The 288,358-nt window shown below is 46.0% G+C and overlaps 2 protein-coding genes and 1 long non-coding RNA gene across 3 annotated transcripts; 2 read left to right on the forward strand and 1 right to left on the reverse strand.

Annotated features, from left to right (window-relative positions):
• Positions 1-46,654: 46,654 nt before the first annotated feature.
• On the forward strand, positions 46,655-153,076 carry Adamts16 (ADAM metallopeptidase with thrombospondin type 1 motif 16). Its single transcript, XM_038323844.1, is given in 27 exon segments — positions 46,655-46,714; positions 46,823-46,925; positions 53,875-54,206; positions 80,982-81,243; positions 83,929-84,128; positions 85,955-86,038; positions 88,364-88,523; positions 89,853-89,958; positions 102,959-103,096; positions 109,788-109,941; positions 111,865-111,960; positions 115,669-115,817; positions 116,789-116,961; positions 118,747-118,877; positions 120,295-120,418; positions 120,999-121,243; positions 128,364-128,502; positions 131,323-131,449; positions 141,006-141,207; positions 141,337-141,531; positions 143,881-143,928; positions 143,931-143,952; positions 143,955-144,106; positions 151,631-151,690; positions 151,693-151,764; positions 151,766-151,802; positions 152,961-153,076. Coding segments are annotated over 27 exon segments (3,687 nt in total).
• A 48,041-nt stretch (positions 153,077-201,117) lies between these two features.
• LOC119810036 lies at positions 201,118-204,794 on the reverse strand. Its single transcript, XR_005284709.1, has 3 exons — positions 204,387-204,794; positions 201,917-203,521; positions 201,118-201,288 (listed from the first exon to the last, which is right to left on the reverse strand). It is a non-coding gene; the product is annotated as an uncharacterized LOC119810036 (long non-coding RNA).
• Positions 204,795-221,582: 16,788 nt separating this feature from the next.
• On the forward strand, positions 221,583-270,922 carry Ice1 (interactor of little elongation complex ELL subunit 1). The gene is made up of 19 exons (XM_038322058.1): positions 221,583-221,877; positions 234,357-234,415; positions 234,839-234,873; positions 236,650-236,668; positions 237,415-237,526; positions 239,236-239,312; positions 240,180-240,217; positions 242,375-242,457; positions 243,069-243,108; positions 243,223-243,279; positions 248,961-249,047; positions 250,301-250,710; positions 252,559-257,211; positions 257,559-257,727; positions 260,326-260,486; positions 262,368-262,558; positions 263,649-263,755; positions 268,272-268,370; positions 270,327-270,922. Exons 1-19 carry the CDS (start codon positions 221,797-221,799, stop codon positions 270,530-270,532), a joined length of 6,684 nt encoding a protein of 2,227 aa, XP_038177986.1. The 5' UTR covers positions 221,583-221,796; the 3' UTR covers positions 270,533-270,922.
• Positions 270,923-288,358: the final 17,436 nt, after the last annotated feature.

Genomic DNA, 288,358 nt, shown 5'->3' on the forward strand with positions numbered 1-288,358 from the left:
AAACTATCCACCACTGGACCAGAGCCGTAACACTTCCTTCTGTTGGGATAACTTTACCTTCAGAGCCATAGAGATTCCTTAGCTTCCAAGTGCCTGGAGACTTTCCCTTCAGAGCTGTGACATTTACACCTTGAATGTCATCCTCTCATCTCATCTTGAATGTCATTATCTAGCCCGTTGGCATCGCCCCTGGAGGATGAAAATCCTGTAAATACACAGCTATTTAAGGATTATATTGAACCACGGCTGAGGAGAAATGCAAATGTTAACCTGTCACATAGTGAAGTCACCTGTGTCAGGTTCCAGAAAATCTACCCAGACCCAGAAAATGGCCACTGTCTCTTCAATTTTATATCAGAGCCAAAAATTTATGTACAGAATAGAAGATAAATCTAATATCAGATCAATTATTTAAAACCATGTAACTTCAGAAAAATGGCTCCTAGAGTGACAAACCTACTTAGAAATCCCTAGCACTATTGATGTGTGTGGCTTAAATAAGGTTTTTTGCAGATGTGATAATTAAGGCTTTTGAATTTAGAGAGGATTATTGTGGACCGAGTAGACATGAGTGTAATCACCCCTGCCCTGGTAGAGGAGGAGAAAATACATGCAGGAGAGGAGAGGCAGGGAGGCTATGGTGGCAGAGTACACCAATGTAGCCACTTCATAAACAGGCCACCTGTCATGGACAAGATATGGATCCCTCCTTGAGCCTCCGGAAATGGCAGCCCTGCTGGCACCTTTACACTACTGGAGACTGGCTTTGATCTGTTGGTCTCCAGAACAGAGATTAGACACTGTGGCAACAGTGTTATATTAAATAACTGGTCTCATGGGAACTTAATGCTACAGCAGCATGGAACCAACACATTAATCAAACTACTCACTCTCTTTACCCTCTCAGAGTAAAAACATCCCTCCTCTTCTCCTTCTTTGTCCAGGACCCACAGCTGTGTCCTTGGTGCGGAGTGGGCATCTGGACACACAGTGTGTTCTGACACCCAGATTGCTTTCCACAGACTTAAGAGTCTAGCCTGTCCAAAGTAAGTGCTGAAAAATAAAATGGATTTTGTTTTTGGGGGGGGCAACAAAATGAATAAAATTGTTGGAAACATGCTGGCTAGTTTTATTCAAGCCAATACAAGTGACAGGCAATTGGGAAAAGGGAAACTTGATTAAGAAAATGTATCACCTGACTGTCCATGGGCAAACCTGTGGTGCAATATCCTAACTGGTGGTCTATAAGGGAGGACAGGGTGTACTGTGGTTGGCCCCTTGGTGCTGCAGATGTAGGTAGGGCTTCTTGCTAATCCCACCCTGCACCCCCATTGATACTTGAACAGGATCCTGCCTTCCAGGCTTTCAAAGGTCCAGAGAGGCTGTTCTGTTTCCTTTTACAACAGGCAGTTGGCATCCTGTCTCCTATAAATGCTGTGTCTGTGTTTCATAGGTTCATAAGAAGGCTTAAGGAAGTGTTTTGGACTGGGAAGAGCCTGCTGAATGAGAGCTGAACAGGCCCCAAGTCGGGTGGTGGGAGCCAAGAGAGTATGTCCAGGAATGATTAGTGGTCAAACACTTGCGGGCTGGCAGATGGGGGAGGCAGCTCTCTGTCCGCAGACTGGACTTCAATTCTGAAGCACTCTGGGGCTGCCGGGAAGTGTCATCACTCGGCTTCCCAAAGAAGGACTGAACTGGGCGTCAGTGTCTTCAGGCGAGTGAAGAGTTTGTGTCAGACACCAGGAGGTCTCCTTACATGGATCTTCCTCATTAAGACATTCCTCCTACCCAGACATGGAACAGCAAAGACATCTGAAAGCCCCGGGAGGGAAGGCTCCCAGACCAATCCGAGTCTCCGTGGATGGTTTCATGGGTCCATGGGTAAAATTATTCTGTCAGTTTAAGACTTTCATCCAAGTTTTGAGGAGAAGGTTGCAGCTGCTCTGGGTCCCTTACACTCTGGGTTTACACACTTTTCTGGGGTCAGCTGATGTAGCTGTAGTCATGGCTACCTGGGAAAGTTTCCTGGCCTCATTAGCTATGAGAAAACACTTTCAGCATATCGTTTATCATTCCCAGTTCTGTGACCTTTGTCTTCAGACTAAATATCCACAGTTTTATAATAAGTAGAGGACTTAATATCCTGAACCCCTTGTTTTACCATCAAGTGTGTGGCTAGCTGATGGAGGACTCTCATTGGCTAATAAAGAAACTGCCTGGCCCATTTGATTGGCCAGCCCTTAGGTGGGCAGAGTAGACAGAACAGGAAGAAGGAAGTGAGGTAGATGGCTCAGTCAGATGCTACGCCTCTCCTAAGTTAGGCAGACTGCCATGCCTCTCCTCAGAGAGAAGCCAGACGCGATGAAGCTCCAGCCCAAGAGGGACGTATGCTAGAAACTAAACGGTAAGGCACCACTTTGTGGTGCTACACAGATTATTAGAAATGGGTTAAAGAAAGATGTGAGAATTAGACAATAAGAGGCTAGAAATAATGGGCCAGGCAGTATTTAAAAGAATACAATTTGTGTGTTGATATTTCGGGTGTAAAGCTAACCATGCAGGAGCAGGGCGGGACAAAAAGCAGGCCTGCCCGCAGCTCCACACTACAGCTAGCTGCTGAAGATGTTATTGCTTCAACGTCCTGTCACACAAGGCGCCCATGAAGTCTATTCCCTGGGAACAGTTAATAGACAATGATGTGTCTGTGGGAGAAAAAGTCATGTTCTCTAATGATGTAGCCATGGGGGGGCCAGATGGGAAGAAGAAAGATTTCAGAGAGAAAAGAAAATGGATAGCAGAGGGTAATCCAGGGGCGAATATAATCCTGATATATTGTATACATGCATGGAACTGTCGAAGTGGCAGTAATACAATACAGTGCAATCCATTGTATACATGCATGGAACTGTCGAAGTGGCAGTAAGAGAAAACAAAGCATTTAAAATCTACAAAGATTAATGTCTAAATACATCATTGTAAAAACTCCACTGAAAGTCAGTGCTGGGAAACCGTAACTGAATTACTAAATAGCTGTAAATAAGTAAAATCAGAGTTAAGTGATCAAGGGTTATGAAAGATCTTGAATGATGCAATGAACTGAACCATGTGAATTGGAAATTGCGTATCATACAATTTTCAAAAGTTAAGCAAAAATACGTTCTGTCATATGAATGTTATTCAAACCCAGTGTTACTGAATCTCAAGACTGTGTTAATAAGTGAAAAGTAAGCCGACCAAATTACCAGCAATTCTGGAATCTTCCCTTTCTGCTGCACACTAAATTTTAATTTCTGTCCCTCCTTTTATTATTTTCTTGTAGTATCAGAGTAGCAACACTTGCCAGTGTTTTCACACTTTCCTCAGAATAATGGCTACTGTTAATGATTTTCCCTGGCTAGTCAACAGCTGATATAGTACAAGAATGCCCAGAAAGCATGATTTTGATAACCAAAATAATTTTAAATATATACAACAGAACACATGTACTAAAAATAAATGTGTGAAAAGTTGGGTTAAATTCCGTGGGATAATTTGAAGGGAATCATTGCCCAGCGTTAGACAAAGAAGTACCACATGGATCTGGTGATGGCTGGGCAGCAAGAAAGATCATTCACTGCTCTTGAAGAGGACCAGGGCTGGGTTCTCATAACCCACGTGGTGGCTCACAACCCTCCTTAGTGCTAGTTCATGGCACCTGACTCCCTCTTCTGGTCACTGAGGGGACCAGGCTCATGTGGAATACTTACATACATGTAGACAAAACACACAAAATGAAAATAATCATTAAAAAGAACTACCAAGATGGGTTTTCTGGTCTTATTTCTATTGCTGTGATAATATTCACTGAAAAAACAAGCGAATTATGGAAGGGAAATGTTCATTTGACTTTTACAATCACAAGTTATAGCCCATCATTTTGGAGTAAGAAGAAGGCAAGAAGTCAATCTTCTTGTCAACTCATATCCACAGTCCAGAGCAAAGAGAAAATGAATCCATTCTTGCCACCTCTCTGCCAGCTTTCTCCTCTCTTACCCTGCTCTGGACCCTCTGCGTAAGGAATGGGGGCACACTCCAGGGGCTGGGTCTCCCTATGTCAATTAATGATCAAGACAGTTCCCCACAGACAAGCCCAGAAATTATCCTGATCTGGACAATTCCCTCATTAGATGGTCTTCACGGGTGTTTCTAGGTTGTGTCAAGCTGACAATTAAACCAAACCTGAACCACACTGCCACTCTGTGTTACCTTGGTACACAAACTGCCTTCTTAAGCCATAATTTTCACCTCTTGTCACCAAAGTCTCATGTTCATATCATAATAAGATATGTAATATAAAATATAAAGTCCAATTCCAAAAAAGCTCCTGATTCTTCAAATATTTCAAAACTCCAAAGGCCCAAAGTCTTTCAACTGTGTATTCCTAAATTCAAAAGTCACATAGTTAAACATTCTTATTCCAAAAGGGAAGAACCAATGCATTGAAACACTCATGACCAAACAAAACTAAAATCCAGCAGTGTAAACCCTGGCCTCAGTCTGAAATCTGGGATCTTCCTCATTAAGACATCCCTCCTACCCAGACATGGAACAGCAAAGACATCTGAAAGCCCCTTCTTCTCCCACCCCCACACTCCCAATTTTCTCAGATCTGTCTATTTCCCCATCTATGGGGGGAATCTATGTATGTTTCTCTTAGGGTTCCCTTGTTCCTTAGCTTCTCTGGGGTTGTGCACTATAGGTTCCTTATTCTTTGCTCTACAGCTAGTATATACCTATGAGTGGGTACATACCATGTTCATCTTTCTGGGTCTGGACATCCAGAAAATCTGGGACACCATGAAAAGACCAAACCTAAGAATAATAGGGGTATAAGAAAGAGAATAACTCCAGCTCAGAGGCACAGAAAATATATTCAACAAAATCATAGAAGCAAACTTTCCCAACCTAAAGAAGGATATGCCTATGAAGGTACAAGAAGCTTACAGAACACCAAATAGATTTGACCAAAAACAGTCCCCTCACCATATAATAATCAAAACACAAAACATACAGAATAAAGAAAGAATATTAAGATCTGCAAAGGAAAAAGGCCAAGTAACATATAAAGGCAGACCTATCAGAATTGCACCCGACTTCTCAATAGGAACAGTGAAAGTCAGATGATCCTGGACAGATTGCTGCAGTCACAGAGAGACCACGGATGCCAGCCCAGACTACTATACCCAGCAAAGCTTTCAATCACCATTGATGGAGAAAACAAGATATTCCACGACAAAACTAAGTTTAAACAATACCTATTCACAAACCCAGTCTTACAGAAAGTAATAGAAGGAAAACTCCAACCAAAGGAAGCTAACTGCACCAAAAAAAAATCTCACAATCCCACAAGCAACAGATAACCTCACACCAGCAGAACCCAGGGAAGGGAAACACACAAACACTACCACCAAAAAAATAACAGAAACTAACAATCATTGGTCATTAATATCTCTTAGTATCAATGGATTCATCTATAAAAAGACACAGGCTAACAGGATAGATATGAAAGTAGGATCCAGCCTTCTTCTGTATACAAGAAACACACCTGAACCCCAAAGACAGACATCATCTCAGAGTAAAGGATTAGGGAAAGATTTTCCAATGAAATGGACCTAAGAAACAAGCAGGTGTATGTAGCTATCCTAATATTTAACAAAATATACTTTAAACTAAAATCAATCTGAAGAGACACTTCAGAGAAGGACACTTCATACTCATCCCAGAAAAAAATCTATCAAGATGAAGTTTCAATCCTGAACATGTATGCCCCAAATATAAGAGCACCCACATATGCAAAAGAAACATTACTAAAGCTTACATTACACATCAAACCCCACACACTAATAGTAGGAGACTTCAACACCCCATTCTCCCCAATGGACAGGTTAACCAGACAGAAACTTAACACAGAAATAAGAGAATTAACAGGTGCCATGATTCAAAAGAACATAACAGAAATCTATGGAACATTTCATCTAAACACAAAAGAACATACCTTCTTGTCAGCACCTCATGGAACCTTCTCTAAAATTGACCACATTCTCAGTAACAAAGCAAACCTCAACATACACAAAAAATTGATTTGGTTATTTTTAGAATTTTCCACAAATATTTTCGTACTGATGTCAAAAGGTCAACTTTTTAAAATTCACCGGATCCTTTAATATAAGCCTTATTATTATACTTTAAGTTAATCCCTGCTCTACAGAAGGCTATTTTCATATTTTTTAATAAGCCACTTTAATAAAGGTATTGTTTTAGCTTTTAGCTGACTCACTCAGATAGCCTGGGTATTTAACTGGGTAATCTGAAAATAATGATAGTTCAAATTTCCTCATTCCAGTCTTATTGGAAATATAAGACACTTCACGGTGCACACTGAACTCTGAAGTTAGACTGTATAGTGTGCGTTTGCAATCGGACAGGCAGTGGTGATTGGCTTAACTACTGAGATGCCACATGTCACATTACACAGACCTCAGGCATGCTTCTGGGAGGTTGATGCATTGGACCGGTACTGACTGGTTAGTGGGGCCAGTAAAAGATTCAGTGATGACGTCACCTGTGGGGCAGGAAGAGTCTGACCTAAGAATGCTGCTCTGTAGCTCGGGGTTTATGAGAATTGTCAGCTTATCTCCTTATTTTCGTAAAGTGTCAACCATTTCATGGGAATAAAAGAAGCACATACAACTCTTATGTATCCTTACTAGTATGGACATTCGTAGAGATTGATAAGCAATAATCACTCATAACCATGTGCTAAGTAAACCTTCAAAATGGTCTGTGATGTAGAAGGCAGATGCTGATCCTTTGCTCACCTTCTGTTAAGACCAGTGGACCCTAGACAGTTGACCTTTGACCTCTGTCTCTTCTCTGTCACATGCCCTGGCCATGGCTATCTTCAGTTGTTGGTCAACATTCCACTGAATTCTGCCCTCTAGAAAAATCTCACAAATCCACAGGCCAATTTCTATCGCTTCCTGCTTGCTTAAGGAACCCCTTCTCCCTCCTTTCTGGGGTGAAGTCTTCATTTCTCATCTCTGGCTCGCTGCTGGACTTCAGGGGGAAGTGCATGGGTACTGACTTCCTTGTCTGACCACAGCCAGGAAGCACTGAGATGGGCTGGATCCCTGTCCTCCGCGGTGCCTGGCAGCCTGAGCTGATGCACCTTGGCATCACACCTCTGCCAAAGGCCGAGCCACCAGAGAACATGGCAGACGGACTCCTTCCTCAGTGGCTCTCTGCCCTAGTGTAGACACTAAATTCATAACCAGACACGCAGCTCTGTCCTGTGAGCCCACGATGAACTCATCTCAAAGCCCCTCTCTGCTGTCAAGCTCCTGCCTTCTGGTGGCCATCTCAATCCGGAAACACCTAAGGAGCAATCATGAGATAAGGTCTGCTCGTGAGGTGAGAACTAGACAGTCACAAGTTCTGAACCTGAGCTTCAGAAAACTGTTGGGAAAAGTGCTCTATCTGAAAAGCAATGAATGCCAATTCCCATGCCTCTGTGGAAATAGACTCGGTGGGAAAACTCTGTAAGGACTGGCTTTTGTTCACAGTGAACTTCAGCCTCAAAGGGCGTCCAGATGGATCCACCACCAGAGTTCTCTTTCAGCCCAAGATAGTCAAACAGCAGGATGCCCTCTGCTTCTCCGCTGTGCAGTGGCTCTAGGGACAAGTGTGACCCCTTCCCTAACTTGGGAATTCATCCAGGCATGTCCCAGAAATAGCATTTATGTTGAAGGAAATGGCTCCAACTTCCTCCGCCAGCTTGGGTTTATCCCTTCTATCATAGACACGAGCACACATTTATGCTTCATAGATCATAGGTGTGCGCATGCACATAAACTGGAAAAGAAAACCCTCATTTTTTTTTGCTGATAATTTGATGGCAGAATACACTTTAAATACTCTCAGCACACAAAAAGAAAGAACTTGGCGTTAACTTTCTTGGCTGCGGTAATCTTCGCTGTGTGTGCTATCGTGTAGCGTGAAGTATCCCATAACCTCATTTCGTTCACCTTGAGTTGCATGGAACCTGTAAGGATGGGAGCATTTCCCACTTCAGATTGTTTCAGCAGTTGGCAGAAGATTAGGCAGGAATTTGAAATATGGTTGCTCTCTATTTTAGAACCTGCTAAAAATACAATGACTTTCCAACGGCCGCCTTCCGAGGCACCGTATCTGCACTGGTCTATACTCTGTCTCAGCCCCTGGCGGCCGGCCAATGGGAAGCGCGGGCAGCTGGGGCCTTCCCAGGGGTGCTGCTATCTTCTCATGCTCTCCCCGTCTCTGCTCAGTTCACCAGCCTCTGTTCCAGGTTTCCTTCTAAGGCAGGGCTCGCAGCAGAGAGGAACAGGTGTCGACTATCATCGAGAGGGTCTTCCTCTGGAACAACACCTGCAGGGGCGTGGCTCTCGCTGCCACCGTGAGCATGCTCACAGGGAGATGAATGCCAGGGTCTGTCATGGTGCAGTCAGAGGTCACCTCACCAACAATTCTGTAACCAGTCCAGGCCTAGTTTCAAGGACCAATGTTGTGTGTGTGTGTGTGTGTGTGTGTGTGTGTGTGTGTGTATGATAGATACGGAAATATGCATGTATGCACCTGTAAAGCACATGTACATCAGCAGACATACCTGTTTCTGTCTATTGTTCTGTCTCTTTCTGCATCCATGGATTTAGTTTCCTTGGTGATCACAGACAGAATTACAAAAAGTTTCTGAAAGCATTTGGGGTGTTTAAAAACACACAGGCAGGCCAAGCTGTGGTGTTGCATGCCTTTAGTCCCAGCACTTGGGAGGCAGAGGCAGGTGGATCTCTGCAAGTTCAAGGCCTACCTGGTCTACAAGAGTTAGTTCCAGGAGAGGCTCCAAAGGTGCAGAGAAACCCTGTCTTAAAAAACCAAACCAAACCAAACAAACAAACAACAACAACAAACCCACAGGCATCTGTATAATGTGAGGAACAGGAGCAAAACCCCACCACAGGGGCAACTGCTCACCTCTGTACTGAGGCTGCCTGAGGAGCCTCGCAATGCCTTACAGAGGTGGCAGCCCTCAGGGGATGGCGGGTGAAGCCCTGAGGACTTGCTGCTCTCCAGGAAGTCATTCTATCCTCTCAAAGGCCTTTCCTTCAGGAAAGCTGAGGCCGCAATGCAGTTGCTGAGGTTCTCTTTCCTCACAGAAGAGCCACAGCCACCAAGCTCTTTTCTTCCAGGAAAAGACGGAAGATGCACTGAGAAAAAGATCGTCCGTAGTGGCTTGACATTGCATGCTATCAATCCCTGTCTGCCACGTCTGCACCGCAGCTATAGGTAGCAGGATTGAAGACAGGAGTGCAGGCAATAGGATTTGAAAGAGAAAACATCCTTTGCGGGGATAGAGTCCAAGTCTGGAAGGAGAACATCACCATGCATCCTCGATCAAGCAACCAGGCCATGTGGACAAAGGGTGAGAGTTGCTATGAGGCAGAGCTGAGATTTCCTAAGCTAACTGCTTGGTGGTTGTCAGTCCTGCAATAGGGAAGCACAATGAGGAACAGGAATCACAGAGTACGAAGCCAGCTCTGCCTTTCCCGGGGTGGGAGATGGGGGTCAGTGAGCAATGAGTGCCTCAGATGGAGACAGAGCAAGGCTGGAGAAGGACTTTTCCCAACTCCTGGCTAATAGCTAACCCCTGACGCCAGGATGGTGCCTTCTGTCTTCTACATATGATCAGTTCTCAGGAAGCCAGGAGGGGAAGAATTCAAAGGCAGAGTGTGTATGGATATAGATCTGATCATAGGAAACTCAGCCACCATTTGCCTCTCAGTCCGTACTGACCTATGCTTGGCCCTTGGGTCACAGGATGGGGCATTGATACAAATCTCATTAGACCTTGCCTACATGTTCTGTGCTTTCACCAGATGGACTTTGCTGTCTTATCGGGAGTTGTCATTTAGAATATAGCCCACCTAGGAACTGCTCTCCAAGGTTACAGATTGGACTGTCTGTCCCCATCTTCAACTTCAATCTTAGACATCAGGAAACGTCTGAGAGAGAGGATTAGAGTTCAGTTATCTCACATGCAGGGAGTCATGGGTTTGATCCCTAGAACCAAATAAACCAGACACTGTGATACACATCTGTAACCTCAAAATGCTCTCAAAAGCATTTGAGAGGTAGAAGCAGAGGAATCCAAAGTTCAAAGTCTTCCTCAGCCATCTGAGTTCAAGGTCAGCTTAGCATATGTGACAAAGAGAGGAGAAGAGGAGGGAGGAACAAAAGAGGAGAAAGGACAGATCTATCTACAAGGTTGCTGGAGATCCTGGAGATGGCCCTGTAGAGCTGGCAATTCTTCACCGAGCTGGTGCGTTGCTTGGCCTGGACTCAGGGCTCACTTCTCCACTCTGCTCTTGTTCTCAACATCAGGAGCAAAGCTTCTTAAAGACAAATGTCATATGTTCGCCTGGGCCGCTGTATTTTTTTAAAAAGAGAATCCACTCTGTTCCAGATTCTTTTTATCCAGTGTTTGCTTCTCAGGGCTTCTACCCTGGCTGAGTTAAAACCCTCAACTCTCACCTTTACCTTCTCTGTCTACCTGGAAACGGCAGCAGCCTTGCTGCCAGAACCTTGTGTGTTGTCCTCAGCGAGTCACTGGAGGTGGGACCTAGGCAGCACCAATGAGCAATGGGTTCTGAGTATGCATATAGCAGAGGGCAGAGTTCTCCCCTGGTATTAAGTTTCTAAGTAGCGTGCTGAGAGTCAGCAGCTGTGAATCCACAGACTAGCTTGAGTCTTGCTGTGCACGGGATGATAATTTAATATCACAATATCACAGAGAACTGTGTGGCCCAGGACACTTTCTAAGGTGCTTAGTTAGCTGCAGGTACCAGTTCCAACTCCACATGTCACTTATAAAAGAAATCTGTCATGAATTTGCTAACAAATAAACAGCTGGACTTGTAATCATTTTCTGCATAAGGCACACCTCTGTTATCTGAGAGTGGTTTCCACGTGAAAGCTTTAGCAACGGCAGACAACTCATGTGAGCTTCAGTTCTGTGGAAAAGCCGAGTGCAGCAGATCTAGGCTGTGTTTGTCGTATGAATGTGTCTGGCTGTGCCTTTCTGAATAGGCTCTTTTTCCTTTCACTCCTGAAAGGCTGTTTCTTCAATGCTCTTGGCTTGTGTGTGAGAATCCGAGCAGCCTGAGAACAGGGAGTGAGTTGCTCAGAGCCCTTAGGTAGCTCTGCCAAGGACTCTCATTGGGCATGCTTCTTTTGTCAGGTACTTGAATCCGATCCTGCTCCCTAAAACGGCATGTGAGGAGATTGTACGCCCCTGCCCAGGTCCTCCCAGGCCTGTCTGGAAGAGCCTGTGGGAGGGCCACCCTCCCACACCCAGATCCTTAATTGTTACCATGGTTTCTCTAAAGTAATCAGAAGACGAAACTCCCTCACTCTCCAAGGAACTGCCCACGTTCCCCTAAGGTAACTGACTTATCCAGAGTATTAAATATTAATCCAATGTCAAAACAATCACCTTCTTCCCAATCTATCTCCCATATCTCTTCTAGACTTAGCTTAGGTGTTCCTCCCTAATGATGGGCTTAGATTCATCCAGTTGACAGGAAACCTTTGAAATCCAAGAATGGAAGAAACATTCTTCACCTTTCCGTCAGAATTCAACATGCAATTTGCATGAACCAAATGTTGAAAATATTACCAAAGCGAACCAATTCATTTTAGGAATTCAAAGAATCAAGCATGACTAATAAAAACTCATGGAGTTCAACCTGAAGATCTGAAAAACGAAACAGCCAGTCACTGGCTCTTACCTCGACCTCAGTCCAAAATGGCAATCCTACCTCCAGGAATCTCAGAATGAAACTGTGTCTGAGAGCTGTCTCCTCCCATTTTATAATTCTCTCTAGTTCTGGGATTAAAGGCGTGCACCACTGGGATTGAAGGTATGCATGGCCCAGTTTCTATGGCAATTAGTGTAGCTGCTGGGATTAAAGGTGTGTGTTACCACTACCAGTGTGGCTGTTTTATTCTCAGATCTTCAGGCAAGGTTTATTTATTAAAAAACAAATAAAATATCACCACAATAGCCCCAAATGACTTTAGTTGGACTCAATTTAACAACTGTAGAACTATCCATTGTTTTGAAATCACTTGTAAGTTTCCAAGGCATATTATGGTTTCATGTGAGTTTAGCAAGGAGAGGCGGTGGCACACAGCAAGCAGGGTGGCATGGAAGCTTCTGTAGGGAGGGCACATGTGGAGTCACTGTATGTCACCACTGCATGTCCTGGATGTCTGCCCTGTGGCCCTTCCCCACTGCCCTCAGTCAGACTTCCCTTGGCATCTGCCAGCACGACTCTCGATCCCGATGCTCATCTTTCCTTCCTTAGGACGGCTGAGGAGCAGGTGGTCCTGGATCATGCTGTAATTTTGGCAGAAGCAGGTGACTAGGATTCCCTTTCTCTTCCCAATAACAAATGCTGCTTGCTCCTCTTCCTCTCTGTCTAAACTTCAGTTGCACTCAGAAAAGCAAGAACAGGGCTGGAGAGATGGCTCAGTGGTTAAGGGCACTGACTGCTCTTCCAGAGGTCCTGAGTTCAATTCCCAGCAACCACATGGTGGCTCACAGCCATCTATAATGAGACCTGACGCCCCCTTCTGGCTTGCAGGCACACATGGAAGGAATGCTGTACACATAATAAATAAATAAATATTTAAAAAAAAAGAAAAGCGAGAACAATGAAGCTCATGCCAAAAAAAATGCGCTTTTAATTTTAATTGTTAATTTTTTACTTTTTCCACGTGAAATTTTATTTCCCACCCAAAGTCAAATTGCTATTCCAGGTCCAAAGCCAAGTTTTCTGAATATTCCTTTCAGAGATCACAGGAGACTAGAGAGGCCCGGGTTAAAACTCGCAGGGTCAGTGCCAGTCCAATATGTGAACACTCAGTAACCATAAGTACTCAAAGGACAATCAGAAAATGAGGTCTGTGGACTGGTGGTCCTCGGAGAAGACAAAGCCAGGTAAGACTGTCCTAACACTTCAGGAGCTCACGTTTGGGAGCCGCAGCCTGGCTGTTCGGGGGTGCTGTGGAAGGAGACTTGTGAGGTAAAGCCCACTTCAAGTGTGCAAACTTCCTGTAAGGATTTCACAAAAGTGGCGTGTCACCATCTTACCCAAGAGGCTCTGTACGGACCCAGATCTTCTCTTAGGCTTAGCTATTCTCACACTGAAGAAAGAAAGAGTCCATAGAAGTGTACAGAGGTCTCTGACGTCACACTAAATCGGAAATCCAGTCCAACGGTGTAAATTTCTTACTTCAGACCTTAGAGAAGGAATCGCATCAAAGTAGGTTCCAGTGTTACCAAGGCGCTGCTGGTTTTTGTCTGAATCCTTCATCTAACTTCTCAAGTGTGTTCCCTCTGCAGTGAGGTGCCGTGAAAATTTATGTGACCCATTGGCTGCCTAGCTGGTTAGATGGTTGGATGCTAACTGCTAGCTATTGGGAACGGGAACTCACAGCCATTCCCTGCCCCCCAGGACCAGCTAGGAAGCAGAGGAGTGGACTGGGGACATTAGAGCCATCTTATGTCTGTAAGCATGTACTCAACCTCAGAAGATTTTGTTCTTGTTGTTATATGAACAACATCCTGGATATAAGCAAATAAAGCCTCAGAGGGTGACTGACCTTGGCTCTCTGCTCTCCCAACGGGAGGTCGACCTTGGATTCCTCAGAACCAGAGCCCAGTGCTATGATCCTCCCACGGGCAGTATCATCTGACTGGTTATCCCTGTCACTTGGTCTACTGCTTCACTGGGCCCAGTAGGTAACTAAGCAGAAGCACCTGGTTTCCAGAAGCAGGTGACAACAGCTGCTGGCCAGTCCCCCCCATCCATAGCTCCTAAGGGAGGGGCAGTCGGTGATTCTAACAGGGCTTCATGCCACAGGCAATCCACCATACTGATGAGCCCTGCAAATCCACTATGGTAACACAGCCAGGCGGGTCAGCAACCGGGCAGTGGAAGGAGGGCACCTGGCTCCTATCTGCACCTGAATACAGAGCAGGCATAATTAACTGCCTCTGCTGTGGAGGGCTTCCCCTAACCAGGCTCCACGCCAAGTTCTCTGTGAGCATAACCTGGTGTGTGTCTCACAAATCCTACTGAGGCACACAAACTACCATCAACCCTTTTCACAAATGAGGAGACAAGATCTTCAATGGTAAAGAGACTTATTAAAAACTAACAACCAAGGGCAGAGCTTGGAGGAGAAGTTATGTTTCTCTGACTATCTTAGTGCCACTTATAAGAAAATCAGCCAGTATTTGCTGTTTCTTATACATTCTCATCTTTCTCAATGTTTCAACCCAGCTACTCAGTTCTCTGCAGAGTTTCTTTGCAAATGACTTTACAAGATCTTTAGTAGTTAATTGTCTTGGGGCTCAAGCCTGTCCTGGTGGAGCACTGAGCTTCCTAGGGTTGTGACGCACCTTATATCTGATGCTGTGCTCTGGAGACCCTGAAGTCCTGGAAGAGAAGGACTATATATTATCCTGTAGATGTCATCATCAGGTTGAGGAAAACTGCTAAAAATGCATTTTCAAGGAAATGAAGGAAGAGAAGGAGCGAGGAAAACATTTTATCATTTTTGTATTAATTAACTATACTGTCAAATAGCATTATTAAGTACTTCTATGATTTTGTTGTATTTAGTTGTGTATATGCATGTGTACATTTGCATGTGAAGTGAGACTGATGTTATGTGTATTACGGAGAATCAAGACTCAGGTCTTTGTGTTTGTATAACAAGAGTTTTCTAGGATGAGGGAAATCTAAGAGACACCAAAGACAGCTGGAGAGACTGCAATGGACTCGCAGTGGTAGCTGCAGGGGAGAGCAAGGGGTCATAAACAGCCCAAGCGTCGAATGTTAATGAGACTTTTCAGTCCATTTCCCCACCACGGCTCTCAAGAAGAACTGAGCAGCAGGGGAGGGCTCCAGGTTAGAATACAAGGTGTTGAAATTTACAGCAGCAAAGCAAAGTGGAAAATGTAAGAGTTATCAATGGTAGCAACAGAAAAGAAATTAAAAAGCACCAGCTCGGATGCTGATTAGACAGATTCAACATCTTCCAAAGTTGCTTCATGCAAGGGTTTCCCACTGCTCCCTATCATGAGTGATCCCAGCCTCCTCAAGGGTGTCTTCCCCTTCTTCTAACCTTGGCTTCAGCTAGGATGGCTCTGATGACCGGATGGTAGGTCTCACCTGTCCCCCATCCATGGCAGGTAAATTTCTGTCTACGAGGCACCATCACCCTAGCTCTGTGTGGTAATTTCTTCACGGGTTACTTGCTGTCATGATGGATTTTTACAGACTGCCTGGAAGCGCGGTGCCTTTGAAGTGTGTGCATGACTAGCTATGCACTGGGAGAGGCTGTCTCTGCAGTGAGCTAGAAGACCTTGAACTTACCACCCACCATTTGGTTTTGACTGAAATTAGTGAGTAGCCAGATATTCAACAGGACTTCTGCCTTTACTCAGCCTCTGAAATGAAAATAATGGCATCTCAATAATGATAGCTTCTCAAGAAAAACCCAGAACCGTGGTGTGGGGGTGGGAGACACACACAGTCCCAAGAGTTGTCTCTGAGACTTTGCACTCATTTGCCTCCAGAATATATAAGAAAATGTTAAAGATTTACAAGGAAAGCAAATCAAACGTTTACCCAGCAATGTTATCGCAGTACCCTGCATTCCATTCCCGTCTCAAAACAAACAAGGATCTTGGAGAAAAGTCATCAGACAGTGTAGATGACCCACTGGGGTGAAGAGTCATGCTGCACCCATGTCTCACGTTTGAGAACATTCAGACAAGCATAAGATCCTTGGGAAATTTTAGGGGTACTCTGCAAAGGGATAATTCAGCGCTTCCTTTGGGGTATGTGGGAGATCAATGTCAATACGGGGTTCTCCTCCAGACAATTGGAATATGGAAGCCAATGAGAATAGCATCTCTGCTTCCAGCTGGGGCATGCTCTTGGGCCCATCATCAAATGCCTTCCCAGAGTCCATGTGGATGCAGCAAGTGCACTTGGGCTTGCTTCTTGGTAGAAAAGCTTATGAAGAGCACCATCCTCTAAGGAAAGTTTCCAGCAGAAAAGAGCCATAAACATCCTGGTGTGGAAGATAAAGGAATCACAGTCATGCAGAAGAGAAGGGATTAGACAACACCAGGCATCTTTGGGCTCAGAGGTAGCCAGTGAGCTTGTAACCACCTCAGAGGAAACTGCTGGCTCACCTGCCTCACAGAGTGTGGTGCAAACCCCAGGTCATTTATTCTGGAACAATCTTTTTGTACACTGTGAAGATATCTCTCTGTGTAACCTCATCTGTCAAGCCACTTCTGATGGGTTTAATAAAGAGCTTAATGGCCAATAGCTAGGTAGGATAGGATAGGTGGGATGTCTGAAGTAGAGATAGGAATTCTGGGGAGGAATCAGAGAGGTGGAGATTCACCAGACAGATGCAGAGGAAGACAGATGCAGAGGAAGTCAGATGCACAGAGGCCATGTGGCAGAACGTAAACAGGTTAGTGTAAACAGGTGAAGCTATAAGAGCTAGCTGGGAACAAACCTAAACTAAAGCCAAGCTTTCATACTTACTAAGAAGTTTCTGTGTCATTATTTGGGAACTGGTGATCCAAAGAATGTCCCACTACAGTCATAGCTGCTCCTTCCAGCTGACCTGCAGATTCCTGTTTTCCCACTTTCTCATGGCCCTCACTCTGGAGAAGGAACTGGGAGATCTCAATAGCTGTATCCCCATGTCACAGTTTCAGTCCTGGGCTAGCCTGTTCTACAAAACACAGAGGTGTTCAGGACACCATAAGAATTTGAGAGGATGCTATAAAACAGACTTGACTTTTGAAGCTGATGAAATTTTCAGCTTACATCCAAGCCACCAAAGGTAACTCAAGGACATGGAAGTAAAATGTGTTAGTAAATCCCTGAAGTCTTTCTGAGTGTCCCTTCCCTGTCTCTACCTTAGCAAGGATGCTAAACAGAATATGACCTTTGCAGGACCACGAACAGGCAGGGCTACAGCCTGGGAAAGCACCTAAGCAAGTTTTAGAAACCAGAAGTGCTTTAGGGTGGAAACTGTCATCCTTCACACCGTGCTTTTCATTAAAAACAGAGTATTTAATTACATTCACAAACTAACTTGTACCTTTCCCATTAAGGCGCCACTTGCCCCCATAATGCAAAGCTCTAAGATTCCCACAAACCCTTTGCTGGAGCTGTAGCAGTACACCCAGGGGGGTCCCCTTCTCCCATGCTGTGCTTTGTCTCAGGATGAAGTCTGAGAAAACATTCTGATCCTGTGGTGGAAGGTGAGGTCACATCTAAGCTCTATGAATTTGACTTAGAAGGAGGATGCAGCCTGAGGAAGATCTGGCAGAACAACATGTGGGGAAGGAAATTCAGTAGATGCGGCTACAGATCCTAAGTCAGGTTCCCTCCAGAAGACCCTCAGGTGAGCCATGTGGCAGCAGCTGTAGTCAGGACAACTAAACTCCAGTGTGGAAGAAAGATAAATCTGAGACTTCCCCAGCCTGATGCAACTCTACGCTGTGCCTTCCAAGGCAGGAAATGAGGCTGGAGAGTCTGTTCTGCGGACTGTTCTTGGCACTGCCAATGAATCCAGGATGTCTGGAATAAAGACTTCCCCAGACAATGAACCAAGAGACATGGACCGTCCTTGAAGACAGTGGCCTTTGAGATGGAAAGGAATTCCACCAAGGGCAATGAAACCCTTTCAAGGGTAGACACCAACCTCGCTATCTCCTGTGTCTATCAGTGGAAGCTGTCCTGGAGCCAGGACAGAGACAGTGTGCCGCACAGAACCTGCTTTGTGACCTCCTGTCTACAGGAACGTTTCTCTAGTGTACACTTTGATGGCTAAGATATATACACTCTATTAGGGGGATTTTTTTTCTTTTTCTTGGATTGTATTTGTCCCCAGAATCAAAAAAATTAACAGTCTACTTTCCATTTCAAGAGAATAACCTTTTCTTCTATACTCATGAGCAAAGGTGCATAATTTCCAGAACTTTCTTCCTGGTCCTCCTTTCTCCATCCATCATTGGCTCCTGAATGTTCTCCTTCAGTTCCCTCTCCAGATCTGTGGTAGTTCTTTCTCTGTTGGAAACTGTTATTTAATTGTAGCATTTAGCTAAGATATTGTGAGCCTGTAAGTACATGACATTACTGTGCTGTTTGCTGTACTTGGGTGTTCCCTTTTTACTTAGCTGTCTGTTTGTTATTTGAACAAATCATGAATCCTTTACTTTACAGCAAGTGTCCAAGGGAGACAGTGCTGTCAAAGAGAAAGAATCAAAAGTTATACACCCCAGAAGCAATTATTCTTAGGCCAGCTGTTCCATCCCAAATATTCTGATATCCTAACCAGACTCTGTAGTACACACAATTATCATCCTGAGAAGGATGCAGGGCTTGAAGGACAGGTACCTGATATGGAATAATTCTCTTGTACACTCTAAAGTTTTGTCACTCAAATTGGCATCATAAATTGCTGATTGGCCAGTAGCCAGACAGGAAACATAGGTGGGGTGACCAAACTAAGGATGATGGGAAGGAGAAGGCAGAGTTAGGAGTTCCTGGCCAGATGCAAAGGGAGCAGGAGATGAACATGCCATGTTAATAAAGGTACCACTCCATGGCAGAATGCAAATAAGGAATATGGGCTAACTTAAAATGTAAGAGCTAATTAGTAATAAGCCTGAGCTATTGACCAAGCATTTATAGTTAAGATAAGCCTTTGAGTGGTTATTTGTAAGTAGCTGCAGGATAGGGAAACTACCGTTTACAGGTCCCACATCAGAATGGTCAAGGTCACAGCAAACAACCATTCCCCTTCATGTGAATCTTCTTGTCATTGCTCCTCCACCATCCCTCTGTCCATTCCACTTGCAAGTCTCTTTTACAAACACATGGAAGTAATGACATCAACTCTTCATGCCACTTTAAATTAAACCAGATCCTCCACTAAACTCCACACATTACCCACCATCTCTCCCTTTAACCAGAACAATGGGACCAGCCTGCACTTTAGTTAATGGACCATTCCAGTGGAATCCCAGACCTGTCGCGTCTGCATGGCTATTTCATAAACTATCAAACACCATCTTAATGAAGACCTCAGAAAAGCCCTGCTGCCTTGAGACACTACTCTGTGACTCTCTCCTCCTCCCACCCCATGTCTGTCTCCCCACTGGGCTCTGGGCCCTTCCTGGACTGTTCCTATGGGATGATGGGTGGGAGATAAGGAAAGATTTTTGCCTCAGTTCTATCTTTCTAGCAGTATATGAGGCAGGTGCCCCTGCCATCCCTTTCTGCAGATGTCTTGAGAACTCCTGGGATGCCAACCCAGGAGTCTGCTGGGTATGAACCTGGGGGTCTTCAGAGCATAAGCCATGAGTCCTGATGACAAGCTGCCTCGTCAAGCTTCCTCCTTTATTCTCATCACTATTAATGAATCTGCACCTCACCCCTCTGCTCTCCTGAGGGCCCAGCATAAAATCCAAGCGCTTCCTGGTAATGCAAAGGTTGCCTTTCAGCTTTGGGGCTTCAAGGGTGCACAGGCTAAGCTGGTCAACACTGTGGGAGGTGCCTGCTTCTCAGGACATCCATGCACCCCCAGCTGGTTACAGTGATTGTGTGCATGGAGAGGGAAGAATGAAGACCCTCTCCAGCTTCGCTCTTCTCGTCCTGATCGCAGGTTTTAGAGCTGTGAGAAAGTGAACTCCCCTTGTTTAATCCACATGTGGTATTTTGGTAGGGCAGCACATGCTGAGACACCCTGCTTCTCAGAGGAGGAGACTGGAACCCCGAGGGATTAATTATCTTTATCTGGGCACACAGCCAAGGAAAGACTGGGCTACAAATACCCTCTATTTGAGCCTACATGCGAATAACCGGTTAAGCCGAAGTAGATAGAAGCATTCAATATCTAATAACTTTAGATAAAAGTCACTCAATTTTATGTTAAGGATTTTGACCCACTTTAGACGGATTTTTAATTTTAATTTTTATTTTTTTGGTTTTTCGAGACAGGGTTTCTCTGCAGCTTTAGAGCCTGTCCTGGATTTAGCTCTTGTAGACCAAGCTGGTCTCGAACTCACAGAGATCCGCCTGCCTCTGCCTCCCGAGTGCTGGGATTAAAGGCGTGCGCCACCACTGCCCGGCTTAGACGGATTTTTGTACAAGGTGAGAGATAGAGATCTAGTTTGGTTCTTCCGTGTATGGATATCTAACTAATGCATAGAGTGGTCTATGTACACAAAGGAACTTTATTTAAGCCATGAAAGAGAGTGCCATTCCAGGACAATGGATGAAACTGGACACCATCATGGTAAGTAAACAAAGCCAGTTTGGAGAGCAGGACTATACATATAGGATCCATCTGCACAAAAACGCCACAGCTAATCCCATTAGCTTGTAACCTTCTCTTAAAAGTGAATTCAAAAGAACACTTGATAGTTTAGCTGATTTGTTCACATTTAGTTTTCAATTCTGAAATAGACTTTTAAAGAATTATGGAACGGAGGCTGCAGCTCAGCAGAAGAACACTTGCTTAGCGTGTGTGAGGCCCTGGTTTCATCCCAATGATAAAACAAACAAACAAACAAACAAAAACATCTGCCTCTGTCTTGTTCTTTTGTGCACTTCAAACGTTCATTTGGGATTAGTGTTATGCTTTAGAGTTCCAAAGACGTTCCAGGAGACTCCTGTCTACTTCAGATCAACTTCCCCCCATGTATCCAGTCCACACATCTGTAGTAAGTAGAAAATCAATATGAAAATGAAACGACAGATATCTGAAAAGTTAGAATCAAGCCCATCTCTTTGTATGCCATCTTAAAATTGATGCCAGCTCTCAAACGAGAAACACTGACAGGGGATCAAAGCCAAAAGAGAATGGTGTCTACACTGCACGCTCCAGAGACCTCCTGCTTTGCCATTTCCAAATGTCCCGGGATGGAATCCAGGCATTACACTGCCTGGGCGGTTTTCTGAGTGGCAGCCCATGACCAGAGACCCACCCCACCGATCTTCAGGCTGTGTTTGGTCCTACCTCTCTCATCTCCCCATGAGAAGCTTCTCAGGTTCCCCCCAGCTTGATAGATCTGGGGCATGATGGCCAGACAGGTTGCTGGGTGCCCTTCAGATTAGATCTCCTAGATGCTTTTTTCATAATTGGATTGGAATTGCTGATTTAGAGATGTTATAGGCATGTCTGCATATATGTGTGTGTGTGTATGTATACAATGATGTATATATACATATATAAATATATAACATACATTATATATAGTTTCATATAGGTATGACTACAAAGCAAATATATATATATATATATTGCTTTTCAGTTGATATGAAATAATGTTAACAAAAGTAATGTTAAAAAAATAAAACTACTAGGCACCGAATAAATGCTATTCTTTGCAAAATGTACTACTCTTCCTTGAGTAACAAAAATCACAAATGTCTGTAGATTTCATCAGCCTCTTCCTGCTTGCTTATGCTGAGATAGTAGGTGTGAAGCCACCCACCTCTACCCACACAGCTTGGTGTCACTTAGTCCGCTCCCTGTAGGGCATCGCTCTGACCAGGACTTACACCCAGAATCTTGTTCCCACCTGGACTCACACCTGCTAAGCCATTGCTTCTGTCTTCTGGGTTTCCTGTCCCGGTGTAAGGCTTTTGAGGTTAACGGACACGGTGGCACACAGAAGTCTTTCATCACCTTTACAGCCAGTGTGTGAATGTACCCGTACAAGGTTTCCCTTGGCTTTTGTGGTGCTCCGCCTTATGACTGGGGGGAGATGGCTGCTGTGAGTACCCCTCGTATGCTTCATTCCTACCCCACTTTTCAGTTTCAGTTTTAGGGTTTTAGACTGCTGAGTAATAACTGCAATTCAGAACAATAGGAAGAGACTTTGAACCTTCAGTCTTCTGAGAGGAGTTGGAATAGCTGCCGCCAGGAGGACCTTCTGAGTCATGCGGTAAACGTGGAACTACAGAACTTCCAAACAACCCATAATCAAGACTTCTGTGGACCTCCTGCTCTCTACTGAAAATAAAATAGGTTGTCAAAGCAGAGCTGTGACTTCTCCCTGCTCTCCTGAGCAGGGCCACCCATCTGACCATGTCAGGGAAAGTCATTATACCATGGGGATAATGGCTCACCCCCACATGCTTCTACTCTACTCTTGTCCAAGGAGGAAAAAGACAACTCACACAGAAAGGTGTCATGATGATCACTGTAACAGATGCTCCATGAAATATGTCCAAGTCGGTCCTTTCCAGGGAATCGGAGTTAAAGCTGCTGAGTCATGTTTGATAGCCACAGCCACTGATTGCTTAGTCATGCTTGATCTCTACAACCACTAATTGCTTAGTCATGTTTGATTATAGCCACTGATTGCTTAGTCATGTTTGATCACTACAGCCATTGATTGCTTAGTGATGTTTGACTGCCACAGCCACTGATGGCTGAGTCAAGCTTTGATCACCACAGACTCTGATGCTTGTCTGAGAAGCATGTGCTTCTTGTTCTTACCATTGGGTGTGTGTTGACAGAGGTGTTGTAGCAGAAGGTAGAGTCATTTGCCGTGCAATCCCAACCTAACACATCTTTTCCTAAGGAAAACTTAGCAGGTATGGAAACTTAGCCCGTGTCTCCCTAGGGGAGCTGGTCTCTGTCCAGTGAACAAGGTTCTGGTTCATGCTGGGCTTTTTCCGCCATCAGTCAGCAAGAGAAGGGCTCGAACCGTTGTTTCAGGGAGCCCACCTGGCTGGTCTAACCATGCATTTCTGGAATTTATTTGATCACAAATTGTTTTAATCACAAAATGACTCCCAGGAGTCTCCTGGGAGGATCTAAAGATTCCTTGCAGGGGGATCTTGAATACTGGTCATGAAGTTCAAATTCACCAAAGATTTTTTTTTTTTAAATCTAAGATAAACAAACTCAATGAGGCATAGGAAATTCAAACAAAAGCCGGCACATGCCAAAGCACATTCATGTGGCTGTGCAAACACAAGGGCATCCGAGGAACAACATAACATGAGGATCACATACCTTCTATGACTTCTGTCCTTTTAACTAGGTGCCCATAACTCACCTTCAAGTCCTAGGCAACCCAGAACATTCCCCACAAATAAGGCGAACATTTCCCAAAAGAAATCGATGTTTTGCTCAAAATCAATGTGCAAACCCTGACACCAAAACTGACTACTGTTGATGTTTGGATTGACAGACAAAGTCGTATTATTTGATTCACTGAAAGGAAGCCAGACTGTTGGTGTGGTGATCCCTTCACACTTCCTTATTCCATAAATAAGTAAATGAAACAGCAAGTTTGAGTTATAGGTTTGGCACAACCAACAATATATTAGCCAAGACTTAAGAAGAGACAAGAAGCCTGCTTCTCTCAGTGATGAGCCCTGGGATGGCAAGTGACTATTCACAGAAGGCCAGAGGGCAGACACATTAGACAATGGAAAGTCACCAGGAAAGCAGTGGGAGATCGGAGCTCAATAAATTGTTCTTCAAAAGACACTCCTTTATTGATGGACAGTGGTCAGGTGACAGTCACAATCAGAGCAACACCCACATGCATGGTCAACAAAATCAACTGAGTAAGCCGGATGGCAAGGCTCAGACAACCCGGGGTGTTCCAGAGAAGACAGAGCACCCTCCAGAGGGAGGTCTAGTGCGCCGACGATCCGAGGTCAGAACGAGCGGTCAAGCCAAGCTTGGGGTTTTATTTTCCTGCTGTGTCCTTTATCTGATGTCACTGTGGAGGTAAATCACAGCTGTGTATGGGATGTAGTGAGCGCTTCAGGGAGCAGGTGGGGAGGAGTCGTGATCATTAATGAGCAGAAGGAGCTGTTGTCTGAGCTGTTTCTCGTTGCTGTGATAAAATACCCCAACAAGATCAGCTTGAGAGAGAAAGGGTTATTCTGTCTTATAATTCCACAGGGATATGGTCCATCATGGCATGGCAGACTGGGCAGGAAGGCGCAGGAGGCAGGCGCAGGAGGCTGTCCGCCAAAGTGCATCTGTACCAGAGAAGCAGAGAGAAAATAGAAAGTGATGCTGAGTTATTATAAAGCCGCAGTGTCCCTAGTAAGCACCCTGGTAGAGCCAGACTCGTTTACCAGGGGTTTCTCACCTTCTCCACACTGTAGTGCCAGCTGGGGACCAAGTGTTCAGTCATGTGAGCCTATGGGACCATTTCGTATTCAAATCACTACAGCCACTCCCTGGAAGTCAATCACCACGTTAAGGATGCCTCTGCCCGTGGAGCAATAGGACAACCTTGAGAGTTACATGCACAAAGAATTAAAAAAAAAAAAAAAAACAAGGCTCCTATTACTTAGGAAGAAAGATGCCACCCACCAGTTGGCTTAAAATGTTGACTTTTAGACAAACCCCTGAACATCTTCAATATTGCCGCACTTCGGCGACTGGTGAACCCATGCACTAGGGCTGTTCAGCGGTCAGAGAAACCCCAGCTTTAGCCCCCAGAAAAGCAGCAACAACCCTGAGTGGAAGTGGAAAGCCTGCTCCGCCTCTGCCTGTATCTTTCTGTCGCCACACAAAGTGTGTGGCTGTGGAGGTTCAGCTGAACCTCTGCAGACAAGGCCGTTATAAACCTGCTTCTCACCCCGTCAGCAGCTCCCTGCAAGGCTGGCTGCAGAGGAGGTGGCTTGCTCTGGCGCCTCCATTACAATCCTCAGTGATGAACCAGCCCCCTTCCTGGCAGTCCCAGTACTCACTCCACAGGGATGAGGTGGTTAGCTATCAGCCGAGGAGAACTGAGTTTCTAGCACAACCCTTGCAAGGAGCACTGGAAGCCTTAGAGGGATCAGCGTGCACGTCGTGCAAACCGACAGTTACTCAGTGACAGAGCAGTCAATGGAACAGTGGGAACCCACTTGGGGTTAGAAATAACTCGTGCAGTGAGTGAATGATCAACCCTGCTTTCAGTAGCACCCTTCTCTTGAGTGTCCTAATGTTCTTGAACCAAACACCAGCTATGGCTGAGGTTGAAGGCTCTTGTTTATAAGGTCTGTGCTTAAAGACCATGAAAGCCAACATCAGCGTGCTATGCCAAGTGCTTTCCTGGTCACAGACTGTGCGATGTCACCCTGTAGATGGCCCTAAAATCCTATTCAGGGACTTGAGGAGGTGGCCCCACAGTGAAAATGCTTGCTGTAAATTATGAAGGCCAGAGTTCAGATACCCATACATGCATGCAAATACCAGGTGATATGGCCTGCCTGTAATTACAACAACCTCAGAAGGCAGAGACCACGGATACCCAGATCAAGCCAGGTAGCAAGACTGAACATATTAGTGACCTCTGGGTTTGAGAGACTCCCACATCAATGACTAAGACAGAAAGCCTAGAGGATAATCCCAACATCAGCCCAGGCTTCCCCCTGCACACACATATACACAGACACAAGATGCATGCATACCTACACAAGTGTATAACATACACAAAGACATGGAAAAAGAAAGAAAAACCACCCCATGACAAAGGGATTGCTCACTTGTAGATCTTAAAACAGAGTTTTCATAGTTGATGTGTAATGCTCCTGTCTGGGAGGAAATAACCGCAGCCTAAAGATGCTGAATAAAGCAGATGTTCTATCCAACCACCCTGTCAAGGAAGACAGCAGAAGACATCATGTGCTCTCTGTGTCTGGCTGGTGACTCTGCCCTTCTTCTTCCCTGGCTCTTTTTTTGTCCAAACAAGTCCCACCTAACTTCTTCCTGCCAAGCTATTGGCCGGTCGGCTCTTGACTAACAGTGAGAGCAGCTTGTCTTCACAATGTGCAGAAGGGTTATTCCACTGACCCAGTGTGTGAGAGTCTAGATTTCCAGAGATCCCTGCTCTCTGACTTCATCATCATCCCTGAAACACACCAAGTGTTTCATGGTCCATTCTAACCATCCCTCAGACAGCAAGGAGTAAGAATGTGAAATGAGAAACCACTTTCCTCCTTCCTGAAGGGAAACATGCTGCCTGATAGAACCTTTCCCCTGGCCTTAGCAAGCTTGGGAGCGGCAGGGATTGAGGAATGTAGTTTTTATTTGAGGTGTCTGCATACACAAGGAAGTAAAAATGAGGCTCCCATTACTGAGGAAGAAAGGAAACCTGCTAGAGGAAAATACAACCTTGGCAAGGTTCCTTCTTCTTATCACATGAGAAGGTGATTAAAGTTCTTACAGACATAGCATTTGCTATAAATACAATGTCTTCATTTCTGGGTCACGTTCAATATAGACCGGCACTGATTTCTAACTACCTGATATCAGAACTCTCCACATAAATAACACTCCTAATCTTGCATCAAAATCTGCCTTTTCCCCATTGCTTTTGCCCACATGAGTGTCTCATTCCAAAGGCTCATCTTAAAATGAATAACTGACAGCACAACCCGCGAGGAGCCATGCTTCAGGAATATTCTCCCACCAGTTCACAGTGACACAGGGACCACAATTTTAAACAAGGGATCCTCTGAGCCACAAGGCTTTCTCTTCTCTGAAGACACCTGATGTATCTTCGTGTCTTAGGTTCAGATGGTTTTTCATGGCCTCTGTCTGAATCCTGAGTCTTTTAATAAAGTCCATTACCCTGGATAATTCTCATCATGGCAGGCATGTGATGGTCATTGAATCTCATGGCTTCTTTTCTTGAAAGGTGTTACATGTTGGGGAAAGTTATTTCCTCAGTCACGTTTCACAGATGTGATGATGAGACTGGAGGTCTTCACTCTTGGTCCGTTCCAATCCTAACAGGCAGGGAACTGGTCATTCCGTCTGTGCACTATCAATTGTGAGCCTCAGTTCCACTCTCTACTGGTTTTCATAGCTTCGAAACATTGCTGGACTAAAGCAAACCATTCACAAGATGCCACAGAATCTATCCAAGCCGATTCCCTATAAGCATGGCCAGACTAAGGTGATGGTGGCAATCCCACCCAAATCACTGATCTTCTTATTCTTGTGGTGGTCTTCAAAAGTCAGTGGTGACTTTCATCATGGCTCGTGCATGCTCAGCTTCTAATCGGATTTTTCTCTGGAGACAGATTTCTATGTTGGAAGTTTCATTATAGGAGGGAGCACATTTTTTTTCTAAAAAAGAAAATACGTGTGTTAGTGGGTAGGCGTGTTAGAAGTGATAGCAACAGGTCCTGGAAGCTAAAGTGTTATGTCCTTGCTGGGGCTAGTTGTAGGTTATAAGCTGCGTGATGTGGATGCTGGGAACCAACCTCAGGGCCTCTGCAAGGCTAATATGTGTTTTTAACTACTCAGTCATCTGTCTAGCATAGAGCATATTTTGGTGTGGAAGTTGATCCTGTCCTTCCATCATTTGGATCCTTGGAATTAAAGTCAGGTCACCAAACTTAGCAGCAGAAGCCTTTTGCTCATGGAACCGTCTCATAAATTCTTCTCAAGCACATTTTGAAGATGTATTTTTATATTGTTGAGTGTGTTGTTTGACATTGACATGTCCAATGTTTATAATACAGTCTGATCACACCTGCCTTCCACCTTCTCTTTTCCACACCACATCCCCCTCCTATCTAACTATCCCATTTCTCCACAGCCCCCGCCTTTGTTTGATGCCTGTTTTGTGACCCTCTCTGCGTTCCGAGGACTTCCTGTGTGACCGTGGGTATGGAGATAGCCACTGGAGTGTGATAGCTCACCAGGAGGACCATTACTGATACGACTGACTCTCCCTCCCCTGCACAACCCACAGTGGTATCGTAGTTATGCATGTCAGCTTGACAGGACTCCAAAAGCAGGACCTTGGATCCTACCATTCACACAATGAAAGAATATTCATAGATGTACTTAGCTATAGCTTAGCAAATTACATGAAGAAACTATATCTATGAGCATAAGCATAACTTATAAAAATGATAAATAGGAGGATGCTAAGAGAAAAAAGGCACACATTTTCAGTCATTTGATATACAAAGTTCTTCATTTTGACACTTAGCAATATTACAGTTAAATTAACCTCTCCCAGATACCAAACAAGGACCCCACAAATAGATATATAAAGCCATCTACCAATGTGTTAGCCGTTCCGGATGGAAAATAAAATAGAGTCAGGTGGCAAGCCTGAAGATCCAGAGGATTTCTGGTACAAGTGGGAAGATGTGCTCATAACTTACCAGTGATGATCTTTTCACGTATCGGTTCATGAATTTCTATGTCTCTCACTGATGGCTCAGCCTCAAAGATTAAGTCTGAATCTGAAACATGATAATATAGAGGGAATTCAGACCAGGTCATCGATTGGTGGGCCCTCATGTGCAGCAAAGGTGTCCGTGTAAATCTTGAAGCCAGTTGGGTCCTTGGCTGACCTCTGACAACACCAACATGTGTGTCTCTATGTTCTGCTCCATCGAGAGCCCTTGATGATTCTGTCATTGAAACAATAGTGGCAGACTAGGGGCTCTTTCCTGACACAGCTCTGGAAGATCATAGCTGACTTCACGGATTCAAGAAACCAGAGTGCTTCTTGTGCTGGGGTGTACTGCACACACAGTGAGGACATCCTTCAACATGTATTCCCTAGAACTGATTCCCTCGGAAAACACAGCCTCCAAAGGGACCTTGGAATGAAAACAGGCATCTTCCTCTGACGTTCCATCAGCCTTGGCATAACTCTGTGGCTATATGGGTGGAAATGTGGTCACTCGGCTTCTGGTATTTTGTAGTTTTGCTTTGGGGGATTTTGAACACTCAGTCCCCTTTTCTAAAAAATTCTCCATAAAATCTATTTGTATATTTTAATAATTCTTAATGGATATATTTTGAGCCAGATTTAATGATTTTATTTCCATTATTTTGTACTATGCAGTTTCCATGTGTTTTTATATGCCAGAAAACTACCCAAAGATGCTGAAATTCAAACATCAAAGAAAAGAAAACTTGGGCCAGCATTGTGAAGTGGCCATGTGCCAACATGAACTCAGAATTCCATTTTAAGGGCAAGCTGGGCACAACAGGGTGCATGCAGATCAATTGACCAGAAATTGGTTGGCAACTCATGCAAGGCCTTGCCCAGTTATCTGTTTATTGGAATTTTTCTAGCAATTTATTCTACACACACACATACACACACACACACACACACACACACACACACACACCACATACACACACACACACTTTTTTCTAAAACTCTCTATTTTCTTTCTTTAAAAAAAACTCTCTATTTTCTTGTAATTAAATTCAAGTTTAAAAGACCAACCTTCAACCATGACCCCTATTTAAATTTTCTTTTGCAGACTGGGCTTTGGCACTCCACTGACAACTGGCAAATGACTCTTTATCTCGTTTGGAGGTAAGAAAATGGTACTCATTGTATCCAAATTCAGCATCTGATCCTCTTTTACTATAACTATGAGCTGATGGCTCCATCTCACAGCACCTCAACGAACCCACAAAACTAACAGGGTGATTCTGTTCACCCTCCTCACACTGACGGTACTAGAGCTAGCAGGGGACCCCCTCCTAAATTGCAATAATGTGATGGTTACTTTCAAACGTCAACATGCCACAACCTAGAATTATCTGGGAAGGTAACTTTGAATGAGAAGTTATCTAAGTCAGACTGGCTTATAGGCAGCCGTGAGAGGGAGCATCTTGACTGTTGAATGAGATAGGAAAAGCCAGTCCACTGTGAGCAGCATGATTCCCCAGGCTTTGCCTCAAACAGTGTTAGCATGAGGCAAGCCAACATGCAAGGATGTAGGCAATATGACTGTTAACTTTACCTCAGCCCCTTTCTAAAGATGTGATGTTTTAAATTTGGGGTTTAACATCAAAGCAACAATGGACTCTAACTTGGAGTTTTACGCCAAATAGATCTTTTCCTTTCCTTTTTTCCCAAGGATATTTTATCACAGCAACAGATAAAGCTACAGCACACATTTCTACACCAATGGTTTTCCCAGAGAACTGATCTGAAGGCAAGAGTTCAAGGTCAGGGAGCTTGAAGGCAGCTTTGAAAGCACGCTGGCAGGGACGCCTGGAACCCAGAGAAAAGACTGAGGATGGAAGTAGATATTTGAGCCAAGAGGTTCCCAGTTGGGTGACTGAGCTAGCTCCAACATTTCTGGACATCTCTGTGGGGCCCACACCACAGGACACCTGAAAACCTGGGAAATCTTAGCAGCTGCCCTTGCCAACTCCCCAGCTATCAGGGGCACAAGTAACTGCCCACCACTCCTCTCCCAAGCACTGCCTGTGGGTGGGTTACTGATAGGTCAGGCTACCAGCTTCATGACTCCACTTCTGCTTCACCTATATGTGCATCCATACACGTGGGTGCTCTTCAACTACACAGAAAACCAATCGTCACCCTGCCAAGGGGCCCTTGACCTGAAAAAGTCCACAGAAAACCATTGTCTGGCAGCAAACAAGGTCTACTTGAGCTATGTTCTGCTGGCTTCAGCTAAATAAGTCATGGGGACAAAAGTTTTGGTCACTGCCCAAATGTGTACAGTTCAGGGATGCCCTGAAAGCAGGCTGACTTTTATCTGCTGCTTGAATCCTGGCAGAAACTGGAGATGGATAAACGTTCCAAACATTGCTGTATCCTCAGAGACGGTAGCTGGGGGATCTAAAGTCCTGTTCCCTAGGGGACTCAGCGACTGAGAATAACAGTGCAGCTCCTATTGGCACTGCACCTAGGTGGTTCCATGGTCCCTGCCATGATCGCTCCCTGTGAAACACACAGGCCTGCACCATTGTCTAATCAGAGGAAAAGGCCTTCAGGTGTTTTCCCCGTTCTACCTCCACATACCCTTTCATTAACAAAGCCATTTTAACAGGGCTTGAGGAGACACTCATCACTGGTGGAGCCACTATCCCCACTGCAGAAGTCACCAAATTCTGTGGATTCCCCACAGAGCATGTCCAGATGACAGTTTCTTGGACACTTTGGCAGACTGTGGCTCTCCCAACCCTGACATATTACGGTCTGCACTTGAACTCGTTAATCTACAGGGAGACTGCACTGACGTGTCAAGATGACAAGAAATTCCACATTGCATAACAAATTGGTACCCCAGTAAACACCTTTGTGACAAAGTCACTTAATAAAAAAATCCATTCTGTAAAAGTGGTGGATGTATACAGTCTTACAAATATGCAAGTCTCAAAACACGTGAGAACTAGCAGGAAAAGGCACAAGAAAGAAAAGCGTTGTCTACAAAAGACGAAAACTCACTGCTAGCAGTTCCAAAAGAAATTTAAAATGAGACGATAAAGAGAAAAAACTCAAAAGAGCAGCGTTGTATAGATATATACATATCTATAATCCTCCCAACGCTTGAGAAGCTGAGGCCGGAAGACCGTGAGTCCTAACTCTTTACACTCTATACAGCAAACCCTGTCTAGAGATAAAAAAAAAAAAATACACAAAGAAAACAAAAAAAAATTATCTTTAAAAGACCAATAGAATCTAACAAGATTTGGTTAAATAAAGTTAAGAAACCTACAGAATGTAAATGAGAAAGTCAGCAAGACACTTTGAAAAAGAGCCAAATGGAAACCTTCTAAATGAGGAGTTCAAAGTGTCAAATGAAAACGTCATTTGGAAGTCTCAACACAGGTGCTGTAAATTAAAGGAAATATTGGAGCTTGAAGTCAAGTATTTGTCAATAAAATGTAAGGACGATAAGAGAATAGTGAAGACATTTGGGAGAATATGAAAGAGCAGATATCTGCATCACCAGGATATCTGTCTGAAACCTAGAAGACAGAGGGTAATAGCATAGAAAACAGCTCCATAAAATAAAAACAAATCCCTTTGTCTTGACAAAAACGTATGTTCCATGTGTAGGAGGTTTCTGGAACTTCTAACAGACAAGGCCACCAAATCAGAAAAGATTTCTTCATTGTCACATATCACAATCCACCAAACAAATAGAACTGACAAAGGAAGAATCTTAAATCATCAAGAGAAAAGCCTTCAGGAAAATTCCAGGACAATGCCTTAGACTATTGGTCCTCAACCTTCCTATTGCGGCAACTCTTTACCACAGTTCCTCATGTTGTGGTGACCCCAAACATAAAATTATTTGTTTCTAATTTATAACTGTAATTTTGCTATTGTTATGGATCATAATGAAAATATATTTGCTTTCTGTTGGTCTTAGGAAACCCTCTGAAAGGGTTATTTGACCCCCGAAAGGGTCATGACCTACAGGTTGAGAATAGTTGCCTTAGACTAAGAATATATTTTTCTGCAGATATTCTGCAGGCTATGAGGAAAAGGAATGATATAATTATAGCATCTCAAAAAAACAATAGGCAATCTGAATTTTTGTGCTCAGCAAGGCTGTCCTTCAAAAATAAAGGATAAAGAAAGACCTTACAAGATAAGCAGAGACAGAAGGAAGAAAGAGAATTATAACCTCTGGGCAACCTTACAGAGGATGCTTAGCAGGGGTTGGGGGACTGCAGAGAGTGACAGAAAGTCAGCTGTCCTCATGACAATGGTTTTTGAAAGAATGAAAAGAAAATATATTAACGGACATTCAAAAGATAAATGTGCAAGAATTGAATACCCTGTGTCACCAAACAACACAGACACTCAAGTAAGAAGAGGAGGGGGAAACCTACCAGCTAAAAGAAGTCAACCAAAGTAAGTTAATCCCTTCCTTTCCAGAACCTTGAACAGTGTAATGGGTCATATAAGAAATACAGGATTGGCTAAATCAATTTTTATAAATAATTCAATACTATGTTTCCAGCAAGAAATCCAACTCACCAACAAAAATCACCCAGGCTGTTAATGGCAAGAAAAAAATATTTTCCAGGAAAAACTAGATCTTAAAGTGAGCAGGTATCGCTACACTGCAACCTAACAAAGTAACAGCAAGTGAACCACAGAAAGGTGTGTGACTGCAAAGAGTGGATCTACTGATAAGAAGAACAGTTGTGAATCTTTGTGCATCTAACAGCATGAGGTTTATAAACTAAACAGCCTTAGACCTGGAAGGAGAAATATACACCAGTGCACAGACAGTGGGAGACTTCAGTTACTCTCTCTGATCAGTACATCACATCATCCACACAAAAACAATCAACATAGGAACAGCATGGTTGGGAGAGAGAGAAGAGAGATGGGGGGGGAGACTGGAAGGAGAGGAGGGAGGGGAATGTTGGTTGGGATGTAAAAACAAGAAAGAGAAAGGAGGAGAGAGAGAAAGGAAGGAGAAATGAAGGAAGAAAGGAAAGAGGAAGGGAGGGAGGGAGGGAGGGAGGGAGGGAGGGAGGGAGGGAGGGAGGGAGGGAGAAGGAAGGAAGGAAGGAAGGAAGGAAGGAAGGAAGGAAGGAAGGAAGGAAGGAAGGAAGGAAGAAGGGAGGGAGGAAGGCTTTGAGTTAGTGCTGTATGTGCGTTCACAATTAATGGACCAGCAGTTTCAGCATGGTGGTTTTCAGAGGCCTGGATTCCTAAAGAAAACTTACTCTTCCTCCTCCATAGGCCATCCAAAGCCAATAGCTTCCCACCTGCCAATAGTTTCATAAGTCCCTCCCCTTGCATACCAGGGTCGTGGGCAGGTCTTGTACATGCCGTCTTAGCTGTCATGAGCTCGTGTGTGCAGCAGTCTTGTTAGGTCCAAATGTCTAGCAAATGGGTCACTGCAGATCCATGCAACCTCGGGCTCTTACAATCTCTCTGCTGTCTCTTGATCCGTGGGCCTTGGGGAGGACAGATACAATATAGAGATTGCATTTAGAGCTGAGCACTCCATGAACTCTTATTCTCTACGCTTTGACCAAAAGCGGGTCTCCATCTATTGCAAAAAGAAGCTTCTCCAGTGAGGGTTGGAAGAGTCACTAAGATGTAGGTATAAAGTCAAGAAGTTAAGAGCAGTTTATTACTGTGAACATTTAGCAGGAAGTTAGTGCTCAGCTTTCTCAGGGCATGTGACATAGCCATTCATAGGGTCTGATTTAGCCAACAGTACCAAGCATGAGCTCTGTGTTGCAGAGTAGCTTTAAAACCTAGCAGAAAGTGCTTGGTGACTTCTGTAACACTGAGAAGCACTGAGTTTAAGTAACCTCAGAGCCATTTTAAGGGGGAGGAAGGGCCTCCTGTTGTGTCCTGTTTCACAGCCTCTCCCCTGCCTGGGAATTCCAGAACGTCCGCTGAGAAATCATGGAATGTCCCAATGTATCATCCTTGGGAATATTTGTACTTTGAGTATATACTGTGGGAACTCAACAGGGCTAGAAATAGGAGATAATAGTTGAAAGACAAAAAAATGAGTATTTCAGTAAATAGAAATTCTATGTACCCCCAGCTTCATCTTCAGTAAACCAAATATGTAAAAGAACATTCTATTGAAGAAAAAAACCCTCACAAGAGATAACATGACAATAATGGAGAACAAATCTCAACAAACTGATTTCTTGTTGAGGTTCACATGGGTGGAAGCCAAAGACCTGCCTTCTCTGCTGCCACAGGGGCAGCCACACCTGCCCAGAGGGGATCAATGAAGAACTGTGTACACATCACCAGTGTAACTGCGGGGCCTTTGTCAGCTCCAACTGCCAGCCACTGATCTTTACCCCACACTTCCCAGTCACTAGCTTCTCTCCACCTCACCTGTCAGTCACTAACGTCTGCCCAATACACCTGTCAGTCACAAGTCTCTACCACAAATACACATTTATTACTCACTAATGCCAGTCCACCTCCCCTGTCAGTCATTAGCCTGTGGCCACTCATCTCTGCATGGCAAATTAAAATCTGAAAGTAATTCCCAGTGTGCATAGATAAATGGGACTCCGTGCATTCTCCGTATTCGAATTCTCCACACGCCTCAATTGCTTGGCTAATTATAATAATCAGAGAAATTCAAACTTAGCCCTATGTTATAAATACATTTATCTCTTAATTCAAAACAAAGTTTCCAGTCCTCACTGTGCAGCTCATCCAATTGTTTGTTTCCATCTTGCTCAAGCTGGTGACTGGGTTTTGAGACTAGAGGTGTTGTTGGGGTAGCCTGGTCTGGGGTTCCTGAAGTACCCGGAAGATGCCTTCTTCCCTGAGAATACCCTGGGACCCTTAGGTGTTCCTATCCTTCTAGCCTGGACAGCATGGACTCTGAGGCCAGGGCAGGTCCAAGCACCTCCCAGGCAATATAAATTCTTTGTACATTAGCCTAGGATGTTCCCCTTCCCTAACACTTAAGCTGAAGCCTGTGAATACTGCTTTTAGCCAGGGATAGCCCAGTTTTCTAAATTTTTAAGGAAGATCATGTCTCCTAAGAATTGAAGCCAAAGTATGGCGACCACACATTCATATTCCCAGCAATTGTAAGGATTAGGTGAGAGGGTTGCTGCGAATTTAAAATCACCTGGGTTCCTGATCTCTAGTGGTTCTGAAGAGTAGAAACTGAAACCCAGGGAGTCCCAGAGCCAAGACTGACACTCAGGCCATCTGCTCTAAAACATTTGAAAACTTAGAGGAGGAAACTCAGAGCCATGTCTGGGACTGTGGTAGAATTCATTCTGTGTGTTCACATGGTTTTGAATATTTAGGACTACATAAGCAAGCTCATATAAATCTTTGGTGGTTCTCCAGATGCCTCAACCAGCTACAGCATCCTCTTGAGAAGCATGGATTAATTTGTCATTTCTGTATAGAGGAAGAGCAGGCACATTGGAGAGATTTGGTGAGCTGATATGTTACAAATTACACATTGTGCCTTTAGCTGGCAGAGTGTCAGGGTGTAGGACACCCACAGAGTTTAACAGACCCTTGGGAACACAAACATTATCCGTCACCAATGGAGCTTCACCCAATAAAGAAACATCTGCTTCCTTAGTATTGCCTTATCTAGACCCATGGTCCCACAAACACAGACTTCTCCTTGTAAAAGCCCAACACACATATAGAGGAACAATGTTCACTTTGTAACTTCCAGGCCCAAAAGGAGTGTGCTAACCAGAACTGTCTGGAGAGACATAAGTCATTAGACACAGCCCATGAAGGCTACTCATACACGCAGTGGGGATTATTGACCATGAACTTTATGACAATATCATGGGTGATGCTGTAGAGGGTGTATGCATCATGAATGAAAACCCAACGAGCTGTAGGAATCCACATTGGGAGCTGTATCAGAGACCATGGGTGATCTCGAAGATGAAGGTAGACAGGGGAAGTCATTTCTGACTGTGAGAGTAGCCTGTGGTCACTTCACTGAAACCCTGGGGGACATCAAAGAGAAGATGGTCTTCTCTAGACAGCTGTCTTCTCTACCGGGCAGGCAGGCACTCATGCCTCAGACTTCTGTTTTGCTTTGAGTGTTGGATTAGAATCTGCCTGTGCTTGACTACTCCGGTGTAGCCTTGGACAATTCTTGTCTCTTGACCTTGCGTCACTGCTGTTTTGGGTGTCTTGGCTGTGCTCTTTGGAACCAAAGAGTCCTTGTCAGAGGCCTACTCAAGTATGCAAGCACCACAGGGGTGTGAAGTGGATTAGAACCCTTGAAGCTACACAATATTTTCTCCCCATATAGTCAGTTTACCTTGAAGATAATAAGGGTGAAATCTAGATGACAGGAAATATGTAGATATAGAGTAGATCAGAGGGCTTAACTCTGCCTCTCACTCTAAATCATGAAGGTCCACTCTAACTGTCGAGGGTGTATGGATGATAGAAGGGGGCAAGATTTCAGAAGAGGGAAGGGGGCAAGAGTATATGTAGGGCCAGGGGCCAGGGATTAAATAATCTACAGTTAATCATCGTCCCACCAAAGAGACTGTTTTCCATGCCAGCCCTTTTGGGACAGAGGAAGGAAGTTCCAACAGTCTACACACTAACTCCCATGACAAAATCAGCTCCTCTCTGCTTGTCTCTGCTTGGAAGCAACTTGAAGACAGCCTGAAAGATATCAGCCCTTCTTTTTTAAATATAACATTTTATTATTTATTTAAGAACATCGTACATACTACATATTTTATCATTTCAACCTTCACTCGTTCTCCTAACTTCCCCAAGATCCATCTTCCACCCATTTCCAGCTTTGTCTGATAACCAAGAGAAGGGAAGAATTGTTTTGTTTTGTTTAAATGTCATAGTAGGTGACTTGATTTCAGACCTTTTCCATCCCCCAGGTAGGGTTCATTTTGTATAAAAGATAACAATGATCAAAGGATTCTGAGGCAAACTCAGTAATAGATGAGGGGACGTGACCCCAAGTGGTAGAAGAGCAATGATGGAAACAGGATAAGTAAATGAACTTAGAAGCCCTGGGCTTAGAAAGGACGTGGGAGAACGAGAGTGGCGTTGTCCACTGCAGCTTCACGAAGAGTAACTCAGGAAGAGTGGAGAGAGGAGACTGACCTCACACCCTGCTGTGCAGCTCCCATCTCCAGCTGCAGAAATGAGCCAGTCCGCTCCAGAGAGGCAGCCTTCATCCTTGAAGGGCCCCTGCAACTGTTCCCCACATAAAGCAACTGCTTGGGGGCTCCTGCTGTATTTTCAAAATTTTCACCAAAACATCTACACATTTTACAATTAAAGTTGTTTTAGATTCAATAGTTTATCTATTCTATACTCTGTTCTAAGTCCTTTTTATATTAACTCAACCAATCCTTAGAATCACCTATGGGGGGATGGATGGATGGATAATGGATGGATAGATAGATGATAGATAGATAGATAGATAGATAGATAGATAGATAGATAGATAGATAGATAGATAGGATAAGGAGAAGAGAAAGGGAGGGAAATGGGGAGGGATAAGGAGGGAGGAGAGAGAAGGAGAGGGAAGGAGGTCAGTCCCGGGCTGGTCTCTAGCACACAAGTGCTGGGATTTTGGTCTGAGCCCTGGTTTCATCATGCCCATCACAGAGATGAGAAAATGAAGACTCCTCACGGGAAGTGAATATTTATCCAGTTCTTCATTTTCTTATGTTTACCTGAAAAATATAAGCCAGTTTAGTATTACTTAACAATTTTCTTATGTCTAGCTAACAAATATAAATTAACAATTTAATATCACCTTTTACAGTAGATGTGTATTTTGAATACATGATTAAATCTCACTTCTGAAACAAAACCTAAGACTTCTAAAACCACCCACAGTCCTGCTTTGTGAGTCAGACCCAGCAGGGTTAAACATCCAGTCTATGATCGTGTCTTCTTGGTTTTGGTCCCTGAGTAGCTCTCTTGTGTTTTATTACTAAAATTCCTCTCCATGCTTCTATATTTAATGTATTATGTGTGTCTTCTTACTTACTGTGGGGAGTTATTCTCCATACATGTAGAAGGCTGAGCTCAAGTTGGATTTCACCAGAAAGGAACACTGTGGTTTAATACTGATTGTAGGTATTAGTATTAATTCTAAGATGAATTTTAGATAATTTTCCAGGTTCCTGGGCTTTATAATGCAGATTCTTAGCAGGAATTTGACTTCGCTTTTCTGCCTCCTCTTCCCTTTCTGAGCCTTGAAAGCATTTTAGGAAGCAATAAGCCCAGGATTTTATCAGCCTCATTTATTCACACACACATACGTGCTATGGTTATTTCAGTAACTGCCCTGGTTTTTCTGGGGTTTCATTAGGACCTAGCCTCTCAGTTATTGATCACTATTCATCCTTTAATGCTACACCTCCCAACAATGAACATGTCCGTGTGGAAATAATGGTGCCCAAGAGGGGGTATACACGAGGCATACAGGAATAGAGTGTGAGCTTAAGGTGTTCCAGGATGGAAGTGATGGCAAGACAGCCTGCCAGACCGGTGCCGAAAAGCACAGACTCAAAGCTTCTGGAGAACTCTCTGTCTGATGAACAGAACAATAAAGTCACTCTTGTGCCTTCCACCAAAGGAGCTGTCGGGGACAACAAGGATATCTCTGCAAGAGAAGCAGCAAGGTCTGGAGTTTTGGTGGTTGGGGTGCAAAATAAATTGTTCAATATGCAGCCTTTACCCACGGTGTCCCTTCCTGGCGGCGTGTGACTTGAGCTCTGCCCCCATCCTGCATTTGAGAACACCTCTTTCTGCTCCCTAGATACACTGAGGGCGGTGGGGTTAGGAACACCACAGAGGTTTGTTGCTACATTGTTTAAAATACTTTAACAAAAGTGTGAAATTGCAAAGAAACCTGAGAAGACAATGGGGTGAAAACAGAATCATTTGTTTATTTAATACTTGCAAGTCATAAGACCCAAATGTGCAGAAACTTTAAGTTCAAATTAGACAAGAGCTATGGAAAATCAATAAATAAACCTCAATAAAAGTCAAATAATATGAAAAATAAAAGCAGAGGAAAGTCAACTTGATGTTAGTAGATAAAAGCCATGGACTAGCAGGGGCACTCAGCAAGGGACAGGGTGTTGGTGGGTGTCTGCAGATGAGATCAGCACTCTGGCAGGCGCCATACCATCCCTAGAAGAGCAGCAGAGTGTGTCTACCACTGAATGGCTGTTACTGGAGCCTGAGGAATAGAGGTGAGAGATTGAGAGAAGGTGTGGAAACTGTCACATTTCATATACCATGGTGCTGTAAGACACAATCCTAATTTAAGAAATAATAGATCTGGGGGAATTAATTTCTTCAGAGAGGAAACACAGACACAGAGAGAAACCCCTATCAGCAAAGAGCTGTGATGTAGGTGGGAGACCCTGCCGCATATTAAAATGCACCCCTGTGCTGTGAGTGCACACCAAAGAATTTCTATCAATAGAGGAAATTCTTTAACTGTAAAAAGACTCGAGAGCAGTGGGTAATGCAGTGCACAGAGAAAGCTCCCACAAGCCCCTGTGTTTCTCCAGCTTTTGCATTTGTCATTATATGGAAAGTAACCATGTGCATTTCCCATGGATATATAGGTTTACTGAGGAAGGATAGCCTCCTATAGATTCTCATCAAATACCTCAGTATCTACAACTAGTAACCCTAGAGCTAGGGAGGCTAAGGTATGAGGATGGCTCTGTGAATTCGAGACCAGCCTACATTACAGAGTAAGAGCCTGACTCAAAACAATTTAAAAAATTAAAAGATGGCCAATTTTCAAAGAAGAAATACCCTTTCTAGGAAATATACATTTAAAATGGCTTCAAGAAGAAGGAGGATGCCCAGCCTAGTGGTTTATGCCTGAAAGTCCAGCACTTGGGGGCTATAGAAGGAGAGGAGTGATATTTGGCATAGCTGAGACCACAAGCTCGGTCCTATCTCATAAGAGAATGAAAGAAAGAGAAGGTAGAACTAGAGAGAGAAAGAAAAGAGAAAGAGAGAGAGAAGGAAAGGAGGAAAGGAGGGAGGAAGGGAGAGAGGAAGGGAGAGAGGGGGAAAGGGAGTGAGAGAGGGACAGAGGGAGGGAGCTTATTTTAACTATTTATAGTTTTTGTCACCAAATCAGCTCACAGTTTGACACACAAAACTTCAACATTTGATGGCATGAGGTGCACACCTCAGCAACTTGCTTTGATCTACTGCCTTCCAACACCTGGAAATGGAGACACCCCCCCCCCCAGCTATTCCTGGAGAGGGTGATTGGAGGCTGGAAAGGGAGCCTGACACTGATGGAGCTATTACAGACAGCCCCAAGGGAGTATGGTGCTGATCCCTCTTCAGCCCAATCCTGACTTCTTAGTCACTCAAATACAGAACACGCTCTCTGAAGGCTAGCCCATGTCTCAAGCCACTGAATGGGTAGCGTGGTACCATGGTTTGAGCCTGAAATGTCTCTGCAGGCTTGGGTTCTGAGCACTAGTGAGTAGCCCTCTTCTGAAACTGTAAATGTTTTAGGAGTTAGCCCCTGGATGTCAGAAGTGGGTCCCTGGGGAGAACCTTGGAAGGTAGCAGTTATCCCCAGCTCCAGTCTATGTTCTCTGCATCTGGTCAACACCACACAACAAGCCTCTCTGCCTGTGTTCCTGGCACCATGCACTGCAGGCTCAGCTGAACCTCTCTCTGTGAGGGACTGTGACCCTCTGGAACTATGAGCCAACATCGGTGTTCTTTCCTTTAAGTTGCTAAGTCATAAAGGGACAAATACACACAGAGAACAGGAGCTTCAATGTAGGAACAAACACACAGAGAAAATAGCACCATTGCAGTGATGGATGGGTACACAGAGAGCAGCAGCACCTATGCAAACATGTACAAGGATGAGGTTTGTAACAAAACTTAGTAGGTTGGAGGTGAAAAAAGCCACTCTTCGCTACCCTTCGGGTGAACCTCCACTGGAAAGCCAAAGTGTACATCCCCCTGCATCGGGACAGCTTGTGGGAATCGCTTGGTCAGCAGAATGTGGCAGAGTGGCAGTGTGACAGCCTCAGACTGAGACTGCTCGTGTCTCTCATGCAGCTTCTCCCAGGAAACATGGCGACCACCTCGACAACATTCCCATGCCAGCCTGCGGGGTAGGACCAGGAGCACAGGCCAACTGAAATACAAGAGAGTGAGCCAGATGTCCTCTTCCTGGCTGCTCCTCCGATTCTGGTGGCTCCTGTGTGGCAGCAGCTGATTGACAGCCGTGACTGCCCAGTTCCCGTCACTTCTGGGCCCAGGGGAATTAAGCAGGTTGGCTAAAGCCCCCACATTGGCGGACTGTGGTCTTGGCTTAGAAGAGTTTTTACTTTCAAGGTGTCTTAGCAACAGCTCTGTTGTAGAGTCCACATTGTGGGAAGGGGAGCGACAGACGCATGTAGAACGCCGGTACATTATTTCACGTGGGATAGTGGGTCTCACAACTTATGATGAAAACTTACTCCAATAACTAAGATAGGAGAGGAAGAGGAAGTCCAGGGGATAAACACACAGGAAGGAGAAGGAGCCCTGCAATCTGGAGTCCGATTGCAGCCTCTCCCCAGCCGGGGATCAACAATGGCTGCACAGTTCGTGTTTGCTGCGAAGGCTGTCAGCTGTCAGCATGGACAATGCTCTTTTCACACAGACCTGTTTCCAAACAACAATGTTAAAATAGCAGAGGTCACAGTTAGTGTTGGGTCTCATACGACCTTGAGTGTGGCCTTACTCCTTTCCCAGATAAGTTTTTTTTTAAGAATCTCATAATCAACATGTTACATTGAATCTGTCCCAACTTCCTGCACACCCTTTGTGATTTGGCTTTTTACCCTGTCAGCTATAACTCTATACTGCCCCATGCTTCTTGGGAGCCACACTGTGAACTCCAATCCTAGCAGGACTTAAAAGATAATAGCTTCATAACATACAAAGCTCATGTATCACTAACATAAAGACAGTAAAGTGTGATCCTCATTTGGGACATGATTTCTTGCATATCCTGATCTTCTACAAGAACCTCCCTTTCCAGTAACTGTACCACCATACACACTCAAACCTATGTGTTAAAAAGAAAAACTTCTTTAATAATAAATTCTGATTCAGATTGGCACATCCTGAAATTCCTTTCTACAGTGAAGTCATAAATCCAAGCTTCACCTGAGTGGAGGCCACTGTCGGGACCACTGGACTGGGTCTCCTACTGCACCATAACTAAGCATTATATACTTTTAACATAAATATTTATAGATTGACTAATATGCGATTGCTATTATGGATAGTGTAATTACGGGAGAGTAGTATACACAGTGTAAAGCATGGTTTGAATCAGAGACAAGCTTCATCATATTTAGTAAGAGTGTATAGTAGGCCTCGGGTAAGACTTTCCGTCTGGTGCCCCTGATCTCCAAAGCTATACTTTCCTGTGTTCACGGGAAGTCCTAATGGATCAAAAACAAAGGTCACACTCTTTATCTTCTCCCAGACTGAAATGTTAAATTTTCTTCCATAAAAAGGTTTTTTTTTAATTATTTCTTACTATCCTTAATTTTCATGGTAGAAGGAAATTATATTTCCAGGCCTAGAAATTGCCCTCTATTGGAGCAGAAGGAGCAGCTGGGGAAGAAGTGAAGCCTGGCCTAGTCCACGCTGCCCTGGGACAGTGGAGCTATGCAGTTTGACTGCTTTACCTCCTCCATGGGACAGCTGCTCGCCTGTGACTCGCAATGGGGAGCCTGGCACTTCTCAGTCTTCCAAACTGCAAATCTCCTTGGCAATGCCACATCTCTGTGCCAATGGGATGGTGCTCGCCCAGGCTGCACAGTGTGCCAAGCACTGACCCAAATACTTCAGAAAAGAATATCAACTGCAAGCCTTTCCCAGTGGGACCTTCCGTTAGAGTTCTCTCCGAGTATTTGCAACCACTGAGACCCTAGATACTAGGCTGACTTCTGTGTGGGGTGAATCAGGAACCACAGTACAGCCTAAGCAGCCCCCGTAGCATGTGCACGCACATGCACACACATGCACACGTACACACACGCACACACATTCATACACACACGCCTCTGTTGTGGGAATGGCAGTTTTGCCTTCTAGGTTACATGTCTCTGTCAACTTGTATTGCTTGGGTTCAAAGCATATCTGCCTCACAAAGCCTAATGACTAAGCCAACCGCTGCTCTAAAATGTTCCCATAAAATGTGGTTCTGCTTCTCCAGTCTGGAAAGGGTTAATCAACATGGGGAAAAAAATCAGCACCCTGTAGCTTCTTTACTCCAGATGATTGCGTGAGCTCGTTCTATTTTCTCTTTTCCATTCCCTTACCACTAAGAATGGGACCCATGCCCTCCCTCATGGTACACAAGTGTCATGGTACCACTGAGGTGCACCACCAGTCCTTCACAAGGGCTTCTTAAATGAGCCCCTGCTGTCACGTGGGAGATGATGCCACTCGTGACTAGAAGAAGCAATGCATTGGAATAAAGAACCAACCGTCACAAGCCACTGGAATTAACTGCAGTCATAGACGGTTTGTAAACCCATTGGGCCAAGTTCCACAACACCTGTGTTCCAAGCCAGGCAGCAAAGCGGATTCTATCCGGGCTGGACCACGTTGACCCTGCTGCTTAACAGAGGTGACAGACTGCACCCCGCAGCACATCCAGGGCTGACTTCTCAGGGAGCTACGAAGTGAAGACTGTTAGGGTCCTTGCCACACGTGTGCCCAGTGCTTTGAAGTGGGACATTTTTATATGAGAGCCATTCGCATTCTGGTGTGGATTGTGTCTTCTCTCTACATGTGGAAGAACTGGTCCCAATACTGTAAGGCCAAGCTCGCTACATGTGACCGTTCAACTCCACTCACCCATTTCAGGGAGGACCTGTATCTTACTGCTTGTTCTGTTCCCCACTCTTCCCTGGGGTGGGTTACTGCACTGCAACCGAGGACCTTCTGCAATTCTCAGCTTCAGTCTGCTCTTGTGCTGGCCCAGGGTCTGGTTCTAGGCTGATGACGAGACTCCTTGCACAGCCAAGGGAAATATCAGGAGCCCATCCTTGTACAGACCATGGCGTCTTACCTCACAGTGGAAACAGCCTCATTAGGACTGTGTTACATTGCAGGGGTGAATGTTTAATGTCACCCATTCATCCTTCTCTGTGACTGAAGGAACTTGTGCACCAAAGGCCCAGACATCTCCACCGCACAGTCTGGCTCCCTTCATGTTACCCGGGACAGGACTGGGAATAATTAGAAACCCCACTTACCAAACCCATGAGGATCTGCACCCAGAGGAAAGATAAACTTCTCCTCTCTCTGGGGAACGTTTTGGAGAACTCCAGGCACTGCCCACCTTAGCCTGTCCCTGCTGGTGGTTGAGAGCAGGTGCCCTGAGGTATAAACTAGAGCAGACATCTTCCTGGCATGGGGGGGGGGGGGCAGAGAGGGATAACAGGTGCTTTAAGGCCAGTTTCAATGTCAGATCTTTACATGAGTAGAGTACAAAGATACTTTTTTGTGTGTGTGAATAAGGCTGAGAACAATGTTATTCTATGGGTTCGCTGGCTGGTCATGCCTTTATCATACCAGTGGGTAATTCTTGCCTGACAGACCAGTATTGTGAACTCATTACATCATTGGTTGCTTGCATGAAAACTTCATAAGACTGCTCCCATCCATGTTCCACCACAGACAAGTCTTATGGGCCCCTCCCCTCCCAGAGGGACCAGACAGTTAAAGGTTGCAGGACTGAGGGAGTCATATTCCTCTATTACATAAACACGGGTACGATCCACATATATCAGAAAATCTCCATCCTGCTCCATCCTTTCTGAAATGTATGACACCTTCAGCCAATGAAGAGCCATCCTGGGGCATCTCAACTCAATGTAGAGAGGGGCAAGCACCCCATAGACCACAGTCACTACTGCCCATGCATCCCTCCCACCCCTACAGACCAGGCAAGGTCATTCTAGATACATATGAAGGACCCTAAAATCGAAGGTGCATGGGAGCCTGGGATCTAGGTCCCACAGAAGGTAAGCGGAGGGCAGCTGTTGGGGTGGGCAGTCGTTGGGGGTCACACATGCTAACACCTACCTGTACACTCTGTGCTATATGTACCTGTGCCCACACTGCAGCAGACACTATCAGTTGGTGATGGTCACGAAAGGCACTCCTGTTCACAATCATACACAGGTCATGGATGGACTAGAACATAGGCCTGGAGGGAGAGCATTCACTGGCTGCCCTTGAATAGACCTAGTCTTGTCTAGGTTAGGGTCCCTAGTCTTCCTAATAGGACACCCAATCACCTGACACCTGCTCTCTCAACAGGCCAGCCAATGGCTAAGGTTAAGGTTAACCTAGAACCAGCCATTGCTGTCCTATACCAGACTATAGACGTGAGAGACCCAGCTTCCTGACTAGCTTGCCCTGCCCTGCCCTGCCACCTGCCTTGTCCCCCATTCACCCCTCCACATCACAAGCCCCAGGACAATTCACATTCATTCATAAGCAGATCCAGCTCTCCCTGAGCACCCCTACTAAAACCACCAAAGGAGAAGGCAAGCTCCAGACTGGCCAGCGGCCAGGGAAAGACGACAAATGCCCTGCCCCTATGCTGCTCAGTCCTGCCCTTAGGTGAGAAATCCCACGGAGTTGCAGTACTTGCGAGTCCCACACCAGGGCATTTAGTCGCAAGTGCGCAGGGGCAGATGGCTAGATACTACCCTGTCCTGGCTTTGCCTCTACCCTTGGGCTGGGTTGAATGTGTGAAGGATGCCCAGTCCTTGGAGTGGATCCCCCTTCTTCTGATCTCTCCGCCCTGCCACTCCTCCCTGGTTTTTCTCCTGCCGGTACCCCTCCTCCCTCCCAGCTTTACTTCCCCCCTCTCTCCCCTCCCCTCTCTTTCTCTCCTTTGCCCTCCCTCGCCCTGCCCTCTCCTTCCCTGCCCTCCTCCCTGCTGTCCCATGCTTGGGGCGGGTGTTCCACCGCCCCCGCCACCACTGCCACTCCACCCCTGGTTGCAGAAAGAAGCTGCAGTGATAACTCTGGTGTGCATGGTGGAGTAGCTGCCTGGAACCCCTGAGCTTCTGTCGGAACCGGTCCTCTGCTCCCTTGCACACCGCTTGCACCGGGCTATCCAGTGTCCCAGTCGAGACAGCTGAGCCGAGTCTTGTGCGCCCTCGCGGCGGCGGGGCCATGCAGCCCCGTGGTTGTGTAGCGCTTTGGGTGCTGTTCCTGGCGCAAGTCATTGATCAGGTGAGTTGCACAGGTGCCGGCGGAATCCCTAATACCGGGAAGTGCATTCCTCTGGTAGCTGGGCTCTGCAGTTCCGCATCCCCACTGAGGTGCTCTTATTTTCTCTAGCAAACACCTGCTTGCGCCCTGGGACCCTCAAACGCAGCGTCTGGGAGTCCAGGAGACCTGCAAACTCCGCTATCCTCCGTGTCGGACTGGCTGGAAACCGATGGTAAGTCTGCGAGGTGGGGGCTCTCGGATTCCCCCAGGTAAGCGTCCGACAACCCCCTGCTGCTAGTCGGTAAACCCCTCGGGGCTCAGGGCGCCAAGAGCTTTGAAGATGCAATCTTGCTTTTAATACATTGTGAGCTCCTGCTTACGGATGACCTCCCACAAATATCTGTATCATATTTTCCAGAGAAGCGGTAATGGCATGCCAGCGTTACACTGGAGAAAGGGTAATATAACTGAGCATACGAAGATACTAGAACACTCTATATACTAACGTAATAAACGCATCATTAATGTATATACACCAAACCTAACCCAGGCAGCCTTGCTCCCACGCCAGCTTCTTCGCCCTTGCATTTCTTTCCCGCTGAAGTCTTCTCCGCCTTTGACTGACACATCTGGAGATAGGAGGTGACCAAATCAGTATCACTAGCAGGAGGACATCCCGAGGCACGTTCGTGTTTTGGGTCATCTTAGGCATGAACTCGAATCCAAAGTTTCTACAAGGCATGGCCGCCGCTGTGGTTCACAAGTGAAGCTTTTCCCTGTGAGATGTTCTACCAAGGGCGCCAAGTGACTGAGAAAGCAGGCTAGCGCATAGTCGCTAGGAGGTTCTAGTCTGCTCTGGGTCCGCAGCACCCGCAGCACGAGTTAGTTACTCTCCTGTCCTTCCTGGGTCGGATTAGCTGGAGAGTGTTAGCAGGATTGGCGACCAAAGGCGAGCCAGTTTTAATCTTTTTCCTGGGTTTTCAGAAAATTTACACGATTAAAGGATTGACCCTTTGGAAATCATCACTATCTCTCTCTTCATCATGGTAAATGTATAAGAGCTGAATGTGCACATTGGTCGCTGAAATTCCCGATACTAAATACGAGCGTAATTAGGAAGGGATGAATGAGTCGCGACCGTAGGACTGAGCACCACTGGAGGGCGCCAGACGCAAACAGTACAGTGCGGGCAGCCGGGTTGTCAGTGCGTTTGGAAGGGAAAGTTGTCTGTCTGGAGCCCACCTTCTGCCGTCTTCATCTCCACCGGGCTCTCCTCTCTCCTCGCAGTCCACGCATCATGACCTATAGGCGGTCTTACCGCTTTAACATTGCACTTTGCCCTATTTTCAGAATAAAATCATGAACATTCCGTAGGGACTCATGATGCCTTTGGCATTTGTTTATTGCCTGTGTGGGGTGCAGGGTGCTATGGCTGTCAGAGGACAGACACTCTGATTGTCAGATCAAACGCTGGTTGTCAGGCTTAGCACGGAGCAGGCTGGGAAATCCAGCCAGTCTGCCCGGGTCATGTTTATTGCACTAATGAAGGCTTTTCTAAGATGATACCATTATAGACAGAGCATCTCTTCAGGAAGAGAAGACACACTGCCTGAGGTCACAGGCCTCTCACTGCCTGGCATCTCAGTTCCTGATCCCAAAGGCAGTGTTTCCATGACAGGCACTTACCGGCCTGAACAGGGCAGGGCGCACAGTACCAAGGGTGTGAGCCATTGCCAGGGCGGTGCTAACTTAGTGGAGACAGGATGCCTGCACAGCCCTCTCCTGGTGCTGTCACCCCTTAGCTATCAAAAGACAAAATGAGAGCGTGGACAGCCGTTACCCAGCAGAGGCAAGATGTGTCAGAACAGAGTGCAGGGCCAAGAGTGCTGTGTGACTCTAGGTCTGCACGCGGTGAGACGCCCGGTCTCCGGGATACGCGCTGATTGTTAAATTAGCTTTCCAGCTGAGTTTGGCTGAAAGTGAGACTTGTGAGGGATCTTGCTATTTTTCTGGATGCATGAGGTAATTGTGCAGTAGGAAAGAGAGCCTCACATGCTCCTTGAGGTAATGATGGCTAAATACTGTGAGATCAATTTGATCAGCGAACATGAGTGCCTCAGTTTACTGTTTTGATGACTCTATTTCGCTTTTTGCTTTCTTTATTACTCAGCAGTTTTCTTCATATTTGTCTCTGTAATAGCATCCATGGTTACCGCCAAGAGCAGAGCACAGATTTTTAGCTTTTTCAAAACCTTGGGCTTCCAGATCCAAGGCAAAGTTCAGAAGTTCTTTAAAATGTTAGCGGAGGGGGCGTTGTTGGAGAGATGACTCTGAGACTGAGGACTGAGTGCCTGCTGCTTTCCAGGGGTCCCCAGCTGGGTCCCAGAACCTAGGTGCCTCAGAGCTTCCTGTGATATCAGTTCCAGAGAACCTAGCAATCCTCCGCTGGCACCTGCTCTCATATGGTACATCACACACACAGAGACAGACACACACACACACTCTCTCTCTCACACACACATACACACAGACACACTCATACACAGAGACACATACTCATACACACAGACACACTCTCTCACACACAAACACATACACACTCACACACACAGACACACACTCTCTCACACAGACACACACACTCTCACACAGACACACACATACAGACACATATACACTCACACACAGACACACACACCGACACACATGCTCACACACAGGCACTCATACACACAGACACTCACATACACAGACACATACACACTCACACACACAGATATACACACTCACACACTCACACACACAGACACACACACACGCAGCACACGCACATGTCTAGTTAAGTAAAGTGCATTTTTTAAGAGATACCTAACTGGACATAAAGGATGTATATTTTTGACTGTATATTCCAGGTTTGCAATGATGTTTATTTAGACATATATATCCTTAGATAGGGCAGGCCCAGGCTGTGCTCATGAGTGTTTGGGGCTTGTGGTAGGACTGGGGGCTCTGATTCACAGCATGTACAAATTTCTATGATAAACAATTTCAAGCAACCAGTGTGAACGCATGTGAGGGCTGGGTATTCCAGACCAGTCTTCACATGGGTCTTTGCTGTCCACTCTACTAAGTGATGGCTGCTGACCTGGCACACCCACGGGTACGCCTGAACTTAATGCCATCATTTCCAGATGGGAGCCTTCCCAGGCATGAGGCTGTGCTCATGAAACCTAGTATAATCAAGTCACTGGGGGTTGTGAGTCAGGGAGCCCTTTGTGAACTTTTTCTCATTGCAAACATCTGCATAGCCCAGGTTTATTTAAAGGATTATCAAGCTGCAGGAGTTTTGTTTCTTTTTAAATCATAAGTCATTGGTTTGGGGAGTGATTATCTTAACACATTACACATTAAGTTAGGTTATAGCTTTCAGTTTCCTGCCGTTATTCTTTGTCTTTGCTGGTCCAGCAAGTGCGGTGGGATGCTTCCCTTCTGAGCTCACTCACTGTAACCTCTAGCCCTGAGCCATCCATGCATTTGTGAGCAATTGATTCTAGGCCTTGATAAAATCAAAGTTTCTCAGCCCTGGCAGGAGTAACACTTTGCTCTCAAGGGGCTGTGTTGTCAAGGTTCGATGTCCACCAACCTCCCTAGATGCAGGGGCAAAGTCTCCTTTCCCCCTAGTGACAGCCAAAACCATCTCCACAAAGAGCAGAGCACTTCCTGAGAGAAGCAGCCTTGCTGAAACCATGATGCTACCTGGAATCCAGGTCCTGGTCACAGCAAGGCATTCGGTCCCAGGTCCAGCACACAACTTCTCCTGAGAATTGGCACTGGCTTTTCCAGAGCGTTCAGTAAATACAGTGAGATGAATTGCATCAAAAACAAGTATTAAACATCAAAACGCTCAAGGTTCACAACTTAAAAGTCTGGGGCATTGAACCCTCCCTTGATCCTGAAGTTACTGAGTCATGGTGTTTATAGCAGGGTTCTCTTGGATGTCTCTTCTCCATGGTGCCGTGCTGGTCATCAAATCATCCCCAATGAGAGTGTTTGCAAATCGTTATCAATGATCCACACCAGGTCACTCACCCCAGGGAGCTGGGTGTCAGACATTTATCTAAACAAGACTCGTCTATATAAAAGCAAATTATTAATAATTGCCAGACACAAATAACACTCTATGCCCCTTTCTCAAATAAAATAGACTATCTCACCTCCAAAGTAAAGGCCACAAGAACATAGGTTATATCATTGGAGAATTGTTTGCATCGTTAGATAGCAGTCACTCCTTATTCATTGATTGGCATATATTCATTGATTGCATATACCGGTGGGTATCCTAAGAACTTTTGCACATAAATGTTCCATCATGTAACCCAGCACATCCACTCTCTCACCCTCTCCCCTCTCCCACCATTCTCACTCATTGCCCCAGAGAGGCTCACATCTTACTTAAATATTGTATATGAATATAAGGTTATATATCTGTGGAAAATACAGGCTCACCACAATAACAGAGAAGATGGTATATTTGTTTTCTGGGTCTTATTTTACTTGCTATGATGATCTATGGTTGCATGTATACTTTGTCCTGCAAGCAAAGAGCTTGGTTCTTTACCCCTTTCCTGCATGTGTGTGCAAATCTATCTATGTCTATGTGTGTGCGTGCATGCGTGCGTGCGCATGCTTGTGTCTATTGTTTTCCCATATCTGTTCACCTGATGGCCAACACCTAGGTCAATTCTGTCCCTTGGTTACTGTGAAAAGTGTTCGTTGTCTCTGCAGTATGTTGACTGAGAATCCTCCAGGTACATATCGAGGCAAGGTGTGGCTGGATGATGTAACCATGATCACCCCTCTATGTACAGTGATGCTCACTAGTTAGGCTGACTACAAGAGTTGTGCCTCTTGCCTTTATTGCACCACCCCTGCAGAATGGGGAGGAATCTAGAAGCCATACGGGGGACCCCCTCAGGAGGAGCCAACTGTGCTAGCTAACAGCACCCTGGCAGCTATGGCTACCCCACAGTGCAGAGAGCAGGGGAGGTGTCCCTCTAAGAAAAGTGCTTTGGGGAACTGCAAACCTACAGTGTGCGGACAGAGGATGCACCTACACTGTCTCCTCAGACATGAGGCCTGCTGTGCTCGCCTGTCCCCCTTCACCAGATACCAGATCGTCTGATCCTTCACACCCTACAGAAAACAATAAACCAACGTGTCCGACCCCACCAAAGCTCAGTCACCAGCTCTGATGCAGGTATCCAGTCACCTGCCGGGGCCTGCTACCTCCCTAATCTATAGGTTGCTACCCAGTCCAGTCTGTTGCTCTCACTTGCTAGACCTACAGATGAAGCTTGGGGCTGGAGAGAGACACATGCTGTGGACCTGAAGGAGATGGGAGTCCTAGGAGCAGAGCCCTGGCCTACCTTCTGCTATGTGGAAGGCTTTATAATCTCGTCATCGTCATGTCCCAAACCCAGCCACATGCCTTTTGTGGCCTTTTGTCACTGCCCCGCGTTTCTTCTGTTTCCCCTGTTTATTGCTTGGCAGGACAGAAAAGCATCACAGACAAGTGACTGTGTCCACTCAAAATAATTTGGTGATAAGTACATGGATATCGCTTCCCTGTAATTAAATAATACTTTCGACACAGTCTGAAAACTGTGTCTGCTCCTCGTGAATCAGAAAAGAAGCCTTGATTACCAGGAGTCTAGCAGAGTCACCTCTTAAGTAGAAATCTGTTTGTACTCCAAGGAGAAACCATGTGTTTAGAATGTTGGAACCAGGAAAGCTCCAAAGGTGCTGTCTGAAGGATGACCTGCCGCATTGTCATCTTAGATCTCTCTAATCCCCACGCTTAGAGCGAGCTCTTTGCAGAGACACCTGGCAGTACCTCCAGAGCAAGGCCTGACACTATGCCGACATGTTGCTTTCAGCTATCAGAAAAACTGCAAGCACAAAAGCCAGCCAACACTCATATACAATCGGACACCCTGCATGCTTAATTAAATATTTTAAAGACGTAAACTGAGCTAGCTAATCTCAAACTAAAATGTTCTTTTTAACCTTGGCCTCAACAAAGCTAACTTGCCACAGGTCTCAGCTGATAATATGGCTGAGCAGCCAGCTGTGACCCTGACCTAGAAGCCCAGCCCGTGGCTCCTACCCTCCTGGAAATAGCCTCTTCCCAGATGGTAGACACAGAGAAGATGAAAGTCCTGGTTACCATCTTAAAAAATAAGATGTTTTCCCAGAATGGCAGAACAAGCTTCGATATACATAGGACCGTGTTGGAACCCAGAAAAGAAAGGCACTCTACTGTCTGCGGAAGGTGAGGGTCCGGTGTAGGACTAGATGATTTTTCGGTCTTAGCCATGTAGGTCTGACAGGGTCTTGGAGAGGTTTGTTGTTGTTGTTTTGTTTTGTTTTGTTTTTGTTTTTTTCTTTTTTTTTTACTTTTATGAATTAGTTTAGTTAAATGCTCTTTAAACCAAGATACCATAAGTATAGTGGTAAGGCCTGACCCAGAGATGTGCTGCTGACAGTGTCCTGAGAACCCAGATGGATAAAAGGGAGACCAGGGCATCAGGAAGGTCTATGGTGGCTCAGTGTGTGTCATGTGAGCATCTCTGTAGAGTAACCCGCAATTCCTGGGATGTGTCTGCAGCCTGCCGTTCCTCCTGTGTGCTCAATGATTTCAGAATTAAATAAACAGCAAGAATATCTACCATGGTTTTTCTCTTTCAATTTTGCTACTTGAAGCCAAAATGTCTTGTCAGTTCAGTATAGGTTTTTATACAAAATATAAAGCACACAAAGAAAGGAATGCTTCACAACTATCATAAAACGTAAGACCATCTGCTGTTTCCACCCAGTAAATGACTGGGGAGGGGGACTTCAACATCCACCCAGTCTCAAATTCACATGGAGGGATAAACAACAGAGCTAAATGGGAAAGTGCTGGAAGCAACCTTCCGATAAATCTCTACTGCTGTGACAGTTTGTTACCAATACAGCAGATTCCACTATACATAAAAGGGAGAGCCAATGCCACATCAAACAAGAATTGCTCTCTCAGGGTTATATTTCATTACTAGCCCAACAACTATCTTGTGTAGTCAGTCTGAGATTCTTCTCAGAACTCCAGGATTCCTCAGCCTCTGCTCCTTTTTCAATTTCAGAGTATGACCTGGTTTCTGCCTACGAGGTGGACCACAACGGAGATTATGTATCCCATGACATCATGCATCACCAGCGGAGGCGGCGGCGGCGAGCAGCAGCCCAGCCAGGAGGTGATGCCCTCCACCTGCGACTGAAGGGCCCCAGGCATGACCTCCATCTCGACCTGAGAGCTGCCAGCAACTTAGTGGCTCCCGGATTCATGGTGCAAACTCTCGGGAAGGGAGGCACCACGTCTGTGCAGGTGTTACCACCAGAGGAGTTCTGCTTCTACCAAGGCTACCTACGGTCCCAGGGGAATTCCTCAGTGGCCCTTTCGACCTGCCAAGGTTTGGTGAGTACAGATAGCTGTCCGCGGGGCATGAGGTGTCCATGTGGGCGGGAGAGGAGAGGCAAAGCCAGGAATGCTGGAAACATTTTCACCTGTCCTGTTACTCCAGTAGACATTTTTGTGGTCTGTGACAGCAGGTGGAAATGCCAAGAAACTCTTTCAAATATCCCATGCTCTTTCCTTGGGTCCATGGACGTCTCTGTACCTACCCTTTGTCTTCTAAAAAAAGGAAAACCGTAAGAACACTTCTGTTTGAAAGAAAAACGCAAGGAATTGTGCCCAGGTCTGAATACACGAATGATTGTTGTTGTTCTTGATTTCATGTGTGAGCCCACAGGGAAAACTGTAGAAATTGTCATTGTTTTGAACTAGTCACAGTGTTAATGACTTATTTGTCTTGGCTATTTGATGGGTTATCTGAACTCACTAGAATGTTGTGTCTTCCATCTTGACAATGGCTGTGTACTTACAAATCAGGACATTCATCCATGCTGGGGCCATGCTGGAGCCGTGCCTGGGCAGTGCTGGGGCCGTGCTGGGGCTGTGCTGGGGCTGTGCTGGTCCTGTCAGACTATGAATCTATCTGGTGCTTCCCTATCTCTGAGAATCTAAGCAGACATTGCTCGCAGCTTCAGGGAGCTCAGAATAAGGAGCATGTGGCCAAACTGGGATTTTGTATCTGAGCCGTTTGTCTCGTTGCTATGACAAGATGCCCTCGCAAAGGGGCCTTGAAGTGTCTCAGTTTTCAGTTCAGGCCGCGGTAGCGGGAAAGCCACGGTGGTAGCAGCTGGTGACATTACATCTATGGCCAGGACAAGCAGGGAGACAAATCCTAGCACTCAGCTTTTTCTCCCTGTTTGTTACAGCCTAGGCCTCCCGCCCATGGAATGGTCTTCCAACTCAGTGGACCTCATCTAAATAGCCTGTCACAAGCACAACCAGAGGGCTGTTTCCATGGACACCCTCAGTCCTGTCAAATGGGCCTTAGACAGTAACCATCGCTGCGGGTATCCCTTAGGCTTAACCAGACAGAAGTCTGGATGAAGTTTCTTTCACTTTTCTTGAGATATTTCCATCTTTTAAATAAAAAAAAGGCCTTATATTGAATCTCCTCCTTGCAAAGGGAGATCTCAGTCCTTGTGTCTCATCAGAAATCTGTGCATGTGTGAGAGAGTAACAGACGCACAAAGGATGGTCACAGCCGGCTCCTTATAACACCTAAGCACATGCAAATGTCAAATGTTTTAAAACACTTTTAACATATGATAGTTTCTTTTTGGTGAAATCTGATAGGAGCTGATCTCATGCTTGCTTCTATTTGTCAGAGATTTGGGTTAGTGAGTGGACAAAGTAGTGGTCCAGGCTAGGGCGGGGGTTACCCAGCATTCTTGTCAAGCATGAGGACACATGGGTGACTTGTTACACATTACCAAAAAAAAAATAAATAAATAAATCTTCTGCAATTAAGGACCCAGACTTCTCAGGGATCACACACACACACACACACACACACACACACACACACACACACGACACCCTTGACTTCCTTCCCAAAAGACTTGATCCAGAAAAGGAAAGTGTCTGTGAGCTATGTTTTTCAGAATTCAGCCACCTTGGGTTTGTCCGTGGAGATTTGGGAAGGTGCTTCAGTCAGCCCTGGGGGTGAAGGTGCAATGATTGACCTGGGGGTTCCCAGAAGCATAGCCCCCACCAGGAGCTTGGTTAGTCCCTGGAATATGCCCGTGAGTCTAGATAATTGGCAGCAGCTTGAGATTTTTTTTATTCTCTTTTAACAGGGGAATTAATATCCAAAGTTGTAAACATGCATTATTTGAAGAGAGAGCAATAATAAATAGTAGACCAGAAGTCTTCCTCTGGGTTATAAACCATGGAAGCTGGTATTGGGACCACGAGAATGTGCTTCATCCTTGACCAAACGCACAGAGCATAGCTTTTCTTTCTCGTCTAGCAAAAGAATAAGAGGTGTTCAATGCTATCCAGGACAAATGAATCACATTTTAAACAAAATCACAGATGTCCTCTATCTTCAGACAATACAGACATTGAGCTGGTCCCCAAAGAGCTGTGTGCTAAGTTTATGTCCGCTTTAGACAAGCTGGAGTTATCTGGAAAGAGGGAACCTCAACTGAGAAAATGCTGCCCTAAGATCCAGCTGGAGGCAAGCCTATTAAGGCATTTTCTTAATTAGTAATTGATGGGGAAGATCCCAGGCCCTAGCGGATGGCGCCATCCTTGGGCTGCTGGTTTTGGGTTCTATAAGAAAGCAGGCTGAGGACATTAGGAAGAGCAAGCCAAGGTGGTTGGCCTCTGCATCAGCTCCTGCCTCCAGGTTCTTGCTTGAGTTCCTGTCATAGCTTCCTTCAGTGATGGGCTATGAACTAGAAGCATAAGCCAAAGAAAACCTTTTCTTCCCAATTTGCTTTTGGTCACAGTCTTTCATCATAGCCATAGACACCTTAATTAAGACAAGCTGGTAAATCTGCTCCGCATTCCTGGTTGTGGTCACCCTATCTTTCAAACCTCTGCACACTGGGTGATAGCTCTTTTCGTGTTCATTGTTCTACTGATCCACATATTCAGTTGAAGTCAGTGGCAGATATCAGCTCTCCTATGAATTCTCTCACTCGCTGTTTATCCTGCGGATAGAACCAGGGCCTCCTGGCTGTCGGGCAAACGCCGTTCCTTGAGAAGTCCCCGAGACTTGAGCTGAGACTCACACAGGGTTGTTTCTCCCGTTGGCCCCATGGATGCTGCTCTCTAAAGGGAGGCGGGAAGCCAGAGAAGCTTTTGTGCTCTTCTTGATGTGTGTCCACGGTAATGCTGAACTTTACTCTGTGCACTGGCAGTCAGCAAGGAGGTGGGGTCGGGGGCTGCAAGCTCAGCTCGTCCTCTCAGACAGGTCTGTGATGGGAATTTGTGAGGTAAGAGAGAAGAGAAGCCCTTGTTAGTTTGGACGATGAGGTCAGGTTTTAGACTTCTTTGTGCAAACGTAGATTGTCTCTGTGGTTTTATACAGGCACGTCAGGTCCTCCAGGGGAAATCTTGAGCCTGTGACAGCTGACGGCCTTTACATGGACAGTCTGGTTTCTGCGCATATCCAGTCTTGTAGAGACAGCTCTAAATTGTCCTCCAGCGGTATCCGGAGGCCATTTCTGGAAAGACAGCTTAAGCACTTTGTTATCTAAAGGATTTGTATCTAGTGCGCACAGGCTGTAGCCATCGATTTTATTATTACCTACGTTCCGGCTATGCCCAGTGGAAGTGCTGGAGGCAAGATCTGTCTAGAAGGAAATGCTGTGTGCCCTCTGCTTAACCCAACTGCTTTCCATCAGAAAACATGTATGCTTAAGAATGTAGTGTGTTTGCCATTCGCTAGAGAGACTAGTGCATGGCTGTAAGAAAACACAATTTTCAAATAAGTATGTGCGGATACACTGCCCCACCTTCCTCCACCATCACATTTGATCTCGGAAACATTCTCCTCAGTCTTCTAGGGAATGGAGGTTACTGTGAAAGTTAATTGATAGTGCTCTCCTGTGGGTAATAAATAAATATTTACTGGAAAAATAAGATTTTTTTTAAAAAAAAAAACTAAAACAAGCAGTTCTTTAGACGCTACAGTCAGAACCATGGGTCCTGCCCAAGTTAGTTCTTATTCTCAGCTTGACGATAGTTGGAATCACCTGGGAGAAGAAACCATCAGCTGAATAAATTGCCTCCATCGGTTGGCTTGTGGCCGCGTATCTGTGAAAGACTGTTTTGATTGGTGGTTAAGGTGGGAGGACCCAGTCCACCGCGGGTAGCACCACCCCTAGGCACGTGGGCCTAAGCTGTGTAAGAAAGACCTCAGAATGAACTGCGGAGCAAGCCAGTAAGTAGCATCCCTCCATGATTTCTGCTTGTCTTCCTTCTTGAGTTTCTGCTTTGATTTCCCTTGGAGATAGACTTGCAACCAGAAGGTGGAACCTGAGATAAACCCTTTCCCGCCAAGTTGATTTTAGCCATAGTGTTTTATCAAAGCAACAGAAAAGCCAGCTAGAAGAGTTTTAATAATGAATAACCCCCAACATGGTAACTCTGCAGCTCGCTCACTCTGCACCCCAGAAGATGCTTGCTGTGTGAAGCAAACAGACAGATGAGGGAACAAGAAGTGTGCGCTGGAGGAAACCCAGAAAGAGGGTACCTCAACCCATCTTGGTAGGAAGTGGGGAATGTCCGAAAGTCCAAGCTCCAGTCTCAGGCAGAGTTGGGTTGTTATGACCAAAAATAGAGGTACAGCAAACAGTGTATGAGGAGAGGCTGCTACACTGCTAAACTCTGGAACCCCATGACAGCACCACCAGGGAGCCCTGAGGGGCAGGATTTTACATGTTAAACCTAAGAATATTACACTGGGTAAGACCTCTCAGTGCTGAAATTATTTCTGAGCATCTTGTAACCGCCTCCAAGTATTTTGATTGGAATTACACTTTGCTAAATAAACATACACTTTCTAACAAAAATTGAGTCTGTTAGACTACATCCTCTATCAAGGTGACATCCCCGTGTCTGTTGTCATCACCTACCACAAATACACTGAGCTGTAACATCCCTGGACATCTTTGATACTTTGACAGCGTAAGAAACATTTCAGAGGGCAAAAGGAAGGGCATAAGCCCCGTCGTCTCTTTTCAGATAAGAAAGTGTTTAGTAATGAGACTTCCTGGACAAGGGTGATGATGGAAATGCAGTAAGAGTAACATTAACTAAGAAAATGTGTGTGTCCGTGTAACCTACTCAGAGATAAATGCTGCCCGCTTGGTTATGCAGATTTACTGGAGAGTGCATGCAGCTCCGTCTTCTCACTGTAAAATGTGCAATGTAGTGTGCATCAGTGCAATCAGCACAGTGTAGCTATCACCACACTCTAACCTGACACAGACACACCCACTCCCCCAAACTCTTTATACGGTTTGCCCCCTTCCCCTGGTCCCCAACCCCTGGCTTCTGTCAGTGCCTGTGTGCAGCTACCCTGTGGTGTCTATAAAGCACTGATTATGGTTATAATTATGGTTATGTTTCATCATAATCGTCATAATCATTCGCTGGCCCTAGGTCTCACAGGTTTTCATCTCCCCCCACTTCTCTGGCGATCCTTAAAATGGGGACGAAGGAACCCGATATGGATAGTCCCCTTGGGGGTAAGCACTCTGCAATTCCTTGTTCTCTGCTCAATGACCGGATGTGAGTCTCTGTGTTGATTGTCATCTCCTGTAAAAACACCCTTCTTGAGCCAGACCATGATGGCACACGCCTTTAATGCTACCCAACACTTGGGAGATAGAGGCAGGTGGGTCTTTGTGAGTTTGAGGCCACCCTGGTGAGTTCCAGGTCAGGCACCAAGGTGACACAGAGAAACCCTGTCTCTAAAAAATAAAAATAAAAACAACAACAAAACCCTGTCTGATGAGGGCTGAGAATTGCAACAATATATGTGCATAATAATAAGACACTTGTTAGTTTGGTACTATGTAAATTTTAACAACGTAAAATCTTTAGGTCCTCCTCTAAGGCCTGTGACCTTCCTAGCTATAAGTTCTTGACCAAGTTAGAGATGCCAAGCTTTTTAGACTAGCCTATAAATCCTTCAAGAGTATTTGTGTTCTCATCTTCGTATCCTCAAATTGTTGTTATTTACTAAGTAAAATCAGTTTTCTTATAATGAATTACTGTCTTACAAATTTATAAACAGAAATATTAGCTCTGGGGGGTAGTACAGTTCCTGAATATGTGCCAAACACCTAACAAGCCCTGGATTCAAACCTGAGAACCACCCTATCGGAAGAGAGAAAAGGGGGAGAGATGGAGAGAGAGAGGGAGAGAGAGAAGGAGAGAGAGGGAGAGAGAGAGGGAGAAAAGTTATTTCCTTCTTTATTTTGGAATGTTCATAAAGATAATATTGGTTCTATAATCCATTTCATCCAGTTTCTTTTTACAATGAATGCTAAACACGAAATTCTCCTTTGAGATCTGTAAAGTGGTTTGACTGGCCACTAGGAGTTTTGATGGGACTATTTTAGATGCTCTATTACTTGATACTTCCAGATGAGTTTGTTTAGAAATCTGTCTTATTAGCAATGACATGAATATATTTTCTTAAAGTATTTCAGGCTAGTTCTATACTTGAATTTACCTTTTGTCAAAAAAGCAAATCTTGTTTCTTAATGATATTGGTCATAACGTTTATATAAAATTTAGTTCCCTGAATACAGAGCATCATTATTTCACCAGTTCTCCTAAAATTATTCTCTTGCTTTCAAAAATAAGAACACATACATGTCACAGTGATGTGATAAACACATCCTTAGTGTGTAAGCACCCCCTCACGTGGTTGGAGAGTAGCTTGGGGAACTGGTTTGAATTGTACTAGGTCTCATTTCCAGCCACAAACTCCAGGAATTCCCTGGAAACTCCAGTCACTGAGAGATTTTTCCAAAGCAGCCAGTAAATCCTAGAAAACGTTGAAACTCTGCCAAACTGTCAACCGGCAGGAAAATGCTCTTGGGCCAGGGCTATGAGAAAGCAGGAGTGGAAGGAAGGAGTCAGCACTGAGGAGACAAAGGGGAGGATCTAAGTTTTAAAGCCTTGTCTGGCAGTGGCATCTGAGGAGATGTCACTGATGGCATTGACTCCACCTTGGGAGGCGGAGCCTGTACTCAAAGGAGGTTCTGATAGTCAGACAGCTGTGGGAAAATGCCAGAAGTTTCCAGAAGTCTCTGCTGGTTACATTGGTTCCATAGGAATAGATACAATGGTTAAAAACAAAAGTTTGTTTGGTTTTTTTTTAATGTTTTTTTGTTTTCAGATTATCATTTAATTGCAACATTTCTCCCTTCCTTTTCCTTCCTCCAAACCCTCCCAGACAACCTTCATTCTCTCCTCCAAATTAATGGCCTCTTTCTCATTAATTGTTATTCTATGCATATAAGTATATAACACACACACACACACACACACACACACACACACACTCCTAAATATAACCTGTTCAGTTCAATTGGTGTGCTCTTCCCCAGAAAAGACTGGTCACCTCTCCCTCTCTCAGATGTCTTTAGCTGCTTATAGTTCTTTGTATAGAGTTGAGGGCACATGGACTGTTCCCATCCCCTTTGGCATGTCAAGTGGTGTCATCCTTGTTCTGCTCACATTTGGGCAGGCAGGTCGATGAACTTCAGACGTTACCAGGAGACATAATCCTACAGAAAACTCCCTGAACCTCTGGCTCTTACAAGCTTTCTGCTCCTTCTTCTGCAATGCTCCCTGAGACTGGGATGCAGGAGTGCTTGTAGATGAACCCACTGGGGCTGGGTGCCGCAACTCTGCACTTTTGTTGGTTATGATTTTCTGTAGTGTTATCCACCTGTTGCAAAGAGGAGAAGTTTTCTTGGTGATGGGCGGAAACTACACTTATCTGTGTGGTGATGGTGAAGGCTGTTAGTTCGTTTCCTGACTGCCCTAACTCAAAATAATCACACAGAAACTTTATTATTTGCAATACTGTTTGGCCAATAGCTTAAGCGTATTTTTAGTTAGCTCTTATATCCTAAAATAATCTGTGATCTTGGTTTACCTGGTGGCGTCTTTCTCAGGTGGGGCTACATGGCTTCTCTCTGACCATGAAAGATATATATATATATATATATATATATATATATATATATATCTTTCAACCTGGCTCTATTCTGTTAAGTCATTGGCCAAAAGCAGCTTGTTTATTAACTAATGACAATAAAACATATTCACAGCAGACATCACCTCCCACACCATTATGAAGTAATAGTTGCAGATTGTATTTAAAAATTATGCTGGTTTAGTAATTTAGTGGTTGTAGATTATCCTCTAATAACTGTGACTTCCCTAGCACGACGTATCTAGGAGGGCTTACAGTACCAGACATGGTTTCCTTCTTGTTAAGAGTATCCTAAATCCATTGAGAGAGCTGTTGGTTGCTACTGGGATATGTTTGCCACTGCTGCACCTTTGAATTTTGAATTAGAGTAAATATATCATCACTTGAAGAAGATCAAAGTCATGTTTTGTGAGATAACCTTCTGTATTTGGACAAAATACAGATTTTTCCAGGGTCTTAAGATGAAAATTAAAGTTAGGTAATTAGATAAATTTAGCTATAAAATATATGTTTTATTATTCTTGAATCAGCTGAGGTTATGGAACTGAGATCTTAAATGGTAGTGTGCTTTGCCAACACACCAAGCCAGTGTGGAATTTAGACAGTCTAGGATAAGGCTATGAACACTGTGTGTGTGTGTGTGTGTGAGTGTGTGTGCGCGCGCAGGGTTGTGTTCATTGAAATGTTCTGTGTGATATTATATTTTTGTTAAAACCCAAACAACTGGAAGACCTCAAATGGTAGACTTTGTGTAGAGTCCTTGGTAGTAAAGCCACTGGAGCCTTTGGAGCGTGCACCGAGCAGCAGGCTGGGAGGGTGGACTGACAAGCTCCCCTCACGGTTTCCCTGTGGAGCTTCTAATGCCCTTCGGTGACGAAGCAGTACTACCCCTGGCACCACCCAGGGAAGCAACAATATGCTTTCTTACTGTGGTCAACCTTCTAGCAATAATTTCTGTAACAGTCATGGGATCCCAGTGTTCATGTGGAGACCCAGTGTAGCCAGAAGATTCTTCATGCCCAAGATCTCTCTGAAACCAGCCCAAAGGACCTCCTAAGATGGAACAAGCATGGTACCTGTGATGGTTGACTTTGAGGGATGGTTTGTTTGCGGGGTGGTTTCAGAATAAGGGCGCACAAGCCTACTGTGGAGGAGCAGATGTGGGAGCAAACCACAGCCCAAAACAGAATCAGAAGAAAAGCAGCACATTAGAGTCCCAGCTGTAGGCTCTTGGTAGAGGAGCTGATTGTACCTGCTTAGCTAACACAAGCTTATTTTTCTAAACATCACTGGTATTGAGAGGGTTTCCCTCCCCTACTCGTAACGTTGCCTGCAATGCACGTAAAGCATCCTCACTACAGACACCCTATTCTACCCACAGCTCCACACACTTCATACCCCCTCTTTGTTTTCTATTTATCATCAGGCATTAAGTTTGCTAAGGACAGTCCATTAAGGAGACAGAAATTATATAAAATACTAGGACAAGTTAATATAATACACTAAGAAGCCATAAGAGAACAGAGAGTTTAAAGGACTCTGAAGTACCAGAGAACAGCAAGAAGCAGTGAAGACGGAGGGAACCAAGGGAGTTTCACATTATTAAAATTTAGAAACTGCCTCAGAGCTCTGAGTCCAAGGAGCTGACTAGCTGTTGCTGGAATTACGAGGCAGCGGTGTGTGTTAGGTGCTTCGGGAAAACTGCAATCCAGAATCACCTTCTGTGGTCGGAGCAAACTGCCCTCGCCAGGTGGAGGTGAGACTAGATGGGACAGGAAGCAAACAGGAAGCCCAAAAGAGACAGACAGGAAGGGAGAAGGAAGACCGGAAATGTACAAGGTTAGACAGGAAGAATCTGGAATTCTGCCTTCATTTATCCAGTCTTCCTGGTCTTCTGAATGAAAGGACCGAAGTTGAGTAAGGAGCAGGGGCAAAGTGCCTTGGCATTTGAGGAGGAAGTCAGCAGCCTCAGACAGTCCGCGCAAGAGGGAAGACTTTGGCAAGACTGTGAGTGTAAAAGGAGAGACTCTAGAGGAACTCTTCACTGTGGTGATAGTGAGGGCACAGAAGGACGTCTGTCCGCGTTTTCTTCTTTCAAATCTTCTATTTCAATTGTGCAATGCGCACAATGAAGTCTCCCATAAAAGTTCATCTAATGAGCGAATTGTTCTTAACGCAGAATCAAGAATTCTGTTGCTTAACAAAAATAATAGACACAACTAAAGGTTTGTGGGGCTAAAGAAGACCCCACAAGCTATGTAGCCTACTTCTACACAGGGGAAGGGAAAGCCTTTCTGGGGCCTAGGCCTTGCCAAGCAGGGTGAGCGTGACTGTAGGTGAGCGTGTGTGTAGGTGAGTGTGTGTGTAGATGAGCATGTGTGTAGGTGAGCGTGTGTGTAGATGAGCATGTGTGTAGGTGAGCGTGTTTGTAGGTGAGCGTGTGTGTAGGTGAGCATGTCTGTAGGTGAGCGTGTGTGTAGGTGAGCGTGTCTGTGGGTGAGCGTGTCTGTGGGTTGAGCCTGTCTGTAGGTGAACGTGTCTGTGGGTGAGTGTGTGTGTAGGTGGGATGGAGCTGTGCACACAGGCCTTTCTCCCCAGGCGGGCTGTGCTTGCCCTGTGTCACTGGTTAAAGAGCCTGTTCTTTGTGTGAAATGAAAAGCAGTGTAATTTTTTCCCAAGAGGCCTTGAGGCTGTATTTATGACATGTACAGGGATGAACTGGTACTCAGGGGACTTGTACGTACAACTGTGTGTGTGTGTTTTCCATCTGTGTATTTGGCACAACTAAATCATTTCTGAAGGAGCAACCCGGGAATCGTTATCCTTGACCAGAGGCCAGAGTCTGAATCAATGTGAGTTTGTCCATCACCAGAGGCCTGTTCTTCCTCCTTGCGGTCAATTCTCAGGCACCCGCACATCAAGGGTGAACTCTAAACCACCAACCATGGCTGCACTTACGTTATTTCCCCCATTCTTTTTCAGGTCTATATTGATTTACCAAATTTTATTTCAATCTAGAATAATATCATCCTTTGGCACTTACTGCTATCATATGCTTTGTTGGTGGTAGGCTTTTGTTTATTTAAAAAATTTTAGGAAATTATTTTTTTTAATTTTTAAGGAATAATCAAGCATTTTAAAAATTGGTGTTAATTTCATATATTTTTTACTTTGAAATAATTATAGGAAACTAAATAAAAGATAGCTGGTTTACAGAAAAATCACTCTGATTTTGGCTGTGAGTCTGGCCTTTAAAAGGTGAGCCATCTCTCCAGCTCAGGAAGCAGAGGCAGGCAGATCTCTGTGAGTTCAAGATCAGCTTGGTCTACAGAGTAAGTTCCAGGACCTCAAGGGGGAGCATGACCACTGAGTGAGGCTTCCTCAAAGTCCCTACCTCAGGACCCGGTACAGAGGAGCTGTGTGATCCTGTTCTTCTCAGCCCCTCCCTCCCTGCCCATTAGTAAACAATATGGCACAGACTGGGCCAGAAAAATCATCACACTTTGTGACAAATATGGTTGAGGCTAACCTGTAGTGACGTCCCACAACGGAATGCAAACAGGATTTCAAAATATTTTATTCTCTCCAGAAACGTTATCGGAACTACAGTGAGCAAAGAAGTATAAATATCAAGCCAACCCTTGGGTCAGGCCTTCTCCGATGTTAGGCATTGTTTGCGCACTTAGGATGGCCGTTTACTCACACTTTGGGAGGAAGGCTGCATATCCTCAACACATGGGAGATCGCTTGGTGTGCAACAAGGTGTCCTGAATGAACCAAGTGCACGGAACAGCCGCGCCTGACTCTGTATTCCTGGTGCAGTCAAGGGAGCTATAACCCTCGTTTTATTTGCAGAGATTATGTAACCGAAGCCTGGGGAGTTCTGGCTATTCTCTCTGAGGGTCATCACTAGGCAATAAAATAAAGAGTGACGGATTGTGGAATAATAAGCCAAAAGAGAAGCTTGCATGTTTTATAGCCCGGATCTATTTCTAGTTAAAATGTACCCTTGCGGAAAATTCTAGAAAATATCTAGTAAATGCTTAATTCAGTACACAGGCCTTGTGCAGGGTCACAGTCTTTATCTGTTTCTTAAGGCCACTGCCACAATTTAACATTTTCTGCGTCCATCCCCCACACCGCTGGCATCTCTAAGGGCTGTAACCAGCTAAAAGCGGTTTGGATCTAATGTCAAGAATGGCTTTCCACCTCTTGCTCTGGCAGTCACTTATGCTAATTAGGAAAGAGCTCCGGGGTTACTCAGTTTAATAAAGTTAAGCATCCAGACCGCCCTTGTTGGCTGAAGTTTCCTGCCCTCCCCCACAGGTAGTAATGGCCAGGAGGTGTTTGTCACTCAGGCTGGTCTCTTCCTCCTGGAAGGAATCCAAATACCTCCTGGTTTCTCAAAGTGTTAGCATTAAAAATGCATTTGTTTTCTAAATAATCCGTTCAACTCCACTGTTTAGAAATAGTAGCAGCTTGGATACAGAACTCAGTAGAGGCACGGTTTCCAATGAATTTGAGTCTAAAATACTAACAAGAATGATGGAACAGTTGCCATTTACTTAAACCAGGGAAAATATTCCTACTGTTGACTAAAAACTGTAGAAAGTGAAGGGCAGACAGTTGAGAAACCCCCAGCAAAGCTTCTGGCTAAGTTCTATCAGCAGTGACTGAACCAGAGAGAATCCAGCCTAGACCTCTCCAGGGAACCTGCTGGCCCTACAGGCCCTGTGGGACAAAGCACATTTGCAAACCGCAGGGTCTGAGACAACTTAACCACCTCTGTTTCCAAGTGGGAACAAGCCACTAATCTCCCAGTTTGCAATTTAAATGTCAAAAGGTCTTAAAAGCATGCACAATTACAATATTACAATTAGAATTACAGTATCATGTAACAGCTTTCATTAATGTACTGTGTGCGAAGCAATAAGACTATAAATGACAGCAACCCTACAGTTTGTGTTCTTTCCAAAATCCATATCCAACCACGAGGGCAGTGTGGATGGCTTCATTTTAACAGCCTATCCCATTCGTTTGTAGAGTCTGACATTTAAACCTCTTATTTGGCAATTATTCACAGATTATATTTCACATTCATGCCACTAGCTGCCAAGTGGATTAGACTTGGAGACTTCTAAGAAATCTTTTCTGTTTGATCTTGGTTTCAATGCCAACCCTCAAACACTTCTGCTTTCTCTAGTTTCATCCTTCATCCACCATATCGAAGGTGTAACCATATCAGACTCTGCCACGGAGGGGGTGGGGGGTGGAGTGGCTTCTCTGCAACAGACACAGTGCACACATGGGTGAGGCTGTGGAGTTGTAGGTGTGACTGGTATTTTATTCTTGGCCTAGGAGATACAACTAAAGATTGTTGTATCAGCTGATCGCATAGCAGCCACAGTCAGAAACCTGAGACCAAGAGGTGCTGCTATCTAGCTGGCTTTCTCCTTTTCTACTTTGTATTCAGACTGGCACTACCCGCCATAGAGAGCCAACCACAGTCAGGATGGGTCTTCCCTCATCCTGTAATTCTCTTTGGAAGTACCTTACAGACATGCTCAGTGGAATATCTAGTAGTTAATTAGAACTTGATTCAAGTTGACAATGAATATTAAGTACCACACCATCTTATATGAAGGGGCTGAAGCGTATGACCTGCCAAGAGCTGACATCTAACAGAGAGAGCCCAAATTCCAGCCCTTTGCCCAGGGATTCTGGAATGTGAGGAATTTTCCATGTTCCTCCTCTCAAGGACATTTCCGCAATATCTTTGCAGTTTTAATGACTAGCTGAGTAACAAAAGATCTTAGCAAGCAAAAAATTTAAATATATACAAGCCATGCCTTAGTCATTGTGGTGTATATGGGGTACCAGTTAGAAATACTACACAGCCTAGCTTAGTAAATGGTTTCTTTGAACGAGTTTGGAAGGCACTCGTGGCAATCCCAGCTCTAGTAATCATCCTTTTGACACAGCATTATTTAGTAGGGGAAGGGAAGGGAAGAAGAAGAGAAGAGGAAGAAAAGGAAGAGGGGGACGAAGAGGAGGAGGAAAGAAACACCAATAAAGCAGTACAATGCATTACATCAAAAAACAATGCAGAAGCCATTTACTGTTTTAAGGTCTTGCACATACTCTGATCCTGATATTTAACCGCTTACTTCCCTGAAGGAATGAGTGCAGGCTTCAAGCATTCGCATCAGGGCTGGCTCAGAGCTCCAGCATGGTGAACGTGGAATGTAGGAGAGAAGGCACACATGGAGCCAGGCTTCAGCAGACATTGGTGGGTGTGAAGTGTGGTGTATGATCGTTTGGAACAGACAGACCTCTCCTTTGAAATCCCACCCACCATTCCTCAGGGTTCTGTATCTGTCCCACTAATAACTTGGAAAGTGTCTAGTCAGAGAAATTCTGTGAGCTGAAGATGTATTAAGAGCTGGCAAGTCTACGGGGGCTGGACGGAGCCATGGTCGTCCTCATTTTATGTTTTCGGTACCTAACTCTCAAAAGATGACCACTAAAGCCACCAGATGGGAGATGATTAAGGAAGAGATGGCGTAGATGACCCTTGGCTGGTGAGGGGGGGGTCCTTCTGTCTATGTGTCGCTTTTACTAGTTAATGAATAAAGAACTGGTTTGGCCTTTAGCATGGGAGGAGGAGGGCAGAGTCAGAGAGACACCAAAGAGCCGCTGGAGATAGACGTGCTGAAACTTTGCTGGTAGGCCACGGCATTGTGGCGATACATAGATTAATAGAAATGGGTTAAATTAAGATGTAAGAGTTAGCCAATAAGAAGCTGGAGCTGATGGGCCAAGCAGTGATTTAATTAATACAGTTTCTGTGTGATTATTCTGGTTTGGGGCAGCTGGGACAAACAAGCAACCTCCTTCCAACACTCAGCTACATTTAGGTTTCTGTGGTTGAGATAACTGTAACCATCACAGCTAATAAAGGAGTTATATAATAAATAAACATATCATCCGTGACAGTGCTGGTTAATATACAAAGTGTATTTAGCATTCCGGGCAACCTACTTTTATTATCTCCAGCAATTGGCTTTCTGGCCATTAAACAGCAAGAGGAAAACATTGCTATATCTTTGGGGCTCCCTTGATTCTTTAGGGGCAAAGCCGCCCTTCTTTCCCCTGGAAGTAAAGGCTCCCAAAGACAGAACCACAGTGGCTTAGAGTGACTGACTGTGGCAGTCAACCTAGACTGGGCAGTTGTCTGCTGGGTATTTGTGTGCTAACCTTATTTTTTACCCTTCCCCTTTCTTGTTTTATTTTTCACTTTTGTTCTTCTGGAAGCAATGAATCCATCCAGGTGTTTTAGCGGTAAATAAACCTCCTGCAGATGAAGAATATCCCAGGTTCTTGCGGACTAATTGGGCAACTGTGACATCAGTGTTTCAACGAGAAAAATAAGATACTAGTTGCATAATAAATTCTTGACAGCAGCTTATTAGGGAGGTGTTCTTTAAAAGTCCGTTTTTGTGTGCTTTGTCTGGAGTATCAGTGGCCACATCAACTTGCATGACGATCCCACAATCTGAGTTTAAAAGTCTGAAAATGCCATCTATCCTCACATTTATAATCCTCCTGGGATGCTGACGTGACCAAGAACATATGTAGTCATATGCATAACTGAGTCTGGAATTTATGAAGGCTGCAATTTGGTCTCCGTAGTAACGGATGTTTAAAGCAACTGCCTAGGTCTACACATGTGTAACAGAAGTCGGGTGAAGCACAGTCGGTACAGATGATCATTTCCAGGCCAGGAGCAAATGGCCTTTGCAGACTGTATGCTCAGCTCCTAGGTGAAGCTTGGAGACAGTAGTCAGCTCGCATCTGAAATTCCTCAATGACTTCTGCGTCATTTAGGTGGCGAAAGCTAACCTGTTTGAAACTAAACTAGGGGATGCCAATAAGCTCCATCTGTTCTAAGATTGTATCTGGCAGATAACTTAGGAAACCACACTTCCTTCAGCATTAGCATCTGCCATCAGCTCCAGAAAACACAGACGATGGAGCACAAGCCCATATGTGGGCAAGGCATGGGGCGTGTCTTGATGTCAGGGCTTGTGACTCTCAGGGAACATTCATAGCACAGTCCACGCCTGCTGTTTCATATCGTCCAGAGAAGGGGATGTGTGTCAGATTCCTTCAATACAAGGGTTTGGGCTGTGGGTGCACATGGAGGATGTGGCACACTCCTAGGTAGCACTCCATCTCTAGCTTCTTCAGTGATGTCAGCTCCTTTACTGCCTCTACAGCATGGAACTCAGGAACCTCCTCACCACCTTCCATTGGGGCAGCATGGGAAAGGTTAGACCCCAGCTGTCTTCTTGAGTGATGATTCTCAAAAGCATGGCGTACAGGTCCTCTGCCCTGCCCAGGGTCAAGGAAGGTACTGAGTACATGCCTTGCTTGCTCCTGGGGCTGATTGTGTGCCCTCCCTGCTTTTGCAACTCTCTGTTTGTAGACAGCTGGCCCTCTGTCATCATTTAGATCTCTGTATGTTGCTGACTAGTTTGTGTGCCTCCCAGGACGCTTCTCAGAATTACGTCATCTTAGCTCTGCGTGAACTCCCAAGAGGCAACTGACATAGAGGAAGAGGCCAGCATAGGACCCCAGAGGTGCAGGATCCCCCGTTTCTCAGTCACACTCCCAGGGGCTCATGTGTTTTATTTTCTAAATGTTTTCTTGAGCTGTAGTTGATGGAAAAAGACCTCACCACTTCAAGTGCATAATTCACTAATGTTTGAGCAGTTACACAGTCATCTGAAACCTCTACATAATCTAGTTTTAAAGGCTTATATCTACACGCATGTGTGTCTGTCTGTCTGCTGTGTGGTTGTCTACCGCTTGTGTGTGGGTACCCACAGAGGCCAGTAAGGGTGCCAGCTCCCCTGTAGCTGGAGTTATAGGTGGCTGTGCACTTGATATGAGCGTTAGGGCCTGACCTCAGGTCTCCTGCAGGAGCAGCGAGTACTTTGAGCTGCTGATTCATGTCTCTGGTCCCCATAATCTGACTTTGGCCATCCTTGTGGCCCCCAAAAGAGCCCATTCCCCTTGATGTTCACTTTCTCTTTCCACTCAAGCATGTCAATCATTGCAAGCTGCTTCCCACCTCCACTGCCTGCTTTGGGTATCCCACCAGCTGGAGACTGTTGCTCAGATTCCTCTCCTAGCATAAGGCACCTGGACTCCTCAGGACATTGTTTCTCAGCTTTTCAGTGCATTGGTAAAAAGCATCTGCTGTGTGCGCATGTCCAGGGCTGTCTATGCACTCACCAGTGGATAGGCATTCAGATTCCGCCGGCTTCCATTTCTTCGTAACGATAGCTGCTAAGCACCACTGTGCCTCTCATTCCCCAGGCTCTCTGGATGATAACGTGGAACAGAAGGGATTATATTATAGGCAATCAAAGAAAGAGTATAGTTCTCTAATGATGCATGATTAATTAAAACTCAGAGAGAGAAACTGAGGTTCAACCTGAAGATCAGAAAAGCAAAGCAATCAGCCACTGGCTCTTTCCTCTTACTTAGTCCAAAATGGCAATCCTATCTCCAAGAATCTCCGAAGGAGACTGTGGCTGAGAGCTGTCTCCTCCTGTCTTATAATCCTATCTAGTTTTGGGATTAAGGGTATGTACCACCGCCGCCTGCTTTTTATGGCCAGTTAGTGTGGCTACTGGGATTAAAGGTGTGTGTCATTACTGCCTGATGTGAGGCTGGCCAGCGTGGCTGTTTTACTTTTCTGATCTTTAGGCAAGCTTTATTTATTAAAATACAAATGAAATGCCACTACACTCTGACATCCACAGATACACAGGACACCCATCCAGGAGCCTGGGACTTCAGGGATTCTCCTGTAGACGGTGTATATATCATGACATGGGAGAAAGAAAACACGGCCTCGGGGATTGTGTTGGCAGTGGAAAAAGCAGCTGGCTCATGCGCTAAGTGCCAGCTACATGACTCCATCACAGATTTCCCCAGCCTCTCCCTAAGTAGAGGGACAGGAGCCCAGCAGTCACACAGGGGTGGTGCAGTTTATGGGGGAAACTTGCCTGTACTCACCACCAAGTGTGAATAACCTCAGGACGCACAGCTTCTGCTAGAAAACATGTGTGCTTTTTCTGGTTTTTTTCCAGAGTCCCCTTGCCACTGTGCCCAACTCCTGTCAAAATGTACCCAGCAATAGGTGTCCCCTGGCAATAACTGTCATCTTCTGTGACTGGCCACATGGCCCGAGGAATTTTGGTCATTTCCTAGCTGCACTGAGTCCCGCAAAAGCGATGTCTGTCTTGTTTCAGGTTCTAAGCATCACCTCCCTCTTCAAACTCTGTCCTGTGATCTCGACTGCTTACTTTAACTTTTCTGCTCCACCTTTGATGTAGGCATATTGAACGTGCCCCGTGTCAGAGTAAAACAGCTACAGATTTATCGTGTTTCCAAAAATAGAAAGCAAGTCTTTCAACACAAACCCATGTTCTGGTACACACAGGTGACACACAAAGACACATGCACAGCTCAAGCCCTACAGAAAACCACACCAAGTCCTGGAGTCACATCCAGTGGGAGTCACTGCTGACTCGGGAGCTATAGTACAGATACACACGCCTGGGTCTGTGTTAGTAACCACACCACTGCAGAGCACGGTGAACAGATACACCCATGATGGTTGATCAAAAGGACCATGTTTCTCCCACTGTGTGGAACTGAACCAATGTCTAAGAGTCAGACAACCTTGGAAAGGGAAGTTCCATCAGTGACATAATTCTTAGATTTTGTTTGATAACGGCGATAGGATCCAGTGCTTTAAGCAGGTGGTCGTTTGCTTGAACACTTTTGTCTACTGCTGTTAGTTCACGTCGTTTTGCATCAACCCAGAGCAGTCTTAATAAGAAAGCAGCCTAGGAATGTCTTAACTGAGGCCATATTGTTAAAATGCTACACTGAGTGGTTGTTAAGACTCTTCACGGCCTGAGGCTATGCCTCGGGGGCAAAGCCCCTGCATACCCTACCCATGCACAAGGTCCTGAGCTCAATCTTCAGTACAACGGAAACAAAACCATTCCTAATGGATACCATATACTCTCCATCGCAGATAAATGTTGTGAGAGAACCTCAGGCAGTGGTCTGAAACCATCAATAACTAGCTGTTCAAGAGCAGGGCTCTGAAATTGTTCAGCAGAGCTTATGCTGTTATAGGCATGTAGGCTGTGTGAGATGGTGGCTACATACGAGGACCCACAGACTACAGCTGCAGCTTCGCTTTGGTTAAAGCTGACCCGGAATGCCTAGTGTATCTATTGAGCAACCCAGAGCTAAATTTTTTTTTTATTTCCACTAAATTTAAGTTTACACAGCTGCATGTATTGATGGGTCACCATATCTATGTGATACGCCAGATAGAAGATGGACTAATTGCTTGCAGCAGGCTGATCAAAGATTATAAAATTGACAAGTCCAGCAGATCACTGTAGAATTCAGGCAGTGGGGCTTTTAATCTCTCAGAGAGTGGGACCTGCCACTGAAATTCTCAGCTATATCTCATGATAGCATCAGTTTCTTGAGTCTTTTCGGGGTCTTGCTCACTAAGTTTCCACGAGGATGCCCATTGCAGCATGAACGCCAGATCTTTGGTTGTTCAACATCTTCTGTTCCTTAATTGCATCAATTTTTATGATCTCCCGATTCATTTATTCTAAACTTCTTTTCTATCAACCTCTTCCTGGGTCCTAGGGGGTCACTCATGGTGTTTTCAAAAACTCTAAGTTACTGAACAGTTTATAACCCTAAGTGTCATTCCTGGACATATACATTCGAGCAACACTAAATGGATTCACGCATGTATGTGCGTCTATGTATGTAGCAATAGTAATTAGATACAAAGATGCCAAGAATTTAGAAGAAGAGTCAGGAAGGAAGGAATGATTGGGAGGGAGACGGGAGGAATGAAGATGCAGTTTCTCGGTATCAATAAGAGCATTCAGGGCCTCGAGGGTCCCTAAAGCAGAGTGTGCACATCTTCCACCGTCCACGTGCAGAGTCTCTCCCTTTCCTATTTATCCCCAGCCACTCTCTGAGCTTTGTTTTTGACCCACTGGTTAGCAACTGACAAATACCACCATGTTGCTTGTTGAACCTCTTCACTTGTCAGCTCTGTACCCTCAGAGCCTAGCTTGGACTCTGACATGGGATGATAGCACATTGCCCCCCACCCCAGAGAACTGGTGTGAGACATCATCCCACATCTGCTGAGCTTCCGTCTCTGACTTTAAGGGGCTGGTGTCCTGCTCTCCTTGCATGGACTCACCGCAAAGTGGCCACCACACTCATGTTGCTTTTATTAAGACAATTATATTTCCAGGGAGTCCCATGTGAACCTAAGCCTTCTGTTGGCTGTTCTTATCACCCATAATAGGTGGGAGGAGGGTGTTTAATGGGGGCAATGGCCACAGTTATTATAGAATTCCCTGTGATGTTCCAAGTCAGGTTGTGTAGCCTTCCTTGGTCTACACTGACTCTGTTTAAGGTCAGCCTTAAACCCTGAGGAGAAGAGTCATATTGTGTCGCCTTGGTGTCTTAGACTCTTGTATCCTTTGCCGCATCTCTGTGGAGACAGAGGGGCCTACTGACCGTGCCTTACATTCAGGATGGCTTTGTTCTCAGCAGGAAAACGGCCTCATCTCTGGGGCAGTTATTCTCAACCGTGACGCCTACACATGTGCCACTTTTATTCCACTTGTATGACTTTCGTCTGAACCTTTTTACTGTGAAATTGATGATGTGATAAGGCTATTAATGAGCTCCTATGATTTCCTGGTGTGTAAACTGAAATTTAGGGCGCGTTGACTTGCTTAGAGACATGGGGCTTGAGGCAGCTGAGAGATAGCTGCATAAACGTTGGTGGCTTCGTGATGACTCAACCCTGAGTGGGCCATGGACTTTCACCAGATGGCTTGGTCTCCTGGACCCAGTCTTTTCCTGCCTGTGCTGGTTGGTTTTGGTCAACTTGAAACAAACCGGAGTCATCTATGATGAGGAGACCTCAACTGAGACGCTGCCTCTATTAGGAGACAGGTTTGGGAGCCATTTTCTTGCTTCTCAGCCTACCTGGTTCATGCCAGTCCCTTCCTCGAAGCCTGCATCACCAGATCCTGCATGTTCCTGGCTTCTGACTCACTGAGAGTAAGGCCAAGGTGGTGGTAAAGAGGGGAGGAGGCATGGGAGGGACGGGACACAGAAGTCACTTGACCTGAGTTTCCGTCAGCTGTGACACTGGCTCCTCTGCAATGACATTTTTTCATTTAACATCCTCTTCTTCAAATAGAAACACCAGAGCAGGGTGGTGGTGGCGGCGGCGGTGGTGCACGCCTTTAATCCCAGCACTCGGGAGGCAGAGGCCGGTGGATCTCTGTGAATTTGAGACCATCCTGGTCTACACAGGTGTGAAACCCTGCTTTGAAAACACAAAAGTAAAAATAGTAAATAAATAATAAATAAATAGAAACATCATTTCTCACCTTACACATTTGTTATTTGGACAGAAATAGTAACTATCTCATAAGACAGTACACTCCTGCCATGTGAAAGGTGTCAAAGACATTTTTATATTTGTGTTTATTTTTTAATCTAGTTAAAAATATTTTTAAAATGCTTTACTAATTAATAACCTACCCAAAAGCAGATTAAAAAGGATATGATTTGGGCTAACCTAATAAATTTTCCCTTATCTATATTATGAATCAAATGACCTTAAAAGATTAACTCAAATATTAGACCCAATATTCATAGCACACCGCTGATCAAACTAGTTTTAAAGAAAGTGAAGTATCTGTCCCAGTAAGTGAAGCTTCTAAAGCTAAACTGCAAATTTGGAGCATGCTCTGGGCTTTAGAAGGTACCGCGTCTCCGGGTGTCACCCACTTCAAGCAGTTGTTGTCACCCAGCTCCCAGAACTGTGCACGTGGTAGACAAGCTGACCCCACGGCCAAGCCCCACTCATACCACACTCTGCCTTGGGGAAACTTCTCCTGAGGGGAAAATGCTATGCTGTCATGTTCTGATCTGAGCTCAAACTCATGTGCCAGGCCGCCTCTCCTCGGAGAGCAAGAACTAAAGGAGAAGACCTCCCTCAACAGGTCACTCCAACCTTGCTCTTCAGCCAGAACACTACCAGAAGCCACACGTGTCACTGCAAGCCTCTGTGCGTATTGCTAAGTGACCAGCAGATGGCTAACGGCCCTCCGGCTATCTTCCTAGGGTTTTTTTTCTCCCTTCTCCTTCCCACGTCCCAGCAGTCAGTGCTCCAGTGCCGAGCTGTGATCTGGTGCCAGCACGGCAGTAACTCAAGTGTGTGGGAAACCTAGGGCTGAGTCCTCTTCTCTGGCCTGCTGGTGACATGAGTCACACCGTCACCAACACGATTAAGCTTGAACTAGAGACCTTGTTAAGGTGTCAAGTGTCAAAATATTAGTGTTTCAAGTTGACAGACAAGCAATTGGAAAGTGTCCAGGAACCGAGTATCGACCTGAGTAGATCACAGAAACTATGAAGCCCAGGTTTGTTTGGGTTTAGGTTGACCGCGGTCCCTGTCAGCTGCACACCAGCCCATTGTCTGAGGCAGCAGCACGAAAAACGTCCAGAGCCTTAGCCAGGTGTGACGGTAAGAGAAAAAGAACAAACCTGAGAGTCCTGGGAGGGCAAGCACTTGGGCTTCTTGAGTTTTTGCAATGGCTTTAGATGAATTTTTACTTCAAACCATCACACGTCATCTTGGAACAAAACTGACTGTGGTTTGGAGCAGACGTGGCATGTCAGGTGCTGGTTGTGGGCCAGATTCCTTTTGATCCTGAAGCTATGAGGAAATAATGAGCTGCTGAACTTTGATAGACACTTGTTGGGTGCTGAGACTATTGCAGCGTTTCGGGAGCATCACTAAGGACTCCTGGAATGAGTGTGATGTCGTACACGAGTTTGAGACCAAGAGGCGTGTTCAAAGAGTGTCATTTAGGAGTTTGCTGACACAATCCTTTCTTCACTGCCTGTGGGTAGACAGCTCTCCTGAAAGAGCACATGGTATCATCTGAGCGCCTTCCATGCTTTGCCTGATGGGTGGGATTCTATCGCACTGCAGGAGAGATGTCTCATGGATGAGACATACAGCCATCTTCACACCATTTCCATGTACGTTTGATTCATTTAACTTACCTGGCTACATACTTTATATATCTACATCTATGGATGTAGTGAGCAAGTGCACAGGTCATAAAAGTCAACCAACTTCTGTGCGATTGTGAATAGTGGCTACCAGAAGGGAGAGGGTTGGTTTTGACACTTTAGTAACATGCTTACTATGCTGAGAAGCAGCAGGCTTCAGGGTTAACATACTTGTGTCCCTTCCCTCCCTTATGGCGACAGCAGGAGACTGCTCAGTTTCCAGGGACGTTGATTGACATGACTGGCCGGCTGTGAGACGCAGGCCCTGGGAGGGCTCCTGTAAAAGCTTAGGAGGTACCAACTTCTGCTGAAGCCTGGTTAATAATCCACCGTCCGACAGCACTGGGAGGAGGTGTCGCAGGGCATGCACTATAGATATTTCATGAGTTTCCAAATTAATCTTCTCGGTTCAGTAAAGAAACACTTTCCTAGGGAGAAAGCATCCATCTTTGGCTGTTTACCTATTCTCTTGAGTTAGCTGCCAAAACCGGGTAATAGAGCAAGTTTTTAAAGCATTTCCCCAGCCATTGCTTTTCAACAGTGACCCGAATATCATTTTTATCAGTTACTGTGCTAGATGGTTAGTGACATTGAGGGTTATTTAAATATAAGATATCATAACCAATTAAGTTATTAATTAAACAAATGCAATGCTTGAATACTTCGTTAGTTTTAAAAAAATGCACAAATTCCTCTTGCTGTCTCGGGACCCTGTTGCCTGAATGTGAAGTCTATTATCCAAGCCACCAGAGGACAGCCTGAACCTGAGAAGCTGAAGATGATACTAATCTAGACATCCATCATAGAATACAACGACACCACACAAGAAACCTGGAACAAGCCCACCACAAAGAAGTGTCACATTTGACTGTCTCATTAGCTGCTTCAGGGATCAAGGCTTCAGAAGGACTGGAAGAGGATCAGAGGTCATCAGGAATGAAGAATGCCACATTTTTGTTCTTGTTTGATTCAGCCATTTTCTCCCAACTCTTCACTAGAATGTGTGTTTTGAGTAGACTAATATCTTTTCGTCTTCTTACCAGATGACAAATTACCAGGAGAGGCAGAATAAATCATCCAAAGTCGCACAGCAAATACGTGTTAGAACCACAAGATAAAAGCTGGGGGGGCTCTATGTTACATCCACCCTGGGCTTTCAGAAGAGGCAGGGAAACATCTGTGTTGGGCCTTAATGATTCAAGGGTCTGTTTTTTCCCTAAGAGTTGGTTTGGAAATCAAGGATTGTTCACAAAATGAGAAAGTTTAGCCGGGCGGTGGTGGTGCACGCCTTTAATCCCAGCACTCGGGAGGCAGAGGCAGGCGGATCTCTGTGAGTTCGAGACCAGCCTGGTCAACAAGAGCTAGTTCCAGGACAGGCTCCAAAGCCACAGAGAAACCCTGTCTCGAAAAATCAAAAAAAAAAAAAATGAGAAAGTTTATAAGAGTAGACCATGGTTTGTCTTTAAATTTAATATTTATGTATTTATTAACTAAACTGGTTGCCTTCAACAGTGTGGAAAGCCAGTCTGAGTAGCACATGAAGCTGAACACCATCTTGATTATTTATGCCACTTTGGGGTCCACTGAAATATCAAAAGAATGAAACTCGGCTGCTGGCCAGGGCTGCTATGGAATTCCAAACTTGGCTGTTCCCAGGTAGAGCTACAAAACAGTAGCCCTCTTTCAGCTGAAAGTTCCAGAAGGCCAAAGTTGCTGCTCATGGGTGGCAGCCTGCTCTCGCTCTGCCTGGTTCAGATTAGACATTTCAAGTGCTGCCCCTTCCTAGACCTGGTGGCATCTGGGCCCCAGGAGGCCAGCCCCCCATGGTCCTGATTGCTTCCCTGATAATTTAACCAAGTTTTCCTTTGTCCTTTCAGCTTCTCCAACAGGAGCTATGTGGCTAATGCTTAACTTTCCTGGTGTGAGAAGCCTGGACTCTTAGACCTCCCACTCCACAACATTGTTCCCTGCAATTGAAACTGGCCTTTTCCTGATATCTAGAAAATGTTTCCCCATGCTTATCAACGCAGCCTGTGTGAAACCGCAAACTCATGTGGATAACCTGGGGAGATCAGGGTTTCATCTGGTGCATCAGTGTGAGAGAGAGAGGCACCCTGTCCCCGACTTCCCCGTGAGAATGGGTCACAAGCTCCTGAAATCACAGGCTTAGCCATGTGTCCACCTCATCCAGCATGGACTGAATCATCAAAATAGGCTCAATTCACACGCAAATAGCACAATAACAAGGCAAAGTTCCCGCACACATGGGCAAGTTAGATGGAGTTTAAAATATCCTTCAGCAGTCATGAGCCCTATGTGTCCTCCTCAGTCCTCCATCAGTGTGTGGTAACTCTCCTTGTGGGGTCTTTGGGTCCTTCATTCTTCTTTGGACCTTTTGTGCAAATGCTTCCCTGATTTCTCAGACCATCTTCCCACTGTTACGGATCTTTCTGTGTTAACTTTGTGACCTTCAAATATTTTTTGATGGACTCTGGGCGATTTTCCGTGTGTATCTTTAGACAGTGCAGACAAATAGGCCAAGTGGGGAGCTGAGGCCACTGTCATCTATCCATGTAGCAAGGTGGCTTTCTCCTTTCCCGTTTAAATGCTTTTCATTTCTTTCTCTTGCTTGATGGCTCTGGCTAAGATTGCCAATAGTTTGTTGAATAAGAGTGATGAAGTGGGATCCCTGCCTTGCTCCAGGTCACGGCACACACGTTTATCATTTCTGCAGTTAGAATTCTGAGGCTGGGTCTGTGTTTGAGTATGGCCTTTACGATGCCAAGGTTCATTCCTTCAATGCCTGCCTCGTTCAGTGATTCTATCATGGAAGGAAATCGATCTTATCCGGTGCTTTTCCCCGCATCTGCAGTGATGATCCCACACTTTTGGCCTTCATTACCTGATACAGCATTAGTAGCTGGTGTACTGAACCATCCTTGCATCTCTCTGGTACCCTACTTGATTCTGGTGATGCGCTTTCTAACATGCCTTGTTTTTCCATACAAAATTATGCTTACAAGAAATGAGTGTCAGGGATTGCTAAGGCTTAAATCCAGGGTTGAGTGGTGAGTTTATAATCTTGACATGTTGGACAGCCATGGAACATGCCTGCTGAGTGTGGCCTAGGTTTCTACCTTCAATTGTTTATTCTCATTCTCAGCAATGCTGTGTTATCAAACTTTAAAAGTACTTGCCATCCTAAAAGACTGAAAATACAATCTCTTAATTTGTTTCCTCAACATATTTTAAATGTTTTTTCTCTTATTCAATTTTGCTATATAGGCATTTTGCTGTTTTTATAAAATCATTTATCACCCATTTCCTAAAATATCTTGTCTAGAAAGGTCTTCCTGTGCTCTAAGTGACGACTTTATGTTTTATTCTGCATTAATTCTATTAGCATATTTTCTGGAATGTTATCACATTTATTAAAAATTTGAAGTTCCTTTGAATAGACTTGGAAATTATTAGCATTTTAGTTTAGTTTCCTCTCTCTACTGGGACTACATGCCAAATATCAGTATCTAACCCCATGTACATTTTCTCAAAAGTCAAGTCATTGTGCCTCAGATTCACTGTCTGGTGCACTGTGAGCCGCCCCACCCCCGTGCAGCTACAAATCAGGTCGCAGACCATTCTGCACCCCAAGCTCTCTGAGAAGGTGCAGATGAGGAGAACTCAGACAGATGCCATGACCTTCCTTCCCTCCCTCATCAACCCAGACTACTGAGCCCTTCTGACGCTGTTCCATGGGTAGCCAGCCGTATGGGAGAAAGACATCACATCCAGTAGGAACACTAGCGCCTTTTCTAACGGTGGTGTTTTCTCCTCTCCCTCCCTTCTTCCAGTTAGGCATGATAAGGACAAAGGACGCTGATTACTTCTTAAAGCCGCTTCCTCCACACCTGACAGGCAAGCCCAGCGGGTCTGCACAGGCTGCCTCTCCCTCCCACGTCCTCTACAAAAGATCCACAGAGCCCCAGGAGCTCAGAGAAAATGAAGTCCTGCTGGTCACCAGGAAGCGAGAACTGGCAAGATCTCACCTTCACCATGGCAACTTCCATCTGGGCCTCCCACAAAAGCAGCATTTCTGTGGTAGACGCAAGAAATGTACGTAAGGGTGATTTTTTTGCATTGAATGACTTAGGTAATCATGTCAGATAATGGAATGCTTTCAATTTATTAAAAGCGTGTCTCCCCACAAGGTGAAATGTGCTGACTGTCACTGCTGCCATCAGGGGTGACACTAGGGATGGAATTATGTGTCTCGTGAGTGATGGATGAATGTGGAAGATGATTTTATTTTTTAAATAGTGAGCGTTTTAAAAAGACACACTTTTCAGAGCATCTTAGAAGAAACAAGAGCCCTGGCATCCCCCTCAGTAACCCTATCCTTGAGGTTTAGACATATTAAAGCTCACATAGTTTTCCTGCTGAGGTAACTTCTTTGTAAGCATACGTGGAGTTTTACACTCCACATCAAAGGTCAGTGGGAGACAGAACTTACCTGCAAGTTTTCAGCAAGCGTTTACGAGTGGCGCGTTATCCTGATTCCTCAGAGAGAGCTGTTGTTTGCACATTGTCTAATCTTACGATCCAGGAACCCACAGCTCTCTGGGGGCTTCTCTTGCCCTGAGCCTTCAGGCATCACCTGATGGGCCCTTCCCAGGGAGGACAAAGGAGGCCTTCCTAGGTCTCCAACTTCAACCTTCCCTGGCTCTCAGGGTGGCTTTTTCTGCCTCTCTGAAGCAGAAGAGAAACCTGGCAGGTGTTCTGTAGATCTTGGAAGAAAGAGGACGGATGAAGCCACTGGTGCTCACTGAAGGAGCAGGTGTCCCTGGGGTATCAGAGCCCATGCAGTGTCTGGACCCATTTTGTCCCATGAACAAAACACAAGAGCTGTGGCAGAAGGGCCTGGAAATCTCAGAGGGAATCAAGTTCAGGGGGATTCCTCTTTGGTCTGCTTGGCTTCTTGTGGGTTAGGTCGTGATCTTCTCAGTGGATCTCACTTTTAGAACAACTGTCCCCATTAGAACCCCTGCTTTCAAAGAAACATGTGTGTGTTCTCTGTACTCCCAGAGGCATCTGTCTGGAAACAGGTGACCAATGCAGTTGATTGGTTAAAGTGGATGCTGAGGCTGGGGTTAGGGTCGGTGATGGGAATCTCACACGTTCTCTCAGCTGTGAGCATCCGCTGACGTGGGGTTAGCTAGACTCACATGTTCCTAAGACGTTCAGAAAGCACTGACCTAAGACAGCCAGTGTTTGCTCTCAGGGGCTTCTGAGAGCTCTCACCAATGAGACACAGATTCGTGGACCTTCTGTCCCTGTAGCCAGCCCTGGAATATGGTTATCCCACCCTCTGATGTATCCTGTCTTTGTGTTGTACACAGTTTCCCACCACTTGAGGTTAAGACCAAAGGATCGAAGATCACACTACACATACCTGAAATCCTTTTCACACACAGCATCCCATACAGCAGCAGACATAGAGACTGAGTGACCCAGGACAGCACCTAGAAGGGCATCCATGCAAGTGCAAGTTACAATGGTCACAAAGGTTCCATCACCCTTAGCTAGGGCTTATGGAAATACAGGCTGAATTTCTCACAGATGAAATATTTGCGGTGCGAAAATTTATATATTTTATCATATTTTGATTTGTACAACACTTGCGTGTACACATAATGAATGACCTTGGGGATGGATTCCAAAACTGAACAGAGGCTTCATTATTGCCCATATACCTTAACATGTACCCTGGGGGTAATTCTAGAGAATGTTCTTAGTGCACATGGGTTTCAGGTGTGACCTGACACAAAGACATGATGTAGGATTTCTACTTGTGGCTTCATGTTTAAACTCAAATAGTTTCAGATATTGGGTCACTTCTGGGTTCAGAGTTTTTAATTCAGGATGCTCAATCTGTATTTGCAACTCACCAAACAATGAAAAGATTTAAAATTCATTGGCTGTGAGCACCAATCAGGCAGAGTCATGTTTGTTCGTAGCCTCCAAGGGCAAGCTTGTATTAGGTGGAAGTTCAAATCACCAGGATGGGGGATTGAAGTATACTTTCCCATGAAAGGATTCTGTGTTGGCTTAGCCATCTTCTAAAGTTAACTGTTTTTAATATAGTGTTAATTATCATAATTATAAAAGCATTCTAAAGGAATCCCTCCACAAGGGAAGAGTGCAGTTTGCTCTGTAGTTAAGTCTGCTAAGCATACACAGCATTTCTTAGACTCTTCAGCACCCACTGAGGGCAGCTGCCACCGACCATGTGAGGTTGACTGGGAAGGAGATTGGAAAGTTAGTTATATTGAGATACCAGCATCAACGATGAGAAGAAGGAAAACTGCTTCCTGCCCTGACCGTCACAGTGTGGAAGAGACCTGCTCTGTAAATCTCTGTGCCCTCGTGCTCTTGGTCCTAGGTCATTGTCCTTTCAGATACTAGGGTTCAGCTCTTATTTTAAATCAGAACAGAAACAACGTGAAGTTAGTTCTGGCAATGATCTCCAAGACACCAAGATTATATGAACCTCATTTAAATTCAGAAGGTGACTTGAACACGTCTCGGGTTACAAAGGCTGGGCAGTTCTGGGTTCTATAATGAGAATCCTATTGTTGTGTTTCAGATTCTTTACCTAGCCTAGGTTTTCTGTAAACTTGGAATCACCTTGGTCAGCATGGACATTCATTTTCAGACATTTTTCAGACATTTCTGTAGGATCAGTTGTGCCTCTGGTTTTGTGTGTTTGCTGTAGCTTTCTCTCTACACGCTCCTCCACAGACATGCCCCAGCCTCCCAAGGATGACCTGTACATCTTGCCTGATGAGTACAAGCCTAGCTCCCGACACAGGCGCTCCCTCCTGAAATCGCACAGAAATGAAGAGCTGAATGTGGAGACCCTGGTGGTGGTTGACAGAGAGATGATGGAGAACCATGGCCACAGCAATATCACCACCTACGTCCTCACTGTCCTCAACATGGTAGGCCTGGCCTTTCTGAAGCCATGGGCATATGTGCGTGAGTGTGTGTGCGTGTGTGCATGCATGTGCATGTGTGCGTGTGCATGTGCGTGTGTGTGCGTGTATGTGCGTGTGTGTGCGTGTGTGTGCGTGTGTGCGTGTGTGCATGCATGTGCGTGTGTGCACGTGTGCTTGCATGTGTGTGCACGTGCGTGTGCGTGTGTGCATGCGTGTGTGTGCACGTGTGTGCACACATGGCTGTGCATGTGTATTTCTGTATGTGTCTGCATTTGTGGATGGGCCTGTGTGTGTCCTTGTGTACATTATGTGTATATGCTCATGTGTGTGTGTTCATATGCCTGTCTCTGTGTGTGCACACCAATGCAAGTTTCATTTCTTACTTGTAAACCTGTGTCTTGCTATAAGAAACTCTTACTAATTTCCAATCAAAAGGTGAAATTTCAGAACTTTGGAGAATTAAATAGGGGAACGCTAACTTGATCATTGTGGCAACTTGGTTTGTTTCTGGGGCACTTCATTCACTGATGCCTTCATATACTAAAGGTTTTACCAGGACATTGACACTTTTTGAGGCAACAAAGCTGTATCAGATTGACACACAATTTTAGGTTCAGATAATGCCTACCACTTTAAGAAGGTTAATGTCAGGTGTTGATATAAAATATTTTATCTGCCAGCACTAAGAAACTCCTATTTTGGAATATCTTCCCAGATGAAACATTTCTTTGTCTTGAAAGGCACCTCTGGGTGGAGTCAGGAAGGGTGCTCTGTGCCTGATAACTGTGAGCAAAGCCCACACCACAGAGAGAAAGGCGGGGCTGCCCACTTGTCAGAAAAAGTTAATGGCAGTGTTTTAAATATATATTTTGACCTCCTAAATCCATGAAACCCCACATGGATCTGTGTCTCCACAGAGTACTCCAATCATGTCTAACTTTACACAATAACCTCATTTTTTTCCCTCCCCACAAAGAAACTTATTGTATATCTCTCTCATCATAGAAATTCACATGGCTCTCTCCTCACAGATCACCTGGCTCTGAGGCTGAACTCTGCATAGAATCTCAGGTCTCTGCATCCCTGATCTGTGTCAGCTATCATTTGCCTGTATTCTGTAGAGGTCTTCCAACATAGAACTCCATGGTAATCTGCAGCCTCCATGATTACCACAGCGCCCTGCTCCTAATCCTGAATGCACTCTAGGACTTCGTTGGTACTCTGTGTGCTGTCACCCCATGTGTTCCCACTTCCACTCATCCTCTCGAGTCCTGCTCCCTCCTTGCCATTGCATCCTCTTGGATTTGTCCTAAGTATTTCTCCTGAGATTCCAGAAGTCCTTGTGGCACACGTGACATTTGTTTTCACCACTAAGACTGGAATAATCCTTCTAGCAGGACACAGTGGCACATACGTGTCATCCATGTAACCTGAGTGTTCAGGAAGGAAGCGGAGAGCAAGGGAGTGAGAATCAAAGGCTAGCTAGCCTATGCAGCAAGACTGTTGCCATAGTAATGGTGATGATGATGGAGAAGGAGGAGGAGGAGAAAGAGGAGAAGAAGGAGAAAGAGTTTTGAGAGCTGTCTCTCCTTCATGTTGGGTAACAGATGGACCTCCTCTTCCTCCTCAAACTTTAAATTTCAATCAAGGCTCCCACAGAAAGGGCTCCATCACCAGCCTTCCCACATAGCTAGACTATCTGAGAAATGTTGGGATGCTATGCTCACTTAGTTAAGCGCTGAAACAGGAGGGTTTGCTCTGACAGGCATTAAGTCGGGCCATGGCTAGGCTATGACACACTCAGGGCTGATGCCAATCTTCTGTTTCAGGTGTCTGCTTTATTCAAGGATGGAACAATTGGGGGAAACATCAACATCGCCATTGTGGGTCTCATTCTGCTGGAAGAGGAGCAGGTACTTGAGCTTCAAAAGCAGCCGCTTCACGTGCCCTGCAGGGAAATGAGTGGGGAATGTTTTTTCCAAAAAATGCAATTGCTCTGTGTAATTTTTACTTGGGAAAAGAAGGATTTCATACTCTGCATTTAAAATGACTCATTTGTTTTTTAGTTCTTTCTAATGGTGCATGTGCATGCGTGTGTGGTGTATGTATGTGCATGTGTGTATGAGTGTGCATCTGTGTGTGTATGTCTATGTGTGTGTTGTGAAGGAGATGGTGGGGTCATATGTGTGTGTATGTGTGGTGTATATGTGTGAGGGTGGTGGTGGGGTTGTGTGTATGGTGTATGTATATGTGTGTAGTATGTGTTGATGTATGTTTGAGTATGGTGGTGAGGTTCTGTGCATATTGTGTATGTATGTGTGTGCATGAATATGTGGTGTCTGTGCGTGTGTACCTGTGTGTATATGTATGTATGAGTATGTGTGGTATTTGGGAGTGTGTGTCATATATCTGTAAGTATGTGTGTGTGCCTGTGTGTATTGTATGGTGTATGTGTGTATGCTTGTATGTATTGTATGGAATGTGGGTGTGGGTGTGTGTGTGTTATATGTGGTCTCATGGGAAAATGAAAGGGAGAATGCATTTGTTATGAGACTATAGGAAGGAAACACACTGGTAGTTTGAAGACAAATGTGTCCTTGGCCTTCCTGTCTATGCTTTGCTGAAAGATGAACTATGTCTGCACCAGGAATGGTGAACTGTGATGTGCCCTGCCAGACTGTGTTGCTTTACCCTGCCAGCTTCTGCTTCCCAAATCCCCACAGTTCTCAGGCTTAGACTCTGGGTGGCAATGGGGGATAGAAGGCCCTCTCCTCCAATCCAAGCCTCCTGTCCCCCTACACAGCTGCATGCACCCCAAGGAGCCCCTCGCAACATTAAAGGCATGAAAGTCTTCACTAAAAATGGGTTCCATTTATGTTCCTCCCATGCTGATTACTGACTCAGCAAAGCATGGGAGCCCAGGGCCTGAGCTAGACAGACACCCAGCATTCACCGCCCCTAGATGACGTCTTCAGTGTCTCATGGTAGCCACAGCGTTCTTGTTTATACAGCAAGGAACTTGTCAGATGGAATCAGATGATTCAGAACATCTGTGGGACACCCCTCTCTACGCAGGTGGGGTACAGCAGGACAGGCTGCCGTTGTCTGTTCAGAGAGCATGCATCTGGGAGGCTGCCGAGCTAGCCGGGCTTCTCAAGTGACAGGTTAATTATTCCCTGTATTAAAACGCTTTCACTTTGGAATTCATCCAAGCCGCAAAGACTAAGCAGCAAGGTTATCGTTTGATCGTACACCTGTGTTTTGCTTTAATTAACAACAGCTTCCTGGAAGTCGCCAGCTGAGGAATGCAGGCGTGCTCCTGCACTTAAGTGCAGCAGGTTGCTTTGGCGCATAGGGCTCTGAGAAAACAAAATAAACATCTAAGGGGAGAATGTCTGTATGTCTAAGAGAGAGCCTTTTCAGCAGTGGCTAAAGCATTTTACAAGGAGGCGTTCTGAAACAGGGCATGTAAACTGATATTCTCTAACTGCCCTTCCAACACTGTAGCAAACCTACAAGCAAGTTCCATAACTCAGTGCACCTGTTGTCATGGTGCTCCTGGCCCTGCATCCTCCATCCCTTCTAATTCTAGGCTTCAGGCCCATAGTTCACTGCTGCTCCACAGCCCTTCGTACACATGGAAAGTTTAATGGTATTCTATATTGTCTCCTTGATGTCTGTTTTAGGAGTAAAGCTTTAGCACTTGGCCTTTTTCTGTAAACAGCTTGCTTCTGTGTAGAAAACTTACTGGCACAATACTGTTACAGCAGGGATGGAAATGCTGTTGTTCACTTTGGTTGTGAATTCACCATTGGTGAAGGGGTGTGTGTGTGTGTGTGTGTGTGTGTGTGTGTGTGTGTGTGTGTGTACTGTACAAGGCATACACAAAAGACTCTATTCTAACAACAATTTTGCAAGGTATTATTTGAAGATATTTTTATGCAAAAGATTCATACTCATATTTTGTCTTTATTAGTCATCGAATCCAAGTGTCAGTAAGATACATTTCAATTGATTATGTATAGAAATGCACGTAAATGTGTTCTCTGGATCCATACTAATTTGTAGAATATCCTGTCTTTGGGATGGTAATGCATCATATATAACTCTTATATTATGTACATTCTGGGTCCATCTATATGTTTCAAATCTCTCCATTAAGATATCCTGCTCTATTGACAATGGCTTGAGCATAATTTCCTTACATTTCTATGGGTGTCTTGGCCTCTCTTGCCTAGCCAGGGCTGGCTATTAGTCACCACGCAGACCATACTTTAAGCAGCTTCTGCCAGTGGCAATCTGGATTGATGGGGAAAGATGGAACTCGCCATGACCACGCCATCTTGCTGACTGGTCTGGACATATGTTCGTGGAAGAATGAACCCTGTGACACCTTGGGTAAGATTCTCCAGTATCACTTGGAGGGCTGTGGCAGGGCGTCTGGTTGGAGGGTGATGTAGCTACCATCACCTCAAACACTAGCCATCTTTTATCTCTCAACTGTCGTGATACAAGTAAAAGCCCATCTCAAATTCCAGAGTTCCTATCCTTTCTAAGGTAAGACCTGCCCTTTCCCATCTCCTCTGCCATTGCAAATGGAACTGGGAGACTCAAGCTCGTCTCATGATGTGGAAGAGTCGTGGACTTGTTGATCCTGATGGAGCTGGCACAGAAATACTGTACGGCATGTCTGTCTCCATATCTCTCTGCAAAGAGCTGAGCACCGGCATTCTAGCCTTGTTCCAGATGTTCGCAGAGCGAGACAGCGTTTGGACATTTTTTCCATGTAGTCAAAGAGTGTGCTACTAACCAGGGCTCCACAGGCCTTTTTTTTTTTTTCTCTATTTCTTCTACAAGCTCAGAGAGTAAGAGTTTTATGTTAGAAGCTTCTGGATAGGACCTCGTCTAGCAGGAGTTAGCTCTGCTTCTCACCATGGCCTGGTTATGAACCTGACCCTCAGCCGGCCTTGGGAACTGTGTATTTTGCCCACCCTAGTCAGCATGGCGCACCGGGTCTGCACTGCTTGCCCCCCTGTGCTTCCCATCTGCTTTTCTTCTCATGTGTCAGACACCAAGTACCTCCATTACCAGCTCCCAGGGAGCACTCTAGACCCTGAGGACCTAGTGTGGTTTCGTGGATGTCACAGTTCCTTGCTGGGGACATCAGCGTGCCCTGTGTGACTGCCGGAAGGGACGTCTCAGAAGCCCGGCATGGTTTCTCCTCTTGTCTTCCATGAGCTTTTCCTTCTTTGCCTTTGTCATTCTGCAGTGTTAAATCATGAATCATACACGGCAAGTGCTTCTCACGGCAAAACTGAATCACTGAGCATGGGGTGTGATCCTAGGGACCTCACAACACACCCACCCATGCTCTGCTGTGTTTCCCCTTGAGGCTTTAGCGGGCAGATATTTCTAGGAAAAGGCAGAAAGCATCCTCATCTGCATTCAATCCTCTCTTCTATTTTGGGCCAACTTAAGTCTTTTCCAGGAATATTGCACAGAAGCTGAGCCCATTTACCAGAAGAGAAGTCCACGGGCTCCTGAGAATGCATAAGATACATCCCATCTCCCACATCAACACATCGTATTTACATGACTGTCCGGGGCAGCCCATCTCACATAGCCCCAAATGAAGATGAGGACCAAACTTTACCAAGCATTAAAACATAAATGCATAATCACTCATTACGCATCAACCCTACTGTGCGTTCTCTTCATGTCCTACAGGGTTTGCACCCATCAGTGGGATGTGCAGTAAGTACAGAAGCTGCACCATCAATGAAGACTCAGGACTTGGGCTGGCTTTCACCATTGCCCATGAGTCTGGACACAAGTAAGTCTTTCTCACTGGGAGCATTGGGAGCAAGGGCCTCTCCTGGCTACATGACTCCTGAATTTCCTTATCAGTTTTGTGATTTCATCTTATTTTCCAATTGCCTGCTGTTGTGGTACTCCATTTGACTGAACAGAGGAACAAGCCTTCTTGTCAGTGGTAGCTACTCTGGACTCTCTGTCTCTCTGCCCCCCTCTCTCTCTCTCTCTCTCTCTCTCTCTCTCTCTCTCTCTCTCTCTCTCTCTCACACACACACACACACACACACACAACAGATAGACACACACACACATACAAACTCATATATGATTTGTACACATGCTGTACTTGGAGGCATACAAGTGGAGCTTGGGATCGTGGCCACTGAGAAGTTGCCCCAGTAGGAAACGACTCACTTCCCATGTTCTGACTCCAACTTCTGAGCTTCTTGCTCATGAAACGAGGTAGCATCAGGGTTGTGCCCTGCACTGGGCGGCTCATCCTGGGAAAGCAGCCACCAAGAATGATGATGTTGGGCTAGAGAAATGGGTCAATACTTGAGATGCTTGCTACCTACCAAGCCTGACGATATGAGTTTGATCACAAGACACACACAGTAGAAAGAGAGCTCTGAGTCCTGCACATTGTCCTATGATGTCTTAGCATGTGTGTGCAGCCACACAGAGAGAAGGAGAGCAGAGGGGCGGCAAACAAGGACAATAAGTCATCTATGGTGTTCATTTTTCATGCAGAAGAATCTTAAGAATCATACCCAAGAAAAGCTTACAGAAATTGTTATTCTCATATAAGATTTCATGCTCATACTCCTGCCAGCTGTTTCACCTTGGGGCATGGTCTATTGAAACGTTTTCAAAGGCCACCTTGGCCCCCATTTTGCTAAGGACAGCCACTGAGCGCTCTGAGGATCACAGAGTTCAGCTGTCGTCATGGAAGTTACTGCTGCCCTGTTTAGACCACACTTGAAATGTCTCTTAGAAAACGTGCAAGCTGGGATTCCCCTTTGCTGCTAATTATCTGTCTCGAAGCTTGATTTTCCTGCCAACAGAGCAATGGGGGCAGTGTCTTTTGTCTGTGTTTTGACAAAGCTGATCCTCCCATCTCCTAGGAAATGCACCTATTCTCAGAATAACATGCACACATATGTGCTCAAATACGTGTATGGCATGCACACACACCACAGGTGCAAGTGTGTGCCTTTGTTCAATTGAATCCCACAGAGACCCTTTAGGTTTTGGCTTTGTGTGAACTATTGACCTGAAGGCAAAGCTGTAAGTCCTTTTAGCAATCCCTTCATTATCACAGGTAGTGACTGATGACTTCATTGCCCAGAAAATTCCACCTACACTGTATAAGGCTTTCAGTTAAAACATAATTGTATTTTTAATAGTCTGCTAGAACTAAAATCTTCCATTATTATAATGACACGAGGCTCTTGTCCTCTCAACCGTACCTGAACTTAATTAAACAATCAAGGCATGAAATATTTAAGTGACTGAGAACTCAGCCCGCAGGAGTTTGATAAGCAGGTAGACAGGGAAACAGGCACGGGCATTGTTATCCACTACGGCAGGTGTCAAAGCTAACTGAAATTCAGCTGGATTCTTCCCAATTTGAGCTCACGGTCTTCAGTCTTGACTGACCCAGGCCCTGAATTTGTAGAACTGAGGGCAAGCCAGCTCTTGAATAGTGTGTGTGTGTGTGTGTGTGTGTGTGTATGCACATATGTTCATACATGTGTATTCTCCATATGAGAGAAAGCAGACACAATATTCTCTTTCTTCCCTCACTATCCTGTCTACTTGTTCATTTCTTTATATCTCTTCCTCCACCTTATTCTTCCATTTCATATTGTATGTATGTATGTATGTATACATGTATAGACATATGTATATATGTGTGTGCTTATACATATGTTTAGCTCTAGACTACAAATGCAAGAGAAAGCAAAACTATTTTGTTTTTCTGACTCTGGCTTATTTCACTTCACAAAGTGGCCTGCAGGCTAATCCTTTTGTATTTAAGTCCCAGTAATCACTGTAAGATTGCCCTGGAGTCAACACACAACAATGGGTAAGCTGCTACGGACTGTTGTGTTCACAGGCAGCATGGGTGTGAGCACAGGTGGAGGCATGTAGATCCTTTGGAAGATCAAACTATCAAAGGTGAAGGGACAAATACTAGTTATTATTTAGCCTGTGGAGCGATAATCGTTTTAAATAGAGCGCCGTGGTGCATGGGAAAAGATATGCTATCTGGAATACATAGCTAGAATTATGCTTCTTGGTGATAAACACCTGTCTTCTCCTTGAGATACATCTGCTCTTCCATGACTTTCACACAGATATCCTCTGTGGTCCCTGTGGCATTTTTATGTGATAGACACATTCGTCATGTCTGTACATGATGCTCTGACTGGAAAGGAAACTTAAGCTGCACTAGGGCACAGATTCGGCAGGCACTGGAACCATGGGTTGGGTGAGCCCACCATCATATGCTCCTATCGTACAACCTGCGACTATGTCAGACATCTGCAGGGGCAGTCTTGGAGTAGCCAAAGGGTGTAGTGTGTTTCTCTGATGTTTTAATACTAGCAGGATTTGAAATTTGATCGTTGAAAATACCTTTGATGAAAAAAATAAAACTAAGAAAGCTCCAGACCCCAGGCATTGTTGTTTGCATTCCTGAGCATGCAGGCTGAAACTGTTGTAAAATTATCTAGGTCATGTGTGGGGCCGTAACATTCTCTACTGAACGCGGGTCAAGGGTCAGCCAGGACAACGTGCTTTGGCATTCGGCTGTCATTGCTCTCTCCCCAGTGCAACCTCCCTTCTGGGATTTCAGCCCAAACCCTCCTCACAGCCATTACACATTTCGCCTGCCATGTGGTTGCCTTGGTCTTGATTAATTGCCTTTAAAAGAACTTCAGAGAATGGGTGGAGGTTAAAATGACCACATCCACATCACCCTTGGTACTGACCAGGAATTTTGCAGAAATCTGACAATATTTGCCTGCAAGATCTCCTTGGATACACCCTCCAATCATACTCTACTTGGACCATGGAACCTGCAGGCCTTAATGTCTGAGTGTCTGAGCTCTTGGCTTCACTCTGGGTCACTCTCCCCAGTCCTTGATTTTGTCTTCATTGGGGTCTAGTATAGTAAAGTAGCAATTATAAGCCATAGGTCCAATGCCATGCAAACATGGCAAGCATCTAAGTACATGCATGTGTTCCCAGGCTCTGTACAAGGCTTAGTTCCCAGGGTCCCCCCACTCCCGTTGTGGGTGTTTCTGTCCTTGTTCCCTTCTATCCAGTCATCTCAGGAATCTCGAGAGTCAGCCTGATAATCAGATCACCATTTGGTGACCAGTTGCCAGTTTCTGTTTTCTCTCGTGTCTTCCTTCTTTCCGTGGATCTCGTTCACTCAATACCTGTTCCTGGGGAGTCAACCTAATGACGGCCTGTCAAAGAGCAGCAGCCAGTTACAACTGGTCCTCCAATAACGTGCTTACACCCATGGGAGTTTTAGGAACCATGGGGGTATTCCAGGTGCCCCAAGCTTTCCTTCAAGGCAGTTTGAAATGCTTTCTGGGAGAGCTGAGAACGGTGGTGTGAGCCCTTCTGCAGGCAAAACTCGTGGAACGTGAAAGATGCAGAGCTTCAGTGGGAGGTGGCCACTTGAGTCCATGGTCCTTATAGGTTCAGGCCTGCAGTGGCCACCACTCTCCTGAAGATCATGCTGTTTGGCAGAGAGGGATATGTGGGCATCTGTAACACCTCATTCATAGCTACTGTAGCTTGAGGTGTGGCCACACAGGAGGCCAGGGCAGAAGCCCCAACCTGTTCTGGTTTCTGCTCTGTCAGAATGGGTACATATTTGAACAGTTCCCACTTAGGCTCCTAACCTTGCTCACTGTTTGCAGAGAGATGCCTTCCAGAGTAATATAGGGATTTGCGTCAGGGAGTCAAGTCCTGCCTATCTGGCACAGCCTCCAAATTTGAGGAACCAGCAATGTAATGAGCAGCCTGGAACGATGTTACCTACCTGACAAATACCTGCAGCTGCTCAGTAGTTCTAAAATCAGTCTAAGTATTCACAGCCTGGGGGAAGCTTATTTGAAAAACTCAAACACCTGCATCTTTTTTTTTTCCATTTTATTTATTTTTTATTTATTTTTTTTTATTTTTTTTATATTTAAAAATTTCCATCTCCTTCCCTCCTCCTCCCCCCTCCCTCCCCTCCTTCTCCCCCTTCTCTCCCCTCCTTCTCCCCCTTCCCTCCCCTCCCCTCCACCCATACCTCCCCTCCCTCCCTCTCAAGGCCAAGGAGCCATCAGGGTTCCCCACTCTATGCTAAGACCAAGGTCCTCCCAACTCCCCCCAGGTCCAGGAAGGTGATCGACCAAGCTGAGAAGGCTCCCACAGAGCCCATCCATGAAGAACAATCAGAGCCCAGAGCCATTGTCCTTTGCTTCTCAGTCAGCCCCCGCTGTTGGCCACACTCAGAGAGACGGGTTTGGTCGCATGATCCATCAGTCCCATTCCAACTGGAGTTGGTGATCTCCCATTAGTTCTGTCCCACCGTTTCCATGAGTGAACGCACCCCTCTCGTTCCTGACTTTCTCCCTCATGTTCTCGCTCCTTCTGCTCCTCATCGGGACCTTGGGAGCTCAGTCCAGTGCTCCAATGTGGGGCTCAGTCATCTTCCCCATCTGTCGCCAGCTGGAGGTTCCCTCACGGTCCTGACTTTCTTTCTCATGTTCTCTCTCCTTCTGCTCCTCATCAGGACCTTGGGAGCTCAGTCCGGTGCTCCAAGGTGGGGCTCTGTCATTTTCTTCATCTATCGTCAGGTGGAGATTCTATGGTGATATGCAAGAAATTCATCAGTATGGCTATAGGAACTGGCCTTTTCAGGCTCCCTCTCCTCAGCTGCCCAAGGAACTAACTGGGGGCGTCTCCCTGGAAACCTGGGAACCCCTCTAGGGTCAAGTCTCTTGACAACCCTCAGGTAGCTCCTTAAATTAAGATATATGCTTCCCTGCTCTCATATCCACCCTTCCTATATCCCAAGCACCCCATTCCTCCGAGCTCCCCCCGCTCTCCCCTTCACACTTTTCTCTCCCCATCTTCCCTTGGCCCAGTCTTGCCCAACCCTCAAGTTCCCAATTTTGCCTGGCGATCGTGTCTACTTCCAATATCCAGGAGGATTACTATATCTTTTTTGGGAGTTCACCTTCTTATTATCTTCTCAAGGATCCCAAACTTATAGGCTCGATGTCCTTTAATCATGGCTAGAAACCGAATATGAGTGAGTACATCCCATGTTCATCTTTATGGGTCTGGGTTACCTCACTCAGAATAGTGTTTTCTATTTCCATCCATTTGCCTGCAAAATTCAAGATGTCATTGTTTTTTACCGCTGAGTAGTATTCTAGCATGTATATATTCCACAGTTTCTTCATCCATTCTTCCACTGAAGGGCATCTAGGCTGTCTCCAGGATCTGGCTATTACAAATAATGCTGCTATGAACATAGATGAGCATATGCTTTTGTTGTATGATTGGGCATCTCTTGGGTAGATTCCCAATAGTGGAATTGCTGGGTCCTGGGGTAGGTTGATCCCGAATTTCCTGAGAAACCGCCACACTGCTTTCCAAAGTGGTTGCACAAGTTTGCATTCCCACCAGCAATGGATGAGTGTGCCCCTTACCCCACAACCTCTCCAGCAAAGGTTATTATTGGTGTTTTGGATTTTAGCCAATCTGACAGGTGTAAGATGATATCTCAAAGTTGTTTTGATTTGCATTTCCCTGATAGCTAGGGAGGTTGAGCATGACCTTAAGTGTCTTTTGGCCATTCGAACTTCTTCTGTTGAGAATTCTCTGTTCAGTTCAGCGCCCCATTTTTTAATTGGGTTAATTGGCATTTTACCGTCTAGTCTCTTGAGTTCCTTATATATTTTAGAGATCAGACCTTTGTCAGTTGCAGGGTTGGTGAAGATCTTTTCCCAGTCAGTAGGCTGCCTTTGTGTCTTAGTGACAGTGTCCTTTGCTTTACAGAAGCTGCTCAACTTCAGGAGGTCCCATTTATTCAATGTTGCCCTTAAAGTCTGTGCAGCTGGGGTTATGCATAGGAAACGGTTCCCTGTGCCCATTTGTTGTAGAGTACTTCCCACTTTCTCCTCTATCAAGCTCAATGTGTTCAAATTAATATTGAGGTCTTTAATCCATTTGGACTTGAGTTTTGTGCATGGTGATAGATATGGATCTACTTTCATTCTTCTACAGGTTGACATCCAGTTATGCCAGCACCATTTGTTGAAGATGCCCTCTTTCTTCCATTGTGTACTTTTGGCTCCTTTATCAAAAATCAGGTGTTCATAGGCTTGTGGTTTAAGATCCGGGTCTTCTATACGATTCCATTGGTCAACTTCTCTGTTATTATGCCAATACCAAGCCGTTTTCAATACTGTAGCTTTGTAATAGAGTTTGAAGTCAGGGATGGTAATGCCTCCAGAAGTACCTTTATTGTATAAGATTTTTTTGGCTATCCTGGGTTTCTTGTTTTTCCATATAAAGTTGATTATTGTCCTCTCAATCTCTGTGAAGAATTTTAATGGGACCTTGATTGGGATTGCATTGAATCTATAGATTGCTTTTGGTAGAATTGCCATTTTTACTATGTTGATCCTCCCAATCCACGAGCAGGGGAGATCCTTCCATTTTCTGGTATCCTCTTCAATTTCTTTCTTCAAAGACTTAAAGTTCTTGTCAAATAAATCCTTCACTTCCTTGGTTAGCGATACTCCCAGATATCTTATGCTATTTGTGGCTATTGTGAAAGGTGATACTTCTCTGATTTCCCTCTCTGCTTCCTTATCCTTTGTGTATAGGAGGGCGACTGATTTTTTGGAGTTGATCTTGTATCCTGCCACGTTACTGAAGGAGTTTATCAGCTGTAGGAGTTCTTTGGTGGAGTTTTTGGGGTCGCTTATGTATACTATCATATTATCTGCAAATAATGAAAGTTTAACTTCTTCCTTTCCAAATTGAATCCCCTTGATTCCCTTATGTTGTCTTATTGCTATTGCTAGAACTTCAAGCACTATATTGAAGAGATAAGGAGAGAGTGGACAGCCTTGTCGTGTTCCTGAATTTAGTGGGATAGCCTTGAGTTTCTCTCCGTTTAATTTGATGTTAGCTGTCGGCTTGCTGTAAATAGCTTTTATTATATTTAGGAATGACCCTTGTATCCCTAATCTCTCCAAGACCTTTATCATAAAAGGGTGCTGAATTTTGTCAAATGCTTTTTCAGCATCTAATGAGATGACCATATGGTTTTTTTCCTTCAGTTTGTTTATATGATGGATTACATTAATAGATTTTCGTATGTTGAACCAGCCCTGCATCTCTGGGATGAAGCCTACTTGATCGTAATGGATAATTTTTCTAATGTGTTCTTGGATTCGGTTTGCCAGTATTTTATTGAGAATTTTTGCGTCAATGTTCATGAGTGAGATTGGCCTGTAATTCTCTTTCTTGGTTGAGTCTTTGTGTGGTTTAGGTATCAGGGTAACTGTAGCTTCATAGAAGGAATTTGGCAGTGACTCTTGTGTTTCTATATTATGAAATACCTTAAGGAGTATAGGTATTAGGTCTTCTTGGAAGTTCTGGTAGAATTCCGCATTGAAACCATCTGGTCCTGGGCTCTTTTTGGTAGGGAGGTTTCTGATAACAGTTTCTAATTCTTCGCGACTAACAGGACGATTTAGAGCATTTACCTGGTCCTGGTTTAACTTTGGTATATGGTATTTATCTAAAAAACTGTCCATTTCTTTTACATTTTCCAATTTTGTGGCATACAGGCTTTTGTAGTAAGATCTAATGATTTTCTGAATTTCCTCTGTGTCTGTGGTTATGTCCCCCTTTTCATTTCTGATCTTGTTAATTTGCGTGTTCTCCCTCTGCCGTTTGATTAGTTTGGCTAAGGGTTTGTCAATCTTGTTGATTTTCTCCAAGAACCAGCTTCTTGTTTCATTGATTCTTTGGATTGTTTTCTGTGTTTCTATTTTGTTGATTTCTGCCCTCAGTTTGATTATTTCCAGTCTTCTACTTCTCCTAGGTGAGTCTGCTTCTTTTTTTTCCAGAGCTTTCAGGTGTGCTGTTAAGTCACCAATGAGCGCTTTCTCCGTTTTCTTTAAGTGGGCACTTAGTGCTATGAACTTTCCTCTTAGCACTGCTTTCATTGTGTCCCATAGGTTTGAGTATGTTGTGTCTTTGTTTTCATTAAATTCAAGAAAGACTTTAATTTCTTTCTTTATTTCTTCCTTGACCCAGGTGTGGGTCAGTAGTTGACTGTTCAGTTTCCATGAGTTTGTGGGCCTTCTGGGGGTAGCATTGTTGTTGAATTCTAATTTTAATCCATGGTGATCCGATAAGACACAGGTGGTTACTAATATTTTTTTGTAACTGTGGAAGTTTGCTTTGTTACCAAGTATATGGTCAATTTTCGAAAAGGTTCCATGAGCCGCAGAGAAGAAGGTATATTCTTTCCTATTTGGGTGGAATGTTCTATAGATGTCTGTTAAGTCCATTTGGTTCATTACCTCCATTAAGTCTTTCAATTCTCTGTTAGGTTTCTGTCTGATTGACCTGTCCATTGGTGAGAGAGGAGTGTTGAAGTCTCCAACTATTAGTGTGTGTGGTTTGATGGCTGCCTTGAGTTCTAGAAGTGTTTCTTTTACATAAGTGGGAGCTTTTATATTAGGGGCATAGATATTCAGGATTGAGACTTCATTCTGAAGGATTTTTCCTGTTATGAGTATAAAGTGTCCCTTTCCATCTCTTCTGATTGATTTTAGTTTGAAGTCAACTTTGTTGGAAATTAGTATGGCCACACCCGCTTGTTTCTTAGGGCCATTTGCTTGATAAACCTTTTCCCAACCCTTTACTCTGAGTAGGTGCCTGTCTTTGTGGTTGAGGTGTGTTTCTTGTAAACAGCAAAATGTTGGATTCTGTTTTCGTATCCAGTCTCTTAGCCTGTGCCTTTTTATAGGTGAATTGAGTCCATTGATATTAAGTGATATTAATGACCAGTGGTTGTTAACTTCAGTCATTTTTAGTAGTAGAGTTTGTGTGTTTCCCTTCTTCTAGTTGTGCTGGTGAAGGGTCGCTAGATGCTTGAGTTATTGTCGGCGTTGTTGGACTCCTTAGTTTGTGATTTTCCTTCTATTACTTTCTGCAAGGCTGGATTTGTGGCTGCATATTGTTTAAATCTGTTTTTGTCCTGGAATATCTTGTTTTCTCCATCAATGGTGAATGCAAGCTTTGCTGGGTATAATAGTCTAGGCTTGCATCCATGTTCCCTAAGTGTCTGTAGCACATCTATCCAAGCTCTTCTGGCTTTCATGGTTTCCATTGAGAAATCAGGTGTAATTCTGATAGGTTTCCCTTTATATGTTACTTGACCTTTTTCCTTTGCAGCTCTTAATATCTGTTCTTTATTCTGTATGTTTTGTGTTTTGATTATTATATGGCGTGGGGATGCTTTCTTTTGATCCAGTCTATTTGGTGTTCTGTAGGCTTCTTGTACCTTCATAGGAACATCCTTCTTTAGGTTGGGGAAGTTTTCTTCTATAATTTTGTTGAATATGTTTTCTGGGCCTTTGAGTTGTAATTCTTCTCCTTCTTCTACCCCAATTATTCTTAGGTTTGGTCTTTTCATGGTGTCCCAGATTTCCTGAATGTTTTGTGTTAAGAATTTGTTAGATTTGTTTAGTTCTTTAATCTGTGAGTTTATTTCCTCTATAGTATCTTCAGAGTCCGAGATTCTTTCTTCCATCTCTTGTATTCGGTTGGAAATACTTGTCTCTGAAGTTTCTGTTCGTTTACTCAGAGTTTCCATTTCCAGTCGTCCCTCAGATTGGGTTTTCTTCAATACCTCCATTTCATTTATCAGGTCTTGTACTGTTTCCCTTACCTGTTTGATTGCTTTTTCTTGTTTTTCTTGTTTTTCTTGGGTATCTTTGAGAGATTTATTTATTTCGTCTACCTTTTTATTTGTCATCTCCATTTCTTTATGGCAGTTTTTTACCTCCTGTTTAAGGTCCTCTATTATTTTCATAAAGTACTGTTTAATGTCGGTTTCTTCTATATCTTCTGGGGTAGGGTGTTCAATTCTTGTTGTTTCAGGATGTCTGGCTTGTGGTGATGTCATGTTGCCTTTCATGTTGTTGGAGGAGCTCCTGCATTGGCGCCTGCCCATCTCTTCCCCAAAGAACAATGGATCCTCCTGCAGACTGTCAGGTCCCCTTGCAGGCCAAGCAGCTCTCAGACAAAGGCCTACCTTGCTCCGGGCAGTCAAATGAAGGAGGGGACCTCCCACCGGCCTGGGTGCACTCAATTCCAGGTCCCCAGAGCCCAAACAGGCTGAGCTGTGGGATTTTGTGGCCCCAAAGACGGGGGGATGAGGGAGGGGGAGGGGGGGAGGATTCTGGGTGCAAGCTGGGAAGGGACAGGAAGAGAGAGGCAGTATCCGGGGAGAATAACCCCTGCAGGAAGAGCAGGAAGTGTGCTGGTGGCAGGGGGAGTTGTGGAGAGTCGGTGGTCCCTCTCCGGGCAGCTGCCGCGGTTCGGGCACTCACTCCTCACTCACCCCAAAGAACGATGGATCCTCCTGCAGACTGTCAGGTCCCCTTGCAGGCTAAGCAGCTCTCAGACAAAGGCCTACCTTGCTCCGGGCAGTCAAATGAAGGAGGGGACCTCCCACCGGCCTGGGTGCACTCAATTCCAGGTCCCCAGAGCCCAAACAGGCTGAGCTGTGGGATTTTGTGGCCCCAAAGACGGGAGGATGAGGCAGGGGGAGGGGGGGAGGATTCTGGGTGCAAGCTGGGAAGGGACAGGGAGAGAGAGGCGGTATCCAGGGAGAATAACCCCTGCAGGAAGAGCAGGAAGTGTGCTGGTGGCAGGGGGAGTTATGGAGAGTCGGTGGTCCCTCTCCGGGCAGCTGCCGCGGTTCGGGCACTCACTCCTCACTCACCCCAAAGAACGATGGATCCTCCTGTAGACTGTCAGGTCCCCTTGAAGGCTAAGCAGCTCTCAGACAAAGGCCTACCTTGCTCCAGGCAGTCAAATGAAGGAGGGGACCTCCCACCGGCCTGGGTGCACTCAATTCCAGGTCCCCAGAGCCCAAACAGGCTGAGCTGTGGGATTTTGTGGCCCCAAAGACGGGAGGATGAGGCAGGGGGAGGGGGGGAGGATTCTGGGTGCAAGCTGGGAAGGGACAGGAAGAGAGAGGCAGTATCCGGGGAGAATAACCCCTGCAGGAAGAGCAGGAAGTGTGCTGGTGGCAGGGGGAGTTGTGGAGAGTCGGTGGTCCCTCTCCGGGCAGCTGCCGCGGTTCGGGCACTCACTCCTCACTCACCCCAAAGAACGATGGATCCTCCTGCAGACTGTCAGGTCCCCTTGCAGGCTAAGCAGCTCTCAGACAAAGGCCTACCTTGCTCCGGGCAGTCAAATGAAGGAGGGGACCTCCCACCGGCCTGGGTGCACTCAATTCCAGGTCCCCAGAGCCCAAACAGGCTGAGCTGTGGGATTTTGTGGCCCCAAAGACGGGAGGATGAGGCAGGGGGAGGGGGGGAGGATTCTGGGTGCAAGCTGGGAAGGGACAGGGAGAGAGAGGCGGTATCCAGGGAGAATAACCCCTGCAGGAAGAGCAGGAAGTGTGCTGGTGGCAGGGGGAGTTATGGAGAGTCGGTGGTCCCTCTCCGGGCAGCTGCCGCGGTTCGGGCACTCACTCCTCACTCACCCCAAAGAACGATGGATCCTCCTGTAGACTGTCAGGTCCCCTTGCAGGCTAAGCAGCTCTCAGACAAAGGCCTACCTTGCTCCAGGCAGTCAAATGAAGGAGGGGACCTCCCACCGGCCTGGGTGCACTCAATTCCAGGTCCCCAGAGCCCAAACAGGCTGAGCTGTGGGATTTTGTGGCCCCAAAGACGGGAGGATGAGGCAGGGGGAGGGGGGGAGGATTCTGGGTGCAAGCTGGGAAGGGACAGGAAGAGAGAGGCAGTATCCGGGGAGAATAACCCCTGCAGGAAGAGCAGGAAGTGTGCTGGTGGCAGGGGGAGTTGTGGAGAGTCGGTGGTCCCTCTCCGGGCAGCTGCCGCGGTTCGGGCACTCACTCCTCACTCACCCCAGAGAACGATGGATCCTCCTGCAGACTGTCAGGTCCCCTTGCAGGCCAAGCAGCTCTCAGACCCACCTGCATCTTTTTAAATTTACTTTTTGAGTCAAGAACTTCTACCTGGAAACATGATTTCCATGTTTCTTTTTCTCATTTAAATTTTTTATCTATTGAGAATTTCACACATGAATAACTATACTCACATAATTGCTCCCTCTCCTTCTCCTCTTCTAACTCCTCTCCTAAGTACCCCACTCCCTGTCAAATTCATGAGTTCTTCTATTACTGTTGTTACACATATACACACAGGCATATATGTGTATATGTATATATAAATACAGCCTGCTGAGTCCACTTCATGCTAATTGGAAGTTAGACACATGAAATGCCAACAATATGATGGTCTAAACAAGACTAGCACAATGACAACACCTGCTGACATTCCAAAATGGATGGGGGCACCCCCAAATCAAGACTTACAGGTAATTAATGGCTCCTGAAAGAGAAAGATTCAGTATACTCCAGGGAAACCTCTCTGGTATTAAATTCCAAGTTGTCAGCCCTAAACACATACATGTAAGACTTCTGTATTTCTGAAAATTTTCACAGTCCTGGTTATATCTGTGAGACCTCTGGGATTTGGCACATTGCCCTTTGAAGCTGTGTGATAAGTCATTCATTCTTCTGAAAGGATCCATGAATGCACACATATTCTCCATGGTTTGGCTGATACCAAGGGAGCTGAAGAGGGGTGATTTTCACACACTACACTCGCCCTTACAGACTCTGATTGGAAATAATCATTTTCTGTCTTCCGTAGCTTTGGTATGGTCCATGATGGAGAAGGGAATATGTGCAAGAAGTCTGAGGGCAACATAATGTCCCCAACACTGGCCGGGCGCAACGGTGTCTTCTCCTGGTCCTCTTGCAGCCGACAGTACCTGCACAGGTTCTTAAGGTATGGATCCCTCGAGCTGGTTTTGTGATTATTCTGAACGTGGGAGGGAGGATTGGCTTTTTCTTTCTTCATATTAATATTCTTGATTATGTTACACTTTTATTTATGGCTTTTATTTTAAATTTTTATTTGACAATTTCATACATGCATATAAAATTTTTTTAATCATGTACATAGCCATTAGCTCCTCTCATCCCCTCCTACTTACAGTAAACCATTCCTTCTTCTGAACAAGTCCCCCTAGTATCTGTCTATCTGTCTCTGTCGCTCTCTCTTTGATGTATATGTGTTTGTGTGTGCGCGCGCGCACGTGTGCGCATGCATGAGTGTGTGTGTGTGTACATGTGCGTGTGTGTGTTCATGTGTGTGTGTTCATGTATGTGTGTGTGTGTTTGTGTAAGTGAAGGGTGGGGACCACACATAGGTGTGAGGGTCCAAGGTTGACACCAAGTATTATTCTTCAATCACTTCCCACCATTACCTTTTTGAGACAAAGTTTCTTCCTGACATCCAGGTTTGACAGCTGGAATGCCAGTGAGCTTCAGGGACCTGCCACCCTTCTGGTCCCCTGCTCCGCATCTCCACAAGGCTGGGATTACAGACACCTGCTGCTTACCTCTTTACTGTTTACTTCTATTGTGGAAAGGATGTGGGGATCTGAATTCAGATCCTTGTCTCCTGTGTCCAGCAATCCCTCCCAGCCCTACACACCCTTCTGTTTCTGCTTTATTTTCTTGTTGCTTTAATTTTGTGTCCCGTTGAGTTTCACCGGGGAGGGTTTTATTTGCAAAGGTGGGGGTCACTTATGGGAACATGGAGAAAGTTTATTCCCCCTTCCAACAGTGTTCTTTAAGTGTCCGTGGGTTCTCAGAGACAGCTGAGACTCCATGCTGGGATATCAGTCATGTCTTGCACAAAGAACCATAGTTTCTATGAGTTTATAAATCCAAAGAGCATACCATTCCCAAAGGACACCAGTGTTTCCTGACAGCCCACCTTCCTCCCGATCCCTGCATCCCCTGGCTCTTACATTCTTTCTGCACCCTCTTCCACAGTGTTCCTTGGGACTTAGAGAGGATGATGTTCATGTTCCATTTAGAGCTAAGCACCCAAAGCTGCTCAAACCTTGACTCTTTCTAGTTGGGACCACATCAAACAACGTGATAACGGCTTTGACCTCTTATCTGGACTCCTTCCCTTCACCGAGAGCTCTCTGGGATCCCCTCACACACTGGGGCCAGCCAGACTGTCTTTAGCTCTTTCTTGCAATTATTCATCTCTTCCCAGGGTCAGTGAAACTTCCTGTAAGGAGGACGAGTTTGTTCTTTAACATGGTTCTGTTCTGACTTGTGTTAACAAGGGAGATGGGAGTTTCTTTGCTCAAAAGTGTCTCCATAATTTATTTGGTTCTTGTTCCAAATTTTACAAAGCACTCTTTCTTCTCAATGTCTGTGAGACAAATATCTCAATGTTTTTATAATTTTAAATTATAGTCTGACAACTTAGAAGTTTAGAGGATGAAATGTTGGGTATGTAGTAAGAATTTGTATCATGAAAGAGTTAAAAAAAAAACTGAGAAGAAGACCTATGGCAAGGAAACCATTGTCCGATCACAGAAGAATCATCTGAGGTTATTAGAAGTGCAATGTAATCTTCAAATCATAATTTGGTTCTCAGAATTACTATTAAGATTATAGATTATATAGAATTAAAATCCAGTTTTGTTCAGCAATACTAAAAGAGTAAAATCAGATTCTGAAATATGTTGGTTTGGTTTTAGGATAAGCAATAAAATATGTTTCAGTTCTTTTTATAATGAACCTCTCTTCAGGGACTTTACTAATTTGTAGATTTTGTAATTACAAATACATATGCAATATTCTGCACTGTCATTTTTTGAATATCAAGCTTTGCAAGAGAGCATCACATTGTTAAATTACTGTGGGGAGCCATTGAAATTGAAAACACAATTTTCAACGGGACAGCCTCACATATGTGAAACCTAGAGTTCTCAGTCCTAAGGAACCCAGGACTGCCTGTCTGTCTGATGCTGTGGTTGCTAGCTTCCTGATTTCCACATAGTCAAAATAGTGTTCTATCCTCCACCAATTAGGTAGCCTTTGGGATGTGTTCCCAGCCATGAGTAAGCTGCCGCTGCCGTCCTCAGTCAGCATCTGGGAAATGGATGGGCCTGGGGTGGCCAGCTCAGCTTTTCTCCACTCTAGGTGGAGTCGAGAAGAACAGATACTTCTTTGGATAAATTCACCCGGTGAAGTCATGTGTCATTTACCATTAATACACACTGTCTGAATCAGTGAAGTCCATGACCCAGGGAAACGACAGCCTGTCATTCAGTTCCCCATGTCTGTGTGCTGGAGCCAGTGTCCTGGGGAGACTCTAGACCGTCATGCTACATTTCACAACACAGACTCATCTTTAGTTTATTTTTTTTCTTCATTCGGAATCTTGCCCTATGGGTCAACGCCCCTGCCTACCCTTCACCAATGTGAATGTAGGGGTTTAGTGCATAATGCATTGGAAAGGGACCTCCTGGAGGAAGGGAGGATGTGAGGGAGAGTGGCCTCTCCTGCCATCCTCAGTACAGCTCTGTGGGTGAGGAAAAGGGATTCCCATTGAGAGGCCATTGGGATGGTTTCCTTCTCAACTGTATCCAGATGCTGTCGGGTGCCCACCTCGAGGAATCCCAGCCAGAGCTGACCTTCATGCTGAAGACAGGAGAGAGAACAGGGACCACCATGTAGGGAAAGGGAAGGGGTTGGAGTGAGCACGCAGAGCTGCACTAAGTTATCTAAACTCACTTCTCAGAGGCATCTGTGGTAGCAGAGAATGTTTTCTGAGAGGCCCTGCTTTCTCTCCCTTGGAAAACGAGGGACTGTGACTAAGCTGAAAAAAATATCAGGCTCTTTGTATTATGCAATGCAGTCGTGAGAGTGGCGAAGGATTTTGAAACTGCCCTCCCCCCATGCTGCCTCTGGCCTCGGCCGTTGTTCCTGCACTATTACTACTGTTGTGGTATCACACACAGACGAGCAGTAAGAACACAACTCAGTGGCTCTCTATGGTGGTCACGTCCTGTAAATTCTTTCAGGTCACACTACAGAGCCTTGATCTAGACCCCTCAGTCTTCTCTGTCTAATGCCTCTCTACAATGGCCACTCTCCAGGCACAGAGTCCTGAGGGCTGCTCTTCCTTGTTTTTTTTTTAACTCGATATAAAAAAAATCATAAGATAAATGTATGAGATTCATCCTATTTACTACATGTAGAGATTGGATTCATTCATTTGTTTTTATTGTATGAACATAAAGCATGTAACAGTAATGAAGCAGTGGACAGTTTTATGTAAAGGTCATATTATTTTGCGATGAAGTTCGTGAGATGTTATAAAAGTTAGCTGGCCATTCAGGCTGACATAATTCTAGAGCCTCTCTTCTGTTCTATTCAACAATATACCTGACCCTTTTGTGAAAATGAGAGGAATTTAAGCACCAGGAGTTTATAGCAAATCTGGAAATGAGACTAAATGAGCCCTCTAACATGATGAGAATGTGTGTGTGTGCGCGTGTGCACTTGTGTGTGTATATATAATTTTGTATGCAATTATCTAGTTACTCAAGCTTTATTTATTAAAAAGGTTATTCTCTCCTCTCTTGTCTTTGTTCCTTTGTCAAGAATAAGTTGAGCATGTCTACGTGGGACTCTCTCTCTGTGCTTGTCTATTTTGTCCCATTGACTGAATTCTGTTATTTTGCCACTATAACTTTCTTTCTGATTATTGTGAGTGCCTAGGAAGTCTTAAGATTGGGACGTATCACCCTTCACCTTTGTTCTTATCATTAAATTTTCTGTAGATTATTGTAGATCTCTTTTTTCTCTATATAAATTTGAGAGCCAGCTTTCATAGCCACAAAATGACTTGTTTGTACTTTGGTTGTAATTAATTGATCAAGGCAAGAAGAACTAGCAGACACCATCTCTGCTTTATTGATTCCCCTACCTCTCTAAGGACCTTGAGTGTCTCCTCATTCATTTGCTTCTCCATTTTCTTTCATCAGGGGTTAGTGCCTATCGGCTTAAAGATATCATACATATTTGTCTAGATTTATACTCCTGCTTCATTTTTAGAGCATCAGTGTAAATGACACCATGCTTGTCATTTCTAATGAGCTCTACTTCCCCTTGTTGGTTTATATACAGCAATCCATCTTGTGGACTAGCTGTTCATGGTGCAGCTTCCCTAAAAGCACTTATTAGTTTCAGGAAGTTTTCCAGTGGTTCTGCATATTCTGTGCAGACAATGATGTCATCTGCACAGACAACAGACAGTCCCATTCCCTCGCTCCATGTCTGCAGAGATCCCCTTCTCTTGCTTTCACTGTCAGCTGAGCTAGGACCTCGTGCTGTAAATGATCAATGAGAAGGCAATGTACTCTGTGTCTGACCTTAATAGTAAAGTTTCGTCTTCTCACAAGATTCATCATGGCTCTGGCTTTTGAAGATGTTCTTTATCAAGTTGAGAGGTTCTTCTCTTTCTCCTGGTTTTCTAGGAATGGGTGTTGGGCTCTACTACATGTTTTTCTTGCAACTCTTGATGTCATGTGATATTGACAAAGTGGGTTATGGAAACTGACTTTTAATGCTTTTAAACTTTTAATTATTATCGTATGTGCAAGGGTGTCCTGCCTGCATGTATGTATATGTACCATAGGAACACCTGTAGCTGGAGAAGCTTTTCTGTGTCCCACCTGTTCCCTTGACCAATTATAAAATAATCAATCAGAAGCTTGATATTAATTATAATTGTTTAGCTGATTGCTCAGCTTATTACTGGCTAGCTCCTAGTTTCTAATAGTTTATATTTTACCATGAGGCTAGCAGCTTGTTACCTCACCTCTTGCTTCTCCAGCAGCTGCTGGCTTCTCTTTCCACCCTGCCTTCTTTCTCCCTGTCTTTAGTTTGGCTTTCCCACCTAGTTGTATTTTGCCCTGCCATAGGCCAAAGCAATATTATTCATCAACCAATAAAAGCAACACATATTCTCAGCATACAATGGAACAACACACATCAAATGCCCAGTTCCCACAGAGACCAAAAAAGAATGCTAGATCCCTTGGAACTGGAGCTACAGACAGTTGTGAGCCACCATGTTGGATGATAGGAAGTGAACACAGATCATGTGGAAAAGTAGACAGTACTCTTAAAACTGAGTTATTTCCCCCAGCATGCCCCTCCCAACTGACTTTTGAATTTTGAATTACGATTGAATTATGGTTGTGGTATATGTTATATTTTTGAACCTATGATTCAACTTACTTGGCTGGAGACTACAATTTATTTTATGCATTTTTGAACTCTTTACTAATGTTTTTAAAAGACTTTTGCAACTCTCTTCACAAGAGATTTTAGTCTGTAATTTCCTCTAATATCTTCCTCTAGACTTGGTTTTGGGTAGTGCTGACCTCATAGACTGAAGAGACTGCATAGAGCCACCAGTTTACCCCACAATGTTTGGTGGAATCCACAGTGAACTCTTTGGGACTATACACCACCTTTGTTGCAGACTGATGAGCTCAAAGGTGTGGGGTCTGGAAGTAACATCATGAGAGGACAAACAAAGTTCTCCTAGTCTGGGATTCAGTCTGTCATAATTATAGCATTTGGGTCTAAGAAGATGTTTGGAGAGATCTGGACTCATGGAATGTATAGGCATGACTTATTGGCTACTTGCAAGCATAAAACTATTAAATACCATAAATGCACAAATTGTGTTAATTATATTTTGTTGTTATGGTGAATCACCTGAGAGAAATACTTTTAAAAGTAGAACAGTGTTCTGGTTTCATGGTTACAGAACTTTCAGCCATGAATTGCTAGCTTTGGGCACGAGGCAATGTTTATGGTATAGTGTGTGCTGAAAGAGACTGCTCACTTCACAATGTCCAGAAAGTAGACAGAGAAAGAGGAGATGTGGGAGTGGAAGGTTTTATTTCCTTTCTTCAACTACATTTGACTTCACAATATCTCATTCAGCAGGGACGCTCATGTTAATTCATGGTAATCCATGGATGAAGCCAGTGGCCTCAGGAGCCAATTGCTTCCCCATAGGACCACTAGCTGGGGATCACACTTCAACACATGAGCCTTTTGAGGGGATACTTCAAATCCAAACCCATAGAGATGCTGCGTTTGTGGGCAAAGGAATCATTGGTCAGACTCTAGCTGCCTACCAGTGAGGTGGTTAAGCCATATCTAGTCCCTTCTGAAGACAGGAAGACAGAGAAGAAGTGAGTTGCTGCATTTGAAGTAGTTTGATTGTGGTTTGATTTTTACGGCAATTTCTGTAGTCCGGCTGTTTCTGGCACAAAGGGTGTGTGAGCATTTGCGTTAGAAACCTCTCACTTTAAACATCTGGTCACAATTTTTCAGTTTCATTTTCCTTGATGGTAAGCTTGAGATATCTATTAAAGAGCAATTTGTTTTAGATAGGTCAAATATTTTACGAGTAATTTCAGGAAAAAAAAAACATGACTTCTGGCTAAAAATCTTTAAATAAAAAAATTTGGTCTTGAACTTTGTGGCAAAGAAAATAAGCATCTCTCTAAACAAAATGTGCCATCAGATCGCATGAGGAAGGCTGTATGTCCCTTGATAACGCCTCCTGTTTGCTTCAGCACTGCCCAAGCCATATGCCTTGCTGATCAGCCGAAGCCCGGGAAAGAGTACAAATACCCGGAGAAGCTGCCGGGACAACTGTACGACGCAAACACACAGTGCAAGTGGCAATTTGGAGAGAAAGCCAAGCTCTGCATGCTGGACTTCAGAAAGGCAAGTGCTTGCTGTCACATGCTTTCTCCACTATGATTCATAAAACCATTTTATTTAGTGTAACTGACAGTGATGGATTCCGCATTTATTGGGCACCTACCAAATGTCAAATCCTATATGCCGGGACCGGCCCAATGTAACAGGAAACACATGCTTTCCTGGCACAGCAGATCACGGTTGTTACTGCTGAGGGTATCAGCTTTCGTTTCAGAGTTGACTTGGCTTATTAGGTCAGATCTTTCTTCCTGATTTATCATGTGGGAGCACAGTAATAACTTTTAGTTGGTTTAAGTTGGCAAATTAATACTCCGCAATTTTTTTTCAGATAGTATTAAGGGAACAATGTTCCCCACCCCCGTTCCAACATGAGCACAGTATACTGGATGGTAACAGCAGTACATCACGAGGCTTCTGACTATTGAATTTCCTAAGTACAATTTTTATAGAGCAGTTCCTCACACAGGGTGATGCCTCTGTAGCCCTAGGGATGTCTCCCTGGTGATCTCCCGCATAAATCCTTCACAGAGCACAGATATGCATTCTGGCTAGACAGGGAGCGTCCAGATTTAGGAATTTGCTCTACTTAAAACGACAAGGAGAGCTACTCATAAATCACATGAAAGTAACTAGTTTTGAAGTTTCTTTTATTCTAGTTTATAATGAAATCAAGAATAAAATACACAGAATATATGCAGTCTTCCAGAAAGCCCTCAACACTTCAGAAGTGTTAGTAATGCCCCTGCCTCTCCTCTATCCAGCATAATCATCTAAACTCAGCTGGGGTTCTGCTAAAGGCCAGTTTCCCTTTTGTGGGAAATACCAAGAATTTTTTTCCCCTACATTACTCTTGTATTTGTTAAGGGGAAAGACATATAAAACTAAAGCTTTTGTTAAAGATTAGACTTTCCAGACTATACTTCCAGTCTCTGTGTTATGAATGCCCTGACTGCACCACGCTATCAACGGTATTCCAATACCATCTACAAAAGACAAGCAATATCAAGCTAACTGTAGGCTGCCTCTTTATTATTGATGAAATAGTTAACGTGCAGCAAAATGAAACAACTGAGCCTTGTCATGATCAGCAAACAAGGTGTTTGCTTAAACAAGCCACAGACCCTGAGACATGAGTCCAGACCTTACTTACAACAAATACCTTCCTTTTATCCGATGATGTTGTCTTTGCCTTTGGTCCTCCGTGTCTCCATCTGTCTCAGCAATTCAACAGAGAGGGGTTTAAAACCTCCCACAATGGACCTTTGCATTTCTGTTTCTCCTCTTAGTTTTACTTCTGCAAGCTGCTGCTTTGTGTAGCCAGGAACTCTGGAAGTAGGTACATATATGGTAAGAACTTTGTGCCTCCGTGACTCCTGCATGGATGTATCAGTGACTGGGTAGACAGGTGCAGGCCTGCACACAGGTGAACAGACATGTGGACACGCCAACAGTGTCTTGATCATGGTTAGTTCAAAACCTGGGAAGTAGGTACAGTATCAAGTACCTGTGGTCTCTGATACTCAGGAACCTGAGGCCGGAGGTTCATTTGACCCTGTGGAGTTCGGAGACAGCCTGAATAACAGCACAAGAGTCTGATTTCAAACATAAAGGAATTAATAAAGGAAGAATAGAAATTAATTTTCATATGTGAGGAAGTTAGTGTAAATTGGGATAGAGAAGAATACATGGTAAAATGTCATTTGGATTTTTTAAAAATTACATTTTTATGGGTTTCCTTAATGCCTAGATTAATTCTATCTTACCCTTTGGTTTACAAAGTATGATTTTCAAAATTCAGGATTGCAAAACTGGAAGCCAGGGTTCAGATTTTCCGGCTCCCTCTTGACTTTTCCTCCCTGTGGCTGAGGGGACGTCCCTTCCCATTTGCTGACAGACATGCGACACTAATGGCTTCTCCTCCTCTAGGATATCTGTAAGGCCTTGTGGTGCCATCGGATTGGAAGGAAATGTGAAACGAAGTTCATGCCAGCAGCAGAGGGCACCCAGTGTGGGCAAGACATGGTAAGGGGTAAACTCCAGCAGCAGAGGGCACCCAGTGTGGGCAGGACATGATAAGGGGTGGGCTCCAGCAGCAGAGGACACCCAGTGTGGGCAGGACATGGTGAGGGGTAAACTCCAGCAGCACAGGGCACCCAGTGTGGGCAGGACATGGTGAGGGGTAAACTCCAGCAGCACAGGGCACCCAGTGTGGGCAGGACATGGTGAGGGGTGGGCTCCAGCAGCCTCCTCTACTCAGACCTCCATTTTGCAGCCCCCACACCCTCTCTCCTCTTACTGTAGCATTTGATGACTAGTATTCTCACACACATGTGCACACCTACATCCTTACTAAGACACTATAACTCTTCTATGGCAATCTCTCTATTAATAAGCTATATAGAATTGGTAGACGGAGCATCAGAGAGTAGGAAATGGCTGTGTGTTCTCCACAAAAGGGAGAGAAACCCCAACCCCCAACCAACGAGGACCAGTATCAGTTCAGTACTGCTTTGGCCTCAAAGATACTGGTGAAAATCGAAATATATTGTATCAAAGCGATCACTTCCAATTTCCGTTTTCTATGCAGTGGGTCTTTTTCATGACACTAATGGAAAAAAGAGAAATGGGTACGTAAACATGTCACTTATCCATACGGTTTGAATTCCCAAGTATGTCACAAGCCAAATACACTTGAATCTGGCTTCAGGCACAGAGCCAAATTTACCTTCAGTTGTAACCACTTCCCAGAGAGGAGCTTCCAGCAGTTGCTCAGTCTGACAACATGGTGCTAATTAGCTCTGTAGCCGTGTCCCCGCGTTGGAAGCGAGATTCGTAAGAGACAGCTGAGCACTTCTAATGATACAAGCAGCTGCCGACCAACTGACTCCTGGTCAGCCTCACTAAAAGTGTTAGTTTCTGGAGAGCCCATGAATAAAAGGAAACACTGGCTGTGGAACTTCCGACTGTCAGACAACATTATGTAATGGTCCCAAGCCTTCAAGTGTGGTGACCACACAGAAACACGGCAGTGAGAACTGGTTATGACGGGGTACGAGGGACACAGCCGTGCCTTCCTTTGGAAAGATGTGAGTCCTTTCTATTGCCACTCTGTTGTCCGTACCGCAGACACTCTGGGCTCTCCATGGCGAATACTGTCCTCTCTGGGCGATGCAGCTGCTGTGCTCCCTCAGTGTACCTTGTCTGTTCTTGCTGTTATATTGCAGAAGCACAGGCTGAATGGGCAGTGCTGTGCCCATGATCACATGGTGCCTTGTCCTGGTGGCACTGCTGTTAGTGTAATCAAAGACCCTGGCCGGAAGGAAATTAGCTCGAATTTCCAGGTTAGAGTCCGTCATGGCACGAGAGTCGAGGCAACAGCAGCTGAAACAGCTCGTTGCATCAGGCCCACAGTCAGGAGCAGAGAGGTGACCGCATGCATTTCTGCTCCTTAGCTCAATCTCTCAGCTCTTACAAAATATAGGGCCCAACTGAGGGACTGGGGTTGCTCGCTTCTAGACTGCACCTTCACTCTCAAATTGATAGCCTCTTCTCCCTACTTAGTAGTGTGTGTGCATGTATAAATGACATAAATATATATAATGCATGTATGTATGCCCAAATATACATACACAACCTGCTGAGCCCATCTTATTGTGTGTGTGCATATTGTTTCGAGGCTAAGCTCTCTGTACTGGGATGTTCCCTGAGCCATAACCGCAAGAGCTGTGCCACAGGTGTATCCACAGAGGCTGAACCCTGTAGCTGATTATTCTCTGCACTGTGCCCAGCTGAGGTTCTCTGTGGCAGTCTGCTCGGATGAAGAGAGATAACTATACCTAGCCGTAGACTTAAAGATAGGATTTAGAATGCAGCTAGGAATGGTGCTGCTCTAACAAAGTGGTAGTGGTACATTTTCTTCTAGACCCATGACCTCACTAGCCCTAGGTAGTTGTCTAGGTGACTAGTACCACAGTGACTTAGGCTTAGGTCCAGCCAGGCAGTTGTTGGTTACCACCTACGTGTGAGTGGCATCCTCTTCACCGTTACTGGTTCCTGTCATGTGGGCCACTGTTGTGGTATCACAGCTGGGTGCCATATTGGCCATTGTTGTATCACAGTTGGGTGCCACGTTGGTCTTTGGATGTCACAGCCTGGTAAGACCATTTCCTCCCTTAGCACCTGGCATAGGACTTTCTGGCAGCATGGGATCTAGATTTAAGAGAGGAGGCTTTTAAGTTAGATCCAGCTAAAATTACCTAAGTTCTGTATCCTAAGTATATAGTGTCTTCAGTAATAGGGTCTCACCTTCAACATCAGAGAATCAGGCATTGGCAACTGACATATTTTGTATTGTTTTGAGATCACTAGGACTATCCTGACCAACCATTCTAAAGTGGATTTCTAGTGTCTGGTGCCAAGAGTTTTGTTAGTCTACAATTTTTATAAAGGGCATTGTCAGCCTTGGTGACCTAACTTTATTTAAGCTACACACACACACACACACACACACACACACACACACACACACACACGTATACATATGTATTGTGTATAATTTTAGGTCAATATAAAAATAGCATGATTACGTGAGGCTTTAACAAATAGCTTCTGTATTTTTTGTATCGTCTCTCTCCTCCCTCCTTCTCCTGTATTGACCTCCATTGAGTCCCTGTCCCCAGTTTTCTATTTCCTGCTTCATCTTACATGTATCCTACTATCTCTATAGTATTGATCGAAACCATTTGTATGGACCAACAATGGCCAGATGTCAGTAGTTGATTTGATGTGTTTTACCCCATGCACCAGTAACAGGCAATTGAAACGCTGTCATTTTCCTATTTTAGAAGTGGCATTGCTTTCCCTCAGTATCAAGCTATTGGTTCAAATACTAGAGATAACTGTGTTGCCTGCCCTTTCTGCCCACAAACCAAGCTCTGTTTATTTAATGCAGACAGCAAACCAAAGGCATCTATCTTCCCTCTTCTTAATACAACATCCTGAATCACTGTGCTCCTTGATGTTAAGGCCATACTGCAATACTACAGATTCTAGAACACAAAATCACAAAGTAGCAGTGTGTGTGTGTGTGTGTGTGTGTGTGTGTGTGTGTGTGTGTGTGTGTTGAGCCATTCTTTTACAAAATGGACATTGGTGGCATCCCTAGTCATCATGGGAAGAGACTGGATTCCTTCCTGAGCAGTTGGCTCACCCCTGCAGAAAGCTGGGTGACATCTAATATGCTCTAAAGGAACAAGATGGTTTCCCCCGAGCCCTGGTGTTTTGCAGTAAAATCCAGGAGTTAACCAGAAATTACAAGGTGCAGAGTCCCGGGTCTTCTTCATCTGGACTTTTCTGCCCTGAGATTCTCTTCAAAATGCAAGCTAGGAGCCTTTTTTTTTTTCATAAGTCAGGGGTCATGACTTTAGAGATGAGTAACCAGACCAGATGTTCGTGTCAGTTTTTCAGTTCTGACTGCACTGACGTTCAGCCTTCTACAGTGACTGATCCATGCCTCTCCCCTTTACACCAATTTATCAGGTGATGCTGGGTTTGGAAAGATAGGCAAAGAAACGCCAACTGTGTCTTTAGTAGATGTCACTTGCATGTAGAGATGCCAATGTTGGCATATTTTACAAGACGCCTTCCCCTTGGTGTTGCAAGAAAAATGAATTGAATCCAACTATACAGGGCTCATGTCAATGATTTTAAATTTATGTTTAAAATACTTAGTGGTGTCGTGGAGGACAGTGTGTGAAGTACGGTGATGAAGGCCCCAAGCCTACCCATGGCCATTGGTCAGATTGGTCTCCTTGGTCCCCCTGTTCCAGGACCTGTGGGGGAGGAGTATCTCACAGAGACCGTCTCTGTACCAATCCCAGGTATGTACACGACCTGCTTCCTTCTGAATGAGCCTTCCCACAGCAGCCAATCTTGTTAGTAGCAGACCTATCGCTTACCCAATACTGTAGAGAATGCTAAGAAGGGAATTCCACTCTTTCTTTCATGTGGTTTATGATGCTTACTACTTCCTGACTCCCAGCAAAATATAGCCAAGCCAGCAGGGCCAGGGCAGAACTGGGCTTTAACTATATGCCTTGAAACTAAGATGCTATCTAACTGGCTACTTTATTTAAAGAAAAAAGGAAATAGAGTATGAACAGAAAACTCCAATAAGAACGACTCTTTCATGTAAAGCTCTGCTTTTCTGTCAAATATTGTCACTTCTACAACAAAGTAGCCTAATTTCAGGGACTAGACCCAGAGGGATAGTAACCTATCCAGGGAAGTAAAAGGCCCTCTGGCTTGTTTCAGAAATAAGTCATGCTACTTTGTTGCTCTTATCTGTAAAGCATGAGGCCCCAAAGTCACTCTTCTTTCCATTGTCCTCTTGAGTGTGCCCATCCAGATTCTTAGAGATTTCCCAGAAATCAGCAGGCTCGTGGCTGTTCAGTGATTCTCTGACTTGGCCCACAGGCCTAACGTCTAGGCTGTGTCATATGGGATCGGGCAGAAGGAAGAAGACGATGCTGACTTTCTTCCTCAGCATCTTACTCTAACTGGGCCATCCTGAAAAGCCATCCACTTTCTCAGCAGCAAACCTATCCCCCTATAGAGCGTGAAGGTGACTCACTTTCCTGCCTCCTCCAGAGGATGCTGGAGGACAAGGAGCAAGTGCACACAAGCCTGGATCTTGAACTCTGCTTTGTCCTCCGGCATCAAGACCAAAACACTCAGGATGGACTCAGGATGCCTCCCTCCACGGCCTGCTCTAAGACGTGTTAACAGCTATATCACCCAGTAAACATAATGTCCAGGAAGTGCTTATCTCTGGCTGCGATATGTTTTCCAGGCCATCTCATGGAGGGAAGTTTTGCCAGGGCTCTGCGCGCACTCTGAAGCTCTGCAACAGTCAGAAATGCCCTCTGGACAGCATAGACTTCCGTGCTGCCCAGTGCGCCGAGTACAACAGCAAGCACTTCCGAGGGTGGCTCTACAAGTGGAAGCCTTACACACGAGTGGAAGGTAAGTTTCCAGTCCTACTCTCTAGGGGGCCCCATGTCTTGTTACCATTTGAATATACCATGTGACCAGCACTGCCATGTTCAGATGAGCAGACACTGTAGGTCTGGAAGGCCATCGTAACAGGGTTCCTTCGGGTGACTGGTTTGATTTGACCCACCCCACTGCCATTACATCTTACCAACACGTGATCGGTAGACAGAGCCCACAAGCCAAATCTGTTGACTGAGTAGCTATTAATAATGAATGACTGTAGTTGATGCTGATGTGACTATAAACACATCACCCGCCACATTCTTAGATTTTAAAAGCTGAAAGAAAATTCTAGTATACTTTGTAGAAAATGGATAATTTTTCAAGTATACTAGAGCAATGAAATCTTGTTCTGTAACCTTACAGTGAGAAATTTATTCATGGAGTAGATGACATTTACACTTGTCAGTGGAAGAAAAGTGAGCAAGATGTTATGATATGGTGATATGATATAATGTAGCTAACATCGTAAAGATGTTGGTAGTTCAAGAGGCATGGCTCGAGTATATTTAAAGATTGTTTAGTTATCTCATTCCCTGAGACTGGGAATTCTGTCCAGGCCAGTGGCACGCTTTGTGGAGCAGTGCATAAGCAGAGGTGTCCCTATGGCTCTATGTCCATCATTCCCGTGCATATGCTCCTGGTAGGGGGTTAGAAATGATAAGCCCTGTGTAGGGAGCTGTGAGCAGTCTCACGCAAAGCAGATTTCGTTTGGATCTTATGCACAAACTGTAAAACTAAGACTAAGACACATGATCAACAGAGCCCTGAGCCAGAAGGAAAACAGTCTGTAGGGTTTGAGGGAAACTGGACTAACCTGTGACATCAGGGTGAAATGTGTGTGTTGCCCTTGACTTTGTTCGTCTGTGGCAAATGATCATATTAAGTACATGCAAGTTTTATTTTAAAAATCCTTGGGTAATTCTCCCATCTTGAAAAAAATAGCATGAGAATCTGTGAGCGAGTCTTAGACATGAGGAAATTCCTGAGAGCGTGAGGCTCCTCAGAGGCAGCTGTCCTGATTTCATCCAGAAAGAAAGAGATCCCTGCAGAAGGTGCAGTTGGCCATGTGAACTGCACAGCCTGGAAGCCTGGGCTCAGATCCCTGGGGTCCTACCAGTTTTCCTATAAAACACATTGCACCCTGAATCTCATTTAACACCTCTTCTATCCGTTTAAAGACAAAGTTTATTGTTTGTTGCATCTTATTTGTAAGAATTTTGCACAGTGTTACAAAACATGACTCATCAGTTTACATTCCTGTAACATAGTCTTTATATAGTAGATCATGAACATTGTAGCCCAGTTAACAAATGTTTATTGAATGCCTACTATGTGCCAACAAGTATAGAAAGGAGCCGTCAGGCAGGGGATACTAAAGGAAAAAGTAACAGTGAAGCATCAATAAATAATATTAATAAATTTGAAGAATTTTACCAAAGATAAGCATTAAACTTTCTCTGCAAGGCCTAGAATGGTGGCACACACATTTAATCCTGCACATAGGAAGTAGAGGCTGATAGATCTATCTGAGTCCAAGGCTAGCCTGGTCTATTAACACATTCCAGGCCAGGCAGGGCTACATGTTGAGGCTCTGTTTTTTTGTTTTTTTTTTAAAGTCTTTAAAATGTGTTATTATGTGGGACTTATATTATGGGGGAGACAACCAAAGAAAAATCTGTCTAAACCTCAGAGCAAAAATAACTGAGCTGAAGTGTCTTTCTATTTGTGTTTGTGTGTGTATTTCTTTTTAAGATCAGGACTTATGCAAACTCTACTGTATCGCAGAAGGATTTGATTTCTTCTTTTCTTTGTCAAATAAAGTGAAAGATGGGACTCCATGCTCGGAGGATAGCCGTAATGTTTGTATAGATGGGATATGTGAGGTAATAATGATTGCTTATTCATTCAACAAATGTCTCCAGACAGTCTGCTTTGTGCCAGGCATCCTGTAAGGGCTAGAAAGACCAGACAAAAGAGAGGAGCCTTTCCCTCCAAGTCCCAGCCCAGGGGGACAAAAGCCAGAAGAGCTCATGCTGATGGCACTGCTTTGTGACGGAGGTGTGTACAGAGCATGAGCAGAGGGGAGAGCTGATGTCAGATGTGGGTGTGGAGCACTTGTGGGGACCTAGGAGGAGGGAGAGCCCACACCTGAGCTCTATCTGGAAGGGTGCACTGGAACCAAAGGGTACTGAGAGCAGACCATGGGGGTGTCAGGAAGCTAAGAGGGTTCTCAGAAGGCAGTCGGGATCTTGGGTTTCTGAGGGGATGAGGGCATGAACAAGAACTCACCAAGGGTGACCACTGCCATGTAGATTAGAAATTGGGTTCAGGGACAGCAGATCTGCAAGGGGTACAGTTTCTGGGCAGAGCTGTGAGAAGTCAGTGAGGAGCCACTTTAGCTATCTTAGTGATCTCTGCATGAGGACTGTCCAGACCTCAGCTGCAGCAGGGCAAGAGGATTCAAACAACTCCAAAACCCAAAGTCTAGACCACTAACTCAAAAATCTATGAGAAATTTGGGAGACCTGAATTCATTTGGTGGCATAATCTTCTCTCTCACACATGAATGTTGGTGGGTTTTCTTCCTCCCACTTCTTGTAGAGATTTGCAGTAGACATATCAATGTATAATCTATAGAGCATGGCAGCCTCAAGCCCCAGAGAGACCCATGCACATGACAGACTTGATACAGCTGACCTTTTAAATTTACACACAACAGAATTACAAAATATGTCTGGCCCTGAGGATTTCCAGCATGGGGCTATGACCGTGATGGCTTTGTTTCTGAATGGATGCTATTCCTAGACACACCTTGGTAGGAAATATGAAACCAGCAAGCATTATAGAAAGCACGATAAGCATATTAACTTATGCAACCTTGCACAGATCTTGCTTGTACACATCATTGATGGGGAGAATTTCTGTGTGGAGGAATTCACTTCCAGCTACGTGCTCACTTCAGCAGAGCCTTGTGTGAACACACCGGCAGTCATATTACCAAGTCAGCATTGCTCTGAAATTCACTGCAGTGCAATCTAGAACTTTAACTGAAGGTTCAAGTAGTACTACTGGGGATGAACTCTATAGAAGACAGATAGCACATCCCAAGAAAAGATGCCAGGAGCCCAGGACAAGGCATGCTGTGCACACACTGGTTATCCAACACCGATTTGTTAACTATTCCATGTTGGAAACGTGTTCAGCTGGAGTGGGAGGAATATTTTGTTGTGAGGTTGGTGATGTTGTTGCTTGTATTGTCCTTTCTTCCATGAATTATCTGTGACCTTGTGGGGCCTTCAGAAAGTTGGCTGTGACAATGTCCTTGGGTCAGATGCTGCCGAGGACTCCTGTGGGGTCTGCAAGGGGAATAACTCAGACTGCACAATGCACAGGGGACTCTACAGTAAACATCACCGTACCAACCGTGAGTAACTATGAGCCATGTCCACCTGAGAAAGGGGTTCATTCAGAGCTTTTGCTGGGAGGGGCTGAGGGAGAGGAGACGGCGAGAACTTAGAGTGCTGAGGTCTCCACTGTAGGGTTCCCTTTGCTTCTGGAGCAGCGGTTCTCACCCTATGGGTTGCAGCCTCTTTGAGGATAGAATGACCCTTTCACAGGGATCATCTCGGACCATCAGAAACACAGATATTTACATTACAATTCACAACAGTAGCAAAATTATAAGCTACGACGTGGCAATAGAAATAACTTTATGGCTGGGGATCACTACAACATGAGAAATTGTATGAAAGGGTCACAGTATTAGGAAGGTTGAGAACCACTGTTCTGGGGCTTCTGATTTTTTTTCTGGAAGTAGATACTAGGTTGATTTTTTTTAAAAAAAAAAAAAAAAAAAAACTAAAATGATCCTTATGAAGGTTGCAGATTACAAGACCTCTCCTCCAGACCCAGAGCTAGCAGCAGATCCACCAGCTCTGAACATGGGCTCTCACATCCAATTATGGGAAGCTAGGTTAAACTAAATGCTACATTCCTCTCTCCAGAGTACTACCACGTAGTTACTATTCCGCCTGGAGCCCGGAGCATTCGTATCTATGAGACGAACATATCTACCTCCTACATCTCTGTGCGCAATTCTCTCAAGAAATACTACCTGAACGGACACTGGAGTGTGGACTGGCCTGGACGATACAAGTTTTCAGGTACCGCCTTCAACTACAGACGGTCCTACAAGGAGCCTGAGAGCTTAACCTCCACTGGACCAACCAACGAAACACTGATTGTGGAGGTAGAGACCAGCTTTTGGTTCTGGGGCTGGATTTGGTGGCCTGGCGATTTTGTCAGCTTATCACTGTGGTCTGAGTTGGATGTAGAATTGTAGCGATCAGAAACAGGAGCAATTCATCCAGCAGGCTCAAGGGGGCAGTAGACTTATGGCTGTTGTCTTCCCTTGCTTAGTGTTTGAATGTGTATATGTACTTACCTGTGTTACCGTCTCTAGGTCTTTATCGGTAGATTTTGTGGGTGATAGCTGCTTTGTTTTGATTAGTAGTTTAGTTAGCACACAAACTTAAAGGTTTTGTTATAGTATTTCTGGACGTGTGTCCTTGTGTTTTGTGTTCATGCCCTCATTACCCTCTCTTGTCCCTCTTCCCTTCATGCTGCTCTCCATCCACATAGACCTCCTTCTGATTTAATGTCATAGCTGGCTAGAGAAAGATGATAGATAAGTAGAAATAGATGTTAGATAGTTAGATAGATAGATAGATAGATAGATAGATAGATAGATAGATAGATAGACAGACAAGGTAGATAGGTAGGTAGGTAGGTAGATAGATAGATAGATAGATAGATAGATAGATAGATAGATAGATAGATAGATAGATGATTGATAGATAGATGGATGATAGATAGATAGATAGATAGATGATAAATAGATGATAGATAGATAGATGATAGATAGATAGATAGATAGATAGATAGATAGATAGATAGATAGATAGATAGATGATAGGTAGACAGGTAGGTAGGTACATAGATGATAGAGATGATAATTAGATGATAGACAGATGATGATGATAGATGGATAGATAGATAGATAGATAGATAGATAGATAGATAGATAGATAGATAGATAGACGAATAGATGGGTGTTGGGCAGAAATCCCATGTGTAGGTGGTATTTTATCTTTCTTCCTGTTCCTGTCTTGATTCCCCCCTTTCCCATCTTATTATGTTTATTCTGTCACTGTCAACCTACTACTTTCATGTCGCATGTGTTTGCACACATGTGCACATCACAGATATGAGAGAAAACATGAATATTTACTACCCTAAGATGGGCTTATTTTTGCTCCAGTTCTAGCCACTTTCCTCTCAATAGCATAATTTCATTTTACTTTATGGCTGAATAAAGCCCATTTGAGTATATGTGCTATACAGCGTATGAACCATTTGCTTGTGGATGGATAGCTGTACTAATTCCACATCTTGGTCAATGTGAGTAGCGCTACAATAACTATGTGTACATGTATCATCTCCGTTGTGTACTGGCTTAGACTCTTTCTGGTATACGCACGTGGTATTCTAGCTTTAGTTCTGTGAGGAAACTTCACACTGCTTTCTGTAGGGGCTTCATCACTTTCCTTCCCACGGCAGTCCGTCAGGACTCCATTTCCCCGTATCCTTGACAATGCTCATTAACCGTCACCTGTCATTGGGAGGACAGTCATTGTCTGATAGCAGTGATAAACGTAGTGCAGTTTTAATTTGCATTCCCTCGGTGGATAAGGATGTCAGACACTTTCCAGCTTGTGTTGGTCATTTCTATGTCTTGATTTAGGTAACAGTCATTTGCTTGTACGTTGACTGGATGGTCTGAGTTTAGATGATTGGTCTCCATAGCTCTGTATGCATATTAGATATTACTCAGTGATCCGGTGTACACAAACAATGGCTTTCTGTAACTTTGTCTCCTAGTGCGGAGATTTTTTCTTCTGCTATGCTGTTGTTCTTTTTTTTTTTTTTTTGGTTTTTCGAGACAGGGTTTCTCTGTGGCTTTGGAGCCTGTCCTGGAGCTAGCTTTTGTAGACCAGGCTGGCCTCGAACTCACAGAGATCCATCTGCCTCTGCCTCCCGAGTGCTGGGATTAAAGGCATGCGCCACCACCGCCGGCTCTGTTGTTCTTTTTATTGGTTGATTTTTTTTCATACAGTGTATTCTGATTACAGTTACACTTCCTCAACTCCTCCCGGATCCTCCCACTTCCCACCCACAAAAATCCATACGCTTTCTTTCTCATTAGAAAACAGACATATAATAATAATGATAATAGTAATAATTTGTTTAATTTGTCCTATTCTGGTTTTGTTTATTTTATCTACTATGCTGTTTGTTTTAATATTATGTAGTTCCATTCACCAACTTTTGGTATTTCTTTGTTCCCTTTTTTCTTTTTTTAATTTTACATTTTAAAATTGATTTTATTGAGCTATACTCTGCCCCCTCCCTTCCACTCCCCTCCCCTTCAACCCTCTCCCATGGTCCCCATGCTCCCAATTTACTCAGGAGATCTTGTCTTTTTCTACATCCCATGTAGATTAGATCCATGTGTATCTCTCTTAGGGTCCTCTTTGTTGTCTAGGTGGAAGATAGAATCTCTGAGTTGTTTTGATTTGTATTTCTCTGATGGCTAAGGGTTGAGCATTTTCTTAAGTTTCTTTCAGGGATTTTAGATTCCTCTGTTGAGAGTTCTCTGTTTAGGTCTGTACCCCATTTTTTATTGAATTATTTGTTCTTTTGATTACCAATTTCTTGGGTTCTTTGTACATTTTGGAGATCAGAATTCTGAGCTTATTTTATTTAATTTGCTTATCTGGTCTTGATTTAATTTTGGTAAGTGATATTTATCAAGAAAGTGTCCATTTCCTTTATGTTTTCCAATTAGGTAGAGTACAGGTTTTTGAAATGTGACCTAATGATTCTCTGGATTTCCTCCATGTCTGTTGTTATATCTTCCTTTTCATTTCTGATTTTGTTAATTTGGATATTTTTTCTCGGCCTTTTGGTTAGTTTGGATAAAGGTTTGTCTGTTTTATTGATTTTTCTCAAAGAACCAACTCTTTATCTCAGTGATTCTTTGTATTGTTTTCTTTGTTTCTATTTTGTTGATTTCAGCTCTCAATTTGATTATTTCCTGCCATCTATTTCTCTGTGTTTGCTTCCGTTTGTTCTAAACTTTTCAAATGTTCTGCCAATTCACTAGTGCAAGATTTTTCCAGCTTCTTTATGTAGGCATTTAGTGCTATGGACTTTCCTCTTAACACTGCTTTCATTGTGTCCCATAAATTTGGGTATGTTGTGTGGTCATTTTCATTGAATTTTAGGAAGTCTTTAATTTCTTCCCTTTATTTCTTCATTGACCCATTGATGATTCAAGTAAGCCTTGTTTAATTTCTATGTGTTTGTGGGCTTTCTGTTATTAGTGTTGCTGTTGAATTCTAATTTTAAGCCATGGTTTGCTGATAAGATACATGGGGTTATTCCAACTTTTTTTTTGTATCTGTTGAGGTTTATTTTGTTACCGAGTATGTGGTCAGTTTTTTTTTTTTTTTTTTGGTTTTTCGAGACAGGGTTTCTCTGAAGCTTTTTTAGAGCCTGTCCTGGAACTAGCTCTTTTAGACCAGGCTGGCCTCGAACTCACAGAGATCCGCCTGCCTCTGCCTCCCGAGTGCTGGGATTAAAGGCGTGCGCCACCACCGCCCGGCTGTGGTCAGTTTTTGAGAAGGCTCCATGAGGTGATGAGAAGAAGGTATATTCTTTTATGTTTGGATGAAATATTCTATAGATGTCTATCAAGTCCATTTGAATCCTAACATCTATTAATTCCCTTATTTCTCTGTCAATTTTTTGCCTGACTGACCTGTCCAGTGATTAGACTGGGGTGTTAAAGTCTTGCATTATTAGTGTGTGGAGTTTAATGTATGATTTAAGCTTTAGAAGTGTTTCTTTTAATATGAAGGTGCCCTTGTATTTGGGGCATAGATGTTCAGCCTTGAGATTTCCTCTTGGAGGATTTTTCCTGTGCCTAATATGAAATGTCCTTCTTTATCTCTTCTGATTGACTTTAGTTTGAAGTCTATTTGTTAGATATTAGAATAGCTACACCAACTAGTTTCTTAGGTCCATTGGATTGGAAAAACTTTCCCAACCCTTTACTCTGAGGTGATATCTGTCTTTGAGGTTGAGGTGTGTTTCTTGGATGCTTGCAGAAGGATGGATTTTGATTTTGTATCCAAACAAAAAACTGTTAGCCTGTTTCTTTTTTTCTTCTTCCTCCTTTTTTTTTTTTTTTTTTTTTTTTTTTTTTTTGGTTTTTCGAGACAGGGTTTCTCTGTAGCTTTAGAGCCTGTTCTGGAGCTAGCTCTTGTAGACCAGGCTGGTCTCGAACTCACAGAGATCCGCCTGCCTCTGCCTCCCGAGTGCTGGGATTAAAGGCGTGTGCCACCACCGCCCGGCTAGCCTGTTTCTTTTAATAGATGAGTTGAGTCCATTTATATTAAGGGATATTAATGACCAGAGATTGTTATCTATCTCCTATTAATTTAGTTTTTGTTGTTGGAGATGCTATTTTGTGTGTTTTTTTCCTTCTTTGGATTTGCTTCTGTGAGATCATCTATTTTCTGTGTTTTTGTTGATGTAGCCAACTTCCTTGGGTTTTCCTTATAGTACTTTGTGTAGGGCTGGGTTTGTGGCTAGGTATTCATTAAATATGGTTTTGTCATGAAATATTTTGCTTTGTCCTTATATGGTGATTGAAATTTTTGCTGGCTATAGTAGTCTGGGCTGGCATCCAAGGTCTCTTAATGTCGCATCACACTGACCAGGACCTTATGGCTTTCATTGTTTCCATTGATAAGTCAGTGTAATTCTAACAGGTCTGCCTTTATATATTACTTGGCGTTTTTTCTTTGCAGATCTTAATAGTCTTTGTTGATTCTATATGTTTAGTGTTTTGATTTTTATGTGGTGAGGGGACTTTTTTTGATCCAGTCTATTTGGTGTTCTGTAGGCTTCTTATATGTTTATAGGCATATCTTTCTTTAGGTTAGGAAAGTTTTCTATTACAATTTGTTAAATATATTTTCTGTGCTTTTGAATTTGACTTCTCCTTCTTCTAAACCTATTATTCTTAGGTTTGGTCTTTTAATGGTGTCCCATATTTCCTGGATATTTTGTGTTAAGTTTTTCTTAGAGTTAATGCTCTCTTTGACCATTGAGTCTATTTCCTTGAGGTCTCTGGTCCCAGACTCACACCTGAACCTACAGAAGTCTCTGATTCTGGCCCACTCCCCCAGCAGTTGCTCCCTTGTCCCTTCTCCTGTGGAATTCACTGTCTCAGGCCTGCTCCGGCCTAGGTTGCTGGCTTAGTCCTGTTTCTGTAAATGTCCCTGGTCTGGGCCCACTCCCACAGAGGTCCCTGGCTTGGGCTTGGTCCCACAAAGGTCTCTGGCTCCTGTCTATTCCCTTGGAGGTCCCAGACTTCCACCCAGACCCACAGAAGTCCTGGCTGCTTTGGGTATTTTTTGAACTTTAGAGGCCTTTATGAAGTTTTTACCTACAATAATATTGTGAGTGTATTCTCTCTGTTTTTTTTTCCAGCAATTTCTGAGAGTCTTGCCTTATAGCTAAAGTCATTGACCCATTATATGAGTTTTTAAATAAGATGAGACCTGTGGGTCCAGATTAATTTTTCTAACGTGAAGGTACAGTTTTCCTAGCATCACTGAAGATGCTGCATTTTCTCCAATGTGTGTGTTGGGAAAGTTGTTGAAAGTCAAGACGCTATTTCTGAAAGAGTATGTTCCATTCTCTATTTTATTTCATGGTCTCAATATCCATTTTTGGCCAGTAACAAGCTGTTTTTGCTACTGTGACTCTGTCGTGTAAGCTTAAATCAGATATTTTGATGTCCCAAGTCTCACTTTTTGAGTAGGTTGTGCTGGCCATCCAGGGTGCGACATGCTACCTGGTGAGTTTCTGAATTGTTTCTCGTATCTCTGTGGAGAGTGACACTGGAATTTTGACAAGGATTGTATTGTATCTGTAAATTTCTCTTGATGGTGTGGCCTTTCTCACAGTATTAATTCTGCCAAACCATCAGGTCTTTATTAATATTAGTGTCGTTTATTTTTCAATTTCTTTATAAAATGTTTTAAAGTTTTCTGTCCTGAAGTCCATCAGCCACTCAGTTAACTTTCTTCCTAGAAATTCTTTTTGAGGGGTTATGATTGCCGTTGTTTTCCTGACTTCTTTCTTGGCATGGGGTGAAGCTACTGCTTTGTGTATATTTCTAATAATTCCCACTGGCTGCTGAGAGTGGTTTATTCTGTCTCTTGGACGATGTGTTTTGTAGATGTCTGTTAAGTTCCTACGAACTATGGCAGGGCACAAGTCTGAACGTCCTTTGTTTCTTCCATTGTTGTTGTTGTTGTCTGTCTGTTCCATTAGTCAGTATGCATTCACACTCAGGGAAAGTGTGGCACTGAGGTCATCCACTGCGGCTGCAGCTGGACCAGTCAGTGCTCCTATGTCTATTTCTCTTTGTTTCATGAATTAGGGTTTATCAGCATTTGAGGCCCATGTATATATGATTCTAATAGCACACTGATGGGTTATTTTCTTTATTGATATGTAGTGACCTTCTTGTCTCTCCTAACTTGGGCTTAGAGTCAGCTTATCAGAGAGGATAGCTGTCCCTGCTTTTTTTCTGTTCCACTTCCACATCTTCACTCTCAGTATGGATGCATCTTGGCCAGTTTCTTACAAACCATCCATGCTTACTGCTTAGTTCAACAAACTGCTCCATATCTTCAACCGGAGACCTAGAGGCTTTCTATTGGGAGGGATTTGAGTCCTGTAATTTTGCTGGTTCTTTTCCTAGTAGATTTACTTTTCCCATTTCTTTCTCCTTGATTCATATTAGGGTTTTGGTGATTTACTGTGTGGGACTTCCCTTTTCCAATCTCTTCCCCACCTGAAACTTATTTGTTATGTTGTTAATGGATTCTGCCATTCTTCCTTGTCTATGTGTAAAGCTACCTTAACTATCCTCCGCAATGGCTGCCAATGGCCATGTCTTGCTTCAGTTCGTACTTGTATTAAAATGTCTTTAGTTCTCTGTAGGTTTTATTGTATATATTTACTCATTCATTTGTTTGTATTCTTCCTTGTTTTGGGAAAATAATTTTGTTGCATGTATCAGATGGGAATTTTAGAAAATAGACAGTATTTTATCATGTGGTTAGTTTTATAAGGTATTATTTTATATAGTTTAAAGCAAACTAGTTACCAGAGAGTCATCAATGTTGCTGTAATTCACTTAATCTTTTCTCTTTCTTCTTTTGCAGCTTTTATTCCAGGGAAGGAACCCTGGTGTGGCCTGGGAATTCTCACTGCCAAGGTCAAATGATAAGAAGACCCCAACTGTCCAGCCCAGCTACACATGGGCCATCATACGCTCAGAGTGCTCTGTCTCCTGTGGAGGAGGTAGGTACCAAATGCCCAGCCCAGCTACACACGGGCCATCATATGCCCAGAGTGTTCTGGAGAAGCTAGGACACTTCTTACACTACCCCAGAAGTGGTGTGTGGGTAACTGAATGAAACCAGACCGTGAGTGCTAAGAAACAGACTCATACACAGAAAATATAGTGATGGAGAGTGTGATTTCTAATCAAGCTTACTGATGAAATTAACTGTCATTTGTCACCAACTCATATACTCAAATCCCCCAGAAAACTTCATGGTGTAAAAACTGTATTGACTATGATAAGAAATATCATGACAGAAAGACATAGTACTTACAGATTTATTATCTTAGTATAAAATAAGGTGCTAAGGTGAAGTGTCTATCCTGGGCCCTGGGCACAGAACACCAGCCTTACCCTGGTGGGCACAGCCAGTTCTTCTCTACATGCAACCACACCACACGTGTTCTAGGCATGCAACCTTATATGTGTTCTAGGTATGCAACCGTATATGTGTTCTAGGCATGCAACCATACACATGTGTACTCCACTTGCTATTTGTAGCCTTTTGCCTTATTGTCTAAATCAGCATCCCCATGATACTTTTAGCTGACAGGGTTAATAATTTAAATGATTTTATTATTCATGTCCTTGAAAATCCTCCTTGATTCTCCCATTATACTAAGTGCTAGGTCTAATTAAAGTATAAGCATCTATTTTTATCAAAAATGGAAGCTGAATTTCACATGTAGAGCCTTTTTTATCTGTAGTTGTTAGGGTTTGCTTTATGATTCATGTGGTGAAATGTGCTCACAGTTCTTACAGCCAGCCATCCTAACATTCTTGCTCTGGATTATTATCTGGTGACAGACTTTTCCAATGGGCTGTTTGAAACTGCTATTCCCAAACTCAGAAGTATTTTCTATATTAGTATTCTGAAGTATTACCCAGCTGTAGTTTTCTTTTATGTGATAAAATGTACAAAATTAATTTTTTCCCATGTCAGAAACATTTATTTTTTATACTCTGAAACAATTTAAGTAATGTTTGTATTTTGTTTCTCAATGTTCAGTAGAATTTACAATGGAAGCATTTAAGAATCTTGGTTTTTTTTTGTAAGAATTAGATATTTAGCTAGAGAGATGGCTCAGCGGTTAAGCGGTTAACTGACTCTTCTTCCAGAGGTCCTGAGTTCAATTCCCAGCATATATATATATATATATATATATATATATATATATATAGAGAGAGAGAGAGAGAGAGAGAGAGAGAGAGAGAGAGCCTACTTTTGTATCACAGCAATATATGTATAACATGAAACATACCATTTTAAACCTTGTTGAGAGTACAGTGTGATGGCACTAAGTGTGTTCGTGTCGTTGTACAACCATGAGCACCTTACATCCCCTGGACATTTTCAACCCCCTAGATCTCTGTGCTCATTAAACATCAAGCCCTCATTCTTGCACCTTCTTACCCTGGCATCTGCCCATCAGATTTCTCTCTGTATTTGGCTATTCCTGATATCTCATATATGTCTGGTAGAAGAACGTAGCTCATTGGAACATTGAGCGTAATACAGGACACTCACAAAGCCTTAGATAGTGCATGTATGAAGGCCAAGTATCAAACCAAACTTCAGTGGTGATCTCTTGATGCTCTCCTAAGCCATAACTGTGAGAAGCATGGTATCTAGAGTGTAGCCTGGTGATGTTTAACTGTGGGTTCTCAGCTGAGAAACTGCTCATCATTTTGTTGTTGTGTTTTTGCTGATTTATTCATTAACAATTAATTCCTCTTACCATTTCATGAACAGATATGTGAGTCCAACATGATTAATATCCATATTTATTTAAATCAACTCAGTGGGTTACATATATTAGCAATAATAAATATAATGAGGTCATGAATCTGAGAGGGAGTGTGTGGTCATGGGATTAGAAAGGGATGAAAATGGTATAAATGTAGTATTCACATATAAAATGTTTAAATATTAAATTTAACAAATTAAATTAATATATTGGGGGAAATTAGATTTTTTGAAAAATGACTTTATTTCATCAAATGAATGACAGCACTGGCTGCAAAAACTATGTTAAATTTATTTATTATTTTGTTTGTTCATGCATTACAGTCGTGGGATTGAACCTAGACTCTGTGCTTCCTAGGGAAGTAGTCTACTGATGTGGGAGAGTCTTCTGCTTGAGTTGATTTCATTGGCTAATAAAGAAACTGCCTGGCCCATTTGATAGACCACCCCTTAGGTGGGTGGAGTAGACAGAACAGGAAGAGGAAGTAAGGTAGAAGGATCAGTAAGATGCCACGCCTCTCCTAAGTTAGGCAGACTGCCGTGCCTCTCCTCAGAGAGAGAGGCCAGACGCGATGAAGCTCCAGCCCAAGATGGACATATGCTAGAATCTACCTGGAAAGGCACCACTTTGTGGTGCTACACAGATTATTAGATATGGGTTAGTCAAGATGTGAGTAAGAGGCTGAAAATAATGGGCCAGGCAGTCTTTAAAAGAATACAATTTGTGTGTTGTTATTTCGGGGCATAAGCTAGCAGGCAGCCAGGAGCAGGGCAGGGCGAAAAGCAGGCCTGCCCAAAGCCCTTACTACAGTCTACCACTCGGCTATATCCTCGGGGCAAAACAGATTGAATTGAAAATGTTAAAATGTGGAAAGAAATATGCAAATTCTGCAACGCTGGGCATTAACACAAAGGCATGCAGGCACGGTTGAGGTTTTTCAAATGATTTTAAAGATGGCTTTGCTAGCTCTTCTGCATCTTTATTTCTGGTCATGGCTCCTTGTCTTTATCGCATGTTCCCTTTCCACAGGCAAGATGAACTCAAAAGAGGGATGCTACAGAGACCTTAGGGTTCAAGTGAATGCATCCTTCTGCAACCCCAAGACTCGACCCGCCACAGGGCTGGTGCCTTGCAAAGTGTCAGCCTGTCCTCCCAGGTAAGAAGGCTCAGGGCCCACGGATCCTTAGATCCTCGTGAGTCTAGAGACTTGAGAGTTGATCATGGCCAGCTCCCGGTTCAGTGCAGCAAAGAGGCAAATGGAACAAGAGCTGACTTAATGTAGGATCGGGGAAAAAAGACTTTTGGGTGATACTTAGCCTGGAAGTTCTTTCGCCTATGAGAGGGAGTTCTTCCCTTAGCATCCTGATGATTTTATAAGCATGTCTAGGGTGACAATCGTGGATCCTCCTGAATTCTCCGGTGTCAGCCACTATTGTTTGCTACTTATTTGCTAGTGACAGCTTGTAAGCAACTGGGACTTATTGTCACACTCTCACGCATGGGTGACCCAAGCTGTCTGTCACCTCCTTTCTGCCATGGAGACTGCCAACCCCCTCTGTTCTTTGAGATGTGAGATTGGGAGTTTCCTGAGAGAAAGGAGCTACCGACCATTTAAGACCTGATCCTGGGATTTCACTGTCTCTGTCTTTATGGGGGACAGGTCACAGTGGGAGGTGAAAAATCACTTGCAATGATGAAACTTTAACTTGAATGAGCCCCTTCACAGTGCCAAGGGAACGCAGACAATAAAGACCATCCTGCCACTTGGTGGTGGTGAACCGCCTTTAATCGCAGCGCTCAGGAGGCAGAGACAGGTGGGTCTCTGTGAGTTAGAGGATCGCCTGGTCTATAGAGTGAGTTCCAGGACTGTCAAGACTGATGTACAGAGAAACCCTGCCTTGAAAAACTAGACAAACAAACAAACAAAAAAAAACCCAACAAGAACAACAACAACAAAAAGAATCCAAAAACATATTTATGTGAAGATCCACAAAGCATGGCAAAGGGATCCTAAGTTTGAGGAAACAAAACACTCTGCTAAAACACATGGCTACCTATGTGTCTCCGAGGCAACTCAGTACAGAAGGGCAAGTTGCCGGAGAGCCAGCATCTCAGCATAAAGTCCAGCATCACACCTAGAAATCTGCTTTGTGGGGTTCCTTCCCTATTTGATACTATTAGATTAGGGTTTTGTTTGCTTTTGTTTACTATGTTACACGTATAATTCTATTAACTGGCCTAATGGACTTCTCTGGCAGTTTAGACTCATAAAAATAGAGAAGAGACATAGAATCACCACATACTCCATACTTATCAACAACATCCTCACTATGAACCTATGAATACTGATGGTATATGATATGTCAGATGTATATACATTTGTGTGTGCACGCATGTGTGGGCATGTGCATATGCATGTGCATGGGTGTGTGTCTGTGAATAAATGGGAACAATATCTTGGGGATTTAAAAATATTTCTGCTTTTCCAGAAACTTAGGAAAATCTTCAGGTTAAACCACATATAAATCTCTCATAATATTTGCATTATTCTGGTCTCTAGGTCTCAGCACGACTGAGTCCAAAATGTCCACAGTCCCTCCAAATTCAATATAACCATTCACTGATAATTCTACTTTTGGCACATATTTTAAATATGTACCATATTTTATAAGAATAGAAAATTTTACAGAAATAAGTAAGTGTATGGAATAAATAGATCTATTGACATATAGATGATCAATAAGCTCATAGACATGTAAATGGGTAAAGATGAAATGAAAGATGGATGGTAGATCTTAGACACAGATTTTTTTAGATACTCAGTTCATAGATAGAAAATATATTCACAGATAGATGGTAGGCAGGTAGACAGACAGACAGAGAGACAGACAGACAGATAGGCAGGTAGACAGCTTCCTTCCTTCATTCTTTTTCCCCTCCCTCTCACTTGTAGAAATTTAAAATTTACAATATTGGTGACAGACTGAATATTTCTGAAGAATCTCAGTATCATGTTCTCTTTATTACTTTATATTAATATATGATGGGAAAACAGTAAGATGTTATACAACCAGTGTTCACATCTCTGTGGTTGTTTTTGGCTTTAAAATAGTTCATATTGATTGACTTTGCTTTTAATGGCCTTTCACAGAATGTTTTCCGAAAACATACGTATAAGGAATGCAGTAGGAAATACAGTTTTATCTTCCTGTCTGTGTGTTAGGTGGGTAAGGGACTGGGTTTATTGAGTCCTGTGTACCACGTGGGGCATCATGACTTTTCTGAACAAGGGATGAGGAGCAGTGGGTGCTGTCTCTGCTGGTCCCTCCCTTCTCTAGATGCCTTCCAGTCAGTCTCCCCCTCCCCCCCATCATCCTCTAGAATCCCAAATGCCACCCAGGCCTCCAGCTCCCCACAGCCCTGTACTGCCACACCCTGATCCTCTCCTCTCCTTGTTCTCCAGCACTTGTCTCTGCCACACTGAAATTCTCTGTCATCATCACCTTAGAGGCCCATGCAGCCCATCTTTACATTCACGATTCTAGATGTGACCATCCTTCCCATAGGCTTTCTCAAAGTCTGTCTGGCTAGGAATGTCACCTGGTCCATAGGGGGAGACAGCATCTACTGAGCTAAATAAAGGTTTGAAACGGCTTGAATCCCCACTGCTGAAATGAAGAGCTTTGCTAGGGAATGGAACGGTGGCAGTAGGCTAGGGGACAGTGGCCAGGGTCCAGCTTCAGTGCAGGGTCCTACCCAGGTTGCAGGAGCTGAGATGGGCCACTGACTGTTGGAGGAAGATGCTCATAAGCACAGGGTTCGCAGGGTGGGTGAGGAGCTATCAAAACAAGGCCTGCCTACATACTGGTTTTCAAAAAGTGCAGAATTTACAAGAGAGACTAGGAGGTGCTTTAATATTTATTTCCACTGTAGATTGATGTGGGAGAGTCTTCTGTTTGAGTTGATTTCATTGGCTAATAAAGAAACTGCCTGGCCCATTTGATAGACCGCCCCTTAGGTGGGTGGAGTAGACAGAACAGGAAGAGGAAGTGAGGTAGAAGGATCAGTAAGATGCCACACCTCTCCTAAGTTAGGCAGACTGCCGTGCCTCCCCTCAGAGAGAGATGCTATGGAGCCAGCCGTTCAGACATGCTGAATCTTTCCCGGTAAGACACCACTTTGTGGTGCTACACAGATTATTAGTTATGGGTTAAAGCAAGAGATGTGAGAATTAGACAATAAGAGGCTAGAAATAATGGGTCAGGCAGTGTTTAAAAGAATACAATTTGTGTGTTGATATTTCGGGTGTAAAGCTAACCATGCAGGAGCTGGGCAGGACAAAAAGCAGCCCTGCCCACAGCTCCCCACTACAGTAGATCCATAACTGTGTCACCTGGCGAGTTTCTTAATTAATGGCCCGACCTTTCTGATGACTGAGGATTCACCAACAAGCTCAGGGCACTGGTTTCCAGTTTGAGTTTCTGAAATGCATGAGCTCGCGCCACTCATCCCAGTGCAAAATCACCTCGGATTGGTTTTGTGTGTGTGTGTGTGTGTGTGTGTGTGTGTGTGTGAGTGTGTGTGTATGTTTTAGTTTTTCCTCGGCCACACCTAATTTGACAGCAGTCCCATTTAATGACTGGTCTTTACTGAGTCATTCCCAAGACTCAAATTCATTTTCTTAGAAACAAGCCTCTCTTTTCATGCTTGTTTTTCACAAAGTTACACCAAACCTAATTATGTTACATAGTTGCAGTGACAGAACCCATTGGCATAAACATTGGCTTTAAGGGCTGACGCAGCAGGGTGAATGGAACCCAAAAGAGAACAGCAAAAACAAAAGGCTATGGACACCCAAGGGCAAGATTGGCATCTCCAGGATGGTGCTTCATTGGTGAGCAGGGCCAGAGAGCTCCCTCTGGGGTGAAGAATCACAGGGAGTGGATGCTCTCCATTCAGTGAGAATACACACCAGCTTCTAATGAGGCCAGTGTGAGCCCATGGGCAAGGAGGAGACCACTCAGGCAGGCCATGTGGTTGATGTCTTGGAAAGAGGACAGCTGGTACAGGAAGCCAGTGGGGCAGAAGCCCATCTGAGTGGTTCTCTGCTGAGAGCGGAACACAAGAGGGCAGAGTGAGAACCTGCCCCGTGAGAAAGGCTGCTCTAAGTGCAGCCTGTGGAACCTGTACTCAGCTGTGAACACCCCACTACCTCACTCTGCCTTCTCCTATTTACTTTTGCCCTTCAAGGGCAAGAAAGTCCCCCACTTCCCAAGGAGGATTGTCTGAGAGATGTGGAGAAATGAGCTACTGAGGACAATTTCTTCTAGCCTCCCAGGTGGCTTTGCTTTAATGCCGGAAGGCTTGTAGTCTTCTGCTGAAGCCCAGAGGATGGCTAGGTTCCTGGAGGACATCCTAAGCGAAGGATCTTGATGACCCAATACCCAAAGAGTAGCTTCCTTCTCAGCAGCAGGCTGAAGGGAGTTGTAGCCACAAACTGAAATTTGAACACAGGAAGCCCTAATTATTTCCAGCAGAACAAAGGCAAATGTAGGCCTCGGTCTGCCTGGGGACAGGGCCTGCTCCTGTGTCATCTCATTCATGCATGGGACACCAGAACTCTTAGGCTAACCTCTTGGAGACAGAGCTGGTCAACGGGAGTCACCTCTGCTGCCTTACCAGGATCAAATGCCCACCCTTTCCATCCCATTCGTGGTGGAAACTGCATGCATGAAGGGCAGATTCCTCAGGAGCCATGACTTCACTTCACTCCAGAACTAATCAGTCCCTCTAAGGCATCGTGAGAAGTTTACTGCAACAGTCCAGTGTTCTGCAGGGAGTAAACTCTCAGATGTGCTGTGGGACAATGGTCTTGTATTGTTTTAATAAAATGCTGATTTGCCAGTAGACAGGCAGGAAGTAGAGGCAGGGTGACAAGAACAGGAGAATTCTGGGAAGAGGAAAGGGTCAGTCTGCAGTCGTCACCCAGACCCAGAGGAAGCAAGATGAGAATGCCTCGCTGATAGAAGGTACCAAGCCACATGGCTGACACAGACAAGAGTTATGGGTTAATGTAGGATGTAAACGTTATTAGAAGTCTGAGCTAATAGGCCAACTAGTTTGTGATTAATGTAAACCTTTGTGTGTTTCCTTGGGACTGAACTGCTGCGGGACTGGGCGAGACAGAAACCTCTGTCAACACAAGATGGACACTGTTGGTTGAAACCTGGATGAACTGAGACCATGCATAACATGGTGGTCAACTTGCTGTTTGTGTCTCCCAGAATTTCCTTTTTTTTTTCTTTACCCTGTGTAAATGAAGCTCTGTGGTCCTTTCTGTTTGCTTGTAAAGTAGTCTGCAGTGGCAGGACAGTGAGAGAAGAAAATCTGGTAAAAATAGCATTTTTATACAGGAGTGAGCCTTTATAGGCCTTTAACGGTGTGGCGACTCCTTTGAAGTTTTTGATGTCTGGCTCTGCATGCTTCAGCAGAGAGATCCTGCATCTAGACGTGAAAATAGTTCAGGGTCCATGTCTGGCTCATTATAAATCTGCCCTTCAGCTCTTCAAAGGAAAGAAAGTGGTCCAACTTTTTGAGACTAAAGAAAATGAAGTAACTGCTGAGTGGAAATCCTCAAGGTGCTGGGGAAGGGCTTGGCTTCCAGCGCTAGCCCCTTGCTGCCAGCCGTCAGTCAGAAGTGGGCTTTCTGCTCTGACCTAGACAGCAGAGGCAGACACAGATGAACCCCCAAAGGACACATCACAGAGAAGGTCCTGACCTGCTAGTCAGTATATCAGTTACCTGTGTAAACCACGTTTGGTGGAAGAGGAGGAGAAAGCTTGCCAGCCAAGCTGCACCATGACTCTGAGCGTCTAGGGCTTGTCACGTGTCAGAAGAACCTGGAGAGTCTGGAGATTCTCCTGGGATCAGGAGGTGGGCACATGCCCCAAGACTGCAGCAGTCTGCCACGCCTGTCCATCTGACCCCACAGCTCACACTTATGCATCTGGTTACGTAACAGGTCCCCTAGCTCCTGCAGAGATGGAACTTGTTTGGGGGCTGGTGCTGAGAGATGGTGACAGAAATGTCCTTTGGCAGAGAGGCCAACCCTAAATTCTCATCACCTGATAAGAAGGGAGACCTAAGGAACCTTGACCACCTGACTCTTCCATGTTCTTTATCCACTGACCTCGGGCCATGGCCAGCCAGCCGGCTTGTGCTCTAAATAAGCTCATTTTGTCCCGTGGAAAGGGCAGCTGCTCAAAGTGCCTGTATTCACTGCTAGTGTGAACTGTTACATTTGAGACATTCCATTTGAAAAGGGTGGTGAATCTCAAATGATTTACACATGCTGACGGGGTTTATGTGGCTTTGGAGCGTGGCTAGCACCCATTCTCTCAAGCCACAGAAGCAGCTGGAAGCTGCTAAGCACTGAGTGTGTGTGCACACTGGGTGGGAGGTATCATGGGACTCATTAGGGCTCACGTACACATGTGAGGAAGATGGTTTAATCATAAGAGACCTGAGTGCTGTGACAGAGGCTATTACATGGGAAAGCCAGGTTGTAAAATCCCACCTGAAGATAAATGCTCAAGTTAGAGCCTCCAGACTGTCATTTCTCTGTCTGTCAAATGACGTCTATCCTCATCTGTCAAATGACGTCTCTCCGTGGGCACAGAACGCTCATCACAGCTTCTTGCAGGTGTGTTATGACTGGGATTTGTGTGTTCGTCATTCCCCATGATTACTGCACCCAAAAGCATTCACAGAGAGTTAACTCTGAAAACATAGAACAAAATGCTTGACCTTGAAATGCCAACAAAGCCAATAGACGGTATGAAGCCCCGTATTATTTCTATCTTTAAAAGGGTACTGGATAGCAAGGAGGATTTCATTGAGAAACAGCTAACACCTGGTATGTTGATCGGTGCTCTGTTACTGGAACAATGCCAGGGATTAGTCAACTAAAAGGGAGAAGAGTTAGTTCATTTTGGTTTACAGTTTTGGAGGTCTCCATAGTCGGTTTCCCTGTTTCATGGGCTTGTGGGGAAACATCACATCACAGCAGGAATGTGAGCCTGAGAAAGCTACCTCCTCATAGGGTCCCAGAAGCAGATGCGAGGCCAGCAGGGCCTGGAGTCCCAGCAGCTCTTTCAAGGGTCTGCCCTAGTGACCTTATTCCCTGCCACAAGACCCCACCTCTTAACAGTTCCTGCATCAGAATAGATCGCAATAGCACTGAGGGCTGACATTAGTTGTCAACACCCTGGCCTTTAAGGAACAGTCCAGATCCAAACCTTAGTAGCTGTTGATCAGTACAGATCCTTAATGTGGAGCAAAAGATGCCGAGAAACACAACCTGCGATTAAGCAACTCTCTGTACAACTCACAGCCATGGTGAGATCCACACAGGCAGGCCCTGTGAGAAAGCCCCCACAGTGGAGGCTGAGTGCATCCATATCCTGCCTGGGAACCCTGACTGACTGAGGAAGAGTAGTCTTCTTGTTTCCACTGGAAGACACAGACAAACTAAACAAAGCTGTCGTTGCTGTGGTCCGTGGTCAGCTGCTGAATGAGGCTTGTTCCTGCATGGGGAACCCTCCCTGGGGCGGCATCAGAACAGTGTGGACTGAAACTCTTTCCTAAGCTGGAGTGAAGGCATTTCCCGTGAGCTCCCTCTGTGAAGCAAAACAGACATTTGGCACTTGCAGAAGCAATCTGCGTGATCTCTGTTCAGAAGGCTTTTCTTAATGACCTGCAGTTAAGGGAGCCGGTAGAGAACAGCTCAACCCAGTTGGAGTGGCTGGAGATGGTGGAGACAGGAGACTTAGGGAGGAGGTGTGGAAAGCATGTGAGCAGCCAAGCTGTCTTTCACGGCCCTAGCGTGGACACCAATTACCATTTATAAGGCTGCAGGGCTGAGAGCAAACATAAGAAATGGGAAAATATTTTTAAAAAACGACATGAAAGAGTACAGAGAAGGCCAAGGAGCAGCCAAGAGGATCCAAGTGTGGAGCCGTCACACCACGCAGCAGACACCAGTTCCTCACCAGAAGGATGTGCCACTCATTTATCTGTTAGTGTTCAATAAAAACACTCATCTTTCTGATACTGAGAATCTGGTGTTCCCACAGTTGACGTGGGACCAGTTGCAAGAGCCCTCGTGTGTTTTCTTTTTATATGTTTCAAAATTACAGGGCTTTTTACTGTTTGCTTCAACATGTAATGGAATATTTTCAGGAATAAAGCAGCATACGGCACCTCCAAAACAAAACTAAGCACAAGCACCCATCTGCTACCAAGTTTGTAGACAATGCGGAACTCAGAGAGGGGCTCCCCTTTCTCTTCCGGCTGCTACCGAGTTTGCAGGCATCGCGGAACTCAGAGTGGGGCTCCCCTTTCTCTTCTAGGAAGGGTCCTCAGCTGCCTCTCCTTTCAGATGTACCACCTTAGTCTTAAGACTGTACAAGGAGTCCCAAACTAAAACAAGGAAATGGCTCAATGGGCAAACTCCCCACCACATTATGTGTCCCCACGGCTCCTGTCTGGCTGAGCATCTGTCATGGTCACACGGTGCCCTGTGTTCTCACAGTCCCTGTACAGATTGGGCTTCATGGCCATGCCAAAATGTGTGTCCTCATGGTGCCCTGGACTGGTTGACCATCGTGGTTGTGCTGAAATAGGTGTCCTCACGGTCCCTTGTTCTGGCTTTATCATCATGGCCACAAAGCCCTCCGACGCAAGGCTGTGCAGTCAGACCCAAGCTTAGCTCACACCTAGTAGGGCACCATTGGGCTGAACTCGGACCCACCTCCATTTCACCCCCAAGTTCCCGCCAGCACATCCGCCAACAAGGATGCTTTTAAAGCCAGAGATGGGAGTCACAGTGTAGCGTTGGGATAAAACACTGTGGAGAAACCGAAAAGAGGATGAGATATCACAGCATCCTATCAATAGGTACACCAGGCCCTGGGTGACAACAGGTGACATCAAATCAAATCTGAACTACCCAGCTGCTAAGTAATGTAGGAAATACAGAGACACAGCATCCAAAATCCTGTAATTGGGAGGGGGGAAGCAGACTGTATGGTAGATAAGGATCATTAATTCATGCAATGTATTTTGATTATTCCCCTCCAGCTCCTCCAGAATCTCACCCCATACACACATGTTAAATACCATAATGTGTTAGATATAATGATATTGTGGTTACATTTTTAAAAACACAAGGAATTTGAATCCTCAAGGAATGCGCATGGAAATAACTGTCTGAAACTGACATACACATGTTGTATTGAAATAGCTGCATTTGAATTTTGCACATAGTTGTTACATAGGTTAAGTCAGGTGTTAATGGCTGTTGAAGCTGAGTGGGTATAAGCATAGAGGTCTTTTATTTGGGATATGATTGGAGTTTTCTATTTTTATAAAAAAAAAGTTTAGAGGGAGATTAAAGATCTGTTCTAAGGTAAGTTATTTGCAAATACAGGGAAACCAGATTCCCCTTAAAGGCGTAGAGTCAGATTCAGCACCAGCGACACATGGGCAGAAATGGCCTCTCTATGAAAACTGTTGTGGGAAAAGATATTTGTGTCAGGTATCACAGGAAAGACATGGGCCACCTGTCAACACATACATGTACCCACTGACTTGGAGCCATGACGCCATCCCTCCCTCACTGTGGTTTTCTGTGTTTCCGCGTCCCCTGCCAGCTGGTCCGTAGGAAACTGGAGCACATGCAGCCGGACGTGTGGCGGAGGCACTCAGAGCAGACCTGTGCAGTGTACGCGGAGGGCGCACTACCGTGACGAACCCATCTTGGCCAGTCTGTGCGCGCAGCCTGCACCCTCCAGTCACCAGGTCTGCAACTCTCAAAGCTGCCCACCGGCATGGAGCACCGGGCCCTGGGCCGAGGTAACCAGGTGGGGCTGAGAAGGGACGGAGGCTGGACAACACTGTGGAATGCTCTTTCTGAGGCCTGGGACATCCAGCAGAGTTTGGAAACTGTCCCGCCTTTGCTGAAAGTTTCACTCTCTTGCGCAGTGCTCGCGGACCTGTGGGAAAGGGTGGAGGAAGAGAGCGGTGGCCTGCAAGAGCACCAACCCCTCCGCCAGAGCCAAGCTGCTGCACGACGCCGCCTGCACCTCGGAACCCAAGCCGAGGACCCACGAAATCTGCCTGCTCAAGCGCTGCCAAAAGCACAAGAAGCTGCAGTGGTTGGTGTCTGCCTGGTCCCAGGTACGCCCACCAGATTCCCTCAGAATGGGGCCGGCCTCACTGCTCCAAGCAGCCTGCTTCTGCCTCTGCTAGCTTCACTGTGTCTTCTCACACTGCGCAAGTTCTGTTTCCCATGCTTTGAGTCAGTCATGGCCTCAGATCACCTGCTTCCCTGGCATCCATGCTGACATGCTCCCTCAGTGCCCAACCCCTCCTCACAATGACACCTGTGGCTAAAGAAAGCCAGTAGCTTTCTCAAGCCTTGTGCACATCAGGAAGTGGATGTGCTCATTCAGAAAGCACAGAACGCATTTCTGAAGAGGGTCTCCTTGGGCAGTCAGTTCATGTTTGTAGAAATGTCTTGGGTTGCACTGCTGAACCGCTGGCTGTGGAGCCAATGATGGATAGCAATGAAGAGCACATCCCCTTTCATCTGACTGGAGATGTCTAGACCCCATGGAGCTCTGAGCTTGGAGTAAAGAGGTTTCCTGACTAGCCTTGGCCTAAGTAAGCCCAACAGGCCCTCAGAAATCTTTTCACACCAGCCAAGGATATACTGCCCCTCAAGGCCAAACTTCCACCCTCCCACACCAGCTGGGAAAGAAAGTCACTGTTTCTGCTCACACTTCTCAGGGCAGGGCCAAAGGTACCCTGTCTCTCCCCACACACCAGGTAGTGCCTTGTTTAGGAGGAGAGTCAGTGTGGCCCCCAGGGCTTTGCATCTTCCTGAGACACTGTTTGCCACTGAAAACTAAGCGCAACATTGTCCAGTGGATAGAGTAAGCTCGCCACTGCTAGTCAAGTGCACAGGTTCACGATACCCAGAGCAAATGAAAGAGCAACTCTGGGTGAGTTTCTACCTTCAGTAGGAAAGTCGAATCTACTGAGAAAACCTCTGAAGCTACATGCAGACAGCAGGAGGCTTAGGTTACATAGTCTATGGGCTCTTTCCAGGGATGAAATTCTTAATGTGGAATTTAAAACACTACACATGTACAGAGAGGAGGGGGGAGAAGGACTGGAGAGATGGCTCAGCAGTTAAGAGCACTGACTGTTCTTCCAAAGGACCTAGGTTCAATTCCCAGCAACCACACGGCAGCTTACAAATGTCTGTAACTCCAGTTCCAGGAGATCTGATACCTTCACACCAATGCATATAAAATAAAGTTAAATAAATTAAAAAATAAAAACAATGACAAAAACAAAAATAAGAAGAAAAGAAATTAAAAGGTTACCACTCAAAATAATTATGTATACATACATCTCACCCAGAGAAAGAGATGTATGTATGCATATATATAAATCATATGTACACATGTTTTATATACACATAGAGAGATACATACATACACATACATGCACAGAGAATATGCACAAACACACACACATACTCATACAGACTTACACACATATACCAGAGTTTCTCTCTGTGCTATACAATAAGAAGCAGAGAATAGTCTTCTAATGTGACTCTGTCTTGGATGGAGGGGACACAGAAGCCACCAAGTAAATGTAAGGACCTCTGCTCCCTTAGATCCCTTAGATCCCCTGTTGGCAGCTTGACCCGGTGGTCCTGAGGCTGCCCAGTATTGCCCCTCTACCAAGCAAAAGCCAGCAGTATCTCAGAGCTGGGATCGCTGCTGCGGACACCGGCAGTGGCCTGAGGTAATGGAGGATGTAGCCTCACATGCCATTTCTGCTTAGCAGACGCTACAGCTTCTCGTGTCCATTCACTGGTCCATCCAGAGCCTCTCAGCTCATGCAGGAGCCAGGCAGCAGGGCTCACTTGGTCTTGGCTTGCATCCCAGAGAGAGCAAGTGCTCTCACACACACCAACCCCAAATGCTCTCACCCCCGCCCCCCGTGCCTAGCTGCTTCCTTTCCAGGAATCACTCAGGTTTCTAGGGAAGGTTTCTGAACCCTGGAATACTCTAGGGGCCCATACTGTGGCTTTAGAGGAGGTGTGGGGGCGATACAGAGAGCTATGATTCACTACATATCTTTGTTCATAATATTTCTCTGTTGTTATCAGTGACAGCCAAGCATTTAAATTTAGCAGTAGAAGTGTCCTCAGAATCACACCCATGAGGTTTCCTTCTGCACAACCCCTATGTATCACCTCTAGTATTATCTGCTGTTTGTAGTTTTGTTTTGAGTCAGGGTCTTCAGTTTGCCATCCTCCTGCTGGAGTTTCTGTACCACAGTGCCAGCCTCATATCCTCCTTATTGACTTAATATTGGATATTATAAATGTCTTTTTTTAATGCCAAGGCCCAAGCCATGAAATGTCTATATTTATGTGTGTGTTAAAGCTGGTGCCATCAGGGAACACTTTGACTGTTGAGTTCTTTTTTGCTCTCCTCTTCCCAGTGCTCAGTGACTTGCGAGAGGGGGACACAGAAGAGAGTTCTCAGGTGCTGGCCGAGAAGTACATCTCTGGAAAGACCGAGAGCTGGCCTCCAAGAAGTGCCTGCATCTGCCGAAGCCGGACCTGGAACTGGAGCGACCCTGTGCCCTGTTTCCCTGTCCCAAGAACCTCCCATATTCTGCTGCAGGCCCCCCACGAAGCAGCTGGTTTGCCTCACCCTGGTCTCAGGTAAGACGCTGATGCCGGGGCATGGCTCACATTGGTTGGGGGGCAGCTACCTGTCAAGGTATATACCCCAAAGCCCACTGAGCCCTCCTGGCCTTTCTCTCCCACACGTGGGTGGCCCCTCGAGGGTGGGTATGGCCTGCTGAGGATCAACTCTACATGTTGCTGGACCTTATTGGGCCCCCTGGGCATCCTTGCAAATGTTTATGGCACCAAGTGTAAGGAAATGTAATACTCTTGGTAAAACCTGGGCAGAGATCCCTAGAGATGGGTGTGAATGGAAAAACCGAGATCCATAATAAATCAGCAGTGGTTAGTTTATAGAACAACCACGAGGCTGTGAAAATGAGATAGGGATTTTCGTGTTGTGCCTGGACCCTTGGAGCAGCAACCTGGGCTAAGGGTATGCAGAGTCTCCCTAGGGCAGTGGTTCTCAACCTTCCTAATGCTGTGACCCCTTAATCCAGTCCCTCGTGTTGGGGTGACCTCCAACCATAGCATTATTGTCATTGTTACTTCATAACTACCATTTTGCTACTGCTGTGAATGGTAATGGAAATATATGATATGCAGATTGTCTTTGGTGACCCCCTGTGAAAAGGTTGCTTGCACCCCAAAGAGGCCACAATCCACAGGTTGAGAACCACTGCTCTACGGGCTTTTGGCTTCCTCAAACTCCCCCTCCTTACCATCTGTCTCACCTCTACCAAGACTCTTTTGGCTTGCCTTTCTTCCTTGTCTTATTTCTGCTTGACTTCCCAGAAGCTTAGTCCCATGGGCTTCTGTTCCTTGGGCCCCTGGTTCTTGATATCTGTCACTCATCTATGCCCCGCCTCCTTCCTCAGTGCCCAGTATGAGTGCTTGCCAGATTGGGTGAGCTCAGACCCCTATAGCTGCTGAGGCCTGCATACAGCTGACAGACCTCCAGCCGCCTGCTCAGGGCTTTCCTTTCATGCCTCTTTGTTCTGGGAGAGATAAAAGAGAGAGAGAAGAGAGAGAAGAAGGACGAGAGAGGAGAGAGAGAGAGAGAAGAGAGAGAGAGAGAGAGAGAGGAGGACGAGAGGAGAGAGAGAGAGAGAGGAAAGAGAGAGAGATCTTGAGGCTGCCCCCCTCTATGATACGCTCCTCTAGCTAGGCCCTACCTCTTAAAACATCCACAGCCTCCAAAGAACAGCGCCACCTACTGAAGACCAAATGTTAAAACACCTGATCCTGTGAGAATGGTTGGTTCAGGGTCACAGCTCAACAAGTGCCTGCAGTCAACCTCTCAGGCTGATGACCGCCTACCCTAGTCCAAAGGCTAGTAACTTTTTTGATGTAGGTAAGTCCTATAAGGATGTGAGAGTAGGCAAAGTCACCGCTCACTACAAGCAAAGCAATGCCAGTCCTCACACTTCGTCCTGCAGAGGAAATGACTGTAGAAATAGGTGCTTGATCCCCAAGAACTAGGGGAACATGTGGTCATGTGACCCAAGTGCCTAGTGGAGTTGACCAACTGAGATAGTCCATGCCAACACTGACCGACTCACCCCAGCCTGGGTCTATTCTCTTGGCATGTGTAAAGGTTTATCAACACTTTACTTAAACCCAAACCTGAAACCTACCCTAGTCTTCAATAGCTTTGGTAGCTCTGAAATCCCTGATTTGTCTAATGATTAATTTGTATCAACTGGCTATGGTTTGTATCCTCTGTGATCCTCTTGTTAATTCAATACCATAACTTCTACAGCGCAATAATAACTCATGGGGAATATTTGCCGTAAGCATTTGTACCCATGACCCTGCACAGAAACTGTAGAAATTCTATGGGCTGGAAAAATTTCAGGTAGTAATGGATGGTCCATGACTGGCTGACCCTCCGCAGCAGACAGGTTTATTCTTGTCCCGGTTAAAGGACATTGTGGTGATTTGCTATCTGAGGTCTCTTCAAACTCAAATAGCTTTGTTTATGCTCTTATTTCATGGTGAGCCATGGTATAAGGTTGACCTAAATCATTCCGGGCATGTGTACTGCGGATCTGGTAGTTCCCAGGCCGTGGGATCTGGGACCAGCTTAAACGTAGTCACCTGTTGCTCTCTTCACTTCATGTGTCACAGACGGGCATGTCAAAGGTTGACAGAGCAGAGCCGCTCTACTGGGACAGCACAGATCATTTGGGAAGGACATGGCCTATGAAGGGTCAGCAGCTAGGGCCCAGATGACACCATGGGCTTCCATAGATGACAACTATGCCTGATATGTTATGGCAACTGCAGAGAAAGAGACAGAGGGATGAGCATGAACAGAATACAGACAGACTTGCAAACCAGATGGATGCTGCACTGAATGCACAATGCTCTCACTCATCTGCAAGTCAGCTCCCAAAGCCTCTAAGTGGGCATGGGGAAAATAGGAACCAGCTGAGAGCTATTGATGGATAATCCACAATCTACACCTCCTTGTGGCAAGGGAGTTGATGTTTTGGGACTGGGTGGCTTTGCACAAATTTTACAACCCTGTCCATGATTATGTCAGAAGTGATTATGATTAGGCCACTGTGGTTTTGTGCAACCCCATTCTGCACAGCTTCAGCCTGTAATCTCCATGGCCTGGGAAATGCTCTGGATTTGGAGAGGAAGGCACTACATTAAGGGACTGACTTAATGATGCCTCTTAATAGAGGCTCTAGAAAAAAGAGGTAGCAGATTGAAGACCTGGGTTCCCAGAACTGCTGGGTGCATCTGTATCTATTATCCTTTGGGTTTTGATGGTTGAGCTTTGTACCGTGTTAAGGCCATGGTCTCCATCTCCACGGCTCTACAAGTCAGAGGGAATGCAGTTGTTAACCACCATCCTTAATGAGAGATTAGCAGCTACCATGTTCCAGAAAGACCAGCATTACAAAGGAACAGGCTTGCTCTCGTTGCATTAAAAAGCCACTAAAGCAGACATGATTATTTGAGACACACCTGTTCATCACTGATGGAATGAATAATCCTTCCTGCCAATCACCTGGAATCTAGTACCTTCTGTGTGTGAGTCGTTGATCTCTCAACATTAGGGATCACTTCTGATCCAGTAGTGTTCTGAAGTCTGAGAAGCAGAATGGAGATGGTTTTCAGTGAGAAGCGTCAGCAAAGGTCTTCAGTTAGCCTGTCTGCATAGTAGAAGCAACCCCCCACTCCTGCCAGTCCTCCCTGAGACTGTAGATTTAGTGCTAGTGGCTTTTTTATTGAGAAAGAAATGTGTTCAGACTGGAGAAGGTAATTTCATCTTAGAGCCTGTAGAAGGACACTGCTTGCAGGATCCTAGAGAGGACCATCTTCATGGGCACAGTTGGGGCTCCTTGGTCACATCCAATCCCTGAGTCAGACACTAGGCACAGTCTTTACAAGGCGTTCTTGGGTAGGACCTGTTGTACAGAGTTCTCCAAGTGTTTCTAATGTGAGAGCCACAAGTCCAGCATGAATCACCAATCCAGGAGGTCTTACAGGTATCTGCAGCAAGTGGCTGTGTGGAGAGTAGCTGAGCCAGTACAGATCATGGTTACAAAGTAGCAGGCATGTCTGGGCCATGAAAAGATGCTCAGCAGAAGTCTGAGAAAACTATAGGAAGGCGGCAAAGCTTTGAGGCTCTAGAGTCTCCTTTGAATATTCTTTCTTGATGTGCGATGGTCTTCTGTATATGGTTGCTTTTTATTGGTTGATGAATAAAGCTGTTTCGGCCAATGGCTTACAGAGTAAATCAAGGCAGGAAATCCAAACAGAGATATATAGAAAGAATAGGTGGAGTCAGAGAGATGCCATGTAGCAGTTCAAGAAGCAAGGGGTAACAAACCACAAGCCTTGTGGTAAAATATAAAATAATAGAAATGGGTTAATTTAAGATGTAAGAGTTAGTCAATAAAAAGCCTGAACTAATAGGCCAAGCAGTGTTGTAATTAATACAGTTTCTGTGTGGTTATTCAGGTCTGGGTGGCCAGGGATGAACAAGCAGTCTCTACTTAACACTTTCTCTCAAAGCTGCTGTCATTGACTTGCCCACAGCAAGCATCCAACTGAACCTCTTGGCTCCTGCTGCCTCCTGCCTTTTCTGCCTCCCCTGTCTCTCGGCCTCAGTTGCCTCCCTGCTTTCCAGCCCCTAATGGGGGGCTCCAGGTGCTTCTCATGTGTTTGTGAATGGAAGAGCTAGGTGATGTAGGTGTGTCTTCTATCTGATGATTTCATTGGTTAATTAATAAAGAAACTGCTTGGCCTGATAGGTCAGAACATAGGTGGGTGGAGTAGACAGAACAGGATGCTGGGAGTGAGGCAAGATGCTTCAGGCAATAGCCATGCCTCTCCTCTCTGAGACAGATGCCATGGAGCCAGCCGCTAGGTCATACATGCTGAATCTTTCCTGGTAAGCCTTGTGGTGCTACACACATTACTAAATATGGGTTAAAGCAAGATGTGAGAATTAGCTAATAAGAGGCTGAAACTAATGGGCCAAGCACTGTTTAAAAGAATATATTTTGTGTGTTGTTATTTTGGGGCAAATAAGCTGCCAGGCGGCTGGAAGCAAGGCTGCAGATCTCACTACAGCTAGGGGGGCTCCAGGTGCTTCTCGTGTGTGTTTGTTGAATGGAAGACCTAACAAGAACCTTATGATAAAAACCCTAACATACAGCTAAGTTTGAAGCCACCATGTTTGCACAATTGATAAACAGTTTCCATCCTTTCCCTTCCTGGAAAGAAAAAGAAGACACATTTGTTAAACTTCGTATTTTCTTTTCATCTCCTCGAATCCGCAAATCTTTATCAAACTCAAAACATTTCCAAAGTTTTAAGCTGAATATTTTTTTTCTTCCAGCCTAATGTCGAGAAATGCAATATTGAGAATCTGAGAGACTGTTTTCTTACATAAATATGTGTTTTTTTTTCTCATGAGGAATTCTCAAACTCTCTAACCAGGGCTTCTGAATCACCAGGGATAGTGCCAAGCCTGAAAGCAGGGAGGGGTGGGAGCCATGGGAGGTGAAGATGCCCAGAGTTGGCATTGCCAAGGGCCTGGGCTCCCCCTGCCTGCTGGCCACTGCCTAGCTTAGGACCATACTTTGACCAGTGGCTTCCTCAGGTACCCTGAGGCCAGGTGCTGAGTCATTCATGTCATCACGAGTATGGAAGTACGGAGATACAAGACCTGGCACAGGAAGCCATGAGTGGTTAATATGTGACCATTAAAGGAATCCGTAGCAAACACACACCAAACCGCACATGAATGGTTTGAAACTGTAAAGTATGTCCAATCTGTGGCCTCAGCCAACAGAGGACAGCTGTGAGCGCAGACCCCTTCAGAATCATAAATGTATGTAAAACATCGGGAGATTTTATAGACTTTATTTTGGTTAGCTGATTGCATGGTTTCTCAAGGAGGAGACTTGTAGAAGACTCTGCAATGGCTGTATTTACGCGGGACACATCTCACTGTCATCCTGAGTATAATCTTCAGCTGAACAGGAAACAGGATCAGTTTGGAAGGATGAATGGATAGGCAGGTGGATAGAAATGGGCTGCAACTGTCCCCAATGAGACCAGGTCCACTTGCTGGCTTCGTCCTGTTCACCACAGCCCAAGAGCTCTCAATAGCCCATGGGCTGAGTGGGGGTGCCTGACATTCACAAAGCAAAGAACCAAGTGCTGAGCTGAGCTTTTTGCAGCGTGTCAGAAATAAGATACACAGTGGGAAACATCTGCTGGCCAATCTGACCCTGGAGATTCAGGAATAAGATATGCATCTGTCCACTGCTTTGCTGTTCTGGTTGTCATAGTTACAAGTTGAAACAGAGCGGTGGGTGACTTTCACTAATTCTGATCTCGAAATAACCGGAGTAAAAGCCTAGAAAATGTTCCAGACATTGCTTTACCCGAAGAGGAAGAAAGAAGAAAAAGCCATCCCTTCGGTCTGAGATTCTGGGATTTCCAGCAGCTCCGTGTCCATTTCTCTCCTTACTGGAGAGGGAAGGTGTACACTAGTCCCCAGTGAATCTGAGGTCACTTGAATGCTCTGATGGTGGCAGGGAGCAAGAACAAGTCCAGCAAGGACAGTTGAATGATACTGGCATGCTGCTTTGTGCCAGTGAGTTGGCCCATGCCTGGTGCTCCAGCATTGCGGACTCATCCTCCAGTATGTTGTCTAGGAAGTGGGGGTGAGCAACATGAGTCAGCCATCCGTGTCCCAATTCCTCACAGAGTGATTCCCAGCCAGTTTGTCTACCGCGCACCAGGACACATCCCAAATGAGAGCTGACCTCATCTTCTTCCAGGTGTCCCTTAATCTCTCACATTCCTGACATACTTGAGGCAACAGTCTTGCCTAAACACAGCTTATATAACCCAGTCTAGACTTGTGCTGTTTTCTTTCTTGGGCCCATTAATCTCCATGGGCCCACTGAAGTCCCCCTGTCTGTCTAGCTGACTCTTCTCTTCGATTTCTGGCACACGATTAGCATCAGAAAGCTCCTATACAGTGGAGTGTGCACCTTGACAGTTAGTGAGCAGGGTCTATTTAGCTCACTCTTCATTCTCCCTGTGTCACTGCTGCTCAGGGTGCTAAGATGTAATGCCCTAACTCAAAGGGTTCCTGGCTGGCATGGTGGCCTAGGCACAGGAGTCCTGAACCTGGGGTCCAAAACAGTCTGGCTTGAACACCTCTGAGGCTCCCCAGGTTTATCAATAAAGGTGCCATCTTGTCCCTAAAGACACTGTGCATCCCTTAGTGCCATGAAAAAGCAGCCTGGTATCCTTCTGCAGGCACTAGTTCCCTGTGTCCATCTGACCCTCAGTATTTCATCTGAGAACATTCTAGACAAAGGTTCATGTCTGCAGTTAATCCGAACACAGCTACCTTCAGGGCAGAGGAGAGCAAGGGAAGGGGCAATAGGGTTTTGGCGCCATGGACATCATCAGACCTGATTCAAGACAAAGTCCCACACAGGTGAGAAAGTACAAGGCACGAATCTCAGTGTCAATAAGCAATTTTGTTCTCTCAAATACCTTAAACAGAAACCAAAACGACAGAGGGGGGAGCGTCCCTGATTTTTTTTTTTTAACATAAGAGTAACCTGTGATAACTTCCCTGGAGACAGGTTCTGAGTCTTCATTTTCCACACTGTCTAAAATTTGAGGAGATCCTAGGCCAGTCCACAGATACCTGTGTCCTTATGCAAGGCTCTGCTTTTTAAAAGTGCGCTGTTCCTAGGAAACCTCAATCAAGGTTGCAGTATCAAATTCCCACTGGAGCGCATCCAGACAGACCAAGGCTGTCTTCTCTTGATCCCTGAGAAGGGTGGGATGGCAGCCACACCACAGGGCAGCAGCTATATTACTGGCTGGTTTGCGGTGTCCTGGGAGAGGGCCAGCGTCATCTCACTTCAGGAATCTTTGGTCCCCTGCTACCATCACTTCGTGTGTACGGCTCTGCCGCCTGACAAGGTGGGCATGCCCAGTGGGTTGAGCTTGCGCTGGAGGTCCTGGCAGCATGTGACTGTGGTTCTCTTGCTTTTGCAGTGCACAGCCCGCTGTGGGGGTGTGTGCGGAAGGAGGAAATCCGTGCAGTGCCCTGATGGGAGGGACAGCCAGCCTCGGATTGCTTCCTGCACCCAGGAAACCAGAGAGAACATCCTCGTGCCTGCAACGATCACCCCCAATGTTCTTTTCTGCCCTATTGCAGAGAAGAGAGGTGAGTGTCGGAACCCCTCAGCAGTGACCTTTCTGCGAAGCTTCCTTAGAAGAATCCCCAGGAGTATGGGATGCCTGCTGGAGCGCCCTGGCATCGGGGTCTTCTACCTGTAATAGTCTGTCCCCTCTCTTCACACCTCCTCTACTTTTACAACCAAAGAATCACAATGCTGTCCTGCCACTCTTATCCCATCCCAGAAGGAACAGAATCATTGGTGATGTGTTTGTCCTTTAAAAAGCATATGTTTACCTCTTTTATATACTGTTTGTGGCATTTAGAAAGACAGTTTTGGAAAAAGTATCTTGAAATGCACAAGACCCTCCTCATTCTCCTGGGTAGACTCTAAAAGCCATCCCTTGTGTCTGCCACAAAATGCCTCAGGCGATTGCCGAGCCTGATGCCCTGACTTCCTGGGTTGCATCTTAGGCAGACTGTCTGGGAGGTAGCCTATGGCTGGCCTGGCTCACCCTGAGAACAAGGCGATTGGCTTTCGGTGACCATGTTGTATGCAATCCTTCCTAGATAAGAGTCGGCTAGTGTATTTAGAGCAAGAGGACCCCAGTTTTTGCAGGAAGGGCGTTTATGGAAACAACGGTCCCGGGAACCCCATTTACCCCTCACGTTAGTTACCATCTCATTGCTATGGCCAAACTCCTGACAGGAAGCATCTTCAGGAAGTTTGGGGTTTTCTTTGGCTTATAGTTCCAAGGGGTACAGTTCTGGTATCAGGGGGTCAGGGAAATGGGTGGCCAGAGTGTGAGTAGCTTGCCACATTGTATCCAGCAGGGGCCAGGGAAATGGTGGCAGGAATGTGAGTAGCTTGTCACATTGTATCCATAGTCAGAAAGCAGAAAAGGGAAAGGAAGTGAGGGTCAGACTATACAACTTCAAGACCCACCCCTTAGGGCTCCCTTTTTCTAGTGAAGCTCAACTTCCTAAGGTTCCACAGCCTTTCATAACATCACCACCAACTGGGGACCAAGAGTTTAGACCAAACAGTCTGCAGGGGATGTTTCACACTCCAACAACAACCTGTCTGGAGGGGAGCTTCTCCTTGGCCATAACAAACACATTTTTCTCTGTGTACCAGAGACAGTTGGCAGTGTCCAGGGCTACCCATGGGAGCCTCAGGCTAACACACAGTGTTCTCGTTTCTAGACTCCTTCTGCCAAGACCTCTTCCACTGGTGCTACCTGGTACCTCACCACGGCATGTGCAGTCACAGGTTTTACAGCAAGCAGTGCTGCAACACCTGCTCCAGATCCAACCTGTGAGCTAGGACGGGTCCCAGCAGCAAGAAGATGCCCCCGAGAGTGGCAGAGAGAGGCCAGACCAGAGAGCTGTGCAGTGTGCATTGGGATGCATCCAGGAAGACAGGAGCTAGAAGGAGACGGATTGTTGGGCTTCTGACCCAGGGTGCATCAATGTGTTTCTGAGTATGGGAGCACATACCTGCACCCACAAGGGCATGTTCTTGCTTCTTTTGTTAGGTGGGAAAGTGGGGGTCCCACTGGATGACCTCCTGCACATGGACAGGAGGGGCCTGTGCTATAGTGCACAGGAAGCAGCTGTTCCCCATGTTGGCATTTCAGCCAAACCAAATGCCAAAGACAGGCAGCACTAACAGCAAATGCTGGATGTATTTCCAAAAAGAGAAGTGTAAGAATCAGGAAAGGGTTCAGAGCGTCTGCCATCCAGCATACTGGCCTCCCTCCCTCGGGGGCTCCACTGTCCTCATGAAGGCTGTGTGGACACTGAGGGGCAGGTGTGAGCTAGGTCTCCTCCTACCCCAGTGGCCCCTAGAGCAGGTACCTGCTGGGGCCTCTGACTTAGGACTTTGCATACTTGAAATGGAGAACCAAAATCCCCACTAAGGTGCTTTCTGTACTTCTAGACCTTGCCCTGGAGGGCAACTTTGATATTTTGTTTTTCTTTCTTGAGTTATTTACAAGAGTTACTGTTTCAACCCATTTTTCAGTGCTGTTCTGTTTTAAAGGAGGAATCAGAAGCGCGGGTTACATGAGAATATAGGGTATCCCTGGAACATCAGGTCCCCAGTAACAGACGCCAGCCAAGCCGCTGATGTGCTGTTAGTGTTAAGCCCCAGGCTGTGGTTTTGTGTGTTGAGTGGTTTTAAAATCCATTCTGTAAGTTTGCTTCTGAGCTGAGAGCAGAAGCAACGACCTTCAAATGGAAGGAACTCATGGCAACCCTCCAACCTACTCCTGTACCCTCTCTGTCATTATTGGTGCTTATTTCTGATCTCCCCACCTAGGGCCTCCAAATGGGCACCTAGATATTTATATTTGCTGAAATTTTATAATAAATTTTATATCGTACATGTGCTTTGGATTGCGTCGTGGTTTGTCATGAGGTTTGCTTCTGAGGGGAAGGACTGGCAGAGGATACCAATGTCTAAGAGAGTTTTAGAACATCATGGGCCATTTTCTACTCCTGTCTCGGAGGAAAAGATGGAGCTTCAGGAGAGATGGGCAGCGACAGGTGACAGGCCTTGTAGAGCATCTGTGCAGCAGGCCCTACTGGCTCTATGTGAGGCTGTGCTGCTAAGCAGAGACCAAAGGCAATAGATAGATGAGAGATCATTCAAGCAACTGGCCACTGATTACAGAGCTCGGTCCCCTTGAGGTCTATAGTAGACCCCTGCAGTCTGAAACAAAGTAGTGGACATTTTGAGTATGAATCCCAAAAGACATCAGGCTGCAAACTTGGGTGTGACTTCCATTCCAGCTGTCTTTTAATCCTCTGTCTAGCCAAGAATGACCACGAACTTCTGGCCACTCCCTTGCCTCCATGCCTCAAGTACTGGAATATCAGGGTGTAGGACCGTGCCTGGCTTATGATGTGCCAGGAATGGAACCATAGTTTCTTTGGTGTGAAGCACATCCTCTACCAACCAAGCGATAGTTGGTAGTGTTGACCCAACACTTCTGGGGGAACCTCTGTCTTTTCTGTAGTTCCCCTCAGCTGATCCGCTAAGATCCACACATATGTTGGAGCATAATCTTTCTTTAAGGCTAATAATTAAATGTTAATCACGTCTAGAAAGCACTTTTACAGAACGTGTTGTCTGGCATTTATTTGATCATCGTATGCCCTGGCCAATCAGAATAACCACCACAGCACTCCCTCCGGTTCAGAGGTATCCAGCCCTAATAGGGGCCCATGGGAAGTCATTGCTGTTTTTATGACTGAGGCAGATCCCTTCCCACAGGGACTCACCAACCAGCCCTCTGTAAGAATATCAGCTCCTCATGACTGGCCCACTTAACCAGTGTAGACTGTTTTGTTTGAAAGTGTTCCCTGCTGGAGCAAGATCATACCACAGCTCCCAGTACACAGACCACCTCATCTACCTGAATGGAGAGACCCCATAACCCATTTTATACACAGATCAAGAGAGAAACTCTATGAAGTGCTCCCTGAAGACACAGTTGGAAAAGGGATTTATAGGTTTCTATAGGATGCTGTATAACTTAGGGTGGCCCATTCCAGAGTCAGCTTTCCTGACTTCACAGCCCTGTTGGTTCACTAACCCTCTAAGGCAGCTTTCCAAGCCGCTGCCAACAGAGCAGATGCTTGGGGACCCGTTATGTTCTCCATGGCTCCTCCTAAGACACCTGGTGGCCTAGTTGTATGAAAAGAGCAAATATGACCAAGACGTGGTCCCAATCCCATAACGAGAATAATGCTCAGTCACAAATTGACACAGGCAGCCACCGCAGGATTCCACATGGGTAGGACAGGCAGGCAGGTGCTGGCTTCTCCATTGAGCACAATGTGAAGGAGGAACCGCCTTCTACCTGGTGCTGAGAGGGAGGATGGACCCCTGAGAAGGTGCAAGACATTGAATGGAACAATCACCATCTGCCTGTGGCTCTGCTCTCACAGGGGAACTGAACTGCCGAAGTCAGACTTGTAGAACTGAAAACCTGGGGCCCTTCTCAGCGCCCCCTCTCCAGGTCATCAGCAGGCTTCTTCAGAAGGGCACATGAGCTCTTACAAGACCGATTAGAGTCTACATCTGCTCTCTGCCATCAGCAGTAGAGACTGCAAACTGTGCAGGACTGCGTTGCAGCTGCGATGCGTTCAGTGCATACTGTGTATGGAGCGGACTGAGATACTAACAGTGCAGAACATTTGACTCTCATTATGAGGGGGCCATTCCAGTTTCAGAAGAAGGAGGTGAGTGCACAGGATGGCGAGGTGGCTTCCAGACCCTCAGGCTGCAAGCTGCAAAGCTGGTTTGGACCAGAAATCAGGAACCCGGCAGCGACAGCAGCCAACAGTCTTTCCTCAGCCCCACAGCGCATATTCTTATTCCACTCGGTCTGATCCTTTCCCTTGGTGGATGCTCCTATCTGCACAGTGCTGCAGCTCCCTTTGACTCTCTGCCAGGCCTTCTCAGTCAGCTCCAACCCCCTGAGCTATCTGCCAGTGCCACTGAGCACTCCAAAAGAAAGAGACATGCTGTTTGCCCTCTCACTGGTAGCCCGGGGTCTCCTTAAAGAAAAGAGTGCTGGACTTGCCTCCTGGGCAGGGACCCACCCACTGGAAAAGGGACCACACCACTGGACAGGGACCCACCCACTGGACAGGGACCCACCCACTGGAAAGGGACCCACCCACTGGACAGGGACCTACCCACTGGACAGGGACCCCACTTACACTCACTCTCCAGTCTCCAGAAATATCAGGTCATCACTAATCTCTTCCTAATTAGGGAATATTTCTCAATCTTTTTTCAACTTGGGTGGTCCACTTTGGGCCAGAAAATTGTTCTAGGTACCAAGCACAGGAATGCCACAGAGATTAACTCAATCCCAAATAAATGGCAGAGCCCTGCCCTTTCTGCCCTCACCACCCCAACACCCTATATAAAATGTTTGTCACTGGTTAGCAGTGGGTCCATGGGGGTGCTCAGCACACTCCTCCTTTCTCGGGGCCCTTTCCTCACCTGTGGCACACCGGTACCCGCTCTGGAAGCATGTGTGTGGTCCTGAGCCCCGAGGACCTTTTTTCATCCTGGGGTGTCCTGTTATACACTGGTGACAATGGGCGTTGAGAGACTTCTTTACAGCCTTGACATGCTTGGTGACTGACGATTTCACAGTGAGTCAGGACCCTGGCTGCACCTTATCACGGGGGCTTAGGTGGGGATTTTCTCTGCTCCTTTGTCAATTGTCTTCAGAAGCCATGGCAGAGCCGCAGACAGCCATTGTCCTGTCTCACTGGCCTCTTGGGAATCGTGCCCGGTGCTGCGTTTTGGAACCTGATGGGGGTAAGCCCAGAAATGTTCCAGCAACAGGAACCACAGCCATCTGGACTACATGAGGACCCCAGGAATTCTGGCTGTGAGGGAGTCAGACAAAACAAAATTGTAGGTGAGACAAAGTGTGAGGAACCAGCCCCACCAACCGGTCAAGACCAGAGCTGGAGGCCCTCTCCTCCCTGTCTGCCTTTCTGTCCCTATAGATAACCACCAAAGCTCCCTGAGGCAAACAATTTCTTCTGGACTAACCCAACAATTCCAGTGCCTGACATCTGTGGGAGACTTTAAGATAAAGAAAGTCTCTCCAATACCCCCAAATTCCTATGGACAGTACTCACCCTTCCCCACCCTATACCCAGCCTTACTGCTTATCTTTCTAATTCTGAGCCTGTATGGGAAGCCAGCACAGCCACGTTTCACTCCTAGCTTTGCTCCTGGTAGGTGCTCATGCCTCTGCATCTCACAGGACGCATCAAAGCCCTCTTGACTCTGTTTTAAGCAAACTTACTCCTGCATTGGGCCGGAGAACAGGAAGCAAGCTTGCCTTTCTTGGCTCCTGGTCTTTGCACTCTAACTCTGATAATGCCTCCTTCCCCTAAGCTTCTCCTCCTCGTCCTATAGTGTAAACAAGTCGTGTCCCTAGAACTGCTTCTCATTTACTTCAGGAGGCTGAGGCTGGTGAATCTTACAAGCAGTGGTCCCCAGTGGGAGCAAAGAGTGTAACTCTGCTACCTGAACAGAGACTGCAGGTCCACCTACCAAGACACCTCATTTGGGGGCCTCTCCACACATTCCCGATGTCTGTTTCTTCTCTAAATGCAAAGGGAAATGCCGCGCACCGCTGCGTTTGGTGCCCTGGCACCCAGTTCGTGAGATTCGGGCAAGGGGCAGGAGGTTAAAATACACAAACACATACAGACAGAGAGACAGAGACATGGGTCATCCTTGAATTCCCCAAGAATGCCCCCTTTATTGTGTTCAGGGGCGGATTATATAGAGATAGCCACGCCCCAGCCAAACCCACCAGAAACCACTCTGCCATCAGGAACTCCTGAAGGTCTCGTGCTTAGGCACTCAGATCAGGGGATTACAAGAAATTCAAGATCTGGGGTCTCACTGCTCCCAACAGGGAAAGGCCCAACCGTTCCTTCCCATGATGGGCTTCTCTGGCTGAATCTGAGTGGGCCACAGCAGAGAGACCAGGAGGGCTTCCTAATAAAGGGCAGCTCTGAGCCTCCCAGTGCACCACTCAGCTCTGCCCCAGACAAGAACCTAAACAAAGGCAAAATAAATACAACTTCCTGATGGTGTGGTTGGTTCCTGACCCCTACCGGGGGCCACTCTAGAGATCATGCAGTCTGACTCCACTGTGAAGATGCCAGGTTTATAATATTTCAGCCAGTGGGAGGCCAGAAGGCAGCATAACAGTGTCTGGACACTGGAACATAAGACAGAGAGCAGCACAAACATTATGGCCAACTCTTTGCTCTCATCCTGTCTTGTCACAGAGGAAATAATCAACTATTCTTGAAGGAAGATGGTCAGATTTGACAGACAATCACATACCCCCTCCTCAGCCATGACTTCTAGCGTGTACCCTGAACCTTCCCATGAAATAGCTGTTAAAAGAGGCACTAAAGCCTCCTGGCTGTGAAAGCCAAAGCCAATGGCACTCCTCACATGGATTCCTTCAGCCACACACAGTGGACACCATCACATTATAAAATTCCTCCGCACCTTGAGCACTGTCTGTCCTGCGGCAAGCACAGGCTCTTCACCACAGGATACTCCGGGCTAGCCTCCTCCTTCCCCTCTACGTCCATAGGTATTCCTCACGTCTGCCCTAACTTGGGGTCATACTCAAAGTGTTGGAACCAGAGAGCTTGCTACTATTCTCGGCAGTCCCCCTCCTTCTAGGGCACCTCCAGAACCCCTACCAGCAAAGAGCTCCCCCATCCAAGCACGCCCTCCATTCCTTCCTCTGGCCTGGACTGTCACCAAGGTCACAGTCTCCACAACCACTCTAGAGTGGCCATTCCTTCTCTCACCCTCCTCCCAGGTGACGCTCAGCAGCTCAGCCCCGAAATAGCCACACAGAAACTGTATTAATTAAATCATTGCTTGGCCTATTATCTCTAGCTTCTTATTTGCTAACTCTTACATTTTAATTTACCCATCTCCATAATCTGTGCATGACCACGAGGCTGTGTGGCTCACCAGCAAGTTTCAGCGTGTCTGTCTCCGGCCGTGGCTCCATGGCTTCTCTCTGACTCTGCCTCCTTTCTCCCGGCATTCAGTTTAGTTTTCCCCACCTACCTAAGTTCTGCCCTACTATAGGTCCAAAACAGTTTCTTTATTCATTAACCAATCGTAGTCACAGCATACAGAGGGGGATCCCAGATCTGCTCCCCCATCCAAGCATGCCCTCCATTCCTTCCTCTAACCTGGACTGTGGCCAAGGTCACCCTCCTCCCAGGTGATGCCAGGAAAGACTTTCCTCATGGTTCATACCTGGTATGGTCCACACTGGAATTCACTGAGGGCCTGCAATGGCCTCCCCTTGATCTTCCTACTTAGCAGAAACTCACGTGGTGCACACTGCCGTTCACTGGAGCCCCGTGTCCTCTTCATACATCAACTACTTCACAGAAATCTCACACCACCTGAAAAAGTCCTCTTTTCTAACAAAATAGAAAATTCTAACTCATCCTTTTGTTGTTGTGATAAAGATACCATGGCTAAGGTACCTTAAAGAGCAAAGAGTTTATTTGGATTTCAGAAGGATTGAATCAGCCGTGGCAAGGGAAGCGTGGGCGGTAGCTCAGCTGGAGCAGGACCTGAAAGACCACATTCCACCCCCATGTGAGAAGCAGAAAGTGTGACCTAGAAGTTGGGTGAGGCTCTAAGCCCTCACAGCACACCCGAAGGTGTGTTTTCTCCAACAAGACTCCATTTCCCTAAAGCCTCCCCCGAAGAGCACCATGAATAAGTACTGAGAAGAGAGGTCAAAAACACAACCTATAAATTCAGAATCCTGCTTTGTTTCTACATGCATGTTCAACTCTACAGAACCAATACTTGAGTGATTTAGGTGTATTTGGAGCCAATTCTTTTCATATCAACCGATCTTGGCTATCTTCAATTCAACGTTATCAAGGCCTTTTTCTTTACACTTAGGCCAGTCGTACTTGCTAGTACCCAGACAGGTGGCTTTGCCGTCATGTCTGGGTTAAACCTAGGGTGTGCACGTGTGTCATTATCAAATGGAATCTCCTTGAGATTATGAAAGGGCTCATGACATGCACACATCTGGATGGGGACAGTACAAGACTTATCTACATTATCTGCATACCTGGAGTAGCTCCCAGCCTTCTGCAAATGAGACCACAACCTGCCTTGTGTTTCTGACCTACCAGATGTTTTCCCATGGCCAGAGGGAGCTCATATCTTCTGTGAATTACTGGAGATGAGCGATTCATCTGTCTAGCTGCTCGAGACATACCCATCAGGCAACTGCATCAGGCTAGCGCTACACATATTTCAGATTGTATTCACGAGGATGCTGATCAGCTCACATTCCCCATCCATGTCATATTCCTCCAGTGTATCCTCATCTACTCTGCCTCTGACTTCTAAGGCAGTGGCCCAAGTGTGAATGAATCCCACAGTATTTAGGAGGTACCCAGCAGGACAGAGTGTGACTCGACAGTTGTCCTTCTCTTGAGCCACCACACCCTCACTGCACACCTTCCCTTTCATGTCACCATAGCAACGACCTCAGACTTCACACTAGCCGTTTCCCATGTGGACTGCACAGTGCCTTATGGGTTGTTTTGCACAGCTTCCAACACGGACATACTGCTCCATTGGCTCAGAAGAAAAAATGAGATGCTGACATGCTGACTGGACATACCTGCTTCCTCTGTGCTTCTGCTCTCACTGAGAACACTGTCATTTGAGCACACGGTCCTCTGGCTAAAGCAACGCATGACATCCATTAGGCAGGGGTGGGGGAGGATTCTGTCAGGGTGGTTCTGTGTGGTCATTGTCCACTGGCTAAAGCAATGCATGACATCCATTAGGTGGGGGGGGGGGAGGATTCTGCCAGGGTGGTTCTGTTGTGGTCATTGTCCCACTGGCTAAAGCAACGCATGACATCCATGAGGCGGGGAGCGGGGGTGATTCTGCCAGGGTGGTTCCGTGTGGTCATTGACAGTGCAGGCTGTTTGGTGCACTGCCACTGAAAGGCTCTGAAGAGCAGTAGAGGGCTACTGATCACGCCTCCCTGTACAAGGTCCTCTACTGTGTCAGCCCTGCCTAGTGCCGGCGGTATAACAGGGGGGGTTACATCAGCTTGGACTCTGCCTATTGGTTCTATTGTCTATAAAACAATGAATCCAACCCCTGTGAGTTCTCAAAAATTCTAAGGTGCCAGTCATTCTGTTTAACTATCATTGAGTTAATTTTTAAAAATTATTTTATGGTGGTATTTTGGTAGCATCTGTTGTCTCTGTACCATGTGCACTCAATGCATGCTTGCATAGGCCAGAAAAGGGTGCCAGGTCCCTGAAGCTGCAGTTAGAGATGGTTAGGAACAACCATGTGGGAGCTGGGAATCAAACATGGGTCCTCTGGAAGAGTGGATGTGCTCTTAACCACTGACGAATACTCTGTAATGCCATGAACCCAACCTTGACATCGGGACCCCAATCGTCAGGTAGCTAGCTGGTGGGAAAGTGTTTCTTTGAAACAGAAACACAATATGAAGAGATTCTGTAGGGTTTTCAGGGATCGTTTTGGCCTTTGCTGCTGAAATCCTTATGCCCAGACCCAGACTCCACGTCACAGGCAGAGCAGGAAGAGGCCAGGTCTGTAGAGTCCTGGGCTACCTGGCTACTTGGGAAAGGAGGAAATACTGTAGACCGAGAGCTTCCTGTCAGTGTCTCCCCACAGCAGCCATTTCTATGAGCACAAGGTCTCCTGACTGGATCTGAAAGCAACCCAGCTCCCTCACTCATGCCTGGGTGCATGAGCAGAGCAGCTCAGGGCACCCACCTGGGGCTAGCACCACGCTCACAGCGATGGATGATGTGCTTTTGACAGCTGGGTTAAGTTGTCTCTTCAGCTGGGAACTAAGACCCACAGAGGATCAGGGGATTGCTAATCTGAAGTGAAGGATGAGCTAGCAAGCCATTGTGTGCCCAGTGGCTAAGAGTGTAGAAAGAGCTGGACCCTGCTGTGCTCCTAGGCAGGTAGCCTGGGGTACAGAGGCTCCAATGAGTCTGCCTGCTGTGCTTATACATCTGGCCACCGCCACCCTCTTTTCAGGGCCATGGAAGGCATGCTGCCTGTGTCTCTGCAAAACCCAGGAGATTTGCTTCCTCTGGCTCATTGCTTCGTGGTGTCTCTGTGCCAAGGGATGCAATTAGCTGCCAACTCTTGCTCGCACTGAACTCTGCCTTCTGTAGAGGCCTTTGATATCACAGAGCTGTCCTCCCTGAAGGCAGCATCTACCAATACGAATGAGGTCACACGGCTCTGTTTTCTTCAGTAGCTGGGATATATCCAAACCTCCCTCGCTACCCTGGCAACGTATCACTCACTGAGAGGAAATGGACCAAGTATTTGTTTAATTATACTCTCTTCCCTCACTCTTAAGTGACTGTGATTGTTCTGGAATTCACAGTGCTTGGCCCTGCTTCTGCCCTTGTTACTATTGTTTCTAGGACCCTAGGAAGCTTAAGATCTCTTCCCTCAGTCCATGTTATTCATGGAATTGTGTGTGTTCCCCAAGTCCACACACTGATTCCCTAAACTCTGGTGTAGTTAACTTTAGAAACAGGATTTTAAATGAGCTCAGAGAAGTCTGATGAGGTCATGAGGGCAGGACCTTAATGCAATAGGGCCACTGCTCATAAGAGAATAGCCACCAGTCCCTTCCACCCCTGCAAGCAAAGGTCATGTGTGGTGGTTTGAAAGAAAATGGCACCCAAAGGGAGGGACACTATGAGGAGGTGTGGTCTTGATGGAGGAAGTGTGTCACTGGGGGACGGGCTTTGAGGTCTCTTTTCTCAAGCTTCACTCAGTGTGATCGCCAGTTGACTTCCTGTTGCCTGTCAAGATGTAAGACTCTCAGCTCCAGCACCATGCCTGTCTGCACGCCATCATGTTTCCCGCCCATGATGATAACGGACTGAACTGTAACTGGAAACACGTCACCACTGGAGTGACTTTTCTTTGCCCTCTTTCTACCCTGGCATCCTGCTCGACAGGCAGTGCAAACTGAGCAGTTGGCGTGGTGGGAGATAGCGGGTGTGGACACTTCCTTTATACAGAGATTGTCAGGCACAGAACCAAGCCCCTGCCTCTGGGACTGCCTTCTGCCCCATGTGCCAACCATCTCCCCAGAGGTCACACTGCCTTCTGCCCTGTGAGCCAACCATCTCCTCCCCAGAGGTCACACTGCCTTCTGCCCCATGTGCCAACCATCTCCTCCCAAGAGGTCACATTGCCCCCCCCCCCCATGTGGCCGCCATCTCCTCCCCAGAGGTCACACTCTGTTGAGTCAGGAGACATTCCTCATGGTGCTCCCCGGAAACAAGCAAGAGCTCATTCTTCTGGGCTGATCAGTTGTTGCTGAGTATCAGGTCATGAAACTTGTCGTCCTAGGGTCAAAAAACCCATGAAACTTTTTATTTCAAAAACCTCTGTGGATCCTCCTCCAATTCCCCTTTTCCCTTGCTTTTCTACCTTTTACCCCATTCCTCCACATCAAAGCTCCCGAGACAACAAACATTTAAAAAACGCCTAGTCACTCTGCATGCTTGTGCAGTACTAGCCTCAGAGTCATGAAGACAAAATCTCAGAGGTTTAGGGAGTAAGTAAAGCCTTCCTGCTCAAGTCATCAGTAAACTCACCTGGCCCCTACTGTTTACCCAGAGCGGTGCCGTGGGGGCTGATGGACCTAGTCTCTACCACTGAGCTGCTTCCTTGTTTATTACAGAAAGAGTGTGCACAGTGTGAAGCAAGGAGCATCTGGTAGAAGGGCAGTGTGAATTAGACATACTGGGCACCCTCCGGGCAATGAGGTCTGTGTGACGTTGCAGGGAGAGACTCGAGACTCTAGCTGGCATCAACGAGCAAATAAAAGAAGCTGGAATCAGAGGTGTACGTAGACATGGTGACCCTTGTACACAGCTGACAGGACAGGGAGGGAAGCATGGAGGGCAGCAGGGAGCAAACTCTCACTCAAGCCCTGGAGGAAAAGCTTGGAAGCAAGGTCGTGAGTCTGAGGAAGCAAGGAGGCGACCATTCGGGACGTGGACATATGTGTGTCATGGATAGGACATGGGTGAAGCAAAGTTCGTCGTGGGTGTTGTGGTGAGGACGGCAATGGGAGTGTGATAACAGGGAGAGCAGAGAGAGCTCACTCCCGCGGGTGGATAACACTGATTGACAGGAGGAGCTGGGAAGGGTGCCAGGGGAGGAGAAGGTGGGTGAGCAGAGGCAGGCAGGAAGTGTAGAGAAAGGAGCCTTGTAGCATGGCTAATAAAACCCAGAGGGTAGATACTGGGGTTCAAGCTGAAGATCAGAAAAGCAGAATAGCCAGCCACTAGAGAGTTTTTACCACTACCAAGGCTCAGACAAACAAAGGGGCGAGCCTGTCCTTGGAGTGACTGCAGACTGCAATGGCCTCCACCAAACCTGAGACAACAATAAACTCTTGTCTGCTTCTGTCATTCTGTTCATTCTGCCATATATATATATATATATTATATATATATATATATATATATATATATATGCCCAGCCATATCACTCCTGCCTCTAGTGCTGGGATTAAAGGTGTGTGACTCCTGAGTTCTGGAAACACCTTTGTGTGAGTTCTATTTCTCATTTTAGACAGACTCAATCTTGTGTAGCCCAGAGTGACCCTGAGTCCTGGGATTAAAGGATGTGCCACCATGCCCTGGCCTCTAGAGGCTTAGCTCTGCACTCCAATCTTCATGCGAGCTTTATTTATGAAAACTATGAAATTAGAAAAAACAAAAAAGTCAGATAATAGATTTCATTTACTCTGAAAGTTCGACCAGGACAATTTAGTGGAATAGGATCATGTTTCCAACACCAGACATTCAAACAAACCATTGAGCAAAAGAGTTAAGTTGGCTCAGGTGTGGTGGCCCATGCCTATAATCCCAACATTTGAGAGGTAGAGGTGGTAGCATCAGAAGTTAGGGGTCATTGCTGTCCACACATCAGATCTGAGGCTACATGAGAGCCATTCGTGTGTGTGTGTGTGTGTGTGTGTGTGTGTGTGTGTTCTACATGACCACCTCTATCCTCCCAACACACACAGAGATGGGTACACTCACAGACATATTCTACACAGACATGCACCACATATAGACACACAGAGACACTCACACACACACACACAAAGAAGGAAGAAAAAGGCAGGAGGGAAGGAAGCAGACTCTGGACCTCACTATCCCCAGAGGCCCATGTGCTTAGGATTTTGTCTCCAGCATGTGGCACTACTGGAAGGTGGTGGAACTTTTAACAGGTGATGCTTCACCTTCTGAAAGGAATGTGTATTGGTAGAGGTGTGCCCTTGAGAGGAGATTAGGATACCAGCCCTTTTGGTCCCTGCTTCCTGGATGCAGAGCAGGAAACAGATTCTCTACTACATCATTACCACCATGAGGGACTCTCCTCCTTTCTAATTCTTCACCACCTAGGGACCAATGCTGCCAAGGCTGAGTCAGCACAACTTGGCTTCTTTGGTCGACATTCCTCAACTTCTCAGGTCCCAGAGCAGTGACGTAAGCATTGGTCTGGGGATTTCTCAGTCTGGTAGAAGGTAGACTTGACCCCACAGTGACTCAGCATGTTTTCAACTGTACTGTGCTGCAAAGCTACTCCCACAAGCCCGTTCTTGCCTCCTTTTCAGCATGGCGCTATGTACATTCCATGAGCCACACAGCACTCTATCACAATGTGCACAGTGCGGTCTTCCTGGCCGATGGCCACACCTATCTGTGGGCTGAAGTAAGTGTTCAGAACATGGAAGATGCATCCTAGCCTAAACCACGATGTTGGTAAGGGGGGGAAGGGATACATGAAATAAATTTTTAGTTAATGATATCCTCTACTTAACTTTATCATGGTCTACTAACATCCCAAGTCAGAAAGCACTAGGTAACATAATGGCCCAGAAAGATGAAGACGAGGCCTTCTATCCAGAAACTGCAAAACTTTTAAAATAGCAAAAGGGCAAATAGCTCAAATTAAAAAAAAAAAAAACTCACACAAAAAATATTCTTCTCTGTTTTCCCAAAGATCTACAAATAGGCGCTAAGAAGATAAAGAGCTGGTAAATGTTATTAATCATCAGGGAACTGCAAGCTAATGCCACAGTGAGCCAGCACTTCACACCCACGAGCAGAGAGAGCTACAATAACAAGTTCATTATAAAGTCTTTAAGCGCCAAGAATTGAGAATGTGAAATGCCTCAGCCAGCCCCTGTGGAAAGCAGCTTGGCTGCCCCTCAAGTAGCACAACAGATTTATCACACGACACAGCTAAGAAACCTTTATGTATAAGCACAGGGAAATTGAAACCATATTCACTGGAAACCTTATGAATATGCATGGTGGCATTGTTCATGACAGCCCAGCCTACACTCGAGGGTCGGCCACAGACACAACTTCATGAGGATGAATCTTGGGTCAGCTCTTGAATGCTCCACTGCCATTCTTGCCCCTTTCTTAGGAGTCTGGGAGAGCCTGACTCAGCAGCAGGCAGCAGTCATGGCAGACAGGATGCAAGTCCAGCTCTCCGGAGCATAGTCAGAGCAGCCCAGGAGTGGAGGTCGCTGGAGAGTTCTACACCACACGGCCACTGCTCCTCTGCAGTCGTCAGGTCTCGATGAACACAGCTCAGTAGGCTGTGTACCCATGTTCCTTCTTAGATGCAACAGACGCATCTAAACACCCCCTGGGTTTATCCAGGGCTGTTGCTGTAGCCACTTTCCAGAGTCAACTCTAGAACTCACGGCTAAACCTACAGACACATTTCTTTATCTCAGAAATACCATTAAGCCTTTTTTGGAAGCAGGGCCCTTTTGGTGCTAATTGCCCTGTTTCATGAAAAGACATAAATTGTTCACAAAGTCCAAATTACAAAACAGTTATCAATCGGCCTCTTTGATTTGTATCAAGGAACTCTGCATCTCCGTTTTGGCATTTCCCTTCCCCTCTGGAAGGGTCTGAGGTCAGAAGAAAGCTGTGTGAATCTCCAGAGAGCCGAATCCTTGATAATGGAAGGAGATGGAGGTGGGTTAAAATCTCAAAACCACATAACCGAGGAAGGCAATTAATCTACCAACCCACGCAGACAAAATTTACTGTGATGAGAGAGCAGGAAAGCTACAATTAGCAACAAGGGAACGCGCTACGGATGGGGCTAAACATTAGCATATTTTTCCCAGCCTGCCCACCCACACCCCAAGTTCTGCCCCACCAGGCCCCGCTCCAGCCTCCTCCAATTGGTGGGGTCCTTCATGTCTTTGTTTCCTGCTGACATGACTCATCTTGTAATTACCCAGCTTTCACACGGCATGGGACCCCGCACATTCCCACAAGGCTGTGGACTACCCCTTCCCGACTTCTCCTCTGAATGGATTCTGATTGGCTTATCTCTAAGTGTGAGGAAAATCAATTGCAGATGGAACCTTACAGCCTTTTCCTCTTTCTCTGGGTCTTTCGTGCAGCATGTGTGGGTTCTTGGAGACTAGTCGTGGATGGTCCAGGACTGAGCTCAGAGAAACAAAGGACCTTCCACTCATGAGCACTACCCGTGTGTCCAGACCCTAAAACTGATGAGGAATTGATTTGAGTAATAACCAGCTATCCCAAAACTGCACAGCATTAAAAATTTGTAGGCTGGAGATCTAGTGATGGTTCTATGCTTAAGAGCATTGACTGTTCTTCTAAAGGACTGAGATTCAATTCCCAGCAGCCACACGGAGGCTGAGAGTTATTTTTAACTCTGGTTCTAGCTATATACACCCTCTTGTGTCCTGCGTAGGCACTGCATGCAGGTGGTATGCGAACTTGCAGGCAAACAAACACAGAAAAAAGAAAGGAACAAAAAAGATAGGAGGGAGGGAGGGAGGGAGGGAGGGAGGGAGGGAGGAAGGAAGGAAGGAAGGAAGGAAGGAAGGAAGGAAGGAAGGAAGAATTGGTGGGCCTGTGCCTGTGCCTCTGAATGTCCCCTCAGAGGAAGGAATTCAGCAGCACCAACACCACCACAGGTGCTCACCAATAAGAGACAGCTCCATGGCAGAACCACTCCAGGAATGTTCACTGTCTCTGGGACCGCTGGTACAGAGGAGAAAACATTCTTGCTTTCCACACATCAACTCTTTGCTGACTTCAGATTCAGATTGACTTCAGTCACTCCTTATGGGACTGCTCACTTCCTTAGAGAGCAAAGGGCTCCCTGGGAAGCAAGCCCCTATTCTTAGCTCCCACACTAAGCCAGTATCTCTCTTGTTAGCAGCTAGATGCTACCCTGGAGCCCAGAGTCTCCAAACCATGCACATGGCCCTTCCCTGCCTGACATAAACACATCAAGAACTCTTGCCTGGGCTCCCCATTCCTTCTCCTTTCTACCTCCTGAACACATGGATGCCTCTGTGTGTGGTCCTCCGGGGCCTGGTGAGCAATCGCTCTTCTTGGGGAGCCTAAGTAATACAACCATTCGAGTGATATTTTCTGTATCTTATCCTCCATTGTGAATGCTCGCTTGCCTTCATTAATCAAAACTCTTGGTACCTCCCACTTTCCTCATATGCAACATGATTGATGTTGACCAAGCCACAGGGATAGCATCCTCTTACCGAGAACTAGGGCTGGGGATGGTTGGCTATCCTGGGCTACCTCACCCCCTTCTACACCCAGGCATGAGCTCCTTCCCCACTGGATTGCTGCTTCGTTAAACTACTGACAAGTCCTGGAGCAGTTGAGCTGTGTTGTGCACAAATAGCAATCTTACCGAAAGTAAACTCAAGAAACTTGACATCAAAAGAACAAATAATCCAATAAAAAATGGGGTACAGACCTAAACAGAGAAATCCCAACAGACGAATCTCAAATGGCTGATGATACTTAAGAAAATGCTCAACATCCTTAGTCATCAGCGAAATAACTGAGATTCCATCTTACACCTGTAAGAATGGCCAAGATTAAAAAAAAAAAAACACCAATGATACCTTATACTGGAGAGGATTGGAATAAGGGGAACACTCTCCATTGCTGATGGGAGTAAAAACTTGTACAGTCTCTTTGGAAACCAGTATGGTAATTTCTTAGAAAATTAGGAAACAATCTACCTTACTCAAGACCCAGCAAAACCACTTTTGGGAATCTATCCAAAGGATGCTCAGTCATACTACAATGGCATGTGCTTAGTTATGTTCATAGCAGCATTGTTTGTCATAGCCAGAACCTGGAAACAACCTAAATGCCCTTCGACTGAAGAATGAATAAAGAAAATGTGGTACATTTACACAATGAAGGACTACACAGCAGTAAAAAAATAATGACATTTTAAGCCAGGTGGCAGTAGCACATGCCTTTAATCCCAACACTCAGGAGGCAGAAACAGGAGGATCTCTGTGAGTTTGAGGCCAGCCTGGTCTACAAGAGCTAGTTCCAGGACAGGCTACAAAGTTACAAAGAAACCCTGTCTTGAAAAACAAAAACAAACAAACAAAAAAACCAAAAATGACATCTTGAAATTTGTAAGCAAATGGATGGATCCAGAAAAAAAAAAAACATATTGAGTGAGGTAACCCAGACTCAGAAAGTCAAATATAATATGCACTCACTCATAAGTGGCTTTTAGACATAAAGCAAAGAAAAACAAGCCTACAGTCCACAATCCCAGAGAACCTAGACAACAATGAGGATCTTAAGAGAGACATACATGGATTTACATAGGAAGGAGAAAAAGACAAGATCTCTTGAGTTAAATTCAGAGCATGGGGGTCACAGGAGAGGGTAGAAGGGGAGGAAGGGAGAGGAAGGATAAAAATGTGTAGCTCAATAAAAAAATGTCTGTGGAGCTCTCTTCTGCCCTGCTTTCTTTAAAATCAAGGCAGAACACAGCAAAGTGCCTCTATGGCTGTTTTAGTATATCCATGGTTCTCACCACCAACCAATTCCAGAACATTTCATCATCCCACAAAGACACTCCATCCTATAGCGCTCAGATTCCCAGCCTCTGGCAACCACTGATTGACCTCCTGTCTGCACGATGTTGCCTACACTGTGTTTCACATAAGTGGACTCACACAGAACATGGCCTCGTGGAGTGGCCAGGCTGACCTTCTCACAGCCAACGAGAGCAGACGTTCTGTTTATCCGCTCTCCTGGTCGCTGTCCCACGCCATCCCGTCATTCTCTGTTCAGTAGCTGTGCCACTGTCGACGTTCTCAGGACTCGCTGGATAGATTTAAGACAACGCAAACGATATACCCCTTCCTGGAAGCTACTGCACGTTAGATTGTTCACACTTTAACAAAATCTAGGACCCAAACTTATCAAATAATTTAAAGGCGAGATTGTGAGTGGAAGATACTCATCAAGAAGTTTCTTCAGAATATACAAGTGGACAGTGCCAAAAGTTCTCAATCTGTCTAAAGTATCACAGCCACACCCTTGGAATAAAAGTACTTGAAAAACAAACTTTCCCCTCTACTTTGAACAACATCAGTTGCTTTGATTTGGTATCTGAAGCACATAAGTTATCAGAGGGTAATTACTGTTGTTTTTTTTTAACAGAGGACTATGAAACAAGCAACATGTTCAAGGCTTATATACAGGGCTCCAAAACTTGTAAAACAAGATTGCATTAATTTATGGAGCAGCAGAATGAAGCTTTAAAATGTCTAGTAATTGATTCAATAAAACAGAAGCCTGTTTGAGTGAAGTTCCCATTTGTCTTCTTCCTGACAGGCTCCATCCCCTGAAACAGATCCTTCCGAAGGATGGAATGCTTGTCTCTAGCTTTACAACCTCACTTTCAGCCCCCTGAATGGAGCTGGTGCCACAACAAACCTTGGTTAAACAAAATATTTAGTTCAGATTTGAATCTGGGGTCATGCAGCACGGTTCTATGATTGTCCATGAGAGTGTGCTGGTAACTTCCAAGGTCAAGAGCATAAGAGTCAAGCTTTAAGTACAAAAACTTGTACTAAAAGTCTGCAAGGGAAGCTGAAGGAAGAGGCCAAATGAGCGCTACTTCTGGGTTTTAGTGTCGATGTGCACGTAACAATGTGTGCCTTTAGCTTCCTAAAGGCCTTATCCAAAGCTGCTAGGGACTTGACATGGATGTCCTGTGGTCATCAGTGATCCCCTGAGTCTGAGTCATTTTCCTGACTGTCCAACAGCAGTCTCCAGGGAATGTCAAGACTCTCTTGCTAGCCCCCTACCTTGTATCTTCTCTAAAAACTCTGCTCCCAGCTCAGCTCCATCTTGGTAGTCACTGAAGTGGGTAGAGCAGAAGTTCCTTCCCCAGGACCATTCAGGGGTGCGCCTACAGATCTGCATATATGGCAGTCTTACCCAACTGTGAGGCATTGAGCCTGCCTTGTTTGCACACACTTCAGATATAACCAATCAGTCCTGGGGACCCAGGAGATGTGGGCTTTAGGGGGTTAGTTCTGGGAAGGAATGCACCCACTGTTTTCCGTAATGTATTCAAAGGGGAAGGCTACAAGCAGAGAGCCGCAGACTCAGAATTTCAGCTGTATCCCATTACCACTAGTTCAATTAACAGCAAAATCAGTGGCTTAGATGCTGCCCAATATCTCCTCCAGCTTCAAGAGCCTCCCCTTTTGGTAAAGTTTGATTCCTAGATAAGCACAGATAAGGTTTGTACCAAGCTAAAGACAATAAACATACATTTTCTCAGCTATCCCACACCAAGTTTAATGGTCATTGATAGATCACCAAAGACAGTAAGTGATCAGCGGTCTCGACAAGGATGATCTGTAAATCATGACGGTATCCTGGCTCCTTTATCTCGAGGATGGGAGCAGGGTCTCACTCTCAACCACCTGCGGGAACCAGTGCAAAGGGAGCAGAGAGGAAGAGAACCGGCAGCTGTGAAGAGATAAACCGGAGCAAGCAACTCACGGGAAGGCGCGTGTGCGCGCATGTGCACACACACACACACACGAAGTAGTTAATAAACCCTGTGCAGGCTAAACAAGGGCTCTCTCAGGTGGACTGATCCTGTCCTCCAGAGTTCATATTGAATCCCAATAATGCTGGTTCTCAAACCCTGCAAGGGGGTCTGATGTGAAGAGCACACCAATTGGTCAGCCCTCGTAAACATACGTACAAGTAACATTATGTAGACTGAGCAGGTTGTGTTCATGCATGTAGAAACATATAATATATGCATAAACATGATTCCCTCTTCCCTTCCTCCCAGAAAACCCTCCTATATAACCCTCCTTGCTCTCTTTCAAATTCATGGCCTCTTTTTCTTTTAATTGTTATTGCATGCTTATACGTACAGATAGTGGAGCAAGGGGTGAAACCTGGAGGCTTCACTGCAGCCCCTGGGCACCTGGAGATTAGAAAACCCTAGAATTTGAGGTGACGGCAAAAGAGGAGCAGGGGGTGGTTTTGAGGAGGGGACATGGAAATTACTGGATGCAGCAGTCGAGGGCAAGTCCTGGGCTCCCTCAGCACAGCACAGGACAGAAGTCCTTAGTCTTCCCAAGCTTTATTTTAAGGCTGTCTTTGGCGTTTCCAGGGGGAATACTGTACACACTGCTGTCCAGGAAGCCAGCGAGTGCCTTCATGGCAGAGTCTTGCTTGTCTCTGTCTGTGCCCCTGCGCAGAGTCTCACAAAGCATAGACTTTCTCAGGCTCCGCTCTCTGAGATCCTAGCGACAAGCTTTGGTGATGGTCCAGATGAGTGATAAATGGCTGTGCTGACCGGTTTGATATTTATAGACTCAGTATCCATCTGGGCCATGAATGTCTCAGCTTCTTTCATCCTGTGGAGTAGTGTTGACAGTGTCTGTATGCTTGTCTGACTCTGAGCTCTGTAGCACTAGGCTAACAAACTGTATCCGGAGAATAGGGTCCACCAAGGATGCTTGGCTGCCTTTCTTCTCTACTTCTTGTGGCATTGCTCCTGTGGACATTCTCCTTCTAGAGCCCAGGGGACATCTGCCTGGATAGCAAATGTCCCTTCCACCCCCGTGCCTGGGAACTGTAACACTGAGTAAACAAATGGATAGATAGGAAATAGACAAAAAGCTAGGGAGATGTTACTGATAGATAGTAGATAGATAATAGAGAGATATCGAGATAATACATAGAGGATATTAGACAAAGTAGGCTGTTATATGATAGATAAATAGGTGATGATGATTAGAGGTAAATAGATACATAGATGGTGAGTGGATTAATTGATGATGGATCATGATAAATAGATGATAAATAGATATATGATGATGATGATAGATAAATAGATAGATAGATAGATGATAGATAGATAGATAGATAGATAGATAGATAGATAGATGATAGATAGATGGATGATAGATAGATAGATGATAGATAGATAGACAGATAATAGATAGATAGATGATAGATGATAGATAGATAGATAGATAGATAGATAGATAGATAGATAGATCAATAGATAGATCAATAGATAGATCAATAGATAGATCAATAGATAGATCAATAGATAGATCAATAGATAGATCAATAGATAGATCAATAGATAGATCAATAGATAGATGGCAGATAGAAAATAGCAAGATGGTAGATGATAGATAGTTGGTGGTTAGTTGAGAGTGAGGGAAAGAGATTGAGAGATGGGGAAAGAAGAGGAAAAGTGAAGGGAGAGGATGGGAGGAGAGGAAGGGGGTGGGGAGGGGAGGAGAGGAGTCCGTCTCGTATACAACCCGTGAAGTCTTCCCTCTCCAGTAAGAGAGCCGAGCTGGGAAGAGATGGATGAGGAGTCACATGGAGACACTCCATGGAGTGGGCACAATCGCAGTGCTGTCCCCAAAATGTTGCTGTGAGGAGGCTGGGCAATAGCCCATGTGGATCGCTCCTGGCTGTGGCTGGAACACAGGAGGTGCCCATTAGACTTGATCACCTGCCATCCTAGTGCTGCAAAGCCCAGCTCAGAAGTTCATGCTGTCTGGCGGTGGGTGAGAACCCCTACTGATTGTTGTTTTGACACAACTTCTTCACTGCCTGCTTCTGAACACTGAAACTGGTTTAGTTTATGCTCTTGGCCTATGGAACGATGTTTTCAAAGTCTAAGCTTTACTGGTAGCTAGTAGATGGGCTTTGGAAACACACAGTCTCAGAAACATCACGTGGATTGAACTTGCTGCCTGTCATTCACCTGGGAAACACTCACCCACATGGTCTCCTTAGAAACCAAAACACTTGAGAGGTATGTGGGCCAGGCCAACTCTCTCTCCAAATCACATCAAATGTTCTCTTTAATAAAGACACAAAAACCACCCCCATGGACTCAACAGTGGCTTCTGAGAGATGTCCAGTTACCACATATCACTCTGTGATCTGCCCCTGTACCCTGAAAGGCACCCCCTTGGGTACTCAAGCATAAAGAGATGAATGAACATGAATGCCCAATCTTGCCTGACCTTGGAAGACAAATAGGGTCAGTCTTGGTTAGTACTTGTGTGAGAAGCAAAATGTTTTGTGATTCTCCCTTTTCTTCTCCTCTCTCTCTCTCTCTCTCTCTCTCTCTCTCTCTCTCTCTCTCTCTCTCTCCTGTATGTGTAATAACAATTAATTTAAAAAGAGGCCACAACCTTGACTAAGAGCAAGAAAGGGCATAGGGCAGGTTTGGAGGAAGGAAATAAGAGGGAAAATATAACTGAAAACACATGTTTCTTGACTGCATCCTTCTGGGTCTCAGGCTCCTGCTCTGGGGGAAAGAAATCCATAGAGTGGATATGGTGGGAGAGAGAATGGGGCAGTGGTGTCTGAAGGGCTTCACTCCAGGATGGACAGGCACTATGGCACAGCATAGCTGCTCTTCTAGCCAGGGTTTTGTGCACATTGCACCTCTAGGGTATAGCTCAGCTACCTCCAGTGTGTGTTGAGCTCCCCGCACTGCTATCTGTACATAATACTTGTACAAGACTGGTGCCAAGTTTATGGCAGTCAGCAACCACTACCTGATTGGATTTAGGCTGACTCTATGAGATGGAACCCTGACCACATTCTGCTGCACCCATAGATCAGTGACTCACTCAGCCCTCATCGGGGAAACTTCCAGCTGAGGTAGAATGGGACAAATACAGAGACCCGTAACTGGGCTGTGAGCAGAGAGTGAGAGACTTGGAACACGGTGTTCTAAATGGGATATCCCCATCAAATCCCTCTCCTCAGGGATCAGGAGGGAACTTTGCTGAAGAGGAAGCATTAAGGTGATAAGAGCCAATGGGGATTGAGGATGCCAAGGAAACAAGGCCTTCTAGACACGGTAAGAGCAATGCACATAGGAACTCACAGAGATGGCGGCAGCATGTACAGGGCCTACAGAGTCTAAACCAGACAGGGAAGTGGACACAAGGCCCTGTCTCTAACAGAAGCTGTCTCCAATTGACAGCTACTCACAAAGGAAGAATCAGTTTTCTACAGCAGAGTCTTAGTGAGCATATGAACCACACTGAAGTGCATCCTCTGTGCCCAGTAGCAGACGGCCAGCAGAAGCAAACTCAGTGGTGCTTTAGAGAAGGTTTTTTCTCTCAATACATTCTCTGTTCATCTTTTAAACTTACTGGTCTTTTGTTTATATATTATGGGTTTTGATTGTATGTTTTTATGGATCTCTGTGTGTGTGCTTTTTGTTTTTTTTTCTTTTTTGTTTGTTTGTTTTGTTCTATTCTGGATCCTTTGTTTTTTATTGTTTGTATGTGGAGTTGGATAGATGGAGAGGTGGGGAGGATCTAGGAGGAGATGAAGGAGAGAAATTCATGATCATAACATAGCTTAAAGAAAAAAATACATTTTCAATTTCTAAAAGAAAGGAAAAAAAAGAAAAAGAGCCCTTATTCCATAGACCCTACTCGTTTGACTCACCACAGGCCTCTGGAGCTAGGATGTGGCCTTGTAGAATGAATCGCTACAAGTGGTTCTGGCCAGAATCACACATTATTACCCCATTCTGAAGTCCAGAATGCCAGCATCTCTGGCATATCCACCAAATCAGCTACCCATTTCCACACTGGTCGCAAAGACTCTGTCCCAGGGCATGGTAGTATCTTCAAGCAAATTCCTAAATTGCCCCCTGTGCAATTTACATTTTATATTCCTTTCAACATCTCCAAAATTCATTAACTCACACAATCTTGATGATGTCCGGTTTCACCTGACCATAGAGAAGAAAAGAGTTTGGGGTTCAAGAGATCTACTTCGGGCTTGAGAACCTTGCATAGCATCCCACATCTCAGAGAGACCTGGTTCATTAATGTAAGAACATTAAATCATGGGTGGGTGGATGTACAAAACTTGATATGGCTAGCAGAATTATTTATTTTAATATAGTCAGAATATCTGGAAAGTTACTTACAGACATTTAAATTACGCAGTAAGCAGAATTTGAAAGTAAAATATTGCTGAGCAGAAATTATAAATCACTTGTAAAGCCTCTGGATTAGATGTGCATTTTTAATAAACATTAATTCTTCTATAGTGAAATTGGAATCATAGCAATAAAGCAGTTGCTTGTGGATATGTGTGTTTCTACTGTCCTCTTAGAAATAACAAAGGATCTTCTGGTTCTAGCTAGTCTGCATAGACTATACAGTCCAATCAGTCACAGGTCTGCTAAGTCCCAGACTTGAGATGTTTACTTAAAAAAGATGTGCTCTTTACTACCTAAAGTTACCTCCTGAGAACATCTCTCAATAGAAAGCTTTCGGACAATTTCCAAGATAAACACTTTGAGAACAAAGAAGATTGATTAATTTATTCTTATTAGTAACTGCGGTGAGATATTTTCATTAATTGCCTTCAAAATATAAACAGCCTATGATCATGGATCAGAGACTCATTTTGGACTTGAGATATCCCACGTCTAAAACCAAGATGAACCATCCCTAATATTGCAAGCAACAGAGTGTGGTCCGGGAGAATGGATCCTGCTGCAAGATGTCAAAGAAACACATGAGAACACAAGCTTACTTACAGTGAGAACTTCACCTGTAGCCAAGGACCTCATCCACCTGGAAAGCTAGTCTGTGTAAGATCAAAGGAGACGAATCCCAGAAAATAGCCATATTCCCAAGAAGAAAAGAGAGCTTGGAGAATCACTGTCCTCACACATGATAGTGTTTGATCATTCTGAACAAGGAAATGCTGTGCTTTGAGACACGTTACAATACCAAGACAGGGCTCTCCCAGGCATGCAATGATTAAGTTTGGTGTTAATTCACATTCTCCAACACTCTCAGAAGATGAATGCAGCACACACTATAGAATGACTGTTTTGGATGTTTTCATATTTGAACCTGACATTTGAGTTCCTTACCCGACTTCACGAGTCAATCAAGGGTGTGGTCTATCTTTGTGTGCTAAGGCACAGGCTGCACAAGCATCTGCAGGGGTCCCTGCTGCCACCACAACCAGCAGAGTGGCGTCCCCAAGAAACAACAAGGCAGATTAGTTAAACACGCCTCAGAAGCCAGTAATGGCCAAACTTCAAGACTATGATCTTAAGTAGTTTATTTTAGGTGTATTTAAGAACAGCACAATTTGGACAGAAGTTTCCTGGTGATAATTAACTCAGTCCTATGTGTACAACAAGGCCTAAGACATGAGTACAGAGATACTCTTATAAAGCCCAAGCAGCAACTTCTACAAAGAGGGGTTTTATAGATAAACTAAGAAGACAGACTCAAGAAAAATGAGCTCAAGATAAGGGTCTGGGGGAGGGTCCATGGTGGCCTTGGGCACAGACACAGATAGCTCAAAAGTCACTAGGCTATTAACTATGTCCACTCCCAGCCTCCAGGATGGAAAACAGATTTTACACCTCTCTCCCTTTGAAGAAGCAACCCTGTGTTTAACATTCCAGGTTCCCCTGGTGCTTATCTACGGGCACAAGGACCTACCTGCCTCCTCCAAATGTTCTCGTAATTCCTTATTTCAAAGACGTCACCAACGGAGAGTGGGGACAGGTGGGTACAGTGTATATGGCAAACTCATCAGCGTTTTGAGAACAACGTGAAAAATCATTCATCATTTAAGCCTAAATTCTGTGCAAATTTAGGTCAAACGTGTTTAGAATGCCAAGTGGGTTCTGATAAGGAATGGACTCTGAAACTGAGAACATTGTTTTAGAGTCCTGATTAAGAGTGAAGGCTACTGAGACAGATCTCCAGGGAGACGAAGAATGTCTCCACACCACTACCAGCCAGCCTTCAGCCCTCGAGAGTAAGCTCTTCCGACAACTGAAACAATGTAATTTAGCACTGAAGTCAATGGGGGAATCGCACAAGCATCCATCACACTACCTTCTGGTAGTCTCTTGGAGAAAAAGACCTTTCGTTTACGTTCTCATAGAGACACACGTGTCCAAGAGAATGGATGATGGGCTCCTTAGGCCCAGATGTGCGGGAGCAGTGGGAGTGATCGGCAAGCCAGCCTGAAAAGAAACATCCTGGGGGCAGTGAGGGAAAACCACGTTACCTTGTGAGCATTCATCTGTTCCTAATTCAACTCCCCCAGGAGCAAGAAGGCAGGTTGGGAAGAATCATTCTCCAGGATATTTCCTCTCTCGGGTGGGTTGGTATCAGCTGAGCAGTTCCCCTCTTGCTCTGGTAACCCACAGACCTCAGACCCTCTTGATACACACACGTGGCGAAGGCCCTCTTGGTTCCCTTAGCCCTGATGGGGACTCAGATTTGAAGAGAGATTGAGAGTTTTGATTTCCTAATCATGACAAAAGCAGGGGATATCCAGTAAAACATGGGTGAACCCATGAGAAAGGTCCTAAATGTCCCACTCCACCCTACCCCAACCCTACAAAAACCCAGGAGCCTTACTTTAGCCTGGTCCCAGAAGGGATAGGGAAAGTGTTCTCCTGAGGATAATGGCTTCTTTTTTTTTTTTTTTTTTTTTTTTTTTTTTTTTTTTTTTTTTTGATTTTTCGAGACAGGGTTTCTCTGTGGTTTTGGAGCCTGTCCTGGAACTAGCTCTTGTAGACCAGGCTGGTCTCGAACTCATAGAGATCCGCCTGCCTCTGCCTCCCGAGTGCTAGGATTAAAGGCGTGCGCCACCACCGCCCGGCCTTCGTTTTGTTTTTATGTTACTTGGGGTTGTTGTTTTGCCCTTTCGGTAAAATCCAAAGCCATACAAGTCATCATTAAGTGCCAGGCAACACATTCACCATTGTGTCTTCAATAATGAAATTGTAGATTATTTTATAGCCATTTTGTTTAAGGTGAACTATGAAGCCTGGAAATAAACAAAGCACCTGGCTTTATCTTGAGACCAGAAAAAAAAAATGTTCAAAAAAGAGTGAATTCCAGGCGTGGGCACCCATAGCCTGCTCTAAGTGTTTAGGAGTGAATAAGCAAGCCCATGCATGATGTTTGTGCGTGTCAGTGTTTACATGACCCTGGACACATGACATCTTCTTATATCCACACTGACACAGAAAACTCAGTTCACCAAGCTGCAGACCACCTCTGGCTCCTAACAAGCCCAGGGTAAAAATGCAGACTCCTCTGACTTCTAAGCTATATCCAGGCTCCTCCCAGAAACACGGGCAGAGTTTCCTTCACTTTGTGTAGGACCTGGTGTAAAGAAGCAGCTCTCTACCAGAGGGAAACAAAGCTGTCATATAAGATAATACAGGCATTCAGGTAGTCCAGAGACAGTACCACACGAGCCCGCCCAGAGAGCGCTTAATGGGGCTGTGAGCTCCTTCCTCTGTTCAGCCTCCTGCAGAATGACCTCCACCCTGGATAAGATGGCTCTGCCTTCATGGGTGCTGTAATTAGGGGTTTGCATCTCCTAACTGTCTTCTGTATGTATTAGGTTCAGGATGCCACATACAGTAGCTGATGAGCAGACACATGTCCCTGGGCGAGGGCACACACCAGTCCACTGGGTGAGAGCAGACACAAGTCACTGGGTGAGGGCAGACACAAGTCACTGGGTGAGGGCAGACACAGGTCACTGGGTGAGGGCAGACTCCAGTCCCCTGGGAGAGGGCAGACACCAGTCCCCTGTGTGAGGGCAGACACCAGTCCCCTGTGTGAGGGCAGACACCAGTCCCCTGTGTGAGGGCAGACACCAGTCCCCTGTGTGAGGGCAGACACCAGTCCCCTGTGTAAGGGCAGAGAGTTCCTGCCCAGTCCTTGAAGGAGGCTTGCCTTTCTAGTGTGGCTACTGTGGACACCATCACAGGTCACTGTGGGCAACAACGATATCAAGGGAAAGGTGAACACTAATCCTAACTTCTCTTGTGGCCACTGTGAACTGAAACTCCCAGAAAAAAAAAACAATAAAAATAAAATAAAACAGAAGCCATGCTTGTATTGATGATTCTTCAAGGTAGATTGGCTGATCAGAGCTTTGTGATCATGGGAAGTTGAAATGTTACAGACCCAGAAGGTTCTTTAGGGCCTTAATAACCAGTTATTTGATGTCATTATGTTTGTCCCAACATTCTTGTGACTGTGAGATATAGCCTTCTGGAATGTGTTAGCTTCAAAGGTGACTGGATTTCACCAACTCAGGGCGTACACCTCCGTCAGACAGTATCTAGGCCTACACAGACTTCCCCACTTGGCCATAACTTGCCCGCTGCTATTTCCAATAGTACACCTGAAAAGCAACTTGACCCGTGACTCATTTTTTTGTCTCTAACTATGAAATCCTCATAAAACCATTTCTGTGTTAGAGCATGGTATTTGTGGTAGCCTGAGCCTGTGTTCTCAGGCCACAGTTAATCTCATTTGGTTCACAATAAACTGTCTCATTTTCTCTGAGGTGAGGCCTATATTTTTGTTTGGATATGTGAGAGTCTTCTAAAAGGGCCTTTTAATTTTCCTTTGTAGTAGGGTCTCTCATAGTCTAACCTTGAATGTCTAATCTTCCTTTCTGTCTCCTGAGCACTAAGAACCCAGGCATGTGTCACTACGCTCAGGCCATGTGGTGCTGGGATCAACTCAGGGCCAGATACGTGCTTGTCTTTCCCACTACCAACCTAGCTCTGTCCCTATGCCCTAAGTATCCCTTTTAAGCAAGGATGAGCATCTCTCTCCCCACTGAGAGCCCCTATGGCTTGTAAACCTGATGTGGGACAGTGTTCTGTTTGTGTTGATTTCATTCGCTAATAAAGAAACTGCCTTGGCCAGCCCTTAGGTGGGTGGAGTAGACAGAACAGGAAGAAGGAAGTGAGGTAGGTGGCTCAGTCAATTGCCACGCCTCTCCTAAGTGAGACAGACTGCAGTGCCTCTCCACAGAGAGAGAGATGTGATGAAGCCAGCCGCCAGGTCAGACATGCTGAATCTTTCCTGGTAAGACACCGCTCATGGTGTTACACAGATTATTAGATGTGGGTTAGTCAAGATGTGAGTAAGAGGCTGGAACTAATGAGCCAGGCAGTGTTTAAAAGAATACAGTTTCCGTGTAATTATTTCAGGTAAAGCTAGCCGGGTGGCCGGGAGCCGGGTGGCAGGGACGCAGCCCAGCCCACAACTCCTCACTACATAAACCTCCCGTCTATATATCTGCAGGTGAACATCCTGGCTCAGCACCAGCTCTGGGGAGATGTGGATGTCTATAGACACAATGGACTCCCCATCCTTCGGGCTGGGGTATAAGCTTCCTGTGAGCCAGAGAGCTGCCTTCTCTCTAAATTCATGGTCCCTGCCACATCCTAGTGTAAGGGCCGGGAGGCAAAGAGAAGTAAAAGTCCCTCAAGTTTTCCAATATGGTCTCCTTTCTAAACACTCGGCCGTTCTGTGTTTAGGAAGGGGTGCCCGGCCAACCATTTTGCAATGAAGCTGAAAGGGTCCAGGTAGTCTAACCCGAAGAAGCCAAGCGAAAGCTAGATGGAAGATGAGGAATTCTGTCCTTGAATTTGTGAAGAACGTGTAGTTTGATGTGAGTCGTGTAGCGCACCAAGCCCATCTGCGCTCTGTGCGCTACCATACAGTTCGTGAACTGGGCAAGGGGTTGGAGATTGAAACACACAAAGACACACAGACAGACAGAGACACGGGTCATCCTCGAAACAGGAATGGCCCCTTTATTGTGTCTATAGGGATCCTTAATTGACAGCCCCTCCCCAGCCAAACCCACCAGAAACCACTTCCTGCCATCAGGAACTCCTGAGGGTCTTCTGTTCAGAGCAGCTGCAAACATTACAAGTTGTTTACCAGAAATTCAGGATCTGGGGCATTCACAGCTCCCAACAGAGTCCCTCTAAGTCACGTGAGCGACAGAGCTGAGTCAGACCCCTTCTCCTGGGACTGGTGACCATTCTGTGAGACTGAGAAGCACTGTACGCCTCTCACATCTGCAAGGGCAGAGGAATCCCACACAGTCCTAGGTGAAAACACTCAAGAGTTCTGAGCATACCAAAGATTCCAGTTGCCTGGGCATAGCAGGCCCTCAGAGCCGCCCCTCCCCTCCCCACCCCTATACCTTCCCCTCCCCCACCCCCATTTAGAAGATATGACTTCTCACAGCTCCCCACCATGACTCAGTGGATGATTCAGTGAGGGATGAAAACCCAGCAACTCCGTCTTTTCCTCTGCATCACAGACAGCTGGCTGTTGCAGGTTGACATGTTTACCACTCAAGCAGGGCTATCTACCTAGCTCATCTCCCAGAAGGCTGAAGGAACAGAAATTAGTCATTGTCCCAAGCCTACAATCACATTGGATTTAAGAAGGACAAACTGGCGAGACAGACCGTCTCCCAGAGGAGGGCAGTTCTCAGCAAGTGTGGCTTCTACCCTGTCCCCTCAAGCAACTTCAACCACCTTGCAGGACTGAAGCTGAAGAAGCAATCACAGACATCACATACAAAGACTGCTTAGTTATACATACCCTGGGTCCCCTATTTCATCTAAAAGATCTTGTCAGTACTCCAAAGATAGGCTTGGAGAAATAGGACCCCTTATCTACCTGTCTTCCCAGCATGGCTGCACTGAGAAAATCTCTTTTCTCTGTACCGCTCATTTTCTTACTTGCCATGTGAAGAGTGGCTGAGTGTAGGGCCCGGGTCTGCCCTTGTTCCTGGGGCTCACCTAGAGGACGGTTTCTGGTCAGATGACTAAGCATCCTGTTTGTTCCTGTGCTCCCTCAGCCCCGCCTGGTGATTTGTTGTAGGGCATTGTTGACTCTATTGTTGGTATGGTAATTTCCCACCTGCCTAGGTGGAAGTCCTTGTGCAGCAGTTAGATTGGTAATTTCCCACCTGCCTGGGTGGAATTCCTTGGGCAGGAGTGGGGTATTTAAGATTTTCCCCAAGACTAAATAAACGGCATTTGGCTGATCTCCTTTCGAATAACCCAGGTCTCTTGTGTGTTCTTTCAATCTCCAGGCCCTTGTCCAACTCGCGTAAGGTACAGTGGCGCGCGAACTGTACCGAGGGGTAACACAGAATCGGGTGTTACAGCTGAGCTCAGCATATCAGGGTTCCAGAGCTCAGGCTTCTGCCCTAAGATACGCTAGGAACCAGGCTGCTGCTGTTGGCCCAGTCCCTGCTTTAGGAACCAGTGACCTTGTTCCTTCGGCTTGGCTACTTGACCACTCTCCACCCTCCTTCGTTCTGCAGGCTGTGATGACAGGGTGAAGTGATGGGTTTAGGAGCGGCCTGTCTGTCGTGAGCAGCTCCAAGCTCCCGAGAGAAGCACATGGATCTCTGGCTTGTGCTCTCGGAATGAGGATTACGTGCAATTAACAATGTTTCCACTTCCATTGGGCGTGTTAGCACCTAAGCGTGGCTTCCTGCAGATGATGTCAGCTACGAGTGGGCAGCGTCATATCTGCATGTCCCCGGTAGTTAACAAAGCTTTTGTTTCTAACATCCTGGAATCCCTAACGGACTGTTTTCCAGATCAAATAATCAAATAAAGGTGTGTGTGTGTGTGTGTGTGTGTGTGTGTGTGTGTGTGTGTGTGAGCCTGTGTTGTTTACAGCATTTCTGAGGGCACAGGAGAGCCCAGGCCAGGGTTGATTGTCCACACACAGCTGGATGGCTTTCACCCTTTGCTCCCTGAGGGTGAACTGAAATAAACATCTCAGAAAGAAGAAAGCAATTTTGCAAAGGCAAGGAGCGGGAGGGAGCCAGGTGCTGCCTTGGGCCAGATGCTGCTTACAGATAGAATCTGGAAGGACAGCGCACTGGCAGTGGAGGAACTGAGCTGACAGCCAGGGCGTGGGGCTTACTAATCCTCACCTTGTATTGTGGGGATGCACACGGGCGCGTTGTGCCTGTTTAATAAGAGCCTGGATGGAGAAGAGGAGACTGGGGTGCTTACGTAGCAGCTAGAGGCGCTGCTCGTGGATACAGAGACCACACCTGTTGCTCAGGCCTTGGCTACAGTGTTACCCATTTTTCTTCTCTGCGGCTACCTTGTTTTCCTTTTGTTTAAGAAACCATGACCTGAAACTTTGGAGACAGACGCCTTTGTTCCACATCAGGACTGGGCTTTTCTATCCGATAATCCAGAACTGTGACCAGCCCACTTTAGTCCCTGCTAGAGCGAAAGCCGCCTCTCCACCTTTGTTTTAGTTTTGAAACATTGCTGGCATGGGCTCCCAGGCACTGCTTCTAATAATTCATTGCCATCCTTAATTATCTTAAAAATTGGGATCCACCCAGGTTTGACTAGAGGGAGCTCTTTACGGTGGCTTCATGTGCGTGGGACACACCATCATGATTTTTATAGCCTTTCCTTATTCTCTGAGAACAAAAGATGTTTTAACCTGACAGAACCTTCCCCTTGCTAAATTCTATGCAGGTTCTCTTGGGACCGGTTCCCACTGGCCCTGACTTTGGACTGTGATGTTCTGTTCAGTTCTATAAAACATTCTACCCAGTCAGTTTAGTAATAACTTACTGAAGCCAGTCATCTTCATATACAAGCTGCTTCCTCCTCTCCCACCATCTCTGGGGCCAGGCACCTGTAGTCTGCTTTCAGCAGGATCAGGTTAGGCATGTTTAGATAAATATCCTAATTCCCACTGTTTTCAGAAACTTTCTGCCTTCCAGCTCACACCTGCATCTCAACCTCAGGACCCACAGTCCTGGAGGCAAACAGAGCTGAATACAGCTCCATAATAGGCTTTGTTTGAAATATCTATTCTCAAATATAGATTGCTGCTTCCCCTGGCTGTGCATCTGGGTTCTCTGTTGGTCAATGCTCATCTGAATTCATCCCTAGGACCTGCCGTTCTTGTTGTTGAGGTAGGCGTCTGCTCTCCAGCTGGTTTATTTTAATGGTGTAAAGAGATTTGTGCTCCCTGTGAACCAGAAGTTCTGAGACCAAAAGCCACTGGTGGACTGGGATTTCTTGGGTGCCCAGAAACAGAAATTTAGACACAAACAAGCATGGGAAACATTAGCCATTTGTCAGAACCCAGGAGAGACCTGGACGCTGTCTGGAAGGAAAACGTCTTCTAGTCCTAGGATTGCTGAGTCTCGATGCAGGTAAAGTGGAGCATCCTTGGATTCAGGAAGCCAATTCGAAGTCTCTCAATAACCAGCTACATCGTCCTGAACAAGACACAGCAGTTGCCAAGTTCCACCAGCTGAGAATTTCTGATCAATCCCCCTGGTGAGGAGGCTCATTTTCAGGATCTGATTTCCTGCCCCAGGTACATCAAGGATCCCGTGGACATACGCTTACGGAAGAGCTGGACAGTTTCTGATTGGATCAAGTCAAAGGCAGAGGAAGAAGAGTGGGGCCTTGGCCATCACACCAGTGAGAGTTTACAGACTTGGTGTTCATGTATGGCAGATGGCTTCTGAGTTTGTTTTTCTCCTAAGTGGTGCTTCAGTATGACCTTTCCAGTGACCATAACCCCGTGTAATTTCTCTGACACAACGACCCAGTGACAGCAAGCTTCAAGTGCTAATCAGCAACATTTCACTCTCTGTCCCTCAAAAGGGAGGTCACCAAGAGATGGGTCCTTAGTCCCTGTGACCTCAGATAACAGGCACAGCCTCTTGGGTCATGGACTGGGTGGAAAGTCACTTTGTGTTCAGACGTGCCATGACGATGAGTCTGTATTTGAGCAGACTTATTACCCTGACAGCTTTGGCTTTGGCTTCTTGAGAACTCAGCCAAGCCATGACTGTTGGTGACCACAGATGGACTTGAGAGCCCAGTCATGGACTCCTTTCCCTCCCCATTACCTAATTCCCAACTCCCTTCTGGCATCCTTTTGACATTCTTCTGGTTTGGACCCAATCTGTTGGGTCTTGTTTCACCCAGCAGATTCCAAATCAGCTGTGGCTATTGTCACAACAAGAACCATGAATCAAGAGACATTCACCCCGAAGTACCGTTCATAGTCTTCACCATGCCAGTATCTACTTCACCATACAGAGAAACCTCTTCTGCACATATGACACCTTCACACAAGATCCTGAGAACAGTCGCTGCAGAAGCCATGGGGAAGAAACTGAAGGAGGGCCAGGCATACACCAGATCACTGCCACAGAGGCCTTTGGAAGAGGATGCTCTTACAACAGAGCCTCACGGACTCCGGCTTGGCCCTTATGACAAACACATCATGTTTTTAGGGTCATGAGTATGCCTGCAAAGTGGATTGAAGTCTAAACCCTTGGTTCTACCACGAGGGAGGGATTAGTGGTTCCTTGGGACTGCCAGAAACCCAGCTGTGTAGACAAGCCACAGTGATCTAAGCTCCCTGGCTAGGAGCTGGCCCACACAGCTGCAGGGGGGGAGCACTAGCCTCAAGTGTGAGATGGAAGGTCTTTGAGTGTTTGTGGATTCTGGGGGCTGCTGTCTTATGAGAAGAAAAAGAGCTGCGTGTCACCATCCCAGAGGGACACAGAATGAGCAGAGCAAAACACAGAGAAGACTTGTTAGTTAACCCATAAAGAAAGACAGCCTTGCCTGGGGACAAACGACAGGCAGAAGAAAAGGGGGTGGGTCTCTTGCATCCAGAGGAAGTGACTCATGCTTCAGTTTCAGAAAACTGGCTAATAAAAAGAAACACTCACAGAAATCCGTGTCTTAAGATATTTGGTAATTCTCAAGAAGGAATTAGAGAGACACACATCCTCTTCTTGACCAGATTTTTCCTGGTGGTGCCGTTAGGCCAGCTCACCTCCTCACATTGCACATGCTCTTTGGGACTTGTGGAGGCTCCTGTGGGATGCTTCTGGACCACTGTGGCACAGCTGCCAGCATCCTGCTCAAATAGTAGTCCAGTCATTGGGAAGTGGGAGGGTGGTCCTCTCCTTCTGCCACAGCTGTCACGCCTTTCTCCTGACCCAGGCTTACAGAGCAGAGACCATACCAGTTTGACCCACTCTTCCATTTACTTGAATTAGCCTTTCCCATTTCCTTTTTAGCAGTGGAAAATCCAATCAGGGAAATTGAAGAAAAATTATTTTTGCTAGATCCTCTGAAACAAAAGTTTTAAATGACGTTCCAAGAAAAAAGGTGCAGCCAAAACATTTAGACAACAAACTCAGAATGTTCCTGTGATCTTATTCATTTCTCCATAGCAATGCTATGCTGATTCTTCAACTAGAAATAATCCAATAAAATAGGGTGTTGGTCATTTTAAATATGAACCCTAACTGGACAATTTGTTATTTTCAAATGTCTAAAACTCATGACTTTAGAAAAATCCAACATTTATCCCCCTAAGCAGATATTTAACCTCAACAAAGTGAGCACATTCTTATACAAATGGATTAGTGCAGAAATAGCAGAGTTTGTATGTCCTTCAGGGGGATTCCATTTTCCCTTTTGTTTTTCATGTTGGTCCACAGCATTGCTGATGAAGATCTATAAATCTAAGGTAAGATTCTAGAGCCCATGAGAAGCAGGAAGCTGTAGCAAACACACACCTGTAATTCCAGGATTTCTACAGCATGATGGGAGGCAGACACAGCAGCCTCCCAGAAGCCTATAGGTCAGTTAGCCTGGCATATGAAGTGGCAAATAAGAGATCCTGTCTCAAATCATCTAACCTGGGCTCCTAGGGACTCACAGAGACTAAACCAACAACCAGGGAGCCCTCATGGGACTGGCCTAGGCTCTCTGCATATATGGGACAGTTATGTGGCTTGGCCTCCTCGTGGGACTCCTAACAGCAGGAGCAGAGGCCATCTCTGAATATTTTTTTGACTTTTATGACCCTCTTCCTAATGATGGGTTGCCTTGTCCAGCCTTAACATGAGGGGAGGTCCCTGGGCGTGCTGCAACTTGATATGCCATGTTTGTTGTTACTCATGGGAGACCTGCCCTTTCCTGAACAGAAATGGAGGAGGAGTGGATGGAGGAGCAGAAGGGGAGTGGTGGGGGAGGGGAGGACTGGAGGAGATGAGGGGTGGGAAAAGCCTATGGGATGTAAAATAATAATGAAAATTGGTTTAAAAACTGAATCCCATCTCAAACAAGGCAGAAGGTGAAGACCAATGACAGAGGCTGTCTGTCCTATGACCTCCATGTTCATGCCCATGACACCATACATACACATGCATCACACACACACACACACACACACACACACACACACACGTATGTGAGAAGGGTGGAGAAACAAGATCCTGCAGGTGAATTGGACTTGAAAGTCACTTGTCTCAGAGACAGAGTGCTACAGTGCTCAATGCTCCTTCTCAGGGACAGGAACCATGAGAAAAGCAGCAGATGAAACCCCAGAGCAAAAGTTAAAGCCGACCGAGATGGCTGGAGAGAGACTCCCTGAAGCCTTTAGGTCAGGCTCACAGGTGCAGAGTATTATAACCAAGGTGAGATATAGACGCATGGAAACCACATATACAGAGAAATATGTTGAATTATAGAGAATCTATCCCATCCCCTGGATGACTACTGTCTTGAATTCCATGACTGCTCTGCCCCACGCTTCCCCTAAAGTCCTGGTGGTTAAATTCACGAACAGAGCCCCTGAATGAACAAGTTTATTACCATTTCAGATTCAAATGAGCAGGCTTCTGTTACACATTTCCATCCCAACAAACCAAGCCCTCCTGTATGAATCTTCCAATCAGTCATTCAAAGGGATGATCTTAGACTTTGTCTACATGCAATGGGAGTAGCTTTCTTGATTAACAGGAAAGAATGGGCATGGCCTCTTATACTATATATGCAGATGTAAAGCGTGCATCCGGCCTCTTTTCCGTCTGCGGGATTCAGTTGCTGTTCCAGCACAGGATTGTGGTCTGTGAGTCTACCCCTAAATAAATAAGCCTCTATTATACTGAATTCTGAGCTAGTGTGAGATTTCTTTTAAGCGTCCTTCTTCATAATGGTGCATTCTCACCGAATTGTGTTTTGGTGTGGATGCATAGAAAGGATAGGCCATGCGGGACTCTTGTGTTAGGGTTTTGGCTTCCCTTGAGAATTCTAGAGCACAGCATCCAAGGGTGAGGGAGAGAACTATTTGTGTGTGTCTGTATGTGTGTGTGTCTGTGTGTGCGTGCACATATATGTGTGTATATACGCGTGTGTGTATGTGTGTGTGTCTGTGTGTGCGTGCACATATCTGTGTCTGTATACACGTGTGTGTGTCTGTATGTGTGTGTCTGTGTGTGTTTGTGCATGCACATATATGTATAAGTGTGTATATACGTGTGTGTCTGTGTGTGTGTATACAATGAAACCCACATACAGCAGTTGGCACCGCTTTCTTTTCAAACAGGAAAGGGTAACCATAGCATACTTTGAATTAAAGACCCTCCAATGTCCTGGGTTTTACTGTTTTCAGAATTCTATGTTGAAATCATCCTGGACAGAGGAGACCAGGTGTTGGGGGATGCTCTCGGGAGACAAGAGAGGTACAGCAGTGCCTCCCAGAGCGAGGGCGGGGGCTTGATGGAGCTGCCTACCTTCCTTGTTTCAGCAATTTCCCAAAGGAGAGTCTGGAAGCTCAGTTCTGCTGCACGTTACTCTGCCCTCCCAAAAGCTGTCTGGACCCGGGCGCGCAGGTGCTGTCTTCTGAAAGGGAGTCGCGACTTCTCGAGTTAGAGAAGAACTCAGCACTCATTCCTTTCTCCTAATGCACAGTCTAGACAGATGCTGCCCCCATGTAAGCCCTCAGTACTGTCCAGCGGAGCTGCAAACACCATAGGAAGAGCCCAGAGGGCTTGGGTGGAGTAGGAGCTCAGAAGGGTCCTCGACAGAAGCCTCGGCAGACACACCCTTGTCCCCCTGTCCCCCTGTTCTCTTGTCCCCCTGTCCCCTGTCCCCCTGTCCCTTGTCCCCCTGTCCCCCTTCCCCTGTCCTCTGCCCCTTTGTCCCCTGTCCCCCGTCGGTGCAGTCCCAGGTACAGTCTCCACTCCTATACCCTGTTCCGGGGAATATGTTCCATAGTGCCAAGGGACATCTAAAACCAGAGATGTCATGTCTCCTTCATATATATTAATACATGAACTAACACGACATAACTTTTCCAATGTAGCAAGCAGTCATCTACACTGTGGTCAGAACACACTGTACCCCTGGGGGATACTGAACCTAAATTTCTTGTTTGTCTCTTCAATCTCCCAAGTGGAAGGTATTATCTTTTCTTACCCTATCAAGTTGAAGACTTCCATCTTTCTGTCTAGTAGAGGCACTTAATAGCTCCTCTAGGGAAGATCTGAAAGGCTAGCCTCATACTCTTGTGGCCTAAATCTGTTTTTAAGTAAGGATCAGTCCAACAAAAGCCCTGAGATACCATACAGCAGATGTGACAATTGAGACCACTGAGTGACTAGCAGGCGGGTAAGGGGCAGCACTCAGACACACTGGACACTGGTAACACAGGTCCCTAGTGGGACACACAGAGATGATCCTGAATCTCACCACGTTTCCCCAAGTGGGTAATTTAAAGCTTGCAACTTGTCTATTTCTAGAATTTTCCATTGAGACACGGGTAACCTGAGTGTACGAATGAGGCTCTGCTATTGCCCACAGATCTACTTCTGTGACGATTGCATTGAGCTTCTGTTTGGACCCCGAGTTCTGAGGCAGGAATACGGAGCTGAGGGGTCCCTGTGACACTGTGAGTGGAACAGAGGACAGATGCAGCTCACTGAACTTGCACAATTTGCCAACCCGGAAATTAAAAAAAAAAAAAAAACTATCTCGCCCCGTCACTTGTTAGGTTTCTCGGTAAAGGTAATGAATTGTTTCCCTGTTGAAACTGCCAAGTTCAGAACACTATGCAGCTCTTTACTGAACTCAACAGGAGAAAACCCAGAGGACTGGGGTAAGTGTGCGTGCTGTCCAGGGAGTGGGAGCTGATTCCAAATCCTCCTGGAAGTCTACACACTTCTGTCATCAGCGGTTCCCCTGAGTAAGCAAGAGAAATCCAGCAAGGCTCTTTGCTCCACTTAAACAATTTGTATCTATGTTGGAGACTTTTCCCTATTTTTCTACCTAGTCTGCCTCATAAAGTTAAACCCTACCCAACAAAGAGGCAAGCCCAAGGAAACAAAAAGATAAGACTGTTTGGCCAGAGTGAGATAGGATCTGAAACTGGACTCCACTCCAGGGCAGCCCTTGGTAATGCAAAGAATCCCCAGGAAGTTGAGACTAAACCACCCCTGCTGCCCTCTTCCCTTTGCCTTCCATCCCGCAGTCAGGGGACTTAAAAGGGATTCAGATTCAATAGGAGCAGATAGTTAGGGAGAAGGCTCACTTGATTTAAAAGTTCCTTTTATTAAACACAAGGAATTTGTCTCTGACTGACTGATGACTCAAGGCTTCACGTTGGCCCCCTCTGAGGGTTTTGGAAAGCCTCTCATGCCCACAGCGGATGCAGCTGACCAAACAGAGGCAGCCAGGGACAGCTGCGTATCCCAACAGCAATGGTGTGTTTTTTGGTGGATTCCGATGTAATTGCAATGCTGTGTTTGCCCTGACTTCCCCAGTACAGAAAATTAGAGCTGGGCGTGTCAGCCTAACCCCAGGTTAGGGACACTGTCTGGGTTCTGATCATCAGCCTCATCTCCTCAGCACCCACTCTGCAGACCTGAGGAAAGCCAGTCTGCCCCTGGAGCAGGACAGATCGCAAGCCCAGGGTAGAAAGATGTCCCTTCCAGCACACACGCTGCCCCCTCCTCACAGGCACTGACCGGAAGTCCTGTGACTGTAATCACATTCTCCATGAGAAGCACAACTGTCACAATGTGTCGGACAGTTATGTGCAGATGTTGACTGCTTGGATGTGTTTCACAATGGATCCAGTTTTTGAAAACTCTGTCATCCGTAATCACACAGACACCTATGAAGAATCTACAGGAGTTTCTGTGAGGGGCCAAGGCTGGGAGACTCTTGGATTATAGGGCTAGATGGGACCTTCTGCTTCTGTATAACAGGGAAAAGAAAATTGCCCTCCCTAAAAATATCTCCATAACCTGATATAGCAGCAGATGGACACCACTGTATTAAATTTTACTAAAGAATGAGGCAAAACTCTTAAGTGGATGCACACACACACTGTTCAAGTATTTGCACCTTTAATGATCATAATTAATGATGTAATTAATTAGTAGAGTGGGTTTGGCTGTGAGGAGCTGAGCTTGAGCCTGCTGCAGCCACACACAAACCTGGAGAGCAACATCTCTATCTGTAGCTCAGAAACTGTTGACACAGATGTTTGCGTAATCATTCATAGCAAACAAGTATTCCCATAAAGACTAAGGTTATTCGGACTTGGCCTGCAACGCTTTCTTCTGTGAGTCTCATCTGATTATAGATGATGTTTTGTTAGAATGTATCCATGCAACCTCGTAAATGATGTAAAGCCCAAGAAAAACACACCGTCTCTGCCAAAACCAAATTAAATACTCATCAAAAACTGTGAGTTTGATTTAGGCTCAGGTACCATGAAACTAGGCTTGGTCTATTGTTGTACGAACATGAACAAAAGCTGTAAAAAGCAACCTTGGCATAATATCAATTTAAAGTGCACTCGGCTGCCAACATTAGTTCATTCTGCCCACAGCAGCTGGATGTATGAGTTCAGTGAATGTGGGGGAGGCATTGCAACGTCCAACGGCCATGAAAAACTGGCCTTGCAGGTGGGCAAGGAAGCATCTGGTCTGTATAAGCGCACTACCTCTGTGACGGTGCATCTCAGGGTGGGCGTGGCCGGGAGCTGGTTACAGGCACCCTCATCCTTTCTGTCCTGAGTGGCAGTCTCAGAGACTGCTGTCTGAGTCAAGTTCACCTTTCTCCATTCATCATCAGGCCCCACAAGACTCAGTTGGCAACGCTTCCTCCTTCTGCCTCCCAGTCCCCGGAAACAGAATTATCTGTGCCGTTGTTTCTGGAGCTCCTGCCGAGGTGTCATTTCTCTGCTCCCTAGAGTCCAGGGAGGGCAGTGAGACTGAGATAGACAAGAGCAGCGGTGAAGCCTGTCTGCACTCTGCTTCCTTAAGCCATAGAGCACTGTTTTAGAAGGGCAAGCACTTGAAGGTGAAATGCTCACTGCAGGAGAGGATTCTACCAGGTGCTGAAGAGAAAGCAAAGACCTATATAAAGCATTTGCATAAATGTCCCCAGCCAGCCAGGAACCAGAGGTCACAAAGCAGAGCGAATGGAAAGCTTGGAGACCGGCTCTCCCGTGTGTGCGTTCACCGCTTGACCACATATCCTGTCAAGAAAGCAGCTGCCATGGAAGGAGTGGGAGAAGAAGCCATTGAACACCCAACAGGCAAGACGCCTCAGCTCTTGGCACCGGGGGGCACAGGGAGTCCTCAAGTTTGTGTGTGTAACTTGTCTCGAGCTAAAGTCATGCAAAGCATAGGTATGTCCTCCACAGAGGGTAGACTACAGTTGGAATCTTAGGATGATATTGCTTACATACATGCTAGCATAGCTCCTTCTTTGGTTTGAATATGACCTTCCCATCATTCCATTATTCCTGCTAGAATTTCCACTATGGCCATATGAGGAATTCAGGAGCCTTAAAGATAGGACTAGGATAACTAACCATTTCTTTTCTGTTTTTATTTTTGAAATTTTCAAGCATGTATGCAATGAAATGTGATCCTATTGTCTCCCATTTCCCTCCTCCACCTCCCTGTATGTCTCTCCCAGCATACCCCCTCCCAGTCTCATACCTGTTTTACAATAGCCCATTAATGGCACCTGGAGATGCTTATAAAGGCAGGAGTGTTAGAGCATCCACTGGACCCCAGGGTGGTTAATCCTGAAGCGTCAACTTGACCAGACTGAGATGTATTCAGTTGGCCACATCTGGATATGTCTGTGGAGGTGTTTCCAGAAAGGACTGCTGTAGGAAGGAGACCTGAAGACCTGTGAGTCTCATCTGATTATAGACAGCACCGCCCCACAGCCCCGGATGGGGTAAGAGGAGGTAAAGAAAGGGTAGAACCCGCCAGTGCATACAGGTAAATTCTCTGCTTGCTCCTGGAAACCACAGAGTTTCTCCATACCCCTCCTCTTCCAGGGCAGACTGACATCTCTGAAACTGGGAGCAGTGACAATTACCTCCCCCCTTGAGGGGTCTTCCCAGGGCATTTGTTCATGGCAGCACTAAAGGAATTGATACACTGACTAAATGACTTGATTAGATTGGTATTTTAAGAAAGGACCAGAGGGATGAACTCAGGTCTTTTTTTTTTAACCACATAAACTCACAGGATTCATCTCCTCCAGAGGGTGCCATCAGCAAGGAGCCGTCTTGGAAGGAAAGCTTCTGACACTGAACCATGAACTTAGACTTCCCAATCTCTAAAGTTCTAAGGAAATCAATCTCTGTTTTTCGTATTTCTCTGAACCAAGCTCTTTGTTATAGTACCACAAATGGACTAAGGAAAAAGCTGTGCTGCCTTACACAGTCTCTAGTTGCCCTTTAGGCAGCATTAACTGTACCCGATACGACCAATATTTCACTGTGGGATCCCCCGGTCGATGTCAGTCTGGGAATTTAAATGACAAGAAGAAAAGAGAGAGGAACTGGCAGCCTTGGAGCCTTCCATCCCTGCTAATACATCTGTGTCTATTTTCACAGTGCTTGCTAGACTCACTCCATGATCTTCCACAGCCCGTCTTTTCCCGTTAAGCCCCCTCGTCTTAGAAGATAAGCTCGGGGATCAGCAATCAGGGGTCCTCGGCCTCTGCGTATCCCTAGCACAGCAAAAACGACTGAGGCACTAGGCATTTTAATGGCATTTTGTTTGTGTTTCAATAGCTGCCCATGGTCACTGACTGTGTGTGCTATGGCACAGACTGCTTGCATACTTCGGAGAGTATCTGGTAAACCTTAGCTCATGGTTTAAGTGGTTATACCTTTGGAATACTGGGGAAGTTGCTCATTTTATTTATTCATGCATTAGCTATTTTTATCATTGCTAGGACAAAGTACATGACATAGCAATCTAAGGAAGGAAGAGGCTGTTTTGGCTCAAAGTTTGAAGGTAGCTCATTGTGGTGGGAAGGCACCCTATGCAGACTATGCTGTGATAGTGTGGCACAAAGTACCCGGTCACACCATGGCAGGAAGTTGAGAGATGAATGTCTGTGCTTTACTTACCCTCTCCTTTTTATTCAGTCTGGGATCCCAGCATTCAGGATGGTGCCTCCCATATCAGAGTTTTCCCCTCTTCAGCCAATTGTGTCTGGAAATGTCCAGAGATGCATCTCCCAGCGGGCTCTATACCCAGCCTAGTTGACAATAATTAACCATCATCCATTCATTCAATTCTCAAACATTTGAGAGAGTTCGATACGAACTGGTGTTACCCTAAGGACTGGGGTCCCACTGGGCTCAGTTTTCATGTAGCCAGAGCAATGTTCTTGAGAGTTGCATTTGAACTAACACCTGAGTACCATGGGACAATCCAAAGGGAAGGATTGTATATCAGAAAGAAGGCTCGGGGGCCTAGACAGCAAGTGGAAAAGGGGCTGGTGAATTCTCCAGACTGAAGAAAAACAGCACTCTGGAGGTGGGCAGGAGCAAGATCTGGCATCAGAGAATGTGGGTTCTACGGAGCTCAGAGCATTAGCCCTGGAACTGAAGCATGGTGGACTTTGAGTGAGGACATACACGATGCTTCCCAGACATTTAGCCTTTTCCTCTGGCACCTGCGAGGACAGGAAATAGTAGGGATGGGGGGGGGATAGGGAGGAACCTTGAGTATTTCTGGGAAAGAAGCAGCCTGCTCAGAAGGGAAGAGACAGGTGTGTGAAATCTGGCGGTGCAACAGAGCTCTGGGTGTGAGTCACAACACTTCTAACAGATGATGGAGCTGCTTAGAGGAGTGTATTTCAGACAGTGCTAAGGATATGTTGGAGGTGGTGAGTTCCAGGTCCCCAGGGATATGGTGCAGGTTCAAGCAAGTCAGGGAATGGCCTGAAGTGCTGGCTCAGTGTCTCTACCACTCTGAGATTTAAGGTCTATTGACAAGAGCAGACATTGTAATAGAAGCAGACCAGGAGCCTGTGGGAGGAGTTCAGGCCAGCACCTGGGTTCAGACCGCAGGAGGGGCCAGGTACACTTAGAGAGCAGGAGACTCTTGAGTAACTGTCACCCCACTTTCTTTCCCATATCCTGACCTGTTAGAGTTCTAGAATGCCCCCTAGGTCTCCTCTGGTTTTATTTCTCACAGTGGACCATCAGCAATGAACTAAATTTAGATTCCCTGTTAAGCAGGCCTTACCCTGGTAATTGTACAAGTATGATGTTTTAAATCACACTTTTATTATCTCGCCTTTCTCTTCCAACTACTAATTCTTATTTCTCATTGCTCTCTGCTTGTTCCTGTTCACCATCCCTGTCTCCTCACAGGACAGGCATTAAACTGCTCCAAACGCCTGCAAGAGGTGGAAAGGGTGAAGGGTTTGGCTCTCAATGCTGCTCAAGGGGACAGTGGGGAGGAGGCTGGAAATTAAACCCAGGCAGCTTGATGATATGAACACGGTCCTGTGTCCCTGGGCTTGGTGTTATCAATGACATCAGTTCCCTAAAAGGACAGCTGCTCTGGGATCCTGCTGGTGACGAGCCTGGAGTCAAGTAACGGTGCAGGGGGCCTTCCCTATTCTGTCCAGGCTAACTCTGCCATGTCTCATGAATGTAGGGACTCACAACTTCCTCTGGTCGTGTAGAAACTGATGGTTTCTGCAGGGAGGACTAAGGATAGAGTTCTAACAGGGCCAGCCCTTAGCATCTCTCCTGCACTCTTTCCCAACGCTGTCGAAAACAGAGAGCATACAGCCTATCAGTGCCAGGGGAGTCTGATTTGGCTGCTGTTTTCTACCGGCTAGAATTTCGCTAACAACTGTTCAAACCCAGGGACTTTTGCAAACTTGTGATTTCTTAATGAATGAGAGATCCAGAGAATGAGATCAGGGTGGCCTGGGAAATCAACGGCACACAGCAACAATGTGACAACCACATCAGAATGTCTCAACTGGGCAGCTGGGGCTGGTGGTTTCTTTCCTCATGAGGGCAAACAAAAGGTGAATTACATTAGTGTCTCTTGGTATTATGGTTATTATTTAAGTCCCCTTGCCTGGGTATACAGAGTGTCCTTCCAACTGTGAACAGCAAAGCTTAACGCAGATCCTGCAAGCCATTCCATCTGCAGTGTGCAGACTCATTGGGTTCCTAGAGCAGAAGGGGGCAGGCAGCAAGGAAGCCCTCCTGGCAGGGTCAGAGGAGGCCTTCTCAGATGGTCAGCATCCTGCTCCCTGATCTGGGGCTTTGGCGCACCCCATCAGTCCACTTGCAGATCACAGGTGGCACACCTAACAAGATCAAAGCAAAAGGGAAGTCTAGAGCAGTGGTTCTCAACCTGTGGGTCATGACCCCTTCGGGCACAGCAGTTGCCTAAGACCATCAGAACACACTACGAATTGTAACGGTAGGGAAATTAGTTATGACGTGGAGATGAAAACACTTGCATGGTTGGGGTCACTACACCATGAGGTGATGTGGGAGGGTCTTCTGTTTTAATAAAGAAACTGCCTTGGCCAGCCCTTAGGTGGGTGGAGTAGACAAAACAGGAAGAAGGAAGTGAGGTAGATGGCTCAGTCAGATGCCATGCCTCTCCTCTCTGAGCCAGATGCAATGAAGCTCCAGCCCAAGATGGACATACGCTAGAATCTTCCTGGTAAGGCACCACTTTGTGGTACTACACAGATTGTTAGATGCCGCCCGATGAGCCTCAGAGGTGCCACTGACTAGCGGTCCCCCACTCTCAGAAAGCCATGGGATGACATTAGTCAAGGCCCTGCGATAGGGAAAACCTGCTAGGTCTGCACATGACGCTCTCCAGCCCATCTGGATCCAACCCTCATGGCATGTTCCTTCAGGTGCTCTGCATGGCACCAGAAGGGCCTCTGAAACCAGCCGGGGAAATCTGGCTCAGTGACTGTGACACCGAATCACAAAGATCCGTGATGTCCTAAGGCTTCTGACTTTGCTGTATCATGGAACTGAGGGTGTACATGCTGTCTACCACCCGGAACTACCAGTCAGCATCCAGATGACCCGTGTTTAGGATGGTCTCATGCTCTGTGGACACAGGAAAATCAGCCCTGGGTGGATAGTGAGAATGGTGGGTCTGCCTTCCGGGAATCAAGCTAAATGTGTATGTAAACAAATGACTAAGAAATAGGCAAATATAAATGACAGTGTATTTCGCTGAGAATGATATCTTTTTAGTTGAAAAATACTTAGCCTCCAAATGACAACTCACTGCCTTTAAACAGCACCTTGTTCCATAAAAATAATCTATTTGCAAATAAAAGACTTTTAAAGGAGGCCCGCTTTTCCAGATAAAGAGCTATAATATAAATCAACAGTAATTTACATTGTGTGGCCTTCAGCCAAGATAACAGGCAGATGTGGGGGGTAGAACAGACAGTCTGGGAAGACCAGGATCCTCACGACTTCACATACGAACAAGATGATGGGAAAGACAAATTATTCTTCAGCAATCAGGATGGAGAAGAACAGCCAGTTCTCTGGGGGGAGCTATTTTCTAATCGTCACTCATTTTAAAATGAATCTTAATATAATACAAATCAAAGTACAGAGTAACGGCCTCCAAATATAGGAGAAAAAAAGTATAGATGAGCCTTCAGGGCTGGGGTTAAGAAAGAGTATTTCTACATAATCCAAGAATTAAAACCATAAATAAAAATACTGGTGGGTTTGATAGATTTATACGGGATGTAAATTTCTACATTGGAGAAAAGCATAGAACTAAAGTGACCAAGGAAAATTTAGAACATCTGTAACATGCAGAGAAGATGAATTATAATGACAGAGTGAAGGAGGAGAAGGCTGAGTTCCCCAGAAGGAAAGTGGACAGAGGACACGAACAGACAAAGTGACTAGAATACATGGCCAATAAACGCATGCAAATTTCTTTAAAAGCAGAACCGAGATGGTGACACATTTGTTGGTGAGGAGCTAAGGACACAAACCATAACCTCCATGCTGGGCTGGTTATGCACAGGATCAGATGAGGGCCGGGCAGCGTGTCCATCCTCAGCTGCCTCCTCTAGGGTCCTCGGTGAGGACTTCCACCCACACCCTCCACAGTCAGCCTCCCAGGCCACTGAGCATCTCCCTGTGTGAGATGAATGTGTCATCCACATGGGTTCTCTGTGTCTCCATGAGAGAAACTTTGCTTCCAAAGAGAACATAGTAGATACCTGGCAAGCACATATCGCTGTCTGAAGCGAGTGCCCTCTCCTCTATAACAGTCATTTAGCTTCTAGGAATCCACCCTCTAGGGTCCTCAGACAGGGAGGATCGACAGCTATAATGGCGTTAAAGATACTTTTCTGAAGAAAAAAGAAGGCTGGAGGAATGGCTCAGTGGCTAAGAACACTGGCTGCTCTTGCAGAGGATCCAGTTGGAGTCTCGGGACCCATGCGATGGCTTTCAGCCTTCTGTGACTCCAGTTTCAGAAATGCAACACTTTTCTCTAATCTCTGTGGGCGCCAGGCATGAAAGTGGCACCCATACTCAAATATGTATGCTTTATATGAATTAACTCACGTAACCTTTGCAAAAAAATGTAGAGAGCAGATCCTATATCTATGTGAACTGCATAGACAAGGAAAAAAATGAATGTATCTGATTCCCTTGGCTGCTCCGTCACATTGCTACAAGCCTGGTGGCCTAACATGGTTACATTGTCACAAGCCTGGTAGCCTAACAACACAAATGTCTTCACTCTGTGTCCATAGAGGGTCAGCTTCAGGGACTGAAGTTTACGAATCACTGGTCCCTTCTACGCACACTTAGAGGAGAAGGCATTCCAGGCTTCACCAGCTGCACTGACCACCTACGTTCCCTGCCCTGTCCCCTCTCCCTCCATCTTCAAAAGTTTCACCCCATCTGTGCTTTGGCTTACACACCTCTTGATTTCTGCACTGACCAGACCCATTTCCTATTATGTGAACGCTTGTGATCGCATTGCAGACCCAATAAGCAAGACTAGACCTTCAGGTCCATGATTTTCAGCCCGATCGTATCTTCCAAGTCTCCTCCGCCACACAGGATAAAGGATGAGCATGGATAGCGGTATCAGCCGTGATCCAGCCACCACCTGAGACAGTGCTTAGTGCTTAGCTAGTGAGACAACATTCCCTGGTGAATGGTTTGTTGGAGTTCACAGATAGCGTGCTTAACTGCTTTGTTTTTATTGTTTATTTATTTATTTATTTTGTTTTTTTTTTTTTTTTTTGAGATGAGCGTTCATTATGTCACCCTGGCTATCCCGAAACACTGTGTAGCCCAGGCTGGCCTCACACTTTGTGCAACCCCCTTGCTTCCAGATCCTGGGATGACAATCACCAGCCTCTATACCCAGATAACTTCTTTTTAACTTGGAGCACCAAGGAGTGCATTTGCTGTCTGTGTTGGGCTGCTTCTCACAAGATCTCAGCCTGGGAAAGAGGAGTGCAGAAAAGTGGATGAGCCCCAGACTTGCAAACACGGTGTCTCCATAGCTCCACACCCATTACTCAGAGTCCCTGCCTGCAATCTGCCAGGACCACTGCATATACGCACCATAGCACAGCACGAGGACTTGCTGCCCCGGTTTTTTAATGAATCGATAAAGATCCTCCCAGACATTAAGTATTTGGCTAAAGTCACAGTAGGGGACTGTGTCCTAAATAGTTACATAAGACCACACTGCCCCCTGGTATTTCCAGATGGTGAATACAAGGTTGCTGGTTTCTTTCCTGTAATACTTTGCTGAGTCTGCACACGTGTGTGTGTGTGTGTGTGTATGTATGTATGTATATGTGTGAGTGTGTATTTGTGTGTGTGTGTGTACAAATATTTGTGGGCAGCTTTGGGTTTCAAATGCTATTTGTGTGCCAAAGAAAAAGAAAAGGAAGCCATCCCTAGAGCTCTTGACTTTGAACATCCAAATTGTTAGAACACACAAATATGTTCTTGATGCCAAGGTCTTCCCTGGAATTTATAGACTCTCCAAATTCACTTTTGGGTAGTATTTCCTCATTACCCCATGGACAACCTCCCTTCTAGCCGTGTGCTACTTCTCACCTGTCTTTACGAGGCCAGGACCCAGTCATGTTCCTTTGCCAAACTGTTCCCTTCCTTTTGAGAATGCCTGCCCCAAATAACAATAGCACAGTTCCTGGCAGGCTCCAAATGCTGCATCCCTCGTGAGGCTTTTCCTGAATCCTTGGTGGAAACCGACCCTGCTGTGCCTCTCTGTTCATGTACCATACAGCGGCCAGCACACTTGATCTAGGCTCACTTAGTCAGGCTGTAGTGATTTGGAGGTGGAATTGTGCCTCCTCTGCCTCATCCCTGCTGGATGCTGGAGTGCTTCTCCTCAGATTCCATCATGCCAAGATGCACAAATCCTTCTCCTCTGCTTTCTGCCTGCATTGCACTTGGAGATAGGTATTTCTCCTCACTCCCATCACACTGGGAGAAGAGATCACATCTCCTCAGCCTGCATCACTCCTGGAGATGGGAGCACAGCTCTTCAGGCTCTGTTGCACCGAGAAACAGAACGGCTTCTCCTCCAGCTCCACATCCCCAGGGCAGTGGCTGGCTATGGGCAAATCTGAAGTCAATGGTTATTCAATGAGTTAACAGTTGAACAGACACTGTCGGATCTTAACGCGAACTTTTACTTTCCTGCGGGGGTTTTTAGGTTTGAAGGTTTCATCAGATCTAGTGGGAATTGGAAATTTCCCCTGAAAAAGAAACATGGGAAGACCTTTAGAGAGGGGAACTGAAAACATAAACTCTGGCTGCCAGAAGTTTTTCTTTCTCCTTCTAAATCACTACCACTGGTTCAAGGATGATAGATCACGTTTGTCAAGTTTAAAGTGGATTGGGTTCTTTTTGCTCTTGTCAAATCTGAGTTCTGTGAGCTAAACCTTCTTTGCAGAGAACATGACCCCGTGCTGGTCACGTTGCTGTTTTCCCGTGGAAAGCAAGAGCTTTACAAACACCCTAGCGCCCTGTGGGATTCCAGAGCTGTGAGTCAACATACTTACCCCCTGGTTTGGGGCATAGAGTCTGAAACACAAGTGAAAACCAAAAGGTTTTATGCAGCACAATACATGCATGACTAGTCGATGTTACAGCATAAAGTATTTCACACCACCCCTCAAGGGCTGCGCTTAAGACATAGCTTCTGCCTACTAGTCCCAAGTGTTTCAGTTAAATGATTATGGATTAAGCCCTGCATTGTGAATTGATGTGTAATATACATTTGAGTAGACCCAGTGGTGAAATGTAGTGCTTGGGATTTATGACCTACAGATTAAACAGTGTAGAAGAGCTTAGGAGAGCAGGGGGAGGGGAGTGTGGGAGATAGAGGACATGATTCTGTTGCTTTCTAAACTCTACCTTGGTTAATAGCACAGGGTGAGTACTCTTAGTCAGATTAATGCAGCATAAATCATAGGAAACACTGGGCTTGGGCAGGAAGTTGGAGGAGGCGAGACTTGGTTGGATGAGACAGGCAGACAGAGCCTCCATGAAGGGATTCTGCAGAAGAATACATGTCGGTAGCATCCATGTCAGGATGGGTGATTGAGAGATGATGGGGCCTACTCACCGTCAGAGACTAAAGGTCCAGAGAAGGAGTGGGCGGGGGCAGGACTCCTTTCATGCAGCAGCAGACCTCTGTTTAATAGCAGTGAGAGAGATGTTAGGACTGAAGAACAGCTGAGTTCTTCTAGATGCGTTATGGAATGTGTGTGTGCCTGCTCTTCCAGGTGGTACCAAAGTGAGACAGTCCCTCTGAGCAGGTGCACAGGAGCCAAGAGGGAGCAGATGCTGGCAGAGGAAGACAGGGCAGCCGAAAAAATGTGAAAAGAACTAAAAAAGGGGATTAACAAGGAAACTGACTATCAGTGTTCTGAAGGAGACAGGTTTGGAGAACAAGACCAATGCTCAGGTGAAACTCCTAGAGAAAGAACACCAGGCCATGCTCAGGACAAATTCAAGGTGCACAGTGCACTAGCTATTGTCAACAGACACAGCTGAGGGCAGGCTTTGGGACTGCTGGTAGACAGGTCAGAAGGAGCAGTGGGTGCTCTCTACTTGGGTACTAGACAGAGCCCCTGAGAGCTCTTCTGGGGGACTGAGGGAGGCGGGCCATGGTGAGATCACCCCTGGAACTGGTTATGGCAGGAACACACTCAGGAAATTGCCTTTGTATGTGCTGATGGGAGTGCGAGACCATGAAACAAGGCCACCGCAGTTCGCAGCTTAGCCCTGCTCCCCGGAGAGATGAACCCTGTTTCCCTTCTGCCTAGAACTCTTCCTGGAAGGAACTGGCTGACTCAGAAGCTCACTTCCTGTTTGTCCACTGCAGGAATGTCAGTAATGGCATGCAGCTACAGGCGCAGGGCACACCAGAAAAGGTTAGCATGATGGTGAGTGTCCCTGCACTCAAGTGTCAGATAAAACTGTCTGACCACCCAGAGCCGCAACAGCCACAATATTGCACAGAACCGTCCTAAAGTGGAGTCTCTACTGGGCTCACCAAAGTCTCTGTAGAACTGGCCATTGTGCCACGTTTGCTGGAGACCCAGAAAGCAGAGTTCGTTGCCTTCTTTTGCCCATCATTTTTTGAGTTAGTCCATCCATGGGTGACAGCAGCACACCTAAACACGGTACACTCTACCTCCCATCCCTAACCAGACAGCTGAGCAACTGTCATGCTTGCTTGGTGGGAGTGCCCTCCCTAAAGGGCACATGGTACCTTCCATACTCACCCAAACTGGGGTGAACATTGTGGAACAATCTGTGAAGATGTGTTGCTCTCATTGGTTTAATAAAGAACTAAATGATCAACAGCTAGGCAGGAAGACAATCGGCAGGACGTGTAGATAGGGAGAGAGCCTTGGGATGAAGAAGGGTGAAGTCACCGGGAGACACAGGGAGAAGCAAGGTGAACATGCAGTGGTAAAAAAAAACAGTGCCAAGCCATGTGATAGAGTGTAGATAAGAAATAGGGGTTAATTTAAGTTGTAAGAGCTAGTTAATAATAAGACTAAGCTGTCAGCCAAGCATTTGTAATTAATAAATCTCTCTGTGGTTATTTGGGAGCTGGCTGGTGGGACTGACTTGTGGGACAGAAAATTGTGCCTACAGGTGTATTTGGATACATCTGGAGTTGATAACATTCTCCCCATGTGTCATGACAGCTGGTGAAGTGGCAGATGTATCTGCTACCCAGTTTTAATCCTTCTGTCACACACACACACATATATGTGTGTATACATACATATATGTGCGTGTGTATGTGTGTGTATGTGTGTGTGCTCCATAAAAACATACAAGTATTGGGGCTGGAGAGATGGCTCATTGGTTTAGAGCATTGCCCGTTCTTCCAAAGGTCCTGAGTCCAATTCCCGGCAACCACATGGTGGCTCACAACCATCTGTAATGAGGTCTGGTGCCCTCTTCTGGCCTGCAGACACACACACACACAGAATATTGTATACATAATAAATAAATAAAAAGTATTTTTAAAAAAAACAAAAAAACATACAAATATTATATGTCAATTCAGCATGTTTTTAAAGACACTAACTATTCTGAGTATAAAAAAAATTAAATATAGTTTCCACAGAATTGCTCGTCAGTGGACTAGAAACTGGCTGCAAGCCAGGACTCTGGAAGAACAGTAGACTGTGGCAGACCAGAGTGAAGGAGCAGAGACTGCCCTCCAGGACTCAGGAAGGCTGAAGGCACAAATAGAGACACCACATCCTGCCTGTGTCAAGACCCTCTTTTTGTCCAGAGCAAGAAACTCTAAGTTCCACTGCTACTGAGAGCTTCATGGCTCATCTGTGAACTGCTAGGTACACATGTCAGCAAGACATGTCCTGTCCTATGAATGTCTAATCATCAAAGTATAACTTGTGTCTAAATTCCAGTTACATCGGGTTTTGCTCAAATAATTAACACATAATAAAAATGATGCATATGTATACAGAACAGTGTGGTAATTTTTATGTACTAGTTAGGTCATGATCCATTCAAGATAACTAGCAGTTTCTTCTCCTTAACCCTAATCCTCCAAACCTAACCTTAACCCTAACCTGAACCCCTCACCCTAACCTTAACCCTAACCCCTAACCTTAACCCTAAGCCCTAACCCTAACCCTAAGCCTATGTTCATACAATGTAAAGGAATATTCCACAGAGGTGCTGGGCACCAAGCCTAATGATTTGAGTTCGATCTTCAGGACCCACAGGTAGCTCGAATTCTACTTGGTATACGGATGTAGCACAAATTCTAGTTGGTCTTATTGATAATACAGGGGTTAATCTGAAGACCAGTGAATCAGAGAGTCCAGCCACGAGAGAGTTCTTTTACCTCTACCAATGCTCAGACTGAAGGAGTAACCCTGTCTTCAGACTGCATCACCAGACTCTATCTGTCTTCACCAAACCTCAAACTGCAGCTGTCTCCACCTAACCTCAGACTGCAGCTGTCTCCACCAAACCTCAGACTGCACTGCCCCTGTCTCCTTCCACCTTATATTCCTCTCTTCACCCAGCCATATCACTCCTGTCTCCACCTCCCTAGTGCTGGGATTAAAGGTATGGGATCCCAAGTTCTGGAATCACCTCTGTGTGAACTCTGTTTCTCTTTTTAGACAGATTCAATCTTGTGTAGCCCTGGGTGGCCCTGAACTAACAGAAATCCATCTTCCTTTGTCTCCCAAGAGCTGGGATTAAAGGTGTGAGCCACCACCGCCAGCCTCTAGTAGCTTAGCTCTGCACTCTGATCTTCAGGTAAGCTTTATTTGTTAAAACACAAACTATCACCATACCCACATACGAGAGGAAGAGAATCAACTCCTGCAGTCTGTCTTCTGATCCCCATGTATGCACCATGGCATGTGCACACCACCCTCCCCTCACACACACATAAGCAAATATGCTCAGATGAATAAATAAATGGTAAAATATCAGTGAAACTAGGAATGCCAAGTAGCCATTACATGTCTACTTGATTGGGCCTGTCATGTCTACAAGATTAAACTGACAAGTCAACAGTCTACCCAGGAGTGATACCCCCACCCTTCCCTTCACGTGGTTCAAGCTAGACTCCCAGGAGGGGGCACAATCCCTTCCTTTCCCTAAGCCCACCAACCGTCCCAACCACTCTTGCCAGCCTTAACGGCATCTCTTCACTCTGGGTCTTCTTCCTTCTTGTTCCCCTGTGTAGGCAGCAGTCAAGTATCCCCTGATGTCAGCATTATGGCCATGGGACAGCCTCTCTGCCTTCTCTACTGCTGTCTCCCTATCAACTCCCTAGGACAACCCCGTTAATCATTGCCCCCATATCAATACTATTGCATTCCTAAACTCAATTTTATGAAACTTCTCTCCCTCAGCTTGTGAATGCCTGTCCAACCTGACCTGTACCCGCCTCTCACCTCAGTTATTCCATGCACGTAGCCTTTGCCCCTTGCCCTCTTGAGAGCCTTGTCAACTGCTTTGACTTCAGCACACCAAACTACCCCAGTCTCAGAGGCTGCTGTCGCTCCAACACTTTGTTCTTGTTTGTTTTTCCAGTAGACTTGACTTTTCAAAGGGTTTATGTTTATTTAAAAAAAGCAAGTAGACAGTACAGAGAGGCTTTCCCCCATGCATTCCTGTCTCTGCCTGTGTGCAGCTCCCCAGTACTACTGACTCCCACCAGTGCTGAGTCATGCTTGTTTGGTGGAGGTTCGCTGTCCACATTAGGCTTCATTCTTGAGTTGGATGTTCTATGGGTTTGTAAAGCTATATCCATGTACATCACGGCGTTGCAAGAACAGCTGCCTTGCTGTGAAACTCCCCTCGGCTCTCCAATTTACTGTTTCTTCCCTGGAGCCCCAGGGCCTTCTCAGTAACTGCATAGTTCCGCCTTTCCCTCCTGCCATGACTCACAGAGCAGGCAGCCTTATCAAGTGGGCTTCTTTCATTGATGAATCAGTATTTAAAGCCCACCCTCCCATACATTTTAAAGATTGGTTGCTTGTTTCTCATTAGTGTTCAGTAATATTCCATTGTTGGGATGTTCCTTTGTTAATTCACCTTCTAAAGGACATCTTGATTTTCCCCCAAGTTTTTGGATTATCAGTAAAAGTTTTCTGGATGCTCACATGTGCACTATTCCATGGTCCTAAGTTTTCCAGCCCTCTGGGTCATTATCAAGGCATAGCACTGCTTAGCTTTTCCATTCCCCTTCTCCCCGAGTTGTGATTTTCTTCAGATACCAGCTGGAAAGTTTCCATTAATTCCTTAAATCATGCTTCTTTCAACAACTGTTTTTTGAATGATTGTCATGTGTGAGAAATGATGTCAGCCCCTGGGATACAGCAATAAAGAAAGACATGGGTTATCCTCATGGATAACCTCTCTCCCAGGGAGAGAGGCTATGAGAAAATGCATAGGCCCCATCTGCTGGGAATGGCAGCTGAGAACCAGAGAAGAGATGAGATGAGCAGCATGCCAGCATGCCAGGAAGTTCTCTGACAGCGTAGCCTTGGAACACGTATGAGGTGAGATCAGAGGTCAGGGGAAGGAAAAGGTGCTGTGGGGTAATCCTTATGTATGCTGTGAATATGTATTATGCTGATTGGTTAAAAATAAGGCAGATTTGTCCTATAGCAAAGGTATAATAAGGCTAGAGAAAGCCAGACTGAAAAAAAAATAGAGAAGGGCAGAGTCAGATAGAGACCCCAGTGACCTACCCAAGAAGTAAGATGCTAGAGGACAGGTAAAGCCATGAGTGATGTGGCAATACATGGATTAGCGGAAATGGGTTGATTTAAATGTAAGAGCTAGTTAGTAATAAGCCTGAGCATTCGGCCAAGCATTTTTGTAATTAACATAAGCTTCTGTGTGTTTATTTGGAATCAGGAAGTCATGACAAAAGAAAAACTTTGCCTCCATTTACACAAAGGAGCCAGAGGGAATGAAGAATAGGGCAAGGGTCTTCACAAGCAGGACACCTGGTGGGTAGTGAAGAGGGGACACACTTGTACTGGGAAAGAGAAGACAGGCAGGCATGAAAAGAGTCACTGATGGTTTTTTTTTTTTTAATTTTAGGGTTTCCTTTCTTAATCCATGGAAGACATTGTGGACTTACATTGAAAAACACTTTTATTTTGGTGTGCATGGCACATGCGAGCATTGGGACAGGGGTTGACACGGCTTGTTTTGAGACAAGGTCAGGGCTGCACAGGCTGTTACTCTTCTTAAGCTGCTGCCCCGAGAAGCTGGACTTGATTGTCCATGTAGGAAGAGAGTTGTGTGAGAGGTCTCGGTCTCGGGGGCTGGCTGAAACAAACAGGGATGTAGTTACATGTAGAGGCATGTCAAGTCTAGGATACCTGTAGCGGCATCTCAAATGTATTTTAATAAATAAAGCCTGCCTGAAGATCTGAGAGTAAAACAGTCCCCACTGGTCAGCCTTACAGACCAGGTAATGGTAACACACACCTTTAATCCCAATAGCCACAATGACACACACCTTTAATCCCAGTAGCCACCCTGGTTGCCATAGAAATCAGGTGGTCCATGCCTTTAATACCAGTGGCACACGCCTTTAATCCCAGCCCTACAGATGAATTTAATACAAGGGGGAGACAGCTCTCAGACAGTCTCATTCTGAGTTCCTGGAGGCAGGATCACCATTTTCAGACCGAGGTCGAGGTGAAAGCCAGTGGCTGGCTGCTTTGCTTTTCAGATCTTCAGGTTGAACCCCTATTTCTGACCCTGAGTTTTTATTAGTCATGCTTTAGCTACCCCAATGGAGAATGAGAATTTATAGCTTGCAAATGCCGATACCATGGGCCCCTTGAGAGACACTTTTCAGCTGGTACACATCTTCCACATTCTTCTAGAAGATTCTCATGAGAAGCAATTCTACATCTAGGCTCACAAATGTTGACAGATATTTCCTCAGATGGGACCAAAGACATCAAAGGGCTGTTGTGTGGGGGACACTGAATGCAATCCATCAGCCCCTGTGTCAGTGACCACAGAGTGGTGTTGTGGGATCTGTCTCACAGTAAGGTCAGCTTAGAGATGTTCTGATTCAGTCAGAAAAGATGTTCCCTTTCCATGATGAGACCCAGGGATCGCAAACAGAGGGCCTCCCTGTGGGAGTAGCTCTTTGTTTCCTTGGAATATTCCCAGAGGCAGCTTGTGGTTGTCTTAAGGCTCTGATGAGGTTTTTGTCCTACAACCATATATAGTATATGGAAGGAGAAATTTACATGACAGCTCCTTCACAGGGAACACAGATGACCTAGGTAAGCAGGCAGACAGACGAGAGAGGCAAGACCTAGACATGCCTTGGCTAATGCAAGAAATCAATCAGCCAGCAATATCCTTGGCCTTGTATGAAGAGAGGTGGAATTGAACACAAGGGTTGAGGATCAATTTCAGTGTGTTTGAGAGTGGTGGTAGACAGTCTGTGACTCTGGCTATAGGGATGATGACATTGTGCACATGAGGAACACTGGTATGGTCATTAAAAAAAGTACCTGGCAAGGCCACATCCTGTGCATGCCATCTAACATAACAGCATCCACGTACCCAAGGCTTGCATAGGACTGGAAGAGTCCTGAATCATCTCCGATGGGTTCAGAGGGCAGCGCCTCTGATTTCATGTGCACCTCACCTCACAACTAGTTGCACAACCATCCAGATGCCAGAAGGAACCAGAGAAATGCTGGTGGCATGGGTATTTTGAGGTAGGAGAAGCGAACTTGGCTATCAAAGAGACCGTGCAAGAATCTGGCAAGATGGGACAAGGAGATATGGGTAGGGACCTGGAGAACCCATGCAGCTGGGGAGATTCCTTTCTTGCTTGCTCAGGTTCCCATGTGCTAACGGTGTCCAGCACATAGTTCCCATTCGGTAAACGTCTGCTCCAGTGCTGGGGTGACAAGAAGAAGAGATGAACAACGCACGGCTCTGGGCCCAGCGGGTGGGTGCTCTGGGTAGCACCTCCTCACTGAAGCACCATTACAGCATTGGAGGCAAGTGCCTGAGATTCCGGGAGGTGGGGTCTCCAGTGCATATGGCTTAGGCAGGTGGAAACAGGGAGGGTGGTGGTAAGAGAGAGCCTGAGAAGCTTTAGAGAGATGGTGGCATCTCACCCAAGTGTGGGAGACAGGGTTTCTCACACATACCTGGAAGTGGGGTGAAACTGTGGTGGGTGGAAGGCCCCATTTGTGGCTGAGACTGTACCCTGGGTGGCCCGTTGGGAAGCCTGCTGTGAATAAAACGCTGTGCTGGTGTCTAGGAGATACCAAGTCACAAAGCCAATCACACAGGACCAGCCACCCGCCGACCCTGACCTCCACGCATGCACTGTTCATCAACACAGGCCTTCTGAGAGTTGCTGAAACAAGCAGATCCATTCATTCCTTCTACAGATACCGCGTCCATGCACGATTCTTTAGACTCTGAGTAATGGTAAAGAACACACGTGCAAGTTCCTACTCTCTCATGCTCACCTACTTCGACTATTTTATCTTTATTTTAGGTGATGTAACCCAGAGACTGCAGGGGAGATTTCTGGGGATGCGGGCCTGGAGGACATGAGCTGGTCATGTTTGGGCAGCCATGCATGATTTGGAGAATGATAGTGACCATACACAGAAAGTCTGGCTTGGAGCAGACTCACCACAAGGAAATACGGTTTTGTGTCTGCTGCAGAAGCATCTGGGACCTGTCTGGTCTCTGCCTCTCTCAGACAATACTCATGGCTGGAAGGTGAAGGACCATGAGCAAGAAGGACACAGGCTGGCAGGACATGGCAGTGCTCCCTCCAGGACTCTAGGGCAAAGCTGGGAGCCCGGAATGCAAGTGTGTGTGTGTGGGGGGGGGGTGACAGCCGTGGCTGCAGGGGAAGACAAGGCTAGCTGTGGGAACAGCACCCGCAGGACTCGGAGACACATGGGTGTAGGGAGGGGTGGAGATGCAAGGAGAAAGATCCAGAAGGATCCAGCACAGACTTCTATGGAAACAACCAGAGAAGATGAACCAATACCAGGAGACCTCGCAGGGGACCTTGGAATTCTGGGAGGATTCCCTCCTGGGATGGCTAGGTGTGCCTCCTGCATGCCCCGAGCAGTCCTTCAGAGTGGCCACCTGGAGTGGGGCAGGGAAAAGGTTAAGACCTGGAGAAATAGCCATATTTCTGGTATTCAGTAAGAGTCATGTCTTAAGTATATTGAAGAGAGGAGAGGTGGGTACACATGACACTTGTAACCAGGGAGGATAGTATGGGGAGGTGGGAGGTAGGGGGGGTGAGGAGGGGTGAAAACTGAAAGCCAGTATATCCATCATGGGTGTTGTTGTGAGGAGGCTGCTTGCTGGCTCTCAGCCTCCTGAAATAATCACACAGAAACCATATTATTTAAATCACTGCTTGGCCCATTATTAGCTCTAGCTTCTTATTGTCTAACTCTTAAATCTCAGTTTAACCCGTCTTCATTAATTTGTGTATCACCACGAGGTCATGGCCTACCAGCAAATTTTGGCATGTCTGTCTCTGGTGGAGGCTCCATGGCTTCTCCTTGACTCCGCCTCCATTTCCCCAGCATTCAGCTTAATTTTCCTGGCCTACCTAAGTTCTGCCCTATCAACAGGCCAAGGCAGTTTCTTTATTCACCAATGGTATTCACAGCATACAGAGGGGAATCCCACATCACCTTGCCTTTTCTGTTTAAATAAAAAGGAAGGTTTTAACTTTAACATAGTAAATTTATATATAATAAAACAGTTACCATGTAAGAATTATAGTTATAATATTTATATCTACTTTATCTTTTATCATAACTAAGGAAAACAATAACTATAACTATAAATTCTTCAACTCCATCAAAGACTCCAGAAGGATATAATATTACCTAAGTAAACAGGAAGTACATTGTAAGCAACTTCCAAAACTCTATAATTGATAGAGACATCTCAGTGCCTGGACAGTCACCCAAAGTTCTTCTGTACCATTGGGACATCCATCTTCAGCCTACTGGCCATAGTATCCAGCAGACTTTTTCATGAAGCAGGAAATTTCGAAGACAGTTCCACCTATATTGGCAGTTTGTTAGTCACTTTCTCTGTGTCCTGCAGATTGTCTGGCAAACTCTTTCATGAAGCAGGAACCCCGAAGGATGGTCTCACCTTTATGCAAGTTTAACAGTCATTTGTCTGTGAGCCCTGAATGTTCAGTTCACACAGCACACCATCAAGCAGTCCAGGCAAGAGCAGGGTCTTGCCCAAATGGCTAACAAACTCCATAAGGAGCCTCTTCAATGCCCATCATGTTCTTGAAGTAGATTGGTGCTGCCAGGAGCAGGTGTGTCTCATTGTCATGAAAAATCCTAAGTTCTTAAAACATTTTAAATGCCACATTCTGTAGTCTTTGAAAGGCTTGAAGAATGCCTATCTATCTGAAATACATCTCTGTACATCTAGAAAATATAACATAACTACAAGCTTGAGTATTATATATGATTATATTTCTTAATTATACATTACATTTTTAAATGAGATACACAATACCTTAATCAAGAGCAGAAATACACATATAATAAAACTGACCTTAAATTTGTACCAATAAACCAAGATCCATACCAATGCAAATCTCCATAGCAGGATGTGAAATCACTTCCATGGGATTTCACTGGGATCTCTTTTCGCTGCCATGTCAGGGTGGACCTTGGCCTTTACAGCCCCTTTAAGAAAACACAAAGTACTTCTCAGGTTTCTGGTCAGACCTGTCTCTCTTATCAAGCCCCTTGTCTCTCTTATCTTCCAGTTAAAATTTCTCCCAGCCTGGGTCCAATCTGCTACTTGAGGGTCTAGCTGGGATGGGGGTAGGGCAAGAAGGCTTGCCTTTACTCCAGTGGGATCCAGTATATTCCAGCTGGCTGCTATTCCTCCAGCTTTGAACCACTGGAGACAAGGTCTATCACGCAGGGCTCTTTCAGCTGCGGTGTGTTTCAACCTACTTCAAGGCCCTAGTTCCCTTCCTCTCGTGGCCCCACAAGGGCTGTGAGACTCTGAAGACCCTGGAGCTTTACCATGTGAGCTCTCACTTGCACAACCTCCATCAGGGTCAGCCTGGAGCCCCAAAGCACCCCATGATTGACCAAAGATAAAGCAAGACAGGGCCATAAAGATGTCTCCCTGGGGGTCATCGCAGGTACTCTTGAAGGAAGAAGGCCAACACTCAGCACTTTGAAGGGGGATCCCTTAGGATTGGGCTTTGACATTTTAAACATATTTTTTATTTTTTTTAAATTATAATATGATTACATAATCTCCACATTCCTTTTACTCTGTCCAAATGTTCCTATATACCCCTCCTCGCTCTCTTTCAAGTTCATGGTCTCTTTTACCATTAATTGTTGTTATGTGTGTGTGCATATGTGTGTATGCTTGTGTTTGTATGTGTGTTTCTAACTGTAACCTGCTCAGTCTGTATGATATTACTTGTACGTTGTTTCCAGGGCAGCGGTTGGTATTGGATAACTGTGTTCTTCTCATTCTCAACATTCCTTAGCTGCCTGTAGTCCTTTGTGTAGGGTGGAGTGCTCGTGAGTTCTCCCGGTCCACATTAGTATATGCATGGGTATCGTCTTTACTCAGGTCACGCTTAGGCAGCCATGTTGTTAAGACTTCATGGGTATAGCTTCTCTGACACCCTCACAGCAAACTCCCTCTTCCTCTAGCCCTTTCCATCTTTCCACTCCCTCTTCTGCTGTGATCTTTAGTCTAGAGGGTTGTTTTGTAGATGCAGCAGCTAGGGTTGGGCTCTGCAGCTCTGCTTTTGGATTGATTGTGATTTTCAGGTCTCTTTCTGTTCCAAAGAGAAGTGTCCTGGATGAGGTGGTGAAGATTATACTTAACTGTGGGTATGAGGACACAGGTTTAGATTGCTGTTAGGGATTATTGTTGTTTAATAACATGGCAGTTTTAAATTCCCCTCCAAGATCTGTGAGTTCACTAACCCTGGGTGGATTTCCAGTACCAGGCCTGATTTGCCTTTTGTAGAGAAAGTTGTAAGTTCAATTAAAGAGTTCTTGGTGGCAGCCAAGATATGCATACCACTACAGCTCCCTTAGTGTGTTACTGTGCCATGCTGGTTGTTCTTGGTGTTCACAGGTGACACAGCTGGGCAGGACTCTGGGGGACAGAGGCTTGGACTTGAGGTGCTGCTGTTGTAGTCTCCGCACTGGGAGGGATGAATCAATGGAACTGGGAACCAATCTCATGTCACAAAAAAGCAATAGGATAGAACGGGCTGTGGAACAGATACTGCGTAAGGGATACGGATATTGCTGCATGAGGAACCACCACTACCAAGGTGCAGGAGCGAGGATTCAGACACTGAGATAAGCACACTGGAGCAGGAGGTGGGAACTCAGTCACTTTGTAGTACGTAGCTGCACGGGCACACATCCCATGTCCCAGCATCACGAAGCAGGCAATACAAGGGAAGGGTTGGGATTGAGAGACAGGCTTAACTTGCAGTTCGGAGCCCGAGAACCACCTTTCCCCCACTAGTAGAAAGTGACAAAGGGGCAAAGGAAGATCATGCTATTAACGGGTAGCCGGGAGAACCAAAGGATAGATGCAAGGGTTCTGGGAGCCACCTTGGTGTCCAGGACAAATAGAAACAAGTTTTAGTAAGCTGATAGCATCATGGTCGAAGGAGAAGGTCAGAGCTCTGGACGTCTGTGGTTCTGACCATAGTGCATATAGGAGCAGTTTAACTTGCAGCTTCCCTCCGAAGAGGTGCAAACCCCACCTTGGCCTTGACTGAAACAGAACATGTGCCAGCCCCATTTCCTACCTCTTGATGTTCTCTTTCATCTATGCTACTCTGTGGCCTATTGTAGCACACAGGACCCTGCCCTCGTCGTCCCAACGTTGTGAAAATGTAGCTCATTCCATGTGTGCACCTGGTCCCCATAAGCACAGGTACCTCTGTTTCATATCCTCATCTAGAGAGCTCCCATGTTAGCCTTCCCCACTCCCCAGGCCTGCCTTCCTCCCATGTGAAATGTTATTGTAATCACCACGTAAGCACAAGTCAACACAGAGGTCCTACCTGGGTCGGAGCACAGCAGCATGGAAGCCTGTCTCATTTCTTCTGCTTTCCCGTCTGTCAGTTTTGCATTCTGTCTAGGCCAAGACTGATTTAAAACAGAGGAGGGCTTGCTGTTCTTTCAGTGAGCACAGGAATTGTCCCCAGAGCTGTGTTTGTCCTCTGGCTTGACCCATTCTGAAAGATAGAGCTGAGGTTCTCTAGGGACACCTGCCACCCACTGCCAAGATAGGTGTATTCCAGAAACTGGAGAGTGACCTTTAGGACCAGGCAGAGTGGACATACAGGTGTAGAACTAGGTCACTTCTACAAATCCTGTTTCTTTAGGAGATCCCAAGGGCCACCTCCCTAAGGAGCGCCTATCAGGAGGCTCTTTTTAAAACACTCGCAGGGAAAGATGGCCACCTGGTGGTCAGATACTAACATTACTTCCCAGAATGAGAAATTCACACAGTCTGAAGACATGACGAAACTGCAGGCTCTTAGGGGTGGTTGGGGGGATTTAAAATTCATAATAAAATTCACCCCACTTTTGGGTAGCTGATAAACGGAAGACTCTCTTTTCCTTCTGTGTTTGTGTCGGTGTGAAAACACACCTGCATGAGCATGCGTGTGGAGGCCAAGGGCATTCTCCAGTCTCATTCATTCTTCAGGTGCATCCACCTTGTTTGGGAGGCAGAACCTCTCACTGGCCTAGAAACACCAAATACGCTACTCTATCTGTTTAGAAAGCCTCGGTGACCTGCTGCGTCTGCTTCCCCAGCACTGAGGTTAGAAACATGCCTGCTTTCTTTGCGTGTTTATCATTTAAATGTGGACTCTGGGAATCTCTCAGGTCTTCCCCTCCAGCCTGTGCATTGAGCAGCAAGCACTTTGACCACTGAACTCTCTCAACCCAAAATATTTCTTCTCCTAAAGCAAAATATAATGACTTCAAATACCGAGTAGCTTCTTGTGGGACAACCTACTCTGTCAGCCACACCACCTGAGGCGTGTTGCTCAGTTAGGCAGCCAACTGCCTGCTGATCATCCCAGCTTCCAAAGCCTTGCTTCCTAGATGCTGTGTGTGTGTCTGAAGGTGGAGAAAGGGGTGAGGTGAGAATGCATGCCTTTGGGTGGATTCTCATAATGGCTGGTGGGGCTTGACAGGACAGGGAATCTCCTAGATACAAGGCTGGAATTCAGGTGCCCCACCAGGGCTGAGGACACTCCACCAGAGAAACAGTTCTTGAAAGCCTGACAGCTCTCTTCTCTTTGCCCCTCCCCGTCTGTCTGTCTGTGGGGGTGTGTTTGCATATGCATCCTTGCACATGCACGTATACATGCATACATATATCTATATAACTATGTGGGGGCCAGTGCATAAGCAAGTGTGCGCATGTGTGATGGGCAGGATTAGGTCGACTCCTCCAGTTCTCTCCAGCTTCATTTTTTGAGTCTCCCATGGGACCTGAAGTGTCTATGCCCCACTAGATTAGCTGCTAGCATGCCAAGGAATCCTTTAGTCTCTTCCTTCCAGATGCATGCTGCATCTTGCTTTTTATTTGGATGCGGAGTGTCTTAGTTTAGTTAGGGTTTACTATTGCTGTGAAGAGGCTCCAGGATCATGGGTGTGCCCTCCAGACTCAAGGTCCGAACCCAGCTTCCTCCAACAAGACCACACTTTCTCCAACAAGGGCATACCTCTTAATAGTGCCATTTTCTATGAGCTTATGGGGGCCTAATCCATTCAAACTACCACACTGGGTATCGGAACTCATGCCATGATCGCAGCTTAGAAGCTGTGCTTTGTAAAGTGCTATTTTTTCTTTCTGTGAGGATGTTGAAATAGGTCTTGGGCTGGTTTTTTGATACTAATGCCATATTTCAACAGTTGGGTAAGATTTAAAAAAAGATTTATTCTGTTTATGGGTCTGTAAATCTAAGGCCAGGTGAAGGCCTTCTTATAAAGCCTCAAGAATATCAATGTGTGGTACCATATGGCAGGAAGCAAAAGTCTGTCCCCTTCCAAAGCCACAAATGGTCATCTCAGGGCTCTACTCTGGTGGCCATATCTACTCTTAGGCACTTCTCCAGGTCTCTCACTCCAAACACCGAAGTATGCACACTGGTTGCAGTTGCTGTGGGGTGTTTTGCTGCTGAATGCAGGAAAATGAACTCAAGATGCCCTGGGTAGCAAGGCGGAGAATGTACCAGGCTTGCTCCTCAGCCTGACCACATCCTGGTCCTGTGGTTGCTATTCTTTGATTCTTCCTGGATTCCCTCCACTTGTAACCTTTCCACTCCATCCCTGGCAATCAACAATCTCACTTCGACCCCTGGCAAGACTTAAATGCTTTGTTTTGAAATCCCCTAGGCACTGCTTTCCAGTTCAATCTTCTACGAGCCTCAGGACATCGGTCCTGTTACTAAGTTACTGGGGAGGTTGTAACAATGGTGATGTTGCAACAATGGTGACTTTGTAATAAGGGTGAGGATGACCTTTTGTCCCACTCCCAGCAGACCCTCCTTTCCACCTGGGAGTGGTTCTTACTCTCATCTTCCAGGGCCTCACCAAGAGCATTCTTGAAGATCACTTAGAACAGCACTTTTCAACCTGTGGGTCACAACCCCTTTGGTGGGTGGGTGCGGGCAAAATACTCTTTCATAGGGGTAGCATATTGTCTATCCTTCATATCAGATATTTACACTATGATTTATAATAGTTACAAGATTACAGCTATGCAGTAGCAATGAAAATAAATTGATGGTTGGGCATCACCTCAACATGAGAAACAGTATTAAAAGCTTGCTGCATGGAAGGTTGCCTTAATTTACAAGACGTTTTTTTCTTCTAAATTTCTTCCAGTCTCAATTTATCACTTGATTGCTAAGCCACTCCTATGTTGCCAGGTACTTGCTCCAGAAATCCCCTCCACACATTCATTGTCTGAGTCTGTTTGTGGTTACTAATAACAGGCCACAGGCTGAGTGATTTAAAGGACTGGTTTGGCTTCTCTGATGCAGCAGCCTAAGGCTAAGGGAGAACACCTGGCAGTGGTCTCAGGCCTGGGGAAGCCTGGAGGCTGAGGCGAGGCCCTATAAGGCAGGAAACAGGGAGTGCATCTGTGTCTCTCCTTTGGTCATGCTCTCTTTTTCCAAAGCTACTGTACCCCATCAAGGGGCTCCACTGTAATCCTACTGCTCCTCAAGTTTCTACCTCTAGACACTCACCTAGTGGTGTAAATTCCTGTTCTCTTAATAGCACACAGAAGGAATTAAACAACAATGCATTTGGAAGGGGCAGAAACATAGCAAGATGTATTTATCTGTCTTCCAAGATGGATAGGACTATCAGTGAATGATAAATACTTAGTTTCTGCGTCGTAAATCCTGTAGTTAAAAAAAAAAATCACTGCACAGTTCAAAATGTGGTATTTGAAAAATCAGTTGAGCCAGGTGATGGTGGTGCAGACTTTCAATCCCAGGACTCAGGAAAGCAGAGGCAAGTGGATTTCTGTGACTTCAAGGCCAGCACAGTCTATAGAGTAAGTTCCAGGACAGCCAAAGATACACAGAGAAACCCTGTCTCAAGAAAGAAAGAAAGAAAGAGAGAGAGAGAGAGAGAGAGAGAGAGAGAGAGAGAGAGAGAGAGAGAGAAAGGGAAAAAATTTGTTGAAACTAAGAAGCAACAAGAAGCAAAGAGGGAAACGGGTGTTAACTTAGGACTAAAGAAAGAAAGTGGGGAGCCTGGAAGGCCAAGGGAAACCTCCACATGCCTAGGTTGATGGCAGAGCGTTTCAGGAGAGGCAAGCACAGGAAATGTGCTGTGGCAGGAACGCAGTGCTTAGTTTCTTTCTCAGGACCCTGTAATGGTGTGCTCTTTTGCCAGAACTCAGTAGAGTGAGAGCATGCTGGTGTCTTCACGGCTAAGGCAATTTGCAATAAAATAAATAAAACACAAGCCCATCCAGTTGGGAAATAAAATTATTGTGAAGATATACCTGTATGTGTCAGAAGTGAGAATGGTCCATGTCCTCCTCTCCTGTCTCTAACGGATGACATGTGTGCTTCTCAGGGCACATGGCTCCTTCCTGCACCTACTCATCCCCTTGTACTAACTGCCCAGTAAGAGGATATTCTTGAGAGGCACCAGGGTCCCCACCCTTATCCCCATTGCCAGACCACTGAAGCCATCCACAGGAATCCCAGGATGGAAGATAAAAAGATGGCTAAAGCTGAAGTCCAACCAGATGGGGAGTCTACATCTAGACAAAGATTTCCTCATAGTTTTGACAGCTTGTCAGATCATCTTGCAGCAGATGCTGGAGTCAACACAATGCTAGTATAATGGGCAGAACCACGCCTTGACCAGGGCTGCTTAGCTATGCATGTCTCCTGCTTGCTACTTACACAGAAACCCATGCCACAGTCCTGAAGATGGACTTCGGGTAATAACTGCCCGTGGGGGTAGTTAGTGGGTTTCTTTTTCTTTCTAATGTAATTATGTTGGGTACAACTTTTTCTGCTTTCCCTATTAATTGTCTTCTTTAGTTGGCGTGTGGTGGATGGGTGGCCAAGCCTAGCTTGTTAGTTATCAGGGATTGGCTCTGGCCTTAAAAAACTGTGTTCCTCTTAGGCAGTCTCTATTCAGCAGCCTCTGAGGAGACCTGAACTTTCTGTACAGACTTTGTAAGGTGTGTCAGATTATGGGCCTGTCTTGTTTAGGTGTAAACAACAATGACAAGACGTACAGTCATCTCTGGGTATCTAGCTGGTCCTTCGATGTCAAAGAAGGTGACTTTAAAAAGGGACAGGTTGTGAGGGGTTTGAGTGTTATCAATTGCACTTTCCATCTGGGAAGTTAGGACAGGACCGCAGAGTCTGGGTGCCCACTTAAATAATGCAACACTATGGTTAAAAAGTCTCAGAAATTGGAACTTTGTAACCAGAAGATGAGGTGCGTCCACTCTTCCGAGTAGATAGATACTTCTGGCAACAAAGAAAGTTTCTGAGGGCGGTGGATACAATGTGAGGAGGTCAGGGAGAGTTCAAACCCTGAAGGCAAACCGCCTTTTAGAACGGAATGAGAATTTCTTCCTTTCCCTCTCCAGCATAAGCCTGATGGTGTCTGGGAAGCCGCTCAGAGAGGATGCGGGGGCTGGCTGTGTGCAGACACGACCCACAGATCGGACGTAGGGCTCTTCTCCTAGGTGCACGGGGCGGGGGAGGTTAGCTTAGCGGGCGCTCGGTCCCCGCCTGCCGCGAGGCACTCCGGGAATTGTAGTCCGCCCCCCGGAGGCTAGCGGGGCAGCAGGGTTGCACTGTCCTGCCCTAGCCTAGGGTCCTCCTTCGGAAGGCTGCGACCTTATAGCATCACGGGACCCTCCCCTTAGAGGCGGAAGGCACTTAGGTGTCTACACAGGGCCTGTAATGCGGAAGGCGGGCAGGAGAGAACCGACCAATCTCAGAGGCAGGGCGTAGCTCTTGCTCGGCTCTCCCAGGACACGCCCTAGGGCTTTGTCCTTGGCGCCGCCCCGCGCCGACTTTTTGTTCAGGCGGTGCCGCGGGCAGCCCAGAGAAGGGGCGTGGCCGGGTGGGGCGGGGACCTGGTGTGCTGTCGTCGCGCTTGGGCCCTCCGGGCTGCGCCGCTCCCCAGTGCCCTGGGCTGCAACGCTGGTCTGCGCCTTAAGCCGCCTCCACGGGGACTTCGGAGCACGCATGGACCTGCCCGCGCCCGGCGGGAAGCGGCCAGGCTGGAGGTGGCCGGGGCGGCGGGGCAGGGCCGAGGCAGCGGGCTCCTGAACGCGCGCCCTGCAGGCCGGGCCGCAGCACCATGATGCCCGGCGAGACGCACCCAGCGGCTCCCGGGCCAGCCGACCTCGCGCGGTGTCAGGGCTGCGCCTCCCTGCAGCAGGTACGAGGATCCCTGGCCGACCCTTTGGCGCTGTCTTGGGAGCAGGTGCCCCTGTGCTTTGTTTAGTCACGGACTCCAGAATTGATTCACCTGGTGCAATGCTGGTGGTAGACAAGAGCGAGCGTGCTCTGCAGGACTCCTTCCTCCCCTGCTCAGATTCAGGGTTTGCAGGGCTGAGTTGGGGTGGTGGGTCACCCTAGTGCAGATGGAGTCTTCCTCTCTGGGGGGGAAGACCTTCTCGCACTCCTGATTATTTGTTACTCGAAGATAAGGCTTTTTATGATTTATGTTGCGTGCTCGGGAGCTGCATTTCAGCTTACGCCTATCGGTTAATGCACCATCAAGCGTAGCTTTTGCGAAGTGACGTATTGTCTGGTTAAAATCCCACGAAGATGTGTACGCGTTGGTCGTTTGTTACGGTGGCATGCTCTGCTCTTAACAGCGGCTCGCTGCAGATGAATTGTGGGGTTGGTTTCCTGACGTAATGGGAATAGTCCCGGTTCACATCATTCTCCGTGCCCCATTCATCCACCCTGTCTCCGCCTCGTGTTCTAGGCACTAACCACGTTCCGGTGAGCCAGGTGAACACGAGTAAGATGAGAGTGTACAAGTACCACATGGCAGGATTTTAGATGTTGGGGAGAAAAATCACGGAAGGTATCAGGATGTCCGAATTTTTGAGGCCGTGCCAGACGCGAATGTTGAAAAGCAGCTCTGGATATCGGTTTTAACAAGTGGGACTGTTTCCGTGATGGGAACGAGCTGTCCATGCTTGATGAGCAAAGCTGTGCCTCATGGCTAGTGAGACGAGACGAGATCGGAAGGGATTCCGATTAGGTAGCCATCCACAGAAACTTGATTGGATTGTACAATGCGGTTGTTGTGCCGATTTATATATTCTAGTTGTTTTGGGAATAGGAAATGGGACTGACTTTCTTGTATAAAGAACATGAAGAGTCAGGCCATGTTGTATCTAGGCCACATTGTGTTATCTTATAATCCACCCCTCCCTATCTCAAGATTCTGAATGGCATGCTCATGCATCTTTAATAGACCATATATTTTTTTGACCCTGGTCATTCACTCAAAGAATTTTTTTTTACATCGCCTGCTGTTTTATAGCAAAGCAAGGAGAAGAGAAAAATTATGTTAGAAGTAATGTATTGGTGACAAGTCGAATCAAAATTAGAGGAGAGAGTAGGTGAGGACCAGGATGGTGATTGCTGGAATTTTGTGGGTTTTTTGAAAAATCATATCTGAGAAAACTGGTGAGAGAATGAGTTCTGTTGGTTTATTTGGAGACAGACATCTTAGTGGATGCCTCACGGCCTGGAGTAAGTGCTTTCCCAGTGTGTTTGCGAACAGCAAGTGAGGTAGTTTGAATGTATTTGGCCCCCATAAGATCAGAGAGTGGCACTATTAGGAGATGTGGCCTTGTTGGAGGAGGCTGGAGGACACAAGTCTTTAATCCGGACCTTGAGGCTGGAGGGCACATCTATAATCTGGGCCACATCTTCTGTTGGAAGTGTGTCACTGAAGGGATGGGCTTCACTATGGTTTCATACACTCAGGATGCTGCCCAGTGTGTCAGCTGCGTGCAAGATGTAGCGGTCCTACCTCCAGCACTATGCCTGCCTGTACACCGCCAGGCTCCCTGCTGTGACGATATTTGACTGAACCTCTGAAACTGTAAGCAAGCCCTTTCAGTTAAATGTTTTCTTAAAAAGAGTTGCCATGGTCATTGTGTCTTTCATAGCAATAAAATCTCAAACTAAGACAGCAAGAAAGCCGGTATGACTGAGGGTTTGCTGTTTGCCAAAGTCAGAACAGCAAGAAGAGCCTTGGTTGTGTGAGTTTTACACACCATTGTATGGGACTTGTCTCTGAGTCCCTGGAGGTATTTGCATGGGACAGCTGTGTGGATTGTGCTTCTCTCCCTTCCTGAGAACTGCACTGCTTCCACACACTGCCCACCAGGAGTTTCTGTCCTGTTGAATCAGCAGAGGCATCGAGTTACGTGAGACAATCCTGGTGCTTGTGGTCTCTGACAGCCTGAATCTATTTACTGGTTCTTTTGAGCCCATCATCCCTAATCTTACCATCCTTACTATAGGGAACATTCAGACCTATGGCCTAAAAGCACTTCCCAAGAGCACCGCTTTTCCCCTCCCTCCAAGACACAGTTCCATTCTTGGTCCCCAAAACAGCAACTAGAGGAGGGTTTCTTTTAGATCTCTGTAGGCCTGGTCTGTGAACTTTTTTTCTTAAGGGGCAAGATCATAAATTACTGGGCTTTTGGAACTTGTTCACACCTGCTCAGTTGCCATCCAGGTGTGAACGCGGTGCTCCTAACAACAGGAAGTTAACTTTTGAAAAGGCTTTTAAGGGCAGTAGTGTTCAGATGCTGTGAGTTCCGTTTCTGGAACACTAATTTGCAAAATGAGTGTGGGAAGATGGGTCTGTAGCTGACTTAGCATCCCAGGAGTCTCTGCTTATTTCCTGTATGTTGAGATATGGAAGCTTAAAGTGTGTAGTACAGAATGGAAGTCTGTAGTCCCGGTGCAAGGCACAGGATGAGTTGCGAGTGGAAGCTGGGTTTGACTAAGGTAAATTATCTCATTAATGTGACCTAGGGAGAGTATTACAGCGCGGAGTTGATCAAAGCTCTAGGTAATGAAGAACCTGAGTGTGGGATGCAAGACAGGGTCTCCTGTCGGGGACGTGGAAGGCACCAGGATTTCAGGCTTTGAATAGCTGTGAACCACGACGGAAGGGAGAAACCAAGCCAGCCAAGGTGGTGAGGCTGTTGGAGATATGGCACTGGAGTTTTAAGATGGCATTAAAATGGTTTTAGCCATTTTGGATTGTTTATGAAGTGTCTCTGAAATGTCCTAATGCACTTCCAAGGGAGTGGCAGCCGGGTTCTAGGTTTCTGTAGCTACTGAGTTCAAAATAAGAATCTTCCTGGGCTGGGAGGTGTTAGGCAGCCCTTTGAGTCACTTAAGTTTTGAAAACCACTAACATCTGAAGGGAATCCAGCCGCTGGGGCTGGGCCCTTGAAGAAGAAAGCATGGAATGGGGAGAGGTGGAGAGAGATAAGGAGACTTAAACAGGAGTGGGTCACTGGCCAGTTGGGAGGAGACAGATGACCGGACATCACCACAGCAAATGCTTGGTGTGTGCAGCTTAACCCCGATACTCCTTGATCCTGGATCCTGTGGAGAATCCCACATAGTCTTTCTCACAGTTCACCTACTGCAGTGCTGGGCCTTCATTCTGAGTCGGAGCCTTAAGGTAGCAGGCCCATGTTCTGAACTGATTAGTCCCTTGCTTGCAGAGCGTCTTTCTGTCTTTCCTTTAGAGTGGAGGATACAGTTGCCGTTTTATCAACTCCCTCAGAAATGTATCTAAAGGCGCTGTGCTTCCCTCATCCCAGGTTATCTTGTGACTTCACAGAGCACTCTTGACCTTTGGATTAGAGGGCTTTGTTACTGATTTGTAGCCCAGCTTCCACATGTTCCAGAATCTCAGCAGTCACAAAAACCAATGTGGAACCTAAATCTGGTGATACTCTGTAAATTAGGCAAGCTCTGTGTTCCATGATTGTAGGTTAAGCTGAGGAATTGGTTGTTGGAAGTCACATCTTTCCCCAATCCTCTTTGAAACATTTCAGACTCTGCGTTGCTGCGTTAGATTTGTCTCCTTATAAAAGCTGCAGATGCTCCCCAGAGCAGGAAGCTGGTCAGAAGTGTTTCTCTAAAGGGATCCTCAGCACGGTGAAAGTCCCGGGAGCAGAAAGCACAAATGCTGAGAGAGCTGTCAGAGAGTCTGCAGACTGCACCCCTTCCTTCTCTAGAACTGCTGACCATGGATCCCACCTGCACACAGGCATGCATGTCAGAAGGATTTAGAGGGTCCTCCACCCGTCATCAGCTGCTATCTCCCTGTTCAGAGAGTTCAGTTCCAAACAATGCAAATGAATTTGGATTGAACATTGCTGTATAAACTGGAGCTACTAGGATGTCTGACCCCACGCTGACCTGCACACGTGCTATGGTGTAGTTATCAAAGAGACTGGTAGTCATGTAGGGGTGATTGAGACAATACAGCAGAAAATAAACGACCTTCCTGGGCTTTTGTTTTCTTTTCTTTATTCATATAGTGTTTATAATATGTGGAGGGAAATTTTCTAGTTTGTGGATGTTGGTTCCCAGCTGTTCCTGTACAGTTCCATGACGGCTAAGTTCCAAAATATATAAACACATTACCCTTTTACATAGCAAAATGCCCAGGAGAAAGCAATGGAAGAAATGAAGCAGAGCAAAGGACATTGCACCATTTTCTTTACTGTTGCTTTCTTTTCTTTTCTTGAGACAGGGTTTCTCTGTAGCTTTGGAGCCTGTCCTGGAACTAGCTCTTGTAGACAGGCTGGCCTCGAACTCACAGAGATCCGTCTGCCTCTGCCTCCTGAGTACTGGGATTAAAGGTGTGCACCCCTACTGCCCAAATTACTGTTGCTTTCTTAACATTTAATTTAAAATTAATCAGGTTTGGGGAGATGGTGATGTTCATTAAGGCTTTGGTAGTAGTGCAGAAAGGGCTGAAACAGTTAACTTGGAAAACTCTCCTTTCCCTCTTGGGCAGAGGTTCTCCACCTTCCTAATGCTGTGACCCTTTAATACAGATCATCATGTTGTGGGGACCCCAAACCATACTTTATTTTATTGCTACTTCATAACTGTAATTGTGCTACTGTTATGACTTGTATGTAAATGCCTGTTTTCTGGTGGTCTGAGGTCACTCCCATGAAAGGGTTGTTTGACCCCATAGAGAATCACTGCTCTATGATGTTATGTTTTGTGGTTTTAAGGTCCACACCCCCCATTTGTTTTCTCTAAGCCAGAGTTATATGTGGTCAAAGTTGAGAGAGAAAACTGAATATAATGTTCTATTAAGACAACCTGCAGCCCTGCCCATATATTCTTTGGAAAAGACATTATTTTTAATTGCATTATGTGGCTTTTTGTAATGAACCTTCTTTCTTTAGTAAGCTTGTTGCATGTTCTTTTCTATTGACATTTAGTGTCGATTCCTAATTTTGGAAGTTGCGGGCCATGCACTCAGGCTTCCCATCTGTCCACCCCTGCCATCCTCTTGGTCTTCAGTTGGTGGGGCTGAGGTCTGCCACATGTCAGTTAAAAGACAGTATAGTGTGGCTGGCCTGGCTGCTCTGGAATTCACTGTGGAGCTGAGTTAAGCTCCTGATCCTGCCACCACGTGCCGAATGCAGGGGTTACAGCCATACACCCCCATGCCCTGTTTAGTAACTGGACTTTAGTTTTAGTTTTTCTTGTTATTGAGATAGAACACTTAGCAAAAACAGTTTAAGGAGCACTTGTTTTTGCTTGTGTTTGAGAGGATGCAGTCCACGGGGAACGCATGGCAACAGTACGAGGTGTGAGGTGTGTGCTCACGCTGCACAGCAGTGAGGAGGCTGGGAGGTGAGCGCAGGAACTCCGCATGCTTGGTCCTTTTCACTCAGTGTGGGACTTCAGCCCTGGCGTGGTGCTGCCCAGTTGAGAACAGGCCTTCCGCTTGTGGTTAAACCTCTCTGGAGATTCCCTCACAGGCGCACAACCGTGCGTCTCCTAGCTAATCCAAATCTAATCAAGTTGACCTTGAAGATTGATAACAACGATAATTCTTTTAACAACTTTACATCCTAAATGTGAGTATTTACTGTACACTGGAGATCGCAATGGACGCCTGGTCCTGGTGACACGTCTCTTACTAAGTTAGGCTCTTCAGTGCCCCTACCTGGAGCCTAGAACTGAGGCAGGTAGAGGGGAAGAAGAGAATCAGTCGGGCAGATTCAAATGATGTGGAGGCTAAGGTTTGTCTGCTGTCTTGGGCATCACAGTGTAGCGTCTGGAAGCAAGGCAGGGAAGGTTCCAGATGGAGTAGCAAAGAGCTCGAGGGAAATGAGAAAAGGAGAGAGAAGCATTCCAGCTTCAGAAAGAATCGGGGATGCCATTTCCTATTGCCAGCTTTGCCTGAGCACCCTTCAGTGCAGCCTGGCGTGGTGGCACATACCTGCAGTCCCAGCACTCCCAAGTCCAAGGCAGGAGCTACCTCCTTCAGAGCAGCCTGGGCTGCTCGGCGGTTCACTCTCTGAGAAACTGACCTTTACTGTGTCCATCCCTCCAGAGTCTACCGCCGCCTCTCCTGCTGACCCGGAGCTCTGCTGATCACCTGCTTCCTCCTCCACTTCTGTGCTCCACGGCCCCACTCTGGCTTATGCCATGTCCTCAGCGGAGCCTGCTCACACCTTCTCAACCTCTAGCAAGGTTGTCTTAGGGCAGAAGCTTATGGAGACTTGGCAGACTTGAAAATATTTCTTAGACAGAAGTTTGAGTTCTCTTTCCAAAATGGGAAGTCTCCCCTTGTAGGGCCCTGGCCTCTAGTAAGGCCCTATCAGGTCTTTGTCCTGTCTCCACTGCTGTGAAATCCTAATTCTGTTCCAAGGGTGGCATCCTGTTGGGATCCACAGGCTTTCTGCTGGACTTTGGAGGAGCACTTTTCCTTACATAATGGGAAACTGGGGATGGAGCACAAGTCTTGAAACTCTCCTGTGTCTTTCTATCCATGTGTTTTGTTCAGAGAGTTTATCACTGGGTCTATGGGACTGTTTCCCCTGCCGCCAAAATTGGGTGTCTTTTTCTTTCTTTTTCTTTCTCCCATCTCTGTTTTTGCTTTTTCTGGGACCTTTCATTGAGTTCTGTGGTTAGAACTTTTAAGTCTGTAATTATGCTCCCCTGGTTGTAATTTAGCTGTAACTTAAACAGTGTAAAATGTATCCTCTTGATGTGTACAATTAGTCAATGGGTACACATCTAGCAGTTGGGTGATTGCCCACAGCCTCCTGAAACATTTCCACCTGCCCTCAGAGAAGCCTCTCCCAGCCAGCTGTCCTTCCCGCCCTCTGCCCTGCGCTTCCTGCGAAGACCTCGTCTACGGATTTGCTTATCATGGACAGTTTACACGACTGGGGTTAGCGTGCGGAGTCTCCTGTGGCTGTTGCGTCTAATGCGAACTTCTCAGGGTTCACTCGTGTGGTAGTTGTGTTGCTGAGAGCTTTTCATTGTCAGCGTTGGGTGGCTCAATCACCCACCCGTTGGGCCTTAAGCTCACATTTCTGTTGCTAGTGTGAGCAGCTCTGCTATGGACTTGCTATGGCATTTGTTTCCTGTTCTGAGTGTGTGCCCAGGAGTGTGGTGCTTAGTCCTGTGACAACAGCTTCATGCCCCGGCAGCTGTTCTTTTCTGGCTTAGGTGTCCTAGTGCTCTTGTCCCTGTGACTGTCACATGGCTTCTCCAGTGTGCCATCATTTATGTCACTGTGGTGGTGCTGTGGAGGTTTTCTTGTCCACTTTTGGCACTGGTCTCCCTTTTCGAATTATTGTAGCTTAGCTTTGGAAATTTTGGGTGCTTCCTTAAGAGCCTGGAGGTGGGGTGGGTTACACTGGCTGCAAATTGAATCTGCAAGACCTTCTGGGTTGGTGTGTGGTGATACGGTCAGGAGGGAGAGCTAGCACCAGCACTTGGATCTTGTCTCTCTTTTCCTGGGAAGACAGAGGTCTGGGTTGACACACAGCCGTTTTCAGATTAGTTTGCTCAGATTTCCTAGCCCCATGCTTTGGGTCATCCTGGGTCAGCTGTGGTCACATGACACCTTGAGAAGACAGGTTTCCTGCTGGGTGGCAGAGGAGCACTTTCCTTCAGAATGGAAGACTAGGGCTGGGCCCCTGGCTTGACAGAAAGGCTGCATCCTGCTCTTGCTTGAACTGCATCCTCCTTCACCTACAGGAGAGACTCAGATAGAGCAGCTCGCTGAGGCTGTGCAGTCCGCCTGGACTGCTGCTTCCTTGTCCTGTCTCACTCCGACTCTGAGCTGACACACAGCTTGCATGCTGCCTTCTTGTTTCCGTGTGTCTTTCAACCTTGTTTTGTGCTCTGCGTAGAGACAGTGGTTTCCACATGGTTCCAGGTGCTTCCAACAAAGCATGCAAGCACGGGCTCCCCCTCCTCCCTGACCCTGTGAGTCTGGGTTAGTGCTCATGATGGTTTCTTACTGTGTTAACCTGATCACGCTGCAGAATGGTTTCTAGGCAGGGCTGTTCTAAGGTCCGGTAGTAGTGGGGAGGTTGTCCCAGAACTTTGCACCATTGAGGAGAGGACAGTGCTTCAGTCACTGATACTAAGCAGACTGCTCTTCACGGCTCACGTGGGCCTCATGGAAAAGAGTGGTGGGTTTTGGAGTCATTCTTGACATTGTTAGGGCTACTGGACATAGTGCGGAAAACAGTACCACTTAAAGAGGAGAGTGACTGAGAAGCCGAAATGAGATGGGGGTTTGAACCCAGCATGGTGTTCAAATAGAGTTGTCATGGCTTACAGATGTCTTCATCTGGAACTAAAGCTCCTTCAGCCGTAGAAGTGTATTGTTGAAATCCACTACAGACAATAGTAGGAACCCACATATTTAAATAAATGCTAAGTGTATCTCATGAGGGGCACTTTTAGCACGGGTGGAAGTCTCAGTACATGACGGAAGGAGGCTGAACAGAACTTGTTCTGATTGAAGACAGGTGCCTGTGGCTACGCCTGTTCCACATCACTTCGGGAAGACAAGAACACTGTAGTGGAAGGGTGTCACTCTCGGGGGCCTCTGGATGGTACAGTTGGGCACATAGAGTGTCCACTGCAGACACTCTTGAATTCACTTGAGCATTTTGCATCTATTTGTAAGTTTTAATGTTGTAAAATGAACACGTTTGTTGCAGTCAACAAATACAAATTAGTCATATTCCTTCACCTCTATAAGAGCCGCTTGAGGAATGTAAGAGAAGTAACAAAGATGGCATTCCTGCAGGTTCTAGGAAAGCATGACCCTGCTAAGTTTGTTTCTGGACATACTCAGTTGAGTCAGTATTTAGACATTTCCAGTTGCCTTGTGAGTGTCCTTGAATGGTTATTTAGCAAGCATGCATAAGTGCACATGTGATGAGATGCTACTGTCTATCAAATACTGTAGCTTACAATGCATTGGCAGCACCAAGCAAGTGTTAGACTATTAACAAAAAAGAAAGGATGCCCAAAAGTGACTGAGAAAACCTCTCATCAATGAGGCGGCATAGGGAGGGGCTAGGGAGATAACTCCCAGGAATGGTGCTTTGCACACAATCCTAGCAATCTGGGCTCCATCCTCTGAGCCAACTCCACAAAACTATCCTCTGACCTCCACACACATGCCACAGGCACCATCCATACACACGAAACGCACAAATAAATTAATAAATGCTAATAGACATACTTGATAAGACTATCCAAGATCACAGCTGTGGCAAAGCAAGGATGTCCATTGCTTGCTGTTAGGGATGACTGAGCAGGACCAAGTGCCCTTCAGAAGAGAATTGGGACATTGAGCCCCTGGAGAAGGCAACAAAAAGCTAAGTTGTATGGAGAATGAAGAGGACCTGAGTCTTTCACTTTATTGGTTCTTACCTTGTTGACTGAGGTTTCTGTCCTGCCCAGTCCCCCAGCTGTTCAGTCCCAAAGAAACACACAGAGTCTTATACTAATTATAAACCATTTGTCCTATTAGCTTAGGCTTATTATTAACTAAGTCTTACATCTTAAGTTAACTTGTGATTCTTGTCTATGTTAACCATGTGGTTTGGTACCTTTTATCAGTGAGGCATTCTTATATTGCTTCCTCTGTGTCTGGGTGACAACTGCAGACTGAATCTTTCTTCTTCCCAGAATTCTCCTATTCTGGTCACCTTGCTTATTCTTCCTGCTTGGCTACTGGCCAGTCAGCATTTTATTAAACCAATACAAGTAGCAGATCTTTCAGGGTACAAGACCATTGTCCTACATTACTTCCCCACCTTTTTTCTTTTCAAAACAAGAACTCTAAATCTAATCTCCTTTGGATAGCTTTTTCCTGACCATTATTCATAATGGCTTGTAGCCAACACTCTAAACAAAGACAAACATCCATAATCCATTTTTGGGGGGGAATGTGGGCATAATTTTCTAGGTGACTTACTGCTGATTGGGGGTGCTGATAATCTTATGACCTAAAAAAAATTTAGAGTTATGGTCAAGTCCTGACTGGAATATTCTGTGAAGCTTGATCACCTCAGCTAGCAGTCTTGAAACTGTTCTGGATATAGTACTCAAAGGAAACTGTAACAGAAGTCCTCTGAAATGTTGGATCATCTGGACCTTCTGCTTCTATTGGAGATTTTTCAGGGGTCTTCCTTGCTCAAATCTTGAATCCACATAAATTCTTGAATCCAGAATGAATCCACAGCCTCTCATTTCCTTTGGAAACAAAAGCAAAACCTCTTCTCCAAAGTAACATATCTTTTGACTTAAATTTTGAAGCCAAGGCGTTTTCAAAATATATATGTTGAATTAATCCAGCAGTATTTATAATCAAATATCTTTTAGCAACTTTTGCTCTTTTCTTTGCCATCTAATAATTCAAAGACAACACAATAACATACAGTATCTAGATTCTCTGTGTAATTTCTATGTTTACATGGTTTTATTTTAAACTCTATTTCTTTAACTTTTTTTTAATTTTTAGTTTTTTGAGGCAGGGTTTCTCTGTGTATCTTTAGCTGTCCTGGAACTCACTGTGTAGACCAGGATGTCCTTGAACTCACAGAGATACACCTGTTTCTGCCTCCCAAGTGCTGGGATTAAAGGTATATGCCACCACACCCAACTACTCTTTCTTTCTTTCTTTCTTTCTTTCTTTCTTTCTTTCTTTCTTTCTTTCTTTCTTTCTTTCTTTGAATTTATCTGTTTAGTTTGTTTTTGTTTGAATCTATCTTTATTGTATCTCCTCTCTCTCTCTCTCTCTCTCTCTCTCTCTCTCTCTCTCTCTCTCTACCACATGAGTCTTTAATTTGCTAAGCAATATGGCTAGGATTAAAGCTGTGATTTTGATGGCTGGATCCACCCCATTCCTCAGCTTTCATAGAATCTAGCTTCATGGCAGAGGTACTGGCAGGTGCCATGTTTATTGCTACAACTCTATGAAGTTTCAAGGTCCCTGCCACCATCAAGAAGCATGCTGTTGGCTATTCATAAACACCATTTAAGTGTTTGGTGGCTTGGCCTCATAAAGAACTGCAAGGTTTTTGCAGCTAAAGCTAAGGCAGGAAGCCTCTCTTAAATGAGATACGCTTGTCCCCTAGCAAACAGAGCCCACCAGAGAAAATGCTGCTACTAAGAAGCCATGTTTAACTCTGTTCTTTTGTGTCTAGAATTCCTTCCCAAGCTCTCTCAGGTTTTATGTGGATGTAATTGCCCCATGTTGGGCACCATTTGTTGACAGAGGCTTCTGTCCTGCCCAATCCTACAGCTGTTCAGTCCCAAAGAAACACACAGAGGCCTACATTAATTATAAACTGGTTGGCCTATTAGCCCAGACTTCTAGCTCTTGCATCTTAGCCCATATCTCGTCTGTTTTAGCCACGTGGCTTGGTACCTTTCATCAGTGAGGCATTCTCATCTTACTTCCTCTGCATCTGGGTGACAACTGCAGACTGAGCCTTTCCTCTTCCCAGAATTCTCCTGTTCTGGTCACCCTGCCTGTGTTTCCTGCTTGACTACTGGCCAACCAGCATTTTATTAAACCAGTACAAGTGACAAATCTTTACAGGGTACAAGACCATTGTCCCACAGTATAGCCTGGGTTTTTATCTGTTTTATCTGGTATGTACATGTAGCTACAAAAATGATACAGACACCCTGAGTGGAAATATTACTGTCCTCTCCAAATTCTCTAGAGAGACTGACTGTTGAGACAGGGGAGTTGGGTATACTTCCTGGTGTGAACCTGTCAGTATTAGATGCTAAAAAGATACTATGGTGTATTTAACATAATGCTGTTATTCTTGAAATTTTTTACTGATTGGAAAAATTGACATCTAAAGAAGTAAGCTAAAGAAAAGAAAACAATCTGTGTTTTAGTTGTTGGGAACATCTAAACAAATCATGTTTTAGTGTAAAAGAAAATGCTTTGATCTTCAGTTTCCTAACAGGGCTGGGAACCAGCTTGGGGTTGGTCCCTGCAGTATACTGCAGAGCCTCACAAAGTTCCTAACTTAATCTTGATCCCGCTGTAATGTCTGTAATCTCTGTCAGGTTATCCCAATTTTTGTTACTTTGCTGTTTCGATGTTTCTGCTAAGTAGTAGGCAGTCAGTACTTGTTACTGCCCTCTGCCCTCGGTGTGAAGGGGCACTGCACAGAGGGTGGGGCCAGGACTGCAGAGGGGTCCCTCAGTGCGGTTCTGTTGCCATACTGTGAACCACCTGCTTGTATGTGTACGCTGTAGGACAGTTACATGTGTGAAATGCCATGGGAAGAGAAATAGCTGACTGTAACGTTTCTCTTCCAGAACTTAAATGAATATGTCGAAGCATTAATTGCCTTGAAACAAAAGATCATTAATACAGAGTAAGTATATCTGTATGTTGGAAGGCCAGCTGGCTGACATGGGTGGTGGTTGGAACCTTCAGTGGACCCAGTGGTGCTGGATAGAACTACTGAATGCTTGTTTAGTGGCTCACAGGCTCTTAGTAGAAAATGGTCTTTGCCATATTAGATTTCTTTCTGAAACTATTCTATATTCTGGGTCACACTATTGTATGCTGCATAATGAGATTTAATGATTTTTAATATTCCTTGATAATGTCATGTTTCAGATTAAAAGCTCATAGCACTTGTGTAGTGCATTGAGGAATCAAGGTGATGTCAGCCTAGCGTGTTTTGTTTCTGGGGACCAAAGGAGAAAGGCCATCTAGAGCAGTCTGCGCGTGGTTTTCTCTGCTGTGCTTGCTCAGTGACGCAGGAGCCTAACCTCTCTCTTCTCTTTTGCAGTAACCTGCTGACGGAATATCAGAAGAAATGCGATGATATCCTTCACTTGTTTTCCTTTTGGATATTAGCACTGACTTATGTGCAATAGCTTAAAAGATAGGAGGGCCCTCCTTTTTAGTAATTATTTTTTAAACGGCAGTATCTGTTGTCTTTATGGAAGCCCTTCTCATAAGCACAGCCAACAATAATTGGTGCAGTAGCAATGGATATGTACTGGGGATGCTAACAAAAGGCAGCCTAGCATCTCTCTTGTTTCTGTTGCTCGTTCTGATTGTGGGTCTTCAGCTTGTTACTGAGTGGATGTTCCTCCTGTATAGGGGTGCGATGTCAGTGTGTAGGTGCAGCATTGTGGCTGTAGCAGGGCTTGCTGATTGGTGCTGTTAATCTACTAAAAAATAACCGAGGTTATTGAACTGGCTAGGAAATGGGTCTTGCTCTTACTTTAGAGCATTAGTGTATGCACCCATAAATCATACAAATAATGCAGTTTTCTATTTGTAAGACAGTGCTCACCTTAAATAACATCATTGGCTCAGCAAGGGCTGAGCAGCACCTTAGCGTAGTTAACACTGTTAGATGGTTTTAGCAGTAAGAGAAGGCTGACCCTGCCACATCTTCTAGTGACACCTGCCTGGGGTTCAGTCTCTCTCTAAGGAACATAACATCCCCTCCCCCCAATCAGCATGCATAGACCCGGGGAGCGTGGCGGAGAGCTGGGTTCTTTTTCAGTACTGGGGAAGATCCAGTTCTTGCAGAGGTCGCGCCCATGGTCTCTGCAGTACAATGAGGCCATTTAGTTGTTGGTGGCATCTGATCTTATGGGATCACAGATTATTTGAGCTTCTGTTGTAAAGCTTGTGTCTGAGTGATGTTGGAGCCTGAATTTCCCATTGAAATGAAAGTCACTGAGAATCCCCACAGGCGATTTTCTGCTGAGGTGTAAGATACAACAGGACTGTAGGAACAGCATCTCTAGTTGAATAGGGGTGCTCTCCAGAAATGGTTGTCACAGCTGCTAACGGTGAATAGTACGGCCAGAAGGCTCAGGGTCAGAGCAGGAATTCTCACAGCACCTCAGAGAAGTGCAGTAAACTTTGGTGACCACATTTGTAATCTCATGAGAGAGTAAGTGGTCGATTTTCTAAAAGTTTCCTAATAAATTTAAGTAGAAATAAAGTATTTTCTTAAAAATGATTAATTATGTGTCTCTGTGGGCATGTGCACGTGAGTGCAGTTCCCATGCTGGCCACCTGCTGTAGGTGCTGGGATCTGGGCTGGAAATCTGAAAGGGCAGTGAGCTTCTTACCACTCTGCCCATCTCCAGCAGCCCCTTTAAACAGGTGAAACTTGCGGTTATTATTTTGAGATGCAGAGATTTGGCTTCGGCTCTAGAAGCTAATTTACCCTGGGCATTATCCTCAGATATCCATTTGTTGCAGCTCAGATGTGTAGCCGTCCTGCTGGGGTGCCAGTGTTTGGGTTTTAGTCACTTGTAGCCCCTCTTCTGGAGGATAGGAGCATGTCCTCAGGAGGTTGCTGCCACTGTGGGGCTGAGGAGAAGGGGTGTGCACTTCCTGACCTTGAGAAGAAGCGTAGTCCCACGTGACTCTGGGATGCCTAACTTGTCTGCTGAACTGGCTGGGAAATGAAGGAGAGTTTGGGGGTTCTGTGTAATTATAAGCATTTTCCCTCAGTTATGTCAGACTTCATTGTGGTTCTAATCAGTTGATTAGTAGATTGTTGTAGGACAGAATTTATCTTCAGACAAATAGTGGAACATAAAGGTTCACGTTTTCTTTAACAAGTTTTACAGCTGCAGTTCGCAAGAAGGTGAGCTGCCCATCTCCATGGCTGTTGACAACACCTGTGAATTCTGGGGTAGCAGTGCATCTGTGGCGGGCCAGAGCCTAGGAGACCTGCCTCGGAAAAACTGCTTTGAATGCTCCCCTTACAAGCAGATTTGCATTGTTCTATGAAATCCCACAAATGTATCTATTGTTTAGGCTCCCATGGAACCCTATGGTTTGCTTCAGTGACTGTTGACCACACTGTGAGCTGAAGCTGATATCCTTCTGTTGCCCACACAACTGCACTGTTCAATGCCGTTTATCTTGTGTTGTTTATAACAAAATAAAGCCACTAAAATTGCAATGATGTTTTATGCACTGACTACAGTTATCACTTAGAAGTCAGCATGAGGTTATAAATCAGGTTGCATTTATATTAGTTTACATTACAGTTGCATTTAGATTGCAGTCATCACTTAAAAGTCAATATGAACTTATAAATCAGATATAGCACCACTATATCACGTAATTGGAACACGTGCCGGGGAGATGAAGATCGGCTGTGCCAGATGTTTGATAGACTGTCCTCAAGCAGCGTCCCCGGGTACTAAAGTCTGTTGGACTAGTTTTTCATGTTGCTTTTTAGTACAGTGTCATTAAAAAAGTTTGTTATGCCTAAAAGATAAAAAGGATTCAGATTGCTAGTGTGAACAGGAACATTCATTTATGGTTTAATAGCGCACTCCAGCTGTTTCTGCTCAGTGATGCCAATGCCTTGTCCTCTTTCAGGGAGAACACTATGCTGCATCACCAGGTGGAGCAGATGCTTCAGAAAATATCCCCCCTGCAGAAATGCCAAGAGGAACTGGGGTCCCTGAGAGCAGAGCTGGAGGAGAAAAAGGTACGGAGAATCACTTTCCTATGGGGGGTCACTGCCAGTGAGCATGAGCTTGTGCACCGGCCAAGTGGGACTCGGGACGTTTCCATGGTAGCAAAGGACATAAGCGCCCGAGGAAACCCTGCTCTGGCTGGTGCAGAAGTGTGGAGAGGCTTATGTGCGAACGCTTGTGGTTTCGTGTTCCCTGTAATAATAGTAATTTAAAACTTGTCTTGACTTAAGTGGGGACTAACATGTAGACATCAGATGAGTGGTAGGAGAATCCTTGTGTGGCATTGTGCGGGAATTGGATTTCCTTAGTACGGATGTAGCTTCAGCTCAGCTCTCAGGGCCTCTGCTCTGGCAGAGTTTAAATGTCCTTTGAGGACCTCTCTTGAATCTTGAGCCAGTAAGTATGAATGCTTTTGACAGATTGGTTTGGGGCTTAGTCCCTGTGGTTTCTCGGGGCCGTGAGGTCCACAGAGAGCCACTTTCATTCATGTATCTCGAGTTCTTACAGGTGAGTGTTTGGTCATTTCCTTTGCTTGAGGGAGATGGAGCTTTGGGAGATGATGCTTCATAGGAAAACTGATACTTTGACACCTTATGGGCTGTCTTCTCCAGGTCAAGCCCTTTGTAGCACTCTGCTCAAGCTGCTATAAATGCTTTCCTGTGTGATGTTTGGTGTGTCCTTAATAGGAGCCCTAGGAGCGGGTCAATGGAGTTCATAGGCAGAAGCAGCTGTAGCCCCTAGCTATGTGGCTGGCCTGAGAGGAGGTGGAGCTTTCTGGCTTATCCATCCTGTGTCCTTTCTGCCTCTTTTCAGAGAAGATTGCTATTGTCCATTATCCATCTGACTCATGTTATGGTTTTAGTGATGTGTAGTTGTCACATCACTGTATGTCATAGTTTTCCATGTACTATATGATTGTCTATATGATTGTACATGTCAGTGTTCCTGTTTCTCTGAGAGTTCTTTATGGTTTAACTGTAGTGAAAGCTAAACGACCAGTCAGTGTCCCATCGTGTGTGTGTGTGTGTGTGTGTGTGTGTGTGTGTCTGTGTATGTATATATGTATATGTATGTGTACACACACGCGGTTATATAATGTCCGTAGTATACCCCCAAGGCAGTGTGAACCTTGGAGTCAGGCCTCGGTGGTAGACCCTCTTAGTCACTGAGTGACCATGTTTTGCAGGAATATGCCATCCTGTCAAGTCCTTGGTGAAGAGGGCTCCATGAAGCTCATCTCTCAGAGCTCTTAGGTCAGAAATGCCGGGTACAGACTGCATCATGGACACAGTGTCTTCCCAGCCCAAAGGGTGGGTCATCATGGCAGAAGATGTGGTGTTCATGCAGTTTCCTAGTTAATACTGATCAGCAACTTGTTTCCTTTTCCTGACAGTAATAACATAACATTTATTGAGCCTTATGCCAGCTCAGATCCTGTTACTATAATTGCTGACATAAACATATTAGCTGTGTGATATTCAGGCCAGCAGTGTGGTGTGCAGACTGGAATTGTGTAGATTTGCCTGGCTGTATTGTCAGCTGACCTACCCTACTGTGGAGATGCTGAGTGACTTCTGGGCCTGCTGACAATTCTAGCTGTGCACTGGGTTGGTGTTGTGCTACTAGATAAGAATTGAGCTTTTTATAAAACGAGTGAGGACCATGGTCAGTGGCAGCCAGTGGCTTTTGGACTATATTATGTTTCCTGTTTCCTTGTTAGAGTTCTCTGAAGCTGTATCAGGACACTCACCAGGAATATGCTCGTGTGAAGGAAGAATGCCTGAGAACCGACGCCCAGTAAGTGCTTTACTGTGACACGGGCCTTTCCTCTTTGAGACTGGAATATTTGTGAATAATAGTGTTTTCTTTCTTCCTCTTTCTGTTCGTTGTTGTAATTAATTAGCTATGCAAACTTGGGCTAGTCTCTCAGCCCCAGTTTTCACTGTTACACAGGGGTCAGCACCGTTGTGACTAAGGTCATCTGGTGCTGAAGGCATGCACAGAGAGGTATTGAACATGCCTGATTTATCACGCGTGAGCTGCCCCTGTGCCTACGTGTCCAGATATAGTCATGGGCCTCCTGTCTTTGTACCTGTTAGTCTCTCACTGTGAAAGGGTCTTTGTTACCATTCGTGAAATGGGGCCTGGGCCTCATCCCTCAGAGACACTTGTGGAGCAGCGTGAGCCACTGGTTGCTGGGACTGATGCGGCAGTGTGTCAAAGACCGTTCTGAGCTTGCTGCCTTCTATCTCTCAGAAATCCATCTTAGCAAGAGAAGCCTCCACCTGCTGCCTCCCTTGCTCACTGTGCACACTCCTCAGAGTGCTGGTGGGTTAGGTGCAGGACGGGTGGGAGGCCATCTGGACACAGCCCACAAGTGACACTCACTGCTGAAGGAAGGGCCTCACAAGTGTTTGTGGCACAGACTCATAGGCCCTTTTTGTGTTTATCAAACACTAGCCAGGCTCTAAAGCCCGTTTTAGAAGCGCTGCACAGTAAGTGGCGTGGTGCTCTCTCCCAGGAGCCTTCTACCACGAGCCCAGTTGCTGGTGATGCAGTTTAATGTGGCTGACACATGATACTGGCTATGAGTGAAAATCTGTGCACCATGTGTGATGAGCTCTGATTTCCTTTGCCGTCTGACTGACAAGGTTTTATTATTAGGAAGAAGAAGCTAGAAGCTAAGGTGAAGAAGCTGGAAGGTAAGTGCACCTGATGTTTGCTGGCCAGAGCCATGCCTTGTACAGACCCTGGTAAGTGTGAACTGTGAGTGTCAGTGGGTGTGCTGCTGCTCACACCGCCTCCTTCCTCTGACCCTTTGCTGTAATCAGCAGCATGGAGGGAAGAACTGCCGTGGTTCAGTGTTGGAAGGTGGATGTTGTGCTTCTGTTTCTTTGATTCCCAGTTGAACTTGGTGGTTACTAGAACAGGCACCCATGTTTGTGTTGTCTTAGTGTCTGCATTGCTGTGATGAGAACATGTCCAAAGCACTGTGAGGAGAAAGGGTGCACTCTGTTTGTATATCAGAATCCATTGAGAGGCGCAGGGCAGGAGCCTGGAGGCAGGAGCTGATGCAGAAGCCTGGGAGGGAGGCTGCTTACTGGCTTGCTCTTTGTGGCTTGGTCAGCCTGCTTTCTTATAGAACCCAGGACCACCAGACCAGGGATGGCACTGCCCACAGCGGGCTGGACCTCCTGTATCAGTTGCTAATTAAGAAAATGCCTTACAGGTTTGCCTACAGCCTGAACTATGGAGGCATTTCCTCAGTTGAAATTCCCTCCTTTCAAATGACTCTAGCCTGTGCCAAGATAATGTCAAGGAATTGATGTACATAGATAGTTCTCTCTCTCTCTCTCTCTCTCTCTCTCTCTCTCTCTCTCTCTCTCTCTCTCTCTCTCTCTCTCTCTCTCTCCCTCCCTCCCCTCCCTCTCCTCCTCCCTCTCCCCACATACACATGCACACACAAGCACACATACACAGATTTCTCTAAAGTGCCCCACACTGGTCCTCCCTCACCCTCCCACCCCTCTTGGGTTTGGGGCTCTTGTTTCTGAGTAGGCAGAGTACAGATGGGCACACTGGGATCTGTGCTCTCCTTACATTTTAGTCAGTGCTGCTTTTAAAAGTCAGCTAGGCATGGAATGTCCATTTGTTTACAGTTACTTATAAGTGGAATCGGCACAGGCAGTGCTGTATTGTCACTGACTGCCCAGCGTGGTGTCCAGGTGTCTGCTCCATGGACTCCAGCATCACAGTGGCTGTGTCGTCCTCAGAGTGAGGTGTTTCCACATAAGCTGTGAACTTAGGAGGGCAAAGTTAGTTGCACGGAAGCATTTAGAACAAGGATGATGAGATATTCTTGTCCTCAGTTTACATATGAAATCTACAGATGGTTGGATAATATCCATCTCATGACATGGCTGTGCTCTCAGCCTGTCCTCTCTTGTCTGTGGAAATAAGCGGAATGCCTAGGAGACTGTATGCAACTTTGAGATGTGTAGAAGGAAGCGGCAGGCTGCGTCCCGCCACCCGGCCGCCGGCTAGCTTTACACCCTAAATAATTACACGGAAACTGTATTCTTTTAAAACACTGCCTGGCCCATAGTTTCAGCCTCTTATTGGCTAATTCTCACATCTTCCTTTAACCCATATTTAGTAATCTGGGTAGCACCACGAGGTGTGGCTTACCAGGAGAGATCTTAACCTGCGTCCATCTCGGAGAGGAGAAGCATGGAGCCTCACTATGGCGACTGCCTGAAGCGTCTCCCCAACTCTCCCAGAATTCTGTTCTGTCTATTCCGCCTACCTAATTTTCTGTTCTCTTAAAGGGCCAAGGCAGTATCTTTATTAACAATGAAAGTAACACATAGACACTCCTCCATCAGAGATGAACCTTCTGTGAAGTCAAATGTGGCCTTTACTTTTAGTGTCTCAAACATAATTTTCCCTAGGAGTGATAGGACATACTGAAAGTGAGCACAGCCAAACTCAGTGAGAGAAGAATGTTACTGGTCTCTGGTGGGACTTGGCTTCCCTGAGATGTCAGCTCTGCACAGATTCATACTGGGGTGAGCATCATCTGGTGCTTTCCATCCCAAAAGGAATGAATGATGTGCCCACAGTTTAGACGTCTGCACACTGTCCCCACCAGAGTGTAGCATGGAAGGGTTTGGAGTTGCCGTGTCAGGTGTGGGAAGGACCCTCACAGCCTTAGTCAGCTCTGCAGCTTCATGACATGTGTACCTGTCTGTGACATGTGTCCAGTTTGAGGAAAGCAAAAAAGCTGGCACTGGCTCACACAAGATCGGATCACTAACTCTCCGCTTTTTCTGTTGCCGTGCTGTACCTATTACACATAGAGGCTGCTGTCAAGCAAACTCAGGACTTCAAGCAATTGAGAACTGAAAAGAAAATACTTGAAAAGGAATTTAAGAAGACACAGGTACTGGGTACAGTGATGCACACCTTACATCCCTGACTCATGGACACAGGAACTGGGTACAGTGATGCACACCTTACATCCCTGACTCATGGACACAGGAACTGGGTACAGTGATGCACACCTTACATCCCTGACTCATGGACACAGGAACTGGGTACAGTGATGCACACCTTACATCCCTGACTCATGGACACAGGAACTGGGTAAAGATGCACACCTTACATCCCTGACTCATGGACACAGAAACTGGGTAAAGATGCACACCTTACATCCCTGACTCATGGACACAGGAACTGGGTACAGTGATGCACACCTTACATCCCTGACTCATGGACACAGGAACTGGGTACAGTGATGCACACCTTACATCCCTGACTCATGGACACAGGAACTGGGTAAAGATGCACACCTTACATCCCTGACTCATGGACACAGGAACTGGGTACAGTGATGCACACCTTACATCCCTGACTCATGGACACAGGAACTGGGTACAGTGATGCACACCTTACATCCCTGACTTGGGCTGCCTTGCACCCATCTGACCTTTGCTTCATCGTGTTTGCTTCTGTGCAGCATAAACACTCTTGATGTTTCTTTCCCCAACACAGGAAAGGTTTGAAGAATTTTCCAAACAGCAGACTGAGAGGGGTGAGTATTCAGTGAGCGCTTGTGTGGAGAGAGAGCCAGTTCAGTGTGCAGTGTTTATCTGAAGCAGTTCAGTGTGCAGTGTTTATCTGAAGCCCTTCTTCTATGTATTTTTAGAGTTGAGACACATTGGAACACAGATCTCAAGTGACTCTCATGGAAGCATAGATAAAAGTGAGTATCCTAACCGTGTGATTGATTTTATGAATTGCTTATTATGGTTGGCAGGCATAAGTGCTTCTTAACATAGCAAAACTCAGGCTTTGTAGATATTTGGTGGGATCAAATCTTGTTATTTGGATGCTGTTAGTTAGACTGCATATATCCACGTTTACTTACCCACGTGCATAAAAACAACCATTTTCTTAAAGTATATGAATGAAAGCATCAAAGAAGACATCGTCTGGGAAAGGAAAAGTATTTATGTAAGCCTCACACTTCTCAGCAAGCAACAGGAGATTTCTAACAGATTACAGTCTATCATCAGATTAAGTCATTAAGCATGCTGGGTGCCAGCACTGCATGGAACAGAACTGTGGTCACAGCTCTGCAGTGTGTGTGAACGGAGACTGCGCCTTCATTTCCTGGTCACCCAGACCCAGATAATGATACAAAAACTGTATTAATTACAACACTGTTGGACCAATGGCTCAGGCGTATTTCTAGCTAGCTCTTATATCCTAAGTTAGACCATTTCTACTCATCTGTGTATCACCGTGAGGCTTTGGCTTACCAGAAAGGTCTTGACATCTTTCTCCTTCGGCAGCTACATGACATCTGCATAATGTTGCCTTCTTTCTCCCTGCATTCAGTTTAGTTTTCTGGCCTAGCTATAGTCTGCCCTGCCATAGACCAAAGAAGCTTCTTTATTAACCAGTGGCAATGAAACATATTCACACCATACGGGGGGAAACCCACATCAAGTGTGTTTTCTGGGGACAAGGCAGGGAGGAGGTCATATTGAGCAGTCAAGCACTGCTGGCTACAGAGCACAGGCAGGACAGATGTATCATGCATGCGTCCATCAGCAGGCACGGCAGGGCCTGAACTGCAGGGGAGGGGTAGGACTTAGCGTATGGATGGTCTGTGGATTGTTTGCCCCTTGGCTGCTTTCCTTCTCTTTCTGATCTATTTAAAAATGGACATAGGTGTTATTTTGTGCACAAAACTCCTTTGTTTGCACCTTAGCCACACGTGGTTTAGCTTGATGGGAGAATGGAACTCTGTTATTTTGAGCGATGTGTTCTCGGACTTTGCTGACTTACAAGCACTTGCTGACTCTGGGCACTCTTGTTGTCTCTTTGGCATGGAACCATCCAGCTTCTTTGCGGTTAGTTTATGTGCCAGCAGGACCGTAGGATGAAACCCAAACAGCTGACTGCATCATCCCTCATTCCAGTTGGGAACAAAATGAGTGAACCACAATGTGTGTGAGCCGCACGTCAGCCGTCCTCGGCAGCGCTGGGTGTGCGGGGCTCCACACGTCAGCCATCCTCAGCAGTGCTGGGTGTGCAGGGGCTCCGCACGTCAGCCGTCCTCGGCAGTGCTGGGTGTGCGGGGCTCCGCACGTCAGCTGTCCTCGGCAGCGCTGGGTGTGCGGGGCTCCAGCTTCATTGCGACTACTCTGACTCCACCTCCTTTCTCCCAGCATTTGTTTTCTAGCTCTGTTGCCCTATAGCTCTGCTATAAGCTCAGAGCAGTTCCATTATTAACCAGTGGTATTCACAGCATACAGAGGGGAGTCCCACATCAGGCTGTCAGGTGCTGATACAGAAGGTCCATTGAGTGAGTGCTCATGCTTAGAAAGTGTGGCCTTAGAAGGCTTTGCTGGGTCTGACTGCCTTCCTTTCCCAGCAGTGGTCCGCTGTTGAGGGTGTCTTCTGCCGTAGTAGCAGCCTCCCGAAATGTGTTAACATCAAAGAACTTGTTACTACTAGTCTTCCTTGTTGATGAGGACAGGAATATTGTCTATTGTACATTTTTCTTTTTCAAGTAAATAAAGTCAGCTGTGCACCTTGATGCATTAATGATTTCATAATTCTTAATGATCCCTTAGTGATTTCCCCTGCTTTAATGCTTGGCCTTGGGAGGATTGCCCATTTGGCACGAAGAACATTAGACTGAATTTCCTTTACAAGGCTGACCCGGTCGCCTTTTCTTCCTGCTAAGTTCCAGTAGAAAAGACTTGATTTAGATGGAAGCAGTGGCTGTGTACCCGAGTCCAGCTGATGCTCTGTCAGCAGCTAGAATATCCAGTGAGAGCGTCTTGACTCTGAAGCCACCTTGGGGGGTCAAACAGGCCTTTCACACGGGTTGCCTAAGACAGGCGGAAAACAGACATGTACATTATGAGTCACAACAGTGGCAAAATTCAAGTTGTGCACTATCAATGAGAATAATTTTCTGGTTGGGGTCCCCACAACATGAGGAACTGTGTTAAGGGTCACAGCACAGGCAGGTGGAGAATCACTGCTGTGGATGCTCAGCATCAGCAGACAAAGTGAGGGCAGGGGATGGAGAGCTGACGGTCACCATGGCAGAGAAGTTTCAGAAGACACCTTTCCAAATCACAGAAGCAGAGCATTGGTGTTCTGCAGGTATCTGATTAAAGGGGATGATGTACCAGCCTTCCAGGTCTAGAAACCATTGTTCCCAGGTGTAGTTTATTAAAGTGCGACCTATAAATGAGAATTGTTAGAGATTAATAATTGGGTAGCTAATGACTGCTTATGCACCTGCATAAGATGCTTAAACATGTGGTATGAACTCTCATAAATGGGCCTACGCTCCAGCCTTCCATGGCATTTATGAAAGTGGAGCCTACAGTGATTGACAGATAGTAGACTCAGAGTGTAGGGAAGGAAGGAGACTTTGCCATCAGTGTTCGCCTAAGCCTTTCACAAAAACTTCAAAACTAGAAGTGGTAAGAAAAAGCCCTCGGATCCTAGAAGGTTGAAGAATCAATTTAAACTTGTGCATAAGAAACTGTTCAGACCTGTTAGTGTTCTTGAGCATGTTTGGGGGCATGCCCATAGCCACTGTCATTACGTGTGGTGTAGAGACCTTGAGAGCTAAAACCCCATCCACCTAGATGAAGTATTGACTGGACTAATGGGCTCAATTCCTGACCCAGGAGATGAAGTATAGGGTCTCTGAGAATGTAGTCAGAGAGACAGCATCAAAGGTGGCAGAGAAGCCAGATATCTCAAATCTGTTAGAATATTCCAAAGGGGAGAGCATAGGCAGGAAGGAGCCATAAGGAAGAAAAGGCAAGCCCCTAGCAGAAAGCTGTATGTGGGTGGGTAGGTGGGTGGGTGGATACCACACGGGTAACACACGACTCTCAGCAGGCTGATAGGACACATGCCTCAGATCACATGAAGCAGAGAGCTGGCTAAGATAGGCCCAGCAGTGCCTTTGTGAAAGCAGAAAGGCCAATAATAAGTCCAGGCTCCAGAACAATTCCATGTGGACTAAAGAGTTCAGAAACGGGTAGATTAAAGGTACTGTCTGCTAAGAAAGTACTGTTGCTGCGTACCCAAGTATCGCTCTGTGCTGGACAAACCTTTGGGGGACTCCTGAGGAAACAGGCAGTCTTCATGGGGACTTCAGTGTTTGTCTTTGAAAGAAGGGGTGTGAGACGCTGGAGAAGCCACTCCCACAGTATAAACCATATACCCAGAGTTCCTTAGAACATTTCCAAAACTTTAGAAAGCCCAGCTAATACAACTAAAAATAGAAATGTGATATTGATAAAAAAAAATTCTCTCCTCCCTAAGTCAATGAAGCAGAAAAGCACGGTGGCTCCAGGGGTGGCCTCTGGCGCTGGCTCTTGGCCTGAGACAGCCTCCCCACTGGAAATACGATCAAGAGCAGAGAAGCCTGTGCCAGTGCGGGCTCTGCAGCCGTGGCAGAGGTTCAGGTCTACTTGGAAACGGGACTAGAGAAAGAATGTGATGAGCCGTGTGGATATCATGCAAGCCTACAGTGTGCTCTGTCGACCCAACTGCAGATGAGCGAGTCATGGCGCTCAGACTGTCCGGTGTCTGCACAGCATCCCTCAGAGAACAAGGGTGGAGCATAAAAATGTTGGGCATCCCTAAACATTTATAACTAGTGTTACTTCAGCTCAGCAGGTATCGAACAGTAAAGGTTTCTCACTAGTAATAGTGTCAGTGAACTCCTTTAAAGGGACAACTGAGCAGGACCTTTTCCAGCCAAACTGAACACTCATCGTGACTTGAGAAGATGCTCTTGATCCCGAGAGTAGCAGTGGAGTGGAAAAGTCAGAAACAGTTGTGAGCATCTTAGATTGCGATGAAAGAAGACACGCTTTAGAGATTAAGCATGCGTGCAGTCTCTCAACTAAGTCCTAAAACTGCACTGAAGAGTTTCCTCTGCTTGTTGAGAAGGGCTAGCCTGGGGACATCTGTGAGAAGGCACGCGTGCTCTCTGACATTGTGACTCTCCTCCAGAAGGGTAGAAACATATCCTGGTTTCTTTGCATGTAGGGGTCCTTATTTGCTGCTTTGGGTAGAGGTACTGAGCAGGGATCTGTCTGGTCAGGACACGTTTGGAAGCAGGCTCTGGGGTAGGTTAATCATAATCCAGGTAACTTCTCAGATGCAGGGCTTGGAACTCGGACTGCTAGAGCCCCCAGTGCTAACCGGGTTGACCTGGATGGACTAGGAGAGGTGGGGCCAACTGCTCAGCCTTACTTGTAACTAAGTTAGCCATGCTTGTCTTGATAGCTCAACCTTGGACCCCATTGCTCAGTATCCTTATTATGGCTGTACTCACTGTATTAGAACCTGTGGCTGCTTTCCTGGAGACTGTAATGGGCAAGGTTGGTCTGTTCAGTCCTCTCCTGCTGTGGGTTGAAGAGTGTATCTATCCACTGCAGTGAAGGCTTACTTTAGGAACTGAGCTTTCTCAGTCTCAGAGTTGTTTCACGTAGAAATATAATTACTGTGGATTACTTTTTTAAAATCCATGCTTCATCTCAAACCCTTTAAGTTTATATTTCATGAATATTTTTTGCCTTGATTGGCATTTGGAATCTATTTAATGAGTTACAGAAATCGCATCCCTGGTACCATACTCTTCTTGTGCTTTTCATCAGGCCCCTTGTTCACATTTCCCCTTGGCCTTTCAACTTGGGTCATTGTTCTGTAGCAGTTGGAGAGTCCAGGTGTCTTTGGAGCTTTAAAAGTCCTAGCATTTGCCGTTCTTGTGAAGTCATGCCCTCCTCCCTGCTGATGCGGGCGCCCTCTGCAGGCATGCTTGCAGTGCCGTGTGTCGCTCCCTGTCCCATCCGTGGACTTTGTACAGACCCTCAGTCTCTGGGTGGTTGCTGCCTGGTTATCTGGTGCCTCTGCTGCTACTCCTGTAAGTCAGGGATTCTCTGCTGCTGTTGTTCCCATCCCAGCACTTTGGAACACAGGCACACGGGAGCAGAGAAAAGCCGTCAGTGCCTTTAACAGAGTCCTTCCCCAGAACAGTGCTTCTCAGCCTGTGAGTCCCAGCTCCATCAGAAAACACAGGTATTTACTACATGACTGTTCCTAACTGTAGCAAGGTTATGAAATAACAGTGAGAATAATTTTATGGTTGAGGATCACCACAGCCCGAGGAACTATGTACAAAAGCTGCGGCACTGGGAAGGTTGGGAACCACTGTCCTTGAAGAAAAAGCAAATAAACCTATGGCGAGTCTTCAGTTTTAGCAAATCGTTGTCTGACTTCTGTTGATGGTGAACTGATGATGGGTAGGGGGAGGGCTGGGTACTGCCTGCTAAGTGGATGAGGAGCCGGTGCCATGGAACTGTGACTGATCTCGCCCTTTGCTGTTCCCAGGGAAGGTGAAAGTTCTCTTGAAAGAGCTGTGGCTCTGTGTGAACACTGCTCACAGGCTGTCTGGGGAGAGCGGCAGGCGCATCCCAGGTGAGAGACACACAGAGACGTTCACAAGTGAATGTGATAGTGTTTGCCCCAGGCTGCACTGCAGCCTCCAGGGGACAGCAGAGAGTGGTACTCGTCACTGTGTGACGCAGTATGACTGATCGCAGCCTCCAGGGGACAGCAGAGAGTGGGTACTCAACACTGTGACGCAGCATGACTGATCCCAGCCTCCAGGGGACAGCAGAGAGTGGGTACTCAACACTGTGATGCAGCATGACTGATCGCAGCACATTCAGTCAACCTTTGGTGGCAGCTCAGAAGAGCAATGGGAGGTCAGGCCTTGTGGGTGGGAGACCAAGGAGTCTTCCTGTACTACAAAGTAGCAAAGTTACTTTTATTTTCACAAAGCATCGGTTAAACAGTGGGAAACTTCCCTGAGAACTCTTTCCCAGTCCTGTTAACTGTGGGGCTCACGGAAATTGCATATTTCCACCTGTCCAGGATCCAGTCCCAGACTCCACTTTCTTTTTCGGCTCAGCACTCTGTGCTGGGGACTGGTTACAGAATATATGCTACACTGTTACCCACTGAGGGTTGCAGCCATGGTAGAGCTCCTTTGCTTCCAATTTGCCCACTGAAGACTTTTTTAAATCCCATTCCTTCTGCATTTAATTACTGGAATTCTTGCATAAGAAAGACTGCCCCCTCTACTAATGACTCTGATCTGTTTCACATCAGTGTAGCTCAACCACTTCCCAGTGCACTGCAGCCCCATGCTCCTCTCTCCACTGCTTCTCAGTGCACTGCAACCCCATGCTCCTCTCCTCTCCATTGCTTCCCAGTGTACTGCAGCCCTATGCTCCTCTCTCCACGGCTGCTTCCCAGTGCACTGCAGCCCTATGCTCCTCTCCACTGCTGCTTCCCAGTGCACTGCAGTCCCATGCTCCCTTCTAAAAAAGCGATCTGAAGCCAACCAGTGTCAAACCTACCCATAGGCGTTGTGTACAGGTGCGTGAGACCATGTGCAAAGGAAAGCATCTTCCAGTGTGTGATGAGGCGGTAAGGCCTCTGTCCCTGCTGCCGTGTTTCCCACTGGATTGTGGTGCCTCAGTGGACCACTCTCCATGCGCATCCCTGTCCAGTCTACATGATGATGTTAGAAGTTAACTGGTGACATTGTTAGAGCTGTCTGCTCACTTCGGCTCATTTCTACTAGCAGTTTGACCTGTTATCAGGATGTAATTCGTAAGTTTTCCTGGCATTGAATATGTGATGCCTGCTTCTCTCCTCCTCAGAAAAACCTGCCAAAGAAATCAGTGCATCCAGAGCTTGTGGGGAAGATGAATTGCTCCCAAGCCAAGGCAGTCCTGCCAGGACCTCCGATATGCATTCCTTCCTCACCAAGCTGTCTATGGAGGTGGAGGGCGACTTTACTTCCTCTGAAAGTGCAGAAGAAGAGCAGCCCAGTGGAATGAGCCCTAGCGCTGAGCATGCCCTTTGTGAAGAAAGTCATCCCAAAGTCTCAGTGCAGAGGCCTGGTGATGGCAACAGGACCAATGTCTATGACCATGAACATTTTTTTGACGATGATCTTCAAGCTGCAATTGACTTCTTCAAGCTTCCCCCTCCTCTTCTGTCTCCAGTGCCCTCGCCACCTCCAGTGACATCACCACACCTGGGCTCTTTATCTTCCTCCCTGGCTCATGTGAGTTGGCTTTCTGAATTTTAATTTCATGTGGATGTTTGTCTTATGTCCAATATATTTCAAAGATATTAGTGTATTTAGGCAAAACTGTTCATTTTTGTAGCTAGTTTTTCTATGAAGCAGCATATGAAAATAAAAGGCTGTGCCAGGGCTCTGTGTCAGCATCTGCAGTGGGATTTTCTTCACTATGTGTGAAGGTTACATTTTATTTTATTTTATTATGCTTTTTATATAGAAACTTTATTTGTATTGCTAGTGCCTAGAACATGATAGACGTGGAGAGAATGAAACATATTCGTGCAGACATGGGCTGTGTCTAGAAACAGAAGTCTCCATGTCTGCATTCCTCAGCCGTGACCCAGGAGAGGTCGCCTTTGGGTCTGTCTTCAAGCATTTACGTACTGTTTGCTCCCGAAGGAGTCTTGGCATGCACTTGTATTCTAGACACCTGGCCCAGAACTGTGGGTTCAAAGGTGATGGAAGACGCAGTGTTGGGCTGTCCTGTGAATCAGGACTAGGCATGGAGCACACAGCTCCTCTGGTGAGCAGATGTCTGCAGGGCTGCAGGGCACCTTCTTCCTCGGAACACAGAGCTTTGCAGAGGAGAGGCTGGTAGGGAGGTTGCGCGAGTCTTTCTGGATGCCAGAAGCCCCTAAAGAAGCTTTGAGGAGTGAATGGGTTTCGGGAGAGGCTGCTGTACAGTGAGTGCTGTGTGACCCAGGGTGAATGTGGCTTTGGAAAACTTGAGCCAGGCTGTGTCTGGAAGGGTCTTACAAGTCTTCCTAAGAAACTCATGCACTTTTAGGGGGACAGGAGACTCTTGTCTCTGAAGACAAGGACTGTTACAGGGTTTCTGTTCAGTTCCTGTTTAGTTACAGTCTGAGTAGAAGCGGATTGACAGTTCAGAAGCAGGAGGAATGTGGATCAGGACTAGTTCTTACTCTCTGTGTAGAGGTCATGGCACTGGGGCCATTTGTTTAAGGCTTGAGGAGTGTGGTGTCCGGGGGAGTGCAGTGGCAGCAGTCACGGAGCGGCTGATCTGCACTGTCTCAGGCTGGGGAATTCTCCAGGTGCCATTGCTTTACCTGCTGATTCTCACCCATGCACTCTCTCATCTGAGATTAAGCACATGGGGCCGCAGCGGAGAGGGGCAGGACACAGACACTTAGTTCCTGTGGCTGTGTGCAGCAGAGCCGTGTGCCTGTGGAGACGTTCAGTAAGCATATAGAAAAGTAGGGGTCCAGTCAGAGCACTGGATTTGCTACCAGCCAATAAATGATAGTAGAGGCTGGGAAGAAAGACAGGTGGAGTGACTGTCGGGACAGCCGAGGAGAGGCCATGCAGATCCCAGCGTTGGCGATGGGATTCTACACTAGAGAGTTATGTTCCGGCCCTTGAGTTCACCCTTCCCTTCTGCATGGGACGTACGAGAGCTCCTAGTTGGGACGGAGGAAGCTTCCTGGAGCAGAGGTGACTGCTGACTGGAGAACATGGTTGAGAGGAGAGGAGATGGCTCAGCAGCTGTCCTGTGTGAGTGCAGAGAGGAAGCAGAGGGTGGTGGAGTTGGAGGCCAGTGAGCCTCAGTAGAGAGCCTCCCCAACAGAGCGCAGAGCTAGGAGGACAAGCCCTGCCTGGCCTGCTTAGGAGCCTGGTCATGGGAAAGGACTATGAGGGACCCAGCTTCTTCAAGGACCAGGGAGAGCAAGCGCCACAGCAGAGCCTGGCCCAGCCTTCACAAGTGTGGCTTTAGACTTTCTTCACACGCCCACTCTTGCAAACGTGTTTAGTTGTTCTGACAGTCAGCTCTGCTGAGCATCCGTATGACTGTATGTTTTCTGTCACTTGAAGGAATCCTTCTTAGGGGAGTTCACAGATTCCAGCGACACTGACTCCGCCCCACTCAGAAACTCTGCGGAGGCAGCTCCAGAGGATTACACAGCGGAGTTTCGGAGTTACCTTGACTTGCTTGACAAACTGAAAAGGAGTGACGTGTGCCTGGAAAAGCCCAGGCCACTGGAAGCTGCCCAAGCTGCAAACAGGGTGGCCCCTGTTGGGTGTGACAGCAGAAGAGGAGCACTGGGAGAGCCCTCCACGTCTTCTCTAGCATGGGGAAGACACTGGATAGCATCGCCTGCATTTGGGAGGCATAGGGGAGACACCGTAGAAGAGGCAGAAGGACAGGCAGAGGCCCAGGACGTGGGTGAATCTGTGCGAGTCGGGAAAGGGCTGCTTACACACAACAGGAGGCCGTGGGTGGAGAGGGCGTCCAGAAGCCCAGTACGAAAGAAGGATGCCAGAGCTGGAGAGTCAGAGGTGTGCTATTCTCCCCTGGGCAAGAGGACATTCAGTGAACTCATAGGATCTGAAGGAAAAATGCTGCCATCAAAAGCATGCTCACCGCAGTCAGAATTTACTAAATGGACACTCCCTGGTGAATTTGCTTCCAGGTCACACCGTGCGATGGACTCTGGCCATTTTCAGAGAAAGGAAAAAGATGTGCAGGAGTCTACTCTGGAGTCAGGCGTTTGTGCAGCTGCAGCAGGGCGTGGCCGTTCAGACAGTCTTCCTTCCTCCTCCTTGTCTACCTCTGTGCCAGGGTCTGTCTGCAGTAACCTCAAGGCTTCGCAGCTAGGCTATGTCAGTGCACGGACTCCAGCAGAGGTAACCTGCACGGACCTGCCTCGTGTAGAACAAAAGTCATCAACTAGACCTGTAAACACATTTCTTCTGTGGTCTGAGCCAGCAGCACATTTTCCAAAAGCAAATGACCCAGAAAACCACCTGCCTGCTTTGAGTCCCAAATCAAAACTAGGAGCATCTACGTTTAGTAACTGGAAGAACAGGGGCCCGGAACCTGGAAACCTGTTCAAAAGCACAGCGAATACACACCCACTTCCCCAGTCAGTATTTCAGAAGCCAGCCAGAAGTGGGCAGTGTGGAGACCGAGGCCCAGGCATTGCGCTCACCCTGCCTAAGTCAGACTGGACTTCCTTAGCACGCCCTCAGGCTGGCTTCACCAGGAGGAGCCCTGGTTCTGCCGACAGCACCTCATGGCACCGGAGTGCTGTCCTGAGGACAGGTGGGGAAGGCAGTCCCAGGGCAGACACAGAACATCCACAGAAGAGCAGGCTTCAGCCGGAGAAGGCGGAGCCAGCCTCACAGAACAGCAGACTGACAGCAGCACTGGGACCTCCTGAGGAAAGTGCCGTCCCTCGGGGATGCAGAGCAGCCGCCGCTCTGCTGCCAAACCAAGTGTCAGTCATAACAAAGCAGGCAAGACCCGAGAGGGTGCGGAGTAGCAGCCTGGAGCACTGGCAGCCACCTGAGAGCACACCGAGTCCCTCTGTAGACAGTAGTGAGGACACGGGCCCTACGTCATCGGCATCGGAGTGTGCTGGAGACGGGGACCCCACAGCACAGGGCACCGGCAGGACAGCCGATGCGGAAAGCCCGGCTCCAGAGGTTTCTGTGTCTTGGCGAAAGTCAAGTTGTGATTCTCCAAGTGGCTCGGTGTCATCAGAGAACTTTGGCTCTACAGATAAGTTACCTTTTTCCTCTGCAGACAACCTCATCCAGAGCCTGAGCGCCATGAGTGACCTGCAGAAGCCCAGGAGCTCGCCCCATTCCACCCCGTCAGGTGCCAGTAGGCTGGAGGCTGGGACACTACTTCCAGCTGAGGTAACGTCCAGAGACTGTCCTGCTAGACAGGCGCCCTGCGGAGCTCATCACCAGGCAAGCCCTGAAGCCCCTGCAGTTGCAAGACATTCTCATAGTACTCCGCAAAATGTCAGTACGCCTCCCATAGTGCCAAGCAGGGCGCTTCTCAGAGCCCGTGTCCCCACTGACCCTGTGTGTCCTTCAGTTCTTGGCAGCACAGAGGAGGAGACTCAGAGCGCCTCCCACAGTAGTCTTCCTGGGACTTCTTACTGCTACACAGGCATCAGAGAGCAGAGAAAGTCCACTGAGGCAGAGGATGAGTCCTTCAGCTCCAGCGAGGGAGAGCACGAGGCTGAAGCTATGATAGGGCCCAGGCAGCAGGATGCAGCAGGAGACTCGCAGAGACCTTTGGGAGACCCAGAAGCTGGGGTGAATGAGGCTGGGCTCACCCCAGATGTAGGTGATCTGACCTCAGCTCTGCAGGAATGTAACTTAAGCACCTTTCTTTACATGGACAAGCTTTCTACGTCAGAGGTGGTTATGTTTCTTGAAAGTTGTCAGTTAAGGGATTATAGTTCAAGGGCCTCTACTTCAGAATGTTCTAGCAAAGGAACTCCAGATAAAGAAATGGATAAAGAGTTCAAGCAAAACGAAATCTTCAGTAAGAGCCATGGGGAGAGGTTCCATGAAGAAGAACTACTCAGAGCCTCAGAAGTGTGGGTGGAGTCAGAGGGAGAAGAAGCCTGCTGTGTCGAGAATCCAAGCCAGCATGCCCAGTGTCCTCCACAAGTGCCATCTGACATTCCCCCCAAGTCTGGGGGCGAAGGGAAGGATGCCGAGCATGCACTGCCCTCAAGTGCGCATCACAGCCAGACCACTGAGGAGCTAACAGAGAACACTCCGCCCGAGGAAGCGTCCAGCTCCATGCCCCACCCTGCAGAGCTCCCTGGACCAGCAGCTATGGATGCGGGTGCGGGTGGCAGCTCCCCACTGAGTGGCAGGTCTGACCCTGAGCCCATTCAGAGCAGATCTGAGAACGAGACCAACTACGAGGACTGCCCCAGCAGTGGGGAGGAGGGCCTGGCAGAACCTGAGGAGCTTTTGGCCCTGAGCTCTGACTCTCCGGCTCCACCAAGGATAGAGCAGAGCCCTACCTGTGTGGCAGAGACGGCGTTTCGCTGTCAGATCTCCGCGGTGACCTCGGAAGTTATAAGTGTGCTTATAAATAAGAATCAAGACCTCGTGATTGAAAAGGGGGACAACTGGACTATCATCAGTGGCATGGCCATCTCCCCTGGTATGGAGCAGGTAGTCCTTTGTGACACTCTGGAAGCTTTTGCTTCTCAGGGTCTGGAAGGCCTAGACCATGGTTCTGTGGAGAAGTCCCCTGAAGCCAGTCCTGCTGGCCCTCTACCTCAAGAGCCTCCATGTGCCGGTGGCCTCCCTGGTGCCCAGGAGGATGTTTCCAGTGGCGGACAGAGTGCCAGCTTTGATAAGAGCCGTCTTCGGAACAGGCCCATGAAGCCCAGCGTCTGGATGCGTTCTCAGATACATGACCAAACGCTGGAAACCGAGAAGGTGGCATCTGATCACACCTACTGTAACTGGAAGTTAGAACCACTTGGGAAGAGCAAGACTCGGTCAAAGATTTCCAACAAAGATCAGTCAGGCAAACTAGCGAAGACTCCAGGACTCAACAACAGAGAGGAGATGCATCTGAGTGAAGGCACTCAGCCAGAATCAGGAGAAAGAACAAACACAAAAACAGCAGGAGGCCAAGCTCAGTCCACCACAGCAGGTGCAGATGTGTCCACTCCTACCCACGGTTCCCCTGATGCTCTGAGCAGGATCCGGCAAGAAGTAGGGCCTCCGCTGCCTCCCCTGCTCCCCCCACTGATAGCCACACCTCCAAGGACATCACGGCCACTGTCTAGTCCGTCCTCCCTGACCTCACCTGCTGGCCACATTTCCCCCTTGTGTGAGATTTCAGGGCCTCCTGTGTTGTCCCCATGGCCTGAAGAACTCCAGCAGGCCTCCCCCCTGGATCCCTCTCCATCCCCGTCTACCGCAGCAGCCAGCGGGAGGATAGTGTCCTCTCCTCTGCAGTTCTGTGCTGCCACACCAAAACACGCCCTCCCTGTGCCCGGCCGGCTCCCGTCCTGTGCGCCTGGCCATGCTGCTATGAGTGGGCCGCAGGAAAATTCCGTAAAAATCCTTGACACGATGTACCCAGAGTTGTCTGCCAGGGCCCGGACCCTCAGCCTCCTCAAAGGGAACATGCAGCTGTCCCGAGGCTCCTCTGTGGATGGAAAGGTGTTGCCAGGGCGCGTCAGTGCCCTCATAGGCCTCAAAGCCATCACCTCAACATCGACTGCTTTTGTCCTGACGGGGGGCAGCTCTGGTGGTGACAGTAGCCAAGGTGAGTCCCAAGATGTCCAGCAGGATGCCCGTGGGAAAAGGACCCTGGCAGCGTCCATACTGAGGAGCGCTAAGAGACTGCGCCTGGACAGTGAGTCCCCAGAGGCGGACCCCAGCCAGGCCACTGCAGAAGGCGTCCCCGAGGACCCCCCAGCGGGAATCTCAGCAGCCCACATTGTCCCAGCCGAGGAAGAGCAAACTGCTGCCCTGGTCTGCAGTCCAGCATCAGTGCTGCATGCTAGACCACGGGACATGGCCGAGTCCTATAGCATAGCCATTGCTCGGGCACTGAGGAAGATTGCTGAGTCCTCCTTTGACCTGCTGCCTGTCATCCGTAGTCACGTGTATGTGGGCAATATCTCCAAAAAGCCTGTCATGAGAGACCAAGAGAAGGAAGTTGTTTATGAATTTAGCACGACAAACAAGGTATGCGGAGCCTTTCTCAGTGTGGGCGTATGAAGCATGAGGGTCTGGCAGGGACGGGCTGGTGCAGGTGGCACTGAAGATGGCCCCTCAGCATTAAAGTGTGTCTATTTCTAGCCCAGATCTATAGATTAGAAATACAGTGGAGGCTTGACACATAAGCCTGCAGAGAAAAACAGTAGAATAGTGAAAATGGAGATAGGATTAGCCTTAGGGAATGTACATACACACATACTTACACACATGGATTCTTAGCATAAACCAATAAGCCATAATTTATTTGATAGATACCTGATTAGGATTGGTTCTTGCATCACTAACCTAATTCTTCTATCTTTTCCCCAATCTAGCATTTAGGAGAGTACTTACTTCGCTCTATTCTCTCAGAGCTAAAGGTTCAGAAGACATCTCTGGACCATAGCTACATCCATGCACTGTGCAGAGTATATGTGGGCATCTGTCGGCAGCTGGGAGACTTGGAAAGAGCTCGCTTGTTCTGCTACAGCCTTCTGAAAGAAGGTGTGTTCAGGTTACAGCACTCGTGTTGAAGGGCTTCTGTCGCATTTTCACCTCTTTAAAAATGATACTTTTCATCTCCGTGAGTTTGAGGCCAGGCTGGTCTAGAAATACTGTCTAAGAAAAAAAAAATAGTTGTGCTGTCTTGGAGGGTGTAAGTGACTAATTATCCCCAACCTAACCGTACTAGTTTCCGACTGACTGAATTTACTCACACTTACTTACGTTGGCACATGTACTTTTATTTGTATATAGATTGTCTCTTGTCCACTCTATGTTTACTTTATTCTTGCACTGCAAAATAATGGGAATCCTTGTATAATGACTGTCCATCCATATTGCTGTGCCCCTGGCTAAATGACAGTAGCTGTAAGATAGATTTGTAGCCTCGTGGAAAGGTGTACTTAGTAATGATATGATATGGAGGTGGAGGAGCAGGGCTGTCCTCACTTCCCCTTTGCTGCACTTCCTCAGTCCTCACACAGCATAGCGTCGTGTCGTGCCAGCGAGTCGATGTGAGTGTGCCCACGGGTCTGCTCACTAATTTGTTCAGTAACCCGCTGTGGGATGCGTGCTGTGTGGCCATGGGAGGGCTGCAGACCATGGTAATGTGGAACACAAAGGCAGGCAGCAGAGAGGAGAGGAGTGTGCTCCAGCCAGTGTGAATTTCTTGTTCTTACCAGATACAGGGTCACTAGACCAGATGTAGGATGACCTTCTATAAGCTGTGAATATGTGAATATGTGTTTCTCTCATTGGGTGATGAATAAAACTTCTTCTTTCCTTTCCTTCTCCATATTTCTAACTCCTTTTCAAACCTTCCCCAAAGCCAATCTCAAGAAGTTACAGGCATTTATCTCTCTCTCCTATTCTTATCCCATCTTTGCTGAATCTGTCTTAATTGCTTAATTAAGCTTGCCTTTTGTTCTTCATTTACTAAGCACCAGATTAAACGTGGAAACCTTTTTCCCTTGAATGTTAACCCATCTTCCCCCATTAGCATCATATCCTCCTGTGTATGGCAATGGCTCATCAGTAGAGTCTGGAAACTTAACATACTATCTTCCCTTCTGGAGGAAACCAGACTGTGTTCCTTAGAACATAAGCAGGTCATGCCAAAAGTGCGAGGGCTCCAATGCAGGAAGCGCGCACACACACACACACACACACACACACACACACCTTCTCTGCGGGCACGCTTCCTTGAAGCTTGTGCCACAGCCTACATGAGAGACCACGCAGACTCCACAGGAGGTGGAATGACAGTCTAAGAGGACAAATTCTGTCCCACCCAGAAAAATGCACTGCTTACAGCCATTAACCATTTGTTAAGCAAGGATTGTACTTGGAAGGTGGATTTCATAGTCCAGAACAGGACTCCAGGAAGCTTTCTCTGTCTAGTGAAGAATGTGGGTCAGGCCTACGAGGGGTATCAGAACAACAGGCTGCACAGCAACACATCAAAGCGTGCATCGTAGTTGTGCTCTGACCCACTCACCTTTTGCTCCTAGGAACACTGACAAAGGAGAGGAAAGCTTTAATCAGCTATGTCTTCATGACAAACAGGACAGAACTCCTCATGTTAGCTGCATTGGAAAACTGATGTTGTTTGTAAAAATTAAGACACTCATTACATACTGAGAAGTTCCATTTGTAGGTACATATCCAACAGAAATGGAGACATCCTTACCCAGACTTGAGAACACGGATATTTATGATGTTAATTCATAATATCCTGTAGTTGGAAACAAATGTCTGCCAACAGGTAAATGGACAGGACAACACACTGTTGTCTGTTGAACAGCTGAATACTGCTTAGTTGTGCAAGGGAACAGACACTTCGTGCATCAGCACCATGGACAGATCTCAGAAGTTAGGTGGCCTGTGTCAGAGAGAAAATACATGGCACACTGAAGCAGTAATACCAACTTGATTTGTAGCGATAGCAAACGGATTGGGGTGCTCCATCTAGGAAGGAGGTACTCTTTAAAGAGAAAAGCCTGAAGAGTGGAAGCATTTGCAGCAATAATTACAAATGTTAAACAATTGTTCCACTTTAGAAACTTTGTTCTATGTTAAACCTTGTACAAAACTATCAAATGTAATGTGAAAAGGTGGATTGGCCTGGAGGAAGGGGTAGATTGAAGGAGAGAAGGTAAAGCATCTTGCTTTCACATTGCTTCAGGCTCAGAATTTTCCTATTTGATACACAGTATTACAAGACAATTCATTTCCACACAGTTGTTAACCGTTGGTTTAGGCTTAAAGTCTAGCTAACAGTATGCCAAGCCAGACATGGCCCCTCACTCTTATAATCCCAGCACTTAGGGGATCGAGGTGAGAGGTTTGCCACCAGTTTGAGGCCAGTCTGAACTACAGAATGAGGCCTGTCTCTCAAAACTCAAAGAAGTACCCAAGACGGGGAGGGAGGAAGAGCGAATTCTGAGACATTGAAGACCAGAGCCCCACTGACCATCCATGCACAAGCCTGTCGGCTCCGGGTGAGAGGCACCTGTGAAGTAAAATCCGTGCCTAGTTTTTAAATCAGTTTCTTAGGTGAGACATAAAGTCTCTCTCTTTTTATCCCTCTCTTTCTTACAGACTTTCCAGAATCTGAGAAGTTGACGCTATTCATTGCCAACATGTGGCGTGAAGTGTTTCTCTCCCAGTCAGCCATTAGTGAAGCCATGCAGCTGGTTGCCAGGCAGCGTGCCAGAGGGGAGGTTCTGAACTGCTTGAGAGCATTTCTCAGCTGGGAAAAGGTACACTTGGGTTTTGATTTCTGCAGAGCCTCCATGTTCACTCCACAGAGATGACACAGTCCACAAAGGGCTTCTGTGTGCAGAAATGATGACTTGCTATATAGCAGTACTTCGTTTTAAGGTTTAAAGTTAACCCAGTTTTTAAAGATTTTAGCTTTGTGGTTCCTGTTCCATTTAGAAATCAGGTAACAGGGGGCTGGAGAGATGGCTTAGTGGTTAAGAGTATTGCCTGCTCTTCCAAAAGTTCTGAGTTCAATTCCCAGCAACTATATGGTGGCTCACAACCATCTGTAATGAGATCTGGTGCCCTCTTCAGGCTTGCAGACATACACGCAGACAGAATATTGTATACATAATAAATAAATAAATATTTTTTTTAAAAAAAAGAAATCAGGAAACAGTTTTAAAAGTAGGCATGACTGTACTTTGACCACTGAGGAGTGTTGTGTTAAGGCACGTACAACAGATTGCATCTCCTAAGCGAGAGATCTTTATAAACTTGACTCATTTAATTAGCAGCATTTTAAGTAACCATAAACGATACGTTCCTCGAAAGCTACAGCTCTAACAAGTAGACTCTTGTTAAGCCCTTAACTTTGGATTGTTTGAAGTCAAGTTGAGAATATGGAATATAAGCTTGATTGAATGTTTGTTCCCATGATAAAGGCTGTCTCTCAGACATTGTAACTCATCGTGTTGATGCCAGCCAGGTACCTTGGCTATAACCACAGCCTAGACTGGGAATCCAGCATCTTGCATAGTTAGCATTGCTGCAGACTCTTAGACTAGATGAACATGGCGAGAAGTCTCAGAATGTGGTTCTGCATCTTCTCAGCTTGTAAAGTCACTGGCTTCTCCAAGAAGATGTATGTTTTTGTGGAAACCTGAGAAGTGTCGGTAGCTCACAGATTTCAAAGCTCAGGCTTTCCTCTGTGTTTCTCTGAGCCCATGTTTGGCCCCAGGATCTGCTTTCATGCTGGTGGGATGCTGAGCAGTTCAGCCGTATTGGGAGTTGCTTGGTGTGCACAGTCCCCTGCAGTCCCACCCTGGGCCCTTCAGGGAAAGGAAGCTTTTTGCCACAAAAAGTCATATTAATGTTCATAGAAACAAAACCCTGATGTAGGGTCTATGTGTTACTTTTATTGGCTAATTTTCAAATCTTGTTTTAACCCATATTTAGTAATCTGTGTAGCACCACGAGGTGGTGGCTTACCAGGAGAGGTCTGTCTCGGAGAGGAGAGGCATGGTGACTGCCTGAGGCGTCTGCCTGACTCTGTTTTCTTTCTCCCACAATTCTGTTCTGTCTACTCCGCCTACCTAATTTTCTGTCCTATTAAAGGGCCAAGGCAGTTTCTTTATTAACCAATGAAAGTAACACATACAGATGACCCTCCTCCATCAAAACCCATCAGGTACCATCTGATGTGCCTTTGTCTCTAGAGAGGAGAGCTGCCCTAGAGTGGTGTCTCCGTGTGATTGTTACTCAACAGGGCAGGTGGTGCTTAAGCTGCTCACGTGGGCGAGAACGGCACAGACGAAGCCCAGAATTGAAGGGGGCTGGCACCATCATCTAGTGGTCTGTGGGAGAGCAGACTGTTCAGCGTTTGTAGAGGCGCAGAGTTTATACAATTTTAAGTGTTAGTCCGCGTTTTATGACCTCAGTTCCCTGGTTGTACTGACTGCAGTCTGTGCTTCTGTCTGGATTGCAGCTCAGCTCTTCTCTGATTGGTGCAGATCATGGCTCCAGGAGCTTTTACTGTGACAACTAGTTTCTAGCCCACACTCTTTGGGTAGATGGCGGTCTGTCAGATTGCTGTTACAATCTCAGGTTGCTAGCATCCCAAGATGTTGCTTTATAATGTGTTTGTTTTTGTTTGCTAGAATGCTCCCATAGATGTTGGAATCGTGGTTTCTAAGCTGCTTTTGACCATACAGCTATGCCCCAAAACAGAGTTTCAGTTGAGTGAAGAGTTTGGTGAGGACCTCAGTGCAAACATTTGGGAATACATATTCGCCATTGATCTCCTCTGCTGCCACCAGAGGTGGATTTGGACGCATGATAACATCATAAGGTGAGCAGCTTTGCTGGTTTAACATAGAGCTGGGGAAAGGGAGGGGGACCTGCTAATGCTGGGGCTTCTTTCCTACACAAGGCACTTGACATACAAACGACTTATTTCCATAGGAGTTAACAGAAGTGCCCCTAGAATATCTGAGCACCCTTAAATCCCCCTGCTTTGTTTCTCTGTATGCTACTAACTACTTCCATTATTCCCAGTAATGTCATGTCGCCCCACGGGAAGTGACTCAGACATGAGGGCCTGCTTTCAGTCACCTCTCCAGAGTGACATCGGCACAGGCACCTCAGCGAATACAAGCTGGGGAAGTGTGCACTCTTTACCTTCATGCCCTGATAGGCCAGAAAACCCAGAGGAGCAAACGTGTGTCGATGACGAGCTAGCTGCTCTGCACTAGGACAGGGTGTCTGCTGTCCCAGATGGCTTTCTCTGCTCGTCTGTGCTTCTGACTCTAACCGTGCTCCATCCCTGGAGAGAGGAGAAAATTGTCCCTCATATAAAAAAGTTGTTTTTGAATTCTGGCCAAGAAAGCCTGCTTTCAGAGAGAATATGACACTAACCTGCTCACCACACAGCGGGTGGCTTATGTCTTTGAAGTACTTGGTTTCTGTAAGAGTCACTTCTGCACGGAGCTGTCTGTGCGGGAGAGGAGTGTGTTCACTCTCCTGAGCCCAGGAAAGACAGACATCAGTCCCGCAGTGAGAACTGCCTCGGGGTCTTGTTTTTAGAGTGATGCTGTGTCAAGGCCCTGTCTGTGAGGAGGTCCTTGTACACAGACATGGAGGAGCATGTTCATAAGGAGATGGCAGAGCCCTGAGGATGCATGAGCCCAGGGATGCAGGGCCATTGTTTCTGAATACAGAGGAGGGACCAGAGCGGGCGCCAGTCAAGTGCTCTGTCCTTGTCCTCTCAGTGGCTCCAGACCCCATTCTTCCCTCCCATCCCTGTTCTCTCGCCATGCCGTGTACATCTGTAAGCAGAAAGGGGTTGGGGGCTGGAAAGAAAAGCAGAGTTACAGGAGCAGCACCGTGAGACTGTGCGTACGTCTGTGCAGTGACGGGCATGTATCTGTCATGTTCTCTAGTAAGGAGCTGTGGCCTGTAATGGACAAGTGGATCAAGTACCGGAAAGGACATTCGAACATTGCGTACACCCCTGACGTTATTGTGGCGTCTGTGCTGAGGCTGATCGGTAAGTCGCTGTCTGCCTGCCTTGCCGCCCTAGTTCTGGCTAGGCCCTTGCTGGGGACTGAGAGCATGCTGACGTACTGGCTCTGCAGCGCCCGCATGGCTGCGCTCCGCCGTTCTCCTGACTCTTTCTCTCGCTACCCCGAGTCCTTCAGCCGTTTGTGTCAGAGACTAAGCTGCTCCATGGTAGCGTGCTTGATTTCTGATTCTGGAGGTCATGGCGACACACACACAGAGTTGCTACCAAGTACACAGTGGTCTTCAGTGTCTACAATTCCATCATAGGCCAGCAAGATAACACAGTAGGCCAAGGCACAGGTGCTGAGCCTGAGGGCTTCCATTCAGTCCTGGGGGCCACAACTTGCATACTTCCCTACCAGCCCTCCCAGTTATAGAGTCTAGGTAGGTCACTTCAGATTGTTCTAGAAATCAAAGTTGCTGTTTGATTGAACTGTGAGACCCAGACTCTCCTCACTGTAAACTCTGGAGAAGGCCTCTGTATTCCTCACGGAAACCCCAAGATTTCACCTTCACTTACTTTGTTCCTCTTTGCCTCCTGTGGCAGCCTCCACTCCTCCGGATCATCAGAAATGCTCTCTGTTCTTTGACAGCCTTCATATTTTGTTTGACCTGTAGGCGCTCACTTCCTCCTGAGGGGCACAAACCAAAGCCACCCTGGTTTGGTCAAAGAGCCCTTTGGCTAATTAAACGTTGAAGGCAACACTGTTGAATAATGTGACCATTCAGGAGTGTGCCGCCTGCAGAGGTGCACAGGGGGCGGTGCCATCCTGCCGACTGTCCCGTGCCTGCACATGCATTCCTCCTCGTGAGCTTCACACTAGTTACACAGGGGGCGGTGCCGTGGCCTGCTGACTGTCCCGTACCTGCACATGCATGCCTCCTTGTGAGCCTCACACACGAGTCAGTGGTGCTGTGCTTGGCATATGTGTAAAACATCTGAGACAGAAGCTTGCCTGGGTGCGCATAAGTAAAAATGTGTGTGGTATTATGTTACCTAATATGAGAATGTGAGAACCAGCAACAGCCAAAGGCTGGACATTTATGAGAGCCAAATCAATGGCTGGACAGGCATGGGTCTCGTGATCCCATGCACTCTATGGGGCACAGTCTCAGACCCTTGGTTAGTGGCTTTCTATCCCAGAGCAGGGGGAGAAGGGAGTAAGACGGGCCCGTGCTGGCAAATGCACCATCAGGTAGCACACATGCGCCTGGCCAGGTCCAGTGTGCTGCTCAGGAGTTTGGAGCCCGCTCTGCTGTGGACTAGCTGATGGAAGTGTTTACAGACCCAGGGAAGCTGATCTAAGCGTGTCAGTGTGTGTTGACCTGGGTGGTTCCTGACATGGTGACAACAGGGACACTGTCTGTCCTCCTGGGCTGTATTATTTATAAAGCTCATGTGTGTTTATGGCATTTTCCCCAGAGAGTGACTTTATGAAGCCATACTGTGTGTGCATGCGCACACCAAGTGAGCAAGTGTGTGCACATACCTGTGTGCACACACACTTGTGGAGGTCAAAGGATACCTTAGGTGTTGTGTTTGAGATGTGATTTACTTTGTGGGTTTTGTATATTTTTTTTGGGGGGGGGGGGGTTCTGAGACAGTACCTCTCACTAGACTGGAATTTGCCGATTTATCTAGGTTGCCTGACTGTCGAGATCCAGGGGTCCAGCACTGGGCTTACAACTAGCTTAACTTTTGACATGAATTTTGAGGGATCAAACTGAGCCATCTTCCCTACCTGGAGCCACCTTGAGAATAGGGATTTTAGTGCTGTTGTTCCAGTGACTGTTCTGTCTGCTGCTGCAATGAGAGAGGCAGGCAGGCGGAAGCGAGCTCTGCTCTGTGCTCGCTCTGTGCTCGGTGGCCTGGTGCCTCTGCGGTTCTTACAGGAGGGGAGCTTGGCCATCGCCCTGAATAGGACAACAGGCATGGGTTGGGTGTCACAGAATGCTTTCAGACCAGCTGCTCACATCACATAAGCTGAAAGCTGGTCCTCACGCGAGGCAGGAAGAGCATGCAGGAATGTTATCCACAGCTAGAGTACGGGGCAAAACTCCTTTTGTACTTTTGTGAAATTAAGGTTAGTTTGTTTTTTAAATCTTAATGTCGTCTGGCTTTCAAGAAATAGAGTGCTTTAGAGCAATACATGTGTTCTTAAATAATTGATAATTACTCCAATTGTTATGAACAAGATTAATTTATTATTAATATATTGCTGACGATGCCATATGATGATAATTCGTAAATACATAGTATGTACTTTGAAGGATGGATAGCCATCTACAGTCCAGATTGTATTCTGTCCGGGTACAACATGGTATAACACTGAACGGAGCAGAAGCGTGGCTGCGAGCCAGCAGCCATACTCAGTTGTTAAGTAAGGCTTGCTCCAGCATTCCTTACCAGCATTGTGTTGGAGGTCATCCAGGAAGGTGGGGAGGATCTGATGTACCGTGGGGCTGCAGATGCTTGGCAGAGCTGATGCCTGCACAGGTTGAGCCTTGGGCAGAGCCACTGACTGAGGGTGATAGAACCAAGGCAGAAGTGTGGGTGAGAAGCAAAGAAAAGCAGCAGCTTCACCTTGGGAGAAGGTGCCCCACACTGGAGGAAGCCCTTCCCCCTCAGTGATCAGATCTTCCCAGAACTTACCTCTCTTGTTTCTAGAGCCAGTCAAAGTGACAGTCACACTTAACCATTATTATGATTCTGTAATTAAAGATAATGGTACTTCTGAAACAAGACTAGTGGGCTTGGGTAGCATGGCCTCAGAGTCTCTTTCGTGGATGCTCGTGGGAGCAGCACTTTCTCATCCTGTGCTTAGTGAGCAACACACGGGACTCTCAGTGGGACAGTGGTGCTGACCCCGTTAACACCAGCGCTCAGGAGGCAGCTGCCAGCAGATCTCGAGTTCAGGGCCCAAGTGAGTTCCATTACAGCTGGGGCTACACAGAGAAACCCAGTCTCAAAGAAAGAAATTAAAAAGGAGTGGCTCTTGTACAGAAATATGGTTGATGAAGAAGAGTGTTTAGTGGCCAGTTTGAATATCTCTGGATATCCCTCTTTGAATATTTCTAGACATCCCTCCTTGTTTTCCTGAGATGGGTCTTGCTGTGGCTCCTGTTGAAATAGTCAGTTCTTATAGTTAGCTGTGAACCCTGAAATCTCCTGACTAGCTTTCGTGGTGAAGACACCCATTTCCTTTCAGTTTTGTGATCTACAGTGTTTATCTGGAAATCAGTTGGTTAAACACATCTTCCAGATGTCACCAGCACCTGAAATACATATACAAGGGCATGTTTAGAGGGAACTTAAGGATTGGAGAGCTGCCAAGCTAAGGTGGCTGATGAAGTTGTTGGTTCTGCTTTGGACTCAAAGCTCCCTTACCATAGTTGCCCATGGCGGTAACTTCCTTCAAATAACAGCTTTGTATCTGAGGACTTATCTCCCTTTGCCAAGTGGCTCTGGTTTGTCGGTGAACATGGCATGGGACAGAGTTTCCGACTATACTCACAACTAATATTTGGGCACACTTTTTACAACAGTCTGCTCGGTGTGCTGTGAGTGTTTTATGTGCTCTTCTATGACCTCCCGTGTCACACACGTGTGTGCACCACGGTACAGGTTGGGTGTGAACAGCTAGGCCTGCTCCATTTTCTAGTGAGACCGGCATCAGTGCTTGCTGGGAAGAGTTCTTCATCCAGCGCGCCCCACCATCGTTGATCCGGTGCTGGTGTAGGTCAGAAGCTCAGAGCTTTGTTGTGTTAGAGACAGGCCTTCTGACTGCGGCTGCTCTGTCATCACAGTCTGTGTGAGGGAGGCTACAGCCTTCCCTGTTACCCTGGTAAAGTTGTCTGTCTCATATTTTTTTTTTTGTGGTGACCACTATTTAAATCCATTTCTGCATTGCTACCTGTCTTAATTAGCAAAAGCAACTTGGAGAGGAAAGGGTTTATTTTGCTTACGATTCCACATTATAATTTATCTTTAAAGGAAGTCAGGACAAGAACCTGGAGGTAGGAGCTAATGCAGAGGCCATGGAAGAGTGCTGTTTACTAGCTTGCTTGGCCTGCTTTCTTAGAGAACCCAGGACCGCCAGTGGGAGCCTCCCACATCAATCCTTAACTAAGAAAGTGCCCTGCAGTCCTGCCTACAGACTGGTCTCGTGGAGGCATTCTCTTGATTGCATTCTCGATGACTTTATCTTACGTCAAGGTGACGTAAAAGTAGCTGGTACACTACTTAAGAATGCAGCAGGTGTTTTGAGCTTCTGCATGGTACGAGGTGGTGAGTTCTCAGAATGTCTCCTGGAGGGCAGGGTGGGTCACACTGTGAGCTCTGTGGCCTCAGCTGTCTCGCTCAGTGTTGGCTCCTGCTACAGTCCAGGATCTTCAGGGTTAAACTATACCGTGTTAAATGAAAGAAAGCATGAACTTACAGTTTCTAGGAATGCTGACTAGCGTTTAATGAAGCCTACGTATATTGTGTTTTGTTTCTTCAGGTCGACTGGGCCAGTTGGGTTTGAAGGAAGGATTTCCAACTGCCGTGAAGAATATCAGCTCGGTTATTGGCATGTTCATACAACACGCTCAGGATGAAGGTAAGGGTGTGGCTTTCATGTCCCTCAAACTGTTCTCCCTTCCTGTCCTGAGGACATGAGCCAATGCCCCTCTAACCTGATGATCACGTGGCTTTGATATTCATGGTGTGTTGTTTCTGCAAGGGTCAGTTTGCCCTGAGAAATGGTACTTCCTTGGAAGAGGGAGCTCTGCTCCCTGGCTGGTGCCCTGCCATCCAGGAGGCACCTTAGGATGCTCCCTGGGCTGGTGCCCTGCCATCCAGGAGGCACCTTAGGATGCTCCCTGGGCTGGTGCTCTGCCATCCAGGAAGCACCTTAGGATGCTCACCACCTTTCACCATGCGTAAGCACGGAACACCTGCTGCTTCCTCGGTAGGTGGCGTGCTAGCTAGTGTCGAGTCATCCGAGAGGAGGGAACCACAGTTGAGACAATGCCTGTGGGGCTGCCTTGCTGGAGCTGTGTCCTCAGTGGAACCCAGCTCACCAGCATAGCCGAGTGCCCTGCAGCAGAGTGGGGCCCATGCAGTAGCCCCATATCATGGTGCGAAATTTGATGTCTTACTCTTCTGTGGGAGAGCTTACTCAGAGTAACACTTAGAATGATCGGGCTGGTTTCTGTGTTGAATACTGAGCAGGCAATGATAATGTAGTTAAACAGCTTCTCACTAGATATGCAGACTGACAGCTTAGACACTTCATGGCACTGGGCTGATTGTAGCGTGTGCCTAACATATGGACAACAGTCTGTCAGTGCTTTCTCTGAGACACTCTGACCAGGCACAAGGCACTGTTTGTTGCCTGCATATGAAAATGCTCTTGGTGACACTTTGGGTTTATCTTGACATTAGATCATCGCCGATGAGCCGTCTTGCCAGCACATGCAGCAGGACCGTCTTGTGCCGGCATCATTACATGTATCCTAGGTTCCCTGAAGGCAGAAAGATGCTGTCCTCATTTCATACTCTAAATCCTAGAGGAAAGTCAGGAGCCAGCAGTGCCTGCAGCCCTGTTGGTGCAGGCCTGTGTGCTACAGTCTGGGAAGTCTGCACGGGGCCATGTGTGCATGTTTGAGACAAAATACTATAGTTGTAAAATTCCTTGCCAGGAAATTGCTTAGTACATGAAATTATTAAAGTGCTCTGCTAGACTGCCTTTGCTGGGTATAGAGGCGTATAGGATCACTAATGAACGTCATGGTTAGGCCTGAGGATGCGTTTGAGTGAGGGACACTCAGCCTAAACTATGCTCTGCCTTCTTTATCCCTGCCTTGTTCACAGAAGGTAGAAGACAGAGGTGCATGCTTAATAATGAACTTTAGCTCCTAAATTTAAATTTCAATGAATTACATTAACTAAATTATGAATCAATAAGTTATATTTTAAAAATTAAACTTTTGCCAAGATAGGGATAATAGCTCTAAGACTAAACTCACACTGACACACTAGCCTGGAGTCACACTGATGTGGGGGTCACAGTGGTCTTGGAGTCACACTGATGTGGGTTCACACTGGCCTTAGAGTCACTTCAGCCATGGAATCTCACCTGGAGTCACACTGGCCTGGAGTGAGTTACGCTGGCTCTCATCCGCTCTCATGTGGCACAAGGGTAGGCTTTTCTTTGGTCTTTTGTATCATGATTTTCTTGGCTGATCCATTTTAGAGACTGTCCTGGAGGATGGTTTGAGTTTTGTTGGCTGTTTCAGGATCCATGTGTTTTTACAGCTTCATGGGACCAGAGGAGCTCCACCTCCTTATGTCAGCATTGCTCAGATTATGGGGAGCTCTGACTTTTAGTTTTCGCTTGTAGACATATCTTGAATGAACTTTTTTATTGGGAGACATTTTTCTTTGGAATTTAATTTTCATTGCTGGCAGAAAACAATCCATGTCTGAGTGGAGTCCTCGGTCACACATGGAGACTCTGAAGAACAGATGCTTCCTGTTGCTGTGTTATGATGGATCTGAACTTTCTTTTCAGATATCCCGTGGGGTGTACAGCTGGCAGCTGTTTATGCCCTTTGTGACTTGAGTCCTAGCAACCCAGCAGAGATATCCAAGATCCTGGAAGCTTGGCGGACACAGACGTCCAACACTATTCCCTCTGCAATCGTCAGCTGCCTGGAGGAGGTCGGCTCCCTGAGCGCTGAGGGCTCGGCTGACTCGGCGGGAGGCTCTGCACCCTGAGCTGGAGGCCGGCTCCCCGAGGAGGAGGGGTCCCCTGAAGGTCATGGTCCTATGCGGAGAAGTGCCTTGACACCTGTTGTGAGGAGTCACCTGCCTTCAGCTAAGAGTCCAGCAGAGAAGGCGGAAGGCAGGCGGATGACAGTGCAAGGCTCCCGTGTGGACTGTGGGGATGGCCACTCAGGCAGCAGAGCCCTGGGGTCTGCACAGATAGACAGTGCTGTCTGTGACGTCTCACATGGGATGGCATTCCACTTTCGGAATTTTTGTACTTGTATATAGAAATGGGTTTAATAACTCACTGTGATTATGATTTGTCTTATATTCATCATTTCTTAAAATTCTTGTATGTGTTTTTATAATAAAAAATAAAAGCCAGCCATATGCACTGTTTTTCTGGTTGGTTATGTGTGATGCTTGGTGTCCCATCCTAGCGGGGATGAAGATATCTCTCTGACTGTGGCTTCTCTGTAGGCTCCGCTGGTCACTTATGGTTGATGCCTGTGAAATCACAGCTGGCAGGGATTCTGGTGACTCACCCGCTTATTAAGTAGCTTTCACAACCATGACTGAGTGGGTTGCAAGTTGGAAGTGAGACCAAGGGGTCAGGCTTTGCATGTTTAGGGTATCCAGTGGTTGAGCACCTCTGGAAGTTTCCATGGACAGTGGCATTTTCCCCAGTCCACCAGCACCAGCTCCAATCCGGCTACCGTACTGTTCTTATCCATGGCACATCTGCAGGGCAGAAGCCACCATAGCGCCGGATGGCCGTCTCGGGTGAGGCAGCTTCAGGCCCAGTTGATTTCTGGTGCCCAGCAGGATGCAGGCGGAGTGAAGCTGGGTGGAGCCACGGGCTGGGCATGCCTGTTGGTCCTCTGTGGTCAGGAGCTGACCTGGTGACAGGAATAACAAGGTCGTGGTGCGCTGTGTCCATGGAGCTGTTGTGCTGGCCCAGTGAAGGCGTCATTTTGTTGTTTGAATAAAAACAAAGTCATGTGGCTGTGCAGTTGTGGAAGGGGGATGTTTTTACGTTTTGGCCACCAGGGGGCACTGCAGAGGCGCTGCAGACCAGCCCATGGGCAGAGGCAAGCTACTTGCAGTCTGCCTGTCAGGAAAGCCCTTTTCCACTCCCAGGCTAATTCGGCTTCCTGGGTCCATTATTTCTACAGTACCTGGTAGGTGGAGGGGCGTGGATGGCAAGGAAACAGGTAAATAATTTGTAACTGTTCAGTCAAATCCTTTTTGGTGCTTTCTAAAACACAAAATACTTGAGGGTAAAAATAAACGTGTCCAGGCGGGGGTTGGTGGCTGCGGCAGTGGCCGCAGCAGGCAGGGCAGACCCGTCCAGAGGACAAGGTCATCAGTCTTTGGCCTGCACTCCCGTGGGAGGCATTTGAATGTGAGTTATCCAGGGTAACTCAGGGTTACCTGAGGGCAGAAATTTTAACAGGGTGGTTCTAGAAACTGTTTCTAGAGCCAGGGAGGAACTAGTGTGTAAGCCATTCCCTTTCTGCTTCCACTTTCTCACCAGTGTGATTGTGAACACACACACTCTCTCTCCTGCCCTTCTAAACAACATATTAACTAACACCTTAATGTTGCTTGGCATATTTGTATATAGGCCACGGCTCTTTGGAGTCAGTTTGTTTCCCGTTGGTACATAATTTGTACATGCAGGAGAAGATAGAATGGGGTCAGAGGCCACGGGGACTTGGTGGAAGGGGCACATCTACAGACAGCACTTACGAAGGACTTTGTGCTTCTGTGGAGGGTGTTAGCTCTGCAGTAGACTCAGCGAGGGTCACCCTGGGTGTCTCGTCCCGGTGCCAACCTCTGCACCTCCTGCTGGGAGCTAACGGGGCAGCCTAGACCTTCTCTGAAGGGTGAAGCCCGTGAAGATACCTGAGTAGGTTCAGTGGAGGCATCATTTCAGATGGAGACCAAACCCGCTGGTAGAGAAGGAGAATATGGAGAAAGGGCTGTTAACATTAACCAGTAGCTAACGTTGAGCTGGATCAGAAAAGACTGGCCATTTTTTCCTCTCAAATTGGAACAAGACTGGATACTCACCCTTCAGTGTTGTTCTGAAACTCCTAGCCAGAGGAATCAGATGGCAAAGCAGGAAGAAGCAGTGAGACTGGGAAAGAGGAAGGACGTGGCCACTGCAGTTAGCATGGCTTTAAATAGAGACCTCCAGAAGTGTGTTAGGACTAAAGAATTCAGCAAACTCTCAGAACGAAGAAAACAGCATTCAAAATTCAGTAGTATTGCCTTTGCCAACTATAAGATCAGGACAACATTGCCATTTACAGTAGCCACCAAAAAAGGAAGAACATTGACAGACACAAAGATCGGAAGGCTGCGCCTTGTTCACAGGCTCCAAGAACCACTGCTGTAAAAACCTCTGGGACCCAGTGTAATCTAGACCAAATATGACAGTCTTCACGGAACTGCAAACACTAGTCCAAACTCATAGAATCACAGAAAGCTTTAAATAGGAAAGCAGTCTGAGCAGAAAGAACAATGTACAAGGCATTTTGCTGCCTGAACCTGAAACACTACAAAGCTCAAAACATCATGGTACTGACATAAAAGCAGACTCACAGATCAATGAGATAGTCTGCAATCAGGCTCTCGCATCCAAACCAGCTGAACATCAACATAGTTAGGAGAAAATGCACAGTGGGGAAAAGTCAGCAAAATGTGCTGGGGATTGAATATCCCTGTTTCACTAGTTACACACACACACACACACACACACACGCACACACACGCCAAAAAAATAATGGAAGCCATAAAACAATCTATTCAAATATTCAAAGGAGATTTGAGGAGAATACTTTAGGGTGCTGGAACAGTTGGGGCTTTGGGAGGGGTAGTTTTTTTTAATTAGATCTCAAAAACATAGGCAAACAAAGATCAAAAATGGGTAATTGCAGTGCACAACACCTGTCTGCCCTCTATGCACTACCATACAGTTCGCGAGCTTTGGGCAAGGGGCTGGAGGTTGAAACACAAACACACACACAGAGACAGAGACACGGACCTCTAGTCACTGGTAAGAAGCCCTTCATTCAATAGCACCATGGAGGCTTACATACCAAGTCAGGTGGGCCAACAGGTGAAATCCTTATCCTCTGATCCTCAAGGCCAAGGCAACTCGTGCTCGTGAAGCAGAGCTGGTAAACAACTTTGACACAGCTTTCAGTAACTCAAATCAGAAGGAAAGTAAAGATCTCTAGCAGGGAAGAGCAGCTGGAGGCCAGGACTCCAAATGGACTCCAACAGGCAATGGAGATCACATCAAACTAAAAAGCTACTTGGCAATGAAACAGCCTGAGGAAACAACCTACAGAATGGAAGCCACATCACCTACAAAGTGTCCATCTATCCAGGCTAATGTGGACAGCAAGCAAGGGAATACCAAAGAATAGACTAGGAGTAAGCAGTGGGATTGGTTTCTTTTCCTGTTACCAGGATAGAACGTGGGGTGAGAAGCAACTCGAGGGAGAAGGGATATTTCTGCTGGCAGTCCTAAGGGACATGTCCACCATGGTATGGAAGATGTGGCAGGATGGTGATGTGGCTGATCCCATTGCATCCTGTCAGGAAGCCAAGGGTGCTCAGCGCTTGTGCTCAGCTTTCTGAGCCCTCAGCTGGTGGAAATGGTGCCAACCGCATTTAGACTATGCCTTTCCATCTCTACTAACCTCATTAATCTTGATCCCCCGTAGACAAGCGTAGAGATCTGTTTCCATGGTGAGTCTGGATCCCATCAAATGGACAATCATGATTAATCATCACACCCATTAAAAATGGGCAAGCCACCTAATGTCTCTCAGAAGACATGGGAATGTCTGACAGACGTGTGATAAAATGCTAATTACTAATCGCCAGAAAAATGTAGGTCGAAGTCACAGGAAGCTGTCTCTCCATCTCAGTAAGTGTGTCTGTTGCCAGTGAAACAGTTATAGGGCCCGTGGGCATGGCCAAGAGAGAACCCTGCCATACGTACTAGGAATTAATACCCCAATAGGGATGTTCTGATCTGCAAGCACAAGCACCACTCCTGGGGCATTGTGGCCAAAGAGAATGACACCAGCGTGTTGCAGAGACCTCTGCACCCCCATGCACACCGCAGTACCATTAATATCCGCTGGCAGCTACAAGCAGCCCAAGTGTCCTTCAGCTGATGGGCCAGTGTGCAAAGAAGCTGCCTGCACATGAGAGGAGTCGATTCAAAGAGAGAGTCCTGTTGCTGACTGGACAGAACTGGACATTGTGTGATGTGAACTTATTCGGGCAAAGAAGAAACAAGCACCATGAAGTAATCTTGGGAGATGCTGCTCTTACAGAACTTGAGAGCAAAATGATGGTGGCCAGAAATTAGGGATAGAGAACATGGGAACATGGGAAGAGGTTCGGGTCTGCAGGTGCACAGCAGGTGACGGACAACAGGTGATGACAAGGTGTGCCTGCCTGACTTACACAAACACTGTAGAGTATACGCTCACGCCACTCTTTCTCAGATATTTGAGTATCTCAAAATTAAACTTAGAATATTAACCAAACCCCCCGGGAAATTGGAATTGGGTCCTAGCTGTTTGGTACTGTTGAGAGCAGTGGTGGGCTAATCACCAAGCGATGCCTTAGGAGAAGCAAATGTGACTTTAAAATGCAAACATGTTCCATAAGGTAAGTTTGCTGGGGAAGCAAGTGCGTGGTGCTTGCTGGAGAGCCATTGCACGGTGGCTGCTAGCATCCTGTGCCCAGTGGGGACCGCGAGATGTGGCTTGAGCTAACAGTATCCATTCGGGATGCCTGTGACAGGCATGCGGCTTGAGCTAACAGTATCCGTTCGGGTGCCTGTGACAGACGTGGGAGAGAACACAGAGCGCCACTCCTTCCTGGTCCTTTCCATTTTGCGTTTGTAAAGACTGGAATTCAGCCCTCAGCACTTAGGCCATTATCCAGAGTTGTGTTTGAAGTGCATTTCTCTGCTTGCGAAACTTGTTCGGTAATGAGAAAATAAATTTTCTGGGTTTTGGTACGATTTTGTGTAACTAATATTTTTTTGAGAATTTTATACATCACTTCCGCCCCTCTCTCTCCCTCCTTACCCCTCCCCCAGTACACTCAGTGCCCTATTCTCAGTATTTTAACTGGTGTGTACCTCTCTAAAAGTCTCCATTACGTCCTCAGTGAAGGGTGAGAGCATACATTAGTCACCCATGCAGATAGAGAACAGGTCAACGTCATGGTGGCTTAGGAAGGGGTAGTGGTGGCTCTCAGGTCCATGGCCTTTCCATGCCAGGCATGGGATTCCTTCCTCCTGAGTGTGCTTGCGTCCACCCAGACCGCTGTTCCCCAGCAGGTGCATCTGCAACACAACCCTAAATCTACGTCTTCACTGGGCGACTCACTCTTAAAGGGGAACCTGGGCATTGGGTGGGAAGTTAAGCAAGATGTAAATCCAGAAAGCAAGCTCTCATTCATGTTTCCTTTAATTCTTTCTGTGCACACCCCTTTAATTCTTTCTATGCACATCCCCTTTAATATACATGCACATCCCCTTTAATATATATGCACATCCCCTTTAATATATATGCACATCCCCTTTAATTCTTTCTATGCACATCCCCTTCTAAATGCTCTCAAGGAAAAAAATCAGTGCATCTGGGAATATTTCAGTTTTTCACAAGTTGCGCATCACATCCTGTTCACTCAAATTCTACAACATGGCCAAGCCAGGACACAGAAAGGAGTTATGAAGATGGAAATCTCAAAACACAGATCCCTGTATGTGACTGTCCAAGGCTTTTGTTGTGTTTAGTTTTAAATTATTGTTAATTCCAGGCGAGCCTTTTTAGTGGGAAACCTGCTGAGACCACAAGGCCTTGACAACCTTGTCTGCCCAGCAAGGGGGTGCTCTGCACCTTGTTCAGGAGACCAGGGCTCAGACACAGCTAGAAAACAAAAGGTCTTCAGGATCAATCCAACCTTGTCCTCCTTCAGAAACGCCACCCTAATTCTTATGTATTTATTTGCTGTGTTAGGAATCAAACCCAGGGCCTCTCACTTAGTAGAAAAGGATCCTCCATGGCTGCAGTCCCAGGTGATGTGAAGGATTGCCTCAGAGGGAAAGCAGCTATGGCCAGGCCTCCAAAGAGCCAGGGAGGGTCCTCAGAGGCAGCACTGGGGCTGGAGATGCCTCCCATGCCCCTTACCTGGAATTCCCACCCTCAGGGAGGACTTGCCTTTCAGGTGGAGGACGAGTGGGGAAAAGGCCTCTGACTTCACATGACTACGGACGTTCTGGATGCTCAGCTCATTCCTTAGTGTAGTGAAGACGAAGCAATACACATAATCCACAGAGATAAAGTCTCACTCTGTAGCTCCGGCTGTCCTTGCCATCACTATGTGGTCCAGATTGGCCTCCTGGTCTCCCCCTCCTCCTGCTTCAGCCTCTGGGGTGGACTCTAGGTTTAAACCACCACACCAAACTCATAAATACTGCTTTAGTAAGTGTCATCCAAGACTTTGTGTATCAACTTACAGAACTAGCAAGCATCCTGCTGGAATGGGGAGGGTTCCGTTGCTTTGTTCTATCCTAACTTTGGTTTCTGTCTGTTGATCAGGGAGTTGGAGTGAGCCAGGACTTGCTCTACCGTTCCAGTTCACACAGACCATTGCGGCGCTCTTGGTTAACTATTACGGTTATGTCAATGAGCTTCTCAGCCTCTCTGCAGGAGAGAAAATACACCTCTGTCATCCTCAGGGCAGGCTGCTATCATCGGTACACCTGCGTCTAGAGCCCGAGGCGCAGGCCAGCTCTGACTCGGACACTGCTCGCAGCGGCAGCGGTGTCTCCTGAGAATCATTTGCTACAGAGCCTGCCTTGGAGGACTCACAGCCACGAGGTGCTCACCAGAAGTAAGATCTGGTTCCGGTGTCTACACCTCAGCATTTCATAGTAACTAAGCAAGGGCAGGAGAAAGGGCATGCAAAGGCTGGTCTTGTTTGGCGGCCATGCCCACTGTCATCTCCTGGGAATAGGAAGATGCTGTTGATCCCCGTCACATAAGCAGGATTGGGCCACCCACAAGAGACAGATTGGTTCCAGGAAGGCCAGAACGCCATCAGTCTGCTTGCCTGTAACACAGATGTCTGATGGTCCTTCGCACAACACCACTGAGGTGGCTTCACCATGGAAACATCACTGCAACATGGTAAACATGTGACAGGCAAGGAGGACACAGGCAAGGCCACTCTGTTTTTGTGGAAACCACCTTTCTCCCCTGTTAAGGACTGTGGACCCCCAGACCCTGAATTTCCTGTGACCCCCTGCCTGCCGGGGGTAAATAACTTGTTTTCCTGCAGCTGCTCTGAGCACGAGACAGGGGAGTGGTTTCTGGTGAGCTTGCAGCTGAGAGTCAGGGCGTGGCCATTAGTCAAGGAGATCCTATATAATCTGCCCTGGAACACAGTAAAGTTGGCATTCTTGATCTATTCAAGGGGGCATTCTTGGCATTCTTTCTGTCAAGGATGAGCGTGTCTCTGTCTGTCTGTGTGTCTTTCAATCTCCAGCCCCCTGCTAGTGAATCCTACCGTAGCGTGTAGCGCATGACTGACCCAGGGATGCTGCACTCCTCAAGCATCCTGCTCACGACCTGTCATGGGTGCCACACATAATGTGTATCCCTCCCCCATAGAAGGTGGCATCCATCTTAGAACAGATAAGCTACATCTTGGAGCTCCCTTCCATACTTTGCAGAAGCGGAGCTGCACTTGGCTTCTAAATTACCCAATCTTACACTGATTTAGTCAATCAAACATTTATTCATGAGATCCCCAAACAATAGTTAAATAACAACATCTACTCATTTTAGGAGATAATTATTTCTTACTTGTGATGAATTTCAAATTAGAAATGAAGGTTGAGACTTTGATTGTTGAAACTATTTGAAGTTGGATGTGGGTAAGAGAGTTTGTAGAAATGATACATTTTTTTTAATTCAGTCTTACTCTGCTGGAAATGTGGCTCACTGATAGAGATTGGCTTGGCATTCCCAAGGCCCTGGGGGTGGTCCTCAATTCTGCTAAATAAGTACATAAATCAACCATCATCTACCTTCGCCTGAACACTTACAGATACTGCAATACGGGATGCACAGAAATCACTTTAAGCAATGGGACAAGCCAGTCCCTTCTCATGCTCTGCACAGTGAACTTGGTGATGGTGAGGCCCCTTAGCTGACCGGGTGGGCCCTCCTCTCTAATTCAGAGTTTACAGCAGAGTTCTGTAAACGTGGCTGTGCAGTGCTGTGCTGTGCACATGAGAATCATGGCTGGCAGCAGGACCGAGAGAGGCAGAGGAGAGGAGGAGGGAGTCCCCGCAGAGACTCTCCCTGCGACACTGAGTAGCAGATGGTAAATGTGTCCTGCACAGGTGAGCTGGCAGAAAGCAAGTCTCTTAGAGGTGAGAAAGGGCAGGGAATCTTCCATCACAGAAGGAGCGCTGGAGCCGTTTGTTCTGGGGGAGGGAGACCCGGCAATGTCGCTCCGTTCATTGAGCTGCGCCCTTGACATAACAGGATCTGGATGTGAGTGTCTGTGCTGCTGCTTCCCCCAGTGATGGGAGCAAACACCAGACAAGGAGCAACTGGAGGAAGGGACGCTTTATTCTGACCCACAGCTCAAGGGATAGTCCATTGTGTCAGGGACGCTTGGAGGTCGAGTGGCCCTTGGCGCCCATGGCAGGAGTATGAGGCTGCCTGCTCACATCTGTGTGGGCCAGAAAGCAGAGAAAGAAAGATGCTGTCTCTCGGACAAATTTCTCCTTTCCCTCTTTTATTCATCCAAGGCCCTCCACCCATGGATGATGGGGACCAACTTCAAGGCAAGTCTTCCCTCCTCAGTTAATTTCGTCTTTAAAAACCCTCACAGATACATGCAAAGTTGAGTCTCATTAATGCCTTAGGCATTTATCAGCCCAATCAAGTCACTAATCAAAACTAAGCATGGTACTGTTAAAACGGAAATAAAAAAGAAATTATAGAAAGAAATAAACCTGTAGGCATGGTGACTCACGCCTGCAGTCTCAGCACTAGGGAAGCTGAGGCAAGAGAATGGCCTAATCTAGGCTAGAGAGTCTCAGAAAACAAAGCCAAACAAATTACAAAGAAAAATAAACAAAACCAATAGTAAATAACAACACTTTAATTTATAGAGAAGGTCATGGAGTACAATGCAGTGGGGTGTAACATGTAGCAGAAGAAAGAAGAATGAATGGATCTTCACTGATAGATGACTGAGGGTAAATCTGGTGAGAAACATCAATCCACAGATTCAAAACACTCAGAAAATGCCAGCTAGGGCAGACAAAGCTGTCAGGCACACTATGGTGCCTGCTGGAAACTAGAACTGAACAGCAAATACTGAATAGTCAGGGAAGAGCATGCACTATGCATAGCAGGCACTGAGTTCTCAGCAAACATGGAAGCCAACAGAAACTATGAAAAGTCATCTTTAAAGTACTAAAACAGCACATGCCTGTAAACCCACACAATTACCAACCTGGAATTTCATATCCTGCAAAAATTGGCTTCAGTAGTGAAGACCAAGCCCCTCTTCTAATATTTCCAACTGTGAAATATAGCTTCTGTAATGAAATTACTGAAAGCAAAGGCATCATTGATGACTAGTGGTCATAGGTGTCGTTGATTGCCAGTGGTCATAGGTGTCGTTGATTGCCAGTGGTCATAGGTGTCGTTGATTGCCAGTGGTCATAGGTGTCGTTGATTGCCAGTGGTCATAGGTGTCGTTGATTGCCAGTGGTCATAGGTGTCGTTGATTGCCAGTGGTCATAGGTGTCGTTGATTGCCAGTGGTCATAGGTGTCGTTGATTGCCAGTGGTCATAGGTGTCGTTGATTGCCAGTGGTCATAGGTGTCATTTGATTGCCAGTACTCATAGGTGTCATTGATTGCCAGTGGTCATTGGTGGCGTTGATTGCCAGTGGTCATAGGTGTCGTTGATTGCCAGTGGTCATCGGTGTCATTGATTAACAGTGGTCATCGGTGTCATTGATTGCCAGTGGTCATCGGTGTCATTGATTAACAGTGGCCATAGGTGTTGTTGATTACCAGTGGCCACAGATGAGTGTAAGGTCAGAGGTTTAGGTCTTGCTGTACCCCAGAGTGTAGAGACCCTGCACTGAGGCACTGCCTGCATCCACTACATCTGTCCCGATTATGATATCTTGCTGTGGTTTCATACGCTTTGCTCATAGGGGACACAGAATCTCTGGCTGGCAACTGCATATGAACCTACTGTTCTCATGGAATAAAGTGAGTTATTTAAATAAGTCAAAAGGAGCACATCTTTGAAAGATAAAAGTTAAGAGAATGTCCCCCCATCATTTCTCTTCAGGCATTACTAAAATAATGTCCTTCAGCTGAATAAGCAGTTACTTAAATACAAACCTGGTTCTCCAGGAAGCCATGAAAAATCCAGAATGGCGCATGCTTATAAAAGCATAGGAGCTGAGTGATGTGAGAGACACTGTCCCGCCCCCCATGTGTGTGTATGTGTGTCTGTCTGTCTCTGTGTGTACATGCATGTGCATGTGTGTGTGCATGTGTGTGCCTATCTCTGTGTGTATGTGCATGTGTGTTTGTGTGTGTGTCTGTCTCTGTGAGTGCATGCATGTGTGTATATATGTGTGTGTGTGTGTGTGCACGCATGCATGCTCCTATACCAGAGACTGAGGTCTGGGGACTCAGACAAAAGTGTGGCCCCAGCAACTGCCCCTGGATTTCCAAACAACCATTCTTGTAGATTTCAGATGTGCCAGCAGCCTCCACAAGAATGTGGATTTAGGAATCGAAAACTTTTCTCTCCCCTTTCTCCCCTTCGCTGTCTTACTCACTCTGTTTCCTGTCCACCTGAGGCTTAGAGCAAGTGAGGGGGTATGTTAACTGCCAACAGCTTTTGTTATGATGTTCTGCTCCGTGCATGTAGCCAGCAGCCCCTGGACTGAACCCTCTGAAACTGCGTATCACAACCCACCTTCCCTTTCTTCCTTTGGTTCTCTCTACCAGATATCCTATCACAGACACGTAAAGTCTGAACACTGCAATCTGTCTGTGGGTCTGGCATCCATCTATTGATTGGATCTATCACATATCTTGGTTTACGATTCTCAAGATCTAGACCACCTCTTCCCAGATAGCTAGACTAACAGTGGCTGAGTCCCCCTGGCACCCGTTGCTCATCCAGACTCAGGAAGACAGGTGGCCTGGTGTGAAAGGTCATTTATATGGAAGGATGCATCCCGGAAGTTATTGATGAGCGTGTCTGCCAGCTGGCAAACTTGAGGACAAAGACATTCATATTTCTGGATCTAGACGTCTTAAGCCAGAGTGTTGGGGTCCTTGCCACATAATTCTTCATGATGCGTCTGTTCATTATTTCCTCCGTGAAAAATAGCGGAAGCCAGCAAGGTTGTTACACTGAAAACCACTCCATCTCTGGGTCTGTGAGAGTTTTTAATCACGAGGTGCCTCTTTGTCCTCAAGGACAATTACATTGCTGATTGCTCTCCTGTGAACTCAGCAATCAGGTGAAGGCCAGGTTCTCACAGGCAGTCTTTGGATTAATGCCTCACGGTGACAAGCCCCAGGCAGACTGGAATACAAAGGCTTCGGCCAACCACCTGGATGAGTGTGCTAGTTTGCTTTTGGTTGCTGTGATAAACACCATGGCCAGCAGCAACTTAGGAAAGAAAGGGGTTATTTTTGCTTACACTCTCAGGTCACAATGTATCCATGAGGGAAATCAAGAAAGAAACTCAAGGCAGGGACCTGGAGGCAAGAGCTAAAGCAGAGATCATGGAGAAATGTCCCTTACTGGCTTGCTCCCAGCCTGTTCAGCCTGCTTTTTTAGACATCCCACAACCACCTTGCCAGAGATGGCACTGCCCAGAAGGAGCTGGGTCCTCTCATATCAACAGCTAATCAAGAAAATGCCCCCACAGGCATGTCCATAGGTCAATCTGATGGAGACACTCTCTGTCTTCTCACTTCCCAGTTGGTTCTATCTTATGTCAAGTCGGAAAAAAAAATTGACCTTCCAAGTCTAAGCCATGTAAAGACATAGAGGTACATGGTCCCTCTGGCCCTCTGACCCATCCCTCAAATTTTACAAAATCCTCTGATTCTCTATGTTGATCCAAAATATTCCCTTTGGTAATCCAACTTACCCTAAGTAAGACCATCTATCCTCCCTACCCAGAACAACTGTGCTGTGCTGGGCTGTGTGTGTGTGTGTGTGTGTGTGTGTGTGTGTGTGTGTGCAGCTACCATCTGTGCACAGCTGGATAGAAGACACTCTCACCAGCTGAGTCAGGTGGGACAACCCATGGCATATGAAGCTAAAGGTAGGGCTTGAGTGAGAGAAGGCAGCAGGGACAGCTCCGGAGCCCTCCGGGATTCCCCTCTGTATACTGTGAATATGTTTTATTACCACTAGTTATTAATATAGCTGTTCCAGCCAATGGTTTAGTAGAATGTAGCCAGGCTGAAAGAAATATATAGAGAGTGTAGGTAGAGTCAGAAAACGGCCATGTAGCTACTGAAGGAGGCAGATGCTGTGTAGGTGCCCAAGAAGCAAGAGGCGACAAACCACGAGCCTTGTGGTAAAATATAAAATAATAGAAATGGGTTAATTTAAGATGTAAGAGCTAGCTATAAATATGCCCGAGACACCAGCCAAACAGTGTTGTAATTAGTATGGTTTCTGTATGATTATTTGGGTCTGGGTAGCTGGGAAGTGAACAATTAGCCCTCGTTTACATTCAGTCACTCATGAACCCACTGCAGAGTCAACCCCCACCCTTCGTGCTTGTGTCTGTCAGTCTTGGCCCCTACTCCTGTTCTCCCTGAGAGAGGACCTGGTTCAGGATGGCCAATCCACACGGCAGCCCTGGAGAAGCCTTTAGCTGCATTCTGCCTTAGCTGCCTTCTGCTGGTCATACATGTTTTTTTGCTTATTCATTGCTTTGGTTTGATGGCTGGGCCTGGTGGCTTAGATCACTTTCATTTGCTTTTCAGGTCTCTGAGCTCAGTTCCTTCCCTTTGCACCCACACTTTGTATGGTGACCATCTGTGCTGGCTGAGGGTCATCTCCAAAGGGCCAGATTTGCATGAGGTGACTGAGTATTAGAAATGTTTAGGATTTTTGTCATGGCACCTGTAGCTGGAGATCCCTTCTGCCCACTCTTTTGCACAAATTCCATGCTGTGATTTCCTCACTTACTATTTGCCCAACCTCACTCTTCTTTTCAGGACACAGGCAGAACCCAAAACAGACCGACCACATTGGTTCAGTTCCCAACAGTGTCTCTTTTCCTGTCTAGAACCCAGTGAGCCGGGCAACCACATACTCTGCTGACCATTTGTTCTCCAAACATGTCTCTGACCTCTGCACACACCAGCCCCACAAGACAAGAACTGCATGTTTTTCTCTCAGTGCAGCGCGATACCCCCACTTCTTTGAGTCACATACTTCTGGGACACTCCCTTACTGAACCATGCAAGTGTTTATTGATATTTCTCCTGATTTCAAGGGGTTTGGGCTCATCATAGCAGAGAAGACCTGTAGAGGATCCCAGTTCATGTTAACAGGATCATTCAGGGAAGGCTTTTCACATCATGGCAGACCAGGAAGGAGGGTGGGAAGCAAGCATTCACAGCCCGACCTAAACTGATTTGTTTAGGTTTGTTTGCTTGTTTTCCTGTTATAGAATAATTGAGGCTGTGTTACTTTATAAATGAGACATTTGCTTTCTACAGTTTCAGAGCCTTTCCAAGATCAGGCATCCTACTCAGTTTGGTCTCTGGTGTGAGCCATTTGGTGGATGACATCACGGTGGTGGGATTGTTTGTTTATGGGATGACTACAGCAAGAGAGGAGGCCTGAGAGTCCCAGGGGAGAAGATAACTCATGACAGAACTGTCCTCTGCAGAACTAGTTTTTACCCTGTGAGAATTCCCACCCAAAAGAAGTACCCCCAGGGGCCCAGTCATGTCTCCAGTGGCCCTGTCTCTGAATGACCTCACATTCTTTCTCCACTATCACAACGAAGATCAACCTCCATTCAGCACATGAGCTACTGGGGACAAATCATGTCCAGACTGGATTGGCAGCCAACATCCCTTTCTCCAATAATTCTAAACTTCCCCCAGGTGGCTAACTTTCCATGGGAAAAGCTGATTCGGTCTATGGTTGAAATGTATGGCCCCTGTACTGTGGGTGAATAGTTTGTAGAGGGAAGTAATGGGCAGTTAAAGTCACCTGGCTCAATTCCTGCTACAAACACTTACCTGTTTTCTTGAGATTGAAAAGTTACCTCTGGAGTCAGTAAGTCAAAAGGCAGAGCATCCAGTAAAATTGACTAACTTCTCAGGGCCACAATAAAGCCAGCTCACTGTACATAATGCTAGACATGCCACCAGCTCGCAACGAATAAACATTTCTCAGGGTGACACTTCTGCATTATTAAGAACCTTGTGGGATAATTTAATGGCAAGCATTCTGTAGTCCACTCATTTCCCTATTTCAAATATAGCATAGGACTTATGGGAGATGTCACAGGGGAAGATTCACACAGGACTGGAGGCTGACGCTTAGAGATTATTGTGTGGCATATGAATGCTAAAATGAAGAAAGCCAGGGACTCACTTTAAACAGTCTGTGGGAATGAGCCACCATCAGCCTCTGCTGCCTGTTTGCTCACTTTAGGGATAAATCATTGTGAATGGGATATGCTGGGGCTGGACCTCTAAGAGACCCATATACCCCTGTCCCCAACCAGGGTAGACCTGGCACAGGTCTATTTGAGCCCTCTTACCCACCTGTGAAATGGGGTGATTCCAGTCCACCTCCATGGGGGGAGTGTGTGTTTGTAAACATAGTTTCTAAACATAGTTAATGTTCAGGAAGAAACTCTACTCATCCCAAGAATCACACACAAGCCTGAGATGCAATGTTGATCATGAACAACCCATCTGCCTTCCCAGGGGCACCTGCTCTGAGAAAGGACTGATGTGGGAGTCCCCTCTGTGTGCTCTGATTACCATTAATGAATAAAGAAACTGCCTTTGTCTATTGATAAGGCAGGGAAGACAGAACTGAATGCTGGGAGAAAGAAGGGCAGAGTCAGGGGAGATGCCATGGAGCGGATGGAGACAGACACTGGGATTTTTACCCAGTAAGCCACTGCCACATGGCGATACACAGATTAATAGAAATGGGTTAAATTAAGATGTAAGAGTTAGCCAATAAGAAGTTAGAGCTAATGGGTCAAGCAGTGATTTAATTAATAAAATTTCTGTGTGGTTATTACAGTTCTGGGAGGCCAAAACAAACAAGCAGGCCCTCCTCTTACAACGGACCCCAGCACTGAAGTCACTCTGTGGTTCCAGTCTTCTCAGCTGCTCCTCCCACATCAAGGAACCACATGGTCACAGGAGCCTGAATCACAGAGGTGACCAAGGACAGTGTGGAAGGGAGCCTGGAGAACTGGGTTTGGGCTCTTGTTTGGAAAGCTCAGTTGGTGGTTAGTCTGCATTGTATAACCAGGATCATTGATCACATCTGTTAAGACCATGCAATGTATTTTAAAGTAAGTATGTATTTACACAAACACTCATGGCCCCGCCAAAGTACACATAATGAGTTGTGGGTTTCGTGTAGATGAAAGTTTCTGTTCAGCCTATTAATATAGCCATTTTATCACAAAGAAACACACAGGAGCTTATAGTAATTATAAACTGATTGGCCTATTAGCTCAGGACTATCATTAACTAGATCTTACAACTTAAATTAACCCATAATTCTTTTCTATGTTTAGTCACATGGCTTGGTGCCTTTTCTCAGTGAGGCATTCTCATCTTGCTTCCTCTGTGTCTGGCATTTGACTGAGTCTCTGCCTTTCCTCTTCCCAGAATTCTCTTAGTCTGGTTGTCCTACCCACACTTCTTGCCTTGTTACTGCTCAATCAGCATTTTATCAAACCAATATAAGTGACACATCTTCACAGTGCACAAGAGCATTATCTCATAGCATTTCCCCCTTTTTTGTTTTCAAAACAAAACCCTGAGTCTAATCTCTTTTGTTTAGCATTTTCCTGACAATTATCCATAACAACTTGTAACCAATACATTAAACAAAAACGAACATCCATAATCCATTTTTTGGGAATGTTGGTGTAGTTTTCTAGGCTACTTCCTGCTGATTAGGGGCACTGATAATCTCATGGGACCTAAAGAAAATTCAGGATTATGGTCAAGTCCTGACTGGAATATTCTGTGAGGCTGGATCATCTCAGCCAGCAGCCTTTAGGCTGTTCTGGATGCAGAACTCAGAAGAAACTGCAACAGAGGTTCTCTGAAACGTTAGATCATCTGGGTCATCTGTTCCCACTGGAGATTTTCCAGGTGGTCTTCCTTGATCAAACATTTTTCTTAACCCAGAATGAATTCTCACAGCATTTTATTTCCTGTGGGAAAAAAAACAAAACCTCTTCTCCAAAGTAACATATTTTTAACTTAAATTTTGAAGTCAAGGCATTTTCAAAATATATAAGTTGGATTAATTCAGCAGCATATATAATCAAATGTCTTTTAGCAGCTGTTGATCCTTCCTCCATCATCAAACAATTCAAAGACAACACAATAACGTACAGTATCCAGAGTATCCAGACTCTGTATTTTCCATCTTTACATGACTTTTTTTCCCTTGCTTTGTTCTTTTATTTTTGTTTTTTAATATTTGTTTTTTTTTTTGAGGCAGGATTTCTCTGTGTATCTTTGGCTGTCCTGGAACTCACTCTGTAGGCCAGGCTGGAATCATAGAGATCCACCTCTCTCTGCCTCCCAAGTGTTGGGATTAAAGGTGTGTACCAACACTCCCAGCTACTCTATTTCTTATTTTAAGGCCTTTCCCTATCCTTTTTCTTTTTCTCTCCTAACCCTAAATATATTTTTAAACACACTATAAACCATTTAAAGGGTTTTTTCCCATCTCAACCTGTCTTTTGCTGTATATCCCTATCTTTTTCTGATTACATGAGTCTTTAATTTGCTAAGCAATATGACTAGGATTAAAGCTTTGGCTTTGAAGACTGGATCCACCCTTTTTCTTAGCTTTCTGCGGACCTAGCTTCATGGTGGAGGTACTGGCAGGAGCCATGTTTAATGCCACAACTCTGTGGAGTTTCAAGGTCCACGATATCACCCAAAGGCCTGATGTTAGCGGCTCATAAACACCATTTAAGTGTTTGGTGGCAGAGCCTCTTAAAAGACCTGCAAGGTTTTTGCTGCTGGCATCTGCATCTCTGCCTTTTCTCTTCTCAGAATTCTCTTACTCTGGTTGCCATGCCTATACTTTCTGCCTGGCTACTGGCCAATCAGTGTTTTTTGTAGTGATGGGCTGTGGGCGGGCTTCCCGCCGCCCGGCTCCCGGACACCAGCTAACTTATACCCCAAAATAACGTCACACAAATTGTATTCTTTTAAACACTGCCTGGCCCATTATTTTCAGCCTCTTACTCACATCTTGCTTTAACCCATTTCTAATAATCTGTGTAGCACCATGAAGTGGTGTCTTACCGGAAAGATTCTAGCATACATCCATCTTGGGCTGGAGCTTCATCGCATCTGTCTCCCTGAGGAGAGGCACGGCGGTCTGCCTAACTTAGGAGAGGTGTGGCATCTGACTGAGCCATCTACCTCACTTCCTTCTTCCTGTTCTGTCTACTCCGCCCACC

The sequence above is a fragment of the Arvicola amphibius genome, chromosome 3 (genome assembly GCF_903992535.2).
Source record: "Arvicola amphibius chromosome 3, mArvAmp1.2, whole genome shotgun sequence".
Taxonomy (NCBI): domain Eukaryota; kingdom Metazoa; phylum Chordata; class Mammalia; order Rodentia; family Cricetidae; genus Arvicola; species Arvicola amphibius.

Excerpts from the sequence above, each read along its gene's own strand:
- Ice1 (XM_038322058.1), top strand. The coding sequence starts at position 221,797 with ATGATGCCCGGCGAGACGCACCCAGCGGCTCCCGGGCCAGCCGACCTC. Across the intron at positions 249,048-250,300 it reads GAGCGGCAGGCGCATCCCAG|AAAAACCTGCCAAAGAAATC; the intron begins GTGAGAGACACA and ends TCTCCTCCTCAG. Across the intron at positions 263,756-268,271 it reads GTCTGTGCTGAGGCTGATCG|GTCGACTGGGCCAGTTGGGT; the intron begins GTAAGTCGCTGT and ends TTGTTTCTTCAG.